This window comes from Myotis daubentonii, chromosome 19, assembly GCF_963259705.1.
Source record: "Myotis daubentonii chromosome 19, mMyoDau2.1, whole genome shotgun sequence".
Taxonomy (NCBI): Eukaryota; Metazoa; Chordata; class Mammalia; order Chiroptera; family Vespertilionidae; genus Myotis; species Myotis daubentonii.
Genome location: NC_081858.1, coordinates 10347415 through 10612675, shown reverse-complemented (window position 1 = coordinate 10612675; position 265261 = coordinate 10347415). Strand labels below are relative to the sequence as shown.

General features: G+C 42.3%; 4 protein-coding genes and 1 non-coding gene across 17 annotated transcripts in view; 3 read left to right on the top strand and 2 right to left on the bottom strand.

Annotated features, from left to right (window-relative positions):
* Positions 1 to 4382, top strand: part of ERP29 (endoplasmic reticulum protein 29) — a 7354-nt gene extending 2972 nt beyond the window's left edge. Inside the window, exons 2-3 of the mRNA XM_059676101.1 lie at positions 2380 to 2518; positions 3601 to 4382. Of these exons, the coding sequence (XP_059532084.1) occupies positions 2380 to 2518; positions 3601 to 4103 (642 nt within the window). The 3' untranslated portion in view covers positions 4104 to 4382. The remainder of the gene's footprint in view (positions 1 to 2379; positions 2519 to 3600) is intronic.
* Positions 4383 to 7905: 3523 nt separating this feature from the next.
* Positions 7906 to 68767, bottom strand: NAA25 (N-alpha-acetyltransferase 25, NatB auxiliary subunit). Of its 3 annotated transcripts, XM_059676090.1 has the most exons (24): positions 68258 to 68753; positions 56610 to 56695; positions 55203 to 55341; positions 53764 to 53882; positions 48758 to 48832; positions 47523 to 47630; positions 46874 to 46952; positions 44330 to 44441; positions 43714 to 43803; positions 42520 to 42689; positions 40928 to 41040; positions 37435 to 37642; positions 36510 to 36599; positions 32510 to 32690; positions 31724 to 31823; positions 27167 to 27318; positions 25808 to 25933; positions 23235 to 23478; positions 21018 to 21141; positions 19640 to 19705; positions 18412 to 18509; positions 17287 to 17397; positions 15056 to 15202; positions 7906 to 11076 (listed from the first exon to the last, which is right to left on the bottom strand). In XM_059676090.1, the coding sequence occupies exons 1-24, from the start codon at positions 68313 to 68315 to the stop codon at positions 10954 to 10956; spliced, it is 2919 nt and encodes a 972-aa protein (XP_059532073.1). In that variant the 5' UTR covers positions 68316 to 68753; the 3' UTR covers positions 7906 to 10953. The 3 variants fall into 3 exon arrangements, with proteins under 3 accessions (XP_059532073.1, XP_059532074.1, XP_059532075.1); XM_059676091.1 differs by lacking the exon at positions 36510 to 36599 and having other exon boundaries at positions 68258 to 68757; XM_059676092.1 differs by lacking the exons at positions 7906 to 11076; positions 15056 to 15202 and adding an exon at positions 15231 to 15582 and having other exon boundaries at positions 68258 to 68767.
* A 14504-nt stretch (positions 68768 to 83271) lies between these two features.
* TRAFD1 (TRAF-type zinc finger domain containing 1) lies at positions 83272 to 100387 on the top strand. 4 transcript variants are annotated; one of them, XM_059677166.1, is made up of 12 exons: positions 83272 to 83401; positions 86048 to 86113; positions 91145 to 91280; positions 91393 to 91446; positions 93006 to 93420; positions 93816 to 94013; positions 95228 to 95304; positions 96486 to 96719; positions 97922 to 98042; positions 98660 to 98990; positions 99207 to 99279; positions 99514 to 100387. In XM_059677166.1, exons 2-12 carry the CDS (start codon positions 86067 to 86069, stop codon positions 99568 to 99570), a joined length of 1743 nt encoding a protein of 580 aa, XP_059533149.1. In that variant the 5' UTR covers positions 83272 to 83401; positions 86048 to 86066; the 3' UTR covers positions 99571 to 100387. The 4 variants fall into 4 exon arrangements, with proteins under 4 accessions (XP_059533149.1, XP_059533150.1, XP_059533148.1 ...); XM_059677167.1 differs by lacking the exon at positions 83272 to 83401 and adding an exon at positions 84144 to 84224; XM_059677165.1 differs by lacking the exon at positions 83272 to 83401 and adding an exon at positions 84559 to 84734.
* A 740-nt stretch (positions 100388 to 101127) lies between these two features.
* Positions 101128 to 257415, bottom strand: HECTD4 (HECT domain E3 ubiquitin protein ligase 4). 8 transcript variants are annotated; one of them, XM_059677155.1, is made up of 76 exons: positions 256966 to 257415; positions 217061 to 217578; positions 213878 to 213967; positions 211685 to 211815; positions 209279 to 209387; positions 207771 to 207909; positions 204695 to 204865; positions 198361 to 198553; positions 196545 to 196703; positions 194648 to 194761; positions 192873 to 193013; positions 190557 to 190789; positions 190041 to 190186; positions 188671 to 188741; positions 187475 to 187580; positions 186833 to 186953; positions 185980 to 186108; positions 183930 to 184054; positions 181268 to 181421; positions 180670 to 180770; positions 178522 to 178720; positions 176286 to 176432; positions 175045 to 175149; positions 173539 to 173702; positions 172849 to 173082; positions 171699 to 171891; positions 171409 to 171513; positions 170598 to 170686; positions 170057 to 170232; positions 168183 to 168318; positions 167924 to 168065; positions 167658 to 167824; positions 165401 to 165547; positions 164537 to 164721; positions 162916 to 163069; positions 161301 to 161581; positions 160908 to 161097; positions 157298 to 157379; positions 153898 to 154100; positions 152936 to 153071; positions 151979 to 152161; positions 151298 to 151462; positions 150742 to 150911; positions 149784 to 149899; positions 146146 to 146249; positions 144185 to 144346; positions 143931 to 144079; positions 143373 to 143452; positions 141113 to 141276; positions 140193 to 140430; positions 139340 to 139476; positions 138786 to 138912; positions 132421 to 132558; positions 130679 to 130815; positions 129002 to 129162; positions 127092 to 127273; positions 125681 to 125886; positions 125248 to 125378; positions 124760 to 124965; positions 123085 to 123264; positions 119578 to 120878; positions 118502 to 118709; positions 116259 to 116482; positions 116012 to 116163; positions 113985 to 114091; positions 113267 to 113390; positions 112064 to 112254; positions 111270 to 111416; positions 110196 to 110315; positions 109498 to 109653; positions 107991 to 108094; positions 107644 to 107865; positions 105617 to 105783; positions 105125 to 105320; positions 104334 to 104556; positions 101128 to 103232 (listed from the first exon to the last, which is right to left on the bottom strand). In XM_059677155.1, exons 1-76 carry the CDS (start codon positions 257140 to 257142, stop codon positions 103096 to 103098), a joined length of 13278 nt encoding a protein of 4425 aa, XP_059533138.1. In that variant the 5' UTR covers positions 257143 to 257415; the 3' UTR covers positions 101128 to 103095. The 8 variants fall into 8 exon arrangements, with proteins under 8 accessions (XP_059533138.1, XP_059533140.1, XP_059533139.1 ...); XM_059677157.1 differs by having other exon boundaries at positions 185986 to 186108; XM_059677156.1 differs by having other exon boundaries at positions 113985 to 114088; positions 256966 to 257414.
* On the top strand, positions 201592 to 201698 carry LOC132222315 (U6 spliceosomal RNA). The gene has a single exon (XR_009450184.1). It is a non-coding gene; the product is annotated as a U6 spliceosomal RNA (small nuclear RNA).
* Positions 257416 to 265261: the final 7846 nt, after the last annotated feature.

Sequence of the window (265261 nt, the reverse complement as noted above, 5' to 3'; positions counted from 1 at the left end):
AGTAGATGGAGGCCTCTCAATTCTCTTTAAACATTAGAGCACTGTGTTAATTTATTCCATATTAATAATATTGTTATTGTTATTCCATAATACAAATGTAGGCCCCTTTCAGATAGAGATCATGTGTTTGCTTTTTAAATTGTTTTCCCACTGAACATGTAGCATCTGCTACCAAAGTCTGTCCTAGTTTTGTTCATTTAGCACATATTTTCAGATCATCTGCTACATACAGGTACTGTTGGCAATAGGGATACAGCAGAAAACAGGTCAGACAAGGTCCTTATTCTCATAAGTGTATATTCTAGTGGAGAGGACAGATAGACAAGCAAATAAGGATGTCAGAGTGATTAAATGCAGCAAAAAAAGTAGAGCAGGGTAAGAGAGTGTGGTATGAGTGGAGGAGGCCTCCATTAGGAGGGGATATATGAACTGAACTTTGAATGATAGATAACCATGGAAAGAACTAGGGAAAGGGCAATCCAGCCCCAGAGACAGAAAATGAAAAGGCCCTAAGTGGGAATGAGTTTGGTGTATTGAATTGAAATAAGGCTAGCTGGGCCAGAGGGATGTGATCTGATTTACATTTTAAGTCTTCCTTGCTTTTAGGCCTCCAGAGCTCAGATTTTGGGGGTCAGTGACCACTTAAAGATGACCTGTTCTGGTGGCTTCTCCCTCTTCCCTTGTACCCCTAGCAGTGTGAAATTTTTTTAAAACCCTAAAACAGACACCAACACACAATAAAGAACAAGGACTAACAAAAACTGGAATGATGTCAGCTTGACCTAACTAGGACAGTAATTGCCTGTGATGAAATACTGACTGGAAATGATCACTTTGATTAGAAAAAAAATTTGTTGGAGAAAGAAAAGGCACTATTACTGATGAAAGACAATTTGTTAGATCAAATCTATGCATTGGAAGAAACCATCAAAAAAAGTCCTTGGGCTCTGACCGGTTTGGCTCAGTGGATAGTGTCAGCCTGTGGACTGAAGGGTCCCAGGTTGGATTCCGGTCAAGGGCATGTACCTTGGTTGCGGGCACATCCCCACTAGGAGGTGTGCAGGAGGCAGCTGATCGATGTTTCTCTCATCGATGTTTCTAACTCTCTATCCCTCTCTCTTCCTCTCTGTAAGAAATCAATAAAAATAAATATATTTAAAAAAAAAAAAGTCCTTGGGATCCCTCCATACGTCAAATGTAGAATTAACACATGACCCCTCAGTTCCACTCCTAGGTATATACCCCAAAGAAATGAAGACAAGTATAAAAACAAAAATTTGTACATGAATGTTCCTAACAGATATCCACAAATACCCAAAAAGGTTGAAACATCCCAAATGTCCATCAACTGATGAATGGCTAAGCAAATTGGTCTATTTATACAATAGAATATTTATTTGGCCACAAAAATAAATGAAATATTAATGCATGCTACAGCATGGATGGACTTTGAAAACATGCTAAGTGAAAGAGGGAAGTCACAAAAGGCCACATATTGTATAATTCCATCAGAGTAGACAAATCCATAGAGACAAAGTAGATTAGTGGATGATAGGGATTGGGGGAAAGGAGGACTGGGGAATGGCTGCTTAATGGGTACACGGTTCCTTTTCAGGTTGAAAATGTTCTGGAACTAGATATTAGTGATGATCGCACATTGTTGTGGGATTGTTTTGTTTTTTTTGTTTGTTTTTGCGTAGTCGGCAGGATTGCACAACGGTGTTAATGTACTAAAAATCCCACTGAATTTTACCATATCCCAGTAAAGCGAATTTTACAATTAAAAATCTTAGCCCTGCCAGTTTAGTACCTAGAGATCCAATCAGAGGGAACTGTGGTCTAGGAAGGGATATTGTCCCCACCCTGGACTCTCAGCAACTTCTCTTGAGCCCTGAAATTGCAGAGTTCAAACTGTGGGTGCCCTAGCCTAAGTGCCCTCCATGGTGCCAACTCCTTTATAGATGGCTAGTTGGCTTTTTTTTTTTTTTTTGGTCAGATTTTTTGGTTGAATGTTTCCTGAGAAATCCACCCCCCTGGGATGACAGACATGACAGGGGCCAAAGTCTTGTGTGCTAAGGGTCTCCTTGGCCTTACCAAAGGGCCACTGGAGGAGAAGGTCTTAGTACCTCTGTAGCTTTGCTTTTTCTAGACAGGGTTGTATTTGTCTTTGATTTGTGTGAATAAGCATCTGATGGGGTACCCAGCATATAAATTGTTAAATGAATCAATAGGTGAATGAATGAATATTAGTAATTGAGATCTTGTCCCCTTTGTGGGCTTGGTTTCCACTCTGTTTCTTAACCAGGGGTCCGTTGGGAAAGGCAATTAGCCCCAACAATTCCTGGAACCCCCTACCCACTCAATTCTATATACCTTCAGGTCATTCCCAAAAGCAAGTTCGTCTTGGTGAAGTTCGACACCCAGTACCCCTACGGTGAGAAGCAGGATGAGTTCAAGCGTCTGGCTGAAAATTCAGCCTCCAGTGATGATCTCTTGGTGGCAGAGGTGGGAATTTCAGGTATGAACAAGTCCAGGCGACTGGGAAGGGCAAACGGGGAGGAAGCTAAGAATTATTTCCCTACTTGTAGAGGGAATACCCAGCACCTTTCTGTCTGAGTCACACACTAAGTAAAAATGGGGTCATGACCTCTCAAGAAATCATGGCAAGCTTCTCTTGAGCAGATTCTGTGACCACAAAACCTCTGCTCAGCCTCATGGGTGCCTGAGGGAAGGGAATCCACCATTCTTCACCCTCCAACCTCCACTGACATTAAATTTACTATGAGAACTTGGAGCCTTTGCAGGGGACTGTGGTCAGAGGGGGTACCATGCCTCCTAAGGGACAGCATAGTCCATTCTTCCATCCTCATTTCAGCTCTTTTGTACCAAAACTATTGAGTTTTGGCTTCAGCTCAAATCCACCAGAGTTGCCACTAAACCAAGGGCAGCTGTCAACCACAGTGACAGCTTTGATAATGATAGTGGCCAACAATTAGCAGTTTACAGTCTGTAAAGATATATAGGCATTGCATTTTAAAGCTTCTCTTGAATCCCAACTTGAAAAGCAAGACATATTTTCTACCTGTTATACTGAAGCTCCAGGCTGTGGGGGAGGAAGTGGCTCATCCAGAACTCAACCTAAGTATTTATTCCCAAGTGCAGTGGGTTCTTCCCTCTCTGTTTCCTCCCAGCTGGAATGCCTCAGCCCCCACTAAGCTCACACCTCCGTTTTATTTTCATCGTGGCACTAATCATTTTATGTACATTTGTTTAACATCTTTCTTCTCTCTTAGAAAAATATGAGCTCCTTGAGGTCAGAGAGCTTTATACTCTTAATCACAACTAGATATCCAGCATTTAGAACAGTACCTGGCACAGAGTGGGCATCTCAAATACTCAGAAGTACCATTTTCAGATGAGGAAAATGGAGTCCAGAGAAGTTAAATGTGGCTTGACTAATGCCACATAGCTAGGAAGTAGCAAGGAGGAATTCAAACACAACCAACATGCTTCTTCCTCTCAGCTCGGATAGGCCTCATAACAATCTTCTGCCACGCATTCCTCATGGTCTTGCTCCTGATACCTGGTTTCTGTTCACAGATTATGGTGACAAGCTGAATATGGAGCTAAGTGAGAAATACAAGCTGGACAAAGATAACTACCCAGTCTTCTACCTCTTCAGGGATGGGGACTTTGAGAACCCAATCCTATACAATGGGGCGGTTAAGGTTGGAGCCATCCAGCGCTGGCTAAAGGGGCAAGGGATCTACCTAGGTATGCCTGGTTGTCTACCTACGTACGATGCTCTTGCTGGAGAGTTCATCAGGGCCTCTGGCATGGAGGCCCGCCAGGCCCTCTTGAAACGAGGGCAGGACAACCTGGCAAATGTGAAGGAGACTGAGAAAAAGTGGGCCGAGCAGTACCTGAAGATCATGGGGAAGGTCTTAGACCAAGGTGAGGACTTCCCGGCATCAGAGATGACGCGGATCACCAAGCTGATTGAGAAGAACAAGATGAGCGACGGGAAGAAGGAGGAACTCCAGAAGAGCTTAAACATCTTGACTGCCTTCCAGAAGAAGGAGGCCGAGAAGGAAGAGCTGTAAAAAGGGACTCCAGGGTTTTCCAGAGTTTGGTGTGGGTGGGGAGAGTTTCCTGCTGGCTGTGAGACCTTTCTGAGATGTAAGAAATCTGAGCATGCCCAGACATTGATGCTGATATGACTATGCTTGGGACATCTCTATAGTTAGTCCAGGTACAGCTAGAACACTTACTCAAATGGCTTATGAATTTCCTCAGAAGGAACTGGTGCTATAAAGAATGTACTGCCCACATTCTTGAAAGGTGTAATTCTAATCCAATTAAAGTTTCCATGTTTTGGTTAAGTGGACCTTAAGCCATTCCGTTTCTTTCACAAATTATACTTTGGACTATGACCTGCTTTCCCCTTTGACTTTATTTTTTAATCCAAGTTGGTATGGATTCCACTACCAGGGTAACAGACTATCCTGGTAACACTGTAGAAGCTGGTCTGTCCCAGTTCAAAGCCTGTCTTGATTACTTTCCTCTAGTTTTCAGACTCAAGGGGACTGGTTCTGGGTGGTAAATTGTGTTGTCCACATTTTCTTGTCTTTAAAACTGAATGGCAACATTAATAAACCTCAGTGTAATTATTTCCCATACTTCATAAGATATGTGTAGGAAATTCTTAGTTTTGCTGATATAATCTGATAGAGGTTTTTTTCCTAGTTCGATTTTAGACAGCTAAACAATACGATTCAGTCCAATGTGGGAGTTTAAAAGGAAAAGGGGTTGTTTGCCACCTAAGTCACTTTTTCACTCTCAGTTACTCAGTATATACCAACTTTTTTTAAAAAGCAGAGGGAGCCCTGGCCAGTCATTCAGCTGGTTAGAGTGTCCCAATATGCCAAGGTTGTGGATTTGATCCCTGGTCAGGGCACATACAAGAATCTACCAAAGAATGCATAAATAAGTTGAACAACAAATCTATGTATCTCTCTTTCAAATCAAAAATTTTTTTTAAAACAGGGAGGAGCATTATTCTAACTTTGAAATTTGTTCTCTGGATGAGTAGTATCTGCAATGGTAAACTTCATAACATCCTCATTTTTGTATTTACTGTTTGAAAATTAGCAGAATTCAGCTCCTGAAATTGCACCCAAATAAATTTAAGCTGAACAAAGTAGGCAAATAAAATTGTTCCTTCATTTTAGCCACATTGGTATTTAAACTCACTGGAAACAAAAAATGCAGGAAAACCTGTGTGTTGAAGTTGATGGAACAAAAACAGTTGTGGTAGCTTAGGCTAACAACTCCATTAAGTAAAAAGATGCACAACCTATATGCCTGCCCATAGCCAGCATACTCTCAACATTGACAAAATAATTTTCAGTATTTCCCTTCCTTCAATTCTAAATGAAAACTTTGGGAGATGTTTTTGGATGCTTCTCACTGGTAAACTTACTTTAGCTTATTCTAATTTCTTTTTTAATCTACCTAAAACAGTCGTTCCCAAAGAACTAAGTACTCACTGTATTATGGAAATAAGAGTATGACAAATGACTGGTAGGGAAAGAACTCTAAAACTAAAGTTTTCCAACATCCCTGAATGTGGTTTCATCTCAGTGTGAGAGGAATAAAGGTGGCAACACATCCAGGGTACTTCATTGGATGGGTCCAATGGATATCATTATAAGCCATGAGTTGAAGCAACATGGATTGTTGGACAGGACTAGACTATCATACATCAGAGGCTCTTTGTATCAAATCTTTTTCACTAAAGATGGGCTGTTTCTAGCTTAGAATTTGAACTGACTTGCATATGCCACATAAAATCCAATCTTCCCTGGTACTTTCCTTCTACTTAGCATTTAATTAAATAATATGGATCCCTTCCTTTTACTTCTTAGCATCTCATTAAATAATATGTGGCTCAAATGCTGCTCATCTGTAATGAAGGCTATGGACTGGTTTCCCAGAATCAAGCAAGTATATATAACTTTTAGGGAATTCCCAGATTACCTGAAGCAAATGAGACCTTGAACCCAACACGAACAATCCCATCCTAGGGAACTTGCAAGTTATCTCAATTATTGCTAAGAATATTTTAAATTTACAAATAGTACTTGGCATTTGATGCCACAAAACACTGCATTAGAATCATATTAGGAAAGATTGGTTATTCAGTAGAGAACTAAGACAGAATGGGAATTTGCACATGGCCATCAAGACTAAGAATGTGAGATGGTGTGTGTGTGTGTGTTGAGAGAAAGAGAGAGTGTGTGTGTCTGGATTTTAGCTAATTTCACCCAAGCTTCAGATTTTGAATCTTATTCAACCCTTACCCCACTGGGTGGTCTTAAGTAGTAATCTCATATGTAGTAACAACTTCTCTCATTATACCTTACCTGGGACCCACTTTAACTAGGATATGTGGAAGCTGGAAGTTACAAAAAAGCTGTGTTCCTGAAGCATAAACTCCTAAAGTACGTTAGACATCCCACAAATAATTTTTATAAGTATTTGGCTCACAGTTGCTTACCTCCACTTGTATGACATACTGGTATATGTCTGCATTAAACAGTGATAGCATCTAAAAAACAGGGAACATGAAAAAAAATATAACCCTGAACCCACCTTTTGGGAAAAGTTAAAAATGGCATCGAAGTATATCCAAGTCCTCACCTTTTGCTAAAGGAAAATAACAGTGGGATGGAAGCAGGCAAAAACTGACTTCTCATGCCAAACCGGTTTGGCTCAGTGGATAGAGCGCTGGCCTGCGGACTTGGGTCCCAGGTTCGATTCCAGTCAGGGGCATGTACCTTGGTTGCGGGCACATCCCCACTGGGGGGCGTGCAGGAGGCAGCTGATCGATCTCTCTCATCGATGTTTCTGGCTCTCTATCCCTCTCCCTTCTTCTCTGTAAAAAAATCAATAAAATATATTTAAAAAAAAACACACACAAAAAAACCTGACTTCTCAGTGCTCAAATAAGAGCACTTAATAATCACAGAACAGACAAAAAGGAAACTTGAGGAAAAACAAACAGCTCATTTCCACTGTGTCAGTGCGGCAGAATAAACAAGGTCTTCACCTGTGGATTCACGTCCTCTTGGATGTCATGTCATCAACGTGTCTGCAAGCCTCCAGTTAACTTCCCACCAAATTTGGAATCACATTCCTTCCCCTGGCCTCAAAGTCCTTATTGCTCTGATCCCCACTCTACTCAAACCCTACCTCTCTCTTTCCATTAAGTCCCAGCTACCTGAGCCCTTTTTTTCCAGTCACTGGAACATGCTTAGCTGTTTGCTGCCTTGGGGCCTTTGCACTTGCATTCCTTTTTCCGTGGCTGACTCTTCCTCATTCAAATCAGATGGTGGCACTCAAAGCATCCTCTCAGACCCAGTTTATCACATACCCTGATTTATTTTATTAAACAGAACTTAATTATAAGCTAATATTTCTTGTTACTTTTCCCACTTAAGCCACTAACTAGGATATACGGCAGTGATGGCGAACCTTTTGAGCTCAGCGTGTCAGCATTTTAAAAACCCTAACTTAACTCTGGTGCCATGTCACATATAGACATTTTTTGATATTTGCAATCATAGTAAAACAAAGATTTATATTTTTGATATTTACTTAAATATTTAAATGCCATTTAACAAAGAAAAATCAACCAAAAAGATGAGTTCACGTGTCACCTTTGACACGCATGTCATAGGTTCGCCATCACTGATATGCGGTCTCACTATTATATCAGCAGAGCCTAAAATGGAATGTAGCATGTAGTAAAATAAGTGCTCAATACACATATATTGAATTATTGAATGCTAGCATGCAACACACTACTTTTAAAGAAAAAGACTAATGGCCTTGGAAAATAAATTTTAAATTCACAAATATTACAATTTTGCTGAGGAACGTAACACTAAGTACAAAATTGAGGTGAATTAATACCATTTAAAAGGTAGACAAAAATAATAAAAGGTAGCTTCTAGGAATCTGAACAAAAATGAACGAGGCAGAAATGCCAACTTAAAGTTGTTTATATAAATTAACCCATCCAGTTTAAAGTAGTTTTCCTATGCTTAATTCTGAAAAAGGAAGAATATACTTCCCATTTTAATAAATCACATCAAATAAGTAGGAAGTTTCAATAACAAGGCCATAGATACATTGAAACCCCTTTTTATATTAAAAGTTAAAATGAAAGACAAATCCAGATTGAACATTGTGATTGCAAAATATAATGCAATTTGAACAATTAAAATTATGAAAATATACAAAATTGATGGGCAACACAGCTAGGCATTTGTACATTTTTCATTGTTTCGAGAACACTAAAAATTTATCTACCTTTAATCCACATCAGATAAATGATTTAAACCAAATGTTTGCTTTGGAGAGTTTTAACTTAGGATTCTCAGTAGTATAAAAAGCAGTAATTTTTCAGTCTGTAAACAGTAGTCGTGTTTTTCTCCTTTCCTTTTTTAAATAGCAATTTACCACACAAAAACAAAACAAAAAACCCATACAAACCAAAAAACAGCAGCAGCAGCAGCAGCAGCAGCAGTGGGTTATTTAAGAATTCTCTTCAAATACCAATGACATACGATTGCTGGAGAGGTTGCTTTTTACTCATGTAAGAATATATATATATATATATATTTAACTGTACACAATTTATAGTGCATGACAGTTTCCAAAAGAACAGATTAATAAAAGATATTGGCCATTTCTGCATAATTTCATTCTTTTTACAATTTTCTCAAAACGCAAGAGGTTGGCTCTAATTGAAATGCTATGTTTAGTAGGAAAATCAAGTAACAAAGGAAATATAACCTCGACTTAACATTGCCCCTAAAACACACCGTTTGAGTTTTTAGTAGAGGTCCCAAGCAAGAGACTAGTTAGGTAGACACTGGAGTCACACACTGTCCCTGAGGACCAAGGCCAGCCCACTGAACACACACATGCTAGATTGATCAAGGTCAGTTGAAGACGTTTCAAAGAGCATTTCTACTTTTATGTACAGTATTTTTGGATATTCAAAGAAACATCAATTCAAAAACACATGCCATACACACATACCCCCCTATACACACACAAAATTCCATCTAAACAGGCTAATGTTTTATGAAATTATGATATGTTGTCATTAAATTACATTTGGAATCAATATTTTCAATTCATCTTGTTGATCAGTTCTTCCTTTGGGGATGAGGTGTGACAGCTGTGGCTACCAACTGACATCAAAAACAGTATTTTCAAATTACTTGATGGACTAAGATTTCCAACAAGTCTTATTTTAAACGAGTAATGTAGTAATGCAGTAATTTTCTTAAAAATTTCCTTTGGGTTTAAATAGTTATTAATCGCCCTATCAAACTGTAAGTCTAAGAAAGTCAAGATGAGGAGACAAAATACAATTGTGTTGCATACAGAGACTTTCCAAGCTCTCACTAAGTTGCTTTTGGAAGAAAAAAGTATCACATTTCACAGAAGTGAGTTGAAAAGGACATTTAAGGTCTTCAAGACCAATCCTCCACCAGGTGCTTGAATTTTCTCATCAAATTCATTTCTTTGCTCTTACAAAATTACTAACTTTAACAGTATTTAGGTAACAACAACCAAAAACAGAAGCACAGATTCAAATACAAAAAAAGTTACCAAAGGAATTATATAAACTGTATAACATTTTCAAGAGCAATGTTTATCTTTTCTGTCAGACCTAGTTCAGAAGCTGTCGTCTTCAGGAGCTCCAGGTGAACAACGCATACGCCATCCTGGTGTAATTCTCAAGTTTGTAGTAAACTGAACCTCCAAACCAATGAGAAACATTTCCTTTGCCAACCTAAAACTTAAAGCCTAAGTTAAGTCCATAATATACATTCCTTCCTTCCTTCTCAAACCCCCCACTTAAAAAAACAACACTAAAGTCTTATATCTTTATTTTCAAGCATATATGTGGTGTATATATGTATATACATATATATACACCACATATATGCTTGAAAATATACATATATATGTAAAAGCATATACATATACATATATATATATCTCACAAAACCAATGACATTGGTATTACACTTGCCTGCATAAATTATGTACACTTCTCTTCTTTAAAAGAGATTCCCATCTTTCCCAAAGAGATAAAAGACAAGCCAGTCCTCAGCAGGCTTATGAGTGGTCTGCATTGCTTTCCCCTCCAAACAGCTGCAAGGTAACAGAAGCCTTAGAAGCCTACCTGCAATCTAACTCTCACCCGAGCGAGGATGGGGATGCCTTGACTAACAGGACTATTCAGCCAGAAATGAGCACCTGTAGTTGTCTGAGTGGTGCCCTCCAGTGGCAGGTGCTTATGCCAAATTTCATCTGAGGCCCTTTGGGTACCTGCCTTGGGTTCTGTAGGGGCCAAGCAGCTGCAGAAGCCTCAAAACCAAACTGCTAATGTGGAAAGAGGGCCTGCTCCCAGTTATGGTCCCCCTATACTTCTCCTTTCTGCTTCCTAAGGGCTCAAAGACCAGATCAAAATGTCCACTGCTGTAATGGCAGGGTCATTCAGCTGCTCTGACATCAACGCTTTATGCTTAATTTCTATCACTGCTTTTATAGGACCCTCCTCCACCAGATGTTTCTGGTGAGAGAAGGGCAGAAGAAAAGTGGGGTTCTCTTGTGGCTGCCATATGCATATGAACATGTATAAAAAAGTGGTCAAACCCAGATGAGGGTCCCGCTTCCGGTATATGTACAATAATTTAATCAGTTGTATACATTTAATACCTAAAAAATTAATTCACGATCAAAGTCCTTCATGCATTTTATGAGGAAGTTCTGGATTCAAATGATGGTCAACCATAAAGATTTTTGCCTGGGAAGATGATATCATTTTCTGCCATAGCATCATCAGTGCCTATGGTTCACACTTCCTTAAATTTTTAGTTTCTTTGTGGTCTCAAGTCTTTTTTTCAGCAGCTCCCCAATTTCCAGAAGTGAGTGCAGATAACTGCTTTGCACCTTCCCTTGCACAGTCTTTGAAAACTTTCTCTCTTCCTAAAAAGGAGACAAGAATTAGTGGTCCTGCTCAGAAAGCATTCCCCCAGATAACAGCTCCTCAGCTATAAATTAAAATTACCATTACCTTTGTCTGACTGCAAACTCCATCAGAATAGTGTCATTTTCAATTTCATAAAATGCAAAGGCTAAAGCTCATTACAGATGTATATTTTTCCATCTGATTTTTCACTGAGACATTCTTTATTTCAAGTAGCCTTTGTTATTAGTTATATGAAGTAAAAAAAACGGACATTTCTAATGAGAAGCTTCCATCAACAAAAGTAGAAAATTGTTACTAGTTTGGACACAAAGTCACTATTTTGTTATGAGATATACAAGGTGTAAAAAGTGAGATTTCTGATTATTAATTTCATCAGAAAAATGTAGAAATTTTATTATTATTATCATTTTAATCCTAACCCAAGGACATGCTTAGAGAGAAGAAGAGAGGGAGAAGAAGAGAGGGAGAGGGAGAGAGGGAGAGTTATGCTTATGTAAATACAGGCATCAAGTTTAACAGTATCATCATTTTTAGTTATAATCAACAAGTCTCTCTCCATATTGAAAAGTCCCTGGGTTCTAGGGGCCAAATAACTAAAAAATGAGCAAAGCTTTTCTCAGCCTACTCAGATGTGTGGGTTAAATATTTGCGGCTCATTTGACTTGTGGTAGAGAATATAAAAAACAAAGGGGACGGAGTATTCAAACACAGAAAGGAGGTTGACTAAGAACTGGTTAGGTTTACATGAAGTTGGCAGTGTTCCAAAGCCTAGAAGAAACCAGGGAAGCACATCTTATGACCCAACCATCTACTATTTGAGATTTAATCTACCTCAGAAACACAAATGTGCATAAGAAAGTATGTACAAATACACTGAGTGGCCAGATTATTATGACCACCTGACGTTTGTAGGCAAATTAGCTATAATTTCGTGCTGAAGTTGCTAGAGGGCCAGACCATTATAAATAGGGAAGCAGGTTGTTTACCATGACAGTAGAAGTGATTTTTTTCTGAAGATATGGGTAAACAACGCAATTTAACAGCCTTTGAACGTGGGATATATTTGAATGTGAGTGGCTAGATTATTATGACCACCCCATCAGTACTTCGTTGGGCCACCTTTTGCCTTCAATACTGCGACGATTCTTCTTGGCACTGACTCCACGAGATGTTGAAAGGTGATGCGAGGAATCTGACACAATGCCTGATGAATAGCACTGTCCAGTTCTGTGGGATTTGATGGTTGTGCAACCAGCTGCCTGATGGCTCTTTTAACTTCATCCCACAAATGCTCAATAGGATTGAGATCTGGTGATTGTAGGGGCCACCTAAGCATGGAAAAGTCTCTCGTGTTCTTGAAACCACTCCTGCACAATACGAGCACCGTGGCATGGCGCATTGTCTTGTTGGAAGAAGCCATCTCCATTGGGATATGCCATCAACATGATAGGATGAACTTGATCAGCAACGATACTTAGGTATGTTGTGCTATTCAGACGTTGTTCCACACGAATCAAAGGGCCCAAATCATGCCCCAAACCATAACACTACCCCCACCAGCTTGAAGGGCTGTACTCATGCATGTGGGTTGCATGCTTTCATGCTGTTTCAGCCAAATTCTCCCCTGCCATCTGCATGATGCAACTGGAAATGTGATTCATCGGACCACATGACTTTTTTCCAATGTTCGATTGTCCAATCCTTGTGTTCCTGTGCGAATTGGAGACGTTTTATCTTGGTAACTGCAGACAGCAAAGGAGTTCGAACAGGCCTTCGGCTTCCATATCCCATACGATGCAGTGTACAGCTAATTTGCCTACAAACGTCAGGTGGTCATAATAATCTGGCCACTCAGTGTATATGTATATCCCATGTTCAAAGGCTGTTAAATCAGGTTGTTTACCCATATCTTCAGAAAAAAATCAGTTCTACTGTCATGGTAAACAACCTGCTTCCCTATTTATAATGGTCTGGCCCTCTAGCAACTTCAGCGCAAAATTATAGCTAATTTGCCTACAATCGTCAGGTGGTCATAATAATCTGGCCACTCAGTGTATTTCATTCAGTACTGTATGTAAAAGTCAATTATAGAAATAAACTGAAATAGCCAGTAGCTGTGGTGCATTCATATTTTGAATACTAAACAGCTGTTTAGAAGAACAAGATTGGCCTATATGCATTAGCCTAAACAGATCTCATGAATATAAGATTAAATGAAAAAAAGCTCAGCTTCAGAATAAAATAGAGTACCATTTATTTTGAAAACCTAACAGATAGTAGAGTACCTTATAAGTTTATATTAAAACCTGGTGGTTTTAAAATGATACATATAATACTGTGTGTTTTCTCTTTTAATATAAATGAAAGAAGAAGAAAAAATAATAATAATAAATAAATAATCTGATGAACAGTATGAACTGGCGATTGTAATAGAATCAGGGACATAGAAAGGGAATGGACTGACTATTCTTGGTGGGGGAAAGGGGTGTGGGGTGAGGGAAGAGAATGGACAATAATCATGCACCTATGGATGAGGACAGTGGGTGGGGAGTGAGGGCGGAGGGTGGGGTGGGAACTGGGTGGAGGGGAGTTATGGTGGGAAAAAGAGTAATGTAATAACCTGAAATGATAAAGATTTAATTAAAAAAAAACAGATGGTTTTAAAATGATACATATAATACTGTGTATTTTCTCTATGAATATAAATGAAAGAAGAAAAAAAGACGATCTTGGCACGTAACCAGTTTCAGTGGATACCCCTAGGAAGGAGGAAAGGGGACCAGGACTGGCAGTGGTAGTCCATAGGACTTCTAGATAATGTTTCTAGTTTGGGGGGGGAGGAAAGAAGTAACCTAAAGGAAACTGAAGATTTTTTTTTTTTTAAACTCAAAAGTCAAGTACCCAACACTATATGGATCCTATATTTGGCGGGTGGTGCTGCTCAGTAATGTAGAATAATTTTAACAAAAGTAAGTAATAAAAGGTCATTGTTGTTTTATTTAATCCTCACTATAATCCTAAAAAGTAGGTATTAATATGATTTCCATTTTATAAAGAAATTGAACCCTAGCCAGTTTGGCTCAGTGGATAGAGTGCCAGCCTGAGGAATGAAGGGTCCCGGGTTCGATTCCAGCCAAGGGCATGAGCCTGGGTTTGCGGGCTCGATCCCTAGTGTGGGATGTGCAGGAGGCAGGCAATCAATGATTTTCTCCCATCATAGATGTTTCTATCTCTCTCCCCCCTCTCTCCCTTTCTCTCTGAAATAAATAAAAATATATTTTAAATAAAATAAATAAAAATCTCAAAGATACCCAGCAAAGCCCAACAATATAAAGCAATGTGACATTCATTCAAGTGTGCAATCTTTTAAGACTTTTTTGTTTTTTAAAGAGGTATGATAATTTTGAGTTTTTGTTTTTCTACATTATTCAGAAAAGGGGATGTAAGTTTCAAATAAAGAATGACTTTGGATATGGTCTAAAAAGTAAAAAATTAAACAGTTCCAAATCTGTAACTACAAATTTCCAGATTTCCTTATATGTAAAAGTGTACCAAAAGGACAGCAAGTGTCTCTTTTCTCTCAAGTGGGAGATAGGAGGCAGGAATCCTATCTGGGGTGTACCTACTTCTTTAGATTCACTCGGTTCCCAAGTGCCTGGAAGTCTTAAAGTCTAAGGGCAGATATAAATGTGTCAGAGAAACACAGAAGAGGGAGAGGTGGGAATGGTTCTGGATAGTGGGACTGGGACTGATTGGAGGCTGGGGACTGGGGGACAAGGGGGTTGGAAATAAAGGAGGGGAAATGCACCACCCACACTCCCACCCCCAACGATACAACAAACTACTACTGCAGTCACCTTCTAATCAGAATTCCTGTAAGGAGAGAATGATGAATTGAAAATTAACATGTCCTTATGATAGAGAACATTTCAATATTTCTTTATAACTTATTGCTGATTGCCTACATTCTCTTACCAATGAGAGAGAAGTGTCTTCTAAAATAAGTTCTTCAAGTTTAAGTGCAATTAGATGTGTTTCGAGCCCTTTAATATGATCCACAACATTGGAAATTAAAGTCTGAAGCCCAGTAACATAGTCTTGAAAACTGGTAAAGACAGGTGGCTGAAAAAAATCATTTTTAAAAAGTTGAAAGATTATCAAACATATTCCTTATACTTACATCATTTAAGCTATACTAATTTCATACTATAGCATTACTTAATGCTATTAACAATAATAGGGATGGATACAGTTTTGATATTAACAGTCTTGAAACCCATAGCATATTTAATTGCCACCAAATAATGCTAACTCAGCAACAATGACATAAGCATTCTTTAAAAATGAGATTTTAATTCACCCTGGTGAACTAGAGATGAAATTCCAATAGAAAAATATCTTGGCCATTACTCAACTTTGAACTGAGAATCTCCTGGAACACTAAAGGAGATGAGAGGACCCCAAGACTTCATTTCTTCTCTTTTATGTCTTTGAGATTTCCTCTAATAGAAAAATGATGGGAGACTACAGTCAAGAAAATTCTTCCCTAGCTGGTTTGGCTCAGTGGATAGAGCATCGGCCTGCGGACTGAAGGGTCCTGGGTTCGACTCCGGTCAAGGGCACATGCCTGGGTTGTGCGCTCAATCCCTAATAAGGGGCGTGCAGGAGGCAGCCGATCAATGATTCTCTCTCATCATTGATGTTTCTCTCTCTCTCCCTCTCCCTTCCTCTCTGAAATGAATAAAAAAATATATTTTTTAAAAAAAGACCAATGACAAACTGGAAGAAACGGAATCATCTAAGATAAAGGATTAATAACACTATTATATTATTAAGAGTCCAACAGGTCAGACCATATCAAAAGGTAAAATATTACTACCACAATAGGAAACTTGGGCAACGACAGAACAAAAAATATAGCAAAGAAATCCCAGCAATATATCATACAATTTAAAACACAGATAAATGCAAGAAAGCTAGCCAATTAAGTAATAAACCAGCTTTTCACTCAAGAAGCAGTCTTTGAAGGTTCAACATCAACAGAAATTTTTAAATGCAAATTAGAAAAAAAGGAATAGTAATGTTTGCCTATCACAGTGATGGTGAACCTTTTGAGCTCGGCGTGTCAGCATTTTGAAAAACCCGCACTTAACTCTGGTGCCGTGTCACATATAGACATTTTTTGATATTTGCAACCATAGTAAAACAAAGATTAATATTTTTGATATTTATTTTATATATTTAAATGCCATTTAACAAAGAAAAATCAACCAAAAAAATGAGTTCGCGTGTCATCTCTGATACATGTGTCATAGGTTCGCCATCACTTGCCTATCGGATGGGAAAGGGTACAGATACACTCAACACTGTTGTGGAATGTAAAAATGTACATACATAGTAACTTTAGATCTATGAGATATCGTAAGAAAATATTATAAATTAATCTTTGTGTATATGTCCATATTTTAATAAAAGCATAATTTATAATATTTAAAAATTAGAACCAACCAAATATTCATCAATGGGAATAAGTTATGGTGGTGTATTAATATAACGGGATAGTATATAACCATTAAAGGTAATGAGATACATATATATTAACTGAAATGAGATGTCAGTAAATGTCATTAAATAAAAAACAAAAACAAACCAATAGTTGCAAAACCTACAGAGCATGATTCTGTTTTGTTCGCAGTGGCTGTCACTGCTTGGTAGGAATATGGATGATCTTCACTTTATTTACACCGTTAGGTTATTTAGCTGATCATAAAAATAGGAAAGTTATTTTTATTTTTGGAATTAGAAAAGCAACAACTACAAAACCCACAAAATCCAAATACCAAAAAGCTATTTAACAAGTTCTAGGACTGTAGGCCTCCATTAACACAGAGAGTAACAGAGCAACTCTGATCTATCCTTCCAGACTCTGTACTCATAACTGTTAAATTATCTTAAACACAGTGAATGAAGGGGCAAGGGAGATGAGAGAGCAAAACAAAACAAATGTGCAAACTGTTAAAGTGGTGAGACTAGGTAAGGCTATTTGGGTGTCATTGTACTAGTATTTCAATGTTCCTGTAGGTGTATAATTTTTTTTAAAGTTGGGGAAAGAAAATAAATGCATATAGGACCCTAAGGTCTCACAACATGCAGGAAAACAAAAAGCAGCATGCACCCGTATTATTACTTGTATTTTCTGTTATTACCATGATGATGCTGGTTTCTTTTTTCTTCTTTTTCTTTTTCTGTAAATTTAATTTGTATGGTCGCAGGACACTCTCACAGTAACTGGACACCCACAGAATAATAGAAATAGTCTGAAAGAGGAAAAATTACAAATTCATGAATAACGATTACACTCAAGATATCAATCAGGAACAGTTAAATGTAATGGATTAAACAAATAAATTGACAGTTGTTCTAAGCAAATCCCTTCAATTTCTCCTCCAACTCTCCATTCTCTAGTTTCAATGGTCACCACATTATCCAGCCTTCATCATCTCTGGCTTAAATACAGCTTTATCCTTTCTTCAGGCTCCACTTGATCCTATTTCCTTTCTCTTGCCTATTGGAAGTGAGAATCTATTAACATCCTTTTCACTCAAGTGAGAAGTCCAAATTCCTAAACATGGAATCCAAAGGTTCTTTACAATATGTCTCTTTCCACCCACCTCTTCAGCCAAGTAAGATACTACCTCACCTGCAAACCTTAACTTAAATATATATGGAGAATCTCCCCAGTTGGTCAGCACATATCCTGTTTGTTAGATGTTTGTATGTCTTCTTCTATACTATAGTGCACACATGTACATATACATGCAATTATTACTCATTCATTCAGTCAGTGTATTATAGGTACTTATAATGTGCCAGTCACCAGACAGAGAATACTACCCTCAGAAAGTTTACAGACTAGTAGGAGAAAATAAAATAAAAATGCCACAGAAATTACAGAAAAGATGTTATCAGTGTTTGTGATACATCATCCTCTCAGCTAAAAGAAGGAGAGTTTTGATATACCAGCTCCTGGATCATCCTTCATAATGCAGAATCTCAGTAATTAGAGAACAGCCCGACAAATAAAAGAAGCTGGAGGAATTAATTTAAACTACATAATAGCTGAGTCAACAAGGAAAATGAACAGAAAACAGCTAGATTTGGAGTGGATCAGAAATCTTTCAAGATGAGTCCATTGTTTTTCAATTAACAAAAGGCAGGGGTGAGGGATTAAATTACAGGTCTCGGGTGCCTATTATCTGTTCATTTTTGAAAAATTAATCCTTCAGACAATAGAGAACAATCTAGTTTTTTAGGAAAAAAACAAAACATACCTCAACAAAGAAGACTAGATTTTCTAAAAGAGTAGGGTGTGTTTTCAAGTTACCATCTTTAATTTCTAATAGATCACCTTTACATTTACTGAAGACATCTAAAAACAGAAAAATATTTCATGGTTTTATTCAGCCCTTGTTTCATGTTATTCTTAGGAAAACAATGTACAATCTACTAGAGAATAAACAAATATTAAAGCTTAATCAAGAAAGCCTCCCATCCACACACAATAAACCAAATATCAAAGAATATCTATGTTAAGCTCTTTTAAAAGCCACATGACTATTGCTCTATTGTCTTTAAAATATAAAAGGTGGCTTTATAAATTACATATTCTAGTGTCTGAGCCTTTTCACAAATAGGCCATTGGCTCAATAAAATTAAGATTCCCAGTGAATAATTTAGAAGAACTTGTGCCATTAAGGGCATGGTAGAGATGCACCTTCATAACAAATACCACATTTAATTCTTATAATCTTGATCATCTTTTAATTCTCATTCTTCATTTGGGCAATAAAATTAAAAACTATTTAGAATCCTGAGGAGAAAGTCCCTTATAGATTTAAAATGCTTATGTATATCCTTTTACCAAATAATCCCATTTCTAGGAATTTAATCACAAGAAAATACTCAGTAAGTATCCAAACACTTGTGTTTCAAGATGTTCATTTCAGCATTGTTATATATATGCTGTTTATAAATACTACTACAAATAACTCAAGTGTATATTATGTATTCGATGGAGGGAAGCATAAACAAATTTGGTACAATGATTTAAAAAAAAACACCGTGGAATATTATGCAGTCATTAAAATGAATGGAGTGTACATGTAACTGAAATGGTAAGATATCCAAAATATCAAATTATAGTCAGAAAAGCATACGTTATACTTTTCATATGTTAAAGACAATTACTACTATGTATTTCCATATACACATGTATGGGCAGTTTGGGTGGTTTCTAGGCGTACAGGCTTCAAAGTGTCAACAGTTCTTACTCTGAGGGAATGGGGCTGGCAACAGGAGAAAGACCATACATAGCTGTGTACTATTTATATAATAGGTATCTATGGCTTTTGTAATAAAACCTTTTAAAGTTAAAAGCACATCTTAAACATATCAAAAGTATGCATTACTTTCAAATCCTCTTGCAAGTTCTAACTTTAAAAAAATGAGCTATTATCAGACAATCAGGTACAAAAGGGGACACACAGTAAGAACGCTTACCTTTTAACTGTTCTAGTAAAGACTTAAGAATATTCTCTACTCGCTCCTGGATCTCTACTGTATCCTCTAAAATTGAAAAACAATGAAAAACATTCATTTTTTTTTTTTTCCCGCAAGCTCAATACCTGTAAGCCACATGTAGGCAAAGACATTCTTTTCTCTTAAGAGACAGAGAGACAGAGACAAATGAAAGGAAAAGAAAAGAAAAACTGAGAAAAGATAAAGGAAATGTATTTTGCTTATGTCTTCCACCCATAAATTTAAGCCTTTTCTACCTTAACTAAGAACTTACCACACACTGTGGACATAACTTTTGCAATTTGAGGTGCAACAGAAAAATACCACAAATTTCTTTTTTTTCTTCACAATTTTATGGATGGAATATTGGTTCTTACTGTAGATCTTAGCAACCTCAGCATAAGAATTTTTTTCTTTCCTTATTAAACACTAGAAATCTATGTGTTTCAAATACTCCAAATGACAGGACAGGAAGTACAAACCTTATGATTCAGAAGGAAAAAAAAACACCACAGCCTATAGAATATTTGTGATTCTCACTGGTTTTAGAGCTTAGAAAGAAACTTTTCTCCACAAAGTTGAAAATTTCTTTTTTTTTTTTTAAAGAATAGTTTATTGTGTAGCCGGCAACCTATGAACCAGGAGGTCACGGTTCCATTCCCACTCAAGGGCACATGCCCAGGTTGCAAGCTCGATCCCCAGTGTAGGTTATGCAGGGAGGCAGCCTTATCAATGATTCTCTCACCAATGATGTATCTATTTCTCTCCCTTCCTCTCTGAAATCATTTTATTTATGTGTGTGTGTGTATACATATATATATATATACACACACACACACACATACATATACAATAATTTATCCATTTTTAAAGAGAAAAGGGAGAGGGAGAAAGAGAGAGAAACACCATGTGAGAATGCAACATTGATCAGTTGTCTCTTGTACGCCCCCACCAGGGATTGAGCCCACACCCAGGGATATGCCCATGATTGGGAATCTAATAGGTAACCTCCTAGTGCACAGGATGATGCCCAACCAACTAAACCACACCAGCCAGGGCTAAGGGCTTCATTTTTAAATAAAGAATTCAATCTGAAATCTAAAAACAGTGTAACAAATCAAGAATTTATTCAGCTTTTGAACTTAATAAGATTTCAAATATGGAAAGGACTTAAACTTCTAAAATATTACTTTATAACCTTTGAATGTACTTCCCTGTAAGCCAGAAATTTCCAGAACAGCTTCCAGCTTCCATCTCCTTTAAATTTGTCCAAATAGTGAGTTATAGATATTCTGTCGTATTTACTAAGTGCAATGTTGCAATGACAAAGACCCATAAATAGACTCATGCATACACTTACCTAAACCATTGGTATCCAGCTCATAAATATCACAAACAAGATAAAAAGAACTGGTCTGACACTGAGAACAGCCAGAATTAAGGAATCCACCCATTCTGGTAGGCACAGGACCAAGGAAAGGATACTGAAAAAGAAAGGGATAAAGTGATGTTCTTTAAATTCATATAAAATAAGAAATGGCTGTAACTAATGGATAAAAATCTATCTTAGTGATTAAGTTACAAACCACTGATCAGTAAACTATGGTAACCCCCCCCTCCCCCCGGCCTCTTTATCCACAGGGAATACATTCCAAGGGCCCAGTGGATGCCTGATACTATCAAACCCTGCATATACTATTTTTTTCCTATACATACATACCTATGATAAAGTTTAATTATTAGTCAGACAAGAGATTAGTAACTAAAATAAAATAGAAAAATTATAACAATATAACATAATGAAAGTTAAGTGAATGTGGTCACTTGTTTTAAGGAACTCCTTGCTTAAGTCTTAGTATAAGATCAGTGCTTTTGGGAGCAACACATTGCCAGCAATCAAAACATGTATTTTGCATTAAAAAAAAACACACACACACACACAAAAACATGTATTTTGCTTATGTCTTCCACCCATAAATTTAAGCCTTTTCTACTTTAACTAAGCACTTACCACACACTGTGGACATAACTTTTGCAATCTGAGGTGCAACAGAAAAATACCATAAATTTCTTTTTTTTCTTCACAATTTTATGGATGGAATATTGGTTCTTACTGTAGATCTTAGCAACCTCAGCATAAGATTTTTTTTCTTTCCTTATTAAATTGTGAACTTTTATCTTTTCACTTAAAAGGAAGCACTTTATGGCTTCTTTTTGGCATTTCCAAATTGCCAGCATCACTACTCTGTGCTTTGGGACTATTAAGTAAAATAAGGGTGACTTAAAAACAAGCAGTGCAGCCAAAACCGGTTTGGCTCAGTGGATAGAGCGTTGGCCTGCGGACTGAAAGGTCCCAGGTTCCATTCCGGTCAAGGGCATGTACCTGGGTTGTGGGCACATCCCCAGCGGGAGATGTGCAGGAGGCAGTTGATCGCTGTTTCGCTCTCATCGATGTTTCTAACTCTCTATCTCTCTCCCTTCCTCTCTGTAAAAAATCAATAAAATACATTAAAACAAACAAAAACAAAAAACAGAAAAAACAAGCAGTGCAATACCCTGATAACCAAGGCAGCTACTAAGTGACTAAAGGGCAGGTAGTGTATACAGTGTGGAAATGCTGGACAAAGGGGATGATTCACATTCCAGGTAGGATGGAGCGGGATGGAGCAGGACAGTGTGAGTGTGCTTCTCAAAACAGCAAGCAATTTAAAATTTATAAGTTGTTTATTTCTAGAAATTTCCATTTAATATTTTCAGACTGTGTTTGACTGCAGGTAACCAACCATACCTGTGGAAAGCATAACCAGGAGTAAAAGGGGACTGTGATAACAACTATATCATTATAGAGAAAATAGATAGCTATTAAAAATGTGTCATCACACTGCCGGGCTGGCGTGGCTCAGTGGTTGAACATCAACCTATGAACCAGAAGGTCAGGGTTCGATTCCCAGTCAGGGCACATGCCCGGATTGCAAGCTCGATTCCCAGTAGGGGTCGTGCAGGAGGCAGCCAATCAATGATTCTCTCTCATCATTGATGTTTCTCTCTCCTTCTCCCTCTCCCTTCCTCTCTAAAATCAATAAAAATATTTTTTTAAAAAATTTGCCATCACAGCCCTGGCCAGTGTGGCCCAGTGTGGCTCAGTTGGTTGGAGCATTGTCCCATACACTGAAAGGGTTCGATTCCTGATCAGGGCACATATCTACTAGATGGCAGAGTCTATCCTTGGTCAGGGCCCATAGGGGAGGCAACCCATAGATATTTCTCTCTCACATTGATGTCTGTCTGTCTCTGTCTCTCTTGCCCTCCTTCTCCCTTCTCTCTAAATATAAATGAATGTGTCCTCGGGTGAGGATTAGAAAATAATTTACTATCACCAAAAAAAGCTATTTTGCTTTTCCTCACTTTCCAGTTTGGATATTGAGACAGCCTCTACAATCCCCCAAGTTTGTAATATTTGCCTTTTTCCTACAAATGTCATAAACTGGGACAAAATTCTGTTTCTTACGATTCACCCACCCAAATTCATATTATTAAAAAGATAGTCATAAATTACTGAAGCTTCGATAGTATATACCTGAATTTCCTTCTCAATAAATCGCTTTCCTGTCTCCAGGGCCAACTCCAGCTGTTGAAGGAGCAAACGAAGAATATCAACCCTGGAGGCTACACCGTTCTCAGTGGTCTTCTCCGAGTTCTTTGGTTCCACAGGGTGGTTAAGACTTGGGAGTCCACTGATCAGCCTCAATGTTAAGGAACGGATTCTTAACCACATGGTCTCCTCCTCCAAGGAAAGTTTCTTATGCTCTTCAGAAACATCCCTTTAAAAAAATCCCCAAACCATCCCTTTTACTAAATATGTTCGTTGCCTTTAAATCTTTCAAAGTTAACTTTCATCAGACAAGATGCCTTTGAGTGGTCCCAGCTTTCATTTACTAGCTGAATGATCTTAGACAAACCAAAATCATCCAAGTCCCCATTTAGGTATCCATAAATGGGAATGACAACCTACCTAACAGGTTATTTTCCCCTTAACTGAGACTTTTCTGATAATACAATTCAAATGACAGAAAAGTAAAAAGGAGAAGAAAAATGCCCTGATAACCAAGCATCCACCATATTAACAAACTTATAGATTTCAGATTTTTGCAATACAGGGGTACTCAAAGTATGCAACTAAAAGTATTTATACAATTTACTTTAAGCAAATAATACAGGTTCACAGTATTCATACTATTTTCCAAACTGCATCTTTTAATAATAGAATGTGTAGAAAAGATTAACATAGCAAGCCTGAGGCTGTTAATTTAGAAGAGCCTGCTTGTAAGGGTAGCTCTAGGCTGATGTCTGGAAACTTGGTACTCCAACCATTCTCTAAATGACAAGAGTGGCTCACTGTGCCTAGACTGTATAAGCCTATTGTTTATGGTGAACACCTGTTTTCCTTCTGGGAGTCTAGAATGTTGGTACATGCTACACAAAGCACTTGGGCACCAACTCTCTAATGGGCTTCTCTAAGCAGAAACATTGCACACTCAATACTGTATTTTCCGTGGCTAGAGAAAGGAGCGTGTGTGATAGGGCACCTCCCAGGAGGGAGAGGACATTGGAAGTCTGTTCATGGAATTCTCCAGATTCCACCTGTATGTTTTTCCCTTGCTGATCCTGTGATGTATCCTTTTATTATAATAAACTTTAGCCGTGAGAACAAGGATATGTTGAGTCCCATGAGTCCTTGCAAATCACTAAATGTGTTCTTGGCAATCCCCAAGTCACAGTATATTTAGAACTACCTCATAGACATATCTCTGCACAACCTATTTCCTTAGGTTCCACTTTCCTAGAAGCACATCTGCTGAACTAAATAGTATATGGATTTTTCAATCTTGATACATATACACATCACTAAAATTTCTGGTTAGGGAAAGTTATATAAAGTTTCACCCCCATGTAAACGTACAAAAACGATTTTCCCCACCACCTTGCTGAGCACAGTATTAATCCTTTTTATCTTTATCCGACAGGTTAAAATATTTTTACTGCTGGCCCTCGCCAGTTTGGCTCACTGGATGGAGCGTCAGCCTGGGGACTGAAGAGTCCCGGGTTTGATTCCAGTCAAGGGCATGTACCTTGGTTGCAGGCACACCCCGAGTAGGGGGGTGTGCAGGAGGCAGCTGATCGATGCTTCTCTCTAAGCGATGTTTCTAACTCTCTATCCCTCTCCCTTCCTCTCTGTAAAAAATCAATAAAATATATTTTTTAAAAATATTTTTACTGCTGTAAGATACATTTCTTTGAATTTCCTGTTAAGCCATTTACCCAATTAGTTTTTTAGTTATCTTCTTCTTAGTTCTCTCTATATATGAAGCCTATTAATATATATAAAGAGCCCTGATCTTCATGATCTAGTGATTAAAGCATTGGCCAACACACCAGAGGGTCATGGTTTGCAGGTTCTATCCCAGGCCTCAGGCAGGGTGCATGCAGAAAGCAGCCAATCGATGTGTATGTCTCACATAGGTGTTTCATACTCTCTCCCTCCTCTCTCTCTCTCTGCCCCTCCCCCATCCCTTCCACTCTCTCTAAAAAAACTCAATGGAAAAAAATATCCTCAGGTGAGGATTAACAAATATATATATATATGTATATATATATATATATACACACACACACACACATATATATATTTTATACTTTCTGATAAACTGATATATATATGAAGAAACTTACCAACTTACCACATATCCTTAGAACTTGTTAACAAATTTACTTCTGTATAGAGGGCTAATATTTACAAAGGTTAAATCTTTTGTTTCCAGATTTGATGTAATGCTAAGAAAGGCTTTCCCTAACCATTTTTATTTTATTTTATATTTTCTTCTAGAATTTCTAATTAGAAAATATAAATTAACATAATCTTTAATCTATCTGGAGTCTGTTTGCACAGATGCTGTGAAGGACCTAACTTTTAATCCCAATATAGGGGTGAGATTTATTTTCTTTCTTTGGTTTACCTATATTTTCTGATCCCTACAATAAACATATTATTATATTTGTGTAAAAAGGTTTAAAAAAAAAAAACCAATTCTTAGATTCATTCTAATTCTTTAAAAATAAATTGCCGGGGGGGGGGGGGTTACTTCCAGTTACCTATCTTTTGGATCCCAGCTGAAGAAAACATTTAAGTCTCTGTTGTCTCGCAAGGCTTCCCATGGAATGTCGTCTTCTTCTGGCCGAAGATTCATCGACTTTATACTTTCTGCTAAGCTGATTGATCTGTGGTATATAAAATATATTTATGTATTATTGAAGTTATAAACCAGCCATCAAAACATATTAGCTAGGACTTTGTTTTATTAGAAAGGAAGGGGGGAAGGATTTCTACTAAGAAGTAAAGGCTCGCCCTAGCTCGTTTGGCTCAGTGGATATAGCATCAGCCTGCGAACTGAAAGGTCCTGGGTTCGACTCCAATCAAGGGCACGTGCCAGGATTTCGGGCTCAATCCCCTATAGGGGGCATGCAGGAGGCAGTCGATCAATGATTCTCATTGATTTTTCTACCTCTCATTCTCCTTCCCTCTCTGAAGTAGATAAAAATATATTTTAAAAAAGTAGTAGTAGTAAAGGCTCATAGAAGGTGAAAGAGAACCAAGCACAGATCATGCCAGCCTGAGTCTGGAATCCCAACCAAAACAAAGTGGATCCCTGAAATCCCATGTGTGCAGGGATCCTTATAAACACAATATCGCCCAGAGCCTAGCTGGCTTCTGTATGGAAGCTGGCAGTACTCTCATTCTCATGACATATATCAAGTTCTCTTCCCCTTTCTTCCCTGCATCCCCTTCTATTTTCTCCTTTCCCCCCATTTTTCCTTAGCTTAAACCTGTTAATGTCACCCATGAGCCCATTAAAGGCTCTCAGCATTTGATCTTATCCCTTAGTTCCTTTGTAGCTCTTATGGAATTCTATATAATAAAAGCCTTATATGCAAACTGTTCGACTGGGAGCTTGACCACTCGCTATGACGTGCTCTGACCACCAGGGGGCGGTGTGGAACGTGGCAGGCGTCGGCGATGCAGAGCTGGCAGCAGTAGAGGTGCTGCCAGCCCCAATGGGCCCCAATGAGAGCAGGACTGCAGCAGGATGGTAGAGCAGGTGAGCAGGCGGTGCCAGGCCAATTGGGTGCAAGCAATGGCCCAATTGCCCCGCCGATCGCCCCACAGACTGCGGGGGGGGGGGCGGGGGGGGCGGGGGGGGGGCGGGCGGGGCGCTCCGCACAGTTCCCAGGCCCTGAAGGAGCCAGGCGGGGGACCTGGTCCCAATCAATCACCCCTCACCCCACAGGCGGGATGGTGGAGCAGGTGAGGGGGCAGCACCAGGCCACGGCGGGGTGCCAGGTGGGGCTGCAGGGCTGCGAGGCTGGGGGCACAAGCAGGGGCCCAATCCCCACAGGCCACCCCGAGGGACCCCACTCATATATGAGTTCAGGCACCGGGCCTCTAGTACTTACATATTTGCTTCAAGTAGAAGGTCTAACAACATCCGTTCAGTACGGACTTGTGCAAAATGAAGAGAATTATTCAGCCTGTTCCTAAAAGCGATAAACTCTGGGATCTTCTCAAATGCACCATATTTGTAAGCTTGAATAATATATTCTGAGGTCTGGGAAGGAAAGACATTACCTTGGTATAAATATTTCACAGGTCAGACAATGAAGGCAAACATTGCCAGCCAAAATTTTAAAAAAAACAACAAACCCTCAAACTAAAATTAAGATGTTGAATCTACTCTTTAAAGGCCTTGGTCACCAAGGAGACTATCGACTTTTTAAAACATTATTTTCCTTCTTTCCTATACCAGAGTCAAATGTCTTCTTTACTAATATTATCACTGGTAATACCCAGCTGCTGCTGCCACCATACAAACTTTTTCTTAGCAATTTTGTCTTTCAATTCAATAGGACTGGAGGTTTGTTACACCAAATCAGTCAAAAAGTTGGTCTGTGCCATTGTGGAAGGGATATTACTCCATGTTTTTCTGCATCTAAGACAAACTGTTTTATACAAAGGTTCCAAAACACTAGAATAATATAACCACCCTACCAACACCACCCCCAAAAAATCACTCTCCTTCAGGAAAAAAAAGGCTGCTCCTTGGTTTTATTTATTTCTAAATACAATATCACAAACATAGGACATGTATTATATCAGGATAGAAATAAGGCGCCAAACAAAAGACCTAAAAAACTCATGTCATAATCTGTTCTGAGAACAGAAAGACTTCAAGAACCAGACTACTTGTCCATCCAAACTACCTAAGACCTTTGCTGGAAAATTCCATAAACAAGTAAGTGAAGGAACACTCACCACATCTGATTTAATTTAGATTAATACATTTACAGATGAAACATTGTAAACAGAGGCAAGATAAAGAATTCTCAACAGAAATTCTGGCACAACAGAACAAAATCTCAAGGAAGAACATTTCATAGGTGGACCTATGCCATCAGGATTAGAAGTCAGGAGGGCACCCCTTTGGACCAAGGAAAGTGTGAAGTTCAAAGCTGATGTCTACCCTAAAAAATCCTTTCTAGATCCTTTCCAGTCTGTTTGGCATAACCTCAATCAGCTTCACCCCCATCTCCATAACGTTCCAATTATCTGCCCAATAGGAAAATAGGCCAATAGTTCACAACATACCCTCTGATACACAGCCTCGCAGGGTTCATTTCAGGCCGCGGGATTGCGCCACGGGCGCTAATTCAACTGCATTCGATGCGGCTTTTAAACCCCCATGGGACACCTCGGCGAGCTGTTTGCCTGCAGTATCTGGAGAAATTAAAGACGGACGGACACAAGAAAATTAAAAAGATTACTTGTGATCCTGCAGGTTTAAAGAAGGACTATCTGAAAAAGCTCAAGTGTACCTTCTAATCGAGCCTGATTAAAGGACAGTGATAGGCCCTATAAGAAGAGGCCAGGACACTCTAAATACATGCCTATCCGATGGCCACTTGGCTTGGAAAACAGCAAGGTTTACCAGCAGCCCTTGCAATAGGAACTTAGAAGTTGAAAAAAAAAAAAAATAGCTGGTTAGGAACATATGATCCAGAAATTAATCAGGATAAAATATGACTTTGGTGATTCCAATCAAATTTATCAATTACAGATCCAAAATATGATATGTTTAAAAGAAAGAACCCAGCCTTACTGAGTGTAGAAGCAGTTTTAATTTGAAGTGGTCCATGTACTACCACTTTAGAAAAAGGCAACAGCTTTAAAAAGAGAAAATAGGGGGCAACAAAGAGGGAATGTAGTCCTTTAATTCTAGTTCTCTAGTTGCTCTTTTGACGATAGTCCTCCTTTAATGCTGCGGTAAACTGTCACTGCAGAACTAGAAAAGGGCTCGAGCAGCTACCAATAGGACAAAAGCCGGGAAAGGACTACAATTTGAAGACACCCCCTGCCATTAGAACTGCAGGCAAAACTGGAAGCCACCGGCACTTTAAAGACTTCTGAATATCAGAGAATGTTGTCCGTACCTATTTCTATTCATGTATGAACCACTGAAGCTATTTAGATCCCATTCGGATTCCTGAAATGAACCCTGGTAACTAAAAATTTGCATAATACATGGACATCAAACCCCTGAATAATAACTTCTATGGATACCTAAAATAAAGACTTTTAAAGGGAAATTTTTAAAGTATAAATATATAAGTAACTTACAAAGATATGAAAATCTAGCACTAATTCTCACATTGTAAAAATCTATTCACAAGCAATAATGACGGCAGACAATCACCTTCTCAGACAGAAAATTCCTGTGCAGACCTTCCAAATATAACTTTTGATTCCACAGCACAAAGCCTTAAAAAGCAGAAAACCAGATTTTCCATTTAGGAGTAAAAGTGTTCTTTCAAAGAGCTAGTTGGGAATTGAAATACATCAGTCACTCAAGGAAACACCAAATGGGAACACTAAAAACTACCAAGAATAAAAGACATAGAGCGTAGAGTTTTTGTTTCCAGAGAGATATTTCTAATACTACCCCAGAAGATTTAACACATATAGTACCAACACTACAACCGTGATCTTTCTCAGCCTCAAATTCCTACAAGAAACAGTCCACACCAGTCTCCATTTTCATATTTGGGGACTGGGGCTAGGCACTAAGGTTTAAGGTGTGTTTTCCTTGCTATACTGTGTTTGCTTTTGCCTCCACAATCCCCAAAGATTATCTACCTAATATAATTAAGTAAGCTCTGTCTTCCCAGTTAGTAGTAATAAAAACAAATGTGTCAAGTAGAACATCCTAGTTCCAGATCAATAAAACACTATAATTTTATTAGGTTCAGCATTACAAGCATTGAGATGAATTGTCACTCCTGCCACATACAGCCATCAGCAAAACACCAAAGATACAAAAAGCCACGTTAGAGACAACATGTCCTCTCTAATCGCTCCTGGGGATCTCCTTGCCCTACTACAATACTTTTATTTGGTGTGTGTGTTCAAAACAACTCTTCAGACACAATTTTTGTGGGGGAATAATTAAAGCTTAACTATAGGGTGAATAATGTATCTCTGTTGGCCAAGTCATGAACAACATGGCTCTTTAAGAATGTTAAATGACTGGAAACAAGTAAAACCAGCCACCAGGCTTGAACTAACCCCTTATTTACCCCAACTCCCACTTCAAAACTATCTGAGAAACAAACTTTGAAAAGAATTCTTCAGTAAATCAAATGTTTAATTAGCCTCTTCCTTAAAATATAGAAATGAAAGCTAGAATGAGATTTAAGGAACAGTTTTTTCTTTTGTGTTAGTAGAACTACTTGAAAACAGAAGGCAAAGCACAGATAATTGAATGCACAGTGAAAACTCAAGAGATTTATAACTGCCCACTCATGCTAAGAAATTTTAGAAATCCAAGGTCCAAAAGATACTCCCTGACCTCTAAGCCAGGCCAGCACCTTCTGAGCAATATGTTCAAATGCTGATGCCTCCTTCACTCTCTCCCTGGTCAGGAGCTATGGCACAAAATGAGGTCTGAACAGAGATACCAACAACTGTGGGGGAAAGAGGTCAAAGGCGAGGAAAATAGGGCTTAAAAGCCAGTAAATGAAGCATACCAGTCCTTCAGGCCATGCCCTGAAACTTGTCAGGATATAATTATTACAAGCTGAGAACAACAAACCTATTGACTACACCCTTAAAGAATTAGATAGCAGATAGATTAGCCAAAGCTGTTATAGTTACAAAACATTTTTTAAAAATCCTCATGAATGTTTGTCATGAAGAAACCCAGAAACCAGCTTGCTGGCCCAGTTTCTTGGTTGCTATTAGACCAGAAAATGGAGAGCTACGGGCAGATATCTGGAATGGCCCAATTCCAGGCAATGAGTCTTGGAAGCACATGAGAACCAGTCGGCAGTGACCTAGAAGACATGCCTTAGCTTCACACATCTTCCTGGGTAGTTTTGCATAGTTGGTCAACTGAGTAGAAACCATATATATGGCTTTTCCATAAAAACTACTGCTTAACTGACAAGTGGAGACCAAGTCTGCTTGCAATGAAAAATATGGTGCAAATCCCATCCTTTCATTATGGCACATAAAAGCTCTATCTTATTCATTGCTGAAATGACCTTCAATTGGTCAATTTTATAATTCTAAGAAAACGTTAAGTGCGCTTGCTGTTGACAAAGAGCACAGTGGTTATAGACTTCAGAAATAAATCAAGGTAACAGAGAGCAGCTGCTATCGCAGAATCTTACACAGCTTCTCATGTCCTTGGAAAAAGTCTCTTAGAGATTAAAAGACCGACCTAAGAGGCATAAAACTTCCTATTCTGTTAATACCCAGTTTTAACACCTTTGTATGGATTCTATCAACCACAAATAATTTCAACTATACCCATCAGCCTTGGCCAGTAAGCTATGGCATACAGGCACTTGCAAGTACAGCAAGATACACCTTAAGTGTACCTGTGACACGGGAAGATGCTCTTTGAATCATGTGCATTCCACAGGCAAGACCATAAAAAAATTTTTTTTTTCACTTACATCTTTCTGGTTGGAGTGGAAAAACCTGAGTGCGAAGTTACAGGATTGGGATGCAGCAGCATACTGACCTAGGGATTCAGCGTATCGGGTCAAAAGATAACTAGATTGGAAAGAAAGAGAAAAAAACATGTTATACTTACCCACCTATAATATCATATACTATACTTCAAATTATTTTGGCAGAGAAATAGTTAAGCATATGGAAAATTTAAAACATCTTGCAACAGAAATCTAATTTACAGAATCAAATTTTTAAAAAGAACAAAGTTAATTCAGTTTTGGGGAAGCTCTAAAGTTCAATGCCATGCTTTCTTATACTCAGATAATTAATGGAGCACAGATTATGAAAGAACAGAATACTATCTTCCTGAAACAGCTCTACAGGGAATAGAAAATACTCCAATTCATCGCAAAGAATAATTCCAACGCAAATTCAAAGAATCTCTGAGGAAAACAAATGAAGTACAGGTGTCAACCTCAAGTCCAAGCCAAAAGTAAAGATTTCAAAACCATGTATGCTAAGAAAAAGGGTTCAAAGTATATAGCCATTTGTTGTCTCTAAGAAAAACTTTCTTACCATTTCTAAACTATGCAATTTTTAACATTACTACATAATGCTGGCAAATATAAATCTTACTGTTTTTCAATGAGTCATGATATGTGATTATTTCATCTAAAAAGCTTAATACCAGGAACAACTTTGCTGCTAAAATCAAAATGTTTCATATGTCAGAGCCCCACACTGGTGTTCCTGACTGCTCATTATTCAGAGTATATACTACCAACCCAATGGTATCATGCTGGATATGCTTAGCATCAAGGCTGGAGTACAGATCCAACACAGGTTCAAATGCTCCCAGCATACAGTAGATTCGAACGAGCAGCAATTTGAATTGAGCATTGGAAGGGCTATGGATTAATCCCTCTTCCAGCGAAGTCAAGGCCTGCCACACAGCAGTCTCGTCACCTAGAACCAAAATATAATAGCGTTACCCACAGATCTTGACAGCAAATATAGGGTTCTCAAAAACAAAAAATTGCTGACATCATCACCTCCCCTAATTATTCTAAGAATGAGTTTAGATGGCAGAGAAGAAATTTTAGATACATACCTATAAGCAAAACAGGGGGTTTCCCTGAATAGGTACCTCAATTCTTAAATATGCATCTATAAAACTGACACAAACTTTTAAGCTGCCAGGACTTGTAGAGGGAAGTTATGGAATCTCAGGGAATCCTAGATTCCGAGAAGAGACTAACTTTGAAGAACTGGTGTCACCAACCTTCCCAGTTCAGTTTTTTCTCTACAAGACCCAGATGCTTTCTCTAAACGTCATTGTTTCTTTTATTGTAACTCTACCAATAGGATATCAAATAAGATTTGAAAAAAATTGCTCATTCATAATCAAAATAAAGTGATACACATTTTGAGCCACCAAAACTCAGAAGTTCACATGTAACTATAGTATTAAAGATTAAGGGATCAGTCCCCAGTAGGGGCGTGCAGGAGGCAGCTGATCAATGATTCTCATCATTGATGCTTCTATCTATCTCTCCCTCTCCCTTCCTCTCTGAAATCAATATCCTATATAATAAAAGCCTAATATGCAAATTGACTGAACGGCGGAACGACCAGTCGATATGACGCAGACTGACCACCAGGGGGCAGACGCTCAACACAGAAGCCCTGAGCCGGGCTCAGGGTTGGCAAGCACAGCGGCGATGGCAGGAGCCTCTCCTGCCTCCATGGCAGTGCTAAAGATGTCCAACTGCTGGCTTAGGACCACTCCCCTAAGCCATCAGTCAGACATCCCCCAAGGGCTCCCGGACTGTGAGAGAGAGGGCGTAGGCCAGGCTGAGGGACCCCTGCCCCCCAAGTGCATGAATTTCATGCACCAGGCCTCTAGTATATATATTTAAAAACAAATTACTCCAATAAAAAAAAAGAGAGAGAGTTGAACAATTATAGAGAACAAAAAATTTTAAGAAATTCTAGCTGTTCAAGGATAACTAGTATGGGGGGGGGGGGAATCTTCTTAAAGATCTCTTTAAAATAGAAACAAAATTTCAAAGTAAATAGCAAAAAAAAAAAAGATTTCATTTCATACTTCTTTCTGAACTATTGAACCAAATATTATAAAAACATGTATCATTTTATTTTGCAAATTTTAGGATATAACTACAACTGTACACAAATTCTTACCAAGTCAAAAAAAGCATCAAAGACTGATGAGGTTTTTTTGAGGGACAAAATTTTTCTAACAAAATTTTATAATATAACAAAATGACATAATATCTGGGGACATAATGTACAGCATAGTAATTATAGTTAATACTATATCGTGCATTTGAAAGTTGCTAAGAGAGTAGACTTAGTAAGAAAAATGTTATAGCTGTGTGGGATAGATGTTAACTAAACTTATTGTGGCAATCATTTCACAATCTATACATATGTCAAATCATCATACTGTATACCTTAAAGTAATACAATGTATCAACTATATATCAATAAAACGGAGGGAGAAATGGCATTCTTCACTGCCCCTTTTATTTTTGCAGCCTAACTATAAAGAAATGCCATTTTGCAAAAACATTTGAGAGCATCACCCATTTCCTAAAACAATCTTCTTAAATCCTTTCATATTCAAATCATTCTTTTTCAACATCCTTACCAATTTTCTATAGATTTCCATTTTCTGCCAGATCCTCCATGAATAATGACTATGCCTATGATTGGAGCACTTCAACATCACTTTCACTGACTTTAAAAAAAAAACTTGGCCCTAGCTGGCTTTGCTCAGTGGTTAGAGCATCGGCCTGCGGACTGAAGGGTCCTGGGTCGATTCCAGTCAGGGGCACATGCCCAGGTTGCAGGCCCAATCCCCAGTAGGGGGCATGCAGGAGGCAGCCAATCAATGACTCTCTTTCATCATTGATGTTTCTATCTCTCATCTATTTCTCTCTCTCTTCCTCTATGAAATTAATAAAAATATATTTTTAAAAAACTTGTATCTTTATAATATCTGCAATTTCCCATGCACTTGCACTGTATGACTTTGGACAACTTACCTAACTTATTTCTCTCTGCCCTGTATTTCCCGCATCTGTAAAACTGTAACAACCTTAACTGCATTATTTTGAGGTTTATATTAGCTAATTCATGTGTAATATTTTAAGTGCCTGATGACCAACAAATGTTAGCTGTTACTATTAGATGGCTAGATATCTTTTCATAAAAAAAACAAGAAATTAACAAAGCCATAGTCAGTATGAGCAAGACTGCATGTTAGAGGTAAGTGGGGCAAGGTATTCGAGCAGGGACAAATTTGCTAAGTAAATAGTTCATCAATGATTTTTACATTAGGGTGACTTTTACAGCCCTATGCAACCTCATGAATCTGGGGTTTAGATAACAAATACTCTAATTAAGATGATTTAACCTTCAATCCCAGTATAATACAGTGTAACAAATACTATCATATGGGTACATATAATGTCCTATAAAAAGTTCTGAAGAGGCATGAAATCCACAGTGAGGCAGTGGGTGAAATAAAGACCATCTTGTCAGAAGTATTGTCTGAGTAGAAGTTAGAGGAAGGAGGTAAGAAAGTTTTTTCTAAGAGAGGCAATACGATGTTCAAAAAAACCCACAGTAGATTCAGGACTGTACGTACATAAGAATCTGGAGATGCAGGCAGAAGCTGGATTTTAAAAAGGCATTGTAAATTACTCTAAAAGGCTGGCCTTTATCCTCCCGAAAATAGGGCATCTCTGGAGAATTTTAAGCATGAGGATAACAGTATCAAAACTGAGTACTTTGTGAAATGATCCATGAGGGCAGGGGTTGTGCCTATCTTGCACACCACTTCCTCCCCAGCCCTTTGTTTCTTCTATAGTTTATTCTAGTAAATAATATGCAATAGTATCTGAAGTTATTTTTTCCTAAAAACTGCTAATAAGAGAAAATGTTAGGGGGAGGCAACCTCAAGAAAAGGCAATCTCAGACCAAGCTGGTTTGGCTCAGTAGATAGAGTGTTGGTCTGCGGACTGAAGGGTGCCCGGTTTGATTCCAGTTAAGGGCACATGCCCGGGTTACAGGCTTGATCGCCAGTAGGGGGCGTGCAGGAGGCAGCTGATCAATGAATCTCTCTCATCACTGATGTTTCTACCTTTCTCTTCCTCTCCCTGCCTCTCTGAAATCAATAAAAAAATATATTAAAAAGACAAAAGAAAAGGCAATCTCAATGCCATTCGCTGAATCATCCTTTACCGTATATTATATTTTTGTCTTAAATGGGCTAACCAGAACTGTATTCCAAAAAGAGTGCATTTTCCTGTATATAATTTTTTTACAAGAAAAAATGTCTTAATTTTTTATTAGAATTAGGCAGAATATAAAAGCAAACATGGAAAGGAACTGATCATTTTGCTATATATAATTTTTTTACGTGAGTAAAGGGGCTATTCCATTCCATGGGCCTGTACATCCATCTCTAAATCAGTTTCTCTGTATTTTAATTATTGTAGCTTTGTAATAAGTTCTCTACAGTCATTACTCACTATTCATAAATATTTTAAAAAAGAACAGATATCCACTGATTTAAGATTTTCCTGATTGCAGGGAGAGGGATACATGGAGATTTAGGTTCTTCTAGAAGCACCCTGGAGAAGGGCAAGAAAGAAAAATCTAAAAGCATAAATAAAATTCTTGGATTATGTAATTAGTCCATGGATTTATAGTCAATTAAAAAAAGAGTAGTATCAAAATGAAATGATTGCTCCTTACCTGTTTCTCTCCATATATCAATAAGCACATGGACAGCAAGGAGACAGTAATAGTCTGAAAACTGCAATTCGGTTTTCAAACAGGATTTCCCTACAGGGGGGGAAAAAATCATGTGTATTTAACATTCATTCATTTAACTATTACTGCTCCAAAGAAGTTTTTTAGAGCAGGAACAGTGATAAGAAGGAGAGGAGAGAGGTGGGAAAGGAAATAAGAAGAACAGGGTAAATATCAAAAGAAAATATAAGCCATGAACCAAAGGATTCAAATGATGAGACTAGATTCAGCTGGAACAAAAGGGTTCCAGAACAGAGATGGTATACAAAATGGTCCAACAGGGAAAGCAGCAAGATTTGAAAGGCTTTAGGTGAAGCACAGAAGCCATGGCCATATATAACGGAAGCCATGTTATGCTCATTACTTCACCTAAATTTTTAGAATGCTGTTAAAGAAATACTGATATCATCTAATCAGATATTTTATCACATATACCTAGCAATCTGAAGATCTTCTACTTCTAAATACCTCACAATTTACAACATTCCTTTTGTTCACTTATGTAGGCATATAAGCAGAAAACGTGACAATTATCATAAACTATGCAATTCATGATCCCAATGTGATAGCTCACCAGATCGGGAAGAATATGGACAATATAATTAGTTAAAACTCCAAGCTTATTTAATACTATGTGCCAACTACCCTTAAAGTTTTAAGACATGAAATGTGGAAGAAAATAATAATGATAAAACGCCAAGCTTTAGAAAGGCTTTGCACTTTATTATTTGGGTAGTCTTGCCACTTAACAAAATATTCTCCTTGCCAATCTCATTAAAACAGGATGCTGTGATTCAAAACAAAACAAAACTAACTTCTAAGTCTTAGCATATCAGAGAACAACTGCACATTTTGAAAGGTTGCTCACCAAATTCTAGTCCATGCTGGTATCTTAACATCAGTTCTCGGACCACACTCAATTTCTGATTTTTATCCATCGTGTGGTACAAGCCTAGTAACCTCGTCAGCTGCACCACACACAAATGTTGCTGCAGAGCTCTGATGTCAGCAGGCAGTGCCAGCTTATCCTCTGTTGGTGTCGACAAAGGAACAACTCCAAGTAACTGATTAATAAACTGCAGAGTGGGAAAAAAAAGGAGGACAGGTCTCAAAACAGATCTAGTTTTCAATAGGCCATAATTAAAAAATTCTGAAATGGTCTAGAAAAAGATGTCAATCAAGAAAAAAATAAAAATTAAAATCCTTTTACAATATCATTTTTTATTCACCAAACCATATTTTATTAAGATAGAGTAATGAAATAAAATATACATTGTTTTATTTGATATATTGATAATATTAATTATATTTTAAAGTTAAAGTCAATGTTTAATTTTATCAGGTATCTAAATAATTATATATTTAAATATAATGTACAAACACCCCACACCTATAAAGTTATATACAGACTAGAGGCCTGGTGCACGAATTCGTGCACAGGTCGGGTCCGGCCAGCCCGCCCTAATGGGGGCCCATCGGGCTGGGCAGGAGGGGAGAGAGAACGTGAGAGATTGGCCGGCCCTGCCCCTGATAGGGGGGTGCAATCGGGGGGGTGATCAGGGGCGAGGCCAGCCGGGGAGAGGGGCCACAAAAGGTTGGGGGGGGCCGATCAGGCTGGTTGGCCACTGCAGCACGCATCATAGCAACTGGTCATTCCAGTCATTCCCGTCATTCAGGTGTTCCGGTCGCTTGGCGTTTATCCTATATAATAAAGGTTAATATGCAAATAGACCGAACAGCGGAATGACCAGTAGCTATGACATGCACTGACCACCAGGGGGGTAGATGCTCAACACAGAAGCTAGCCCTGGTGGTCAGTGTGCTCCCACAGGGGGAGCGCCACTCAGCCAGAAGCCAGAAGCCGGGCTCACGGCTGGCGAGCGCAGCAGGCAGTAGTGGGAGCCTCTCCTACCTCTCTGGCAGTGCTAAGGATGTACGACCGCTGGCTTAGGCCCGCTCCCCACCAGCAGTTGGACATCCCCTGAAGGCTCCCGGACTGCGAGAGGGCACAGGCCAGGTTGAGGGGAACAACAACCCTCCCCCCCACCCCCGTGCAAGAATTTTGTGCACCAGGCCTCTAGTATATATAGATTATGTATGTATGTGAATATAATTATGAGCAATAAAATAATAAAATATATTAGACATTCTAACAACTTTGACTATATGCTATTTTTTTTTTCTTCAATTAGAGGTTAGTCCCATTTTAAAAGAATTTGGCTCCTAATTCATTGGGACAACAGTTCTCAGTTTGAACCTTACAGGGCAGTTTGCAATCCTCTTACAAACTGCTGAGCAGCAGAATCCCACATTTAAAAGGTTGTGGCAGCAAAATTACCCCTCTCAATGAAAAATTTACATAGAACTACACAACTCATTGCAGCAGCTTTAAATCCTTTGTTATCGCAGAACAATGACTACCTTAGCATTGCTAGTATTCCAGCATTTCTAGAGGGTTCCTCTTACTACATCACTATGATGAGATCCTGTGAGATGACCTAGGGCAGTGGTTGGCAAACTGCGGCTCGCAAGCCACATGCGGCTCTTTGGCGCCTTGAGTGTGGCTCTTTCAGAAAATACCGACTTCTGCGCATGGGCCACGAAGTTTCAATCGCACTGTACATGCGTGCCCGCACATGGTATTTTGTGGAAGAGCCACACTCAAGAGGCCAAAGAGCCGCATGTGGCTCGCGAGCCACAGTTTGCCGACCACTAACCTAGGATTTTCAAACATACCAGCAAGCAGAAGGGCTGGTACCAGATTCATACTGGCAAACCTTTATGAATCTCAGTTGATGACAATATAAGTGTTCCTCTAATACATCCCCATCATTTGATGCTTCAACTTACAAGATGGTAAGCACTATAAGACATGATCAATTGTTCCCTAGCTTAGCCCTTAGCACATTTTAAGTGCTACAAACACTGAATGAATCTCTCCCACATGGTTCCATAGTATGCTTATTAATAAATCCCTCCAGTAACATGAAATTCAAACACTATTTTTAGAGAATTCTGGCTACTAAAAAGTTATTTTTCTCACTAAGTTCTGAATTCCCTGTAACAACTTGCTGACTGAGTGGAAGAGAGAGGTTTAGTACTGGTTCTCATCCCTTTCCTACAAGAGAGCTTTCAAATATGAGAAAGTAAGTAATGTGGAATACTATTCTGCAATAAAAAGGAATGAACTATTGATACATGTAACAAATGCATGAATCTCTAGGGTATTATGCTGAGTGAAAAAAGCCAATCTCAAAAGGTTATACATAATATGATTCCATATATAAAATTCTTAAAATGACAAAATTGTAGAAATAGAAAACATTAGTTGTTGCCAGAGAGTAGGGGTGAGGAAAGGGGGAGGTGCAGGGAGGTGGCTGGGGGTAAAAAAGAGTAGCACATGGGATCCTGATAGTGAACTGCTCTGTATCTTGATGGTGGTGGTGGTCACATAATCCACATGTATTACATACTGCTCTAAGAACAAAAAAACACCCCTAGCTGGTTTGACTCAATGGATAGAGCGTTGGCCTGCGGACTGGTTTGCGGGCTCCATCCCTAGTAGGGGGCATGCAGGAGGCAACCGATCAATGATTCTCTTTCATCACTGATGTTTCTATCTCTCTCTCCCTCTATCCTTCCTCTCTGAAATCAATAAAAATAAACAAAAACAAACAAACAAATAAAAAACACCACACTCACAAATGAATGCATACAAAACTGGGGAAATTCAAATAAGGTCAGTGGATTGTATCAATATCAATTTCCTAATTATGCTATTATACTATAATTATGCACCGTGTTAGCATTAGAGCAAAATGGGTGATGGGTATACAGTGTTCTCTGAATTATTTCTCTTATAACTGCATATAAATCTACAATTATCTCAAAAACACACACATATGCCGAAACCGGTTTGGCTCAATGGATAGAGCGTCGGCCTGAGGACTGGGGGGTCCCAGGTTGGATTCCGGTCAAGGGCATGTACCTGGGTTGCGGGCACATCCCCAGTGGGAGGTGTGCAGGAGGCAGCTGATCGATGTTTCTCTCTCATCGATGTTTCTAACTCTCTCTCTCCCTTCCTCTCTGTAAAAAATCAATAAAATATTAAAACACACACACACACATACATAAAAACAAAAAAGGAGAATCTAATTATCTACAAAGGGTTATTCTCATTGTGGCTTAACTTAACAAGAAATCATGCCTTTAATCTGATAGCCCCTAGAAGTGCTTGGCTTGATAGAGCAGTTATCTTGATATCTCATGTTCACCACTCTCACATTTTAGAAAGGAAACCCAAACACTTAACCTAGTTACAACAAATACAGGCACCCAAAAGAATTCCGAATAGTACTTACTTTTGTACACTGTGCAGCAGGCAAGAGATCAACAAACACCTTGAGGTCTGTAAAACAGCAAGGTTTATCCCCAAACTTTTTAAAATACTGAAACATTAATTCTTCTGGGTCACCTAAGAGAGAAAAATAAAAACCACTACGTTATTCATGGACTGAAGCAATTTCTAATTTAAGTACAGGTCTGATTTGAAAAATCTTTAAATTAGCCGAAACCGGTTTGGCTCAGTGGATAGAGTGTCGGCCTGCGGACTGAGGGGTCCCGGGTTCGATTCCGGTCAAGGGCATGTACCTGGGTTGCGGGCACATCCCCAGTGGGAGATGTGCAGGAGGCAGCTGATCGATGTTTCTCTCTCATCGATGTTTCTGGCTCTCTATCTCTCTCCCTTCCTCTCTGTGAAAAATCAATAAAATATATTTTAAAAAAAAAGAAAAATCTTTAAATTAAAATTTTGTCTGAATGCTTGAGTGAGAGTGAATGAGAATAACAATGAGGGCTGGAAGGCGGCTTGCGTAGTTAAAAATAAAAAAATACTTTTAAAAGGAGTAGAATCTTACATTCAGTTTACCTATTAATACACTTAGGAAATGTGAAGCTCTTCATTCAATTAAAATTTAAACAGTTAAAAAGTTTTCATCAAAGTTTAAAGAGTTAAGTTTACATGCAAACATTAAATAAACATGCTTCTCTACAACAGTTCCTGAACTACTGCAGTATCAAATAACTGTTAATTAAATGAAAGGTAATGTTGGTTAATAGACACACCAACTGAAGAGAAAATAAATGGGAAGAATCTCAGGCCAATAACTCCAGCAAGATCACCCACTATTAAAAATTTAAACCTGGAAATGCAGAAAGCTACCAGTTCATTTTATTTTTTCCTCAAATTAAAAACAAAAAATAAAAATAAAATGTTCTCAAATTGAACTAGGTTTAAGAAGCAGAGATTCTAACCAAGGAGTTGTGTAAGATTTTAGGTCCCAGTTCCTATTCCCTTGTGTTTGGGAACAGAGGTCCCTCTAACCAATTTTCACAGGACTCTGTGATCCAAGAGACTGAAAATCACTCACTGGTCTGGTAAAAAAAAAAAAAAAAAAAAAAAAATTTTTTTTAATTGTGGAGACTAGACAAATTCACTAATCTGTAAGATGCTTCACTATCCAAATACTTATTTTCTCCCACGTCATTATCCTTACAAACTTTATCTTCGTTAATTGCCCTAACTCTGCTAGACAGTCTTTCATCAACGTAAGAGCTGGGAGCAGATTGTCAATAAAACTTTCATCCACTTCAAGAAATTCTGAAACTTTTATGAAACTGGCTATTTTACTTTGAAATTTATTTTGATATTATTGTTGGATCAGCAAAAAGAAAAAGAAAATGTCTAACAAAGACTCTGATGGATAAGAGAGAGATTGAGGGCTAATTTTATAAGTGATCCATTAATTAGTAAATATTTTCAGGTTATGGAGACATTTGCTTCCTACACAGGATTCTGTTATTGTAGGCTTCAGATAAATGAATATTGCACTTGGGTATTAAGGGCTTCCTTGTACTGTCTCCAGAATTCCCAAGTATCACTACAGTTTCTTACCCAGTTTGTACTCATCATTAAAACCTTGACGTCGTAAACGTCTAATTAGCTCCAGTTTAGCTAGATGTGGTCCTCGAAGATGACGAGAACTTTTAGATTCTTCTGTTATCCGATCTTCTATAAACTTCACAGCTTCTTCTGCAGAATAATGTACTTCTCCTTCTAAAGAGCTGGGTATAAACACACGAAAAAGGTATTTTGTGCCTCTACTGTCCATTCCAAAAGTTAAAGCTAAACTGATTTGAAGAAACAAATAAAAAAATAAGATAAAGCATTTTGATAATTATAAAACAACTAGAGGCCTGGTGCACGAATTTGTGCATGGGTGGGGTCTGGCCAGCCCGCCTCGATAGGGGCCAATGGGATGGGCTGGTTGGGGGGAGGGGACGTGGGAGGTTGGCTGGCCGGCCCCACCCCTGATGGGGGGCGGGGGGGGAGGGGGGACTGATCAGAGGGCCGATCAGGAGTAGGCCGGCCAGGGGGAGGGGTTCTGGGCAGTTGGCAGGGCAACCCCCATCCCCTGATTGTACTTGGGTCAAACTCCGGGTCGAGGGGACAATTTGCATATTATCCTTTTATTATATAGGATACAAATGGAATACAAGAGCTATAAGTATATTCTGGCAGATAACATGGCATATGATTACTCCCAATTGTGGCATTTGATTACTGCTGAGTGATTAACCAACTCTACCTCTTTTTAAAAAAAAAAACACAAAAAAAGAATGGATCATTTTTGCAATAAGTTTTACTTTAGCCCTAGCTGGTTTGGCTCAGTGGATAGAGCTGAGGCCTGTGGGCTGAAGAGTCCTGGGTTCGATTCCAGTAAAGAGCATATGCCCAGGTTGTGAGCTCAATCCCCAATAGGGAATGTGCAAGAGGCAGCTGATCAATGATTCTCTCTCATCATTAATGTTTCTATCTCTCCCTCTCCTTCCCTCTCTGAAATCAATTAAAAAATTTTTAAAAAAATTTTTTTTAATTTATAATTTTACAAAATGGAAAAAAAAATCCTACTTTTGCAAGTGATAAAATTATTAAGACAGGAAAAGAGAATTCAATTAGGCTTACAATGAAATTTTTTTGCTACAATATATTTAAAAATGCCATTGTAAAATAAAAGAAAAACATAGCAAAACAAAGCAACAACAACAAAAACAGTGCCACTGTAATTCAGGAAAGAAGACAACTTACTGTTCACCTTCAGCAGGAGGAGTCCAGGCCTCTTCAATCAGTCGAAAGACAGAATCGAAATAAGTCAGATAGAATTGCCAGTCATCTGAGCTAAAAATCAGATTGAATGGTACACACAGGATTAAACACAAGTTGTGACAAATCTGCGTTAGGAACCATGATATTCAACCTATTTCTAAGTTATACTTTAGTTCTTACTAGAAGCCCACCCTTCCCTCTGGGTTTCCCCTACAGCCCCAAAATCACAGCACTCTAGAGGAGTTTTAAAAGTAAAAAACTTTTAAGATACTACCTTTTCCTTCAATAAAATGATCAGATCTAGAAAATTAATATTCTTAACAGAAAACTCCCCACATTAGCACTTCCTAAATGGGGGAGAGGGGAAGGTTAGGCTAATATTGAATATTAAATTTGACAAATGATTTGCAGTATTCATTTTGAAGACCTAATAACTCTTTACTGAAAGATGGTTCATCAAAAACTTTTTTTAAAATTTTAAATTTTTCAGGACACACTTTATGCCCCAAAATCTCAAAAGACATAGACAAAACACATCAATAATGACACCTGAAAACCCCATTCTGGTCATATAGTCCAAAAAGAAGCATCTACTCACTTTTTCAATAAGAGGCGCCGGGAAAGGGCGTTGCACTCTGGCCACCTGCTCAGCTTCTTGTACATAGCCATGCATTTATTTTCCCGGCTCTGAATCTCACTAGTCAACTTCTCTACAATTAAAAGTTATAATAGTTGATAAGCTGGTTTCATTTTTGCTCAGAAACCAAAATAAAGTCCAAACACAAAAAGGAAAATAGCACATTTTCCCTCTCTCAGAAAACGGAGCCACCATTAGATACAAACTACTATCTTATTAAAAAACTAGAGGCCCAGTGCACAAAAATTTGTGCATTCGAGGAGTCCCTCAACCCGGCCTGTGTCCTCTCGCAGTCTGGGAACCCTCAGGGAATGTCCAACTGATGGCTTAGGCCTGCACCATGCGGAGAGCAGGCCTAAGCCCGCAGGCGGACATCCTTAGCGCTGCCGTGAAGGCAGGAGAGGCTCCCGCCAACACCGCTGTGCTCGCCAGCTGTGAGCCTGGCTTCTGGATGAGCGGAGCTCCCCCTGTGGGAGCACACTGACTAACAGGGGGCAGCTCCTGCATTGAGCGTCTGCCCACCCTGGTGGTCAGTGCACATCATAGAGACCGGTCATTCTGCCATTCAGTCAATTTGCATATTAGCTTTTTTTTATATAGGCTATTTTACTGAAGAGAAAAAAAGTACATTTCTGATAGTAAACTTTTACAATATTTTTTTTCTGTAAAAGACAAGGATCCAAAAAGATAGACAGATATAAAAGACAGGATCCAGAATGTATTGAGTTGAGTCTCTAGTATGTGGGATACACATATAAAGCCTCATTAGAATCTCAGGACTGGTATATTTAGTCCACACACAGATTTCCCACCCATACAGTTCCAAAGCATTGAATAAGCTTAGACTGGAATGGGATGAGCAAGGTGACAGAGATATTAGGAGAAAGATAAAAAATGAACAGAGATGGCCCTGACTGGTTTGGCTCAGTGGATAGAGCGTCGGCCTGCGGACTGAAGGGTCCCAGGTTCAATTCCAGTCAAGGGCATGTACCTTGGTTGCGGGCACATCCCCGGTAGGGGGTGTGCAAGAGGCAGCTGATAGGTGCTTCTCTCTCATCGATGTTTCTAACTCTCTTTCCCTCTCCCTTCTTCTCTGTAAGAAATCAATAAAATATATTTAAAAAAAAAAATGAACAGAGATGAATCAAACTCTTCCCCAACAGCTGAAAGGAGGAAAACTACGACTATATTTCTGACCAAATTAAATTTCTCTGTCCTTTTCTAACAGATTAGCAGATTAAGGATACTGACAATTACATTATGAATTTCCTATAGTCTAAATTTAAACTACAGGCAGAAATACAATCTAGATGAGTAGAAACAGAAAGGCTGACTTGTACCCATCTGCAAGGAGGCCAAAGGTAAGAGAGTAAGTAATGTTAAACACACACACACAACTCCTGCTACATCTATATATATAAAAGCCCAGTGACCTGAACGGCGGAACGACCAGAATGACTGGTGGCTATGATGCACACTGTGGTAGCCAACCAGCCTGATCTGGGCCCCAATCAGCCCCCCAGCAACCGCCCACAGCCCCTCACCCCCACTGGCCCAGTCCGATGGGCCCCCATCGGGGCAGGCTGGCCAGACCCCACCCATGCACGAATTTGTGCACCAGGACTCTAGTTTTATATCCCAAAGACTGTAAAAGCACAATTAAAAAATCAGGTTTAGCCCTGCCAGTGTGGGTCAGTGGTTGTGCGTCGACCTATGAACCTGGCCAGGGTTCGATTCCTAGTCAGGGCGTGTGCCCAGATTATAGGCTCGATCCCCAGTAGTGGGTGTCTCCCTCCCTCTCTGAAATCAATAAAAATATATTTTAAAACAAACAAACAAACAAACAAACAAACAAAACCAACCAGGTTTACTCAGGCAATAAGTGCATTTCCAAGAATTTCTCCTAAGGAAATCATCACACATGTTTAAATAGTTAGGAAGCAAAAATCTTTGTCACTCCCTGGCCAGGTGGCTCAGTAGGATGGAGCATTGTCCTGTAAATGAAAAGATTCAATTCCTGGCCAGGGCACATACCTGGGTTGCCGATTCATTCCCCAGTCAAAGTGTTTCTCTCTCACATCATTGTTTTAAAACAAATAAACAAAAACACTCACAGACACAGACAACAATATGGTGATTACCAGAGAGAAAGGGCAGTGGGGGAAGGCAGAAAAGGATGAAAGGGGGATAAATGGAGATGGAAGGAGACTTGACTTGGGTGGGGTGGTGAACACACAATACAAAATAGAGATGATGTATTATAGAACTGTTCACCTGAAATCTAAATATTTCATTAACCAATGTCACCCTAATAAATTCAATTAAAAATATACTTTAAAAATAAATAAATGTATGACACTGAAAAGTCTGGAAGAACATAAAATGATCATAAGTGACTTTTTTATGTCTTTATATCTGTCTGTTTCTCTATAAGAAAGAAATTTTCCACAATAAACATTTTTCATGTTTAAGCAGGAAAAAATACTTTAAAACTTTCAAAATTACCTCCTAATTTTCCTCTGATGACATCTAAGGCTTCCTGGTACTTTCCCAAACGCTCCAGGATCATATAATAAAGTTCAACCTTACAGAAAAACAAACAAGTGCAACCACTGAAACTTTTCAATAATAAAAAGACAGTCATGGAGATGTAAAGTACAGCACAGGGAATACAGTCAATAATACTGTAATAACTATGTATTGTGCCAGATGGTTATTAGACTTATCGGGGGGGGGGGGGAGGGAGAATAATGTCATAAATTACATAAACATCTAACCACTATGCTGTACACCTGCAACTAATATAAGATATTGAATCTCAACTGTAATTAAAAAAGAAAAAATAGTCATTTGTATGTTTTTAAAAAGTTACCTAATAGAAAAGAACACTATTCTCAAATGAGATGAAATTAACAGTATGAATCAGACAAAAGAGTCTTCCCTATCTATATACATCTCTGACTAGAGTACTTGCTGAAACAGCTCCATGTTCATTGTCTAAGCTGGGGTTTCCAAAGCTTCACATTTACACAAAGGGCAAGAGTGAAGACCCAGCTCTCTTAACTAGAATAAAACAACAGTTCTTAATATTATAATATTTATTGTAGCAATATCAAAATCATACAAATACAAAAGTAGGGCTTAAATTACTCACTTCAGCCTCTGCTTCTATCTTGTCCTCTTTCACCATTTTTTCTACCATTCTCTCAGCAAGGGGCAGAAACATTGTTTTTGAGAGGTTTTCATCCTGTGCTGATATAGACTAGAAGAGAAAATAATAAATGTTTCAAGCTAATTTCTCCCTGCCTGCACTATTTATATTACCATGCAGACCATTACTATGACTCCAGCACATAATTATCATTATACTATGTCAAATATCAGGCCTAATTTGAACCTGCCAAAAAGATACACTAGAGTGGTTTGCTTTACAAGAGATTTCTTTATTAGAAATTCATTATCCTATGCAATCTTGAAATGCTGAGTTTCCACATGACCTAACTTTTAAATAGATTATTCAAACATTTTTCTAGAAATATGTTAAGAGGGAGTATGCCTATACTGTTTATTATATGCAAAGAGTATCATCAAGTGTTTGAAAAGCCTTGCAGATGTTTTGAGATGTTCATACTTTGGAAGAGAAATGCCAATTGTTTATACAGCTTATTATTAGCTACAATTACCTGAGATTGGTAATTAAAATCAATGAATGATATTAATAATTTTAACACTGCCAGATTCTGCTCAGAGCTCATTTATCCCCTGTAAACAACCTTTCAGGGTAGCTATTATGCTTATTTTATAGATAAAATGATGAGATTCCCCACTGCATTCCAAGACATGAGGTGAAGCCAGTATTTGAACGCAGACTTGTCTAAACCCAGGGGCTCTCTGTTCTTAACTGCTACATTTTAACTCCTACCTCCCCATCCTCTCCTACAACATATCTCATTTCAGTCCTTACAGTAGCTCTGGGAAATAAGCATCTCCATTCTGTAAAAGAGCAAACCAAGGCTCAGAAAGCAAAAGTGATAAAACAAGGTCACCCAGTTCAATAACCTATGCACTAACCAACAATATTGTCTTAAAGACAAACCTCAGGTCAAAATAGCTAACATCTCAGGGTACATACTTGATCAAATAACCCAGTAATGGATCTAAGATTCAGGGGAAATACAGTCTGTGCTACACACAAATAAACCAATATACCAACTCATAAAGAATACCAAAACTCCCCAACTCAAAAAGTCAACGGACAATATGGAAAGTCCCTGTTTGAGACATGCTACAACACATAACTACCCAAGACGTTCACAGGATCCCTTAAGGACAGTAACTATATACAAAAATAAAAACAAATCTCAATCCCATTGTGAATGCCATACTCACTTGCATAATTAAGCTCATCACAGACCAAAAGTAGTAAGGGTTTTTGGGGACAATCTTATATAGAGTCATGCCAGCCTGAAAGACAGAGAACCATAAATACTTAATTTAGAAAAGGTCATACAGAGGGCAGTTAATGATCTAGATATATGGCAAGATATCTAGGAGAATAACAACACGTTTACATATCCCAGTTCCTGTAAGTGCCGTGACTTGATGGATATTATATTTTGGCTAGCAATATAGGTAATCACAAGTGTGAACTTTTACATCAGAATATTTCACCTTTGAAACATATTTTCTCAAATTAAAACCCAGTATTTCTAATGCTAGCTGGTTTAGCTCAGTGGATAGAGCGTTGGGACTGTGGGCTGGAAGGTCCCGGGTTTGATTCCAGTCAGGGGCACATGCTCGGGTTGCGGGCTCAATCCCCAGTAGGGGGCGTGCAGGAGGGAGCTGATCGATGACACTCTCTCATCATTGATGCTTCTATCTCTCTCTCCTCTCCCTTCCTCTCTGAAATCAATAAAAAAAAATTTATAAAATAAATAAAGTAAAATAAAACCCAGTATTTCTAGAAAATACTGCAATACACAAACATAGTCCAAATAGAATACCAAAGCAAACACAAAATTTGGGTTATGAATGTACATCAGTAAACAAACTTTACTGATGACAAGATACTAACCAGTTATAGTAAAACAAAGAAATCTAGACAGTATATTTAAAACTTAAAATTAGAAAAGATTACTGACATAATTGAAAAATTTCTTAGATCAGGAAAATAATCAGGTTCTTTGAAGACACCATTAATTAGAACTGAACCCTTTCATTGTGAAATAAACAGTATACAAATACTGTACTTAAAAGCAGGGGCATAAAAAGAAAGAACGCCTGGCCAGTGTGGCTCAGTGCTTAAGCATTGATCTATAAACCAGGAGGTCATAGTTCATTTGATTCCCAAATGGGGTACATGCCTGGGTTGCTGGCTCAATCCCCAGTAAGGGGAATGCAGGAGGCAGCCAATCAATGATTCTCTCTGATCATTGATGTTTCTCTCTCTCTCTCCCTCTCCCTTCCTCTCTGAAATCAAAATATATTTATAAAATAAATAAAGTATATTTATTTACTTTATTTATTTTAAAAAGAGCAAAATAGATCCATTAATATGTAACAGAAGATCTATCCATAATTAGCCAAGTAGTAATCAATGCTATGAACTCCATCAGCTAATAATCACAGTTACTTTCTTTTTTGTTTTGATCTTTTGCCTATCTTCAATCCACTTTAAAAATTTCATAGAGCTTCTATTAAGGAAATGCCTATTCCTGCCAAGGAAACAAAGATTGTGTCCCAGTCTCAAAGACACTTAAAAGCTAGGGAAATATAAGCCCTGGCCAGATAGCTCAGTTGGCTAGAGCATCATCTCAATATGCCAAGGTTGCTGGTTCAATCCCTGGTCAGGGCACATACAAGTAACAAGCAATGAACGCATAAACAAGCAGAACAATAAATCAAATGTTTCTCCCTAAGGAAAAAAAAAAATCAACCAATGAATCATAAATAAGTGGAACAACAAATCGGTGTTTCTCTCTCTCAAATTAATAAAAAAGTAAAATAAAAGCTAGGGAAAGATAAGACAACAAATACACATGACTAAAATATATTTGGCAATAAACATCCTATACAAAAACACTATGCTAGGTTGTTTCTAAGAAAAGCAAGGTTAAGTTTGCTTATTCCTTTCTTCTTTCTTTAAGGAAAAGTAGGGAAGGGAATTTTATCAATTAAGCCTTCTCCAAAGTAGCAGTCTTTCAGATGGACCCTGAAGTTTTAAACAGAATGTCTATAGGCAAAGATGGGAAGTAAGGAAATATATACAAATACAAATATTTGGGCCAATATTTGGATGAATGAATCAACTCTAGGTAGGAACAATATTAGTCTGAATAAAAACATTAATCAAAGAAAAATGTGCTGACAAGAACAAGTATGACATTTGGCTAAACCAAAGGATTAAGAAGAGTGAGTAGTAGGGAAAGGACTAAAAGGTAGACTGAGGTACCTTTGTTGTGAGGCATTCAAAAGGAGTCTGAAGGAGTAAGGAACTAATGTGTATATATCTATACTCTTCTCAGAAGAGTATTTTAGCAGTGAAAAAGGAAAATAGGACGACAGAAGACATGAGGTGATGAGGAACTAAACCAAGATGAAATAAATAAAATAGGAAAGAAACCTCAAAGACACTGTGGAGGTAGAATGAAGATGACCTGGAGACAAAACAGAGTAGAAGGAGAGTCCAAGATGGTTTGAGGTCCGTACTTCCAACACCAAACTCAGTAGGAATGGAATGTAAAGTGTTAATTGTACTTGATAATTTGGGGAAAGAAACCATTTTTTTTTAATATTTTTTATTGATTTTTTACAGAGAGGAAGGGAGAGAGATAGAGAGTTAGAAACATCGATGAGAGAGAAACATCGATCAGCTGCCTCCTGCACACCTCCTACTGGGGATGTGCCCACAACCGAGGTACAGGCCCTTGACCGGAATCGAACCTGGGACCCTTCAGTCCGCAGGCCGACGCTCTATCCACTGAGCCAAACTGGTTAGGGCAAGAAAACATTTTTATAATGACACGCAAAAATAAAAAGAAATAGGATATAAAATATGAATTTTTAATATAAAAGAAAAATTGTCATGTCCACATCCTATCTTACAGACACTAATATTCTGCTGATACACAAAACTTTTGAAGATAGACGAGTCTGAAAACCATGGCTGTAAACTGGTGACTCAGAGAACCAAAATGTCATTTACAGAAAAAGGAAAGTGTAATCACAATATGAATGACTAGAAACTCTTCATTCAAGGGGATTTTAAAAAGTACCTGCCAGAGATGTCACTAGGGAAGTAGAAGTTTTCTGATTCTCTGGCTTCCTCCCTTACCTCCACCAGTTTATGAAAATCATTCATTTATTTAACAAATATTTATTGTGCAGATGCTATTCGAGGAGCTAAGGATTCAGCAATAAACAAAACAGAAGCCCTCACCTGCATGAAGCATGACATTTAATTTGTAAAATACCTATTACCTTAGACTGACATACTGCTTTCAAAATAAACATACATATAAGCTAAAAAACTGTAACTACCATAAATAACAACACAGGTAGAATAAAAATTAAGCCTTCTATTCTAAAACATTTAACACTAGAGAACTCCATTCTTTCAATACATGAAACTAGAATAATGCAAAAGCACAATATAGGTAAAACATATTAAAGAACTGTAGTTGTTAACCTGGGCAGGTAGCTCAGATGGTTAGAGCATAGTCCTGATATGCCAAGGTTGTATGTTCGATCCCCAGTCAGGGCACATACAAGAATTAACCAATGAATACATAAATAAGTGGAAAAACAAATCGATCTTTCTCTCTTTCTCTCCAATCAACCTAAATAAATAATTTTCCTAGACTCTGAAAATTTTTTAAAAATTAAAAAAGGAACTGTAATTGTTAAGCCACATTGAAACAATATCTCCAAAAATCAAGATACAAAACTGCCTAACCAGGTGACTCAATTGGTTGAAGACTGTCCCATACACCAAACAGGTTGGGGTTTGATTTCCAGGCAAGGCACATGCTTAGGTTACAGTTTGGATTCCCCATCGGGCATGTATGGGAAGCAACCCATTCGATGTTTCATTCTCACATCGATGTGTCTCTCCTTCTTTCTTCCTCTCTCTCAAAAATCAATAAAAACATGTCCTCAGGTGAGGATTAAAAAATACATACATATATATATTTAAAAACTTAGGTAAGCACATAGAAAATAAATTTTAAGGATTTATATTAATATAGTATCTTCCACCCTCCCTGATTATTGTAACTTGATATTTAAAGAATAAAAGGTGGTTCTCAACCTTCCTAATGTCGCGACCCTTTAATACAGTTCCTCATGTTATGGTGACCCCCAACCATAAAATTATTTTCGTTGCTACTTCATAACTATAATTTTGCTACTGTTATGAATCGTAATGTAAATATCTGATATGCAGGATGTATTTTCATTGTTACAAATTGAACATAATTAAAGCATAGTGGTTAATCAGAAAAAACAATATGTAATTATATATGTGTTTTCCGATGGTCTTAGTGACCCCTGTGAAAGGGTTGTTCGACCCCCAAGGGGTTGCGACCCACAAGTTGAGAACCGCTGGAATAAAACAAACAAAAACAATTAAGAAAGTTCTGCCTTCAGAAAACATTACACCCACAAACAAGGCATTTTTTAAAAAAATACTAGCTTGGAATAAAGAGTAAGGCATGTCAATTCATTAAATAAGAAAAGTACTAGCTTGACATCATAACTCTCTATGCATGGGTTTATCAGTGCAGGTCTCATTTCTCGGAGATGTCCGCTTCACCCATCATTAGTCCAAACGTGCACCAATGAGGCTCCTTCACAGGAATACAAGGAACACCTAAAATGTGCTAACTGGCCAAAAAAAAAAAAAAAAAAAAAAGAACAAGTATCCCAAGCAATGGGGATTCCCCTCACGCCCCACCCCCGTGGACTTAAAAATCTCATCAGGCTATAAATAATTACAAATTAGATGTAAACTTTAAAGTTACTCTTTCTATGATCTGTTCATTTTTTGCTCTGAGATTTCTGCCCATTTTCTGAAACTGTAACAGCAATCTGTTGCAGGGGAAGTTGAAGCCAACTTACCAAAACCAGACAAAACATATACCATCAGGCCACAAAAGAGGAACAACCAAATTTCCCCCAAAGGAAACATTTTTAAAACTTGAACAACAGCTGATTTTTAAAAAACACAAAGAAAATAATTGGCTGATCTCTACACACAAATACATAATTCAGTTCTACAGATACATGTAAATGTGCACATGTGCATGTATACACACCACTGCAGTTAAATCACATTAAAGAGACTTTGATCCCTAATAGTAAATCCCGCAGCCCAGGAGGTCTGGAGATCAAGTTACCTGTTGCATTTTCTTGTATTCGCCCACTCTGGCATAGGCCATGAAGAGGTGAGAGTGATATTCCTCACTACTAGGAACTTTCTTCACAGCTGCCTCATAAAGTTTTGTAACTAACTCCGCTAAGACAAAGAGAAATAAGATTTTCTTTCACTGCTGAAGTATAACTTAAATCTTAACAGCATTTAATTTTTTAGATTAAGTTCAACATTGAGCAAAACTAATCATTCATTACTCAGAAAAACAAATGTGGTAAAAATTTAAGGAAAAGCAAGAGAGTAAAAAATATTTAGGACAGCAAGTATCTCTTGGAAGATAAACGGGGACATGAGATTGATGAGGAACACACAGGAAGTATTCTTAGTATTGATAATACTCTATTTCTATAAAGTTGAGCAGTAAGTTCATTATTCCACATCAAACTGTTTAGTGTTATATCAAATATATTCTTCTATAATATGTATTAGGAAAAACAACTATTATTTCACAATAAAATATTCAAGAAATCAATAATAAAAAGCTTTCTTACAGATGAAATGTCAGATCATCTAGAATATGCTTAGAAATAATTTAGCAAGGAGAGGAGTATAGATAAAATTGATCATGTATCAATTATTACTGAAGATGGGTAATTAATACAATGGGATTTATTATGCCACTCTCTGTTTTTGTCTATATTGAAATTTTTATATATTAGAAAGTGAAAAAAGTGGCCTAGGCAGTGTGGCTCAGTTGGTTGGGCATCATCCTGTGCGTGGGGGATGGGATTGCCAGTTAGATTCCTGGTCAGGGAGCATGCCCAGATTTCAGACTTGATCCCCAGCAGGGAGCATGAAGGGGGCAGCCAACGGATGTTACACTCTCAGATGAATGTTTCTCTCCCTTCCTTTCAAAAAAAAAAAGCAAAAAATAAAAAAGATATGTTTTTTTAAAAAAAAAGTGACCCCAGCCAATATGACTCAGTGGATGAGTGTCGACCTATGAACCAGGTGGTCATGGTTCGATTCCTGGTCAGGGTCAGGGCACATGCCCAGGATGCAGACTCAATCCCCAGAGTGGGGTGGGCAGGAGGCAGCTGATCAATGATTCTCTCTATCATTGATGTTTCTATCTCTCTCTCCCTCTTTCTTCCTCTCTGAAATCAATAAAAAGATATTAAAATTTTTTATTTTTAAAAAAAAGGAGATAAAAGGGTAACTCTCCCACTTAGCAAATCAAAATGCCACAAATAAAACTCAAGTGCTCATTTCAATTCAAGGATCCTAATATACTGGAAAAAATTTCTGTCTACAGTCTTCAGAAATCATGGTTAATGCATTATTTTACTTTTGCAATCCACTCAAATCATGAGTGAGAAGCAAATCAGACAAATAGAGAACTCAATCAGAAATAACCAAAAACTTAAACTCAGGTTTAACACCAAGGAAAAGAAAGAAACTTACGACGATGCATCTCCCGGTAAAGAATAGTCAGTGCCTGCAGCGAGTTATCGTCTGTGGGTTCAAGGGCTGCCACCTCCTGTGCCAAGGTAAAGGCTTCCTCTTGCTTCCCAGTTCTCTGTAATCCAATGGCCTTTAACACCTGACAGAGAGAAAAGACAAATCAGGTTGAAAAGGAATGAAAAGGAAGCATAGAAAGCCAATTTGAAAGCACAAGATGTAAGGAATATCTAGATTGTTAATCAACTAAACCATTTTACTAAAAAATGAACAGATCAAGATTCTTTCCTAGCCCTAGCCGGTTTGGCTCAGTGGATGGAGTGTCGGCCTGTGGACTGAAGGGTCCCAGGTTCGATTCCAGTCAGGGGCATGTACCTTGGTTGCGGGCACATCCCCAGTAGGAGGTGTCCAGGAGGCAGCTGATTGATGTTTCTAACTCTCTATCCCTCTCCCTTCCTCTCTGTAAAAAATCAATAAAATATTAAAAAAAAAAAAAAAGATTCTTTCCTATTTCAGCCATGTTAAGAATGCAAGCCCTACCCTGGCCAGGAGGCCCAGTTGGATAGATCGTCATTCCGATAGGCCAAGGTTTTGGGTTAATCCCTAGTAGGTGAACATACAAGAGGCAACTAATGAATGCATGAATAGGTGGAACAACGAATCAATGTTTCTCTTTCTCTCTCAAAAAGCAATAAGCATGTCCTCGGAAGAAGATTAAAGAAGAGAAAGATGCCGAACCGGTTTGGCTCAGTGGATAGAGCGTCGGCCTGCGAACTGAAGGGTCCCAGGTTCGATTCTGGTCAAGGGCATGTACCTTGGTTGAGGGCACATCCCCAGGAGGGGGCATGCAGGAGGCAGCTGATCGATCTCTCTCATCGATGTTTCTAATTCTCTGTCCCTCTCCCTCCTTCTCTATAAAAAAAATCAATAAAACATTTGAAAAAAAAAAAAAAAAAGAGAAAGAGAGCCCTAGTCAGTTTGGCTCAGTGGATAGAGCATCGGCCTGAGGACAGAAGGGTCCCGGATTCGATTCTGGTCAAGGGCACATACCTTGGCTGCAGGCTCCTCCTGGGTCCCCGCCCTGGTTGGGGCAGGTGTAGGAGGCAACCAATCAATGTATCTCTCTCACATTGATACTTCTCTCTATTTTCCCTCTCTCTAAAAACTCAATGGAAAAGAGAGAGAGAGAGAACGCAAAACATCGCTTAAAAGACTGTGAAAATAAAATAATTAGATAAGTTATGTTCAAAGAATTAAATAGCTAGCTTTTAACTCAATACTACTCACGGCATTTAAGTGATCAAGAAAATATTCTGAAAATTACTAAAGAGCTTAAATATCTTTCTCACTTAAAGTCAAAATTACAATATATAACACAACAAATGTAAGTTCAAGGGCAAATGAACTTACCTTAGCACAATGAAGATCCTTATGTTTCTTCAATAATTTATCTGCTTGTTGAATTGCCATTTTATTATTACCATTATCAAGATAATCTATAAAAACAGAAATTATGATAGTTTATTCCTTCAACAACAAATATGAAAAATGCATAGGCTGGTATCAAATGTTTCAGAAAGTATAATAATTCCGTATTAAAAATATTGTGGAAAAACATACACACATTCATGGAGCTCTGGCCAGATAGCTCAGTTGGTTAGAGCTGCATCCCCATATGCCAAGGTTGTGGGATCGATTCCCAGTCAAGGCACATACAAGAATCAACCAATGGCCCTGGCAGGTATGGTTCAGTTGGTTGAGCCTCATCCCCTGCACCGAGGCCACCATTCAATTCCCAGTCGGGACACATGCCAAGGTTTCAGGCTTACTCCCCAGTGGGGAGGCATGTAGGAGGCAGCCAACTGATAGTTCTCTCTCTCCCTTTCCCTTCCTCTCTCTCTAAAACCAATAAAAACAAACATCATAGGGCTCATTTTCACTCTAAATGACCAGGATGGTCCAAAATACCACTTTATATCCCTACAGCCTTCTCTCATCCAAAAGCACTATAATCAGTTATATTAGTCCTTAATGAAGATTCAAACATATTTATATGATAGATGACATTAATATTTTTACCTATGATAAACAGGTTTAGTCACCCAAAAATTAAATTTTTTTAAAAAAAATAACCCTTTCTAGTACCCAAGCTTTAAATTTTACCAAATAGACAATGTTCCTTGAATAAAATGTTTAATGAGTTATACTTACTTTACCACAAAGTATAATTTTCTGAATTAGAAAATAAGATAAAGTTTTACCTATGGGAAGTGGGGGGAAATGGAAGAGATAAAGTCCAATAATACCAAAAGTGGGCAAGGATGCAGGAAGACAGCACTTTCAAATACTGGTTGAAACTGAAACTAGCAATGACTTTGAAGAACAACTAACGTCCAGGTACCATAAGCTATGCATCCATTCCTAATCTTAAGGAATACGGGGACCCGTTATAAAATTGTGCTAAGGGGAAAAGAGCAATCTGTTGTTATTCAAAAGTCTAACAAAAGCAAGATTTATTTCCAGATGAGATGTACAAGAAAATGAGAGATATTTTAAATGGGAAATGGTAGCTGTCAATTCTAAGTATAGAATAACTAAACACAGGCCAACCACAACCTACTATACTAATTTCAGATCCCTCTTTGCATATCAAGGTCCCATATCAGCATAGAGGCAGAGGATGAGGCATAAATAACTCAAAATAACCTATTTTGCAACAATGAGAGAGCAAGAACAACTCTCATTCATTGCTGGTGGGAATGCAAACTGATACAGCCACTTTGAAAGACAGTTTGGTCGTTTATTTAAAGAGTGAACATACTCTTACCACATGATCCAACAACTGTGCTCCTTGGTATCTATCCAAATAAGCTGAAAACTTACTTCCACACAAAAACCTGAACACAATGTTTAGAGCAGCTTTATTCATAATTATTAAAACTTAGAAGCAACCAAGATGCCCTAAAATAGGCTAATGGATAAACAAACGGAGGAACGTCCATATGATGTAATATTACTTGGCAATAAAAAAAAATGAGCTATCAAGTCACATAAAAAACATGGAGGAAGCTTAAATGCATATTGCTAAGTGTTTTAAAAAAGCCAATGTGGCCCTGGCCAGGTAGCTCAGTTGGTTGGACTATTGTCCCAATACACCCTGTACCAGGGTTACAGGTACATCGCCAGTAGAAGGCACATAAAATAATCTACCAAAATATGCATAAATAAGTGGAACAACAAATTGGTGTTTCTCTCTTTCTCTCTCTCAAATCAATAAATAATTTTTTTAATGTATTTTTATTGATTTCAGGGAGGAAGGGAGAGGGGGAGAGAGATAGAAACATCAATGATGAGAGAGAATCATTGATCGGCTGCCTCCTGCATGTCCCCTACTGGGGATTGGGCCCACAACCCAAGCATGTGCCCTTGACCAGAATCGAACCCGGGAGCCTTCAGTTGACAGGCAGATGCTCTAACCACTGAGAACACCAGCTAGGGCAATAAATGAAAATTTCAAAGGCCAATCTGTAAAGCCACATACTATATAAGTCCAACTATGTGACATTCTGGAAAAGGCAAAAATTAGCACAATGAGTGGTTGCCAGGGACTGAAGGAGGAATGAATATGTGGAGCATAGGGGATATTTAAGACAGTGACACTATCCTGTATGATACTGTGATGATGGATACATGTCATCATACATTTGCCAAAACCCATAAAATGTACAACACAAAGAATGAACCACAGCCCAGCTGGCGTGGTTCAGTGGTTGAGCGTCAATCTATGAACCAGGAGGTCACGGTTCGATTCCTGGTCAGGCACATGCCCAGGTTGTGGGCTTGATCCCCAGTATGGGGGCATGCAGGAGGCAGCTAATCAATTATTCTCTCTTATCATTTATGTTTCTCTCTTTCTCCCTTCCTCTCTGAAATAAATATCCTATATAATAAAACCCTAATATGAAAAAAAACCCTACTATGCAAATCGACCAAAAGGCAGAACGGCCGGTGGAACGACTGGTCGCTATGACACGCACTGACCACCAGAGGGCAGACGCTCAACACAGGAGCTGCCCCCTGGTGGTCAGTGTGCTCCCACAGGGGGAGTGCCACTCAGCCAGAAGCCGGGTTCACGGCTGGCGAGCATAGCGGTGGTGGGAGCCACTCCTGCCTCTGCTGCAGGCGGATGGTAAGAAGCGAGGGGTCCCGGACTGCGAGAGGGTGCAGGCCAAGCTGAAGGGACCCCCACCCCACCCCCTATACACAATTTTTGTCCACCGGGCCTCTAATATACATATATATGTGAAAGAATGAACCATAATGTAAACTAGTAAACTATGTACTTTAATTATTAATAAGCTATTGGCTCAGCTACTTTAACAAATATACCACATTAATACAAGATGTTAATAACCCTGGTATATTGGTAGAGGGGAAGTTGTGGGGATATATAGGAACTCTCTACTTTCTGCTCATTTCCTGTAAACCTAAAACTGCTCTAAAAAATAGTTTACTGCCCTGGCCGGTTTGGCTTAGTGAATAGAGCATTGGCCTGTGGACTGAAGGGTCCCAGGTTCAATTCCAGTCAAGGGCACATGCCCGGGTTGCAGGCTTGATCCCAGTGTGCAGCATGCAGGAGGCAGCCCATCAATGATTCTCTGTCAACACTGATGTTTCTCTTTCTCTTTCTCTTTCTCTTTCTCTTTCTCTTTCTCTCTCTCTCTCTCTCTCTTTCTCTCTCTCTCTCCCTTTCGCTCTGAAATCACTAAAAATATTTTTTAAATAGTTTATTAATAAAAAATAAATTTAATAATAATAATAAATTTTAAAATAATAAAAAGCAAAGATTCATTTCCAGAGCATGAAAATGAGAAATGTTATAAGTAGGATAGAGGGTGGTAGTTATCAATTCTAAATATAGAAATATAACTGGACACAGACCAGTTTTTAATCTATTACCACTATTCACTGTTCATCAAAGCAGGTCCCAAATCAGCATAGGGATAGAGCAGGCATAGACAACTCAAAATAATCTATAGTCGTGGTGGCCTAGAGTGCTCTGAATAACAGAAATAGACTATCATTTTACCTAATGGTTTCAATTTTTCTCCAATAAATATATTACTAAAACCTTTGACAGCCACATAAATACATGAGTTTCATCTCTTTAGTCCTCAATGCACTTAATATTGGTGAGCACCAATAATGCTAGGTAAGAAAATTAAAAAGAAGCCTTACTCTGGAGGAAATCACAATGTAGGAAAAAGAGGTCAAAAAGAGTCTTATTGTGAATGGAATCACAACCTATAAAGGAAGATCAAAGACTAATAAGTAGAGAGATTGGAGAATCAAAGAACTCTAAAAGCATACAATCTTGGCCTGAATACCCAGCATGTAATACCAGTTTTCTTAAATCCTTAGCTCAGCTAATAAGCCTTCATTTGTCCTTTACAAAATATGACAGAGATACTTCAGCTCAATAAATGACAGTTCTAAGTTACTCCTGACTCAGTCCTAAAAGATCCAGGTTTACAGAACATATCCTGAAGCCTTCTCAAAGAGTAGACATCTTTGATGAGACGCCATATCTGAGATCTGCTCATAAATGGGTCAAGCCAGAGTCAGGACTATAAGGACACTGAACTTTTCCCTCTGAAATTGTTGTCCCTATCTGCCCATGCCCTCTCCTTTGGAAATGGTTTCAACTGCCCTCTGCTGAAGGGGTAGGGCTGGATGACCATGTCTAGACCATGTAATTGTAGCCCAATGGGGTGGACATTTGACCCAAGCTGGATAAATCAGGTTTCTTCCTGATAATCTGAAACTGCAGCACTGAAAGCTGGACTCAGAAAGCTCATTTGGAAAGCAACAAATATGAGTCTGAGATTACCAGTAGCAGCTCAGGAATTTCCATTTTTTTATATATATATATATTTTATTGATTTTTTACAGAGAGGAAGGGAGAGAGATAGAGAGCTAGAAACATCAATGAGAGAGAAACATCGATCAGCTGCCTCCTGCACATCTCCTACTGGGGATATGCCCGCAACCCAGGTACATGCCCTTGACCGGAATCGAACCTGGGACCTTTCAGTCCGCAGGCCGACGCTCTATCCCCTAAGCCAAACCGGTTTCGGCTGGAATTTCCATTTTTGAAGGAGCCTTAGTTAGGGATGCAAGTTAGTTGATGGGGAATGAAGAAAAGGAGTTATCTCTTGATTCTTCATTCACATAACATCTATAAAAGAATTTAAAAAAATTCGCCCTGGCTGGTTTGGCTCAGTGGATAGAGCGTTGGCCTATGGACTGAAGGGTCTTGGGTTCGATTCCGGTCAAGGGCATATGCCCGGGTTGCAGGCTCAATCCCCAGTAGGGGGCGTGCAGGAGGCAGCCTAACAGTGATTCTTATCATTGATGTTTCTATCTCTCTCTCCCTCTTCCTTTCTCTCTGAAATCAATAAAATACATTAAAAATATATTTTTTAAAAGAATTAAAAAATTTCAATTATCTTTATCAAAAAATTGGGGGAGGGGAAATGCAGCGCTGATTAAGCTCTAGCCACAGCTTGGTATGGCCACAAAGCCAAGATGTTGGGCCCTGAGTAAATTAATAAGCAGCGAAAAAGTAAAAAATTTTAAAAAACAGCCTGAAGAACCAAGCAGAGAAAAGAAGACACACAGATAGAAGCAGACATGAGCATCTGAAAAAGAAGCTTCAGATCCTAACAGCTTTCCAGTTTCCATGAGGCCCTGAATCACTGCATTCCTGCCCTGGGCTCCCACAAGGGTTTCTGGCAACCCCCCTTTACCTGAGCTATCTATCAGTGGGTTTCTGTTTCTTGCACCTGAAAGTTTTAATTGAGACGCTCCAGCACATGCAGCCTGCCATCAGGCTCCCCTTTCCTGGATGCCTCTCTTTTTTTTTTTTTTATTGCTTAAAGTATTACAAAGGGTATTACATATGTATCCATTTTATCCCCCCGCCCTAGACAGTCCCCTAGCCTCCCCTATCACCCAGTGTCTTATGTCCATTGGTTATGCTTATATGCATGCATACAAGTCCTTTAGTTGATCTCTTACCCCACTACCTCCTGCCCCCCAACCCTCCCCGGCCTTCCCGCTGCAGTTTGACAATCTGTTTGAGGCAGCTCTGCCTCTGTATCTATTATTGTTCAAAAGTTTATAATGGTCTCTATTGTCCATGAATGAGTGAGATCATGTGGTATTTTTCCTTTATTGACTGGCTTATTTCACTTAGCATAATGCTCTCCAGTTCCATCCATGACGTTGCAAATGGTAAGAGTTCCTTCCTTTTTACAGCAGCATAGTATTCCATCGTGTAGATGTACCACAGTTTTCTAATCCATTCATCTACTGATGGGCACTTAGGCTGTTTCCAGATCTTAGCTATGGTGAATTGTGCTGCTATGAACATAGGGGTGCATATACTGGATGCCTCTCTTAATGACTACTGATTAATTGGTTGCTGAGTCTTTTGGGAAAAGTTTATTTTCATTTTACATTACTGATTCTAGAATATAAATTATGTACCCCTTGGAGAAAACAGGCCAATAAATATGATATGTAAGTCTGTTTTTTAGTAAATCTTTTTAAAACTAACTTAAGGGTAATTGTGATTTGACCATAAAGATTGGTGGTGTTCCCTTAATAACAAGAATAAATCAAAATCAGCCATACACAAATCATGCAGAGGAAACAGTAAGATGATAGATCAGTTAAAGCAATGTTTTCCAAAGCATAGGTACCAACGCAACCGAAATGTTTTTAGGTGGTCCTTGCAGACAGCACTAGTAATACAGTGAGAAAGTTGATTTCTTTTCTATTATTTCCTTTATATTAAGGAGGTAGTCTCAGTTTGGTGTCAGCCTGCTACTTCTTTAATAGGTGCTAATGTCTTTTGTTCACAAGGAAGGAACAGATCTTAGATTCAGTTTCACAAGTATTAGACCAGTGATGGCGAACCTCTTGAGCTCGGCGTGTCAGCATTTTGAAAAACCCTAACTTAACTCTGGTGCCGTGTCACATATAGAAATTTTTTGATATTTGCAACCATAGTAAAACAAAGACTTATGTTTTTTATATTTATTTTATATATTTAAATGCCATTTAACAAAGAAAAATCAACCAAAAAAATGAGTTTGCGTGTCACCTCTGACACGCGTGTCATAGGTTAGCCATCACTGTATTAGACTCTAGTTAAGACTTTTAGTTCTGTTTTTATTGTACTTTTTTTTGTTAATCCTCAGCTGAGGATACTTTTCCATTGATTTTTAGGGAGAGTGGAAGAGAAATGAAAAGGCAGAGAGGAATATAGATGTAAGAGAAACACATCGATTGGTTGCTTCCTGCATGAGCCCTGACCAGGGGAGGAGCCTGCAACCAAGGTACGAGTCCTTGATTGGAATCAAACCCTGGACCCTTTGGTCCACAGGCCGACGTTCTATCCACTGAGCCAAACCACCTAGGGCTCATTGTACTTATTTTTGTGGCTTTGTTGTCTCAGGGCAAGTGGCAGGTTTCCCATTAATGGCAATGATTTAGATTTTTTTTAAATAAATTTAAGTTTAAAAATCTATTTAAAGAAAAATATTACATAAATAATAATATAGATAAAGCTAAAATAATCAGATTAGGTAAAAGAATGATAGAAATTTGGGAAACACTATGTCAAGTCATTGGCAACAGACTATCAATTTTGCTGAATGAGTGAGCAAGCCACTTTCCTGGGTATTCCAACAGAAGCTCCTCTTCCTGGAGATATAGACAGACAGCTGCAGGCCCTGACACATGCAGCCTACTGTCTACTTGCCCTGAAGAGGCCCTAGGAATAATGTGTCCAATCCTACTTAGGGATCCTGACAGTAGGAAAGGGATCAGCCTTGCAAATAAAGAAGGAAAGGCTTTAAGTTCTGTGTTCTTGCAGCTGCCGTGAAAGTCTCCAGAGCAGCTGAAATGACAACCTGCAGAGTTTCCACTTCCTACAAGAGCTTCAGAGACTAATAAAGACATTGCTCCAATTTAGAAAAAGGCTGAATATAAAATAGCTCCATAGTTAAAGTACAATGTCCTTTGCTTAAAAATCCTAAGTGTTTATGAATAGGAGCCTAGCTTTTACCAAGAATACAAATGGTAAGTGAAACATGCTTTCAGTCAACAAGCCTTTAATTAAATGTGCAAGAGGAGGAGGGGGATGTCAAATTTTAAAAATAAAAATGTCTCCTTATTGAACATCTCACATCCTACATTTGCCCCCCATTTATTTCTCTACACAATATTCAGAGCTATCTTTAAAATAAATTTCCAAATCCTTAGATCCTCACATGGAACCAGCTTCTTTTATACACTCACTCTCTCCATTCTTCTCTCTCTACCTGGAGTTTGGCCAGGCACCGAAGGGGAAAAATGTCCTAACTCACCAAAGAAGTGATTATAAATCAGGAAACACGGCTGGTAAATATGTTACACCTGATCCAGACTAGAGGAAGACTGCAAACCAGTAAAACAGTTTAGAACAAGGATCTTGTACCAGAAAAGTGAGAGAGAGAGAGAGAGAGAGAGAAAGAGAGGGAATGAATGAATCCTAAAAACTGGAAATATTTTCTCTTTCACATTTCTCTGTTTCTATTTTGCAATTGCTGACCCAGCAATTCCTGTATTTGGACCATCACTCCCACCACTCCCCTTCCCTAACCACTACTAGTAAAAACATTTAAAAACTACAAATAATGGTAGAAGAAAGCCCTGTCGTACCAGAGTACAAAATTGGTTGAGAACCACATAGCACATAAGAATCATTTTAGCAAAAGGAGAATGAATAATAAAGCAGGTGTTCTAGTAAGACCATGGGTGATTTTCAAAAACCAAAAATGCAACGCCCAAACTTGCCAATTTATGAGTAATAAGATGCATCCTCAAGATGTTTCAACTAATCGCATTTATGCAGAGAAAAACTATTATAAACGTAGATACTAGAATGTAAACTCCCCACATCTCATCCCATCACAGTTTCACAATTATTCACCCTTACAGCCTATCCACTTTTACCCCAAACAATATTCAGCAAGAGCTTGAAGACCGTCCAACAGTTGTAAAATCCTAAAACCTTGGCAATACAAATAGTGCTATACAAAGATAGTGATGCTGCTGAATCTGAAATCTAGAAAGGCCTGGACTCTCCTGTGAGAATGCCTGTGTTCAAATCCAGTTCTGAGCAGGCTAATCTCTGGCCTTCAGTTCACAGCCACAATACCTACCTAGTGGGACAGCACACACATAAGCACTCCATGCTGACAGCCCTTGAACTTGTGGATGGTGGGCAAGCACCACCATGAGTGAATGTCTGAGTGCAAGAAATGATAGTGGTTTGGGGCACTAATGTATTTATTTAAACACAAAAGCAGGGGCCGTACCAAAGTCTGAAGGTCAAAAGTCAACAACAGTCTGCACCCTTTCTTTTCCTAGTCCTATCAGTTTATATTAATCGCCTTGGAATTCCTAAAAAGCCTCTTCTAATTTTCTTCCCACATAACTATAATAAAAGCTACTAATTCTGTCTTCACTTTTAAGAAAATGATATGTCACTTCTGGTTAACATATCCTGATGTTTATCCATGTGAAATGGACAAGGTTTTTCTTCTTGGATAGTTCAAAACACTATTAATTCTAACTGACTTATGGGGCACCAAAGGCATTTTCTTTGGTCTTCAAGAACAATTGTGGTAATCCAATTATTCTTAAAAATATTGAATCTTGCTTCTGGGGGAAGACTTTCACTGCGTGTTCGCATCATTTGCCTTCACTCAACATTCCAACTAACTTGATTTGGGAGAGAAGAGGCTTTAGTTTGGCAATTAACAATGCTTCTGGTTCCTTTAATTGGCAAGGAGTTGATAAAGTGAGTGATAATACTATTTTTGGAAGATAAGTAACTGCCCTTTAGAGAACAGGGGGACAGGGAACAGGGGGCGAGAAATGCCAATTCTCAGACATAGCCCCAGATCTGTCTTAAGAACCGGTAGAGTAATAGAATGTTCCACTGGCAAGATGGCCCCACTGAAAGTTGTAAGGAATTGCAGAAGGCCGAGTATGGGCAGGTTTATTAAGACAGTATGGACTTGAACCTAGGAGACCAGAGACCCTTTCAGAATGCCAATGAGGCGGAAAACTGTCACAATGAAACGAAGATGTGACTTGGCCATTTTCATCGTTCTCAGAGTGTGTTTTCTAACTACATAACTGAACGAACAGAAAACAGAAGCCCATGAAAACCTGCATGTCTTTTACTAAAGACAGCCATTTCTAATATAACTTATGAATTATATAACAAGGATGACGATATACCCCCCAAAAGTGTTGAATCTTTTTAGTTAAAAAATAAAAAGTCTGCAGGCAGCCGCTGCACAGAACTGTAAGGAGCCACTTAACGGCCAACCCTGGATTCAGTTCTTGCCCTCAGTCGCCCTGGTAGAGTTCATCCTTGGCCTTTGAAAATGTATCCTGGAGGGCTTGAGGGTGCAGCCCTGGGGAAGTGAAAATCAGAGGCCTGTCTCCGCCGCTCACCGCCTGCGTGACCTGTGGCAAGTCAGTATCTTCAGCTCAAAGTGCGGTGGTTTCTAGCACAACGGTTAAGAGGGTGAGCCTGGGGCAGTCCACAGGGTTCAGGTCCTCGCTCCACCAAATGTTAGCTGTATGACTTCAGACATATGAGCACATCGGTAAAGCCCCATTTCCTCATTTATTAAAAAAATGCGGGGGGGGGGGGGCAAATTGGAAAAAAAACGACCCACCTCATGAGAGCGTGTGAAGATTAAATAAGATAACCCATATAAAAAGCCAAGGGCAGTGAGTGAGTGAGTGACATAATGAGTGGTCTACACACATTGGCTATTATTACTGATCTCACTGGATTGTTCTTGGAATCAAATGAGATGTGAGAAGTAAAGCATCACACAGATGACAAAAATAAAGCAAGACCAATTGTGCCAGAAACACTGTTACCCCTTCCCCCCACCCCCCCACCCCCCAAAAAGTTAAATGATCGCAGCCATTCGGAGAAGCCTCCATTTAGTAACATCCACGCTAAAAACGCGAGCTAATTTTGCAAAAACCGCTGACCTTGAAGCCTTCTTCACCATTAACTGAGGCAGACTACGACCACACAACCATCTGAGAGGAAAGCAACTGCCAAAGGGGCCACCACTGTCCAATTACTGAACATGCCCGCTACCGAGAAGGCGCTTCTCCCCGACCCAAACCTGTGCCTCTCCACAACCGGGGCGGCCGGGTGACATCCAGGTCTGACAAAGCCCGGGGCTGAGGTGGGCGGTGAGGATGGAGGGGACCCACCGCGCACAGGGGAAACCGGCCAGGCTGCGGGAGGGAAACGCATGCCCTCGCAGCAGCCCCGCAGCACCCTCCATCGTCAACTACCCGTCTCTTCACCGCTACTTGGGGCCCCAGACACCCCCCTCCCCAAACCCCCTCGCCGCCCACGTGTGCCCAGAGCAGCTGTTCCTCCACCAGAGACCTCGCCATTGGGAAGCTCGGATCGAGCCTGTTCTGATTCGAGCGGGGTGACCTTGTGTCAGACCCCTCCCCTCTCCGGACCGCTTTCTCCGTGGACACCCAGCGCAGCTGGTTACAAACCCGCCAGGCCCGGTTCCCGCAACTGAAAAGTCTGTACGTGAGGACTATCCGCTCAGCCTCCACCGGCGGGGAGATCTCGGGCTCCCTTGGCGCGGCCCGAACAGACGCAGCCTACGGGCAGCGCCGGTCTCCGCGAGAGGAAGTGTCTCCGCTCTGCCGACCCGCCGCTGCCCCGACCGCGCCGCCGCCACCTCGGGGCTCTCAGGAAGGCCCGCCGGCGCCTACGCGAGGCCCGCGGCTGCGGCCTAGAGGCCCGCGCGGCCCGCCCCCGGCGCCCGCGGGCCCCGTCCCCGGACCCTCAGCGCCCCTTCTGGGCCTTCGCCCCGGTCTCGGTAGCCCTCGGCAGCGCTCGGCGCTTCCGGGCGGCGGCCGGGCTGGCCACAGGCACTCACCGTAAATGGGCCGGAGGCGCCTGTCGTTAGGGTCCTGCACATGGCCCCGTGTCGCCATGATGACAAGCGCAGAACCACAGTGCGCACGCGCGGGGCAGGCCTCCAGGAAGGGGCTGTTAAAGGGCCAGTGCCGATCTCGCTCGCCTATCGCGATGGGTGGCGACCGAACGCACCTGCGCGGAAAGCGGTGCTACCTCGCACCCCTGTTCGGAGAATTGCCCGTTCGAGAGAAACTTCCTCTCCTTTTTGACGGTGGAGTCAGCCTCGCTAAAGGCGGCTGTTGCTGTTGAAATCCCTTCCGAGTCGCCTCCTGGGGCGAGAGGACGGGAAGGGAGAAACTCGGTGAAAGTCAGGGCTCAGCCGCTCCTGCTTATCCTATTTATCCTCGGTGCTGAAGGACCAGTTGGACTTGTCTTTGATTCATTGTTGGGGGACCAGGAAATCCTCCGGGAGAATGAGTTCCAGATCCCTTCACGCCTTTCTCGGGGCTCAGCCAACTAGGAAGCATCTTAGATGAATAGTAATCCAGTCCATTATACTTCAATAAAGCTGGAGAGGAAAAGTAACTCAGCCAGTATGCATGGCAAGCGCTTCAAATATATCATCTCTTTAACACTCCTAACAACCCTCGTACCTTCCTAGGAGGTGGATATTGTTATCTTCCTTTTTTATCCGTGGGCTTATTCATACATATAGTTATTGAGTGCCTGTTGTGTGGCATGCTCTGTTGTAGGCACGAAGGATGCATCAATAAACAAATAGACAATCTTTGGTGGAGTTTTACTTATAATGGGGAAGACAGACAATTAAATGAGTAAAATAGATAGATGTACAGGTGGGCAAAGTAGGTTTACAATTGAGAGTACAGGTGTTAAGGCTATTGTAATAATCATAAACTGCACGTCTCCTCCCTCCCTCTCCCTTTCTCTCTCTTTCAAATCAATTTTAAAAACACCTTTTTTTTTTTTTTAAAGAAAGAATAATGAAGGTCAGGAGCCTCAGGCAAGCTGACCCCAGGATCACCTGGAGATGGATGTGGCCAGGTATGACCAGGCTCAGGTTGAGCTTGCAAAAGGGAGAGGCGGGAGGAGACCCGGCTCAGGTTGGGCGAAGAGGAACAACACTTGTTCATCGTTGGGGCAAATGAGAGAGCCAGTGAGTCACCTGAGTTTCAAAAGTTTCCCAGAATGGAAAAATACAGCACCTGCAAAGGGGCCCAGGGGGGCTCCTGGCCAGGATTGTGGTTACTCAGCTAGGTTCTTAGGTTACCTTTGTTGGCCTGCCACCTGCACCACCACCCCCCGCCCCCCCCAGGAATGCTGACAGGCTCAGCACCCAGTTCCCTAATTTGGCAGGGCCAGAGCATTATGGGCCTACCTAACAGAGGCCTCTAGATATTTGAGTCACCGTTCTGGGTGGAATATATTTCCCTCCCCCCTGAAAGCCTGTTCGGCATCCAACTAGGATGAATTGGCCTTTTTCTTTTCCCATTCCTACCCCTTGTCCTCAGAGCCTAAGGCTGAAGCAGTGACCTGGCTCCGGGCCTGTCCTTACCTGCTCCCTGAGAGACAGCTTCCACACCCTTTGGCAGGCATGAATCATTTCGGGTAACAAATGAGATGACCCCACCCCACCCCAGGAAGCCAAAAAACCATTTTTCTTGCTGTACAATTCAGAACTCAGAACAATGAGAGCTGACATGGGAAAATGCTTGGCATACAGTAGGTGCTCATTAAATGATGCTTTCCATTTTCTTGGCTTAGAACGGGGGTACGCCCTTCATTCTTGTCCTGTTTGGTGGCAGATTTGCTCTGGTGAGAAACCCTCTCCATCAAGGGCAGTGGCACCCATAGGTGCATTGTGCCTGAATAGCTGGGGACACAGGGCGGGTGCTACATTACCTGAATATAGTGACTGTGGGTATCTCCACCCGATGACTTTTCTAGTTTTTGTTTTTCTTTCCCATCTTCTGCATATATTCCTATCTAATCCTAATAATCCTCCTAAGAATAAACAGAGCAGTGTTTCATAGTTTTTATAACTGATTTCCTGCACTTTTGACAGTAATATAAACGGCAACTCTGACTCTGAAATCAAACCAGATTTAGATCAAAATGTGGACCCTGACATGTATCAACTGTGTGATCCTAAGCAAGGGACTTAGTTTCTGCATCTGTAAAATTATGATACTAAAAGGACCGACCTCATAAGGTTGATATGAGGAATAAATTCTGTGGTTTGTGAAAAGAAACAAGCAGAAAGGAAAGCACTCAACAACAGTTACATACCATTACTATTTTTAATATTAGTAGTGATATTATTACTCCCTTCTCTTAAAACTGCAGAAATCACCTCCTGACAAATCAACATACAATAAGTGCTGGCAAGGATGTAGAGAAAAAGGAACCCTCGTTCACTGCTGGTGGGAATGCAGACTGGTGCAGCCACTGTGGAGAACAGTATGGCGTTTCCTCAAAAAACTAAAAATGGAACTTCCATTTGACCAAGTCATCCCACTTCTAGGATTATATCCCAAGAAAACAGAAACACCAATTAGAAAAGACATATGCACCCCTATGTTCATAGCAGCACAATTTACAATAGCTAAGATTTGGAAACAGCCTAAGAGCCCATCAGCAGATGAGTGGATTAGAAAACTGTGGTACATCTACACAGTGGAATACTACGCTGCGGTAAAAAAGAAGGAATTCTTACCATTTGCAACAGCATGGATGGACCTGGAGAGCATTATGCTAAGTGAAATAAGCCAGTCAGAGAAAGATAAATATCACATGATCTCACCCATTTGTGGAACATAATGAACAACATAAACTGATGAACAAAAATAGGACCAGAGTCATAGAAGCATCAAACAGACTGTCCAACCTATGAGGGAAGACTCGGGGGGTGGAAGGGGGGTGGTAAAGGGGTAAGAGATCAACCAAAGGACTTGTATGCATGCATATAAGCATAATCAATGGACACAGACGGGGGTGGGAGCGGCTGGGGAGAGGTCAATGGGGGGAAAAGGAGACATATGTAATACTTTAAACAATAAAGGCTTTAAATTTAAAAAAAAATCACCTCCTGATACTTCAGGACACCAAGGAAGGAGTTTCCCCAACTGATACGTACCCTGGGAGGAGTAATACCTTGGAATCTCCCTTAACACTTAGCATAAAGTAAGCCAGAAGAACAAAGTGCAGAACTAAAGGTAGGCAAGGCAGAGAAACATAGAACTGGGAGCTAAGAGTTCAGGAGAACCAAGGTTATGATCTTAGTTTGCCCAACAATTGGCATTGTGATCCTGGGTGTCATTTTCCCCATCAGGAAAAGAGAGGGTGGATTCCCAGTCCCCTCTACCTCTCAAGCGCCCCTATGTAGTCTTTGTACACCCTAGCACTTCCAGTTATTTCCACTAGGTGGCATATGAATGCCAAATTGCCCAGGCTACTTTCCAAATCAGAAATTATCTGAATTTAATAATTTTTTAATTTTATTATTTTTTTTTCTTTACTGATTACGGTATTACTTATGTGTCTTTATCCCCCCATTGCCCCCCACCCCCCACCCCACTCATGCCCTATGCCCCTGTTGTCTGTGTCCATTGGTTAGGCTTATATGCATGCATACATATCCCTTGGTTGATCTCTCCCCCTTTAATTAATTTTTTAAAAAACATACCAGCCCTAGCTGGTTTGGCTCAGTGGATAGAGCGTCGGCCTGTGGACTGAAGGGTCCCAGGTTTGATTCCAGTCAAGGGCACATGCCTGGGTTGCAGGCTCGATCACTGGTGGGGGGCATGCAGGAGGCAGCCAATCAATGATTCTCTCTCACCATTGATGTTTCTATCTCTCCCTCTCCCTTCAATAAGAACTCAATAAAAATATATTCTTTTAAAAAAACATACCAGCCCTAGCTGGTTTGGCTCAATGGATAGAGCGTCAGCCTGCGGACTAAAGGGTCCCAGGTTTGATTCCGGCCAAGGGCACATGCCTGGGTTGCGGGCTCAATCCCCAGTAGGGGATGTGCAGGAGGCAGCCGATCAATGATTCTCTCTCATCATTGATGCTTCTATCTCTCTATCCCTCTCCCTTCCTCTCTAAAATCAATAAAATATATATTAAAAAAACATACCAAATATGAAATATTTGTAAGCTAGCTCTATAATTTTTAGTTTATCTTTTTTAAAATATATTTCCTTATTGGTTTCAGAGAGGAAGGGAGAAGGAGAAAGAGATAGAAACATCAATGATGAGAATCATTGATTGGCTGCCTCCTGCACACCCCCTACTGGGATTGAGCCCGCAACCCGGGCATGCGCTCTTGGCGGGAATAGAACCTGGGACCCTTCAGTCCACACGCTGATGCTTTATCCACTGAGCCAAGCCGGCTAGGGCTAGTTTATCTTTATTATTGAAAGTATTACAAATGTCCCCTTTTTCTTTATAATTTTTATACTCAAGTTTATTGAGGTGTTTGTTTGTTTTTATTGATTTCAGAGAGGAAGGGAGAGGGAGAGAGAGATACAAACATCAATGATGAAAAAGAATCATTGATTGGCTGCTTCCTGCATTCCCCCAACTGGGGATCGAGCCCAAACCTGGGCATGTGCCCTCGACCAGAATGGACGCTGGGACCCTTCAGTCTGCAGGCCGACTTAGGTGGGTACAGGAACAATGAACATGATAACAATGAAGGAATCTGTGGTATCTGTCCTGGCCAAACTGGCTAGGGCTATTGAGGTATCATTTACATACCATAAAACCCATCCATTTTAAGTGCAAAATTCAATGATTTTTAGTACATTTTACAGAGTTTGGCAACCATTGCAATAATCCAATTTTAGAACATTTCATCAGCCAAATAATATCACTCTATAAGCTATAATTTAAAAAATTATGAAATGTTTCAAAATCTGTAAAAGTAAAGAGAATAATACCCATATTTACATATCACACAGATTTAACAAATGTTAACATTTTGCAAGCATAGCTTTTTTAATTTAATTTATTGGGGCGACATTGGTTAATAAGATTATATAGGTTTCGAGTGTACAATTCTATGATACATCATCTGTATATTGCATTGTTGCCCACCACCCAAAGTCAAATCTTCTTCCATTATCATATATTTGATATTTGGACAGAGAGTGGCCACAGAACCAGAGCCTCTCACAGGTAATGGTATTTATCCAGAGTTTCATAACAATAACTATTTCTCTTTTTACTTTATTTTTTAATGTTTTTGATGTATTTGAGAGAGAGGAAGGTGAGAAAGAGAAACATCGACTTGTTGCTCCACTTGTTTGTGCATTCACCGGTTGATTCTTGTATGTGCCCTGACCAGGGATCAAATCTACATTCACGGTGTATTGGGACGATGCTCTAACCAACTGGGCTACCCAGCCAGGGCCAAAAATGGGCCCTTAATTTTGAATGAAGGAGAGTCTGGGAGGTAGTGTTGCTGTGTGGTCAGTTCTCTGGTAAGAAAAAGCATGAGATGAGAGATTACAACCAGTCAGGAAATTCACAAGCTAATTCTAAATTTTATGTGCAAATACAAATGACCTAGAATAGCCAAGAAAATCTTGAAAAAAGAGGAGCAGAATAAGAGGACTTACATTGAAAGGCTGAGTAGAGTGATGAGGAGTCCACACAGGCACTGGAGGTGGGAGCAGGAGCGACCCAGCAGGGTATTCCTGCCCGGCTTCCTTATTGCTAAGGCACGTGCTGGTGGGACTTGCTCCCGGCAGCAAAAACACAAGGAGGCGCTTACCACAGGGTTTTCATGCTGAGGGTGCTCATCCCAGAAGAGGAAAGGTTCCACCCATTTCCCCGGCTCACAAACGCCTCCGACAGTGGCTCCACCTGTGGCCTCAGGACATCCCAGGGGCTTCTGCTCAGAGTCCAGTCTCCTCCCAGCTGATCTGTAGCACATCCCTGAGGGAGGTCACTGTACTTCAGGAAGCGTGATCATATTTTATTCCAGGTTAAGGCTCTTAGGAAGAAGAGGAGAGGCCACATGCGAACCTGACAAGCTCAGGAAGGCCTGCATGGCAGTCTTGCAAACTCAGAGACCAAAAGTAACCACAAAGGATGAAATTAAACTTTAACTAAAAGCAGTGATGGTGGGTAGTTACGTCCGAGGCCGGTCTCTTCACTGACAAGGTCAACCTTTATCTTAACTGTCTTTTTTTTTTTTTGCCTAGCTGTCTTTTTGCACCTATGATAACATATCCTTGAAATGTCTGGGTTACTTGTAACTTCCCTTTTTCCGGACCCCTTGGGGCACAACCTAATGTGTCTGGGCACCAGGACAGATACCACAGATTCCTTCATTGTTATCATGTTCATTGTTTCTGTACCCACCTAAGTATGTGTCCATCATTTTATTTTTTATCCAATCCCAGAGGTTCCCCCTCCCTGCTTTGCTTTCTCCCGCCTCTCTAGTCTATCACCAATGGATTTCATGTAACCCACCTACATCCCTCCTTTGATTGCAACTTTTAAAAATAGAGGAAAACCTGCCATTTCTCCGGAGCGTTATCTTAATCCATTGAGGTTCTGCTTTCCAGCAATTGTCGACACTTTGGCTCAAATAAACTCACAAAAATTTTTAAAAAAGAGAGAGAACTTACATGATCAGATCTCAAGACTTACCATAAAACTAGTCATCAAGACAGTGTGGTATTGGCAGAAGTAGACAATAGATTAGTAGATATGGTTTTTTTAATTGATTTGTAAAGAGAGAGAAAGTGAGAGAGAGAGACATCTATTGGTTGCCTCTGGTACATGCCCAATAGGGGATTGAACCCACAACCTAGGTACGTGCCCTGACCGAGAACTGAACCCACGACCTATTAGTGTGTGGGAAGACATGCCAACCAACTGAGCCACCCAGCCAGGGCCAAGGAAGTGCCCTTTATTATTTTTTCTTTTAAATCTCTGTTGAAATTATTACATATGTCCCCTTTTACCCCATTGCCCTCTGCCACCCCTCCCCCCCCCCTGCCTCAAAGAAGTACCTTTTAATGTTTATTATAAATCAGGACATAAAGAAAGCGTGGTGTAATTTTGCAAGTAGGAATTGAGTGCCTTCTATGTGTCTGAGTCTGTGCTGGGCACAGGGCCAGGAATATGTGACTCTAGGCAGCTGCTGGCAAGTCAACGTGGGAGGAAGGGAAGCGGTTGGTACTAGAGACTCAAGGAAAAGCTGCATTAAGTACATATCCTGTTAGAGATTTAAGGCTGAGGCTGGGGGAGAGGGGGAGACGGTGTGTGTGTGTGTGTGTGTGTGTGTGTGTGTGTGTGTGTGTGTGTATGTGAATTGGGGCTTCGAGGAAGTGTTGGGAAGGGGGAAGTCCATGGTGGCTTTTCAGGCTTGGTAATGACAGCTTTGGCTAGAGGAGACTATTCCCTTCCCCCATCCTGGATAGGCCCTGAATTTGGCAGAACAGGGAAGGGCAAGGCAGACCTAACCCAGGGCTTTTATCAACATCCCGAGGCAGTCGATGCTGAATTTGCCTGAACCAAGAAGGGAAGTTCTGCTCTAACCGGTTTTGCTCAGTGGATAGAGCATCGGCCTGCAGACTGAAGGGTCGTGGGTTCGATTCCCGTGAACGGCATGTACCTTGGTTGCGGGCACATCCCCAGTAGCAAGTGTGCAGGAGGCAGCTGATCGATGTTTCTAACTCTCTATCCCTCTCCTTTTCTCGCTGTAAAAAATCAATAAAATATATATATATTTTTTTTTTAAAAAGAAGGGAAGTTCTGGCCATGCTCCCCCAAATTAGATTCAGGAAATCTGGGCTGTGTTTGCAGGAATGATGAATGGAAGGTGTCCAGGACCCGAAATTAATTATTTTTTAGTTTTATTTTTTTATTATGTTTAATTTTTCAATTACAGTTGACATTCAATAGTATATCAGTGTCAGGTGTACAGCACAGTGGTTAGACTTTATATTACTTACAAAGTGACCCCCCCCCCATATTTCCCGTATACAACCGGCACCATAGTTATTACAACATTATTGACTGTGTTTCCTATGCTGTGCTTCAACACATCCCTGCAGAAATTTAAATGTTTAACAAGCTCTCAAATGATTCTGTGCCAGGGGGTGAAGGTGGCGTGTTTCTTAAACTTAGTTGGAGAGACACCGCCTAAGCACAGTGGTTCTCAACCTTCTGGCCCTTTAAATACAGCTCCTCATGTTGTGACCCAACCATAAAGTTATTTTCGTGGCTCCTTCATAACTGTCATGTTGCTACTGTGATGAATCGTCATGTAAATATCTGATATGCAGGATGGTCTTAGGCGACCCCTGTGAAAGGGTCGTTCGACGGCCAAAGGGGTCACGACCACAGGTTGAGAACCGCTGGCCTAAGGGGACCTGCAGCTAATCTTTTACAGGTGGTCTCCTAGTAACCTTCTCAAGTCCAGCCTAAACCCTTTCTGCTGTTACAATAATCAGCAGGCCCTCCTGGCCTGTTTGGTCAGAAACGATATGTTGGTAAACTTGTAAACTTGCTGCTGCTGGATACAGGCCAGGACAAATAAGGCACCCCAAGGAGGTGAGTGAAGCCTGAGCCGGTCATTATTTCTCCTTTATTCCTTGCTCCCCTGGCTGACGCTGTCTCCCACTGTAAACTCTGCATTCAGAACTTCTGAGTCAGCCATGCAAGGGAAGAAAGTGAGTTGTTCCCCGGAGACAGGGTCACTATTCTTCTGTTTATTTATTCAAAATGTATTTATACCAAGTTGTCGAGTGAGTGGAACAACTGGGACTCTCCTACACCGCTGGTGGGAATGTTAGATGGTACAGTTACTTTGGAAAACAGTTTGGTAGCTTCTTGTAAAATTATCATGTGATTCATCAGTTCCACTCCTCAGTGTTTATCCAAGAGAAATAAAAATATATGTCCTTCCAAAAGACTTGTACAGAATGTTCATAGCAGCCTTATCCATATTAGCCCAAAACTGGAATCAACTCTTACATCTATCAATGCAAATTGTGGTACATCCAGAGAATGGAAAGATACCATGCAGTAAAAGGGACTGAATTTTTTTTAAAATATACTTTTATTGATTTCAGAGAGGAAGGGAGTGGGAGAGAGAAAACATCAATGATGAGAGAGAATCATTGATTGGGTGTTTCCTGCACGCCCCCTACTGGGGATCGAACCCACAACCCAAGCTTATGCCCTTGACCAGAATTCAACCTGGGACCCTTCAGTCCGCAGGCCAACGCTCTATCCACTGAGCCAAACCAGCTAGGGCGGGACTGAATTATTGATATGGTCATATGATCAATGAATAGCAGGGATGGACCCCAACCACATGCCAAGTGAAAGAAACCTGACACAGAGGTGGACGTACTTTATGATTCCACCTACATGAAATGCCACTCTGTAGTTATAGCATATTAGGGGCTGCCAAGGGCTGGGTGAGGGGTGGGGATTGACTGATGAAAGATCAAAATAGTCTATATCTCGATTATAGTCATAGTTACATATGTCAAATACATTGTACTGTGCATTTGAAATTGGGGCTTTGTGCCCTAACCGGTTTGGCTCAGTGGATAGAGTGTCGGCCTGCGGACTCAAGGGTCCCGGGTTCAGTTCTGGTCAGGGGCATGTGCCTTGGTTGCGGGTACATCCCCGTGGGGGGTATGCAGGAGGCGGCTGATGGATGTTTCTCTCTCATCGATGTTTCTGGCTCTCTGTCCCTCTCCCTTCCTCTCTGTAAAAAATCAATAAAATATATATTAAAAAAAAAAGAAATTGGGGCTTCATTGTTTGTAAGTTATGCTTTAATAAAATTGAAAAAATAGGGTAAAAAAGAAAAAATACATTATGCCTTAGATTATTCAAACAAGAAGTCATGCAAAGCAGTAAACAAATCTAAAAATCTGGTTCATAATTCTCTCATCAATACATTGTGTGCAGTAAGGAGTACAGGGAGAAATATGGATTCTTTATTTTTTTCTTTCTTACTTGGAAGATTATTCAATGTAGGAAGTGAAAGTCCTTGTAAACCCAACTTTTCAGAGGCCACCACGGGGAATGGATTCTTCCTCCAGCCTATTTCTAAGCTATTCTAACATATATTATTAGATAAATAGTTTATGATTATTAATACTATTTTTAATATTATTTACAAATATAAAACTGAACATATTAATAAGATTTTATATTTATCCTATTAAATACCAAAGTGTACAAACATAAAATCCTATTAAATCCTATGAATATGTTTGGTCTTTCAACGTTTTCATAAGACAATTTATTTTGCATCTCTTTTCATACTTACTTCTTTTTTACCTTTTGTATAGTTTTATTGAAGTATAATTTATAATTTATTTAAGTGGTCTCCTTTTGAAGGACTATTTGTTGCTATTTTTCATCTCTAAAAAACAGTAATAGACATCTTGGTAATTACACAGCATTAGTATTTCAGATATAACTTGGCTTCCTAGAAGTTTCATGGACAAGTTGCGTAGCCAAAAGGCATAACAGTTTTTTTTTTTTTAAATATATGTTTTCTGTTGATTGTAGAGAGAAAGAGGAAGGGAGAAGGAGAGAAAGAAACATTGATGAGAGAAACATCAATCGGCTCCCTCCTGCATGCCCCCTACTGGAGATCAAGCCCACAATCCAGGCATGTGTCCTGACCGAGAATCTAACCAGCAACTTCTTGGTGCATGGGACTATGCTCAATCAACTGGGCCATACTGGCCAGCACAAAAAGCATAGCACTTTCAAGGGAGGAAAAATTATTCCCTTTCTGTTGCAGGGTATATGGGTAGGGGAAGGAGATTTTGTTTGAAGGATTCTATTTAGTTCACAAGATTGATCTAAAGTTTTGTTATAAATTGAATAACACTTATGGATCAGCTTGAGATTGGAATCACCGCTATAACACTTCTTCTATGGGAAAATCTGTTTCAAAGTTCAGAGACCTGTTTACAAATAATCTAAATTCACTGCAGGTAGAAACTACACCTAAATATTGTGACCCAAAGATTCATACTGTTAAAAAACAAAATCCACCTGAGCTAATTTGGAGTTTTAATATGTTTTTTTAATTGATTTTTTACAGAGAGGAAGGGAGAGGGATAGAGAGTTAGAAACATCGATCAGCTGCCTCCTGCACACCTCCTCCCACATGGGGTTGTGCCCGCAACCAAGGTACATGCCCTTGTCTGGAATCCAACCTGGGACCTTTCAGTCCGCAGGCTGACGCTCTATCCACTGAGCCAAACCGGTTAGGGCTAATTTGGAGTTTTAATAGGTGCTATCAAGCAATACATGGATTGGTGCATGGGACTATGCTCAGCCAACTGGGCAGCATCCCATCTAGCAACTAGAAGGGTGCTCCCAGGGGTTGTACAAAACGGACGGCTAGTGATTGTAGAGGCCGTGCACACCTGGAGCCCCCAGGGTGGCATCACCGAGCTCCTTCCCCAGGAACTGCACTCAGCATCAAGCTGCTCTAGCTTCGAACGGTGTCTGTGAGCATCTGTGCTCTAGCTCAGCTTATTTTGTTAAGTTGAGATGTGTTAGCAAGACGTGTCCTAAGGGAATAGCTTCTTTGATTTGCACCATTTCACCTTATGAAAGGTTTCACAGGAAAGCTCTACTTTCGGTAGCGGGTAAACCTGTATATTCTTTATTATATCACAGCATGTATCACACTTGTTATTACCATTGGGGCCTGTCTCCCGGGCAAACTATTGGGAAGGCAGGAGCTGAAGCTCCAGTTTCTTATCTGGGGCCTGTCGCATAGGAAGCACTCTACGTTTGCTGAGCAAATCAGTGAGGCTGGTGCTGAAGCTCTGGACTTATATTTTACTAGGGGCCCGGTGCACGAAATTCGTGCACTGGGTGTGTGTGTGGGGGAGTGTCCCTCAGCCCAGCCTGCCCCCTCTCACATACTGGGAGCCCTCAGGCGTTGACCTCCATCACCTTCCAATCGCAGGATCAGCCCCTTGCCCAGGCCTGAGGCCTCTGGCTGAGGCGTCTGGCCCTGGCAGCAGGGACCTGCAGTGGCAGCGGGGGTGGGCGCTGCGATCTTGCGGGCTCTGCCCCTGCCCCTGCAGGAAGCCTCTGGCTGAGGCGTCCGGCCCGGGCAGCGGGGACCCGCAGCTGCAGCGGCCCCGCGATCGTGGGCTTCGCTTAAGGCCCAGGCAAGGGACCCCTAGCTCCTGGGACTGCCAGCTTCAACTGTGCCCAGCTCCCATCGCTGGCTCTACCCCTACTTCCTGCTATCACTGGCCAGGGCGGAAAAGGCACCTGATTCTCCGATCATGGCTGGGGGGGCAGCTCTTAGCTCCCCCCTGGGTTTCCTATCACTGTCAGTGGCAGGGGGCTTCTTCCTGCTTTCCCTTTTGCCTCCCTGCATTGTGCCTACATATGCAAATTAACCGCCATCTTGTTGGCAGTTAACTGCCAATCTTACTTGGCAGTTAATTTGCATATAGCCCTGATTAGCCAATGAAAAGGGTAGCTCGTACGCCAATTACCATTTTTCTCTTTTATTAGTGTTGATTAAAATAACAAATTGGTTGAATAAGTTATATCCAGACAATAGATTTACTATTGAAATAGAAAAAGATAGCCTGGCCAGTGTGGCTCAGTGGTTGAGCATTGACCTATAAACCAGGAGGTTGCAGTTTGATTCCCAGTCAGGGCACATACCCAGATTTCGGGCTTAATCACCATCAGGGGCATGTGGGAGGCAGCCAATCAATGATTCTCTTTCATCATTGCTGTTTCTATCTATCTCTGCCTCCCTCTTCCTCTCTGAAATCAATAAAAATATATTTTAAAAAAAGAAATAGAAAAATATATACTCTAGATCAGTGGTTCTCAACCTTCCTAATGCCGCGACCCTTTAATACAGTTCCTCATGTTGTGGTGACCCCCAATTTCATTGTTACAAATTGAACATAATTAAAGCATAGTGATTAATCACAAAAACAATATGTAATTATATATGTGTTTTCCGATGGTCTTAGGTGACCCCTGTGAAAGGGTCGTTCGACCCCCAAAGGGGTCACGACCCACAAGTTGAGAACCGCTGCTCTAGATAGATATGCTAATATTGAATAGATCTCCAAGAGATTATGTAGTATAAAAAGATAGAACAGCCTGGCTGGGTGTGGCTCAGCAGTTGAGGGTCGACCCAGGAACCAAAAGGTCACCAGTTTGATTCCTGATTAGGGCATATGCAGGGCTTTGGGGGCTTGATCTTCCATGTGGGGCATGCAGGAGGCAGCTGATCAATGATTCTCTCTCATCATTGATGTTTCTTTCTCTCTCTCTCTCTTCTTCTCTGAAATTAATAAAAATATATTTTCAAAAAGAGAATATTGAATGGTACATTCTCTTTAACATACAAGGTAATGCCCTGGCTGGGTAGCTCAGCTGGTTAGAGCATCGTCCCCATACGCCAAGATTGCAGGTTCATTCCTGGTCAGGGCACATACCAGAGTCAACCAATGGGTGCATGGATGAGTGACACAGCAGGTCGATGTTTCTCTCTCTTCCTTTCTCTCTCTCTCTCTCTCTCTCTCTCTCTCTCTCTCTCTCTCAAATAAATAAAAAAAATAATTTGAAAAAACCATTTAAGCACACAATATAAAGTGTTTAAATCGTACTGGTAAGTGTATAGCCTAGTGACTACTTACTAGTACATCTGTGTTTACCACTCTGTAGATTGAGCTATAGAATGTTTTCAGGACTTGGAAACTCTCATATTCCTTTGTAGTCCACAGCCTCCAAATGGAACCATTATTCTGACTTCTCTTACCTTCAATTAATATCGCCTGTTTTTTTAACTTTATAACTCTTGGAATCACACAGACTATACTGCCTATTGACACTAACTATTCTGTCCCAGCCCAGTTGGCATGGCTCAGTGGTGCCTACCTATGAACCAGGAGGTCACAGTTTGAAGCCAGTCAGGGCACATGCCTTGGTTGTGGGGGTGTGCAGGAGGCAGTGATACCCAAGTGGGCTGTGCAGGAGGCAGTTGATCAATGATTCTCTCTCATTATTGATGTTTTTTTTAAAATATATTTTATTGATTTTTTACAGAGAGGAAGGGAGAGGGATAAAGAGTTAGAAACATCGATCAGCTGCCTCTTGCACACTCCCCACTGGGGATGTGCCTGCAACCAAGGTACATGCCCCTGCCCGGAATCAAACCTGGGACCCTTGAGTCTGCAGGCTGACACTCTATCCACTGAGCCAAGCCGGTCAGGGCATCATTGATGTTTTTATCTCTCTCTCTCTCTCTCTCTCTCCCTTCCTCTCTGAAATAAAAAAATATATTAAAAATAAAACAAATAAAATAAACAAAATATATTTTAAAAATAGTCTGTCCTGTTACAAATAAATAATTTGTAACATGCTTTTCCTTCTTAGCACTATCTCATAATATTTGCAAGTACCTACAATAAAATCATGATTTGAAATTGCTGTATTTGATATAGGACGTTCTTGGTTATATTTCAATGTTTATTTATTTATTTTTTATTCATGAGGGAAGAGGAGTTCAGACAATCCATACGGTAGCAAGGAGTAAAACTGGGACTCAATCCTCTGCCTCAGCCGCTCACTCTTCCACCGCAAAAAGCGAAGTGCTCAAATATGGACAGAACCTTGCAGATATATTGCTTGCCAGAGGGCACTGTAATAGCAAAAAGAGTGACTAATAAGTATTAATGGCTCATGACAAGAGGACAAAAGACAATTACCTTAATATATTAGGCGTCTTAGTAATGTTTGTACAGTATTATTCATGCAAATATTATTAGCCTGTGCCACAGGCAGTTGATAGGCCCAGAACTGGTTAGGTCTCTGTCTCTCATTCCAGATGTGCAAGGGCTGGGACTTCCACGGACCCGCCCCCGTAGAGCTCCGAGGAGCCAATCGGCGCACAGGAGGCGGGGCCCTGGGAGCGACAGCGGTGCTGTCCAATGGATGCACAGGCGGGGCCGCCTCTAGCCAATGGACGCGCTCCTCCGCGACGGTCGGAAATGGTGAGGCGGCTTTGGGGGCCGTTGTTCAGTGCGGGGTTTGACTGAAGAGGCTCCGGGGCCGGAGCTGCCGAATCAGCCCGACGTCCTCTTGGTCGTAGGTGAGTGCGGCGGCGGCCCGCTCCTGGGGAGCTTCCCGCGGCCTCCCGTTCGGGAGGAGGCCGGTAGCCGAGGGCGGGGAGTGGGGGCGAGAGAGCTGTAGGCCCGGGGGTCGCGGCCGCTGGGGGCAAGATGCCCGCGCCGCAGCGTCCCCTCAGGCAGTTGGTGGAGGCGGCGCTTTCTCCTCCGGGAACCGGAGCCTCGTCCGACCTCGGCGCCGCCGCCGCCGCCCCTTCCCGGCCTTGGCCCCCGCGGCTGGGGGGCACCCCAGTCGGAGCTGGGCCCGGGCCTCGAGCTGCCGGGGGTCGCGGTGGCCTAGCGCGGGCTCGGCCGCCGGCCGCCGGTTCGGGTCCCCACTCAGACCAGCTGTGTGGCGGGTAAGTGTCTGCCTGGACTTCCGCTCCCGCGGCCTCTGGAGAGGGGGTGACTTTCGCCGGGAAGGGTCGTGGTCCGGGGAGAACGCTTTCCCGTGGAAAACGGTCACAATCCATGTTGGCTGCTGCCGGGTCCAGGCTGCGGCCCTCCCCCCGGCCCCACCTCCGACGTCGCCGGGGGAGGGACCGTTGGGACGAGCTTCCCCGGAAGGGGGAGCTCCGCCCCCTCGGGCCGAGGGGCGGCCTCCGGAGTCGGTAAGGGGGGCCCCTCCTCACCTCGACGCCTGCACCCCAACCTCCGTGCCTTCGCCCGTTCGCTCCCCACCGCGGCCCCGGGGAACATTGTCAGTTGTCGGCGTGAGGAACTGCAGGCCCCGAGAGGGTCGGCCCCTCAGCTGCCGAGGGGCAGGGCCAAACCGACCCTCAGGAGGCCGCCCCCACCCCCTTGCAGGTGGAAGACCGGCTTCTTCGCGGCTCCGAGGCGCCGCCCGGGTCTCGTGGACCGGACGGGGTCGCCCCGAGTCGGCCCTGAGAGCGGCCCCGAGGCTCCCCTGTTGGACGGGATTGATTTTCCCGCCAGGCGCTTCCTCTCCCGTTTCCATTTCACACCGGGGTGGCTACCTTGAACCTGGTCACTCCCCGGGTTGAACGCCACCCGGCCTGGAGGATTCGGCATCCTTTCTGTCCCTCCCGAGGAGGCTTCTTGAATCATTCTCCGTGTTACTTACGTTCTTCCAGATCGACGTTTACTTGTTCCTTCGTTGCCTTTTAGGGCCACGGCCTAAATGGGTTTCCCCGAATTCTCACCCGCGATCTTCACTTCCCATTTCCTGGTCCGACTCTTGAGCTTCGGTTTAAATGTCATCTCAAAAAGTTCTTCACCATCCTTACCTAAAGTCGATTCCCTCCACTCGCATCTCCCTTTGTCCGTGTACTTTTCCGTCAAAACACTCATCTTAAGGTGTATCTATTTCTTTTGCTTATTTTTCTCTTTTACTAAATTGATTTGTTGGGCAAGACACTGTCTTTCTTTAATTTGTAAAGTATGGTTAATGCCGGGCAACAGCGTCTGTCACACAGGGTCTTAACATGTTGCACGAATGAATGTGTTTTGAAAAGTGAGTTCCTTTGGAAATGTCAAAACCATTAAGGAGCTGTTTTGGGAGGCAGCATTTAAGACCATTTAAGACCATTTTTGTGTCATGGAAAGGCATAATCTAAAGTAAATATTGGTAATAAAATTGCCAGCACTTTGCTTTCTGCATTGCTATCTTGTTTAAAAAGAAAGAAAAACTGGGGGTAGGTGTGGCGTAGAGCGGGGGATAGAAGGGTTAATTGGTGAGAAAAGGAGACGTAATACTTTAAACAATAAAAAAAAAAGAAAAAACTTTACAGTGGAGAAACTGGACAGACACTCCAAGTGATCAGAGTTAACGCCACCTGTAATAATAAGCCTGTTGACATAATACGCTCTCTGATGTAATGCACCAAGGTGAACACAGCATCACTTCGGTGGCATTCTTGCCAGATGTGTATTAATCATGAGAAAACGTCAAACCCAAACTGAAGGACATTCTACAGAATAGCCAATACACTTAACAAGGTTATGAGAGATGAAGAAACAAGAAACATCCCAGGTCAAAGAAGATTAAGGGGAAATAACAGTGCAGTATGTGACCTTGGATTTTTTTTTTTTTTTTTTTTTTTTTTTAAAGTATATTTTATTGATTTTTTACAGACAGGAAGGGAGAGAGACAGAGAGCTAGAAACATCGATGGGAGAGAAACATCGATCAGCTGCCTCCTGCACATCTCCCACTGGGGATGTGCCCGCAACCCAGGCACATGCCCCTGACCGGAATCGAACCCGGGACCTTTCAGTCCGCAGGCCAACGCTCTATCCACTGAGCCAAACCGGTTTTGGCTGTGACCTTGGATTTGATCCTGAACCAGAAAAAGGGTATTTGTGAAATTTGAAGATCTAGTGATTAGTTGCTAGTATTGTATTAGTGTTAGTTTCCTACATTTGATAATTTTATTATGGTTATTTGGGTGAAAAGTATATGGGAGTTCTTTGTGCTTTTTTTTTTTGTAAGTCAAATTATTTTAAAGTAAAAGTTAAACAAAAACAAGGTGAAACCCATGTGTTGGGTATTAAATAAAATGCACTAGTTTTTGTGACATTTTCTGTGCACTGTTTCTTTGTGTGTGTGTGTTTTGCTTGTCATCCTTAAAGCAGAAATGAAATTGAAAGTTCTCACTTCTACTTTTGTAGTTTTCTGGAAGAGCTAAAGATGGCTGAATTTCTAGATGACCAGGACACTCAACTGTGTGACAACTGGTAAGAAATTAATCTAAGAAATGTTATTGGAATGAGGATAAACTAACTTCTGTAAAGGATTGGTTTATTTATTGGCAGGTTAAAATTAGAATCATATAACTTGTCCTGCAAATATATAGTTCTGAAGCCTTTTTAACAATTTTAGATAATATTGCCTATTTTGGTAATTTGACAAGATAGTTGGTTTAGCTATCATAGTGTGGTGTTGTGAGTGATTAGAGTGATAGGATGAAGCTGGGCTTCAGGGCTCTGGTTCCTGCATTTAATTAATTAGTTAATGACTTTTGGCAAGTCACCAAATGCTTTGGGCCTCACTTTTCTGACCTATAAATAAGGGAATTTATATTTTTGCCTTTCTGGAAAACATCTTCATATGTTTTTTAAAAAGATACTAAATATATCATAAGCCCTAGCTGGTTTGGCTCAGTGGATAGAGTGTTGGCCTGCGGACTGAAGGGTCCTGGGTTTGATTCTGGTCAAGGGCATGTGCCCGGGCTCAATCCCCCAGTAGGGGGGTGTGCTGGAGGCAGCCGATCAATGATTCTCTCTTCATCATTGATGTTTCTATCTCTCTTTCCCTCTCCTTTCCTCTCTGAAATCAAAAAAAGTATATTAAAAAATATATACATAATAAAAATGTTGGACTAGGTTAATTTAAAAAAATGTATGTATTTTTAGTGCCCCTGACCGGAATTAAACCCGGGACCCTTCAGTCCACAGACCGACACTCTATCCACTGAGCCAAACCGGCTAGGGTGGTAAATGTGTTTGTTTTTTTAAGTATGTTGCAAGGATTTCCCTGAGTGGCTGGTTGTCTAGGGGTTGATTGGGAGCAAGGGTTAATGATCTTGGCTCTATATATAGTAGTGAGAGAGCATTTGGACCAATGTAGCTGAACTGTTTTTATAAAGGATTTTGCCGGAAGAATGTTCAATTGCTTTAAAAAAATAAAAAAGTCTAAAGACTTCTGGCAGTCCAGATTAATCATTATCATTTCATGATTCCAGAACTGTTAAGTGAAGACTGGGCGTAGTCTCGAATGTTGCGCTTTCTATTTTGGAGTTTTTAACCCACGTGAGTGACAAGAAAGAGCAACTCTGCTAAAGTGAAACTTAGGAGTGCAGCTCATCTGATTCTTGATTGGGGTTTCTCAAGAGCACTTGTATATTTTAGTGGTATATAAGTGCTCTTACTAAAGCTAAAGAAAGCAAAAGTGCCTGTTATGTTTAACTTACCAAATTGTGGTAGGAGGAAAGAGATATTTAATAAGGGAAATAGTTTGATGTAGATTGATGAAAGGTTCAAGTCAAATAACAATTTTTCTTTTTTTTTATCGCCTTTTTCTTCTCAGTCTTTTGGCAGAATTAGGATATAATCAGAGCAACTGTTGGTCACAATATTCTTTCCCTGAATGGAATTAAGATTTCATTTCTTTTTTTTTTTTTTAATATATTTTATTGATTTTTTACAGAGAGGAAAGGAGAGGGATAGAGAGTTAGAAATATCGATGAGAGAGAAACATCGATCAGCTGCCTCCTGCACACCCCCTACTGGGGATATGCCCGCAACCAAGGTACATGCCCTTGACCGGAATCGAACCTGGGACCCTGTTGCTCTATCCACTGAGCCAAACCGGTTAGGGCAAGATTTCATTTCTTAAATTTGTATTTTAGCTTTGTTTGAGTTTTATATATAGTTACTAATACAAAGTAATCAATGATATAAATAATTACAAGCAAACATCACTGTTGGTTTTATAAGAAAACAGATATATGACTTTAGCATCAGTTAAGATACTCTTTTTAAAAATATTTTAAAAATTGACTATAGAGAGAGAGGAAGGAAGAGGGATATGAGAGTGAAACATCAGTTGGCTGCCTCCTATACGCCCCCTATAGGGGATTGAGCATGAAACCCAGGCATGTGCCCTGACTGGGAATCCAACCAGCAATCTTTGGTGCACAGGACACCCCATCAACTGAACCACACTGGCCCGGGAGAGATAATCTCATTTATCAGTCCAAGGAATCTCAAACCTAGAACAATCTATAAATAACTGCCAAAGGAATTAAAAAAGGGGGGGAGGTAGTTAATGGAAAGCTAATGAAAACAAGGTTATTCACAGTGAAAGCAATTTATTTAAAGAAAAGAGCAGATTAGCATGGGAGGCTGACTAAGCCAGCACAGACCTCCCATCTAAGTAACCCTGTCTAAATTCCGGGTTTTAAAATTTTGTCTTTAGAGCCATATTCCTATTCTCGAAGAAAAATTAAGGTACTCTTCAAAATATGAGCTGTGATTAGACCAGTAAAAAGAGTAGTTTGGCCTTAGCTGGTTTGGCTCAGTGGATAGAGCGTTGGCCTTCGAACTGAAAGGTCTCGGGTTCTATTCCAGTCAAGGGCATGTGCCTGGGTTGTGGGCTCAATTCCTAGTGGGGGACTTGCAAGAGGCAGCCAATCAATGATTCTTTCTCATCCTGGATGTTTCTCGCTGTCCCTCTTCCGTCCTCTCTGAAATCAATAAAAAAAATATATTAAAAAAAAAGTAGTTGTGATTAGAAAAGATGTTTTTGCATGTTAACTCTTAAGGTGTCTTCTGATTGGGAAGAGAATGGTTCTAGGGAACAGAAGCTTCCTTCAGCTTTTTATTTTTGCATGTATTAAAGGATTTGTTTCTGGCTTGTTATGTTTATTGTTTGGGAGGCTACTGTGAATTTTTCTTCTTTTTTTAATATATTTTTTATTTCAGAGAGGAAGGGAGAGAGAAAGAGAAACATCAATAATGAGAGAGAATCATCGATCAGCTGCCTCCTGCATACCTACTGGGGATTGAGCCCGCAACCTGGGCATGTGCTCTTGACCGGAATCGAACCCGGGACCCTTCAGTTCCCTAGGCCAAGGCTCTATCCACAGAGCCAAACCAGCTAGGGCTGGGAATTTTTCATGAAGTCTTGGCTCGCCTTGCAATCATTTCTATCTAAAATGAAATTTTATCTTTAACTTGCTAGTTCTATCTTGGGGTTTTTAGCAGTTCCATCAATATATAGAATTGTGTTCTCATTTATCTCACTTTAAAACATCTTTATTTTATCTGTAGGTAGGAAGCAAGTATATTAGTATTTTGTCTGCAATCTTATTCTGGATGACATACTTATAGGCACCTTCTTTTAATGTAGTCTTTTCTTTAGCTAGCCTGTGAAATTGGAGTTTTCCAATTGTCAGATCCAAATGAATAAAAGGTTAGGCCTTTGAATACTATGTGCCTCTTGTTTGAATGTATATATATTCTTGTTAAATTTATTTTTAAATTATAGTTAACAAAATATATTAGTTTCAGGTATACTACATAGTGATTCAGCATTTATATACCTTACAAAGTGTTCATCACAATAAGTCTAATGCAGAAATAAAAATTTTGGAAGCAGAAAAACTATACCATCTAATAATTCGAGCAGTGAGATGATTCCTATACCATCATGCTAAAAAAAAAAAAAGAAATGACTGCAAAGCTGGAATGTAGGATTGTTAGAAGAAGACATTATCCAGGATACTTGCCACACAGCCAAATGAAACACATGTCATACTCATTAAGTTTAAAAAACAAAACATTTCACCCTAGCTGGTTTGGCTTAGTGGATAAAGCATAGGCCTGTGGACTGAAGAATCCTGGGTTCCATTCCAGTCAAGGGCACATGCCCGGGTTGTGGACTCGATCCCCAGTAGGGGGCGTGCAAGAGGCAGCCAATCAATGGTTCTCTCTCATCATTGATGTTTCTCTCCCTCTCCTTTCCTCTCTGAAATCAATAAAAATATATTTTAAAAAATCACACATTTCTAGACATTCAGTTGCACTGATCCCATCCATAAGCATGGCCTACTGGATTTTGCCAGGCAGTAACAATGTGGCTCCAAAGACAGGGCCAAGAAAACATTGGTCCTGCCAAATCAGTCTTATTCATGATGCTTCCATGTGCTACTTTGTTTTTAATCCTCACGCGAGGATATTTTTCCGTTAGTTTTTAGAGAGAGTGGAAGAGAGAGGGAAAGACAGAAAGAAATATCGATGTGAGAGAAACACATCGATTGGTTGCTTCCTGCATGTGCCCTGACCAGGGCCCTGGCTGAGGAGGAGCCTGCAACCGAGGTATGTGCCCTTGACCAGAATTGAACTCAGGCCCCTTCAGTCCCCAGGCCAACGCTCTCTTCACTGAGCCAAACTGGCTAGGGCCCATGTGCTACTTTGAATGGATTTAACACTGTTAGTGTTTTTTGCCAGATGTAGTCAGAATTGATACCTAATTCTTGTACTAAAGGTGGCCCATCCTCAGAGTTGTTTCCATAGAATGGCTGAGGTGTAGATGGACTCTATGCCTACGTTGGCTGGAAAATCTGCCCAGTGTATGGCTGTTATGGCTGCATCATGTCTGGAGGGACAAATTGCCCTTGCTCTGAGAAGTCATAGCCAGCAGACTATTGGGCCTTCCACAGTCATAGGGCTGCTGCTGTTGGGACCTCTCTGAGAGACATTGCAAAGGATCAAATGTAGAGGTTGATGCAGTAGCTCCAACAGCCTGGTTTGACCTTTGGTGGAATAAATCTAATCTCGGACTGAGAGTGAAAATAAATGGTAGGGGTTTTTTTGTGTGTGTGTTTTTTTAAATAATACTGAAGTGTACCATTGTGCTTTGGGGCATGGATGGTTTTGGAAAAGCCTAGCTCAGCTCTTTTTGGCATCTGACTATCTGACTTCATGTGATGGTTGTGATCAGCTCTGACATCTAGAAAGTGAGGTTGAGCTTTTAGAGTTAGTGTATAGCAGTTATAATTCAGAGTGTTGCACAGAAGACTCAAACCTTCAGGAGTTGATTCTTGAAAGGCAGGGGTAGTAACAATCATAAGAGCTAATAGACGAGATATTCGCTAAAGGGAAATAATGGAGAATAAAGATCGGACAAGACAGATTTTCACGTGGTAACAACTGTGACTAGATCAGTCAGTAATGCTTGCCTTTTTCTTTGATCTAATTCTGTAGCAAAAGGGAAATTCCTTTGTGTAACTTTACCATCCATGAGATCCATTGTCAAAGGAACATTGGTGTGTGCCCTATCTGCAAGGAACCATTTCCCAAATCTGGCATGGAGACTCACATGGCTACAGAACACTGTCAGGTGAACCACTAAGGACTCAAATGTTCATTAATATGTTATACTTGCTATTTCGCCATAGCAAGTGAGCAAGTTCTCACAAAGCCTATTTATTGTTTTTTACTATTTATCCTAGGTAACCTGCAAATGTAACAAGAAGTTGGAGAAGAGGCAGTTACAGAATCATGAGGTTAGTGTCCCTGTACAATGAAGGGAGTGAGTTACTATGGGGCCAAGCGTGAGATTACAGAGCCACATGCGGAACAGAAAGCTAGTCTGGTTGTCTGTTCTCTACAAGATCCGTGCACATCGCCTCTCAAAGCCTATTTGAGGCTCTGTTTGTTGCCAGATCTGCTGCGTGGCTGTTGTGCCCCATGCTCAGGCCTCAGAGTCTGTCATTCCCATTCTGGGGTTTGGCTCTTTGCAGCCTCTCTGAGTGCTAATCCAGATTGGGGGTTTCCAATGTGTATGACCTCCTTATCCACACCTGCCTTACAGCTTGTAATTTCATTTTGATTGGATCATCTGGATATCATGCTGTTTACACCTAAAGAAATTTCTCAGAGAGCATTTGGTGAGAGAGAACATAGTATCATTTGGTCCCTAGTTGAGATAAAACTGTCCATTGTTGAAAAATTTATCAAGGTATGCAACTTAAGATTTGTGCATTTCATCCTGTCTCAAATAAATTAACTTGTTAATTTATAATTTTAAAGAGTAATTTATATTCAAGGAAAAAAATTAGAAAAGATATAAAAGAAAACAATCACTTGTAACCCCGCAGCTTAGAGATAAATGTCTCACAAATACTTTGGCACTCTTACCTTTATTATTTTTTTCTAAGCATTTGACCTATGATTGAGGTCACATTAACAATAATAATAAGTATTTCTTTGGATCTAATGTCTACCTGCTACATAAACAACCTTCAACTGCCCCCTCTTCTGGCTTCTCTCGCAGCTATTTCTGGGGTTCACATTGGTGATATAGCCGTCATTTTAAAGATTTGAGTACAGATTATTTCCTAACATTCCTGCAAATAAAACTATGACAGTGTAGGCCAGAGTTAAAAAGTTTAAAAAATTTTTCCTTTAAATAAAATTTTTACTTTATATGCTGTTCTGGTGAGTTACTAGCACTTTTTAGAGCTGTTAAAGTGCTTACTATATTATCTAGTAAGTGCCAGCGATTATTTGCTCTTTTGCTGTTAAGTAACTTAAATCAGTGACATGTCCTTCATTTTCTGAATACAGTATATTCACTGGTGATTCTTGGCTTATTTGTTCAATATAAGTCAGTGCTGTAATACAAATATGCAGGTTAGACAAATCAGTGTCTTTCTCAAAGGCATTTTCTTTTCTACATTACCAAATCTTAAGACAAATTGGAATGGTAAAGGGAAATTGGGCTGGTGGAACTTTCATAAACGTGTCTGAATTGTTAGGTTTTTGCTCTTTGCTCCTGGGCTTATCTGGCTGCTTTTGGGTAACTTTGTAATGTGTGCACAAAATAAGTCAGGGTGGTTGAGTGAGTAGGTTCCTTCTAAAGTTTTCTTCCCTTTGTAGAACCTGGTGGCAGGGACAAAGCGAGAAGCCCTGACTCTTAAATTCATAGAAAAACATGGTAGGCAGGTGAGGCTAGGGTTGGAAGAGAATATTGAAGTAAATATTTTTTTGCTTTCCTTGCCCTGTACTAAAACATGCCTCTCTTAGATTTGCATATTAACTGCTTCATTACTCTGTGTTGCAGGAGACTGAGTGTCCTCTGCGGCTTGCCCTTTGCCAGCACTGTGATTTGGAACTTTCTGTTCTCAAACTGAAGGACCATGAAGATTACTGTGGTGCCCGGACAGAGCTATGTGGCAATTGTGGGCGTAATGTCCTGGTGAAAGATCTGAAGACTCACCCAGAAGTTTGTAAGAGAGATGGGGAGAAAAAGAGAGATGAGGCTGCCGTGCCTCCTAATGCATATGATGTGTCTTGGGGTCAAGATGGAATATGGATTGCATCACAACTCCTCAGACAAATTGAGTCTCTGGATCCACCCATAAGGCTACCTCGACGGCCCCTGAGAGCCTCAGAATCGGAACTTTCCCATAGTAGGACTACCAACCAAAGGAACATGACAACCCCGTTTCCAATTCAGAATAATCTATGTGAGTTGTGTTTGGGATTAGAAGGTTATCAAAATCTGTTTAATTCTCACAGGAGTCTCATGAGGGTAGGTAAGTAAGTGGTAGAGCGGGGATTTGAATTCAGGCAATCTGACCCCATGCAGTAAACCATACAATGCAGAAAATACACATAAAGTGTTTAGCACAGTGCCTGTCTCATAGCCAAAACTCAATAATATTGCTTATTAATAACACAATTAAAATAGTATCGGAACCTTTTATCATGGCATACTTCATATTTGGAGTCCTGTGAGACCTGGAGGGCTGGGCCTCCTTTATTCCTGCATAGGTGCTATAAACCTGGAATATTTGTAGGCATGGACTTGAGCTAAAGCATGGCATTTCTAATGTATCTTGAGAACTAGTTTACTTTTTTTTCCTTCCAGTGGAAGAACAAGAAAGGAGTAGAAGCCGACAGTCCCCTATAGAGGGTGGTGAAGACAGTTCAAACTTGGACTTCATGTTGGCCCTAAGTCTGCAAAATGAAGGCCAGGCCCCCAAGTTGGCAGAGCAGGACTTCTGGAGGGCTGTGTGTGAGGCAGAGCAGTCCCTTGGAGGTCCCAATGCTCTGAATGACATAAAGGGTAGGTTTGTTTTATCTTCACTAGCCTCTGTCTCCACAGTTATGTGTGTTTCTTACATTATACAATTTATTTTAAAAATGAAAGTTTTTCATGAGATCAGATTTGCCTTTTTTGTTTGTTCATTGCTTTTCCGACTTTTTATTTTTAAAAACTGTTAGAAAATAGTATAGCAAATATCTTATATACCCCTCATCTTTATTCACCATTTCTAGTATTTTTCTTTGATCTTTATAATTTTTCCCCTTGAGCTATTTGAGAATAAGCTGCAGATTTAACATTTTATCTCTACATACTTTAGGATGTATATTTCAAGAACAGCATTCTAAGTAAATACACATAACATTATATATTTGTCTTTTTTCTTCAGTGTGTCTCATCATTTTCAAAGTAATCTCTTATACATTAGTCATACTACAATTCCCTTTTTAACGTATCTTTAAATGTGTTATTTTTATATTGTGTCTGAAAACATATCAAACTCTTTTTGGTCTTTGTTGTTTCTATTGACTCACTCATGGTGGCTTGCTGCCTCCCTCTCTATATGCACTCACACAAGTTAGCATTGAGTTTTCTGATGTGTTCCTCAGAATATTTATATATGCTTCTAGCAGGCACTGGGGATACTATTGATGGGGACAGTTTTAAACTGGGTTTTTGGCTTGTGTTTTTAAAAGTCATAAATGTAGATTTTGGACTCAAACCCATGTAAAGGCCAAACTCTAGTTACTTAATTCAGAGAGAGGAAGGGAGAGGGAGAGAGAATCATCAGTCGGCTGCCTCTTGCAGGCCCCCTGTTGGGGATTAAACCTGAAACCTGGGCATGTTCCCTGACTGGGAATTGAGCTCCAACCACTGAGCATACTGGCCAGGCTTCATAAGCCCTGAGGATTGAAATAATGCACGTCCGGCTGATTAGTGCCTAGAGTTATTGCACATTTAAACTACTTTCTTAAAGAGAGTAGTGGGTAAGCGACTACTTTAATATTAGCTACTCAGGGAACGGTGGCCAGTAAATCTTTTTCCATAGTGGCATTTTTTTGCTTGGGGTTTGTCTCTTGGGCAGTTTCCCTGGGAGGATTTACAGCCCCACAAATTGCTCCATCTCTGAAATATCTAAGGGAGTCACACTTTTAATTAAAACCCCACCAGGGGAATAACAGGTTGAATCCAATTTGTTTTTGTTCACTGGCATCTGTGTGGCCTCTGATACCCAGGTGCAGCTGATGAGACCATGTTGCCTTGTGAATTTTGTGAGGAGCTCTACCCAGAGGAATTGCTGATCGACCATCAGGTGTGTTGTGAATTCCTGGAGAGTTTTAAGTAGGAACGTGTGCAGGCCACAGTTGGTGTTGCAGGCCACATGAGGTCTTGAGCCAACTATTTTAATAGGCCTGTTATAGGAGTAGCAACTGTGTTTTATTTACCATGATGTGGCTGACATATGGCTATGAGAACGTAGTCTTGTTCACTCTTGGAAAAAGTAATGCTCATTCCAGCAGGCCCAGTTTGCTGCCTCCATGTGGTGACTACTCTATGTCTCTACTGACCATATGTAATCTGGTCTCATCTCGTGCCACATTTTGTTTATTGGAGCTGTACTGAAGTCCTTGCAGTTCCCTGGGTCAGGGGTCCTTGCACTTTACTTTTTCTGCCTGGAAGCCAAGTGGCCTCCACCCCTGCCTCCTCAACAGACCCCTTACTCGTAGACTTGGTTAAGACACAACCTCCAAGAAACTATCCTGAGTGACGCTCTGAAGACTAGGTCAGAGGTTCCACCTGTGTGCACCCTAAAAGTTCTGTGCCCACTTCTCTTTTAGTCTGTCACCCTGTGATGTGGTGTCTTCTGATTCCCTGTCATCTGCACCACTAGGCTGAATTCCTTGAGGACAGATTCTGGGTTTTCCTAGTTTCTGAATCTTAATACCTGGTATATGAAAGGTGTCAGATATTTTTTAAAGGAAAGTTCTTGAGCCATTTAAGAACGATTAGAGAATATTAGACTTTGTTTTAGGATTGCCTAGTGGAGGGAACTATTTTTCCCCTCAACACTCTTGCTCTGATTTGGATTGGCTTAGTCTAGCATTTCCAAAACTTAAGCAACCCCATAAGTGGAATAATACATATTTAAATAAACCGAGTTTTTGGTTTGGGAGCAGCATAAGAAAATCCATTAACAGGATAAGAAAGAATATTTGGTTCTCTCTCGCTATGTGGTTGTGAGAAGAATCTTGAATCTTTCCAATTAATTTAAAAATAATCATATGAACACAGTAAAAAGGGAAAAAGCACAGAAATGTTTAAAAGTAAAGTGAGCATTCCATCTGCATTTCCCTGACCCTTTCTAGTTCCTCTCCTCAGTATTAAGCCTTACTAAAATTTTGTGACTCCTAGAAAATGTTTTAGTAATTTTTTAAACTTTTTTTAACCCCCTTCTCCCCCCCCCCACCCCCCGCCTTTTTTTTTTTGAGACAGACAAGCTGTAACCCTTCCCGTGCCTTACCTTCATTTAACATGGGTAGTACTTCCCTCAAAGAGGTGGAGGAGGACCCTGATGTCATCTTCCAGAGGTTTCTGCAGCAGGCTACAAGTAACCAGTTCAACTCTTTGATGGGCCTGAGCAATGCACCCTCTGTGGAGGGCGGTATCATCATCCCATGTGAATTCTGTGGGGTCCAGCTGGAAGAGGAGGTGCTGTTCCATCACCAGGTAAAAGTCCCTGAAGAACCCGTCTACTTCACTCCATGCTGATCCCATGAGTGAACCTGGGGCTTTCAGAGCTGAGAATGCTTTTTTAGTGTTTAAGTTGCATACATTCCTGACGTGGCTACTGGACATGCCCTGTTTTGTGAGCTTTCTTTACCATCTGGCAACTGAAATCATGTCACTAGCTAAGGACCAAGGAGTCAGGACTCCTATGCAGGTGTGGAGGACTTGTCAGCATGGTTGAGATGAGAGCTCTCCTGATGTCACTAATATATTCTACTTTTTTTTTTTAATATATTTTATTGATTTTTTACAGAGAGGAAGGGAGAGAGATAGATAGTTAGAAACATCGATGAGAGAGAAACATTGATCAGCTGCCTCCTGCACATCTCCTACTGGGGATGTGCCCGCAACCCAGGTACATGCCCTTGACCAGAATCGAACCTGGGACCTTTCAGTCCGCAGGCCGACGCTCTATCCACTGAGCCAAACCGGTTTCGGCAATATATTCTACTTTTGATCAGGCAGATTCTTTCTGTTGTGGTGGTATTTGAGGCTTGCATTTCAGGAGACCTTGGGGCTAGTTCTACTATTGACCTTGGGTAGATCCTGTTCCCTCACTGGGGATATCTGTAAATGAAGGAGTTAGACTAGACAACTTGAAGTCCTTTCTCAGCTTTTGCTAGGATTCAGATCTGTTAGTAGGGAATACAATTTTCTGCCAACTCCCTGTTTGTTATAGGGACCTAACACTCCAGGTGTGTTCAGGATCGTTTCTGTAGTTGATGCCATATAGCTGTTGCTAGAACACCACAAATTTCATTCGTGTAAATAAAGACTTCTGCTTTTGGATCAAGCAGTAGATAAATGACTGCTGGTTATCTCCTACGGGAGATTCTGAAATAAGCAACCATGCAAATACTCTGTGGTCAAAGTATAGGTATACTTTTTAGGGCTCTTGACACCAGCCCTTCCTGATCCCTGCACAAATCAGGCAGTGCTTCTTCAGTGCCTTGGGTGCTAATAGCAATGATTGCTCCTTTCTAGATGCATTTCCTTAGTCTTGGGCCCTTCCTCTCAGTGGTTGTTAAAGACCCCGAATAAGGTGTGTTCCCCTAACCTGCTGCTCCTTCCTTTCTTCCCACTGCGCCCTCTCCAAGAAATGACTCCGCCCGGAGGTACTAATTTTTGTTTTGTTTTGTTAGGACCAGTGTGACCAACGCCCAGCCACAGCAAACACCCATGTGATGGAGGAGATTCCTAGACAGGATTTCCAGTCTCGAGAGACCTCACCAGAGCTGCCCAAGAGGCGTGTCAGACACCAGGGTATTAGCCAGGGCTGAGCCAAAGCTGCAGGTCTGCTGCTGACACGGGCCTGTTTACCGTTTCTCATCCGCTGCTCTAACATGGGGGTCCCCTGAATCCTGAACCAAGCACAGAAGGATCTCACTACTAGCGGTTGTGGTCCTATGTTAGACTGAGCGGTCTTGAGTGTAGGCTTAGAGGGTACCGGCTTGGTAGTCAGTGATTACTCAGCAGTAGCTTTCATCAGTGGACTATTTGGAGATAACTTTTAGGCCCCTGCCTCTAGTTGAAATTTGCTTAGGGTATTCAATCATCATCATCATTATTATTAAAGAGTCTCAGGGACTAGGCAGGTAAACTGTTTCAAACTCGCTACAAAGCCAGTTAGACATTATTTTTCAAGGTTTGCTTACACATCATTGTTGGTTAGTTACATGAGGACTCAAATAATAAGTATAAAGTGTGGACAAAGGTGTTCCCAACCCTGTCTGGACACTTGGGTTTCAGCAGCCTTTAGATGAGAGGCAGTTCTACCCAGAATTCTGTTCTACCCAGAATCTTCATGTTCCTGCTCCAACTCCAGCACTAATAGCAAGAGCAGTCTTTCCCCTAAAACTGGTTCTCTCTTCTCTTTGCAGGAGACCTGTCTTCTGGTTACATGGATGATATTAAGCAGGAAACTGCTAAAGTGCCCACCTACCCTCTTCCCCCTAGCAGACCCATTAACAATATGATGGCTACCTGTAACCGTGTGTCAACATCCACATCAAGCCCTAAATCTAGTTCCCAGCCCAGCGTAATGAAGCTCAACAACTTAGACAGCCAGGACATTCGGGGGCGGAATCGAAACAGCCATAATGGGCCCATGGCTGCCGGGCACGTTCCAGTGATTCGCTCTGTTCGAAATCTCTACCCAGAAAACCTTGCGCCCTCTTTCTCCCGTGGGCCTTCAGGGAGACATGGGCCAAGGTAATAATAGCTCAGGAGACCATGAGAGTGTGGACTTGGCTTGTGCTATGGCCTGATTCCAAAATGTTCTCTTGCTGTTCGTTGGGCATTTGTTGTTGGTTTGTTTTGTCAGCTCACAGAGAGCTGCTATGTCTGGTTCCAGCTGTTTGTCTTCTGAGTGGTCTGACTTTTGCTCAGGGGCATCTTAGAAACTAGTTTCCAATCCTTCTCTTTCAGTGGTAGGAGTGAAGGTGGCAGGAGCTCAAGGGTCACCGCCACAACTGCCAGCTTCCGCAACAGGACTGCAAAGGTAATGGGGATCCAGCCCCGAAATGCTCAGTGAGGACTCGGGAGCGGGTGGGTGTGGTATGTATGGTTCTTGAAGTCAGAGAAGGAGCTGGGCAACAGGCCGCTTGTGGCTGAAGGGTTGTTCGTTTGCCTTTTGATGAAGAGGTTTCTATGGAAGCTTGACTTTTCAGAGCTCTGAAGGTATACTGCCTGAATTTTCACTTTCTATGTGGGCTTTTGTTTGTGTTTTCAATAGGCAAAACCCCCCAAGCAACAGGGAGCTGGTGATGCTGAGGAGGAAGAGGAGGAGTAATGGTGTCTGCGAGAACCTGCACAGGGTCCCATTTCTCTGCGCAGCCGCAGTGCAGGCCCTGCCTCTCGGGCTCTGTGGGCAGGGGAGATTTTAGATTTAACTTTTTTTAAGATACAACCATTTTGTGTCTTTTGAGATTGTGATGTGGGAGTTTGGGGGTTGGAGGGAGGGCTAGCAGGGAAGCTGTTAAGAGATTTCTTGTTTCAGCTTTAGCTGCTGCCTTTTGGCAGCACAAATACAACTTATGGCCTCTCAGCCCGCCAGGGCTCCTCTTTTGACATACTGTCACCGCTGTTTCTTGGTGCTGTGTGGTCCTGGTGGAGAGAGGAGAGGGTGTGGAAACCTGGTATTCACCAGTAAAGTGATTTTTTCCTGCAGGGACCTAAGTTTGGGAACTTTTGGGTAACCTCCTGTGTGCTGCCCCTCCCCACTCTAGAATTGGGACTCTGGTTTATGTGTGGAGCAGCTCTGAGAAAGGTGTTCAGGTCAGTTGCAATATATATTAGGAACAGGCTTTTGGAGATGAGTTGAACTAGAAAGGACTCGGGCTTTGTTTTAATCTGCTTCTTTGGCATTTGGCATCACTGCCTTCTGTTTCGGTGGGGAAACGGCTCCTTTGTCTGCCTTCTGATGGAGACAGTGAGGGACTCCCTGTCCCTGCTAGGGCCTCTCTGGGCTCTGCCTGACTGGGACTGAAGCCTAAGCTCTGTGACTTAACTATAAACCAAGTATCAGAGCCCCCTCCCTCTTTTTATTTTATTATTATTATAATTATTAACATTCTTGTAATAGAAATAAAGTTTGTACTTGAAGTTTACCTGAGTCTTGTGGTTCCTTCTCCTGTGCACTCTGGAGACCTCAGGGAGTGTGGGGGAAGCAGAGCAGGACTAGGCTTTCTCTGCTTCCTGGAACCCTAGCAGATCCAGGGGTAGCTCCTTCTCAGAGCCACCATGGAAAACAGTAAGGAGGGTCTTCAAAAAATTAAAAATAGAACTACCAGATGGTCCTGCAACCCCACTTTTGGGTATTGATCCGAAGAAATCTAAAACACTCATTTGAAAAGATAGGTGTGCCCTTATCTTACCCAAGCATTACTTACCCAAGACATGGAAGCAACCTAAGTGTCTGTCGGTAGACAAATGGATAAAGAAGATATGGTGTAAATGTACGATAGAATATTACTCAGCCATAAAAAATGAAATACTGCCATTTGCGACAACATGGATGGACCTACTGAAGAAACTCATTCAGAGAACAAATGAATGGTGGTCAGATGGGAGGGGGGTTGGGAGGATGAGTGAAAAAGGTAAAGGGGTTAGGATGTACAAATAGCCAGTTATAAAAACAGTCAAATGGGTTGTAAAAAATAGTATGGGGAATACAGTCAATAATGTAATTACGGTATCAGGTGGATACTACATCTGTGTAATCTTAAGATGTAAATGTCTGATCACGGTGGTGTACACCTGAAACTAATATTGAATGTCAACTGTAATTGAAAAATAAAATTTTTTAAAAAAGAGTAGATGATCACACAATTCTTAGGGAAAATCAAAATTAGATGAAGATTATTTATTGGTGAGACTTTTTTCCTGTAGTGAGCTTTCTTTACACAGCAGTGGTGTAAATAGCATCAAACTGAATGAAAAGTTTGTTAAATGCAACCATAAATAATTATAATAAATACACATCAAGTAACTTTACAGCACATGTGTTTTAGGGCCAAGGTTTAGATCTGTCTGGACCTCAATGTGCTCTCTGGGAGAAGCAGTCATGTTAGCAGCAGATAACTCACAGCTATCATCTAATCAAGTGATTGGCCAACAGAAGCTTCCCAACCCCCTCATGGGGAGGTAGCGAACAGAATTCTGAGTTCATTCAAGGGATGGGAAGGGTTAGAGGGAACTAAGAATTTAAAAATACAGGAGGAAAAACCACTTCTAATAAATCCAAAGGCTCTTTCATTATGCAGAAATGAAGTAAGAGGATCCTTGTCAGGACTACATCCTGCTGTGACCTCCAGTCTAGGGGGCTGTGGCCAACCACGTTCTCCAGATGGGGACACTGCAGGCACTCACCGCCAGACACTGGTCCCACATCACATATCAGTGATGCAACGGGACGGTTAACCCAGGTTTATCTTTTCCTTGGGGCAGGGGATCTTTTCTACAATGGTCCTTAACGCAGTTCCTAGGAATAACAGGGAGGAGATAGGATGCTAACGGCTCAAAAATCCACGTTTCCAACAGGCAGAGGAAGGAGGAGCACATCCTCCTCTCACCAGCATTCACACTCCAAAACCACCTCTCAGCACTCACTCAGAACTTCAATATTCACAATATTGTACAATAAATACAGTGATGAATTCTGTGAGAACTGGCAAGGCCCAAATGACAGTCCAACAAGATGGCATATGCTGCTCTTCAACAAAGTACCACTGGACAAAGACCCGGGGGGGCACAAATGCACTGGGGCAGTGGGTGAGCTGGGCAGCCCAGCCCTGGCACACACATGGGGCAGCGAGGGGGTGCTGGGTGGGCCCAGCCGGGGGCAGAAGGACCTCCCTTGCGTCTCCATCTGGACTGGAAGGTCTTAGTCACTGAAGCAGACCCGAATTGAGCAGAGCACCTCAGACAGCGCTAAAGTGGGCGCGGGACCCTGTTCTCAGCTCCTCATCCCTGCAGCGAGGAAGGGCCGCTTCTGAGCACAGGAGTGGGGAAGGCTTGCGTCACGTGTTTTCCTATCCAGTCCGTCCGGAGCACTGTCCCTCCGACTCCAGGTGTCCTCTCACCTCCTGGAGTGGGACGCAGCCGCCTGCCTCTGCGAACCAGCGTCAGAAGGGACCCTCTGGTCGCCTGCTCCCGAGCAGCACTCGGGAAACGCGGACCAGGCCCCAGAACTGACGGAGAGCAGAGTCTGAATGGGAAGGGACGGGGGGACCACTGTGGACTTTTCCTCAGAAAAGCCCAGACCATGAACCAGGCTCTAAAGATTCACACACAAACCTCCCCTGTTTAGGTAGCCGGTCCAACCACGTCAAGATGGAAGGCCTGCAGGAGCCGTGTCCAGGAGGAACTCCGGCTCCGGCAGGTGGGGCAGGCCTGGCCACAGGCTTGTTTGTGGATGTGTTCTCGGAAGGAACAGGACTCTGAGTGGTGGCTGGCATCTCATCGCCAGCTTCCAGCTGGGTGGTTCTGTGATGTGGAACCATCTGGGGCCCTAGGGCATCAGAATCTGGTGGCCACGAAGGACAGTGTCCAGGAAGATCAAATGAGACACAAACGGAACTAAACTACCCTACAAACACCATGAACGGTAGCAAAAGAACCAACCCATCACGAACGGACAAATACAAAAGGTTCAGTCTTCCAGGAGGCCCTGGAATGTGGACAAAAGTTCAGAAAAGCAAAATGTCGCCAACTCCTCACACAGGGCCCTCCCTGGAGGGACATGCCCGCAGCGGCAGGCTTTCCAAGCCGGCAGAGCAGTGCCTCGGTGACAGCCTAACTCTGGAGCTCCCTCCCTTCAGCCACTCAGGGGGTCTTCGCGGTAGTGAATGGCACAACGCAGTTTCTCCAGCATGATTTCCAGAGAGGAGTACTGGGGAAGCTTGATCATGAACATGCAGGTCTCCACGCGGATGTAGCGAGAGTCTGGGGAACCTACGGGAAAAACGGGGTCCGTGTTAGAGGGCTGGGCCTGTGGCCGGGCTCGGATCCCTGGGAGCCCTAAGCCTGGCTGGCCCCTCGCATGGGGCGGGAGGTGGTGCAGGAGAAGAGTCTGGAGGAGAAAAGGCAGACACACCACTGCTGTCCAGCACAGGCACCAGACTGCTGACCTGAGAGCCATCTTGTTGCAGACAGCAAAGGGTTTGTTTTTTAATGAAATTATTTTGCTGCATTTATTTATTTTTTCAATTTTTAAAAAAATCCTCACCCAAGGATATTTTTCCCATTGGTTTTTACTTATTTATTTTATCTTCTTTCCCATTGATTTTTAGAGTGAATGGAAAGGAGAGGGAGAGACAGAGAGAAACACCAATGTGAGAGAGACACATAGATTGGTTGCCTCCCGCATGCCCCCAACCAGGGCCAGGAGCCTGCAACTGAGGTACATGCTCTTGACTGGAATCGAACCCAGGACCCTTCAGTCTGCAGGCCAATGCTCTATCCACTGGGCCAAACCAGCTAGGGCTCTTTTGCTGCATTTAAAAGTTGAAAGATTAAAACATGTCTAGATTTTTAGCTTTTACAAATATTAGAAAATATATCAATACCAGTAGCCCTGCGCATGAATCCATGTGCCAGTAGCTCACCAGTTGCTTGCTGCCCTGCCCCCTCCTGTAGCTCTCCGTTGCCAGCTTGTAGCCAGTAGCTCGTGGCCGCCCTCCTGTAGCTCTCCGCCCACTGCCCTGCCCTCCTATAGTTCCCTCCACCCCCTCTGCCCCCTCCCATAGCTCTCTGCCACCCACTTGTAGCTCGCTGCCCCACCCTCCTGCTGATCTGTGATCCGGTCATTTCGTGGTCAGTCGCTAACGACCATTTGCATATTACATCTTTATTATATAGGATTGGACCTGTATTGCTACTTGGTGAAGGTCAGGTTTGGAAGGCATGTGACCCCTGGCCTTTCCGCCACTTATATCTGGGCTTTAGTGTTTGGGGTCCCTGATCTGTTGTTCTCCCTCCCTCATGCAGCGCCCCGTTCTAATCAGAGAAGGGCCTGTGTCTCCCAACTTGGCACATGACCAGGGAAGGCAGTACCTGCTGTGCCATCTGGGGGGGCGATCTTCATGGGGTATGGGGGCACATGGGCTGTGTCGGGGCCTCCGTCCTTGCAGGGGCAGGTGAACGGGATGCGTTCCTGGTTGCAGGCAAACTTGATGAACTTGCACAGCTCCTCCTGGGCAAACATCTCCAGGGCCCCCCAGAAGAACTCGATGTGCTGGTCCGTCTCCATCAGCCCCACCTGGTACATGGTGTGGGCCTGGGAAGAAAGGCCCCCAGATGTGAGCAGACCTGGCCTCTGCTGACCCAGGGGGTAGGCCAATCCCAGGACAGAGTGCAGCAGGGAAACGATGGCCGCAGGACCCAGGGCGAGGACTATGCTGACAGTGACCGCAGAGTTAGTTGTATCAGTGCTGGTTTGTGTGACTGTGACTGACCCCACTGGGCAGGTCCTGTCACCGTTCCCACTAGAGGTGAAGTCACTTGGGCAAGGTCTCTCAGGTAGGAAGCAGCAACCGTGGGACACAGGGCCCAGTTGAGAGAAGCTGGCATGAGCTGAAGCATGGAGGGGTCTTGGCAAGAATGGTCCATCAGCTCAGAATGGTGGCTTAAGGCCTGAGCTCTGGAAGCAGGTGATCTGGGTACAAAGTTTGACTCTGCCACTTGCTGGCTGTGTGAACTTGGGCAAGTGACTTATGTCTTAGCTTTAGGTTACTCAGCTGTGAGACAGGGATGAGCACAGCTTCTCCCACATGCGAGGAGGAGGGTGCTGGGGCACAGGAAGTGCTGGGACAGGCCTTGCCTGCCCGCCCAGCCCCAGCACTGACCTTCAGGAACTCGAGGTTGATGTATGGGAGGCCGCAAGTCCGCAGCTCCATCTCCAGAGGGCTGAGAGTGGTGAGCAGCTGCAGGGGCACAATGGAGCCCAGGCCCGCCCGCACGGCTGTGGCGCACTCATCGTTCTGCAGCTCCCGCAAGCGCAGGCTCCGGATGGCAGCTGCGTAGATGTCCTTGTTCTCCCATCTGTGGGTCAGGGGGACACAGGTGAGGGAAGAGGCCGAGGCAGCTGATGGGGTTGCTCCTAGGTGCCCAGTTACCCAGCTCAATGAACTCTGCCTATCCCACCTCTGGTGTCACCACCTCAGCTGGTCTTTTCTAATATAAACGTCCCTCTGCTGAAGATGGTCCACCATCTTTCTTGATGCCCAGCGTCCTGCCTCATTTCCCTCCTGCTGCCTGTCACCTGACTGGGACCCTTGTGCCGCTTTTAGAGCCCAGCCAGCCAGCTCGGCCAGTCCCCTCCGTGCACACACACTCACGCCACAGGGATGTGCCGGCCGCGGCTGCACAGCTCCACCTCCTCGCCCGTCATGGTCAGGTAGGTGAACCGGCAGCAGGGCTTGTTGGGGCTGTCGGGGCTCTCAGTGGCCAGGTGCTGGGAGGCGATCTCGGCGCACAGGGCCTCCAGCTCGATCTCGTCGTTGATCTGGAGGCAGAGGCAGACAGGGGCTAACTGCCTGCCCCACTCCCAGGAGACAACCTCGATCTCCAGATGGGCAAACAGCAGGCATTTTGGGTGGGGGCTCCCCTTGGCCATCATGAATGGCACATGGCATGGGTCTGGCCAATCAGAGCCTGCCATCGGTTCAGGATTGGGCCTGTGAGACCACAACTGCAGGGCTTGTCCTATTTCTGTGTGGAAGCAGCAGCCTCATTCACTGATGTGGGCATGATTGTGAGATGGATCACCTTGTCTTGCTGGGGTCACCTTCAGACCAGGTATTGATGCTGTCATTTTAGCCCCGTTTGAAGCCGGAATCTCTTTGTGTACATTTCGTTAAGCTGGTTTGAGCTGGGTTTTCTATCACCTGCCAGCAGAGAGCCCTGACTTAATCCCATCTGTGGATGATATATGGGCGCATCCACCATTTGGCACACCAAAATTATATTCCAAAAGACAGCGATGTGCACGATGGGCTACTGAGATGACAGGATCTGACCCAGAGGAGTATAAACCCGAAGCTCTGGGATGGTGAAGTGCAAGTGAGGGTCTGAGCATGTAGTGTCCTGTGCAGCAACCTGCCTGCCGCGTGAAGGCTGCCGGCACCCCAGCAGAAGCTGCGAGCCTTTCTTCCTGGGTCGTGTGCTGCCCCCACCCCATGTAGTCCTGGTGTTCCTGGTGGCCTTGCCCAGCCCCTTCAGACAGAAGCCTTGCTGGACTATCTGCCTGGACACCTCTTACACCCTGCCTGCCCCAGGCCCAGGCTGCCACCCACAGCCCAGGAGACTTCTCAGACCAGGGCCTGGTGGGCACTCACAAATGCCCAGACCATGGGGAATCCTGCTTTGACCGTTTGGACAATCCATCCTCCCTTTTCCTGCTGACAAGCCCACTGCCATCCAGGATCTCTGCGCCCTGGAGCCGTCTGCCCTCAAGTGGTGGCTAAGGGGACGGCTGCTACCGAGAGCCTGGCAGAGGCCCTCAGAGGCCCCTCAAGTTTTGTGCCAGAATCAGCTGACAACCTCCCTCAGCTGAGGTCCCCGTGGACAGGCACAAAGCCAGCTCCCCCGCAGCACAGGCAGCTGGCCTCAAGGAGAGGGGCTAGTCTGGAGGCCTCGGCCACACCACCCGCCGTCTCTCACCTGAGAAGAGGGGTGAGGAGAGAGGGCCCCAGTCAGTGGACAGACCGGGGCCCCACTGGTACCCTCGCTCCAGCCAGCTCCCCTGTCTGGGCCTTATTTCCCTCCTGGCCTATGGAAGGAAGTCTGAGGACAGCCCTCCCGCAGCCCGGGGGCTCCATGAGGACGGGCTGTGAGCCCAAGGCAGGCCTATCTCATGCCTGCTGAGTGCATGGACGGCCCAGAGCGGCTCCCACAGGCTCAACCAGAGCCTGGGCCCCTGGCTAGTCTGTGTGCAGAGAGGGGTGGTTAGACACAGCTGTGTCCCCGCCGTCTCTCATCCCTGCATCAGGGGAGGGACTAAGAGCTCCATTCCCTCTGCCTTCCCTCCCATCTCAGGAGGTCCCAGAACTGAGCTGTGCTCTCAGTGAGGTCCTGAAAGCTCTTTCCAGTGAAAATGGTCTGCTTGTAGCACTTCCAACCCCACCCCTCTGCTCACTCAGGGGCCGGGAACCTGTCACCCTGCGTCCCTGGGAGGTCTAGCAGGTCTGGTCAGGTCACCCGCAGCGGCTGCTGTCAGGGAGGGAAGCCTTGCGGCCAGAGATGGCAGGCGTTCCTAACGCTCCCACCGGACTTACTTGGGGCCATAGAGGTGGCAATAAGGGAGGGTCCAGGGCACTGCTCTGGGGCCCTGCTGTCCCCCAGAATAAACGGGCTTTTCACTTACACTTTCGAATTTCTTGACGTAGTTGTAAGTGAGTATGTCTGCTTCCTGCAGGTCTTGGTCGGGGTCCAGGGGCTCCCCCACCAGTGTCTTCCAGAAGGAGGGCAGGAGGTCCAGGGGCAGAGGGACATCCGCTCGAATTGCGATTCCCAGCAGCTGCCCCAGGAAGTGCAGCAGCTGCTCCTCCCCATAGGTGATGGGGCTGGGGGTCAGGATGTACTTGCCCTGCATGTGGAGGCAGAGATGGGGTGACGGAGTGGCCTGGGAAACGTGTCCCAGAGCTGGCCCAGCCAGAGAGGGAGGCCTGTGAACGGGCAGAGCTGGTGCGGACACACCCTCGGGTGCCTTACCTTGTTCTTGTTGACGGCTGAGCTGGGGCACAGCAGCAGGAGGGACAGCGAGGAGCTCTGCAGCTCTTTGCACACCTGCCACAGGAAGTGGCGGAAAGAACCGCCTGCGGGCGGGACAGATGGAGCCCTATCAGCACTGGGGCTCTGCCAGCCTCCCCTGCCCAGCACACCCTGTCCGACCTGGGAAGAGCACTCATTGGCCAGCCGGGCCGCAGCAGGTGGAGTGGAAAGGAAATCTGCCTGCGGGCCGGGTGGGAGACCTGGGGTCAGATCTGCCAGGTCACCGACCAGCTGGGTGGCCTCCATCTCTATCCGATGGGGACAGGAATTCTGCCAACCTCACAGGCTAGTGTCAGGCTGCGCGCTCACACTGATTTGTGGGCCTGTTGGCTCCATGTCCACCTTCGGTGCCAAGAGCAGGGCACCCGTTTCACTCAGCTCTGCTCCCACGAAGGCCCGGTGCTCAGTGTTCGTTCAGGGAACGCGAAAGTGAACGGATGATGCGCGAACACATGCGAAGGGCACCGGGCAGTGATCAGCTTCCCGTGGCGGCCACTCCGAAGGTGCCTTCGGGTTCTTGCAAAACTCCTCTCTGGGCCGGGCCTCCTCGCCCCCGTGTGCTCCGGCCGGTGCCCCCAGTCAGGAAGGTCTCAGGACAACTGTGCGTGCCCGGCCAGAGCCAGGTGGGAGACCTGCTTGGGGGCAGCTGTCAGGGCCTGGCCCTCACTCAGCTTCACGAAGGGGCAGATTTGCCAGCTGAAGCCACCAAGTCCAAGGGCGGGGCTTTGGAGTCGGACAGACCTGGGCTGAACCCCAGGAAGCTGCCTGGCCCAGGTCTGCGAAGGGGGGCAATGCTGGCCTTTGTGACATTCTGGTGCTTTGAGGAGTGGGGGGGTTGGGCAGGGGCCTGGCATGTTCTGAGCACCGGGGGGCGGGGAGGTGGCAGAGGACACCCAGTGCTGCTGGGATGTTGCGGCCCCAGCAGCGCTCCCCCCCCCCCCCCCCCCAGTGCCCAGGTGAAGAGCTGGGCTTCTCCCATCCAGAGTGGAGACATTTCCTGACTGTTTGGGGCTAAAAGTGACCGAAAGGACCATGAGGCAACATTTTCTGAGTTGCTTCTCCTCATCCTTACAGAGTGACATGACAGAAAGTCCCATTTCCGTCAGGGGCTCCAAATGCCCTCTCTCTCACGGGCACTTACAAGCTCTCAGCCCAACCAGCCCCGCGGCCAGGGGCTCCCCTGGGGCGGAGGCCAGTCCGCACTGAGGACATGCTGCCCGGCGCACTTAACAGCAAAAGCAGAAGTGCGTCCCTGAGCCCGGGAATGGCAGACAGTTGCTGCCAGGGGCAGTGCTGGCTTCTGCAGAGCAGAGGTTGAGGAATTGGCTTTGAGTGTTGCTAATGGGGGAACTCCTGGCAGTTTAGGCTAAAAGTCAGCACAGGAAACGTACTCTAAACACGGCTCCACCCCGACTGGGCGATGGGGTCTGATGGGGCTGCCACTTACTGGTGCCATGGACCTCCTCCCCAGTGAAGCGGATGTTGAAGGCGTAGGTGGGGTCACCGCCACTGGCCAGTTTGACACAAAGCTGAGACGATGGCACGGAGGCCAGCTGCCTGGCAGCTTGGCAGAAGTAGGAGTTTTCAGAAGCTCTGATCTCCCCTGGAAAGAGAGAGGAACTGAGAACACCCACCAACCCCGGGGCAGTGTGCGGCCCCTCCCCCTCTCTGCCTGCGGCTCAGCCCTCACCCTGGCCCGACAGGCCCCTTGCCTTCTCTCTGCTCTGGGACATCTTCCCATCTCTCCAGTGGTGCCCTCCTGAAGTCATTCCCGGTTCTCTAAGTGTCGGCTCCTCTGGTCCCTCCTTTTGTCTCCTGGGGAAGTCACCCCCACCCCGGCCCCTCTCTGTGATGCCAGAAACCCGATGTTAGCAGATCCTTGGCCAACCAGAATGAAGTCTACACGTCCCACCCTCCCCTGCAGTGGGTGTGGCCAGGGCGAGATGTAAGGAAAGGGTCCCCTCCCTCGTGCTGCCTGGAGCGCAGAGCTCTCATGCGAGGAACCTGCAGGTGGAAGCCACATGGATGGGGACTGTCCCCCAGCCCTGGACTCCCTTCTTCTGGAGGCTCTGTTATGTGTGCAAACTCACTTGTGTGAATGCAAGCGCTGCTGCTGCGCCTGCTGGTCTGCGTAGCTGGTCTTACCTCCCACGATTTCCAGGGGGTCCAGGGTGATCTCCGGCGCCGCGTGGTCCGCGGTCCTCTGCACGGTGGCGTTCAGGACCCGGTTCATGACAGTCACCTTCGTGTCATAGAAGATCAGCCCTGACGGGAGGAATTGGAGAGGTTGGGTGGGGCTGCTTCCTTTCCTTCCCTGTTACCAAGGCCTGGTGGAGGCCACACTGCGTCCTCCTGGACGCCCTTCAGGCCCTGGGTGGGGGCCTCAATGGTCTTTATGCAGGACAATTTGTTAGGATCTATCTCAGTGGTTTTCAACCTTCTGGCCCTTTAAATACAGTTCCTCATGTTGTGACCCAACCATAAAGTTATTTTCGTTGCTACTTCATAACTGTCATGTTGCTACTGTTATGAATCGTCATGTAAATATCTGATATGCAGGATGGTCTTAGGCGACCCCTGTGAAAGGGTCGTTCGACCGCCAACGGGGTCGCGACCCACAGGTTGAGAACCGCTGCTCTACCTGAACGCTAACTCACAAACCCATGGACTCTGTCACACCCAGGAGGCACCCAGTTGGTGGAAATACAAACCCAAACACATAGCGAACAAAGAGGTTTGCTGCAGCGTTTCCTGAAACAGCAAAAATAAAACCACCCCAGTGTCCATCAATAGAGAAAGGCTGTGACTCAACTGTGAGCCCTGACAGGTGGTCTGTGAGGTGAGGTTCTGTGGATGCCCACGGAGGCCTGAGGCAGGCTACCACACAGAAATGGAACTGCAGAACAGGACATATAAGACCATTCTGATTTTACAAATAAGACAAAAATGGGTCTATTTGTATGTGAAAAACCTGGAAGGACACTCGTCTGCGCATGGCCATCTCTGGGAAGCAGACAGTAGTTCGGAGCTTTAGCGTGTGTGTGCCGGGCACAGAAAACTGCTCTTGGGCAGACCAGCTGCTCCAGAGGAGACCTGCACGTCACGTGTACGGCTGGGTGTGGGGGTGTCATCCTGGGCAGTGGCCTGGATGTGGGCAATGGCCACGTGACGTGACATGACACTGCCTGTGGGCTGGCCCGGGAGGGCCCAGGCACTGACCTTTGGCCTCCTTCAGCAGGGCTGCGATGCTGTGGGTGTACATGGGCGTGGGGCGCAGCTCCACCAGGGGCAGGAAGAAGGTCTCCAGCGTGGTGTTCAGGGACTGGAGCAGGGCGAAGCGCAGGCGCAGGCTCTCGATGGGCACGTCTGCGGGGCGAGGGGGGCAGTCAGGCTGGGGTCTCAGCAGAGCGAGGCTGAGACTCCATTTGTGAACAAACTCAGGTGGTCCTTGCCCACTGTGGATTTTACCCTCCAATGTGCCTGTGACAAAGGGCAAGGCCCAGGCAGGCCAGCGAGAGGCCCTGGGTTGACTGTGTATTATATTTTTAAACTTATAATTTTGAAATAACTACCAACTTGTAGAGAGTTGCAACAACAGTGCAGAGTCCTGTGTACCTTTCCCCCAACGTGAGATCTAACCCAGGAAGTAGGGGTTCTGGCACGCTCTCCTTTGTCTGTCCTCACACCCGTCTCCTCTCCATCTGTGAGAGGCAGATGTTGGGACAATTCCTTGCCCACGATTCCCTTCACAGTATCCAGGAGAGAGCTGCGTGTGGCTGTGTGGGTGTGCAGGCGGAGCAGCAGCCTGGGGTACACATGGGGACAGGCACAGAAACAAGCCAGGGCCCATCTGCCAACATGCGACAGCGGTCATTTTCCAGGGCTTATGGAGAATGTCCTTTTCCTGTGCGCATTATTTCTGTGTGTGTTCCTGCTACCGTCATGGGGGCTCCCCGACAGGGCAGGGCAGTGGAGGGCGGTGTCTGGAAAGGCATTTCCCCAGGGCCACATACTCAAGAGACAGGCCACTCTGGGGTCGGTGGTGTCTGCGGGGTCCAGATACACCTCGTGGGGGTGGAGCCGCGCGGGCGTGATGGCCAGGTGGCGGCACAGCCGGTTAATGTACTGCACGAGCGCCACGTCCATCTCCAGGGTCCACTTCCGTGAGGCCTTGTGTGCGTGGCGGACATCGATGCAGGCGCACCTGGGGGCAGAAGGGCACGGTGGGGCAGGGGCTTCTGTCCTCCAGAGCCCATGACACACGGGAGCGAGCCCTTCTAGCTATTACAGACATGTTGCTTTAGAATTAGTTAGCTGTCCAATTTGTTCCCTTCCCTCTTAAAATATAGTTTCTCATTCAAAGTGGGTGATTCTCCTTTCAACCCAAGTCCCCAAACGCATCTGTTTACTGGTTTCCAAAACAAGTCAGAAAACGTGCTGCTGCCCCATGAAACCCAGGCCGGACTGCGATCGCCTCTGTGCCCCAAGGAAGGCACAAACAGTTTCTCCGTTCGGAGAACAGATCGTGAAGAGCCGCCCCTTCTCCAGGCCCAGCACCTGCTGCTGTGGGTGAGGGGCTGGAGGGAGAGGGCAAGGAGACTGTTTTGGTTTGCAAACTCCTTGTCTGCTTGGGGCTCACATAGAACCAGAAAGGGGAAAGCAGATGTGTCTGACCATGAAGACGCGAGAGTAGTGACCTTGCTGTGCCTGACAGGGATAGAGGGAATGAAAGACTCAGAGGGAAAAGGTTCTTTGGAATAAGAAACCGTCCCCATTAGGGACTGAAATGTGTTTCTTCCCTTCCCTCCCCCACTCACACGCTGAAACCCACTGTGACTGTATTTGGAGACAGGCCCTAATCTGGTGGGACAGGTGCCCTTACAAGAGGGACAGACCGCAGGGACGCCTCGCACAGGTGACCAGCGCGCAAGGTGACCATCTGCAAGCCAAGGAGAGGCCACAGGAGAAACCACGCTGCTCACACCCTGATCTTGGACGTCCAGCCTCCAGAACTGGGAGGAAATGAATTCCTGTTGTTCAGAACAGGGTTTGTTTTCAAATGGGTATGGAAACCCACTTTACCATCTAAAAAGTTAGAAAATAACTCACTAGGCATTAAAAATGGCAGAGAGAATGGCTTCACAGGGAGTATTTTCTTGGGCAGGCACCCAGTGGCTGAAAATCCTTTTTATAGGGGTTGAGGGACCACCTCTTACCTCTCAAAGTGGAGGTCATAACCACAGGATAAAATTGCCCTCCAGACACTACGGATGTCTTGCTTGGCTCGGTCAACAACAAACTTGTGAAATCCTTCCAAGGTCAGATACTTTTCCTCTGGGACTGATGGAAAGCGTTTGTGTTAGGAACTTGGTGAGAACTGCGCACAGTGGGGCCACACAACATGCTCTGGTTGCATCCTCTTTCAGGGCCAATCTATCTAGCCCCCTTCTATTTCCTGTCACTCCAGCCATCTCCACCCACTGCTACCTACACGCATCACCTGACCTTCTGGGGTCCCCGCAGCCTCACGTCACCTGTCTGGTCACCAAGTAATGCAGTGCTTTTCTGATAGTCCCTTCTCTCTCTCATCTCGAACACTCCTGACTAATTTTGTGACAATGAGAATAGCTTTCTCCAACTCTGCCTGGGCCTTTGGGAGGCTAAAATGCTAATGTTCCTGGAAGAGAATTCCCAAGCAGATGTCCAGATTTTACTTTCAGTTGCAGTCATCTAGTCTTTGCCCTGGATAGATGGTATTTCTGGAGATGCTATTTTGACCTCCTTAAGTTCACGGTCATCAAAGCAGCATTCTGGGCCAGTGTCGTTGGAGATGCTGTCCCTGCTTAAACTAAAGCCGAGGGCGCCCAGCTAGTCAGACCGCCCATCCCCAGGAGGAAGCCGCTCCCAAGCCTGCGGGCCCACGCGCTCACTCACCTTCTTGCTTTTTGGTGGGTGACTTTTCTGGGTCCTTTTCGTCTGGCTTGCTCTTTTCTGGGGACTTGGGCTTCACGGTTGGCTTCTTCTCACTCAGAGCAGATCTGCTGTAGACCAGAGCACTGCAGTCAGGATGCCTGCACCACCCTCCTCCTGAGAGGAACGTGGAGCCTCCCCTATGCATTAGCTCGCACCCCCAACTGCGGCTTAGGGTTCAGACGGGGATGGGATTGAGATCAGCTTTGTTCTGACCCAGAATAGTTTACGGAGCAAATTATCGGGACAAATGATACTGTCAAATATGAAAACCGTTGAATAAACACTTTTCAAATGTTCTTTATACTTCAGAGCTGCACTGTCCAGGAAGAAACCACGAGCCACATGTAACTCCTTACGTTTAAATTAGTAAAATAACATCACAAGTTCAGGTCCTTGGCTGCACCCACACATTGTGGGTGCTCGCGTGTGGCCACCTCTGGAATGGCCCAGCCGGGAAACAGCACAGCTCCAGCCCCACAAGAAGTTCTAGTGGATGGAACTGACTGAAAAGCACTATTTATTTATAATTAATAAAAAGACCCCTTATTTTCTGATTATTTAAACAATTCCTCTAGAGCAGGGGTTCTCAACCTGTGGGTCGCGACCCCGTTGGCGGTCGAACGACCCTTTCACAGGGGTCGCCTAAGACCATCCTGCATATCAGATATTTACATTACGATTCATGACAGTAGCAACATGACAGTTATGAAGTAGCAACGAAAATAATTTTATGGTTGGGTCACAACATGAGGAACTGTATTTAAAGGGCCAGAAGGTTGAGAACCACTGCTCTAGAGACTCCTGCTAGATAACACTTTGCTATCAGAGTTTCAACTATGAGTACTTGTGAGTCATAAGCCCATATCTAAAGAAAAATCTATTAGTATGTATGCACATCCACATGGAAGAGTATGTAGCTATTTACAAAAAGGAATGAGGCCCGCCTGGGGTAGCTCAGTGATTGAGCCAAGAGGTCTCCAGTTGGATTCCCGATCAGGGCACATGCCTGGGTTGCAGGCTCCATCCCCAGTAGGGGGCGTGAGGAGGCAGCCAATCGGTGTCTCTCTCGTCGAAGTTTCTATTTCTCTGTCTCCCTTCCTCTCGCTAAAATAAATAAAAACCATATTAAAAAGAAAAATGGAATGAGGAAGTTCTTTTTGTGCAAAATTAGTAAAGGGAAACAGCAAGAACTGGCAGTGAGCACAGCCCCCCCCCCCCCCCCCCCCGGGAAGCTACGGAAGTAACACTGGCCATCTCAGGGACCCGGAGGCTTGAGGATGGATGGGGAGAAGGGTGGCTTTTCACTGCATATACTTTGAAATTTTGTACTATTTTAGCCATTTAACATTTAAGAAGAGAATAGATATGCATAAACACAAAGTTACGCACTTAAGTGTTAATTAAAAGCAGTCGCTATGCTTGGGTAGTTCCATTTTTTTTAATATGCACGTATTCAGCCCTAGCTAGTTTGGCTCAGTGGATAGAGCATTGGCCTGCGGACTGAAGGGTCCTGGGTTTGATTCTGGTCAGGGGCACGTGCCCGAGTTGCAGTCTCGATCCCCAGTGGAGAGCCTGCAGGGAGCAGCCAATCAATGATTCTCTCTCATCATTGATGTTTCTATCTCTCCCTCTCCCTTCCTCTCTGAATCAATAAAAATATATTTAAAAAAAATGTGCACATACTCATTTTATAGTCTTTGTACAATAACGACACGTTATTTGTGTGGTTAACAGAGGTTAGAAGTTTTGAACAAGTCTGTACATCTTAGATGTTTTATTGTTTAGACTGGTGTGCTATCCAGCCTGCATGGTCCAAATTTTACTATTCTTGTGAATAAAATGAACCGCTCTCTCAGTTGACAAGCCGAGGACTAAAAGGGCCCCAGGAGCCGAGAAGGCCCAGGATGTCTGGCCTCCCAGGAACCTGCCAGGAGGTGGTCCCTGTGTCCCCCTGCCCGGCCCATCTCCTGAGCAACGGGGGCGCCCACCTGACGCTGTTGAGCACAGCCTTGTCCTTGGTGGGTGGCTTGGTGATGGGCCGCTTGGTGCTCACCACCTTCACCGGGTGCTGCTCCTTTCCCGCTTTGCTGTACTTGCTCTTGTCGAACTTGGGCTTCGGCACGCCGTATTTCCTCAGGATCTGTGGGGCACCAAAAAGGACAGGGTCCTCAGGCTCCCCCTGAGGCACACCCTAGGCTCGGCACAGGCAAATGCACGACGGGGAGGGGCAGCTACCTGTGTGAGCTGGTCCTCCAGCACCTTCTTTGGAGGCCGGACATTGGTGAAGAAGAGGTGGAGGAGGTTGCCTGGCGTCTGGGAGTTGATCTGCTCTTTGCTGAGATAAATGTCAGACACTTTGATGGGCTTTGCCGGGGTCAGGCTCAGCATCTGCTCTGAATGGGCACAGCTCTTAAATATCTCCGTCAGCACCTCGCGGGCCCCGGGCACCAGCTTCTCACCTGTCACAGGATGAGGGCGGGCAAAACAATTCTGCCGTGAGCGCACCAGGTCAGGATGCACCCCACAGCATTTTATTTATTTTTCATAAACAATTTACTTTTGAGAGTGGGAAACAGACATTCAGTGGTGATGATGAGCCCACTGAAGCCTCATGTCCCCTTTGTTGGGAACACACCTCAGCTCCACGCCCAGACTTCTTTGCTGTAAGGTGTGGCCCTGTGACCTAGGACAGTAGCCACTCCTCTGCACTCATCCCCTCGCTGGCTGCATGCAAATGTCAGGCCCCCTGAAGAGCTGACTGGTTTCTTCCTCTCTGGGGTGTGACACACAGAGCCACACCCAGGTCAGGCCCAGGGAGAACCAGGGCACGAAGGCCTTGCTGGCATCTGGGCTGAGGGTGGGGGGACAGGTGTGAGGAAGAGATAGTCGAGCCCTAAGAGCTGAGTTAGCGGGACCACAACTTAAAGAATATTGAGAAAACGCACGTGGCAGGAACAAGGCAAACGTGTCACCAAAGACTGAGCACCTTTTGTGGAAGGTTCGACTCTAACAGAATCGGGAACTAGAACTAAATTCAGATTCAAAATACGAAAAAACTGGGAAAGCACTAATTATGGCAGAAAAAGACCTCAGGCTTCCCACGATCTGGCACGTCCCATGTGGGCAGCTGAAGGGGCGCAATATCCACCAACAAGGGAACAGGCCCGAGCGGGCGAGGAGAGCAGGACAGCGCCCAGGCCTCTCAGGCACAAAATTCCCCCAAACTCAGTGATACATATTTTAATGCAGTATTTTAAAAATTAAAATTAATATAAAAATCCATGATGAGCAAAATATAACAGTACTGTAGTGAGCCATATTAAAGCCCGATGCAAAAGGAAAAATCAGAAATATTGATTTTGTCTTTATGTAAAATGTTAACATTTTGTTCATTATACATTAAATTTAACTTTTACGAACAGTTCATTAAAATGTTATTTATCTAGATTATTAACTTTTTGGGAGCCCCATTAAATTTTGTGCCCAAGGCCTCACCTAACCCTAGTCCCAATGCTGAGGGAACATTTCAAAACTTCATGTCTGGGGAATAAAATCTGAAACAGTAACAACAAAACCCATACTCAGGGTTACATTTTTGTACACAAAAACCAAAACAAACTCAATAACCCTATTATGAAATTTCTAACATTAAAGATTTAGAAAAAAGGCCGTGATTAAAAATTGAGAGACTGGTGCAAAATACAAACAAGAACACAAAGAACTGTAATGACAAAATGAAAGAAGACAAACTGCTGCCGCGTCGGGAGTGCAGCCCGGCCGAGCGGCTGGCTCCTGGCGGGCCTTCTGCTGACTCAGCTCTGGGGCCCCCAGCAGAGCCCGGGGCCTGGATGCACAAACGGAGTGGGCAGCCAGAGAGCGTCCACCCGCCTAAGAGCCGCCAGAATGACAAAGAGGAACTTGTGAAAAAGGAGCTGGAACTGTTTCTTCCCCAATAATTAGTTTTACAGGGTGAGGCATTCACTGTCCTCAAGTCCACGACCAAATCCTCACCAGCAATGTAAGCGGTACAGTCTAGCTCCAGAGGACAGAACACAATAAATACACTTCAAGTTGAACAAGGGGGTGCCTGGTGAGATAAAAAGGAACATGACTTGAATGCAAGCCCGCATTCAGGTCTAAGCCGGCTGTGGCAGTGCTATTCCTGGTGTCCTCTGGCTGCCCGACGGCCCTCTAGCCCTGACAGCCAGGAGAGGGTAGGAGTGCTCTCTCTACCTCATATGAAGATGCACGCACTGAATCCTCCATTAGTCAAGCGATGAACCTCTTGTCCATCTCCCCAACACCCCAAATCATTTCTTAAGTCTGCAAATCCTCGGAGTGCCCCCAGAGTTCCTCTATGAGATGTAAAAAATAGGGGACACTGGGAATGGGGAGGGGGGATAATTTTCATTCAATTTTTTCTGTAAATTTGAAACTGCTCAAAAAAAGAATATTCATTTAAAAAATCCATAACCCACCTTTAACTGACTTGTCATTGAAATAATCTTCTAACCCCGGGCTTCCCTGAGTGTCAAACAAACTCTGATTTACTACAGACACAGTGAGAATCTCTTCCGTCGACATTTCCATCAATTCATCTTCACCGTCCAAACTTGATAAACCGATCAAATCATTATTGTTAAATAAACTTGCTCGAATTTTCTCGATTTTGGCTCGGGATCTTATCTGTGTGAACAAAGAAAAGGGTCGGGACTGGAGTAGAGAGTGGCCTCCTTCAAAAGGAATGACCTTGGCCTCCTCCCTGCCCTCCCCGGACTCTCTCCTCATCTTCAGTGTTGGGCAAGTGGCCCTTCTCTCCCCTGCACCGACAGCACCGCCTTTAGGGAAACACTTCAGTCTGCGGCTTTACCCAAAGCCCAGGGGACTGGCGTCCTCGCCAGCCTCAGAGCAGGTCCTCAGGGAGAAGGCAGCTCAGTCACAGATGCGACTCTGGGGAGCAGACGGACCGACCGCTAGGCCTGTGAGGCCCCTTTCAGGAAGGTCGTGAGAACACTCTTCCCAGTGCTCCCTCTATACCCGATGAGGGAGGACAGCTTTGCTCTGAGCCTGACCCCCATTACACAGGGATGCAGGGTGTCACAGGATGCAGGGTTTCTAAACAAGGTGGCCCGAGACACAGGTGGCATCTTGAAGTGGAAATGAGACCTGGCTCCCTGTATCACCTGAAACTCAGCATCACCTGGGACAAGGCGAGAGCCTGTCCTCACTGCTTACTGAGCTCCCTCCTGTGATGGCCACAGCAGTGAGGCCTGAGCTGGAATGCACTTGACAGAGCCCACTGTCAGGCAAGGCCAGCCCTTGGGCCTCCACCTCCTCCCACTCACGATGAGCTGGTTTACTTTTGACATGAGACTGGACAGCACTCAGAGCTGTGACCTCAAACTCAGGTAACGAACCTAACAAATCACTGTCTCCAAAAGCTGCCCCAGGGAGCCCCTAAGTCCCTAGGACATAATTCTGGGTGCCTTAAAGAGGCTTGAGGGATTCACAGTGCTCATGATTTTAGTGGCTGCCTAGGCGGGAGAGCAGTTACCTCCACGACTGCAAAGCCTTTGATGGGGCGCGCCGCGAGCGGCTGGTTGTCCAGGGACGTGACTGTGTACATGGAGCCCATGTCTGACGCTGAGGCTGTCTCTGCGTTGTCCAGCGGCTCCCCCAGGCTGCCCAGGCTGCCCAGGCTGCCAGTGCTGCACAGGGAGATGTCCAGGCTCTCCTGGCTGGACACCACATGGGGCTCCAACAAGCCAGGAGGGATGGGCAGCTCCAGGGCTATGGGCAACAGATCCATAGACAGGTCGCTGACTGTCTGCGAGATGCCCTGGGAGCTGCAGATGGAGGCCTGACTGGTGGAGGCGGATGCACTGATGCTCATGGCAGGGGTCAGGCTGCTGGACGTGCTGACTTCCAAGCTGTCCGTGCTGGGGAAGCCGAGGGTCTTTTCTGGCTCGGCTTTCCCATCACTGCCCTCGGCCTTGTCTTTTGGCTTCTTGGGGTCTTCGTCCTGCAGGGGAATGTAGATCTCATCTTTAAAGACGCCGCCGTGGGCATTGCAGGCCTTGCGGATGGCACCTCTGACGATGCCCTCGTCCAGGTGGGTCGGGATTCCGGAGATCACCAGCAAGCGGCTGTGGGCAGTTGGGCCCACCAGGGCCTGGCAGGCATCGGCAATGGCGTCGCTCGTCACGCCCAGCCCCTGTGGGTCCTTCCTGGTGAGGTGCCGGAGAATGATGAGCAAGGTGAGGGCTCTATGGAACCACAGCATGTCCTCGGGCTTGCTGCCCCCGATGCTGAGCAGGCTGGAGTCGGAGTCCACGGAGCGGGACGACGGGCGCTTCCCAGAGGAGGCGGCCTTTTCGCGCTTCATCTTGACTTTCTTCCTCTTGGACAGGAGGCTGGGGCTCTGTGGTGTCTGTCCGGGGGAGGACGAGGAGGAGGAGGAGGAGTCACTGAGGTTTGGGGTGGTCGCTGAGGTCACTCCGCTGGCCGTGACACTCATGTTGGTAGGCAGGGTCACTTCGGCCACTGCCAGGCAGCCTTCCATGAGTGCATGGAAGTATGTGGAGAACCTGCCCTGGTCGGGGGCCGCCGCTGTCCCCGAGCCTCCGCTACCCGAGACCCAGCTCTGGGTCTCCTCGTCGTACAGCTTGTGCAGCTCGGACTGCAGGGCCATCAGCATGGCCAGACAGGGGTTCAGCTGCAGGGCAATGGAGGAGGACAGGCCAGCCGGGTGCTTCCTCTGCTCCAGCGCGTGCACCGCACGCAGCAGCTCTGCCAGGAGATGGAAAACGAGTTCCTTCACGCAGGCCGCCATGTCCGTGGTCCACAGGAAGTTTCCTGAAGCAAAAACAAAGCAACAGCAGTTACTCGTAGAGCACTCGATATGTGCTAGGCTCTGTTCTAAGCACTTCGACGGGTGCAACCCTCACAGCAACCCTGTGAGACAAGTACTTCTATGTCCACCCTCCATCCTCATCTCCCAGGTGAAGAAACAGAGGCTCTAGAGCTGAGGGACTTGCCCAAGGTCACAGCTACTAACGGGACAGCTGGGAAGGCTGGCTCCAGAGGCTGTAGCCTTAACCCCCTATGGCACATGATTGCATGGAGCTGGCTTCTGTGCGAGCACATGCCACAAGAATCATTGTTTTCTTTCTCGTAAGGTTATCAAAGCAAATTGGTGACAAGTCACTAGAACACTGTTTCCTGAACTGTGGGCTGCTTCATACTGGGGCACATGGTCCAATTTCAGCACAGAGCACAGAAACACATGAAAAAGCGTCCCTTTTCTAGCTGCTTCCAGTCCTCATTTTGTCAACAAGGAAGCCTTCTTGGGGTTGTCTGTTCTGGACAGAGAGTGGGCCACAGACCAAGAGCCTCCCACAGGGAATGATATTTAGCCAGAATTTCATAATAGTAACTATCTTTTTATTTTATTTTTTATTTTTTTTAAAATATATATTTTATTGATTTTTTACAGAGAGGAAGGGAGAAGGATAGAGAGTTAGAAACATCGATGAGAGAGAAACATCAACCAGCTGCCTCCTGCACACCTGCCACTGGAGATGTGCCCGCAACCAAGGTACATGCCCTTGACCGGAATCAAACCTGGGACCTTTCAGTCCGCAGGCCGATGCTCTATCCACTGAGCCAAACCGGTTAGGGCAGTAACTATCTTTTTAAAAAAAATATTGATTTGAGAGAGAGAGAAAGGGAGAGAGAGAAACAACTTCTGTAGCGTTGAGCTGCAGGGCTTGGGAGCTGCCCCACAGGGCACATGCCCTCAGTTCACTGAAGTCCTGAGGCCCACTTTCCTCTTTTTTTTTTTTTTAAAAAATATATTTTATTGATTTTTTACAGAGAGGAAGGGAGAGAGATAGTTAGAAACATCGATGGGAGAGAAACATCGATCAGCTGCCTCCTGCACATCTCCCCCCGGGGATGTGCCCACAACCCAGGCACATGCCCTTGACCGGAATCGAACCTGGGACCTTTCAGTCCGCAGGCCGACGCTCTATCCACTGAGCCAAACCGGTTTCGGCCCCACTTTCCTCTTTTATTTCTCTGCTTTCACCATCTTCCTGATCCCTGAAGACCTCTGACTCTGTAACTTTTTCCTTCCCTCCAACGTATTATAAAAAAAATTTAAAACAGAAAAATCAAGACTTCTGCAGGGAAAATGTGCACGCCCACCAGGGACACTTGCCGCACCGGCTTTATCCCGTATCATCCATCTGTCCCTGCAGAGGCTCAGCCGTGAACTCATTCATTCTTGATTATTTCAAAATAAGCTACAGACACTATGTTTTATCCCTAAACACTTAAACAGATACGTCATCAATTAAAGCTGAATATTTATTCAGAAATTTTTTAGGTAAATTCACATATGGTAAATGCACAACTCTAAAGTTTACCGTTCCATTACTTTCCCAAAAATGCAACACCTTTTTAACCTTTCAGGAGTTATGAAGTCATAATGTTTGATTTTGCAACAGCACTCAGTTCCATGCCATTAACTTTACAACAGCTTTCACCTCCAAAGTTATAATAATGGCATATATTTATGTTTATTAAAAAATGTTTTTATTGATTTGAGAGAGAAGAAGGGAGAGGGATGCAGAGATAGAAACATTGATGAGAGAGAATCATAGACTGGCTGCCTCCTGCACATCCCTCACTGGGAATCAGACCCACAACCTGGGCATGTGCCCTAACCAGGAATCAAACCAGTGACCTCTTGGCTCATGGGTCGACACTCAACCACTGAGTCACATCGGCAGGGCTATATTTATGTTTTAAAGTAAAGGATGATAAAATTAATCTTCCTTGCATGATTAGTTGCCACCCCTCAAAACAATGGAAATCCCCTGCAGATCACAGATTTGGAAGCCTAGGCTACCTCTTACACTCTGTTCACTTCAATGGCAGTGACCTGGCAGGAGACCATCCCTGCTGGGCTACCTGTGGTCATTCCCTCACACATCTTGCAAGCTCCTTCCTCAGGCCAAGACAGCCCCCCACCGACCCTGAGGGAGAGGAGCCTCACCCAGCAGCCCCACCACTTGCAGGAGGACGGATGTCGGCACAGAGTCAGGCTCGTCTTCCGATTTCCCCTCGCCGTCCTCTGACTTCCAGGACAGCAGCTGCTCTGCGAAGGCCATGGCCAGTGGGAATTCCAGGGGCAGGGAATGTAACACCAGCACAGCTCCGGGAGGTGGAGACACTCCTAAAACAAGGGCCCGGGAGGACAGCTCGTGATTGGCAGGACCTGACCAAAATAAGCCTGAGAAAAAGGCCTCCCAGGTGTCTGTGGAGAAACGGGCCAGAAAGCCTGGCCCCTCATCTGCTGGAGGCAGGAGCCAGGGGACCGCCCTCCAAGGAGTCCACTTATCTGTGTGACAACAGGACAAATGGCAGCAATGGGAAGAGGGAAGGACAGCATCCCCCAGTCAGGAAGATGGCCCGGCACGGAAACAGTAAGGCAGATTTTAAAAGGTGCTTCATTGGAACGGTCCCAGGTTGGTACAGAGAGAATCAGCCCTTTGTGTAGCTGCAACCCCATAGAGCATTAAGTTTGTACTAGGTTTAGAGAGAGAGTTACCAGGACCATGGGCTTTGATTCTCTTTTATCATCTCCTGTCCTTGCCACGGCCTGCATGGGACCAAAGCTGCCTACAGTGAGCGGAAAAGGCTGCCTCATGCCCTCATGTGCGCTGCACCCACCCCTACGCGCACACTGTCAGACGTAAGCGGGGAATCGGGTCCTGGCCGAGTCAGGAGGACCGTGTTGACGGGCCTGCACTTTGGGGTGATGTTTACATGGGAAGGTTTACTTGGGCATAATAGGCAAGACAGAGATCCTCTGTGTTTAATTAAAAACTTGTAAAAACAGCTAGTGTAGGCAAAATACTATGAAAAAACAGACTAATAAATGGACTATAAAGTTACTTAGCAATGACCAAATCACTTGAGAAAAGGCCTTTCATTTCATTCCCTGCGGATGGAATAGCGCCAGGACTGGGCTGCAGAGAAGCTAAGGCTCATTTTGGGGACTGAAGGTTCAAAAATATCTTATAACTGTCTCTAGCAAGCCAGACAGCATCAGTCTTTTCTTGTCAAACACACCAAGCAAGTGCCATGAAACTCTAAGCCTAGGTTATCCTTGCCTCAGACACAGTCAGCGGGCCGCGGTACAAAACGCACATGGTCAGCGACAGCTTCAAGATTTACAGAGATGGAGAGCTCCACGGGGGCTTAACAAAAGATGCCAGGGAGACGAGGCCAACCAGGCCTTCCAGCCTCGTCACCGGACTGTTACCACTTAGATGGGGATCGATGCTCACGGAGGCCCATGCCCCAGGGCCTCCTGGGATGGTGCCGGTTTTAATGAGAACTCGATGGAAGGCGGCTGGGATTATTACAGGCCGACACGAGACTGCTCTGCTGGGGTCATTCTAAATCGCAGGTGTCCCAGCACACGCTCAGAAAGGAAAGGGAATCCCCACTTAGTCTGGGCAGCATCTGCCAGGCCTTCCCCAGGCAGGAAAGGGAGCTTTTCATTTCCTGCCTCAACAATGCAGGGCCCCAAGCAGTTCTATTCTTTACTGAAAAGAAACTGGGACAGAGCAAGGTGCGAAGTACAAAACCGTTTCCGTGGTCAAAGAGAAGGAAAGCAGTGAAAACCTCCGGCTGACCTTATCACCATGAGCTACGGCACTTACCCAGCTTGATGTGGACCTTGTCTGTGGACAGGATCACGGAAGGGTACTGGTTGGTGGTGGGTGGAGGCGTGAGCCCGGTGTTGGCCGGAGATGCATCCCGTGGGTAACAGACGGCCTCGATGAGGTTTAGCTGCCCATTTCGCTTGACTTTGTGCCCGAGCCCGTACACCAGTACACGCGCCCAAGGCGCCTTGTACAGAGAGGAGCTGAGGAGGAGGGATGGGAGTGAGGGGAGCCCCCATGCACACCAGGGAGTCAGCAGGTGCTTTGTCATGAAGGAGGAAAGTGAGAACTGGGCACTCGTAAGTCATTCCCACCCCATTTCAGAGGTCATTCTTTATAAAGACTAATTTCTAAAACATGCAAGAACTGTAACTTATTTCCAAATATAGTTAAGCAATAAAGAAAATTTTTGAGTTTTTCCTCTGTCAATTTCCCCAGAATCCATTTTACTTTTCTCTCCTCATCACCCTCTGGAGAAAACTTACTCTTTGCGGAATCCAGACTGACTTTCTTTGCAAGATACCACAACAAAAGCGGCTCCAGGGAAATTAACATCCATGCTGACTTTGGACTCAGAGATTGGAAATTCTTCAGAGGGGAACTGTTCTGGTGCTGTCTGCAGAGGGACATTTAACAAGGCACAGGCTCAACAGGAGAGCTCTTCATCTTCCCCGCTCCCAGGCAAAGGGCAGGGCCCCCTGCTCGCTGTCTCAGGTTCAGGAGGACAGGAAAGCCCTTCGGAGGAAGGACACTACAGACAGGACAAGGCAGCAGAGTGTGAAAGTGAGGAGATCAATGGGGTTGGGCGATGGGTGGAGGTGGGTTTGGAGAAGAGAGAGTGTCATTTCTAGGAAATCCACAAGACATCCAATTAAAATTGGGGCCCAGTTCAGGGATCTTAGAGCTTTGGACTTTTACCTGCAGGAAAGAGCAGATTTGCTTTGTCAGCTCCAAAAGGCTATCTTCGCCCTGGTGCAGGGTCCGGGTGATGGCCACGTGGAGCCACTCTCTCACTGTCTGGGAGCTGCCCTGGTAGAAGAGGTCTGTGGCCGAGCAGTTCTGGGAGTGGACGCAGTGCTGCAGAGACTGGGCTAGGAGGATTGAGCTGGAGCTGATGGTGCCGTCTGCGGACAGGAAGGAACCACAGTTTGCCAGAACCACAACAGCCAATGGTGTTGAGACTTTAAGTAACAGTGACCAGACTGTCCAGCAGCCAGGCTGAGTTAGCTTGGACAGGCTGTCTGGGGTAACAGACATAATGATGATCACGGGCAGGGAGGTTGTGGGGGCGGGTGGGGTCCAGGAGATGAGTGCTCTTTAAATTTTGTTTTCTCTTAAGCAGCAAAACTATTTCCTAAAATAAAATCTGAAGTGGAGGCCCAAACACAAGTGGAGCAGCTTGGGTTTGGGGCTTCCCAGAGCCCCCCTGACCTGCTGCTGGGCTGCCCTGGCTCACCCTGAGCTACACCGAGGAACTGCCAGGTGGCTCAGAAAGGAGTCTGTAAAGCAAGCGTGCGTTCATCATGGCAAAAACACTTCCACAAACACTTTGGAGCTGCCCAGGCATGTTTTGAAGCCTCCAGGTTACCAGGGTGGGGCAGTGGACCCCAGGCACTAACGGAGCTGGAAGAGATGCAGCTCACAGACTGGCTGGGGCGCCACAACTGTGAGATGCCCTGTTGACGTACAGTGCCACCTGTCCCCTCACCTCTTGCTCTCACACTAGTGGCTCAGAGGTCAAGGGCAGCAGGCTGAAGGCCGAGGTACCCAAGGAAGACTAGGCTAAGCAGATTCATCACTTAGCATGTACCAGAGCAGCCAACACACAGCATTAGCTCTCACCCCAAGCGCCCAAGGTCAGCAGATACACACAAGCTGGCCCATTAAAACACAAGCTGCCTGAGGTTACAATGAATCAGTAGGTCTGCCTTGGAGGAGTTTGATCACAGGAACATAATTCCTTTCTTTACAATGCCAGACAGAAAATCTGTGGCAACAGTACAGTGACCAGATTTCATAAACACTATTTAATTGTCCTTGATCCACAATTAGTTTGGGAAGCTCTATGAATGCTTAACAGATCAATGACTAAAGTGAGTGGTATACTTACTTTGTATTTTTCAAAGAGCGAGAAAGCACTGCCAAGACCTTTTGGCTTAGTGCGGTTATCTCTACTAGTTGGAGGCACTGTGCTCACCCCCCCCCCCCCCCCCCCCCCCCCCGTGGACAATGAGTACACTAAGCACCAGCCGGCAGGGCCTGGCTCACTCTCAGGACTGTTCCTCCCCGTGCTGACTTCAGCAGTGACAGCAGCAAAGCCAAGCTTTACCTGGGAGGGGAGGAGCGAGGAGCTGATTGGACAGCAGCTGCAGGTGCTCCAGGGTAATGTCTCGGATGGCAGGGATGTGGAAGAGGCGGGTAAACAAGTGAGGCAGCTTGGGGGCGAAGATATTGAGCAGGGCCATGCGGCAGTACAGCCTGGCCAGCGCAGCCTCACACCGCAGCAGCTCTCTGCAGGGCAAAAGGCAGGGGATCACTAGGCGCCTCTGTTCCAGCCCCGCGCTGGACTGAGCCACAGGCCTCCCGAGGGAAAAGACCACAACTCAGGCTTCTCTTCTGGCCCACGTTCTGTCCTCCAAGATAAGTCACTCGTGTTTAGGCAAAAAAGGTACATTTAGTTATGTTTGCTTTTTCCCAACTCAAAAATCACTGTGGAAAAAATAATGAAAACTTATGTCCACACAAAAACTTATACATGTACGTTCACAGCAGTGTTTTTCATAGTAGACAAAAAGTGAATCAACCCAAATGTCCATCTACTGATAATGGTAAATCTGTACAATGGAATACTATTCAGTCATAGAAAGGAATGAAGTACTGATGATACATGTCACAACATGGATAAACCCTGAACACATGATGCTGAGTGAAGAAGCCAGACACAAGGGCTGCATATTGCCTGATGTCATTTTTACAGATTCCACAATTAAGCAAACCCATGGAAATAGATTGGTGGTTGAGCTAGGGGATGGGAGAGTGCAGACTGACTACTAATGGGTATAGGGTTTCTTCTTGGGGTGATACAAATGTTCTAGAATTAATTGGTGATGGTTGCAAAGTTTGTGAATATACTAAAAACCACTGACTTGTCTACTTTAAATGAGTGAACTGTATAGTATGTAAATTATATCTCAATAAAGCTATTAAAAATTTCGCGGTGGGAATTTTTAATATGATGGATTTATGAATAGATGAATAGGCATGCACCTTGAATAATGGCTCATTAGTGACTAAGCAGGTCCCATCTCTTGGTAGAAAATCTAATCTAGCTAATACCAAGCATAGGGAAGACTCACTGTGTTTTAGTAGCCAATCATCACAATGAAACATTCTCCGGTATCAAGCACGTTAAAAAGGCAAGTTATAAGCAGCTCTGATGTTTCTATCAAGTTTAGGTTTAAGCCCTAGCTGGTTTGGCTCAGTGGGTAGAGCATCGGCCTATGGCAGTGATGGCGAACCTATGACACGCGTGTCAGAGGTGACACGCGAACTCATTTTTTTGGTTGATTTTTCTTTGTTAAATGGCATTTAAATATATAAAATAAATATAAAAAATATAAGTCTTTGTTTTACTATGGTTGCAAAGATCAAAAAATTTCTATATGTGACATGGCACCAGAGTTAAGTTAGGGTTTTTCAAAATGCTGACATGCCAAGCTCAAAAGGTTCGCCGTCACTGGCCTATGGACTGAAGGGTCCTGGGTTCGATTCTGGTCAAGGGCACATGCCTGAGTTGTGGGCTCGATCCCCAGTAGGAGACATGCAGGAGGCACCGATCAATGATTCTCTCCCATCATTGATGTTTCTGTCTCTCTCCCCCTCTCCTTTCCTCTCTGAAATCAGTAAAAATAAAAATATTTAAAAAAAAGTTTAGGTTTAAAACCCACTCGGAGCCACCGGGGGTCATTTGATATTGTCTAGGACCCCTCTCAACTCCTCCACCTGACAGCAGAGCACCTGTGGCACAGGCCAGGTGATACTACATCCCCTTACCTGTCCCCTTCCCTCTTGCTCTCAACTTTTCTTCTCAACTCCTGCAACTGTGCTATTATCTTTACTATTTGCCTTCTCCCTAACTCCTCACTTTGAAGGAAAACCCTTGTTGTCAACGATGAATGGCACATGTGGTAAAACGCAGTAAGGGGATTTCTGTGACTAGAAAGGAGGGCTCCATTTTACCTATGAATTTGAAGGTTGGTGTTGTCCAGTGTGACCAGCCCATTGGTGGCAGTCCTTCGGTAGCCTGCTGGGGGCCTTTCCAACATGTCAATAGGATACCAGTATCGAACCAGCACACCTTCACTTCGCAAGTATGTTTCTACCTGCACCAATTCATTTACCTACAATAGTAAAAGGAAATGTCTATTTGTTTTTCTACACTAACTTTACCCCTTAGTTTTAAAATACATATAAAACCAAAGTCTTATAGCAGTAAATGCTAGCTGCATGTCACTGGGTCTAAAAGTTCAAAGACATTTGGTTAGTATTGCATTAATAGTGTGTTTCATTTTTTATACCAGTTAGCAAATTTTTATTGGTAAAATAAATTAAGGAAGATTTTCGATGTAATTATGAGTCAGAAATTTAAAAAGAATAGTGCTATATTTCAGTAACAGTTCAATGCACATTGTTGCCAGGTAAATTTTCTGTTTATTGCTTTGATGTCTGATAGCTCTATTTCATTACTAGGAAAATTAAAAGTAAACTCATGTATATGCATTCTGGATTCAAATACCAACATAATTCTTTTTGCTTAGGGTTTATTATTAAAACAGAGGGAATCAAACTGTTTGAGAAATAATAATTATTACTTTAACAAAAATTCTTATTTTTCTGATTTTTATTTTCATACATTTCCATTGCTGAAAATATTGTTAGTTATATGCTTTCTGATAACTGGAGTCAGAAGCTTGTACCCAAAAGCAGTAGGAGATTAACAGTACTACTGATAGAATGTTCTACTTGAAAGTTTACCTTAGTAAACCACCAACCAGTAAAAAGGAGTCTATTGAAGATGTGAAACTTTCCATTTCAAATCATTAATGGTACCTAACATTATCTATCTCTAGTATCTAGATAGATACTAAAGCTTACTTAAGGGCAGAACCTCACCCCTAAGAGCCCAGCCAAGCCCTGAAGAGCCTCATCTAGCCACTAAGTGATACCTACTCTCCCAGCAGGCCCCAGGGAGCCAGCCTCAGTGTGTCAGAGTGACTTCCACAGACACCTCTCCCTGGAGAGTCAGCAGCCCTTTCAACCTCGGGCTCCCAGGCCACGTGTGCTCACTGAAGGGTCCTTTCCTCTAGGGCCGTCTTGTAGGGACTGGGGCTTCCCCATGGCCCGGCTCAATCTGATTGTAATGGACTTAGCCCGGGATGGCCCAGTCAAGGCCTAGGGGCCCAATCTAGTCCCAAAGGGCTGACACTAGTTCTGAAGAGTGGAGACTGGCCCCTAAAACCTCAACCTAGACCCCAGTAGCCCAAGCCAGTCCCAAAGGGCAGACATCAAACTGTTTCTTTGTTCTGTGTCTGTAACAATCATGACAATGACAGATCAGCCATTCGTTAAGGACAATAGGGAATTTCTCTTTGGAACTTGGGTAGACAGCATGTAGGGACAGTCTGAACATGGCTGACGGAAAAGAATGGCCAAGGCAGTTCTGCAGGAGCCGAGTGCTGAGAGGGAAGAGTTTATAACCCGTCCTCCCTGTTCGTGCTCATCTCAGCAAGGCCATCTGGCATGACAGCACTTAGTTCGGTGTCTTCACCCCTAGCTTGAAGAGGAATCCATCCCTCTTTAAGGGACCTGGAGTCTGAGCATGAAAGTCTCAGTGTCTAGAAAAGGTTGTGTACTCACCGAATCCACATCTAAGACTACTCCATGAAGCCCAAAGGTTTTCAGCATCCCTCGGATGGCAAATTTTGGCAGAGCAGTTCCAACAGCACTGCTGGCTACATTATTGCTGTCCGGAGAGCGGGTTACTACCGTGAGACCTGAAGAGGGTAGAGAGAGAAGTTTTTTTCAGGAGCAAGTACCATCATCACCTTGGGAGCCTCTCTGTTAGGGTCAATGCTATCTCTATAGCATTGAGCAGTACCCTCAGTTTAGCTGTAGCCAAAAAAGGAACACAGCTTGGTCTGGAAGATAATACAACAAAGTGTTGTAAGAATTCTCATAATTCAACAAAACAAAGAAGCCAATTAAAAATGGGCAAAGGTTTTGAATAAAAATTTCTCCCAAAAGAAATGAAAAGATATTCAACATCATTAGTCACTAGGGAAATGCTAGTCAAAGCCACTTCACACCCACTGGGGTGGCTATAATATAAAAGCCAGACAATTGTAAGTGTTGGCAAGGATCTGGAGAAATCAGAACCTTCATACATTGTTTGTGGAAATGTAAAATGGTGCAAATCATTTTGGAAAATAATCTGGCATTTCCTCAAAAAGTTAAACATAGCCCTGGCTGAAAATCCTCTCTGAAGTCAATAAAGAAATATACTTTTTTTTTTAAAAGTTAAACATAAAGCTACCATATGACCCAGCAATTCCACTCCTACATACAGAAATGAAAATACATATTCACATACAAATTTGTATACAAATGTTTATAGCCAAAAGGTAGAAACAACCCAAATGCCCATCATCTGATGAATAAACAAAATGAGATATTATTCATATAACGAATATTATTTTGTCATAAAAAGGAATGAAGTACCAACATGTGCTACAACATGGTTGAAACTTGAAACATTATGTTGTATGAGAGGCCAGACTCAAAAGACCACATGTTGTATGATTCAATTTACAGTATATGAACTTTCCAGAACAGGAAAATCTACAGAGACAGAAAGTAGATTAATACTTGCCAGAGTCTAAGGGAGAGAGGAATGGGGAGGAGTTAGGGTACAAAATTCCTTTTTGGGAGATGAAGATGTTCTTGAATTAGTGGCAATGGTTTGATGATTGTTCAACTTTGTGAATAGACTAAGAACTGCTAAATTGTATGCTTTAAAAGGGTAAACTTTATGGTATGTGAATTAGGTCTCAAATCAAAAGAAAAAGAAAAGTAAATATACATGCCTGCCCCTGCCCATGATGTTCGAATAGTTTTATGAAGGTCTAATGAGTGGTTTTAAATTCTCTTTTTTGTGCTTTTTCATATTTTCATTTCCTTGTGTCATAGATTTTTAATCAAAAGTTTATACTCATTCTATGAAAATTCTAAAAAGCACAATACAACCACATATTCCTGGTTTATTAGCTCAGCAGCCAGGACTAAGCCTGAGAGGCCTATGTGGAACCCTCCACCTCCCCCCGCGCCCCCACTCCTCTCTCTGTACCACTGCCCTGTCTCACCCTGCTCATGCTAGTGAGCCCTGAGCATGTGCGAGAGGCCACCAGAGGCCAGACAGGTGTCTACTTGTGCCCCACCAGGAACTTTAGGGCCTTACATGGGAGAGCCAGGAAGAGGTTATGTCACTCAGAGCAAGGAGAGTCACTCTAGGAGAGCCAGCAGCTGCTTGGCTCATGCTTGGGAAAACTCAACTTCTCATTTCATAGGACGTTTCATAGGTGAAGTAAGAGAGAAAGCAAAACCTTTTCGAACTTTATCAATTGTGAACTTGTTTGCTTCATCTTTAATGTCTTCAATGGTGGGAAGGTAAAGGTCTCTTGGGATGCCACCATTCTCCTCGTAGAGGAACTCAACCGTCTGTCGGGCAATGTCCACCATACCTAAAACATAGAACAACACCGATAACTCCCCAGAGAGCATGTGATCTTCAGGCAATCATGACACTGACTTATTTCTAGAATGAAACAATAAGAGAATCTTTCAAACAATATTGGTGGTGCCCTAGCCGGTTTGGCTCAGTGGCTAGAGCGTCGGCTTGCAGATTTGATTCTGGTCAAGGGCAACTGCCGGGGTTGCAGGCTCCATCCCCAGGGGGGGCATGCAGGAGGCAGCTGATCAATGATTTTCTCATCATTCATGCTTCTATCTCTCTCTCCCTTCCTCTCTGAAATCAATAAAAATATATTAAAACAGCCCTATCCAGCTTGGCTCAGTGGATAGAGCGTCAGCCTGTGGACTGAAGGGTTCCAGGTTTGATTCCGGCCAAGGGCACATGCCTGGGCTGCAGGCTCGATCCCCAGTAGGGAGCGTGCAGGAGGCAGCTGATCAATGATTCTCTCTCATCATTGATGTTTCTATCTCTCTCTCCTTCTCCCTTCCTCTCTGAAACCAATAAAGAAATATTATATATATATATAATGTATATATATGTTTTATATATTATAAATATTACACATATATGTATATATATTATATATTATACATGTTATATATTATATATGTGTATATATGTGTATATATGTATATATGTGTGTGTGTGTGTGTATATATATATATATATATATATATATGTATATGTGTTTTCCCAAGCATGAGCATGAGCCAAGCAGACAAACAAAACAAAACACACAAACAAAACAAAACAAAACAAACAAAAATAAAACCACAGTTGGTGGGAATATGTTGCCTTTTGGGGAAGGCAATTATGAACAGTCTACCAAATTGAAAGTATTTAATGCCTTACTTCTAGGAATCTCTCTAATATGTCCCACAAAAACACACACACTAGTGTGCAAAGAACACTCTGTGCAGCATTGCTTATAAAGAAACAATGGAAATAACAAAAATATTCATGAACACAGCATGGTTAAAAGTGATACGTCATTATGCAGTCATTTCACTTTAGTTAAGTCAAAAGAACAAACTAGGACAAATGGAGAATAAGAAGAAAGTAAGGGTAACGTTTTTTTCCCCTCATACATTTTTGTATGAATTTGTTTTGTGTGTTTTTTTAAAATACATTTTTATTGATTTAAGAGAGGAAGGGAGAGGGAGAGAGAGATACATCAATGATGAGACAGAATCACTGACTGGCCTCCTGCATGCCCCACACCGAGGATTGAGCCTGCAACCCATGTATGTGCCCTGACTGGGAATCAAAAAATGACCTCCTGGTTCATAGGTCAATGCTCAACCACTGAGCCATGCTGGTTGGGCGTGAGTTTGATTTTTACTACAATAAACACGTGTTGCTTAGTGAAGAGAGGCAGAGAGCTACATAAATTCTATCCAGTACTGGAATCTGCTCTGTTCTCCCTTCCCTGGTGAGGACATATCATTATGTTCAATAGCACAGCCACTAGCCTCCAATATAATAAAAGGCTAATATGCAAATCAACTGAACAGCAAAATGACCAGTCACTTTGACAAGCACTGACCACTAGGGGGCAGACGCTCAACTCAGGAGCTTCCCCCTGGTGGTCAGTGCGCTCCCTCAGGGGGAGCGCCACTCAGCCAGAAGCCAGGCTCACGTCTGGTGAGCACAGCAGCGGTGGATGGAGCCTCTCCTGCTTCTGCGGCAGTGCTAAGCCGTTGGTTAGACATCCCCTGAGGGTTCCCAGACTGCGAAAGGGCGCAGGCCGGGCTGAGGGACCCCCCTCCAAGTGCAAAAATGTTGTGCACCGGGTTTCTAATCCTATTTAATAAAAGAGAAACTTGGTAATTAGCGTACGACCGCTACCCTTCCCATTGGCTAATCGGGGTGATATGCAAATTAACTGCCAGCCAGGATGGCAGCCGGCAGCCAGGCAGCTTAAAGCGAACATGAGGCTTGCTTGCTTCAGTGACGGAGGACTCCAATGTTCCCTGCCTGCCGCTGCTGGCCTCTGAGCTGCAACTCTAAGCAACTATGTAACAAATATAGAAGCTAAACAAAACCCCAGAAACCCCCTTTCAGTCAGCCGGGCTTCAGCCAGCAGGATCGCAACATTGTTTCAAATACAGAAGGTAAACAAAGGCCAGAAACCTGCTTTCAGCAGCGGAGGCCTCAGAGCTGGAGCCAGAGCTAAAGCTGGCCCAGAATAAAAAAAAAAAAAAAGAAAAAAGAAAAAAAGGAGCAGTTGGGAGCTTCAGTCACCCGCCAGCCTGAAAACAGCCCTCAGCCCCTCACCCAGACTGGCCAGGCACCCCAGTGGGGACCCCCACCCTGAAGGGTGTGTGACCAGCTGCAAACAGCCATCAGCCCCTCACCCAGGCTGGCCAGGCACCCCAGTGGGGACCCCCACCCTGATCCGGGATACCCTTCAGGGCAAACCAGCCAGCCCCAACCCGTGCACCAGGCCTCTATCCTATATAGTAAAAGGGTAATATACCTCCCAGCACCGGGATCAGCGGAGCCGTGAGGCCTCCCAGCACCGGGATCAGCATGACAGGGGGCAGCGCCCAAACCCCCTGATCACCCTGCGGCTGTGTGAGTGACAGGGAGTGGGGCCACAACCTCCCTATCCGCCCTGCTCTGTTCGTGACAGGGGAAGGCACCCCAACCCCCTGATCAGCACTGCTCTGTGCCTGATAGGGGGGAGCTCCCCAACCCCCTGATCGCCCTGCAGCTGTGTGTGTGACAGGGTGCGGTGCCCCAAACCCCTGATCGGCCTTGCTCTGTGTCTGACAGGGTCCAGCGCCCCAACCCCCTGATCGGCCCTGCTCTGTGTGTGACAGGGTGCGGCGCCCCAACCCCCGCCCCCCACGGGCCTTGCTCTGTGTGTGACGGGGTAGAGCCATAACCTGCCCATCGGCCCTGCCCTGAGTGTGACAGTGGCGGCGCCCCAACCCCCTGATCGGCCCTGCTCTGTGGGTGATAGAGGGCAACGCCCCAACTGCCCCCCACGGACCCTGCTCTGTGTGTGATGGGGTAGAGCCATAACCTCCCCATCAGCCCTGCTCTGTGTGTGACAGGGGGCAGTGCCCCAACTCCCCTATAGGCCCTACTCTGTGAGTGACAGGGGGGAGCTCCCCAACCCCCTGATGGGCCCTGCTCTGTGTGTGACAGGGGGGAGCTCCCTAACCCCCTGATCGACCCTGCTCTGTGCGTGACAGGGTATGGAGCCCCAACCCCCCTGATGGGCTCTGCTCTGTGTGTGACAGGGGGTGGCGCCGCAACCTGCCCATCGACCCTGCCTTGAGTGTGACAGGGGGCGGTGCCCCAACCCCCCAATCAGCCCTACCCTGAGCGTGACTGAGGGTGGCATCGCAACCTCCCGATACGCCCTGCTCTGTGCATGACAGGGGCGGCGCCCCCACTCCCCAATCAGCCCTGCTCTGAGCCGGACCAGGGGCTGCACCTAGGGATTGGGCCTGCCCTCTGCCACCCGGGAGCAGGCCTAAGCCAGCAGGTCGTTATCTCCCGAGGGGTCCCAGGCTGTGAGAGGGCACAGGCCAGGCTGAAGGACCCCCCCTACCCCCTGAGTGCACAAATTTTTGTGCACCGGGCCTCTAGTATATAATAAAAGCCTAATATGCTAAGTGTCCGGTCAGCTATTCAACCAATCAAAGCATAATATGCTAATGATATGCTAAGGCCGCTCAACTGCTCACTATTATGTGCACTGGCCACCAGGGGGCAGATGCTCCAACTGGTAGGTTAGCTTGCTGCTGGGGTCCAGCCAATCAGGACTGAGCGAGATGGGCCGGACATGCCCTGGAGCCCTCCCACAGTCCCTCCCCAGCTGGCCAACCTCCTGCATCCCTCCCTGGCCCCAATTGTACACCAGTGGGGTCCTTTGGCCTGGATTACGCCCTCTCGTAATCCAGGACCCCTCGGGGGATGTCAGAGAGCCAGTTTCGGCCAATCCCGCAGGCCAGGTGGAGGGACCCCACTGGTGCATGAATTCGTGCACTGGGCCTCTAGTTAATTAATAAACCAAGTAAATAAATGACCAGAGCCCTGAAGACAATCACACTGTAGGGAGGACAGGGGTGGGGACAGGGGTATCCCTTTGCTGTAGCCGCCTTAGCTCCCACACTGCTCGGGAGGTTGTGGGTGAAAGAGTGGGTGCTGAGAGCATCTGCTTTTAAATAAGCCTTATCGCCATCACATGTATCTACCATTCCTTTACTTGTTGGCCTTGCTATAATGAAAAGGCGTGGCATTTTCTGAGCACACCTTAGAAGGGGGCTGAAATTAGAGAAGGATACTTAGAGAAAGACGTATCAGACAGAATAAACAAGAAATGGGCCTAATATTAGAAGATTATGGAAAAATAACCTTTGTCACATTTTCCAAAGGAATAGAAGGTAGGAGAAAAAAGACTCTGCCGTCTACCAAACAGGAATCCGGGGACTGGGGAGAAGGCCAAATGAAACGACAACAACAAGGAGATGATTTCATTAACCTCCCATGGGTTCACCCTCTCAGAGGTGGTCTTTTGGGCACCATGAGCCATCTCCCTATCCTCCCCATCCTTCTCTGGTTTCTTGCCACTGCTATATTGAAGGCTGTTGTATTTGGAAGGTAAATGTTTTAAGTTTAAATTAATATAGTTCAGCTGGTTGGCCATGTCATACAGATGGATCCCAGGAGAATGCTTGAGCAAGATGTATAAGGGCCCAGAGGCACTTTGGGTGAGTCACAAGGCCAGGAGTCACTGGTCTGGCTCTGGTCCAGCAGCCGCCCTTGGATAATCACATTTTCTGCCGTGCTGTCTGTACTTTCCTTCTGCACTGGGAGCAGAGGAGAAGGCACACTTGGCTACAGACATTTGTCCAGGAACAAGTGGTAAAAAAAAAAATTTAAAAAGATCCTGTACATACTGTAAAGCCTCTCTCCCCTTTTCTCCTCTCTCCCCAAACGGTAAGAAGCACCAGGCTTCCTGAACACACTGTGCTTCATTTTGCTAAACTTAACCCTGCGGTTGCCCAATTAGCTCCAGGTCTCAGCTTAAATAAATCCGTGTTGGTAGAGAAGCAATGCTGGACTGGGCTGCCCTCCGCACCTATGCTGTGGCTTCCTGATCTGTCCTCACGACAATGTAGTTGTTTCATTACTATGTCACAAGATGCATGAATATTCTCACAGGTTATGTCTAAATAAGATCATTCCACTGTCATGGTCTAAGGTTTGGGGTAGAAACATGGAAACACACACACACACACACACACACACACACACACACACACACACACGCACAAGCACACACACACACTCTTTCTCTCTGATAAGTCCTGGCACCAATGGAAAAAGGAATTGCTCATCTATCACTGGGACTCAGGGACTGAGCATAGAAGTTCCAAGAAAAATACAAGTCTTTTGGTGGCTTTTCTTTTTATTTGGTCCTAATCTCAGGACAAAAGAGGAGAAAGATTGCTAACGTGGGGACAATAACTAAACTTTTTATACCATCTCGGCCACAATGACGACAGAAAACCAAACCAATGTTCCACAGGAGGACAGTGATGCCTGATGGGAAAAGGCATTTTTGCATCTCAAAAAGCATGTGTTTCACAAAATGAGGAAAAGTACTTCAGATTCAGTAATGATCCATTGTCTGGGGTCACACCCTGTATCATTCTTTGCTGGAGAAGTTGTAGCCAGGGGGAGAAAAAAATCTTACCATCATGAATCACTGTGAGATATAGAACTATATTAACGGAATACTTACTCTGTGCTAGGCACTGGTTTTAGGAACTTTATCTGGACTAACTTCTTTCTCATATACATGTGAGGTGGTTATTATTATTGACTCCATTTTAAAGGTAAGGAAAGTTCAGAAAGGTTAAGTAACCTTCCCAAGGTCACACATCTGGTAAATGGCACAGCTGTGCCTTCAGAGCCCAAGCTATTGCCCTCAGGGCAGGCAGCTTCCTGGTATACCCATGCCACTTCACCTCAGCAGTCCACAAACTGAAAAACACCGAGTTAAAATGACAAGCAGAGAAAACCTGGCAATGAAAGTCAGGGCCACAGAGCTCAGTAAAGGTACAGAGAGAAGACACTGTTAGGTCCAGCCCACATTTAGATGAACCCTCTTTCCTGATTTACATCCTGAGTGTCACCTAAACACATCTCTTCTAATCAAGAAGTGAACGCCATAGGAGAGCGTAAAGCACTGACCGAGTTGTAGAGCACCCTTGATCTGGTCCAGGCCCGACTTCCGCTCTGCTTCGTTGCGGAAGCGCCTTCGGATAGTAGGGAACACCTTGGTCTCCCACGCTTTCACCAGCAGGGCATAGTGGTCCTCCTGGAGGAAGGCAAACTCATGATCAGAGAGAATGCTTCATGCTGTCATCAGTCCTGCTCTCACTTACAGCGCTCACCCCCTCACAGGCCAGTAATGGAAACACACTGTGTGGACCACAACTCACTACACCTCAGATGCCAGGGGAGGCAACAGCTAGACTTCCTTCACTCTAAAGCCAACTTTACTGCTGGATTATTACCAAATACTTCATTTCTCTAACATCTCTAGATCAGTATTGGGCAAAAGAGCCCAATAGGTATTGCTATTGATGTGTAGTTTAGAAAAACAAACACTGTAAAGGCACTGATGAAACCCAATGACATCATTCAAAGTGTAACAGTTCCAGTCTTGTATGTTCAGATCAAAATCATTCCTCATGGCTTGTCCTGGGCACTAGCGAGCTAAGTGGATGCTGCAGGTCTCTTACCTGTGGGATGTCATCATCGTCATCGTCATCACTTTCATCATCTGCAATGGGAGGCGGGTGGGGGTCTGGGCCAGAGGTGATGAAATTCTCATAGCTGAGCTCTACTTTGTAATGGCAGGACGTGTCACTGTCATATTCTGTAACAAAGCACAATGGCAGTGAGTTGTAGGCCAGAGCGGGCTGGAAACCATGCACTTCTCACCGTGGACAACCCGGATTCTCTGAATGTATGTGATAGAAAGACTCATAGTATTCGTGGGGATTTTCAAGTGCAGCGCCAAGAAATAACTAATTATTTATAATTACCCTGAGTCCTGCGATAGGTTTAGTGGGTATAATTCAACTCAGGGAAGAATCTGAAAAGTTCATCATCATAAAAATTAAACAGATACTTAAGGCAGTTTGTAAACCAGTATCCTAAGGGCCTAATATGACTTGCAGACATCTTTAGTTCAGAAAGCTCAGTTTTATTCAGTTTGATTATGAAAATTTTCAAATAATAGAAAGCTTCCACAATCAGCTTTTTATTCTTTGATGACCTCAGATTTAAAACAATTCAAAGAAATGATAAACATTTTAAAATTAGATTTCATAAAAAATTCTGGGGTTTTTATCTCATAAAAATGGACAATCTTGCAGGCTTGCACTTTCACTGAGTGGTGGCAAGTTTCCTATATATGGGGGGGGGGGGCGAGTTCTACTTTCAAGTCTGCCTTGCTTCCTCCTTATCCCCATTTCCTTTCATTGGGCCAGTTACCCCATTCCCACGGGTAACAGAACGAGCCCAAGTTAAATTGACTAACAGCATTTGCATCCCCAGAATGCAGTGGGGCCCTGGGAGGAGCTGGCTTACGCTGCTGAGGGGTGGCCACAGCGGCAATCCTGCACGGGGGCCCATGAGTGCCTGGGTCTGAGGCAACACTGGTGCCAGCATCGTTGTCACTGTCAGATGCCATGGCAAAGGGCAGGGCCTCGAAGTTAGCACTGATCTCCTCTGCCAGGTCAGTGCACAGGTCAGCAGCATTGCGGTGGGCCTGCCCTTCGGCATAGGCGAATGGGCGGGAGCCAAAGTTAGCTCGAGTCTTGGTGTTCTGGAAAGGAAAGCAAATAAAGGACTTAAAAGGACTTAAGCTTATTTATTTTTAATACCGTGAGGTGTTAAATACAGGGTGAGGTTAAATACGTTAGTGAGGTGACCCTCACTAAATGTCAAAGCATAAGAATGGCCCCCGCTATGGGACAGCACGTAAAGCTAGGCCAAGGGGCTGGTATAACTGTGTACACTGGCACTAAAGCTCTGAGGAAGCCAGCCCTGCCTACCCTCACCTTGCACTCTCACGCTCTTTGCTACATACAGTGACCTTTCTTGTTTCTAACACGTTCCCTTCTACTTGATGTCATTGCATATGCTGTTCCCTTCACTTAGAACATACTTTCTTCCAATTTTGCCCAGTAAGACCAGTAAATATTCTAGACCTGGCTCAAACATCACTTCTCCAAGGTAATGGAGACACGATTGGGTTTGCTTGGCATTGCTTTCATAAAGTCTACAATTTGCAAGTGCACTGTGATGATCAGTCTATGTGGCAGCTTGCCTGGTGGCCATGGGTGCCCAGATTAGACATTCTTTCTGGACATGCCTGTGACGGAGTTTCCAGATGAGATTACATTTGAATCTGTGGACTGGGTAAAGTAGATTTTCCCCTCCAATGTGGTTGAGCATCATCCAAATTACTAGCAGAAGTTGTTTTCCTTCCCAATAAGATAACCTACCTTTTTCTGAATGTGAACCACAGGCCACATGCCACCAGAGACGTCCTCGAGATAAGGCGAGAGGCGCTGCCCACAGTATGTGAAGTACACCCGGCCCTTGGCTGGCTGCCCCGGAGGAGGTGGAGTCCCCTCTGTTCTCTCCCAGCCAATTCCTGCCACATCACCTGCGGCAGAGAACAGGAAGGAAGCAACATGTTTCCCCCTCTTACTATTAAAAAAAACTTCCGAATTGCAACCAGTGTGACAAGGCCACATATCAGTGACAATCTTTGTTTTACTTATTTATGCCATTGGTTACATGTGGAAAATACATGATGCTTCATGCAGTCATCAGTCCTGCTCTCACTTACAGCTCTCACCCCCTCACAGGCCAGTAATGGAAGCACACTGTGTGGACCACAACTCACTACACCTCAGATGCCAGGGGAGGCAACAGCTAGACTTCCTTCTCTCTAAAGCCAACTTTACTGCTGGATTATTATCAAATACTTCATTTCTCTAACATCTCTAGATCAGTATTGGGTAAAAGAGCAGAAACAAAGTTACTGCAGAAATAAACAATTTTAAAAAGAAAATGTTTAGAAGAAGAAAAACGCCTAGTGTCTGAGTTAAGTTAGCTACCACAATCACACATTAAATTTAGCCTTTTCCTGGCAGCCAAGACAAAAATGGAAAACAGCAGGTGGGTTTTTTAAATGGAGGAATATAAGTTTTTTTCTTTTTATATGTGGAAGATTACTTATGGCATAAAGGTAAAAAGGTAATTTCTTAATAAATTTATAGAAGATTTAAGAGATGATCTTAAAATAATTTAAAACTCAACCCACAATGTAACTAAAGGTATACCATTAAAGCGCCCCTTACTTATATGTATTTACGGCATTTTTGCCAGAAGCTAAGATAATAGAAGCCCTGTTGTTTTCTCATGGGATAGAACTTAGAGACCCAAGACTAGCGTGTCCACTATATCCGCACTCCCACTTCCAGAGAAACTGCCAGCACAGGAGCTTTCTAACTAATCTATTGTTGCAAACTCTCCAATAAGTGCTTGAAGTTCTGTGATTCTATTTTTCATCACAGGGCATATGTTTTAGACACACTAGGATTGGCTTTCCAGTGGTCAGGGAATAGTCAGTTTTATCAGAGATGATGCTAAGATGTCCTATCTGAAAATATGTAGCCAACATGTTTGGCTGCTTCTAATGTGAGGAGAACACCTATATTTTGTTCCTGCTGGAGCAGGTAGGACTGATCACAATTCATCTACTACACAGATTATTACTTACATGAAGGTAAAAAAAAAAGGGGGGAGGGGAAGATTGGTTTTTAATTGAATTGACTATGTGACTGAAACATTTGGGCAGAATATTTGTTAAAACTGGACCAGATGTTCAGGCTACCAAGAGCAAAGTCTACATTTCCTGTATAATACATTTCACAAATGCCTCACGGTTAGTGGTGGAGTTCTCCTTTAAAACACACACACGCGCGCATGCACACACACACATACACACACACACAATAGCCCAAGTGACCCTTACGACCAAAATGACCAGAATGACTAGTCGACCAGTTGCTATGATGCTATGATCCCCTGCAGGGATCAGGCCTAAACCGGCTGTCGGACATCCTCCGTGGGGTCCCAGATTGTGCGAGGGCACAGGTCAGGTTGAGGAGACGTCCCCCTCCCTGCACGAATCTCTGCACTGGGCCTCTAGTGTGTGTGTGTGTGTGTGTGTATTTTTTTTATTGATTTCAGTCAATAAAAGAGAGAGAAATAGAAACATCAATTATGACAGAGAATCACTGATTGGCTGCCTCCTGCACACCCCACACTGGGGTTTGAGCCTGCAACCCAGACATGTGCTCTGACTAGGAATCGAACCGTGACCTCCTGGTTCATAGGTCAACGCTCAACCACTAAGCCATGCCAACTGGGCAAGTTCTCTTTTTCTGAAGCTATTTATCTGCTCATTAATAACAAGCTATTGGTTACATGTGATGAAAGACAAAACTTCAGAGAGAAGTGAAATCTCAGAATTTTCTCATGATGGAGGAACAAAAGTAAATGTGACTCCTAAGTTACCAAATGGAGGCTCTAGATGATAACGGCCTATAAAATGACAGGGTTGGTGTACACTAGAGAACAACAATGACAAGTATTTGATTTTCACTAAAAGACAAATTGACTGTTTCCAGTTGCTAAGTTTATTTAACTTCAACCTACAGAGGGTGGGAAAAAAGCTTCTGCTGCACTCACCGGGAGAGAGAGTCACGTCTAAGCGAACGCTCTTCCACTGCAATAAACTGGAGCCATTGTAGTGCACAGCCCGGCCGTTGCTGTGGAAAAACAAGGGGAGTCAGAGACAAGGCTCGCCTGCCAACACGGGGGCGGGAAGTAGCAAGCAGGTGGAGGGGTTCAGTGGCATGAGAGTAATTAGTAGAGAAATCCTAGGAGGCATTCTCTTTCCCTACACATGAACATATTTCCAACCAGTATTTTATACATTATGGGGGTTAGAGATTAAAATGATATTACTTTAGTTTAAAGCACCCAACACACTACATTTTTTTAATTGATTTTTTACAGAGAAGAAAGGAGAGGGATAGAGAGTTAGCAACATTGATGAGAGAGAAACATCGATCAGCTGCCTCCTGCACGCCCCCTACTGGGGATGTGCCCGCAACAAAGGTACATGCTCTTGACTGGAATCAAACCCGGACCCCTCAGTCCGCAGGCCCACGCTCTATCCACTGAGCCAAACCAGTCAGGGCCCACTACTTTTTTTTTTAAGTAACAGCACTAGTAGCCACTTACTTGTGGAAAAGACAAGTGCCCACTGGATTAGTCCAAGCCCCATCTCGCTTCTCTGCTTCTGTAGCAAACCCAAAGGACACTATTGGTCCAGTGTCGTCATCAGTATCTCCATAGGAAACAATTTCTATTTCCCAGTAAAAAGATGGGGCCTGAAGAAACACCAGAAGTGGGCAGACAGTCAGAGAGCTGAACTTGCTTTTTCTCTCAAATTTGAAAGAAAGAGGCAAAAGCCAGTATGTCATATGTTTTCTCACCTGAACTGGCAGTGGTGAGGTGGCGTAGATAAAGGTACCCCGGGGCAGACCGCCTCCGGCGCTGGGGTCAGCCAGGAAGGTGACGGAGGTCAGGTGCGATGAGAACATGCAGGCTCGAACAGGTGGGAACACTCTTGAGGCGCTCCAAGTTATCTCTTTGGGCTGCATTGGGGAAAAACTCTCATTCAATAGAATTGCAAATACAAATCCTTTCACTCTCTCAAAGAAAAATAATAATAATTAAATAACGTATCTTTTTTTTTTTTACCAAAGGAAACTTTTCTTTATTAAGAAAAGGCAGTTTCCTTCCCAATGCCCAGTCCTGCTCTCTCAAAATAATCACTCTTAACTCTTTTATCTGTTAATTCTGATCTTACCTCTATATTTCTCCTTCTATGCTTATGACACTATTTTTAATATTTTGTTAAGACATCATTTATCCTCTATTATGACAAAGAGGTTTCAATTCCCACTGACCTACTTCTCCTGACATACATGTACATACACAGGTCCTCACCCCTCATCCTCCCAGTGCTGTCATAGGACACATTTTGGTTCAATCGGTAATCAGAATTTATTATCACTAGGACTTAATATTCAGCTCAAATAAAAAAAAAATAGTTCTATGGTTATACTCCCTTTCTTCTTGGTTAGGTTAATTGCCTCATTTTTTTACTTTCATAGTTTTTAATATATCTAAGCATAGAATTCCAAGCTTCTCTCTCAGATGAAAGCATATTTTTTAAAATCCCTCCATTTCACTTTTATTCTAAAGAAAGAACTAAAAGATGCATGTGAAGATGAGCTCCAAGGACATTCAGATCACTGTTAGAGCGAAAACTGGAAACAATGTGGACTTGCAACAGTAAGAGCTTGAGTGAGTAAACTGAGGCACAAGTATATGCGGGATATTCAGTTTTTATTGGTTGATGTGGAAAGGTACTCATCTATGGAAAGGGAAAAGCTAGACACAAAACTGCAGAAGCCCATTTTTGTTAAATAGGAATTATAGGCAACTGGAGATGATGAGGTTTCAGGTGACATTACTTTATATGTATTTTTTAAACTTTGTATTTTGAAATAATTTCACACCCACAATACTACTATAATTTTTATATACTCTTACTAAGATGCATTGAGTTTTTTGAAATATAATTCACATAACATATAATTTACCCATTTAAAGTATATAATTCAATGTTTTTTAGGATATTCACAGAGTTGTGCAACCACGGCTACGACTTGATTTTAGAAAATTTTTGTCCCTCTTAAAAGAAATCTTTGCCCATTTGTAGTCACTCCCCATCCCCCACTCCCTCCAGCCCCTGACAACCATCAATCTGCTTTCTGTGTCTATGAATTTGCCTATTCTTGGCGTTTCATATAAATGTGGTCTTTTGTGACTGGCTTCTTTTGCCTAGCATAATGTCAAGGTTTACCCATATTATAGCATGTATTACTGCAGCATTACTTTTTAAGGCTGAATAATATTCCACTGTATGGAAACATCACATTTTATGCATTCACTCATTAGTTGATGGACACTTAGGTTGTTTCCATCTTTGGGATATTATGAATAGTGCTGCTAGAAAGTCACAGATATAGCAATTGTTAAGATTTTGCAGGTTCTGCTTTTTAATCTCTCTCATTCTCTCTCTACATAGTCTTATTTTTATGAGATTGACTACAGATCTAACATTTTTGAAGAAGTGTTCTCTTTCTGTTGTTGATAACATGAAAATGTATAAGTTAATGAGCTCTGCTCCTCTACTATAATTTCTCCATATTCAGAATGTCAAAATAATATGCTTTGCCATTCAAAGATGATAGTATGTCCCTGCAGAATATATGCCTCCAAATGGCTTTCAAACGCTCATTCTAAATTCTATTGAAGTCCTAGTTGGCATTTCAATGTCCAGTGCTGCAGTCAGGCAGGAGGCGTGATGCTGCAGAGGGCTCACCTGTCGCCGGTCGGCCTGCAGTGGCGGCGGTGGGGGCCTGGCACAGTCCCGGTAGAGCATCCTCAGCCGTTCACACTGCACCTCCACAACTGCCAGTCGCTCGCCTGAGGGAATACATGGAATAAGTGAAAACGAGTCTTACAACCCCCCCAAGAGCGCTCCACCTCTTTCAGAGAAGGGTCAAAGCAAAATAATGCTTGCAGAGATGATTCAAATCCTAACAAAAGAGCAAATAGCCTGAGACATCTTTGTCTAGTACACATAGCTTAGCAGCAGAGCAATGTGGGATAATGAGGAATGACTGCCTAATGGGTACAAGGTCTTTTTGGAGGGAGGATGAAAATGTTCTGTAATTAGACAGTGGTAATGGTGGTACACCTCTGTGAATATATTAAAACCCACTGAACTGTATACTTTTAAATGATAAAATGTATGGTATATGAATTATACCTCAATTTTTAAAAAAGGTATCTTAGGAGGAATAAAATGTAGTCCAATAAAAGTAAAACACAGAATTGTTTAGAATAGCAAGAAAGATTGATGGGCTGTACCACAGCTACAGACACCAACACAATCCAATGATACGGGTTAGAAAGCGGAAGGAAAGTTGAGGCCAAGACACAAGGGTCAAAGTGGAGGCAGGAGTGAGGCCAGGCCACGAGGTGTGTGCCCACTGTCCTTTATCTATACCGGAAGGCACAAGACCAGATCTGTTTCCCACTGGACAAGTCAAAGAGGGAAACTATTTAGTTATAGGATTCATGGAGTCCATTACATAAATGTAAACTAGTCATAGAGTCCAGCTATTTTTGATAAGCTGCCAGGCCTGAGTCTCAGGGTGGGACTGTCCACACAGAAGCCTGACAGCACAGGAGAGGCAGGTCAAGAATGTGGGTCAGGGGAATTCAGAGCACTGTTCCTTCAAGCGAGGCCTGAGGTCCATCCACAACTTACAATTGCGACTTTTGGTTAGAGTTTGGACAGCATTTTAATATGCTTCCCAGGGTTCCTATGAACTTTCAAAGTTTGAGAAAAACCTCTGGCTCAGGGAATGTGTGTATTTAGGAAGAAGAGGAAACAGCTGAACCTGAGAGGTTCTGGCTTCTGTAAGAGTACAAATTAAAATTGAGGACTTATTTTGGTTTCTATAAGCCTTTTTTTTTTTTTTTCAGTTTTAAAATTTGTTCCCTATGCTATTTCAACCAAGGGATCAAGTTAACTTCTCAGGAATATTGCTTCATGGGAAAAGGTTCTGTAGTGCTATCTTTCTAGATCAGATGGAATTAGATACTCTTCCTTGGATCAAAGAAGCTATACAATTTAGATTTGACTTAGTTAATATTATAATGGCAAATCTGCTGCTTACTTCATCCCAGATGAAATAAAATAATAGAAGGAATTCATTTAAAAATTTTTTCATTTTAGAGACTCAATGTATTACTGCCTATAAATGTTTTAACATTTTTATATATGAAATAAAAAAAATATCAACACATCCTTTATAATAAAGAGCTCATATGCTAATTATACCGGAAGGCGGAACAAACTTCCAGAATGACCTTCCGGAACAACCAGTGGGTGGGGGCTATGGGGCTGTGAGGCAGCCAGGGCAGTGAGGCAGCTGGGGCTGCAAGGGCTGAGCATCGGGCCTCTAGTTAAAAATAAAAAATCAAAGAATTTTCTCTTCTACCCATCACCTTGAATCCTCTTTACTAAACAGCATTTCTTCTAAGCACAGTCTATGACTCCTTGTAGGATGTGAGAATCCCCTACTGTGTTGCAAAGTAACCCAGATGCTGGGGGTGGGAAGAGTTGTATTTTACAGGTAAATGACTAAGGAGTCAGCAACTTAATATTTTACGACATAGGGTGCTATTTTAGAATATAAATCGATAAGCTAATAGTTTTCTCTTTTGTAGCAATTAATAAGTACTTCTCATACGTTTCTTTCCAACCCTCTGTTACCACAGAGTTATTTTCCACTAGGAAAAAAAGGTTAGGTGGGTTATTAGTAAAACCATTTGAGATCACTGCTCTAAATTATTATACTTTCTAGCCTGTACATTAAGTTCCAAAGTTAATTTCACAGAATAAGACCTCTTTATTTCATAAAATACATGAAAGAGGATACTCAAAAAGAGCCCTATAGAAAAGCAAGCAATTAATTCAGCAAGTTATATGCTTGCTAAAATCATTTTAAAATGTCCTATATGCAACCTAAACCAAGAATGTTAAAAAGGAGAGGCAGGGAAATAAGTACCTAAAATTTAGTATAACACAAAATTATGGGCAAAAATTAGTCACAAGTAATTTCACCCAAGAAGTCTAGCAAACTCCTTTCTTCTATTCTACTTCTCTATTCTCAGGGGCTCTCTGAGTTTTAACAACAGTCCTTGGCTCCACAGCACTATGCTTATTAGAGGAAGGAGATTTGAGAAGTAAAACAGATACAGAACGAAGACTAATTAAAAAGCAGGAACAAACCAATAAAAGTCAAATGTGAAAAAGGACAAAAATTCAAGGACAGAAACAAGATTAGAGAGTTACTGAAAAAGCAAATTAAATGAGGAATAGTAAATAATATGAATAAAAATGGCTAAAAAAGCATAAACTAAAGCTATAAAAAGAACTATTAAGGAAGTTAAAGATTAATTTCTTCCTTATAGTTCTTGAGAATGCTAGCACTAGAAAACTGAGGAATGAATGCCAATCTAATTGTGAACAATTTCATACAGGGTCCAGTTATATCCTTGGGGATAAGCATAAACTTTCACTTAAAAACATCCAGGCCAGCTACCAATTTACAGGAAATTTGAGGACAAAAGGACATATTAAATGACACCACAAGGATACAATCGGCAAAACCCAGACTGTGGGAAACCTTTCAACAAATAAAATGCAAGGGGAAAAAAGATACTAAGGGGAATCAATATTTTAAAAGAAATTTAAAAGACATAGCTAGATATTTAATAATATTAAAAGAATTACTGTTAATTTTTTAGATGTGATCATGGAATAGTGGTGATTTTTTTTTAAGAGTCCTTATTTTTTTAGAGAAACATACTAAAATATTTATGGATACAATAATACCTAAGAATTTGCTTTAAAACAATCAGGAGGGTACAGCATAGATGAAACAGGGTTGGCTATAGGTGATAACTATTGAAATGAGGTGATGGGAACATGAGGGTTCATTATATTAACCTCCCTATTTTTGTATCTGTTTAAACTTTTTCAGAAACACACACAAAAAGACGGATGTTAGTGCAAACTCCTGATTTTGAATTCACATGTAGCCAATCACAATAGTCAGAAAGTATGTGCAGCCCAAAGGACCATTCATAAATAGTTCTAGTAGGGAAATTAAGGCAATGAATTCATACGAATGGAGAAAAAACCCCACTTTGACATGGTCCTAAAGTTAAACTGAAAAAATGCTGATTTCCTATTTGGTATACACTGAAAGCTTTTTATTTCCATTTCTAGATCTGGGATGAAAGTGAATTGTGATAAGTATTGTCTGTAGAATTCAACTGTTTGACAGGTGTGTGCATGAAAACTGTTTAATTTCCATTATCAAGTTGTAATGTGCTGACAAGACTCAATAAGATAAGATACTTTCCATAACAGGTACTCACCAGCACTGCATTCCTGGGCTACTAGGTTAAGAACTTCAACAGCTGCTGGGCACTGTTGTATGAATTCTTCACAAAATAAGCTGTCTTCTAAAAGCTGGGCCATGACCAGGCATGCTCTTAATGTTAAAAGATTTACAATATTTCAAAGTCATCAATGTTCATTCTCTAAAAAGTCAACTGTGAAAAACATTTCAATCAATTTTGTTCCCTAATTTACAACAAGGCTCAAACTCCCCCTTCCTCTTGCTTTTTTTCTGAGCTGGATTGGTTTGGAAATACAGAAGTAATTTATCTTTTCCCACATGGTAACTGCTGACTCTGCACGAACAATCAGAAAAGGGAAAAATGGTTGTCACTTCCATTAAATGGAGACAAAGAGCCAGGTGAGACATTAGAGTTGTCTTCAAAAAGCATTCCCTAAGCTGCGCTGCATGGGCAACCTTTGTGTTCTGAGAACAAGAGGAATCCAAACGCTTGGATATCTGTATTTTTCTGACTCTCACCTGAATCAAAGTACATATGAAAGCTTTCTGAGAAGTCTCATTATCAAAAGCGAAACTTGTTTCTGTTGCTTAATGGTAAACAGATATATTTGCAGGAAAAGACTGCTTTTCTTTCCAACATCAACACTTGTGCGCATTCCCTAGCTTTCTCATTATCAGTCTGGATATGATGAACTAGATATGAACTAAGGTAGACTGTACCATTTAAAAAAGGCAAAGTGACAGAGGAATTCCTGTGAGAGAACAAAGTTCTTTTACCAAAGCAAATCAGCGGAGCCTTCATTCCACATATCACATTTTGATTATTTTTTATTTTTTCAAGGGAACAGCTAAACTTTATTTCAAGGGCAGAAACTGGGGACCGGCCAAGCCTAGAGTGCAGGAGCTCACCAAGGACCTTGCCCCTGCAGCCTACACCACCTTGGCATATTAGGGGATCTCTGGAGGGTGCTCACCTTGTTCTTATTTCAGCCAGGAGCCGAACGACTGCCATCACAGGAGCTGACCCATCTCCTGTTGCAGGAAGTGAGGTATGAATAGAGAGACTTCCCTCCTGAGGAAGCAACATGGACTGGACTGCCTGTACTACCTTCTCAGTAATGGACAGTTTATGAAGAGGCAATGCCTGATGGTGGTGGTGGGGGGGGCATGGCAAAAAGTTAAATTCAAGTAGTTAGTTTATAAGAAATGAGGGTGTTATTATCTGGAGTTAATTCTCAAAATATCAGTTAAAAAAGTAAAATCACCATACAGAAAATTACAAACTAGACCAAAACAATAAAAAATATAACACAATAAAATATTTCTAATTAAATAATTGAATTTTGGCATCAAGTTAACAAATTTCACACAAATGTAACTATTAAATAATTATCCCCAATATATAAATACACATCACAAGTAAAACTCAAGACAATCAAGTATTTGTGCTTCTGTACTGTGCACATTATTCATTACAGTGCGGTTACCATTTGCAGTGACATTTTGTAATGCATTTAAAAATCACCTTACCTCTGATCTTGGAACACAAAGTCTAGACAATGGAATAGTCAGTGTGTCTGATGCTTGCGAAGTCTTTCTACAGTCTATGGGTGGGAATCTGACTGTAGCTATACCTTCCTGTTCATTGATAGAAGCCACTACTCCGATGCTTCCTGATATTCCTCTGCCTAAAACCTAGAGACACAGATGGATCAGCACCACCTACCAGTTCCGACAGTGGAAGTAACTCTACATGTGACAAGTGGGAAGAGTAAATTCACAGCTGTCATTAGGCATTACAGTAACAGTTGATTATAATGCTGATATCATATAATATCAGCAGTTTATTATAACACTAAGTCCTGAACATGAGTTAAAATAATAGGCCCTACAATTTGATGTCAAGGTGGTCACAGCATGATTTAATCTCAATTAAATATCAAAATTTCAATTCTAAAATACTGCCGATACTGAATATACGACAGGAATAAGTATTATAGTATGACAGTTAACAACATACAGTAATGTTCTAATATTCAGTCTGCAACACAGTGTGAATTAGAATGCATTTCTCAGATTCCTTATTTAGCTTGAAGGACCAAGGATTTTATCCAACAGGTGGACAACACTTGTCGGTACAGATAGTCAATTAATCAATGGATGCTTATATGCAGAGGAAAACAATGATATGGGGAAATGGTGGCTGCTTACCTGAACCTCGGACCCTATCTTGATTGTCTCTTTAAAGCCTCCAAGTGCACACAGTGCAGCGACGGCCTGGCGGGCAATTCTTTGAAGTTTGGCGAGTTTTCTACCACTACTGCTTCCGTTTTCCAGAATGCTTTCTGCATATTTCCCCAATTGTGGAATGTACATCAGTGCACGAGACAGAACCTAAATATAAGAAGCAGTCCATGTAGGAGGAGCTGGAGCTTTGGTCATTTTGATACAAAGGGTGATGAAGTGTCTACAACAGTGACTGGGTGTCATGTACTGAAGTAACTGTGGGTGTGGGAGGGATGAAATAACTATTAGGTAAGACCCCTGACATTCCTGTCATATTTGCCTTAGGTAGTTGGACAGAACTGGAAACACACAACCTCAAAACAGGGGAGAAACAAACACTGTATTAATAAAACCCCTAAAATAAAGCAAACATTTATCTGAAGGAAAACCGTCAGAGCATACTCCCCACATCTCACAGCCAACTACCTTTAGGACATGGTACACAGAGTCACTTGAAGGATGACCATGGGAAAGGGGAACTGATCACAGATCTCTAGCTGCATTGGTCATGATGCATTAGTAACAGAGCACTCAGGGAGTGTAAATCACACAGAGGCCACCGTAAGACTTAGCAAGTACCTTCATAAACGCAATAAACAAGGCTGCACAATGTCCTAATGTCGGCACCACTCAAACACAAGCAAGAAGGAGAATCAAGGGGTGCCATTCTTTCCCTGAGAACTCTGTCCTGTTTTCTGCAAGATTAGAACTGGTGAACAGAGCTGAAACTACTAAATCAAAGCAAATCTGAGGGGGGAAACAGAGAACAAGTTTAACTGGCCAATATGGGAAATCTCGCTTTCCTAAAAATGTCCCTTGCTAGACATGACTCAAAAAGAACCCTAGTTTCCTTCCTCAGTTCAGCAGCAACACCGCACTGACCTTTTCTGCTGTTGTGGTCCATATCTGAGCGGCATTTGATTCAGGTGCCATTAGCAAGCTATGCAGCAGGGCGATCACTTCCGCAGCCATGCTGTTTGCCACATGCCCACTGATGAAGGGTCGGACGGGGTCGGTCCTGCAAGTGCCAATAGGGAACACTGTCAGTGCCCAGTGCCAAGAAGTGGCTTTTAGTGTTGGTGTCAGAATTCACTGACTGAGAAGAAGCTAAGTTATCATTAGGAAGAAATCTTTTCAGTAACTAAGACTCCTCTGAAACGATGAACCTCCGATTTTGATGGTGCAAGCCGTAGGATCTTAGGATCGAGGAGACCAACTGTACCTGCACAGCTCACAAGCATGGAACACCTGGCAAATGCATTCACCCACTCCTCTCCCAGAAAGAAGCTCATGTGCACAGCGGGGATGGTGGGAAGGATTGTTTGGAAGAAGTAAAGGCAGCAAGGCCAGAGTTCACTAACACTCAAAAAACTGTAGCTGGTGTTTGTGGTTGTGGCCTTTCTCAGAACAACAAGCCTCTGAAAAAAATAAATGTGCCCTGGCTGCTAAGGCTCAGTTGGTCAAGCATCATCCTGTGCACTGAAAGGTTGCCGGTTCAATGCCCGGTCAGGGCACATACCCAGGTTTCAGATTCAACCCCAGGTCAGGGTGAGTATGGGAGGCAGCCAATTGTTTCTCTTTCTCTCCCCCTCCTCCCTTCCTCTCTCTCTAAAATAAGTAAAAACATATTAAAACAACAACAACAAGCCTCTGGTTATAGGTGTCCTCTCAGCCAGGAGTGCCTCCCTGTTTGTCCATCACAACCTCAGGTGGGTATTTTAAGGCCCTAATCTCCATTTCCAGCAGGTCAATGGGTGATATAAAATTAAAACCCTAAAAACAAACCCATCACAAAGTAAATGTGAAAAGAGAGTGGACAGGCTCGACCCTAGGGAAGGACTTACCTCGCAAGCTCAGAGTTCCTCTCTCGGCAAATGGAGGTCTGGGCAGTTTTCTTTTTGTCACCCGTGGACAGTCCACTCACAGTCTCTGGGTTGACCGATTCCACAGGTGGCCCAACACTGACGATGAGGCCTGACTGTGCCCACTTGGTTGCTTTCCGGAGAGCAGCTGCGGCCTCCTCTGTGACCACCTCGCAGCAGCCACCCTGCAGGGCATTGGAAGATGCTCTCGAGATCCATGTCACTCCTCTCATCACTAAACTCTGTGAAATCTGTGTCCCCAACTACCAAACCAACCCAGACTCGTTTTCAAAACTTCACATATTAACATTGTGCGGAGGAAGGGAAATCCCCCAAAACATCCTGTGTCCTCACCTAGACAGAGAAAACTGTTAGTCTTCTAGATATTTTCCATGCACATTCTCACTTACATTATCATGGATCACTCTACATGCAGTTTTTCCATTTATTTCTATCAGTTATCAAAACATGAATATGTTCCTGTATTGGTATAAAGAGTTATCTGACTCTTTTTGAGAGTTGTACTATATTTTATCATACAAATATAACAATTTTTAAAATTTTTATAATTTAAAGCAGTGGTTGTCAACCAGTGGTCTGCGGACCACTGGTGGTCCATGAAGTCTGAGAGGTTGGCGACCGCTGATGTAAAGAATTGAGGTACAGCCCTAACCGTTTGGCTCAGTGGATAGAGCGTCAGCCTGCGGACTGAAGGGGCCCAGGTTCAATTCCGGTCAAGGGCATGTACCTGGGTTGTGGGCACATCCCCAGTAGGGGTTGTGCAGGAGGCAGCTGATCAATGTTTCTCTCTCATCGATGTTTCTAACTCTCTATCCCTCTCCATTCCTCTATGTAAAAAAAATCAATAAAATATATATTTAAAAAATTTAAAGAATTGAGGTATAATAGACATATAACAATTTCTTCAACCAATCCTGTATGTATGTGTACACAGATCCTATTTGTTATTTACAAACAGAACTGTGAAGAGCACGGTTTTCTCTGGATACTGGAAAATGCCTTTGTATCCTCACCTTGACAATACTGGGCATTATCCAACTTTCTTAACTTTCCCATCTGCCAGGCGAAAATGACACATTACTGTTTTTATTCCTTTCCTTTATTAATATGCTAGACTAGAGGCCCGGTGCACGACATTTGTGCACTGGGGGATGCAGGGGTCCCTCAGCCGACCTGTACCCTCTCCAATCCGGGAGTTTCTGTTTTTGCAATCATATGAGCAAACTGTCTGAGACCCCAACTCAGTTTGGTTTGTTGCTCACAGAATAGAGGCATTTTTTCTTTCTTTGCTTCATTGGTGGAGATTTCCTAGAAGTTTTAGGATATCTTCCCTTTAATTTTTCCTAGACACTCTGATTTTACTTATGTCTCTCACCTTTGCTTTCCGTCCATCCCCGACTGCAACAGTAACTTGCTCTAGGCTCACTTTGCTCTAGTGCAGTGGTTCTCAACCTTCCTAATGCCGCAACCCTTTAATACAGTTCCTCATGTTGTGGTGACCCCCAACCATAAAATTATTTTCGTTGCTACTTCATAACTGTAATTTTGCTACTGTTATGAATCGTAATGTAAATATCTGATATGCAGGATGTGTTTTCATTGTTACACATTGAACATAATTAAAGCATAGTGATTAATCACAAAAAAATATGTAATTATATATGTGTTTTCCGATGGTCTTAGGTGACCCCTGTGAAAGGGTTGTTCAACTCCCCAAAGGGGTCGCGACCCACAGGTTGAGAACCACTGCTCTAGTGTCTAGGAGACCTGTTTGTCACTACGACTCCCAGCATTCCTGGTGCTCTCTGCACTCTGGGCTTCTGCTTCCAGTCCTGGGGCTGCCACAGAACTACTATCCCCAGAATTCCTGGTGCTCCCCGCACTGTTAGTTTTCCCTTCCTGCTCTGTTTCCATCCCATGGCCTCCCACTCTGCCAAGTCCTCCAAGCGCAAGTTCTCCCTCTCTGCTCTTCGCTTGGCAGCTTGGGGGGAGCGACTGAGGGACCACGTCCCCCCAAGCCACCGGCTCTCCAGCTCTGTTCTCCGCCTGACGCCTGTGTATGCAAATTAACCTGCTATCTTTGTTGGGTTAATTTGCATACTCACTCCTGACTGGCTGGTGAGCATAGCAGAGGGACAGTCAATTTACACATTTCTCTTTTATTCTATAGGATTACTAGAGGTCCAATGCATGACATTCATGCACTGGGGGGAAGGGTGCACCCGCCCTCAGCCCAGCCTGTGCCCTCTCGCAGTCTGGAAGCCCTTGGGGGATCCCCGACTGCTCAGTCAGCCAGACATCCTTAGTACTGCTGGGGAGGCAGGAGAGGCTCCTGCCACCACTGCTGCACTTGCCAGTTGTGAGCCTGGCTCAGGACTTCTGGCTGAGCAGTGCTCCCCCTGTGGGAGCACATTGACCACCAGGGGACAGCTACTGCGTTGAGCGTCTGCCCCCTGGTGGTCAGTGCGCATCATAGCAACCAGTCGTTCCGTGATTCGGTTGATTTGCATACTAGCCTTTTATTATATAGGAGGATGTGATTTGTGAGCCTGGGCATATTTTTATATTTTGATGGGCTATTCATCTATTATCACTTTTAAAGTATTTTTAGGCTGTAAAACTTTTTTTAACAGAGCTAAGAAAAAATTTGTAGGTCAAAACCAAGCGGTCTCTTTTACATTTTAACATTAACTACAAATTGGTTATTTTTTTTAAATAAGTATTTTTTTAAAAATATATTTTATTGATTTTTTACAGAGAGGAAGGGAGAGAAATAGAGAGTTAGAAACATCGATGGGAGAGAAACATCGATCAGCTGCCTCCTGCACATCTCCCACTGGGGATGTGCCTGCAACCCAGGTACATGCCCTTGACCGGAATCGAACCTGGGACCCCTCAGTCCGCAGGCCGACGCTCTATCCACTGAGCCAAACCGGTTTCGGCTCAAATTGGTTATTTTTTAAAAAATATATATTTTATTGATTTTTTACAGAAAAGAAGGGGAAGGGATAGAGAGTTAGAAACATCGATGAGAGAGAAACATTGATCAGCTGCCTCCTGCACACCCCCTACTGGGGATGTGCCCGCAACCAAGGTACATGCCCTTGATTGGAATCGAACTCGGGACCCTTCAGTCCCCAGGCTGACGCTCTATTCACTGAGCCAACCCGGTCAGGGTGACAAATTGGTTTTGATTACTTCTCTTTAAAATGGCCTCAGTTAAGCCATTGACTTCAATTTCTCACCCTGCCTCTTTGTGGGAACTTAAATTTAAAAAAAAAGTCTTGTGAAAACCTGAAGCACAGCAAATGTGCTTTAATTGTGGGTCTTGTCAGAGCAGGCGTCTGCATATTAGGGTTACCTTGGTCATGTCTCGATCCATTTTCACAACCTTCTCCATGTTAGCACCAGTACCAAGTCGGAAGGGCCGTCCTTCTGAGCTACTGAAAAGGGGAGGAGAGAGAGGCACCAATACTACCGGCTCAGTCAAAGGTGGGCCTGCATACTGTGGGGCCATCCAGCAATGGTCAGGCCACCATTACCGGTTTTTAAAATGCACTGTTAAGACTCAATTTTTCCAAAAGGACATGATCTTATGTTGCTTAATTATAGACTTTAAGGAATTAAAACAACAGTTGTTTTTAGAGTTTAAGGATAATTAAAAACCTATGAGAAAATGATGTACAGACTAAAGGGTTGAATGAAATTCAGAGTCTGAATCTACAATAAAGAAGGCCGAGCACAGGAGACACTCAGTAAGTGACCTGAATCCCCAATTGAGGGGAATTTTAATAACAGCATCAATTCAATGCCTTGATGTGAATGACTGGATCTCCCTTTTTTTTGTTTGTTTTGTTTTGGTTTTTTGTTTTTGTTTTAAATCTTTATTGTTCAGATTATTACAGTTGTTCCTCTTTTTTCCCCCCATAGCTCCCCTCCATCTGGTTCCCACCCCACCCTCTGCCCTTACCCACCCTCCACTGTCCTCATCCATAGGTGTACAATTTTTGTCCAGTCTCTTCCCCCACCCCCACACCACTTTCCCCCCGAGAATTGTCAGTCCACTCCCTTTCTATGCCCCTGATTCTATTATATTCACCAGTTTGTTCTGTTCATCAGATTTTTTATTCACTTGATTTTTATATTCATTTGTTGATAGATATGTATTTCTTGTTCATAATTTTTATCTTTACCTTATTTTTCTTCTTCCTCTTAAAGAATACCTTTCAGCATTTCATATAATACTGGTTTGGTGGTGATGAACTCCTTTAGCTTTTTCTTATCTGTGAAGCTCTTTATCTGACCTTCAATTCTGAATGATAGCTTTGCTGGGTAAAGTAATCTTGGTTGTACGTTCTTGCTATTCATCACTTTGAATATTTCTTGCCACTCCCTTCTGGCCTGCAAAGTTTCTGTTGAGAAATCAACTGACAATCATATGGGTACTCCCTTGTAGGTAACTGACTGTGTTTCTCTTGCTGCTTTTAAGATTCTCTCTTTATCTTTTGCTCTTGGCATTTTAATTATGATGTGTCTTGGTGTGGTCCTCTTTGGATTCCTTTTGTTTGGGGTTCTCTGCGCTTCCTGGACTTGTCAGTCTATTTCTTTTACCAGGTAGGAGAAGTTTTCTGTCATTATTTCTTCAAATAGGTTTTCAATATCTTGCTCTCTCTCTTCTTCTGGCACCCCCATAATTCAGATGTTGGTTTGTTTGAAGTTGTCCCAGAGGCTCCTTACACTATCTTCATATTTTTGGATTCTTTTTTCTTTTTTCTTTTCCAGTTGGGTGTTTTTTCCTTTTCGTACTTCAGATCTTTGACTTGATTCTTGCGATCCTCTAGTCTGCTGTTGGAACTTTGTATAATATCCTTTATTTCAGTCAGTGTATGCTTAATTTCTAGTTGGTCCTTTTTCATATCCTTGAGGGTCTCACTAGACTTATTGAGGGTCTCACTGAATTTATAGGCGGTTTCTAGAAAATTCTTGAAAAACCTTATAACCATGGTTTTGAACTCTATATCCAGTAGTTTGCTTTCCTCCATTTCTGTCATTTGTGACCTGTTTCTTTGTCTCCACATTTTGGTTGCTTCCCTGTGTTGACAGAGTGGCTTTCTGTGCTAGGTGTCCTATAGGGCCCAATTACCTGAGGTAGACACTCTTGGTTCACCCCTTTGTGGGCTGTGTGCATAATCTTGTAGTTAAGCCTTGATGTTTGTTGGTATCACTAGGAGGAATTGACCTCCAGGCCAATTGGCTGTGAAAATCAGCTGTGTCTATGGTGGGAGAACTTCTGTGCTGGAGACACCCTTATGGGGCAAGACTTGGTTCAGTGGGGCTTTGATGCTCACTGAGTCTGCCCCCTGAGTGTGTCCCTTATGGATCTGAGTAGTTGTAATCTGGATGGTCCATTCTGACTACTGGGTACACTGGCTCTTGGATCTCTAAGGAGGTGCTAATTTAGCCTCTGCCTAAGGCTACCCAGCAGGAGCTATGGAGAGATCTGCAGATTCCTCTTCTTTGTTTGGGGTTTGGAGGTACCCAGATGAGGCCCAGCTGTGAAGCAATGCAAGCTGCTGTGGATGTTCTGGGACTCTCTGACCCAGCTGCAATTTGTTAGGTAACTGTAGATTGCAAAGGGCCAGGTCATTCATATGCAAAAGCCTCTGTGCACAGCTTGGGTGGGGCGGGGTCTCAGGGAATCAACAGGACAGAGCAAACGGCTATGGCTGATCCTCAGTCCTGCCCTAAGAGGTCCCGGGTCTCAGTGTCCCATGGTAATCGCTGCAAGCACCTCTGAGAGAAAGCCACCCTCGAGTTCCGCCCACTGCTAGACAGTCCAGTTTCTCCCCGTATGAGTCTGGGTCCCCAGAGACTCGCCCACAACTGGCATTCAGAGCAGTGGGGAGCTTGTGACTCCCTCCTGATTGAAAAATACAGCCGCATCCTCAGTTGCCAGTCCTTTCCGCATGCACCTCCATACCTCTGCACTTTACTTCCGCACCTCCTCTGAGTCTCAGTGTGCTTTTCTCTTTCCTTCTAGTTGTAGACTTTCCACTCAGCTAGCCTTCCTGTGGTTCTGGATGATGTCCATGTCTTTTAGTTGTATTTTTGAAGTGGTTGTGCGAGGTAGCAATTTCAGGTGTTTACCTATGTCGCCATCTTGGTTTCTCCCCTGGATCTTCCTTTTTAATAATTCAGCTTCCTCTGCCACCAAGCTTATACTGTGACATTTTGCAATGCCCAAGATGTTTCTTAGATATTTCTTCATAAGCACTGACCTGCCCTGAACCTGCTTAGTTTATGCCAACAGCCCATTAGTGTTTTCAGTTGCCACGATGACAAACAAGGGGCCCAATTATGAAGATGAAACCATCACCAAATCATGTAGAGCAGGTGTTTATGACTCTTCCACCTGAGACATAAACACCTGCTCTACAGTCCCTTGTGCTCTATGGCAGGCCTCCCGATGTCCTGGATCCCACTAACAGGGCCCCAAAGGCTGTGGTCATTGGACAATAATGACATATTTCTACTTCTTTGAGCAATCATACCATTCATACTTCCATGAATAAAACCTAAAAAAAGTTTATCTTACATCTCCACCACACAGTCAATGGCATCTTCAAATTTACTGATGGCTGAAGGATGCCAATAACACTGTTTGCATTATTCCTTCTCAAAGCCCAAGTCACACAGTAAATTCTCCATTGAACACAAACAATACATTGTCAACAGGACTTTTGCTCTGTTGGGTTTGGAGAGATAGAACTGAGCTGTGGTCAAGTTGTGAATAGAGACCCTGTGTCTGACTTTCAGCCCAGCCTGTTTTTCCAAGGGTAATGACAGTATTGACAGTAGCAGTGATTACGTCTTAGAATTGCTAAGAGTTAACATATGTAAGGGGCTTACTCAGCACAGGGTCTGCGACATGGTTAGTGCTTGGTGACGTGTAGCTATTAAATCTCTGTTACCTTAGTAATGGCTGAAGAACTTCATGGGATGACTGGTCCTCCCGCTTGTGGATAAAGATAGAGAGCTTGCCATCCACTGCTTCACTCTCTTCTCCAGGATCTTTATCTCCTTTTAAGGAATTCTTGGGACTGGTTTTTGTCAATGTGGTGTCAGGTTCAGAAGCGGTTGGAGAAAGAACTGTCTGACATCCTTTAATCAAACAGAAAAATTGCAAAGTTGTTTGTGCAGTGGGAACACTGGTTTTGGAATCTTTCTTCCTCCCTTTCTCCCCGTGTCCCTTCTCCATTCTTCATCTCTTTTATCACAAAGCACAGTTGCCACAGTGGACAAGTGAAAGCTCGTGTGAGTGTCCACAAAGGCAGTGCCAATTTTCCCGTCCCAAAGTTGCTCACCTGGGACCACGTAATCTGCCAGCTTTGCTAAGAGCAACGAGGCGATCTTGGATGCGGGGTCGCTGGGATCCTCCTGCTCACTGTTTAGGGAGGGAACAGAGTAGCTCCATGGTGGGAGCTCCACGTTCCCACAGTCTTCTACGCTCATTAGTGGGAGAGCCGCCCGGCACAGCTGAAGGATGATAAGGACCAGCTTCGGAGACGGGCGTTGGTCAAGCAGCAGGGAGAGGAGTTTGGACACACAAGCTGGCTGGCTTAGGATGGCTTTACCTATGTGACTCCTGAAAAAGAAGGAAGAAAAGGTACATGATGCTGGGAATGTTAATTTATAGAAATTCAGAAGCAAGAGGTCCCTACCTGAGGTTAAACCAATGGATCACTTCAGACTTCATGAGGAAGACCTGGATTTGGAACTGTGCTTTGATGGTCAAGAATTGAGTTTTTTTTTAATTATCTGATGAAACCTCATAATTCACCAATAATACTTAAAAAGAAAGATTTTTTAATATTTTCCTGACCCCTGATGCTCACTTAGATGAGATCCTATAGTTTGGCATGACTCATAGAGCACCCAGACTTAGAAACCTAACCTAGGAGCCTCGCAGTTCATCTTTCAGTCCTTTTTAAGGAGTACTTTGAGACACGAGCCACCATGCGGTGCTGGGCAGGCCTCACCAGTCTGGGATCGGCCACAGCTGTCACTAAGGAGAAAGCATTGAATCCAGCAGGAGCCACACAACAAGCAGCCTGTGCGGATAAGCTCTCGTGGGCCTCATGGCTCAACAAGATGATCCTAAACTTCCACAGAAATCTTCTTTTTTTTTTCTTTTTTTTTAAAATATATTTTATTGATTTTTTACAGAGAGGAAGGGAGAGAGATAGAGAGCCAGAAACATCGATGAGAGAGAAACATCGATCAGCTGCCTCCTGCACATCCCCCACTGGGGAAGTGCCCGCAACCCAGGTACATGCCCTTGACCGGAATCGAACCTGGGACCCCTCAGTCCGCGGGCCAATGCTCTATCCACTGAGCCAAACCGGTTTCGGCAGAAATCTTCTTTTAAAGACACAGCATGAGGCCCTGGCTGGGTAGCTAAGTTGGTTAGAGCATTGTCCCGATGTGCCAAGGTTCTGGGTTCAACTCCCAGTCAGGGCACACACAAGAATAAACCTTTGAATTCATAAATAAGTGGAAAAATAAATCAATGTTTCTCTCTCTCTCAAGGTCAATAAATAAAACTTAAAAAGACACAGCATGAGAAAGTGAGTTAATGATAGGTCCTGACTGATTATTCCTTAATCTTGTTATAATGAGGGTAAGGATTTTTGGTTATTGAATGTAAATGCATAGACTTGAAAGGCAAGCAGATGTTACCAGCAAAGTATTGAAGCAAACTATACTACTTTATGATGTGGATATTCATCTAAATAATCCTCACATTTTGGAATGAAATACTATTTTTCAATGATGTTATTCTCTATTATTTTTCTTGAGGCAGGAGTATGTCAGAACAGCCTAGTAATTTACATGGTTCAAAAGATAAGGCACCCAAAGGAACCCCAATCATTCAAGAGGCAAGCAGCCTGCTCCCAGGGCTCGGTGGGCCTGCCCTACCTCGAGAGATCGTTGAGGAGACTGAGGACGTCCTGGAGAGCATCGTTCCCTGCAGCCTGGTTGCCACAGCACTCAGTCGCTCGGGCAAGGTGGTTAGTGAGAAGGCTGGACACCTGACGGGCCAGACCTGAGTGCACGGCCTCTGTGGAGCCGCCTTCAGAGTTAAAGAGAGAAAAAGGCCGGTGAAACCCCAAGAAGCCATGGTGAGCCTGCAAGTTGGCAAGTCCTCCTCCTTGGCCTCCCTGTTAAAGTCCTCCCCTCTTGCCCATTTTTTTTTTTAACTTGCTCAGTATTTCATTAGCTATCCAATTAGCATCTCCTCATTAGATAATATCTGCACACAAAAAGGTAATAGCAACTTGAAAAATGATTCAATGTTGAGAAAAGACACTATTCTTAATTAAAACTGAATATAATCCTATATTTTATTATAATAAAAGGGTAATATGCAAGTCGACCGAACGGTGGAATGACCAGTCGCTATGATGTGCACTGACCACCAAGGGGCAGACATTCCACGCAGGAGCTGCCCCCTGGTGATCAGTGCACTTCCACAGAGGGAGCACCACTTAGCCACAAGCCTGGCTGACGGCTGGCAAGCACAGTGGCCTGCCTCCACAGCAGCGCTAAGGATGTCAGTCAGACATCCCCTGAGGGCTCCCGGACTGCAAAAGGGTGAAAGCCGGGCTGAGGGACCCCCCCCCCCGCCCCCAGTGCACGAATGTCATGCACTGGGCCTCTAGTTAATCCATAAAAAACCATAATAAAACAGACTGTGATTGGCAGGGAAGAATCACCATTTTACTGCAATGAAAACATTAATTTTAACCCACACCCTACCTCTTCTCAAAATAAAAAAGCTTTTTGGAGCTTCATTTTCACTGTAGTTTCAGAGCCTCTCCCACCCCTGTTCCCAAGCATCCTATATAATAAAAGGCTAATATGCAAATTGACCGAATAGTTGCTATGATGCACACTGACCAGCAGGGGGCAGATGCTCAATGCAGGAGCTTCCCCCTGGTGGTCAGTGCGCTCCCACAGGGGGAGCTCCACTCAGCAGAAGCCGGGCTCATGGCTGGCGAGCGCAGCGGCAGTGGTGGGAGCCTCTCCCACCTCTATGGCAGCACTAAGGTTGTCCGACTCATGGCTTAGGCCCGCTCCTCGTGGATGATATCAGACGGACATCCCCCAAGGGCTCCCAGACTATCAGAGGAGAGGGAGCAGGTGGGGCTGAGGGGACCCCCCCCCAATGCACAAATTTTGTGCACCAGGCCTCTAGTTTCTTATAAAAGCCACAACAATTCTTTGTCTTTTCCTGAACTTCCTATGATTTCCTGGATTCCAGTGTCTAAGTGCACTGTTTATTCTGCTTGTAAGTCTTCATTATCCCTTCAAGAGTAACTGACATGTCACCTTCTTTGGTAAGCTCTGCCTGATCTGTAGCACAGCTGGTCTATAGGAACCTCTATGGTCCCACATCACTTTGTATTCACCTCAATTATGGCATTGACTACCCTGTAATTATATGTTCACTAGTCAACTTCCCCCACTAGACTATCTTTTTCTTTTTTAATTGATTTTAGAGATAGAGGAAGGGAGAGAGAGGAATCCTGCTTCTTACCTTCTTCTTTTTCCCATTCAACACAGCGGTTGGCAAGCACCTGGAAGGCTGCCCAGGCCATGGTGGCCACCTTCTGTTTCTTGGTTTGTTTCTCACTGGAGCTGGACTCGGTCTGACTGCTCAGGCTACACAGCCGATCCATGAGCTGAACGAGGCCACTGCGCACCAGGCACTTCTCTTCACTCCTGGGCCAGGTGGAAAGGGTTATACAGAACAAACATAACTGACCAGCCCTCAAGAATCTCTCACTTAAGACTCAGGTTATCAAAGGGGCAAAAAACATGTCGGTATAGGTCTTTGTTTACAAGTTAGAATACTCCCGTGTATAACTGAACACAGAAATGTCTTTATAGAAGGAGGATCTCCTTCATTAATAAGGAACTTCAAGTTCTGGTTTGTTCATACAGAACAGCAAAGTAAAAACTGATGGCATCAACTCGAGGTTGCTCTAACAGAAAAAAATTATATGTTTTTATCATAAGGGGATTCAAAGAATGACTTCATGAGTGCCTGACATCTTCAAACTATTAACTGAGTGACTAAGAAAGGAAATAGATGCGCACATGAAAAAAATTTTTGACAAAATTGTAAGTAATTTCCTAAGGACCTTTTTCTTTTCTTCAAGCCTCTTCATTCTCACAATGTAATATAACCTCTAATGGCCACATTTGACCATGTAGGAACTCATCAATAAGGAATTTACATAGTAACATCGGGCATCAGGAGGCAAGCTCATTTAATCAGCATGATATCATTGGATAATCAAAGCAAAAAAATCCAATTTTTTAAGTTAAAAATATTTTTATTTAATTAACTACAATGTGGTATAACTTACATACAATAAAAAAGCATTTCCTTGCTTACCTGGTGTAAGGTATGGTACACAAGAGTCCAATGCTATTTGCACACGCAATAGGGTAACGAGCACACAAAGACACGACAGAGGTCATGGTCTCGCCAAAGGCTTCCTGGACCTGCTCAACCATCCCACCACAGGTTAGTTCTTCAATTCTAGGAAACAAAACCAAAACTCAGGCTTCCTGAGCCATGTCAAGAACAGTGACAGTGAACATGAGGGCAAGAGATTTCTTCTGAGAAACCTGAGTGTCTAATGAATTTAGAACTAAAGGGATCTTGGCGATCACTGGTGTTTCCCTAACTGCAGGACCACAGGAGACCGTTGGGCAGGATTTCTAGGTGTGCCTCCAAGACAATGCCACACACTCAAGAGAAGTACAAGGAATCCTAGGTTAGGTAAAGTTAAGCAGGCTCCCTACTGCAGGACTTCTCAGAGCCTTATAAAGTAAAAGTCCATAGTATATCTAAGAGCAAGAAATGGTACCCAACATTTCCCAAATGTATTTAATAACGAAAACTACTTATTTGAGACACACCTATAGTGTCCCATGCAGCAATGAATGCTGTAAATGTGATTGTACCTAATGAGAAAGCCAAGGCCCAGATCAGCTAAGTGTCCTTTTCAAGTTCACACTCGATTAGCAGAGAAGGAGAATCTAGCTGACTGAAGTAAGACTTGCCCAGTGTAAAAACACAACTTGGGCTAGATTCTGTAGCAATTGCTATTAGTTTAGAACTGGAACTATCTAGATATACCGACAAATTTATGCAATGTAATATTGTTTATAATAGTAAAAATAAATCCTAAGGTTTAAAAATAGGGAGTTGGCTTAATAAAGGTTCAGCAACATGATATAGTTCTATAGAACCACTAATAACATTAAAGGAAATGAGATCTATGGTTAGAATAAAGACAGAATACACTAAAATGTTAAGTTTTATTTTAAGATACTAGATTTACAGGTGATTTTACACTTCGGGATTTTTTGCATTTTTTTAAATGTTTGACATGTGACATTAGTAATTGAGGGAAATGTTATGGAGAAATTATTCTGGAAGTAAGTTGTGGTATTGTTAGTTACCCACTAAGCCTTCTGGGCACCCCTGTGGTAGGGTGGGCATGTGACTAGTCTGGCCAATGACCAGAGCTCTGACAAGGGGACCGACAGCTTTTGAGATGGTGGTCTTCTCTCTGTCTTGGGCTCCTTGTGATTACCATGAGCCAAGATGGACCTGTGATGGGCAGGAGCAAGAACTAAAATTTTGCTTAAACCGCCAAGATTTTGGAGTTGTTTGCTTGCTTCTGAAGAATAACCAGCCTTCCCTGATTGACAGAAATTTCTCAAGATATTCACATGAGCTCCTGGTTAACACATTTTCCTCCAGCCACTGCCCTCCCTTGTTGGCCAGAATTCCCTAGAAAGTTGCCAGGAGGCACATGCAGCCTCCAGCAGTCCCAGCCCAGGACTAGGAGAGAAAAGCCTTGTCTATTTCTCTCTGAAGATCTCTAAAGCACAGTGGGAAACTAGTAATGCAAAATTCCTCACAAATCAGTTACAAAACCTGCTTCTAAGTTAGTATCTACAATTATGTTTTTAGAAATTAATACAGTAAATAAGCATAAAAGTATACAAAAATACAAGTATAAGGATGTTGATTAAAGCCCTATTGTTAATGCAAAAACAAACAAAACAGAAAAAAGGAAGAATGAACAGAAGGAAGGAAGGAAGTGGAAGAGAGAGAAGAAAGAATGAACCGATGTGTCCATCAACAGGGGATGAGTTAAATAATATAAAATTTAGACATCCACACAGTGGAGGTCCATGAAGTTCTTAGAAACTGTAAAGCAGATTCATATGTAGTGACATGAAAAGATAGATCCAAGATATACAAAGCAAAACAACTTTAAAGCAAGATTACAGTAAGGCATGTAGTGTATAATAGGAATTAAGGTTTAAAAAATCACACTCATACACACGTATGTGTACAAAGAGAATTAAACAGCTATTTATGTATGTGTACTTGATACAACAAGCTGTTACTGAACAGTGGAATTTAAGAGGAAAAGGTGAGTAAAGAGACTTATTTTCTGTATATGCTGAATGTTTATAAAATCATAAACTACTTTTATAAAAATAAAAATATAATATTTTAGGAGGAAACATAAGCAAACCCACAATCTATGACTTGGTCCCAAGAATAATCTTTGGAAGGGCTTTGCCCATTCCGGACAGGACAGTATAAACCCACAGGAACAACTGACCTGGGTCCTCCCTGAAGAACCATTGTCACTGGACCCACAAGATGCGTCACTCCCCCAACTCGCACAGCTGCAGTCAACAGTTCGCGCATGTGCACCAGGGCCTGCTTGCGAGTGTTTCCCCGCCTCCACCTTGTCTGTGCAGCCAAAAGGAAGCTGCTGCTGGACACCTGAAATGCATGAGAAGGAAGCACGCCTGATTCTGGCTAACTGTCACAGGCCTGTGCTTTTCAGTATTATTTTTCTGTGGTCGGCAATACGTGACATACAGCTTGGTCAGGGTTGGTGCCGATGAAAGCAAACAGCTGCCCCAGCAGGACACTGTAGGTGGGCTTGTCCCTGCTGTCCTCGATGGCCAATGACTGCAGAAGCGTGAAGGAGCTGCTCCGGTGGCTGGTCCCATGGCGTCGCCTACGGAAAAGAAAACTGTTGGCTCAGAAAAACAAGAGACCCTCAGGGAGTGTGTTTTGTTAATTGAAAAGCATTCAACTGCATGTGGGAATCCAACCTTGGCCATTAGCCATTTACCTCTGATTTGCTCTAGTAAATTCCAAATCTTCATTACCAATCATTTCCAGGTCAGAAGGAGCTGACATGCTACGAAGAAAAACAGGCTGCCGCACAGCATGGGATATCACCTTTGTTTCAGAAGCTGATTTACAAGCTGGAACAGAGAGGAATAAAAGAGTTCACATATCTGCTATCCCATTTGTAAGGATAGCAGCCACCTGGAACTACCGAATAGCTTTGCTTTCTGTGAGACTTCAACCACCAAACCAGCAAGCAAAGCACAACTAATATTTGTAGGCAAATTTTTAAAACCTAGATATTAGGTTAAAAATAATCTTAGCTTGGAAAACTAAAATCTTTTCACCAAATTGGGTTTCCAAAGGCTCAAAAATTCATTTAATTTCATAGACTATCAATGTCCACTTCAGTAGAGCATTTTAAAAAGCAAGAGAGAATAAAGTGATTTCTGGCAGCAAAAATTTATTAATTCAAGTAAATCCAGACCCTTTTTTTCACCCAGAGATGGCTTTTGTTCCCCTTTAATCCTGGATTTGTTTAACGAACTTACTACCATTTTGCGACACCTGTTTTGATCATAGTAAGAGTAAATATCACACTTGAGCTAGAATCTGACCAGCCCCTTCCTATAAGATATACTCCTTAACCCTATCCAGGAAAATAGTTGCTTTATAAGGAACACTTTAAAGTAAGAGCCGCTTGGAAAGCATCCCCAGCCTTAGTGAGTCGTTGTCTTTCTGCAGGAACTTTAAGTAACCAGGGCTAACGGGGCCAGGGACATTATGTAGCGGACCATCTTGGCATGCGATCTCGCCGCACACTTGGCACACTTCCCCTGATGTTCTCAGGGAGCGGTAGCCTATGGGCAGGGTCAGAAACCTGGGAGTCAGCCTAGACTTCTCTCCTAAGTGAGAGGAGCCCTAGGCAATCAGCTGATTGAAAACGAGTTTGCTTGCTGAAAAGTGTCCACCAGGTAATGGGCTGGATTACATGCAGTCTTTCATTTAAGAATATGTTTACTCAACTGTTTTTTCAGGAGAAGAATTAACACTTGCTATTTTGGACTATGCCCAAAGTTGTGATCCCACTTAAGTAAGAAGACTCATTAATGTCCCTGAGAAACACTTTTTCAGGCTAACAATTAGAATGGGATCAGGGGGAAAAATCTAATAGTGGAAATTCATGCTAGAAGATTCCACCTAATTATTAAAAGATGAAATGGGGGGGGGGGACAAAATGCAAACTCAGTTTCAAGAGGAAAATATGATGCATTAAAAGATTCACAATACTGCCCAGCTAGCATGGCTCAGTGGTTGAGCATCCACCTTTGAACCAGGAGGTCACAATTCAATTCAATTCCTGGTCAGGGCACATGCCCGGGTTGCTGGCTCAATCCCCACTGTGGGGCATGCAGGAGGCAGCCGATCAATGGTTCTCTCTCATCATTGATGTTTCTCTCTCTCTTTCCCTCTCCCTTCCTCTCTGAAATCAATAACATATTTTTTAAAAAAGATTCACAATATTGACTATCTAGTTATATATGTTACTATGAAAATGGCAAACCATCAACTAAAAATAAGGGGCATAAAATTATAAAAATACATGTCAATGGGCTCCTTAGGATGCTCTCAAGAAAAATGGAAGAGGCAGGTAAGGAAGCATCCCGGTGCTCAGCTGCCTCACAAAACACCACGTGAATTCTATGAAAAGCATTTCGTGGCTGGAAAAAGTAAAAAGCACAATAAAAAATGTTAAAATTTCCTTTTTCTTCCTTTCTGAGAGTACACAAGAGTGATTTTTTAAAAAGTAGCTGATGCACATTTTGTGAGCCGGCTAGTGCAAAGAGCCTGTGCAGGGCTGGCTTGGAGCAGTACCCGGAGTCTCTGCAGGGGTCCCCGAGATGCTTCTGGTGAGGCCAGAATGGGCCGCAATGGTGACATGCAGCAAGAGTTCGGCTCGGTTCATTAAGCTCTTCACTAATGTCTTCGTTTTAGCCAGTGGGTGCGAGGGTTTCTGAATAAGAGAATTCACTTCTTGTAGGAACTTCTCCCTATAAAGAAAGGCTCAGGTGCATTTAGTCATTCTCTAGTTTACCAAATCCAAAGTTTTTTTCATTACAAAATATATGAGAAGATAGGCGGGAAACTAAGCAAAAGTCAACTGATCAATATTGCTCACCTCCCCTTTTCCCCATCAGAGGGGAGCAGGGCTATAAAACTGTGGTCAGTTTTAGTTCTTTCTGCCCAGTTTCAAATGCCATGGTGCTAACTTTTGAAGGTTAAAATAAAAATTCACACATCTAAAGTATTTCGTGAGTACACACTCTTTTATAAAATATCTGTTGAGACTAGATCTTCACATTTTTTGAGCACCAAGGGAATAAATTAGCTTTGCATAGTTATTAACATCACTAACCTCAGTGATAGGACCATGTTTTCAAGATCATTTCCATCAAAGGAGACTTCCTTCATTGAACACAAAAGTTCTAGTTCTTTCACTTTGTTCTAAAGAAGGAAAAATCAAGAAAAGATGGTATGTGGGATCTGCAAAGACTGAGTCTTTCTGCACATGTTAAAAGGAATAGAAAATTTCAGGGGGAAAAGCACCCTCTTTGGTCCACATTTCTATGCCAGAAGCACATTTGCAAATTATCACTTGATACTTCAGTGATTAAAAATGGTATTGGCCACTTTCTGAGGATTTTTTTTTCAGTGCTTATAACTCTGCCATTGATTTCATTTTTTTAAGGCTTGAAAGCAAAATTTGATAATGATGCTAGCTTCTTTATAACACTATTAATCAGTTAAAAAACAACTTAACAATCCCTAGTCGGTTTGCTCAGTGGCCAGAGCATTAGCCTGCGGACTGAAGGTTCCCGGGTTCGAGTCCGGTCAAGGGCACATGCTTGCTTTGCAGGCTTGATCCCCAGTAAGGGGTCCCGTGCAGGAGGCAGTCAATCAATGATTCTCTTCTATCACTGATGTTTCTATCTCTCTCTCCCTCTCCCTTCCTCTCTGAAGTCAATAAAAACATATTTTTAAAACAAGGGAGTCAACATGTGCATTCCCATAAAAATAACTTAAGAAGTAATTTATTATTTGTATTATTGACATGTTGTTCTAATACATTTTATTTAACCCTTTTAAAGAATGGGTGCATTTTGGGGTGTGCAACATTTTAGGAAGTGACCTGATTCTATCTCTGTGCACGCGGCATGTACTCGCACCTCGTTGAAGTGATAGTCGTAGAAGAACGGCGTGTTGCTCTCCAGCTTCCCCTGCGCGGCTTCGTCCGCCTCACTCTGCCATTTCTGTTCCAATTCCGCAACACTCTGCCATTGAAATAAAACAGGGTGAACGTCAGTGCAAAAGGGAAACGCTTGCGGCCTACAGATGCCGAGTGCTGGTCGTGATCGTCATAACCATTCAGGTCACTTTGTAAACTTCCTTACATGTCTAGGAATGAAGTGATTTCCAACAGCTATAGGAGACATGCTGGTGTTTAGCCTTCCCTTACCTGCAGCTGTCTCTCCATGGCATTGAGTTTCTTAAAGGTCTCTCCCATAATTTTACACAGTAAGTCATACTCCTCAGCGTGCTCTTCTTGATACTGGAAGTTTATGAGAGACTGCAGTGCATCAACCAAGTTCAGGTGCTTAATCACACATGACACCACCATCTCCTCCATCACATCTGGCTGAATTACCTCTCTGTGATTACAAGGGAAAGTGGTCAAGGATATGCCATGTGCTCACCTTACCAGTACGTTCTTACAGGTTAAAGAACGTAGGCTTTGATTTAAATATATTAAATATTCACACCTATTCCAATAAAGAGGCATGAACATTACATGATGGCTTTCCTATCAAGTTGGCAATAATTAAATATATTTAACTGATAAAACTAACATTGGCTGATAAAGCTGAAAATCAAAATGAATGATATTTCACTTTCTATGATTCATACATTTTGAACTCTAGTCACATTAGAGCTGGAAGAGGTGTCAGAATCAAAAAAGACCTTTGGCACCATTTATCTGCCAATTAATTTCATGCAGTTTGTGTTTCGTGTGTATGGATGTTGGGCTGAAAGCAATGGTGCTTCTGTATTTTTTTCATTTTAAATGTCATCTATTCTTTATATTTTTCTCTGAAATAGGCAATCTTGCCTCATTAGGCAGAGCAGAGGCTTGCAAAATAGGGTTCACTTTAAACAAGAATACCATGAAGACATCTGTAACTGCAAGAATTCTAGAATAAAGACCCCTCCCTCACCATCTCTTTAGGCATCAAAAACAAAGAAACACCGCTTGACTCTATGGAAATGAAAGTAGAAGATAAAGCCACCTGAGAAAAACCTAGAACTTGTCAAACTGTAGCATGCATCAGAATCATATGGAAATATTGTGAAAACAGATTATTGGGCCCCATCCTCAGAGGTCCTGGTTCAGCAGGTGTGAAATGGGGCCCAAGAACTAACAAGTTCCCGGGTGATGCTAACTGCTCACTACAAGCCCACACCAGAGTGCCATCTGGGATACTTGGTTAACAATCATTAAACAAACATTAAATTAAAGGTTCATTTGCTAGACTATAAGAAAGTTACCCCCCTTCAACTATTTAAACATGTTTTTCATTGGAAAAATGAAATGCTATACAGAAACATACTTTATGCTTGGTCTAAATTGAGGTCTAGCACGCCCAGAAATTTCCCTGAGCTTTATCATGATTCCTGGAGGCAGCCTGATCCGGGGCAGATCAAAGTAGCTTCCAACTGGAGGCACGAGGACGTCAGAGGGGTAGGTGAATTCTCTGTCTTCCTCAATGGTCAGAGGCAATGGAGACGGGCTTGGAGTAAGGGCAGGGGAGATCACGCCATTGGCTTCCACCTGCCACTGGCACCTGAACAGACAGAAAAGAGGTTCTGCACTTCCTCTTCCATCTGGAAAGCTATTTAAAGTTTGCAGACAAATAAAACATGAAGGATCACATTATGTATTTATTCACTACTTAAATATGCTCTAAAGAAAATGAGCATGTTATACAAAACCACATCTTTGGAAATCTACCTCCTTCCCAACATTTCATCATGAAAACTTTAAAACATTTTAAAAGCTGAAAGAATTACATGGTTATCAGCCATATGCCCATTGCCTAGATTCTCAAATAAATATTTTGCCCTATTTGCTTTATCATCCGTCTACCCATCCTTTTGGGGATCCTTTAATTTAATTACACAATGACACCCACGGGATTGTCAGGCAGTGTTTGATCATCCGGCAAACACTAAAAGTCGTTTTCCACATCAGGTCATTCCTCCTTTGTGAGCAAACCAGCCCCAGGTGAGCCGTTTGTTACCTTTGTAAAAGTTTGGACCGCAATAGCTCCTGACAGGCTTCTTCTTCTTTGGTAATTTCTGGTCCATTGTACAGGATTCTCAACATGGAGCAAGCTAACACGGACAGACCTAAAGCCAGGTCTACCAGAAAGGGCAAGCCTCCTGACACATCCTCCGAAGACTCCTACAATGCAGACGGGGCAAACCACACTGGTCAGTGCACATGCTAGAGCCCCTCCACCTGCACTCACCACACTGCACTGCCCCCAACCAGAGGGCTCACAGAGCAGCATCAAGTACCACTGCTATGGGACCCAGGGACAGCACCCAACCATGAGCAGAGAGATGGTGGCACTGGAATGACCACAGAGTGAAGTCTCAACACAGTTCTGGAGAGAGAAGAGCCAATAAGACTCCATATTAGAAACAGCACAGATCCCATGCACTAGTGTTTGGGTAACTCCTCTGCTGGGCCTACCTGGGTATAAGTCACTATTTCGTTTTGTCACCTCCATCCTGTGCTCAAACCAAGATGTTGTCAGTGATGACAGAGAATTCATTCAATAGCCCTGACTGGTTTGGTTCAGTGGATAGAGTGTCGGCCTGTGGACTGAAGGGTCCCAGGTTCAATTCCAGTCAAGGGCATGTACCTTGGTTGCAGGCACATCCTCAGTAGGGGGTGTGCAGGAGGCAGCTGATCAATGCTTCTCTCTCAATGATGTTTCTAACTCTCTTTCCCTCTCCCTTCCTCTCTGTAAAAAAATCAATAAAATATATTTAAAAAAAAATTCATTCAATAAATATTTATTGAATACCTCCTTTGTACCAGCCATTGCTCTAGGAGCTTGAGATACAGCAGAGAATAAAATAAAGATGCCTGCTCACTCAGCGCTTACATTCTAGCAGAGAAGTCCACTCCAGAGAGTCTTAGCTTGCTTAACCTTAAGTGATCCCCAATCTAAAATACACTGTACAAATCAGGCACCTTGAGGGGCTAGTAAACTCCTACTCCTTTTTTCTTTTAGGTGGGAAAATAATTTATTTACATAGATTCCAGGGTCAGAGGGAGGTGGGAAATAACTATTATGCACTGCTAAAAAGGGTAGATAAAATGTGTACACAGAGTATAACACAAATATAATCAGAGATAGACCTAGTCTAGCAAGAAGAGCCTTTGGGACTAGAATGAAAATAATCTGACCCTACTACTCTTAAAACCCAGAGTCCAAACGCTTAGTGTCTAAGTTTTCTTCGTCCTATGGAAAGACTCTAGATGCAGATCACCACTCCCGGCTTCGAAGACAGAGCCCTGGCCACGGTTCTCTGTGCTGCTAAATGGATCTGAGGTCACAGCTAGTTTTATTCCATAAAACCACCACTTAGTACCAGTAGTCTACGCCTTTCAAATGGAAGAGATGGATGAAACAGTGACTCATATTCTGCCCTGCTTCCAAGGCAAATATGATGTATGCAATCGAGGCACAAAGGAGAAAGGACTATGTCCACAGCAGAGGTTAGTCAAGTACCTGAGCTCGAACTGTGCAAGCAAAGCCCCACATGGCTTTGTCAGGAGTGTTGTGTTCACGGCCACTTCTCATTTCAAAGGAGAAGGTGACTGTATCTCCTTCCACCTTAAAATTTAAGGGGGGGAAAATGCACTTTAAAAACAAGACACAAGGTTTTCAAGAGAGCAATGAATTTCAGAGATTTACTTTCAAAAGGACCACAGCAATACTTCACTCCTTTCCTCACTTGCTTTTTAAATTCAAATTCCATCCCCTCTCATTTGGACATCAACCTTTCAGGTGTCTCTCCTGCCCAGGTGGCTTTTGGGACGAGGCATCTGTGAAGTGGATCACAACTGCCCAATAGCAGGATCAGAGTAAAGATGAAGCAAATCTTAAGCATAATTTTAATAAATACCTCAAATGTCTATTCTTTCTGCCCTCCTCCCCCCTCTTCACATCACCACCTTGCTTGTGCCAATAAGGCAAGCAAATGGCCCGTGTCGTGCAGAACACAGAGGCAGTGCTGGAAGAGCCTGCTCTGTGTGGTAGAACCAACACAGTGTTTGAGAATCAAAAGGCAGGAAAAGAGAACAGCTTAAAGTGCTGTGCTGATCTGGCATTGGATGCTTGGGACTAGCCCTCTGGAAGAAACTCATTGTCTGTGGCTGAATTAGAGCGGGTACATAATGTATATGAAGATAAAGGCTCTGGGAACACACTTGGGAGAAGTTTGGGGGTCTTAATGGGTTTTTCAGTTCATATTCATGTTCTAGATAGGTATGTGGTATTTCAAGGGCCCAGATCACAGAGCATGGCTCAAATCTTATCAGTCTCAGAATGGATCATCATTTTTGCTCCTAAGGCCCAAATTCATCTGCAAACATTGGTTCCACATTTGTAAACTTCAATGGCCCTGTGGGTCCAGGGCAGCCACAATAAGGGTGTCCTTTCTCAGAGAAGAAGTGAGCTGGAAGAACTAGCAGTCCTTTTAGTGGCCAGGGAAGGAAATGCTGTGACCACCTCAGTCCATGCAGTAACCTGTGGGACAGGCTCTGCAGTGGACAGGGGTCTGATGCCCTGCAAGGGAAAGGAGGGTCATTTTGAATGAAGTAGTGACTTCACAGGCCTGGCAAGGCAGCCCCACCTCAAAAAATCCCCTGTGGCAACGTTTTCTGGAATTCTAGTTAATATACTTGGGCCCGTGAGGAATATAAGTTCATTTTTCTTTTCTATGAAGTGAATGTGACTGGATACCATACCTTCACCAAGTCTTTCGGCCAACCAGTTCCTAAGACACTACGGCTGCCGTATCCCAGTGTATTGCCTCCATACTCAGCAACCTTCCTACTGTTTGTGTTAGGCCCCGCGTATATCACCAACTTCAAAACAGAAAATATACTGTTAGACTGTAAAAGAAAAACAAAAACAACATCTACAAATAAAAAGGCTGCAGAAAATGTTTGTTTAAAAATACATTTATAACCAGGCACTGAAGTCATAATATAACTAATATTCCCTGATTTTTTTTTAAAGGTACAACTGATATTAGTTTGAATGCAATTAACCATTGGTATTTACAGGGCAGCTACAGAATAACAAATATTATCACAATTTAATTGACTTGGGCACTTCACATTGAAATAGTTATACTCAGTTAACATATATATTTTTAAATAGCTCTTTGAATCCTAAATAACTACATATAATTCATTAATAAAAGGTACAGTTTGCCCCCTTAAGTCCTCCCCAAAATTAATAAAGTGAGCAAATACAGGTAAAAAGATGGTTATATCTCATACAACAACAAAATAAAAGCAAAAAACAAAACAACCCAAAAACGTCAATGAATGAGGATTTTAAAAATGCAACAAATTGAAAATAAGCCATATATTCTTAGAATGTTGCTTCATGGTATAAAAAGAAAATGACACAGATTTGGGCAGAAAGGGGGCTGCTTCTTGGATCAGTTTTCATGTATCAACGCTTTTCTTCAATAAAGGCTCTTCGCTGATATCCAATTAACCACCTTTCGAATATAGAGGTCGTGTGGCATTCAAATACTCTCACAGGAAGAATAAGGCTCTGGCTTCTGTGAATACCAAATCCTGTCTTCAAACATGTACTGACAGCCTCTGGCTGCATCAGAGAGATCAGTTTGGATCTAAAAGCTGCACTTTTAGTCCTGGACACTTATCATTTTGTGACTTTGTACCCTCCTGACACCAGCGGGACCACTGGAAAAGTATATGTTTCTTCTATCCATGTAGTGAGCATCCCTGTACCTCCACATTTAACACTAGTATCTAGTGCAGGTGCAGGTCAGCATCCATCAGAAGATGCAAATTACTGGCTTTTAATGGAGAAACTTAATGACACCAACTAAAATGGCAACTCTTCCATTTCTATTTTAAATAGTCATTATCGTTTGAATCTAAAACATGGGGGTAGCTGATGCCAGGGGCTATGAAGTGGTGTAGACTGATGCCACTTTTTTTTAAAATCTTTTTTTTGAGAGGCCCACCAAAGACTATTTTCTAAATTCTTTTGTTTGCAGATATGGTGATTTGGGGGGCAAGTCTTAAGTCCCTCCTGACATCTGGGAATCTTCACTAGCCTAAAGATAATAGGGAAGAGGATTCTATAATTTGCTAGTAGTGTGTTCTACTGTTTCATTGTATATTCAGTTAAGAAGTCCTTTATTCTTAACCTAAGTATCCCCCGGGATATAAGACCAATTGCCCTTACAAAGTTCAGGAAGGAGAGATATAACAGACAGCTAACAATCTACATAAAAATAGTCCTGTGTAAGTACAAAGCTATTAGATAATCCTTCAGTTGTTCTTTTATATGTTACATATCACGATTTCATTAGCCTTTCCTCATAAGTTCAGCATAATGGTTTATAATGTAACAATTATAAACAAAAGAAAACATCTCAAGCCCTAAACACTTCCTTTTACTTATAATTTGGTTTGGCCACCAGGTTGGAAACTACACCTCCTTCAAGTATGTGGAAGTGGAGTCTCCTGAGACAATGGAAGAATAACCTAAACAAAGACAAGCCCTAACACACCTGAAACCCTTCTAAAAGGACACCTTCTCCCCAAAAGATACATGAGAAGCCCCAAGAATTGGGCAGTAAGACCTTCCTAGATGAATGGACACACATCTACAGGAATTCCAAGCACAGAGGGAGGCAGGAAGTAAGCAGAACAAAAAGAAAAATTTCCTTTGACTCGGATCTAAACTTTGAAAACTTACAAAAGCCCACTTTCAACATGTTATTAAAACACTGTTCTTAGACCCCAGAGGTGCTGGCTTTTTGACTCCCCCAATCACTACCTTCAAGGCATTATCTTAGGGAAGCTCTCCTAAGAGATATCTGCAGACAGAAATACGTCAAGAATGATGACAAGCAGCAAAGGAAAATAAGAAGCATATAAAGATAATCAGCTTATTAGCGGTGGAACCAATTCTAAAGCGGTTCTTGCTTACTTTGTCATAGTCATATTGTGAAGAGCATCTGCTATCGAATCTAAGATACAGGCAGCGAGCTCCTGGGATGTGGACAGTCTCTTTAAATTTATAGTTGTCTCTGACAGGATGGACTGTTTCCACAGTCTTGCCAGCAGCCCATGGAGCAGGAATCTTTAAACCAGTGAGAAAGCCTGGCTCTTCCTTCTCTTCCAGCATCCTACAATCAGACAAAGAGAACATGACTAGTTTAGCAGCAAGGACAGGAAGAAGAAAATTAACACAGTGAAATAGAATAGGTTAAGAACTGTCACTTTAATTTTCCACAGCATGCAGTATGACAACATTGTGGCTTCGGAATGCTTGATATCAGTGGCGATCAGAAACATTTTAAAAAATCCTACATATTAGGTTCTTTTTGTTGTTGTTGTTATATAATATATTTGCATTTCCCTCTCTTTTTTCAAGGCGGAAGTCATACCCAAGAGACCTCGCCAACTCTCATTTAAAGTTACTCAGGGGAAAAAAAAAAGAAGATACTGTAAGCATTTAAATTGGCCGGTTTCCAAATCCCACAGGATCAGCATCCTATAAAGGTTCCTTTTGTTGATATCGGAACATCAATTGCTGAAAACTCCATAAGTCTATGCAACTACTTTATACTGTAATTTTTACTTCAGAAAAGTATCTTCAAAGTTCCTCTTATCTATTATAATTGAACTCTCAAGGATGTCACAGCCCCAGGTTGTGGGATACAAACTCCCAATCCTGCATTTAGCTGCTGTGGAATTCTCTTTCAGCTCTGTGCTATCCAATATGGTAGTTACTTAGTCAAAATATGGCTACTTAAATTGAATCTAAATTAAATACAATTTAAAATTTAATTTCTTGGTCACATTAGTTACACTTCAAATACTGGATAACAGCATGTGGCTGTCGCCAACAGTACTAGACAACAAAAATACACATTTTCATTACTGCACAAAGCTCACTTGGATAGCATACTGCTCTAGAGAAACCCAGAAGTCCTTCCTTTCTGATCAATGCTTTTAAAGACAACTTTAGTGAGATGTAATTAACATATAACAAATTGCACTTTTTTAAAGTGTACAACTTGGTAAGTTTGGACATATGCATACACCTGTGAAATTTCCTCCTTCTTCTTGATAATCCAGACCACTTTGCTTTCTGTCACTAGAAATTAGCTTGCATTTTTCAGAGTTTTATATAAATAGAATTATATAGTATACCAGAGGCCCGGTGCATGAAATTCGTGCACTCAGCAGCGGAGAGGGGTGGGGGGGTTGTTCCTCAGCCTGACCTGTGCCCTCTCGCAGTCCGGGAGCCCTTGGGGGATGTCCGACTGCCGCGGAGGTGGGAGAGGCTCCTGCCACCACCACTACGCTCACCAGCCATAAGCTCAGCTTCTGGCTGAGTGGCACTCCGCCTGTGGGAGCGCACTGACCACTAGGGGGCAGCTCCTGCATTGAGCTCCTGCACTAACCCCTGGTGGTCAGTGCGCATCATAGCGACTGATCCTTCTGCTGTTCAGTCGATTTGCATATTAGCCTTTTATTATATAGGATACCTTTTGTGGGGGTTTGGCTTCTTTCACTCAGCTTAAGTAGTCTAAGATTCATCTGTGTTGTTGAATATGTCTATAGTTCATTCCTTTTAATTGCTGAGTAGGATTTCATTGTATGCTTATACCACTGTGTGTATATATCCCCTCACTTGTTGATGGACATTTGGGGTGTTTCTTGCTTTTGGGCTATTCTAACTAAAGCTGTTATAACCTTCAATACAAGTCTTTGTCAGAATCTATGCTCTCTTTTCTCTAGAAGTGAAATAGCTGGGTCAGATAAGTTTAACTTTTTGAGAAACTGTCAAACTGTTTGCCAAAGTCATCATGTTTTACATCCTCATCATTAATATTTGACAATTTGTCAATTCTGAACTAATCTCTTGATCGGTGGAGAAATTTATTCTAACCTGCTCCTATAAGACTACAAAGCAATTCTATACTTATCTGTAAAATTTTGTCCCTGAATTCTCTTTCTTTTTTCAGTTAGATGATTCTCGCTAAAAATCACTGTTGTAAAAGAAGCGCTAGGCTTTCACCAGAAGAAAACAAGGCAGGGGTTCCTGCGAGGAAGCAGCATCGCTCACCTCTCATCAGGGAACAGCCTGCCCTTCTGGTCTGATGCACCACATGGGGAACAGCCCACCTCGGCAAAAACTGGACACTGGGTTTTAAGCAGCAAAGCCGTCTGAAACACAAAACCATCATCATGTCTTAAAGTGCTTACGTCAGTTATCTGGATGGTACCAGAGCCAAACTTAGAATTATCACTTAAATCATCTTTTTGCAATCCTAGTCTGCCCTCTTTCACTAAAAAATGCTTTGCTACTTAGACCATTTAACGTCATTTTAATCAATGCTGGAATGGAACATATTTATATTGGTTACCGATAGCCACCAAGAACTCAGAAGACAAAATATCATGGCAGGATCTCAGTAGCACTGTAGATTAGCACTTTTATAGCTGACTAGCAATTAGTATTTGCTAAAGGATTGCAGTAAATAATTTAGTCAAACAAATAAAATGTTTTCCTTTAATGTTTCAGTTTACTTTTAAGACACGATGTTTTTCTTCATTTCATTGTTAGTTCCCTTGGCTTCTGAGAGACATGGTTATTTTTATTCTGCCTTCAGCAAATGCACACGGCTGCAGAGCAGTGCACGCTGGCACACCAAGGATCGTACCTGACTGGTATAGAGTACCAGCTGCACTAGCTGAGGCATCAGGGCGTCGGCCATGATCAGAGTCTGCAAATTTGGATGCATCAGGGAAGTCAGTAGCACTGGAAGAAGGTGACCAAGCATGGTAGCTTTGGTAACTTGTTCCAAGCCTTTTAACCTACAAAAAATGTCAAGAAAACGCACTTATGTAATCTCCCAGCATGTGAAAAAGCAACTGACATCATCTTTATCTGACTAATTCTCTTGAATTAGTGAAGCACTTATAGTTGACAGCAATTTAACCCACAAATTTCCCATCTTCTACTACTGAGGAAACAGAAATCTCAATAGATTTCCTCTTCAACCTATGATTTTGCACACACAAAAAATGTTTACATGGTGAATTTCATAGCACCTCTGAAGCGCTTTATAAATGGGTCTTCTAGCCCTGACCAGTTTGGCTCAATGGATGGAGCGTGGGCCTACAGGCTCAAGGGTCCCGGGTTCCATTCCCGTCAAGGGCATATACCTTGGTTGTGGGCACATCCCCAGTAGGGGGTGTGCAGGAGGCAGCTGATCACTGTTTCTAACTCTCTGTCCCTCTCCCTTCCTCTCTGTAAAAAATCAATAAAATATATTTTAAAAAAAGAAATAAATGGGTCTTCTAGGTAGGCAAATGGCTATTCTAGGTAGCTACCATCTGCAGAGCTCCCTTGGCTCTGGGGCTGCCCTGAGTCTCTGACAGCAAGAAAATGAGTGGCTACACCACCAGTTCACCTACCCACAGAAGTAACCCCCACTTTTGCCTAGAGAAACTGGCTTGTGTGGGGTACAGAGGCAGGCAGATTTTTCATTTGATTTTAAAATCACCCCCCCCCATTTTATTGAGATCTAGTTGACATATAAAATTGTATAAATTTAAAGTGAACAATGTAATGACTTGATATATCTATATATTGTTAAATAATTACCTAGGCACAGTCTTTTTTTATTTTTAAAGAATTTGCAATGGCCGAAACCGGTTTGGCTCAGTGGATAGAGTGACGGCCTGAGGACTGAAAGGTCCCGGGTTCGATTCCGGTCAAGGGCATGTACCTGGGTTGTGGGAACATCCCCAGTAGGAGATGTGCAAGAGGCAGCTGATGGATGTTTCTCTCTCATTGATGTTTCTAACTCTCTATCTCTCTCCCTTCCTCTCTGTAAAAAATCAATAAAATATATTTAAAAAAAGAAAAAGAATTTGCAATGCCTCTTTTTTTAAAAAAAAAAATATTTTTATTGAGTTCAGAGAGGAAGGGAGAGGGAGAGAGAAATAGAAATATCAATGATGAGAGAGAATCATTGATTCTCCTGCACACCCCCAACTGGGATCGAGCTTGCAACCTGGGCAATGTGCCCTTGACCGGAATCGAACCTGGGACCCTTCAGTTTGCAGGCCAATGCTCTATCCACTGAACCAAACCAGCTAGGGCACCTAGTCATATTCTTAACATCCTAATCTTCTGCTAGAAGAATTAAGATATGTGACTTACCCAAAGAAAGATGTGGGTTAGGTAAGTTCTCTAAGACTACTTAGGATATTGGGATTGAAACCAGAAACAGAGCTCAGATCTCCCAGGCTCTCAGACTGTATCTCCTCCCAGGGCAGATCTGTACCACTTGCCAACAGTGGACCTTACATGCCTTAACAAGCCCAAATGCAACATTGTTCTCAGTTCCACCCTGCCCACCTACTCCCTGGGAGAGCCTCAGAAACAGGGACGTAGGGACAGATGGGTGCCTGAAGGAAAAGTTATACTGCAGGATTGTTCTAGAGCAGCATCTCTAACGTTAAAACCATCAACACGCATGGTATGTAAGTCATCTTTAACAGCAAACCACAGCAGAAATTTTAATGGGGAGAACTGAGAAAAGGCTTTATTCCTGGGGATGAGACGTTCATCCTATATATAGGTCACTCCTATGTCTGGAGCAGTAAAATTACAGTAAAATCTTAGATATCATGTCACTGTTATCCTTTGCATAGCAGTTAATTGTCAGCATCACTAAGTCACTGCTACCTCCCTAAGGTGCTTATCATGAGAAACTAAGTGCACATGGTGCTGAGCTAGGGACTAATGAAGGTACAAGACCCGAAGGTCAGAGCCGATGCTGCCCCCACAGCCTTGCTGCCCTTAGTTCACGACTGTTAGCCCAATCACACCTATAAACACCATTACTGAGATCTAATTGACATATAAAATTGTATAAATTTAAAGTGAACAATGTAATGACTTGACATATCTGTATATTGTGAAATGATTACCTAGACACATTCTTTTTTTTTTTTAAAGAATTTGCAATGCTTCTTTTTAAAAAAAAAATTTTTTTATTGAGTTCAGAGAGGAAGGGAGAGGGAGGGAGAAATAGAAACATCAATGATGAGAGAGAATCACTGACTAGCTGCCTCCTGCACACACCCAACTGGGGATCGAGCCCACAACCTGGACAATGTGCCCTTGACCGGAATCGAACTCTTTACCATTCAAGAGTTCTTTTGCACTTGGCTTTGAAACACCTGCCCTTTCAACTTATTCTCACAAAAACCCTGTATATTAACTGAATATCTGATAAAAGATTTCACTTTCATAATCAAGTTGTTCTTCCTGAAGGGCAGCAGGTCACAGTTCACAATCCTTTTCCTCACCTCTGCTCACGGTCAGGTATGTCACTATTTATGAGGGCGGTTGTGACCTGCTGTAGCATTTCCAACACTTCATCACATCCAGTCAGGATCTGGGTGGCAAGAGCCAGAATACTGACCTTGAGCTCCTAGGTAGAAAATACCATAGTGTTATTTTTAAGCTTTGTGATGAACATGCACTCACAATGACAACATGAAATGACATATTTTATGATGCATTTCCAAATTAAATAATGAGGTGGCCAGAATAAGCCCAAAGCAGTAAGTTCCGCTAGGATGGGAAGTGGTAATGTGATTAGGGAGGCTAAGGTCGGGAGTGCTGACAGAAATAGGCAGTATTTCCTTGGGGGGGGGGGGGGGAGGAAGGGCACGCGAGTCCCCAGGAGAAAGGCATTTCTCCCATCCCCTCCAGCACAAGGGAGCTCCCGGTGGCCAGCCCAGAAAGTGTCCCGTGGAAGAGTGCCTTGGGTAGTGTGAGGAAAGCTAAAGAGAAAAACAGAACAGTAAAAGGCGCATGTAGAGGCGGTGAGTAAAATGAGACAAAAACACAACATTCTGAAACAGTACAAGTGACCTTTTCACTTAATGTTTTAAACCATTACATTTGAGCTAAAAATTAAAGTATCAGGCTATTAAACATTAAAAATAATTATTAGAGAGTTCATGGGGGTACAAACACTAAATAATGTAAGAAACACTAGTTAAGGTCATAGGAATGTTTAGTTTACAATTATTTTCTATTAAAAAATATAACCAAACTAACCCATTAGATGAAATCTGTGTTTTTTATTTTTCCCAGAAATACTAAACAACCCAGTCTATTCTGCCTTTACCAAGATTATTTCTTTCCATGGGTTAAGAATTTATAAAATTTAGCCTTTCAAATAGAAAACACTGGTTTTCATTGTTGGAATTTTGTGGGGTCTTTTTCTTTCTTTTTTGGTGTTATTAAGAGAAAGAGAATTCTGAACTGACCAGACGAGATAAAGCGTCGTTTAAGTGGTACTGACCATCTGAGCCGTCATCTGCTGACTGCACACCTGGCGGTAGCACAGTGCCAGGTATTTTACATGTCTCGTCTCTAATGCTCACAGCAACCTTACAACAGAGATGTTATTGTCCTTTTCTACTGATTAGGAAACTAAGGCAAGAGAAGGTAATGAATAGTATCAGCAAGTTAAATGATTTATTCATGCATTTCTGCCTATTTAAAAACTGATTATATAATGAGATAAACTCATAAATATGAACTAGCATGTGTATGATTTACATAGTACATATACATCAAGGAGTAAGAAAAGGGCAAAGTGTAATGAATTTTATCTTTAACTATGGCTTCCTTGGTTAATTTTTCAGTGTGTTTGGTCAACACTTTAGGGAAGAAGCAATTTTTACTGATTTCTATAATTGTCCCACAAAGATGAAATTCTGAAGAACAATGCAAATACAGCCTTGAGCATCTGTCAAAATTTTAACAATGCTATTAAAGATTGTTGGACTGCTATAAATTGCCATGTGCAAACAAATTATTGAATTTACACAGAAGCTAACTTAAAAATAATTACTGAAAATGAAACGAACTATATAAGGTTCGAAATTATTCAATATGAAGATAGTGAGAAAATTATCATTTATTTAAAGTTATTTGAATAAAGAGAATATAATAAACCGGCCAAAATGTCAAAGTTGTTTAAAATGTTATGCCCCTGGATTTACTTATATTTCTATATATATATAAATAAAACTTTCAGGTGCATATGAGATCACTTGTAAGAGCCATATTTCATAGTTCTTTAAAAAAAGATAAAAATGAACAAAGGCATGAAAAGACTGACAGGAGTACATGGAATGACACATTATGAGAGTGTCACAAATATGGTAACCACTGTGCAATGACATAAAAATCTGTGAAATGAGTGGCCCAATAAAACCTCTCACAAAAATATAAGCCACGTGGTGAAATCCGACATCATAATACACAGAGATATAGCCAATTAAGCTGTGCTTTACGCGCTGGGTAGAAAGCATCGTTAGAATAAAGCTTGGTGTTTACCTGTACCTTCAATGTCTCTCCCTGCAAGGAGTTGTCACTGTCATCATTCTCATCAGGTTTAATCAAAATAGTGTTACTGAGAAGGTGGTTCTGAACTGCCATCAGATAACGCAGGCAGGAGGATGCAGCCTTCAATACAAATAAGGGCATTTAAATGATCTAGATCTACTGAAAGAAGGGATCATGTGATCCACATGTTTTTAAAACATTTCCACAAGGGAAGCAAAAGAGAGAGTACAGAAAACAAACTAAGTTAGTTTCTCAGGTGATTTTTTCCACTTGGCTTTTGACATAGAATTTAATACATTTACCATGACTTTCTACCTTCGGATAATTCTCACTAATCACTCACATACTTGAATTTTTGCCTCTTAATAATTTTCTTTCCCACCCTCCTTCCCCTCCATTGAGAAGACTACCAAAACCTTTAAAAGAATTTTGGTTCTTATCAGTCTCGGTAAAACACTGGCAGTTTAGAAAACAATGCTAAATTTCAAATTAACTGGGAAGAAATCCTCACTATTTAAAACAGAACAAAAACACGACACTTAGAGCAGGAGGCATCCTCTTTAGAGAAAGTATTTCAAGAGCGTTTGTCTAGTTCTGCATTTCCAGGACAAGCACAGCCATCCATGGACCTTCATCAGTTATGTCCACCCCGTACGCACACACCTCAACACAGGAAAATGAAAACAGAAACACTGGGTTCAATTTTACTTTAATTAAAAACATTTTTACTGAGATCTGGTCAAGATGGTGGAGCAGGGGGATACTGCACTCACCTCCTCCCATGACATCAAAATTACAACTAAATTCTAGAACAATCAAACTGGATAAATACATTTTTACTTACAGGCACAGTTGAAAGGAGCTTTTGAAAATCATCTTTAGAGACAGTTTGGCACTTGGTGATTAAGATACAGGATTCTCGTACCACAATCTTCAGAATGTAGTGTAAAAGTTCATCATTTAGTCTTTAAATGCAGGAAAAATGTAACAATAAGATACTGATGGTTTAGTAATAAAATGATACATTTTACACAACTGGCATAAGATGATAAATAGAAGATTCAAAGCTAATTGGGTCTGGAAGCAAATCATCTTACTAAGGATACTAACAGCTGGGTATATTATCTAAATTAAACTAATAGCAACAAAATGGTATCCAAGCATCTAATCCAAGTATCTTATAAACAGCAAAAAACCCCAACACCTTTCTCCCCTCACCAGCTCTAACCACTCCCTCACCCTCTCACAAACCAGCAATTTGGAAAACAATGCTAAATTTCCCTAGGCCCAAGTTACATCACTGATAAAACTGAAACGTGCTAAATGGCAACTGTTATTGTCTTACGACTGATCTATGGTTTAAACTTTAACGTGCTAGCTATACTAGATAGTATAGGAGACTAAAGTTGATCACATTTAAGTGTAAATTAATTACTGAGAAAAACACAAAGAAAGAGCTAGCAGTGACTAAGATAACTGGTGTCACCTGTAATGATCATCGTCCTCGCTGCCAAATCGGTTGTTTTGAAGCTGCTCAGCTAAATTGGTGAGGATCACATCCCGCAGCTGGGAGAGGCCACTGTTCCTCTCTCCTAACACAGAACAAAGCTCCATAAACAACCCTGGTACTTACACTTAGAAAAGGATGTTATTTTTTTTTTAAGTTTTTTAACGAGCAGACTATTGATAACCTAGCACCCAACACCTATACTTACCTTACACAAGCAAGGAACAAGAACACATCACAGCCAATGTGGTGCATCCTGATTTAAGTGGAGTTACCCCATTGATATATCACAAAGTGTGACTTCTAACTCCTTAGATTAATGTTGCTTATAAATGTAGTGTCTTTGGCATGATGAATGTTGTTGTTCAGTCTAACTTTGAAGTTACATTTTTTTAAAATATATTTTTATTGATTTCAGAGAGGAAGGGAGAGGGAGACAGAGATAGAAACATCAATGATGAGAGAGAATCATTGACTGATGGCCTTCTGCACACCCACTACTGGGGATTGAGCCTGCAACCCAGGCATGTGCCCTTGACCAGAATCGAACTTGGGACCCTTCAGTCCGCAGGCCGACGCTCTATCCACTGAGCCAAACCAGCTAGGGCTGAAGTATTTTATTTTATTTTATTTTATTTTTTAAATATATTTTATTGATTTTTTACAGAGAGGAAGGGAGAGGGATAGAGAGTTAGAAACATCGATGAGAGAGAAACATCGATCAGCTGCCTTCTGCACACCTCCTACTGGGGATGTGTCTGCAACCAAGGTACATGCCCTTGACCAGAATCGAACCTAGGACCTTTCAGTCGCAGGCCAACGCTCTATCCACTGAGCCAAACCAGTCCGGGCTGAAGTTGTATTTTAATATGTGGGGAAAAACTGGCTTAGAAATCCCCAAAAAGTCATTATCTTTAATGTTCCTTAAAAATCTACAAGCAGGAACAGTTTCTAAGCTGAGGAGAGAGAAAGGTTTATAGAGTTTGAAGGTACATAAAACATGGTTCCTGTTTCCGATCCAGTTGAAGGGTTGGCATATGTGTAGATACATTTTAAAAATTAATGCTGACTTACAGATATGAAGGAAAAAAAATCTATTATCTTATTATCCAGTTGTTTCCTTAGAGACAAAAAAAAGGATGGTAGTTCAAGGATAATTAAAGAATAATTCTCACCTTCTGTTAAGACCAGCTTAAGTAAGTTATTGATTTCAGTTTCACCTGGGTACAAGATATTTAAACCAGAGCTGAAATGACAGAAAAGTCAAATGCTTTTAGACAAATATTCTAGAAAACCCAAACTCTACTTAAACTTTTATTTTTATAAACATGCCAGTTTGGTTACATAACACTCTGAGGGACAGTTCATCACTAAAAAGCAGCTGAATCTAAATTCATGTTGTGATATAGTCCACTGATGGTTTCCCTATCTTTCTCTTGTCTGTGAGTTACCAAAATGATAACTTCAATGAGGCCAGATGCAGAACTAGTTAAAGAGAATTGCGCTATAAAAAAATCAATGGAGCCAAACCTGCTATATATGCAGGTTGTGCCCTCCAAAATAGCATTTGAGAAGGGGACTTTCTAATTCTCAGCTTTTCCCAAGAATGGTATTGCAAATAGCACCAGAATTTTTTCTTTTTCTTTTTTTTTTTTTAATGAGATTTAACATATAATAAGTATACATGTTAAATGTTAACCTATGTATATACCCATGAAAGCATCACTACCATCAAGATAGTGAAAGGTAATAACCATCAGCCCCAGGAGCTGTCTTGTGGCACAAGATTTTAATTGTTGCCTTAATGGTCTCAACAAAAAGAGACCCAAAGCATGACCTACTGTGGAAGGAAAAATTGCCCTCACCCTTTGCTCACCCCTGTCACATGGTACTTCCAGACCAAGCACTTAGTTCTCTCTTGGTCACTAAATTATATTTGGTCATAATAAGGCTATAATCCTGGATAAAAGCTCATTGTACTAATGTGTATATTAAATGATAATAGACAATGGTACATAAACTCTGCCCTCTTGACTAACAAGGTTTTAAGTAGATTTTTAAAAGGTTAACATGTTGAGCACGTAACTTTGTGTCAGGCCTTATCTTATTAAAATCTCACAAACCTACTTTTATGCTCATTTTATAATGGAGGAAACAGAAGACTTAGGTTATAGCCAGTAAATGGCAGAGCAAAGACTAGAACCCAGGTCTGCCTGCAGCCAAAGCCAGCTTCTTAACCACCCTGCCACACTTTCTCCCAAGTGAGATAAGCATCCACTTATAAACCATCAAAACATCCACTTAATGGGTTTTTTTGTGTCTTTTTTTTTTTAAGATCCAATGATGACGTTAGGTACACAGATGGCGTGGGTCCTCTGGGAGTGGGGCCATAGCCTCTGTCCAGTTGAATTATCCTTTGTTCACGAGGTTCTGACGGATGGGATGGGGGAAGAGATGTATATGCTACCAGCTGGCCAGGAAGATCATGACGCAATGCAAGGGAAGCATTTTGAAGAGAGCGCTATGGAAATTACTTGCTGATTACCTGATGGCAAGGCAGACTTCCTTCTGAATTTCAAGGCAAATTTGATCTTTTGGTGCCATCAACAGCTGCCAAAGAAGCAATCCTGACCGTCGAATAATGTCTCGATTCCTTTCAGTTTGTGGGCTGAAGAAAAATTTAAATACCACCTACAGAAACATAAAGGGCATATCTAAAAGTGTTCATTCTACTGGGGATAAAATTATCCCTCTGGAGAAAGTACACATAGATATTCTTATGAATAGATTTTTAACCACAATCTCTTCTATTGTGTAATGGTATAATTACAGTAAATATTGTATATACATAGATCAGTGACAATGAACTACATATAGCAATACTCCATTAACTGCTGTGCAATGAATATGATGATAATCCTAGTTATAGGATTAGAATGTGGTAAGATGCAAAACAGGAATGTTACTAAATTTTCTTCTGGTAGAAATTAGCTGGCTGAAGCCAAGGTGTGTGTTTCTTTTTTTCTCTAATATCTTATTTATCTCAAAACAGTGTGTTTACCTGAAAGACAACAAGAATGCAGCGTATGATACAGGTGTCTCCATTAACCATGGCCTTCTCCATAATGTCACAAATACTGCTGAGATGGTGAGCTTCGATCGGATGCTGTTTGCCCAGGACACTTGTGATTGGAAGATTTGGGTTGGTAGCAAGAAGATTGAGTTGGTGTATGCACATCGCACCAACGTGGTGCAATAATTGGTTTATAACCTCATTCGTGGTTATAGCCTCTTCTAGAAAATAAAAAGGAAACTCAGTGAGGAAAGACATCTTAGTGGCAGTCCCCACGGAGCAGTCTTTTGACTTATAAAAGGTGCACACGCGCACGCGCTCACACACACACACACACACACACACACACACACACACACACACAAAGAGAGTATCTTGGTTCCTGTCGCTTCAGCTACTGTTAGAGAATCTTTCTCCCTGCCAAAGTCCTGGGGTGAAAACACTTGGGAATTTTCTTTTTTTAAGAGCATAAGTAGCTACCACCCTTTCTATATCTTAACAACTGGCTAAATGCTTTGCATGCATTACCTTACAACATCATTATAAACTTAGACTATTTTAGCCTCATTTTGTAAAGGAGTAAATCAAGAGTCAGGGGGGTTAAGTAACTCACCCTAGGTCACAAAGCTAATGAGTGGTAAAGCTGGGACTTGAATTCTGGCCATCTCAACTCAGAGCCCATGCTGGTAATCATCCTAATAAAATCTCTCCATCTTCTATGGCTCCTCTATGGTAGAACTCACCATCTCTCCCTGATTCAGAAATATCTCCTCCCACAACACCTCAACATTTTTACCTCATTTAGTCACCACAGCCTAAATAACCTTTGATCCAACCTTGTGAGGGTTGACAAGTATCTTATATAATAACAAATTCAAGGAAGGGAGGTGAAAATTCAAATAGGCAAAGTACCAAAAAAAAAAAAAAAAAGATTGCTTTCTTTCTGCTAAAACAGCTGAAATGAACTGCCTAAAAAGAACAGGAAAGCACGTAATCTTGGAGAGGCAGGCCTGGGTGGGGGAACCTTACAGCTGCAAAAGGGTTGTGGGCACTGGGAACTATGAGAAAAAGACTCAAGGAAACTGAAGAGAAGGTAAACTTTGCTAAAACTAAACTTTTTGATTTTGTGTTAATCCTAACACCAGACTGGGGCCCACTGATTCTGTGTCTTTTGAGTCCCTGATCTTATAACAATAGAATTCAAGTTCATACTATTAGTCTTTACTGAGAATGCTGCGGGCATGTGTTTTCCCCAAGCTCTGCTCCGAATCAAGTCAGCCCCCTCTGGCCGAAAAGATGCTGGTTTACACAATCTGCCCCAACCTGGTGGCATCACTGAGCTGATCAAGCTTGAGGTGGAAGATGGGAGCATCCCAGCTAAGAACACCACAGACTTCCACTGTTCTAACCCCGAGTTCAGGTTTGTTTTTGTTCTTGTTTTTTTAATGGATACCCACTTCTCAATTTGGTGTATGCCTTTGTCAATTTCCAGAGCCTAGAAATAGTTGTTTTTGATTCTTTGTCAGTTTTATCATTGCTTTATAGGGGGAGAATTTGCTGAGCTACTCATCCCTCCATACCACTAGAGCTGACTTCAATGCCAGGAGATTTTAAGCAGTGACACCTCCCCAGGACAACATGCCTCTCGCTAGGGACCACCTCCAGAAGAGGAGCAGAGGAGACAGGGGCCTGGTGCAGAGCCCAATTCCTCCTTCATGGACGGGAAATGCCCAGAACGCATGAAGTCACCACCTTCTTCAGCTGAGCACAAACGGTGGTTTTGTGTGTTGGCTGCTCCACTGTCCTGTCAGCCAACAGGAGGAAAAGCAGCACTAAAAGCACCCAAATCCAGAGGAGTGGGAAACCACACCAATAAACTCATTTGGGGGGGAAATTAACTTAATATTAAAAATCTTAATATTAAGAAATATAAAGATCCTTTATTGATAATTCTATCTAATTATAAGCTTATGTATAAGTAAGTTATCAATATAAAATATTATAATAGCATATAATCCCATGCCAAGTACAAATAAAGAAGCAATTTTTGTGCCAAAGTTCTGACAAATGCAGAAGAAATGTAATTTTCCTATAAAAACGTCTATGGACTACCTCAAAAGCTCTATTATTTATAAACTTATTTCCTTAATCATAAACCAATCAGATAGCAAGGATAGGTTTCTAAGTTCCAAGAGGGAAGGCTGTTGACCCATTTTGTTGTCTGGGCCATGTTCTCACTTCCTCATGCTGCTGTACTCTATGTCTTAAGGAAAATCTCTTCCTGTAAGACTGAGCGCACCTCACCTCTGGGCTCGGTGATGATGTGGCTGACTCCGAGTCTCTGGCACACGTAATGGAAGGCCTGGTTCCCAGGATTACACCACTGATCAATATAGTCATTCGAGCAGGTCCATAGCATGTTGTTTACTGTATCGTAACAGGCACCTATAAAAACAGCATTCTTTATTCAACTGTCATGTCATCCCCTGCTGTATACAAAGTTCTCATAAGCACTGCCAAAGAATGGAAAGGCAAGGGTTCTCCCCAATGCTAACAATCCACACCTACTCCCATATATTTACTTGGCAAAGCATTAGACTGGGGCTCAACAAAAAAGCAGGATTCAATTTCTACTTTGCTTAATTCCTATGTGAAAATCGAATAAGTCTCATGGAAAAGACAGTTCTCAGTAACTGACTTATATATGACCTTAATTCCCAAAAAGATCTAAATGGCTTACATTAAAACCCAGATATAATAGGACTAGTTAACATAATACCCAATAAAGCCTTAGTAACTAAGCCCAAAACTTAAGATATGAGCTTCCTAGGAGCCAAGGTAAAGAGAAAAATCAACATTAATCAACACTAATAAAAGAGAAAAATGGTAATTGGCGTACGAGCTACCCTTTTCATTGGCTAATCAGGGCTATATGCAAATTAACTGCCAACTAAGATTGGCAGTTAACTGCCAACAAGATGGCGGTTAATTTGCATATGTAGGCACAATGCAGGGAGGCGAAAGGGAAAGCAGGAAGAAGCCCCCTGCCACTGACAGTGATCGGAAACCCAGGGGAGAGCTAAGAGCTGGGGGGCAGGGCAAAGGCGGCCCCAGGGCCGCCTTTGCCCTGCCCCCCAGCCATGATCGGAGAATCAGGTGCCTTTTCCGCCCTGGCCAGTGATAGCAGGAAGTAGGGGTGGAGCCAGCGATGGGAGCTGGGCACGGTCGAAGCTGGCAGTCCCAGGAGCTAGGGGTCCCTTGCCTGGGCCTAAAGCGGAGCCCACGATCGTGGGGCCACTGCAGCTGCAGGTCCCCGCTGCCCGGGCCGGACGCCTCAGCCAGAGGCGTCAGGCCTGGGCAAGGGGCCGATCCTGCGATTGGAGGGTGATGGGGGTCAATGCCTGAGGGCTCCCAGTATGTGAGAGGGGGCAGGCTGGGCTGAGGGACACTCCCTCACACACACACCCAGTGCACGAATTTCGTGCACCAGGCCCCTAGTATTACATAATGCTCATTTTCAAACAATAAGAAGCATACCAATTCCTCACAGGAAATAAACCTTTTAATTGCATGAATTTTATTTTATTTTATTTATTTATTTTTTAAAATATATTTTATTGATTTTTTACAGAGAGGAAGGGAGAGAGATAGAGAGTTAGAAACATCGATGAGAGAGAAACATCGATGAGAGAGAAACATCGATCAGCTGCCTCCTGCACACTCCTACTGGGGATGTGCCCGCAACCCAGGTACATGCCCTTGACCGGAATTGAACCTGGGACCTTTCAGTCCGCAAGCCCACGCTCTATCCACTGAGCCAAACCGGTTTCGGCAAATTGCATGAATTTTAAAGAGTTTATTCTAGGCATCATTACACAACCTAATGGACAGTATCTACAACAGCAATTTATGCAGAGGAATTTCACATGGCAATTTCTTATATTAACCCCCATTAAACAGTAGTATAAAAAAACCTTTCCTTCAAGGAAACTGGAATGCCACAGGAAATTGGCAAGATTTTTGAGAGACACTGCTAACACTCTGAATTTGCCAAGGAGAAGTGGGCATTTAGTTCTTACCCAATCCTGGTACAAGAGCACCACGGCCCAGTGAGCTTCCAGCAGCATCTATGAGATCGGCTCGACTTGTGAACTGACCATCCGAAATATTATACACCAAGCTTGAAGCTAGGACTTCAGAAACAAACATTAAGTTGTTTAATAAGCCTTAAAATGGTGGTCTGTCTACTTTCAAAGTTTAAATTTGAGACTCTTAACCAGACTTTCATAAAAATCACCCCTTTTTGTTGTCTATTGATGGTAACAATGATACAGAATACACACATTAAGACCACAAAAAGAAAACTGTGACAAAATATCCTCCTAAATAGTGAACCATATCTTTGAAAGTGGTTTTTAAATGGCCACTTTTGCATAGAGGCTTTTTTCAATATAGATTAGCAAAAGGAGTTATGATCATTAAGTCACAAGGTAACATCTGTCCTTCCAGGCAGGGACACTACAACTTGGAGACGCTTTGGCCTTTTCCCTTAACGCTGGAAAACGTAGTGACGACAGCATGGGCTCTAGGTGTCTGGGTTTGAATTACAGCTCTACCACTTCTGTGTGATCCTGGGAAATTTACTAAACCCCTCAGTTTCCTCATGTGCAAGTGAAGATAATAAAAGTACCAATCTTATATAGTTCTTGTGAAGAATAAATGAGTTAAAATATGTCCAGCACCTATACCAGCTCATATGCACTAGGTGCTATTGATACTATTTTCTCCCCCACTTTCAAACATAAAATTCGAGCCCTGTGTCACTTGAGCTTGTTTTTCTTGTGCCCATCACCCTACGAATCCAGATCCTCATCATGCCTGACATGAGCTATAATCTAAACTGTGCCCTTTGTTTCTGTTCTATTTTCTACTGTTCCGTCCTGCACAGTAACAAAATGGTCTTCTCCAAATCTTTTTCATTGTACCATGCGTATGTTCAACATGCATATGCCTTTCCCCTCACTTGGCCAGTTATATGAACAATATCCATTTTTCACAACTGAAACTCAAGAACTCATTTAGTCACTCCCTTCTACCCCACCCCTCAATGACCCTTTCTTTCTGATTCCACAGCACTATTATCGGCTCCCCACAGTCCAGGCACTGATACACTATCACATAGCATTTTCCAGTTGCTTCTCACAACTACATCATTTCTCCCAACCTGACTTTGAGCTCCTCAAGGCTAGCACCACTTCTTCTTGCTGAGTAGCCCCCACAGTGACCAATGTGGAACAGGACACAGAAGGAATTTCAGTATTTATTGATCTGTTGGTCTAAAATAGACTCCCTGTGTAAGCTATATCCTAGCGAAAAAAATAGCACAGTGAAGACCTCCTTTAATCAAATGGGGCCAATTTCAATTGAGAGAAAAAGCCACGTCAAGGAGACTAAAAAGAGTTTCATAAAACGAATAATAGTCAAGACAACCCAATTTTAAAATGTCCAAAGGACTTGAATAGGTATTTCTCCAAAGAGGATATACAAATGGCCAATAAGCACAAGAAAAGATGTTTAACATCATTAGTCATTAGGGAAATACAAATCAAAACCATAATGAGATACACTTCATACCCACTAGGATGGCTATAATAACATTTTTTAAAAAAAGGAAAATAACAAATGTCGGTAAGGATGTAGGGAAATTGGAGCCATTGCACATTGCTGATGAAATGGAAAACAGTGAAGTCCCCTTGGGAAACAGTTTGGCAGTCCTTCCAAAGGGTAACCATACAGTTACCATTTAACCCAGAATTCAACTCCAAAGTATAAACCCAAGAGAAATAAAAACATGTCCACACAAAAACCTGTACATGAATGTTAGCATTGTTCAAATAGCCAGAAAGCATAAACAACCCAAATGTCAACGAAGTTGGCAACAAAATAGAAGAAATGTCAAAAATAAAATTCACTTACTTTTTAAAGACGATAAACCACTTGTTCCACCAAAAAGAGACCGGGTGGCAGAGCTGCCTGATCCCCCCGGAGGTGGGACCAGCATCACCAAGTATGTGCCACAGGTATATATGGGCGTCTTCCGAAGCATTTTTAGAGGTAGCCCACAGCTAGTATTTGCTGATGAAAAGAATGAAAGTGGTGAGTAGAAATATTTTACACACATTAATTTTGTTAGCAAAACAGATCAGAGGATAAGAAGGGGTCCCCAGATTCATACAAGAAAATACCCAGATTCATAAAATAGAACAGGAAGTAACAAGCTAAGGAAAAAATAATGATCTTCTGGCTCCCTGGCTTGGCCTCAAGCCTCCTGAGACTTGTGGAAATAAAACAGTACCCATCTTAAATTCTCACATAAACTCGTAAGTTTTTGACAGTCTTATAATGAATTAATCACAAATGTTTTCTCTTCCTAACATTTCAATATATAAAAGAATTAAAGCATACAATTGCATAAAATTCATTAAACATATTAATCCAGATCCATTTTTCTACCCTTATTTTTTTTACTACAGTTGATGATTTGGTATAAATTCACATAGCTGGTATGTAATTTGTAAACTCTTCAAGAATAATGGTTCTTAATCTTTTCTGGCCTATAGATAACCTCAAAAATGTGATGAAAATTATGATGGACACATATGGTATTTAAAACTGTGGGGGAGATTGTTTATCCCACCCAGTTAAGAACTCCTGCTTTAGAAGTTCAGAACAGTGTGCTTAGTAGGTGACCTTTTATTAAGAATAGGAGGAAAATAAGAACACAAATTTGTCTTTACTTTTATTTTCCTAAAGAACTCTGTAAAGATTAAAATTAATATAGTTACTTATAGGGGGCAGGTTCGGGGCAAAATATAGAATACATCAAGATTTCTCTACATATAACTTTTTATGTTGTTTTTACTTTTCAAGCTCTATAAATGTATCATTCATTCTAAAATATTAAAGTACAAACACTAAATGAAATTCTAGAAAAAGCCATCTGCTGTGGGAGGTTTGCCTCTTACTTGCTTGGTCAAGATTGTATTTGGTGAAGACAATGTTAAATATGAGCTTTTTACATTTACGAAGCATATGCTAAACATAAAATCAATTAATTAATGAGAAGGTGTTTACAGTTAAAGATAAAGCTGTTTTAAATTATTAAAGATTCATGCTAATTCATATCCATCGCCAACAACATGTATTAGCTTGGAATTTAAAAAAAAAAAAGGCAATGATTGGAAAGAGACAAAAAGGTGAATTACGTAAAGAGAAGTGCTTTTATATGGTGCACTGTATGTGCTCAATAAAAAGTATTGCCTGGGGAGCATTTGAGGTCTTGCTCCCTGGCATAAGTCGTCAGTCTGGCTCAAGCAGACTTACAAAATTAAAAATATATATATATCTATTGCCTGAATCCCACAAGCAGCTCTCACTAATTATACAGCAAGCCAAGAAAAGACATGGAGGAAATTTCATGCATATTACTAAGTGAAAGAAGCCAATCTGAAAACTCTACATACTGTATGATTCCAACTATATGACATTCTGGAAAAGGAAAAACTATGAAGATAATTAAAGAAATCAGGGGTGGCCAGTATACCATCTGCTGCAGGATATTGATGAGGGAGGCTATGTATGTGCTGGGGCAGGCGGTATATGGGAAATATCAGTCCCTTCCTCTCAAGCTTGCTGTGAACCTAAAACTGCTCTAAAAAATAATCTTAAATTATAGATATCTAGCTGAATGGAGCTATCCAAGCTAACAGGTGGTAAGCGAAGGGCAGCATACCTGCTTGGTCCTCTTTCAGTGTGTTGGAAATGGTGGAGCCAGTGAGGGCGGCCAGCGTAGCGGATGGGGAAGCTCTGTAGCGGGAAAGTCTGCTCAGAAGCATCTCATTAATGCTTTTCGCAGATTCACCCTCTTTTCTCATTAGAATTGTGCGTTCCTGAAGTGGACTGGCCACATACACACCATTTTCAACCTAATATTTAAAGAAAAACAGGTCCTTAAATGACATCTGTTTCCATGTAGTTAGCAAATTTCTATTTGAAAATTGCATTATCTAGTTGCGCAAAAACCATTTCCAAAAATTGTACCTGAGTAGGGGTAAACCTCAAAACCTAACTGCTCCACAGAAACTACTGAGAACAAAGGAAAAGCCATGCAAAGTTTGAGAGCTTTCATTCTTCATAATAGCCCAGTTTCTAAAAGTAATGAGCCGAGTTTAATAAATTCTACCAAAGGTCATAGATTACAATTCCTTATATTGAATTCCTCAGGCAGCTCTTACTAATTACAAGCATCTGACAGGTACAAGCACACTGAGAAGAAAACAAATCAGTTTTTGATTTACTATTAATATGAAGTACAACTAGGAGGGTAATGTCTTCTTGAAATCGAATTAGTGGCTAAAGCCCAAACTCCGCATTAACAGCAGTTAACATTAGCCCCAGCTGCTTGGGCACTGGACGAGCAGTCCCAGAGAAAGGCAGACTTTGTTAGCTAAAAATAAATGCCAACATCAACTGGATCCTTGCTGGTGCTTGGCAGCTCCTCATTCATCACTTGATTATTCCCCGGCAAAATCCCTGGAGTGGTGATTTCAAAATTCCTTTACCAATTTTGAGCTTGACTTTAAGCAGACCACTTGGCAGTCTTTATTGCTAAAAAGATCCAGACCACTTACTGTAAGCTGCTCACACTCATCTCTCTTCTAACTCAAGAATCTTTGTTTTCAGCCTCATTATTGTTCCTTTCCTCTTAATTCAGAGGAAGAAGCACTTCACCTCATGTTATTTAAGGTTAAGTCTTCCACCTCTGCCTCCTCTCTAACTGTTCCCTTTAATTCTGTCTGCTTCTTCACTGCTAGTGTCTCCCTATTAACTTACTGGTTTCAAATATTCACAGGTTTCTAGATCTTAAACACAAGCTTGGTGGCTCATGGGAATACCATCCCTTTTCTCCACTTCCATTTGCTGTCCAATTTCTCACATATATCTCATGCAGCTTCTGCATCCCACACCCCCTTCCAGACCTAGGCTCCTGAATCTGGCTGGAGTCTCAGAAACTGGTGCCACCAATAAAGGTGGCACGGCTGGCCTGCAGCTGTGGGCGTAGAGATAAAAGCGAATAGGAGTACAAAGTGGCAAGGCTTATCAGGAGCAAATAAAAAGCAAAGCAATCCAAAGTGAAAATTTGGTAACAGAAGAGGCAAGAGAAAGCAAGCAAACCCAGGAGCGTAGCCAGGAAGGAGCTGTGCAGAGTAGCACCGACTGTGTGCTAGGCAGTGTTCTAGGACCTAGGGACACAGCAGTACACAAAAGAGACCAAGGTCCCTGCCCTCCTGGAGCTGACATTCTAGGCGAGGGAGACAGTGAAGAAATAAGCAAATAACGGGTAATAATAACAGCCATGAAGAAAAATAAAACAGGGAAAAAGCGATACAAAGAGACATGATTTTATTTTACATGAAATATTTTATACAGGTTAAAAAAACACATCATTGATGTTTCTGATAAGGTGATATTTGAGCAGAGACCTAAAAAGTGAGAGAACATGCCATGTGGTTATCTGTAGGGTTCCAGCACAGAGGCCCCTGGATGGGAGCACACTGGCTATTTTGGCTTGTCGGCAAGGAGGCCAGTTGTGGCTAGAGTGGCATGAGCGCAGGGAGTGTGGTTGGTGGGGCGAGTGGGAGGTGAAGAGCTGGCCCAGATCATGCAGCACCTTTACAGAGGTAGTCAGATTTGAGATACACTTTGAAGGTAGAGCAGGAACATCTGCTGACTGGACAAAGAATTTGGGAAGGAAAAAAAGCGGAATCAAGAGTGACACCAAAGGTCTCTGGCCAGCACTGGAAGGTCACCGATGCCATTAACTGAAATGGGAAAACCCATGGGAGGGGCAGGAAAAGTCCTATGGGGTGTCCCACAAGGCAAATGAAAACAATTTCAAGAATGTGGGAGTGATAAACCACATTAAATACTCCTAAAAGGTCAAGTCAGATGAAGAGTTGACCTTGAATTTATTAATGACGAAGTCCCTGGTGAATTTGAGAAGAGCTGTTTTGGTGGTGTGATAAGGATACAAGACTTAATAAAGTGGGTTCAAGATGGAATACAGAGGAACGAACATAAAAACAGTAAGAATAACTCTTCGAAGAGCATTGCTGTAAAGGGACACCAGAAATAGAGGAGTGGCCCTGACCCGTTTGGCTCAGTGGATAGAGCATTGGCCTGGGGACTGAAGGGTCCCAGGTTCGATTCCGGTCAAGGGCATGTACCTTAGTTGCAGGCACATCCCCGGTGGGGGGTGTGCAGGAGGCAGCTGATCGATGCTTCTCTCTCATCGATGTTTCTAACTCTCTATCCCTCTCCCTTCCTCTCTTTAAAAAATCAATAAAATATATTAAAAAAAAAAAAAAGAAATAGAAGAGTGGAGGCGGATAGGGTCAAGAGAGTTGTTTTTTAAAGACAAGATATCCTCTAATGCAGCAGTTGCCAAACTTCTGGACCTCGTGGACCAGACCACCAGTTGGCGACTGCTGCTCTAACAAATTTGTATGATGTACTCAATGGTCCATTGAGAGAGGAAAGCTGTTAATATAGGAGGACAATAGCAGAAAGAATCAGCCTCCCTACCCCAACTTTCAATACACAGCATGTAGCAAATACAGCCTTTTTTTGTACTAAACAATGTCACTTGGAAATCAATCTACTTCAGTCTATGCGGATCTGCCTCATACTTGTTAATGGCTACATAGTGTTCCATGATGTGAAAGTATCATAGGCAGTGTAGCTATGTTTAGCTTCTTAAGTCAGCATTTTAGAAGCTTCTAAACTAGTGGTAGTTAAAAATTTTTATTTAATGAGAAAAAAATTCAAACATATGAAAAAATAGAGTGTAGTATAATGAACCTCCATATACCCATCATCCAGATTCAACTATAATCTAGATATTGCCACACCTGTTTAATTTATCTGCCTCGTCTGTCGCTCATGCATCTTAAAACATATCCCAGTGCTTGCTTCGGTAGCACATATACTAAAATTGGAATGATACAGAGAAGATTAGCATAGCCCCTGCGCAAGGATGACACGCAAATTCGTGAAGCATTCCATTTTTTTTTTAAAGAAAAAAAACATATCCCAGACACCATGTAATTCCACTTCTGAATATTTTACTACACAACTCTCAAAATAGATATTTGCTCATAGAAACACAATACCATTATTATACTTTAAAAATAAATTAAGAGTCCTGGCTAGTGTAGTTCAGTTAGTTGTTTGAGCATCATCCTGTACACTAAAAGGTCACTAGTTTGATTCCTGGTCAGAGCACATGCCCAGGTTGTGGGTCAGTCCCCGGATGGGGTGTATATGGGAGGCAACCCAATCAATGTTTCTCTCTTTCCCTCTCCCTTCCTCTTTCTCTAAAATCAATAAAAACATATTTTTTAAAAAATTAAGAATAACCCCATGGTTTCATTGAATACTCAATTTATATTCAAATTCCAAATTGTCTCCAAAGGTATGTGGTGTTTTGTTTTTTTTAATTTACAGTTTGTTTGTTTGATTCAGACTCCAAAGATGATTCAAAGGTTGTTCTTTTCATCTACAGCAGGCTCCTTCTTCCCCAACTTTTTATTTCATGCCTCTGGAAGAGGCTATTTTAGCTGCTCTGTTTCCTCCAGGGCAGTTATGGCCTTTTGATTGTATAGCTATACATCTGAAAATATCTTTATGTTGTCTTTACACTTGACTAATACTTTGGTTGTTGACTAATGACTTCTAGGTTGGAAATCAATTTCCCTCAAAATTTTGAAAGCCCTGCTCCATTTTTATATCCAGTAATACTATTGAATAGCATGGTGCTTTTCTAACTCTATATCATTTGTATAAGATTTTATTTTATTTCTGGAAGCTTTGGAATCTCCTCTTTATACTTGATAATCTGAAGTTTCAAGTAAGCACACAAGAGATACTGCCTAGAGCTGAGGAACAAGAAATAAAGTATTAATTATAAGCTACAAACACAACTGAAAGAGGAATTAAAATGAATGAAATAAAGCCTGGCGGCGTGGCTCAGTGGTTGGGCATCAACCTATGAACCAGGAGGTCATGGTTGGATTCCTGGTCAGGGCACATGCTGGGGTTGCCGGTTCAATCACCAGTGTCGGGGGTGCAGGAAGCAGCCAATCAACGATTCTCTCTCATCATTGATGCTTCTCTCTCTCTCTCCCTCTCCCTTCCTCTCTGAAATCAATAAAAATACATATTTTTTAAAATGAATGAAGTAAATACATTAGAAAGAATAAGAAAAGAGTAAAAACTAAGCCAAAGCCTCATCTATCACAGCAAAAAGAAGTCAACATACAATATATGGAGTTCATAGTCAAGAAACAGCAGTGTAAGCCATTTACTGGGAGATACAAAGAACAAAATACTGAAACCAGCGCTGGCAGGGGATGGGGTAAAGGACTCTCACTTCTCAGTATGAATCTGGATATGCTACCCAAAGTTTTAATCCATGCACACGTACTTCTTTGAATACAATTTTTTCTTTTAATTTAACAAAAGCATATCAGGGAAAGGGAGAATTCTTCAATGTGTTCCCATTACACTTAGGATAAAAACCTAAGTCCTTTAACCAGCTAGTAAGTCTGTTTAAAATAAGCAAAACAAAACAAAACAGATTTTCTGACAATTTAATTCTGAACACAGGTTCAAGCAGTACAATCTCTAGCAGATCAATGCAAACTTTCACTCCGGCAGAGACATTTGACAAGAAAAGATAAGAATTAGAGAAATACTGAGAAACCAGTTGGGAAAGAATGTCTGGTAAAAGGCTACTAGATTCCTGACTGACTAACTGTTAGCTGGCAGGATGGATGACTGGTTTCCCAAGTTTTAACCCTATTAAAATTCATTAGAAAATGGCTTCAATGTTTGTTTTATTTTTAGGAATGCTAATTTCTTCCCAGAAGGAGGCTGTAAAACACATCATGAAAAAAGGTTTGGTCACAGACCTGCTTGAGCAATTTTCCCTTTATAAGTCTTTGCAAATACAATCTAGATAAGTACTGTCCAATAGAACTGTCTTCGATGATGGAAATGTTCTATGTCTTTGCTGTTCGATATGGTGACCACTAGCCATTCTGTCAGTTCACAATGGCTACTGAGTACTATAAATGTGGTTAATGCAACTGAGCAACTAAAGTTTTAAATTTATTTAATTCTGATTAATATAGATTTAAACAGCCAGGTGTGGCTACAGGCTACCACACTGGATAGTGCAGATCTGCCGTGGTCCCCGGCCTCTTCTTGCGCCAAGCTCTCCTCTCTGCAGCCCAGCCACTCTCTCTGCATTCCAGCCACTGTAGCTCACTGTCATTTCCTGAAACATCCATGCTCGCTCCTGCCACAGAGCCTTTGCACTTGTGGTCTCCTCTTCCTTGAATGTTCCCTACCTTACTACTGAACTTCTTCATCTGGTTAACTACAACTTTTTCTTCACTGCCTAAAATTATCTTACCTACTTATTTGCTCACTTGTTTATAGTTTTTGTCTTTTTCTTTTCTTTTTTTCTTTCCACCATCACTATCCCAACCCACCCAACCAGCCAGAATACAAGCTCCATTTGAGCAAGGATCCTATCCACCTTGCCCATCACTGAATTCCCACCATCCATATAAAACACTGCCTGGCTCAGTAGGCAGCCTGTTAATATCTAATGAATAAATAATTGTCTTCTCACAATTTTAATTGTCATCTTTTTTAGGGACTTTCAAAACCTATCAATAGACCCAATCTTATTATTGCAATTTAGTTCCACATTTCCAACAAGCCCCCTGAGCATTTCGACTTAAAAACTCCACAATTTACACATTAACTACTGTTATCTCCATTCTCTTGCCAAATTGGCCTTCAGAAAGCTAGGCTTTATTTGGCCATACAACTCCAAACAAAGAAACCTTCAAAGATATCCCAGAGAAAAATCAATTTTGAGGCAAGAGAGAACACCTTGTACATACTCCAAGTTTCTTAGGTCCTTTGTCAACCAATATAAAAAGAAAGCAAATAGAAATGTCTCTAAACACACAGGGTAAGAAAGTAAAACTTACCACAAGTTCAAAAATGTCCATGAAGACAGAATGTCCCTTAGGTGTTTTCTCATTCAGGCTGGCAGGAGACCAGATCCAATAGAAGTAAGTGCCATCTGAAGAAAGGTGCACGGTGCTCATGGTGCTGCCAACAGGGAGATGATTAGCTGGCATTGGTACCACCTGGCATACCTGGACACAAATAGAAGGAAAACTTCATCAGTGTGACATAAATTCTGATTAATTCTATCAGTTCATCATTAATATTATTAATTCCAAGATGAGAAGTCAATAAGCTTTCTGAGCAAAATAAACCTGATATTTATCTCTAAGAATAATATATGAAAATTACATGACAAAAAGATAAAAGTTCATACAACTGTCCATGCAACAGATAAAAAGATTCTTGAGATTAATTCAAATTACATTTTTAAAAATTTATTTACTAAACACTTTGACTCTGCTATGCGTGTTTTATCAAACATTTATTAAAAACAAAGTTTTAGAAAAACAGTACTTCCTGAAATGTTCTTAGTAAATGAATTTAAGACTATTAATTATATTCAAAAGATATGAACTATATCTTATTAATCTTTATATCCTCAGCACCTAATTCAAAGTCTAGCTCAAAGTTATTTAATAAATATGGAAGGAAGAAAAAAAGAAAAGGCAAAAGGAAGGCAAAAGGGAAAGCAGAGAATAGGGAGAAGGGGGAAAGAGAAAAAAGTTTTAAAAAAATGAAGGCACATGCAAGATCCTAACTTAGCACATGAGGGCTATTGAAATTCACCAAGTCCATCAGGAGGAAACAGACAAACACCAATACTCTCTATTAGACATGAAGGCATGTATTTCTAATACTACCTAGTAAACATCCTTTGGTTTCAGCATAATGAATAGTTTTGCATCATTTCACATTAAATGTGAAGTTACATACTAATTTTTACTGCCAGAGAAAAGCATTTAATATGAGAGAAAACTAAGAAAACTGCTGACTTGGTTTTTAAAAAATCCAAGAGTAGGAGCCGAACTGAAAATCCCAAAATAAACATAATTAGAGAAGATCAGATGCCTTCAGGGTACAGTAAGAACAATTTTCAGTTGCTCCACCTCTGGGTGAGTCACTAGTTTTCCTAAGATTACTTTTGAACCCTGAACTAATTTCATATGAATTTTTTCCAGGTCTGTTTTGTCTACATCAAAAGTTAAAGTCATTTAATTGCTGTAACCAGACTTTGAAACTTATTGTGCTAGAAAATTTAGAAAGTTGACAGCTACTGATTGGCCCAAATTGCTCTGATGCACGTATCCGGTTAGTGACAACACTGCTTTCTTGGACAACATCAGAGTTTTTGCAACAACACAGGGGACACTGATATCACTTCAAATGTGAACCATGTTCCAAGATTTCAAACAAATATAGGAGATATTCTCATCTGTATGCATTAGTGATAAGAAACGAAGGCAATTGGGCATCTATTTGTTAATGTGTTCACTTTATTCATCTAACAATTATCGAGCACCTACTATGTGCTTTGGAGACACAAAGGTGAACAAGATTCAGTCTCTGTTCTCCAGAAAAGTCATAACTGAGTGACAGACAGAGAGACACACCATCCCACTTAAGTTCTAGATGTAATTACTGACAGGGCAACCACTCCACAGATGAGAACTCTAACCATCCAGTTCAATTTTGGTTGAAAGGCAGAAAGTTATGGCATAAAGAACTCAAATTTTAGAGCTGAGAACCATGCATTCAAGTTCTTATGTTGCCATAACTGTATGGCCTTTGGCAAATTACTTAACCTCTGTGAGCTACAGTCCTCTGTCTATATCATAAAAGGCCTGTGGTCGTGACACCGTAACAGCAGAATGACCAAACAACTGGTCACCAGGAGGTGCATGGAGCACCTCTCGTGGGCCAGGACTCGTGGCTTGCGTGGTGAGGTGGGGCTTGCACGGGGCTGGTAGGGCTCGCGCAGCTGGCGCGGTGGAGGCGGGGCCTACGGCTCATGAAGGGCGGGTTTGGGGTCTGGGTCTTGCACGATGTCACGTGCTAAACACCTAGTTCAACAATAAGCACTTACTGACTGCTTGCAATGTGCTTAGCATCATTTGCCTTATGTTTATGATGACACTACCATAATTACACCTCACAAGTGTATGTAAATTGCCTAGATCAGGGCCTGGTACACAGACATTGTACTTTATCATCATCAATCACATGCTAGGCACACATACTACATTATAGGGACACAAAGATGAGTAAGACAGGCTCTGGCCCTAAAGGTGTGGACGGTCTTGGGGAGGATTAGACACAAGAGCAGGTAATTTCGGTATGATGCAGCAAGTGCTTTGCTAGAGTGCTATTAGAGCAATAAAGATGAGCTCTAAATCCATCTCACACAACGACTCTATCTAAACTCATTTTAAAGCTCCCATTCCCTCAGAAAGGTTGTTTAGAATTGAATAGGGAAATGATGTCCCAGAACAGATCTGGCAATAAGAAGAAGAAAAAGGAGAGGAGAAAAAGAAGAAGAACAAGGAGGAAGAAGACCAGGCAGAGGAGGAGAAGCAGCAGCTGGTATTTATACCATCTCTGATTCTCTAGAAATTTTTTTTAAAAATATATTTCTTTATTGATTTCAGAGAGGAAGGAAGAGGGAGAGAGAGATAGAAACATCAACGATAAAAGAGAATCACTGATTGGCTGCCTCCTGCATGCCCCTGACTGGGGATCAAGCCCGCAATCTGGGCATGTGCCCTTGGCCAGAATTGAACCTGGGACCCTTCAGTCCGCAGGCTGACGTTCTATCCACTGAGCCAAACCGGCTAGGGCTAGAAATTTTTTTTAATGATAAAGAAAAGTTTGTTACTGGCCTTAGAAACTCTTAGGGAGCACATTCACTCAAACCATGTGAGAAAAGTCTAGACACTAGACAAAAAACACACACAAAAACCAAAAACAGAATGCCCGTACAATGACAATTGAAAGGATGCACTCTGGCAGGAAATTACATCAACTGTGTTATTACTTCTGAAGAACTTCCCTTACTGTCTCCAAAATGTAAAGACAATGCCTTGGTTTTCTGTTTACCTGAAGGGTATTCTGGTCAATGACCTGGAAAAGGGAGTGAGGTTTATTATCAAAAGATACAGGCCGGTGGAGAAGACTGCCGCTGCCGAAAGCAACCCATCCCGGTTCCAGCTCCTCGTTCCGGCAGTACACAAAACCTCTGTAGGAAAAGAAAGGTACTTAGGTTGGGTCGCCCAGCTGGGTCTGAAGCCACAACAGACAGAAACATTTTCCTGAATGTTTAATGTTTTAAAAACCTAATGTTTTTAAATGGCTAAGTATGCAAACAATTTGAAGGTGAGTGAATATATTACATTAGCTTTTGGACAGCAAAACTAGGGTAAATATTAACTTTTCACAACAAACTTGCGAAGAGAAAATATGTTGGAGAAAAGGTCTAATCTATATACATAAAATCCTAATATGCAAATAGACTGAAGGGCAGAACCACCGAACAGGTTGCTATGACGTGCGCTGACCACCAGGGGGGGGGGTGTGCGGAACATGACGGGCGTCCGCAGCAGGCGGCAGAGGGTGGAACATGGTGGGTGTTGGCCGTGGCGGGATGGTGGAGCAAGTGAGTGGGGGCGCCAGACCAAGGTGGGGCGCTGGTCACTGTCATGGGGAAAGCCTCTGGTAGTTACTGAAAATTCTTTGCTCCCACACACCGTGGTCCTGCCCAGCACTTGCACCTGCTGCTGGCACCCAGTGCCAGTCCCAATTGCTCGGCACCATCAGCGGGTGTGAGTGGCGGCTGCCGGCCCCAATCATCCCTGAGGGCTTCTCCACCTCTCCCTGATCCTTAGGGGCGATCAGGGCAGCAGCTGCCCCTTGCACCTGCTGATAGCACCGGTGCCGCTTGCACTTGCTGCTGGCAACAGCCCCAATCGCTCTGTGCTGTCAGTGGGTGTAAGTGGGGCCAACGCCATCAGCGCATGGGAGTGGCTGCGGAGGAAGCAGGGCTGTCGGCAGAGAGAGGACTGGGGGTCACAGCAGGAGGGGCCGGGTGGGGGCGTGGAGGATGGGTCAAGACGCCTGTGCCCACCGCAGCCTCACAGCCCACAGTTCCTTTCAAGGTGCATGAATTCGTGCACTGGGCCCCTAGTTAAATATATAAAAGGATCTCAACAGTGATTTCTTTTGTCAGCAATTCATAGATATTACATCCCAACTGAAAATCACTACTAATCCAAGATCAAATCCAAGGACAAAGAAACTAAACTATTGTCCACCTATCAACATGGAGAAGAAACTAATATTATAGTAATTCTAATCATAGAGGAACATCTGGTTAAAACAATGACCCTAGGGCTACCAGACTCTTTAGAGTCAAAGCAAAGCTGAAATGCACAAGCAGAATGAGAGGGGTCGGTGACAATAACAGAAAACCAGAATCACATGAATGTGTTCAGACTTATTATTAGTCAGTCTATGGAGAGGCAGCATGCGCCCCCATGTTTTCTTCACAGAGGATTACATAAGGAGGAAATGTTCCAGCCAAATAATTCAGCACATTCCATGCAACTCACCTGAGAGTACCATGTAATCCAGAGCCCAGTTTGCTCACTCCTCTTCCAACTGAGTTAGTAGTATACAGGTAAAGACCGTCTGCAGTGAGACAGCGTCCCAAGTCAGCATCTGAAACATTTTTTATAGGTAAATTATATAAATGCTTTTCTTTTTCTTTTGTTTTGTCTTTGTTAATCCTCACCCAAGAATATTTTTCCGGTGACCTTTTACAGAGAGTGAAAGAAAGAGGGAAAGACAGAGAGAAACATCGATGTGAAGAAACACATCGACAGGTTGCCTCCTGCAAGCACCCTGACCAGGGCTCAGGCCAGGAGGAGCCTGAAACCAAGGTATGTGCCCTTGACCGGAATTGAACCTGGGACCCTTTGGTCCGCAGGCCAACGCTCCCTCCACTGAGTCCAACCAGCTAGGGCTAAATGCTTTTCTAATGAGATTATAAACGTGCTTTTTCTTTAGAGGAGGCTGAGTGAAAGATAATCTCCCACTTCTAAAATAAGTGCTTCGATGTGACTTCCAGGGAAGATGGCTAGAACCCCCACAGCAAACATCCAAAATGCATGTAGGGTCAGGGACCAAGATCAGGGAAGGAGGTCAGATAGTTACTAGCAGGAAAACCTGGTCCTGCCTGCCAAATGTTTTTTTCTTTTTTGGGATAGCAAAAATACTGAGTCCAATTTACACATTCCTAATTCTAATCTGAAATAACTAAGGATACGATATGATTTTGTAGTAAAAGAAGGCGTGAGCTTTTAAGAGCTCTGAGCACTTACTAATTGACCTTGGGCCTCTTTGAACTTCAGTTTCTTTGTCCATAATATGAGGATAATGTGTACCTCAAGAATTACTATGAAGGTTAAATGAGATAACACAGGTAAACACCCATATTGCAACCTAGTTCAAAGCCAGTGTTCCATAATGGTATATGATATTATTCTCACATACTAATAATATACATTCAACTAAAATCCGCTTCTTTGGCTTTTCCACCCAGAGATCCTAATTTTAATTTCTGGAGCAACACAGCACAAAAGTGCTCTTCTATTTAAAAACAGCAACTGCCGTAAACGGTTTGGCTCAGTGGATAGAGTGTCAACGTGCGGACTGAAAGGTCCCAGGTTCGATTCCCGTCAAGGGCATGTACCTTGGTTGCGGGCACATCCCCAGTAGGAGGTGTGCAGGAGGCGGCTGATCGATGTTTCTAACTCTCTATCTCTCTCCCTTCCTCTCTGTAAAAAATCAATACAATATAAATAAATAAATAAATAAATAAATAAATAAATAAATAAATAAATAAATAATAAAAACAGCAACTATGTTTCCTGTTAGCTATATCTTCCCCTAAGATAAACACTGTATCTCTATATGATAGTAAATGGTTTACTTATAAAGAGAGTCTTTAAAAAGCATATAAATAAGTCCTTCAGTGTTTATTTTCATAATCATTCCACTCACTATATATAAGTGGAGTTTGTCTACTACTTGTCATTTTAGGGGAATCCAATGTCACTGTACTCAAATTAGTACTGAGTATGCTGTTATCTTAAAAATTCGGTATACTAAACCTGAGACAAGTGTAATTTGTACCTAGTGGTTCCTTAAAAAACAAAGAGTTAAAGTGGGTAATTATTTGTAAAACTCCTATTTATTGGTACGGTAATGTTTAACGATATAATCACAATAACAAGTACCTATTACAATAACAAACAGGTCTGGGAATAATGTGGACTCCTGGCAGGCCAGGAACTCCACAGGAGAGCAGCATGGGTGTGCCAGGGTACTGGACAGCATGTCTACCCAGTAAACAGAGAGGCCAAATTCAACGACAAGTCAGTTAGATGCAGTCAATTAAGAGAGCTTCTGCCATTTTCACTGAGGTCACAGAATAAACTGATATGTAATACTTGTGAAACTGTAAAAACATTTTAATCCAGCCTACTTTGTTTAAAAAAGATACTTAACAATTCATGCTCCCTTGAACAAGCTCATTGTTTTACTTTTAGGATGAGAGGGTTCATTAACACACACACAATAAATTACTAAAAGAAACAGTATCAGGCAGAAAGACCTGATACTCTATTCACGGACATAAAAATTCAACTTAAGGCTCCCATGCCCAAACTCAAATGCCCAGGAACCAATTTAAGTAATGTATGCCTCTTTGGCAGAAGTGTATGGATGATACCTTTTCCTGGCGCTAGTAAAGCCTATCCATTTTCTTACCTCACTGAGTATCAGCTTTTATTATACTGTGACCGATAAAGCAGACAATGAACACACTGTATAGGAATCCTGAGCTCTTTAATTAAAAGGAACACAGACTTATATCTAAACTGTTTGCCACAATTATCTTAAACCATTCTTTTCACATCTTAATTTCAATCAGAGGATCAAAACCCATACATTACCTTTATTTTCAGAACTGGAGCCAGTGTTGCTATCTGGTGCAGGCAACATGTCTTCATAGCCCCATGACACTATGTGTTTGCCACCAAGCAAACAGGAGGGGGATCCAGGCCCCCCTTCCAAAAGCAACAGCCTAAAAAGGGAAATGGAGAATCACAAACACACCAAAACTATCCATTTTGGCAAGAAAATAAAAAAGATATTTAATCTCAAAAAGCAGAAAACTATAACAGATTTACAAAGACACTATACATCTGAAATGAAATTCACATTATATTTTTATATTTAAAATTTACAAAGCAGTGCTTTTAGAAATGTTATGATAGAATTACAGCTGTGTGTAAAATGTATATATGATATATATATATATATATATATATATATATATATATATATATCCTATCTAATAAAAGAGAAACATGGTAATTGGCGTACGACCGATACCCTTTTCATTGGCTAATCAGCGAGATATGCAAATTAACTGTCAGCCAAGATGGCGGCGGGCAGCCAGGCAGCTTGAAACTAACATGAGGCTTGGTTGCCTCAGTGACGGAGGAAACCAGCGTTCCCCGCCTGCTGCTGCCTCTGAGCAGGCAGTTTAAGAAACTCTGTAACAAATACGCCCAACTTCAGCCAGCAGATTCGCAACATTGTAAGCAAAGGCCAGAAACCTACTTTCAGCCGGAGGCCTAAGAGCTGGAGCCAAGCCTCAAGCTAAAGCTGGCCCAGAATTAAAAAAAAAAAAAAAAAAAAAGGAAAAAAGGAGCGTTTGGGAGTTCAGTCACCCCCAGCCTGAAAACAGCCCTCAGCCCCTCACCCAGACTGGCCAGGCACCCCAGTGGGGACCCCCACCCTGATCCAGGACACCCTTCAGGGCAAACCAGCCAGCCCCACCCATGCACCAGGCCTCTACCCTATATAGTAAAAGGGTAATATGCCTCCCAGAACCGGGATCAGCGGAGCCGTGAGGCCTCCCGGCACTGGAATCAGCGTGACAGGGGGCAGCACCCAAACCCCCTGATCGCCCTGCGGCTCTGTGTGTGACAGGGGGCAGGGCCACAACCTCCCTATCCACCCTGCTCTGTGCCTGATACGGGGGAGCTCCCCCCCCCCCCACGGGCCCTGCTCTGTGTGTGACGGGGTAGAGCCATAACCTCCCCCTCGGCCCTGCCCTGAGTGTGAGAGTGGCGGCGCCCCAACCCCCTGATCCGCCCTGCTCTGTGGGTGATAGAGGGCAGCACCCCAACCCCCTGATGGGCCCTGCTCTGTGCGTGACAGGGTACAGAGCCCCAACCCCCCTGATGGGCCCTGCTCTGTGTGTGACAGGGGGTTGCTCCACAACCTCCCCATCGACCCTGCCTTGAGTGTGACAGGGGGCGGCGCCCCAACTCCCCAATCAGCCCTGCTCTGAGCCCGACCAGGGGCTGCACCTAGGGATTGGGCCTGCCCTCTGCCACCCGGGAGCAGGCCTAAGCCAGCAGGTCGTTATCTCCCGAGGGGTCCCAGACTGCTAGAGGGCACAGGCCAGGCTGAGGGACCCCCCTTCCCCCCCGAGTGCACAAATTTTTGTGCACCGGGCCTCTAGTATATATATAAGAGAGAGAGAGAGAGAGAGAGAGAGAAAGAGAGAGAGAGAGAGGCAGATGTGAATTGGGAAACACATATACCAAAACATTAGGAGTGGTTATCTTGGGTAATAAGATTATGAATGAGCCCTAGCTGGTTTGGCTCAGTGGATAGAGTGTCGGCCTGCAGACTGAAGGGTCCCGGGTTCAATTCCAGTCAAGGGGACATGTCTGGGTTTCGGGCTTGATCCCCAGTAGGGGGCATGCAGGAGGCAGCTGAACTGATGTTTCTGTCTCTCTCTCCCTCTCCCTCCATCTCTGAAATCAATAAAAAGCAGCAAACTTTGTGAATCCTTTAAGTCAGACTAAGTTATAATTCAGGATTGTCTTGAACAGCTATCCATTTACTATATATGTGTGTGATTCTGCCAGCTCATTAGGATTAAAGTAGAGAATAGGTGATCAACACAAAATTGTAAATTATGTCATTATAAGGCGTAAGACAATTAAAAACAAAGCCACAAAAATATATGAATAGTTAAAGAGTCTAGCAATCTACTTATTAAAAGATACCTTATAAACAATATCCCTTGTGTAGAAGAAGGGTAAGGATCCAAAGTGACAACTCACCTATACAGCACATCGGCTACAGGCAGGGACCCTAGATCAGTCTGTTTCTGTAATAGATGGACTGTATGGACAAAAGTTTTCAATGATCCCCTAAAAATAAAAGGAGGGAATAGAAAATCATCAAAATTGAAAAGTTAAATAAAAAGGTTGTTAATGTTAATTTTATTAACCAAATGGGAACAGTTCCAAATGTGTCTATCTGCTTATGTCAATCATATGTGTTGTACAAAGTACATATACTTACTTAGTATGTGAGTGGCATGATCTGAACAGTCAATTATAATGTTCCTGCATTTGTAAAGGTAGATAATTTCCCCTAACACAAAAGTTCAAAACATAAGGCTCAGTACAAAGACCATGTGACTATTATTCTTGGATACTATTTTCATCAAGAAATTTTCTAGTCTAGAGGAGAGATTTCATAGGAGGAGGTTATATTTAAAGTTTAACACTATTTCCAGAATTAAGTTTTTAATGTCTTTCTTAGGTTCATCCACTTTACATACATCTCATTGAAGCCCATCATATCAAAAAAGGAATATATTTAAATAATTACTACTTTGTACTGACAGCTTCCCTTGCTGTGACTATAATACTTCAGAGGTCACCACTACCTGATTTCCTGTTGGTTCCCAAGGTTGGAGGCTCTGGGAAGTCCCTAATATGATCAGCAGGATCTAAAAGAAGGTGCTATTAAGGTGCACAAGACTTACGTGGCTAGATCCCAAGTATAAATCACCACAAGAACATTTCCTGATCTAAATGATTGCCTGTAACAGATGGGTAACTTCGGATTGCTGCCTTATTCTCTTAGCCAAGGCTTTAATTGCTAGGTATCACATGCCTAAACCCCAAAGAAATGGAATACCTAATGCTGGACTGAGTAGGCATAGAGTCCTCCTCTTAATTGCCCCTTTCACTATCAAAAGAATCAAAACCAAAAACCAGTATATGACAGAGAGGCAGCAGATAGAGTATAAAACCAAAGAATCAAAATACAAGACTAGCCCTAGCCAGTTTGACTCAGTGGATAGAATGTCGACCTGTGGACTAAAAGGTCCCAGGTTCGATTCTAGTCAAGGACACCTGCCCAGGTTGTGGGCTCAATCCCCAGTGGGGAGTGTGCGGGAGGCAGCCGATCAATGGTTCTTTCATCATTGATGTTTCTGTCTCTCTCTCCCTCTCCTTTCCTCTCTGGAATCAATAAAAATATTTTTTAAAAAATTTAAAACAAAAATAAAGACTAGTATAAGACAGGGAGGCCACAGATCTATAATAATAAAAGCATAATATGCTAATTAGGCTGGATGTCCTTCCGGACCACCTTCCGGACAAAGCCAGGGCTGCGAGGGAAGCCCGGGTCATGGGTGCCAGAGGGAAGCCGTTGCCGACAGCCGGGGGAAGGAAGGCCTACTCTTGCATGAACTTCGTGCATCGGGCCTCTAATAGAGTATAAAAACACAAGTTGGGAGTCAGGACACATGGCTCTGAAACCTGGCTTTGACTCACTAACTATACCAGGGGTCCTCAAACTTTTTAAATAGAGGGCCAGTTCACTGTTCCTCAGACAGTTGGAGGGCCGGACTACAGTTTAAAAAAAAACTATGAACAAATTCCTATGCACACTGCACATATCTTATTTTGAAGTAAAAAAACAAAACGGGAACAAATACAATATTTCTATTTGCATGTGGCCCACGGGCCGTAGTTTGAGGACCCCTGAACTATACCATCTCAGTCCTGTCACCTAACTCCTATGGATTTTTACTGCTTCATCTGTCCAATAGGGCCGGATTCCTCCCTGGGGTGCAGTGAGGTTAAAAAAATAAAAGGGCAAAAGCACACTGGAACATTTAAAACCAGCCATAAGGTATTATTTACTTGCTAGACTCTCAGATTTTAAGAAAAAATTCCTCCCATGGCTCCTAAGCCACTACATGATCTGCAAACCTCATCTCCTGCTCCTCTCCTTCTACCATTGCCTTCCTACTACCCTGCTCACTTTGCTGTCCCTTCACTCCCTGAAACACAGAGAGCATCAGAGTCATGCCACTGCTGCTCCTCTTGCCTGGAACTCTGTCACTGGATTTGTTGCGTGGCTGACTCTTCCTCACCATGCAGGCCTCAGTTCAAATGTCACCTTTCCAGCAGTCCTTCCTGGTATCATTAGCTAATGCTGTCCCCACCTCCACTTAGCCATTCTCTATCAAAATAGCCTGATTTGTTCACTTACAGTGACTATCCTTCTCTGAAATTATCTTACACATGTATTTGTTGCTAGCTGTCTGCCCCTCTCACTCTCATGTAAACCTTGCTAAGAACTTCATAATTCTCCAAGAAGAATTTTCTCACATACTCTTGGCTTTAAAAAAATAAAAGAAGAACTCAATCAAAAAAATTCTGAAGAAGAGGGACAAATGTGACTAATCTGTCAGACCCCATGGTCTCTAGCCAACTAGCTTAGAGGAAAGCAAGGGTAGTGAACCTTTTTTCTCACAATTGTGTGCCAGTGATCATACAGGCTACTGGGCAGGAGAATGTAGAAATCTTCTCCCAGAAAAGTAACCCCAAGCACTTTTCCTATTGACAGTGGGTCAATAACATCAACTTACACACAAAGAACAGCACACTAGTAAATCTTGATATATACAGAGAGCTCTTTCATTAAATGATGGAGGCAAACATCAGGGTCCAAAAATATAATTTGTGACCAAGACAGTGTGACTGAGTCCAGGTGAGTAAAAACCCACTCGCCTGCTAATGCATTCCTTATAAATACACATAAAAAGCATTTTTTAAAGCTCCACAAACTTTTAACTGTCCTTCCAGAAGAAACACAGATAGAACACCTGCCACGAACTACCTGATGGAAAACACTAATCATCTCAGGGGTGAGTAGATAATGGCAAGGGTTGATTCTCCATTTCTAGCTGTTTAAGCTGTTATCATGGTATAGCAGGAAGCAAAAACTTGAACTTGGGTTCCAGCTCAGGTTGCTGGTGCCAAGTTTTGGTGAGAAAGCATCTTATGTCCTGTCAAGGCCATGAAATTCAATACTGAAGACAGAGGAGGACTTCTGAATGCTAAGACTCCCATCAAATATGCTTGCCCTCTGATTCACTCACCCAACCCAGGCAGCGGCAGTGTCACAAGGTCACCAAGTGGTACATCTGATTTCCTTACCTGGCACATGCCAAAGCCACCAGGGCAGCAGCAGCATTTTCTTTTTGCTTATGAGGGATGTGTCGGCCTGTGTCAGAAGTTTCCTCTAGCCAAGAGCACAGCAAAGTTTCAATTCCATTGAGACAGTCAGCAGGCTCCTTGGTCAAGCTCAAAGGCTGGCAGTCGCGAAGGCAGTTCAATAGCACCTCAGCAGTAATGTTACAGAGAGAGGGGTCTGTTCTGCTCTGAGACTGAATAAGGGGGAAGACCAGCAGGAGCCCCATCCGGGATGTGAAGGGAGCTTGCTCGGGTTGCTGCAACAAGCCCTGGCGTTTGAGCAGGGCCAATGTTTCTTCATCACCCGAACTTTCCCTTTCATGCTGTTCTTCCAAGGCCAGCTGGCGCTGGGCATTCCACAGTCCTCGCAAGGCATTCAGGCGGTATTCCAGCAGGCGGGCATAGGCATTGCTCTGATTCCCACAGACAGAGCGCAAACGTTCTGCTAATTCCATCGGGTTCTTGGTCTCAAATGTTAAAATCTAAAAAAAAGAAACAATAGAGAAACAGTTATGTACTGCTTTCACCATTGCTTTCATCTATGGATTGGTTGCCTCCCATATGTGCCCTGACCAGGGATCAAACCTGCAATCTGAGTATATGCCCTGACCAGGAATGGAACCTGCAACCTTACTGTACAGATGATACCCAACCACCCAATGTTCTTCACCATCAAGTCATACAAAATTATTTCCCTACCTTTTATCAAGATTCATCAAACACAAATTACCCTTCTGGTTATTTTTCACCTGGCAATTGATAAAATAACACAAGTTCCTTAAAAAATTATCACTTTTCAAGGGCAATCATATACCTTGAAGCTATAATCATATCCAAGTAAATTAGACTGCCCTTTTTTCCTTTTATTTTAAAAAAATATTTTTATTGATTTCAGGGAGGAAGTGAGAGGGAGAGAGAGATAGAAACATCAATGATGATCGGCTGCCTCCTGCATGCCCCACACTGGGGATCAAGCCCACAACCCAGGTATGTGCCCTGACCTGGAATCGATCCAAGGTTAACACTCAACCCACTGAGTCACACCGAATGGGCCCTTTTTTCTTTTTTCAAAAAATCAGCAATCAGCTTCCACCATGATGATCAACAACCAAAGATTGAGATATATTTGAATGATTAAAAAAAAAAAATCACAACTTTAAATTTTATTACCTTCCCAGTTATGAACATCTAAGCAAATAAGAAATGTTGTTGCACCCTAGCCAGCTTGGCTCAGTGGATAAAGTGTCACCCTGCAGACTGAAGGGTCCCAGGTTCGATTCCGGCCAAGGGCACATGCCTGGGTTGCGGGCTGGATCCCCAGTGGGGGCATTCAGGAGGCAACCAATCAATGGTTCTCTCTCATCATTGATGTTTCTATCTCTCTCTCCTCCCCCTTCCTCTCTGAAATCAATAAAGAAGTATATTTTTTAAAAAAGAAATGTTGCATTTTTTAAAAAGCTTTCCAACATTGATTATGTGATTTTCATCCAATACAACTCTTTGATATAAAATTTATGTGCTCCATATACATTTTTACTTAAGGTACACTGACATTCTACTTATGTTATATGAAGCAACTACTAAAAAATTCAATACAGGCTTTTATTAGACTCAAGAATTAAAGCACATTAAAAAATACACAGTAACTACAAAAAATAATAATCTTGGCAAATTTCTTAAATCTGAGAGGATATTCTTATATTTTAGTAAGTAACATTACTCCTAGGAATTTCTCACAATGATACATTTAAAGAAAAATATAAATGCAAGAATATTTACTGTAGCATTACTTCTAACAAATTATAATAGGAAAACATTTAAAGTGTAACACAGGTGGAATACTAATAGCCACAGCAACATTATTTCAAAGGATAATTAACTATATGATATTATGTGACAACGGATAAAACATATGATCCAATTTTCTAAGAAAAAAGATTAAAAGGAGACACATGAAAACATTTTTAAAAAGTAAAAATAAATAAAAAATAAAAAGAATCAAAGAACAACTTGGTAACATTAAACCCGGCTATTCATTTTTTTTTAATCAATCTCAAACATAAATGCTTCTGAAATGTGATATTTCCTTGTTCATAAAATAATGTGTATGACAGAAACCATAGCTAACTTCAAATATTAAGAGTAGCTAAAAAAACTATATAATATACTTCTGCATTTTTCTGATGGTTCTATTTTTATAAGTACTTCAGCTTATTTTTAGCATTCCACCTGAAAGACATTCTGAAACAATATGAGATATAATATAATTAACCAAATATTATATAATACACACACTTAAGTGACTGTTATGTGTATTGATTTAGCAGTACCTAACACACACTCAATGCTTTCAGAAATCCATTAGACTTCTCAGCAATTCAATGGCCCTTTTAGAACACTAAGAACTGTCCACTATGCTGCCATTTTTTAAGAATTTCTAAAGTTTGAAGGTCATGGCCTAAAATCATTTTATAAAGAAATCATACCTTAGGGTTTTAGTAAGTCAGCTCTGGAGGATCTATTCTGGTCCTTATGAATATTAAATGATTTGTTCTCATATAAAACCACTGCCCTCAGTAACTGCTCTTGACCAAGAAGATAAAATACCAAAATGTCATCAGAAAATTAATATTCTTTTCTTTAAAAGGGAGAAGAGTTATTTAAGAAAAAGGGAAGATCCCTGTCACCCTTCATCAGAAGGAAGGGTCACTTTGGAGATAATGCTCAAGTCACCCCAATTAAGGAAATAACTTTCAAAGTAACTCATACCCTCACTGTAATTTTATCATACATGACATGTTTTTAAGCTAAAACAACAACAATCACATGGAGAGCTAATAAAAGGTAGGCAAAATATTCTTTTCCAACCAAATCTGAGATATAAGAAGAGCAGAGATAAAATTCCCCAATAAGGTTAAGTAAAAAGCTAAAAGATATATTAAGCCTACTTCTGAGAGAAATAGAAAGTAATCCCATTTCTAAAAATTTACCCTAAAAAAGGAGACATATATACTACTATTTGTAATACTTTAAATGAGAAAATAAAAATAAATAAATAAAATAAAAATTTACCCTAAAGAAATGTTAGAGAAATAAAAAATGTACAAAGATGTTCATTGCAGTCTTATTATAGTGGAAAAAGTAGAAGCAATCTCAATGTCTAAAGGAGAAGTTTTTGATTAAATTATATGCATCACAATGGAATATTATACAATAATGAAAAATTTAGCCATACAGCAGCAATAAAAAGCAGTATAAAACTGTATGTGCCCTATAATAGGACTTTATAAAACACGCTTGTTTAAGTTTGAAATGTCACTGGTAATTATGGTAATAGAATCATGGCGGTGGGGTTCTGTATTTAAAAAAAAAAAAAAGAAACAATAGTGATAAGTTAAATAGCTTATATTTTTAAAAATCAGTAATGGCCCAGGCCTGGCTGGGTAGCTCTGTTGTTTAGAGCATTGTCCATTATACCCAGGTTGTAGGTTTAATCCCCAGTCAGGGCACATACAAGAATCTATCAATAAATGCATAAAAAAGTGGAACAACAAATCGATGTTTCTCTTTCTTCTTTCTCAAATCAATTTTCTAAAAAAGCAGTCATAACTAGAGCTGATGTTTTTCACAAGCAAACACTATCTTTAAATAACTGGTAATCAGATGGTGCTACAATAGATATATTTACAGTTTGGGGGACATATCTGACAAAGTATAATCACAAGTACTAAAGAAAATGGTACTTGAATCACTATTTTAAAATATTTTTTTATTGATTTCATAGAGGAAGAAAGAGAGAGTCAGAAACATCAACGATGAGAGAATCATTGATCAGCTGCCTCCTGTATGTCCCCTACTGGGGATCTAGCCCGAAACCCAGGCATGTGCCCTTGACCGGAATCAAACCCGGGACCCTTCAGTCAACAGGCTAACACTCTATCCACAGTCACAAACCAGATAGGGCATTTAAATCACTTCTTAGTTCCATCTGTTGTACTTTGGAAGCAGTTTATCTCAACATAGGATTGATTATATTCCTGATTAGAAGAAAAGGCTGGGTAGTGGGTGGGATGGAGAAGACCACCATAAATGGTGGGAACTATCAATGAAAAATAAAACCTCTTACTCTCCAAGAATAAATGACATTTAAAACTCAGGCCCTAGACAGTTTGGCTTGGTGGATAGAGCGTTGACCTGTGTACTGAAGGGTCCCGGGTTCGATTCTGGCCAAGGGCACACTTCCTCAGGTTGCAGGCTCGATTCCCAGTAGGGGGCGTGTAGGAGGCAGCCAATCAATGATTCTCTCTCATTGATGTTTCTATCTCTCTCTCCCTCTCCCTTCCTCTCTAAAATCAATAAAAATATATTTAAATAAATAAATCTCAGGATCATTCAGGCTCCAAATAGATGAATTATATTACTATACTACCTAGTATGGTACATCAACCCATTCAATTAATTATATGAACCTATCAGCATAAAAGGCATTTACACCTGGATTATTTCAAAGCAGACCAACTGGTCAGACTTGCAACCTCAACACAAAACTTTCCAATAAAGGATATAGAATAACAAAACCCTCTCAAACATTGGAGTGAATTTTTAAACCCTTCTACAGCTTTTCCTAACATTTTTCACATTATATAGATGGCTATCATGGACAAATTGAATTGTATATGGTAGTTCAAAGAAAATCAGAAAGATCTCATGTGAACCAAGTAAAATCAATTGTGAGTGGAAGGATAGAATTCTATCTCTAATATGAAAGCCTGTATCAAGAGTGGATCACTTATTAATTAAATTAGACCCTGAAGTTATATGACCTTATCCAAGCTTGGAAATATATGTTCATTCACATTCTCTTTCAACAACTTTTTAAAAAGGGTCTTTAACTTAACTGATAACCAGAATTAAGTTTCACACTTTAATTCATAAGTTTAAGCCCATAGTTTGGTGCCAAAACTAGAAATAGACCCTGATTTGTCACAGATTATTTGGCTCAGCTGTCAAACTTTCTCCAAGAAATGGTGATTTTTCCCAGACCTTCCTATAACTGCTATCGATAGCAGGATTGTTAGAACTGTAAGGATTCAACATATAAGAAATCGCTATTCAAACTTTTGCATGAAAGTTCCATCTTGTCCTGGCCCTTGCCTAACTTTCATCTTCTGTCAGTCTAAATCCTACTAATCTTTCAAAACGCAGCTCTGCCACCTACTTTGAGAAACTCTGATTTCTTCTTTCTCCCTCTTCCTCTTTCCAGAATTAGCTTCTCCATGTTTCCATAGTATCCAGCACATACCTCTATCAGCAGGTCAGCCACAAACTATGGGGAAAAAATGTCTGCTGTTTTTAATAAAGGATGTGCATTAAGGAAATGTAGAAAGTAATGTTCAAAATGGCTCTTGAAAGTTGATCCAAGGCATCAAAATCTCTTCTCGTTATCAAGTAATTTTTTCACCAACGTAATTCACGGCAGAACCAATACAGATCATCTTCCTATGTTTATAATTAACAGATAAAATTTGGAGAAAGATGTATAATGAACTCCCCAAAATGGTTTTAATACTATTGTAAATGTTATTAGGAGAATTTAAAGAAAAAAAATATTTCCAAAAAACTAACTTTATCTGCTAATTACTTGAATTACATAATTTAACATAAATACTACCATGGTGTGAAATATTCAAATACTTAGCATAAACATGTTTTAGTAAGAAAATAACTGTTGACCGTTTTTAAATAAAAATGTAAAAAATTAAAGAAATTATACAAGTCCGATATGTATAAACCACACTCTACTATAATGGTGTTTATTTACAGTGTGCCCCCCTCTTTTAACTGTGAGTCCTAAAAAGGGAAAAACATATCTTACTCATATTTGTATCAGCAGAGCTTAGCATAGAGTCTGGCCACATAAATGTTTGATAAATTAATGAGAAGATACATTCCAAGAATAATTATCTTAGGACGTACAGCTGGTTCCCACTGTATATCTGAATAACACTCCCTCACTTGGATTGATTATACTTCTGCATTCTGGAGCAATGGAGAAATACTATTCTCTTCCACATACAAGCCTTTTAATTCCATGAAGAAAACACATGCGATAGAAGAAGGGGACACCAGAAAATGAGTTAGGGCAGTTGTTCTCAGCCTGGCTGAATATTAGAATTGCTTTGAGAGCTTTTTCATAATACTAATGGGGGCTAGGCGGATGAGTGAAAAGGAGGAGGGTTTAAGAAGTACAAATCACCTGTTATAAAAACAGTCATGGGGGTGTAACATACAGCACAGGGAATATAGTTCAATGACATAGTAATAACTATGTAAGATGTCAAATGGGCACTGGGCTTAGGGTGAGCCTTCATAGGTCTATCAATGTTTAATCACTATGTTGTACACCCTAAACTAATGTAATACTGTGTGTCAATTGTAATAAAAAACAACAAACAGTGCTAACTGAGTGGGCCCCCTCCTAGTTTGATTATCTGGGGAAGGGAGACTTTTTTCTTTCTTTCTTTCTTTCTTTTTTTTTAACTCCAGAGGTGAAAGCAGTGTGCAGCCAAGATTGCAAACCACTGAGTTAGGGGGACTAGGTAAAGCCCAGCCTCTGCAAATAACTGTTTCCTGTAGACATTTTACTTAAATCCTCTGTCTGTATTTCTACATCTGTAAAATGAGGGTAACACCTGTTTCTATTTTACATCATTGTTAAGATCAAAGGAAATAGTGTACAAGGAGTGCTCTGAAAAAGTGGAAACCGCTAAATGATTGTTAGAACATTACAGATACTTCCTTATGTTAGAGCGATTACCACCAAGAAAGGAATTTTTCTGGATAACCCTACAAGAAGGAAGACTTGACTAGATAAAAGCTGAAGGGTTGGGGGTGCGGTAAAGGAGATTTGAATTTAACACATGCTTCTTTTGAGCCAACACTGTTTAAAAGATGCTAATGCAATCTTAAAATGCATTAGTAGAATTCCAGTGTCTGTAGCAAAGGAGGTAATAATCCCATTTATATTCTGCAATGGTCAAACTATAATAGTTTGAACTGGAATATCCCGTTCAGTCCAGAGTACCTCATTAAGAGACTAGAGTGTCCAGGAGAGGATGATTTGACTAGCCTGTAACCGTGTCACATTAGAAACGGTTAAGAAACTGAGGATGTGTGGCCCAGAAAAGAGATGAGTGGGAAGAGGGACTGCCTTCATAAGACTGAAGGGCTGCTACGGGGAAAAGGATGACATTATTGCTCCAGAAGAAGCAGAAATAGGACATTACTGGGATGCACAGCACAATAGGGAACTTTGATGAAAATTCAGTATTTATCAGAATTCCTGGATGTATTTACTTAAAAAAAAGTAAAAAAGATTCTCGATGCCTGGCTGGCTTGGCTCAGTGGTTGAGCATCAACCTATGAACCAAGAGGTCATAGTTTGATTCCTGGTCAGGGCACATGCCTGGGTTGTGGGCTCGAACTCCAGTGTGGGGCATGCAGGAGGCAGCCAATCAATGATTCTCTGTCATCATTGATGTTTCTATTTCTCTCTCCCTCTCTCTTCCTGTCTAAAAACAATAAAAATATTTATTTTAAAAAACAACAAAGAAAAGAAAAACAAAATTTAGGATAGTCGTTTCTTACATGGAGAGGAGGGTTAAATTATAGAACACACAGAGGGCTTTAAAGGTACTGGTTAAGCCCTGGCCGGTTTGGCTCAGTGGATAGAGCGTCGGCCTGCAGACTGAAGGGTCCCAGGTTCAATTCCGGTCAAGGGCGTGTACCTTAGTTGCGGGCACATACCCAGTAGGGAGTGTGCAGGAGGCAGCTGATCAATGTTTATCTCCCATCGATGTTTCTAACTCTCTATTCCTCTCCCTTCCTCTCTGTAAGAAAATCAATAAAATATATTTTTAAAAAAAGGTACTGGTTGCCGAAACCGGTTTGGCTCAGTGGATAGAGCGTCGGCCTGCGGACTGAGGGGTCCCAGGTTCGATTCCGGTCAGGGGCATGTACCTGGGTTGCGGGCATATCCCCAGTAGGAGATGTGCAGGAGGCAGCTGATCGATGTTTCTCTCTCATCGATGTTTCTAACTCTCTATCTCTCTCCCTTCCTCTCTGTAAAAAATCAATAAAATATACTTTTTTTTAAAAAAAGGTACTGGTTAAGAATCCATTTATTTCTTAACTGGGTGATGGGATCACAGAATATGTATACAGGGTGTCCCAAAAAAACATATACACACTTTAACAGCGGATAGCTCAATTTTGAAAATGAAATGTATTTTAATAATTACTTTATAATTATTCAAAAGATATACCTTATATATACCATATATATATACTTTACATATATATATGTTTGAATATATTATATATTATTAGTAAAAAATGTTGCAATTCCTATTATTATTCCAGCCCTATAAAGCAGACCAAGATCATTATCTCCAGTGTTGACTAGCACTTAGTGGTTTCTCTAGAGATGGCATCACTGTAAAATGAAAGTATTACCAGTATAAGGTATGAATAGCTCAAGGGCTTCTTATTTTTAGGAACAGCGTGAGCTGATGCACAAGCTTAGCTCTCAATGATGCTATAGCTGCATCTGCCTCTGGAAGGAGCTGTTGGTTGTCTAGGGAGACTAAGGTCTAAGTAGAGACTCTTAAAGGTGGCAGGGGTAGGAGGGTGGACAGAGATTGCCTCCCAGAGGATATAACATTTGGTTGTCACAAGTATAGAGGTGCTACTGGTAAAAGTCAGGGATGCCACTAAACATCCTCAATGCAGAGGAAGCCCTCACAACCTCAATCATCTGGCTGATACTGAGAAACCCTGCTCTGTGTAACCACTTGGAGAGCATTCAGGAAGCCCATCTGACTTTAATTGTGACGACCCAATCTCCCATAAGGATAGAGGGAGCCCTCGTTTGCAAAGTTTGTTGATCCTCAGAATTGTGCTCAGAAGGGAGTCTAATTATATGCTCAATTAAAATATAAGGTTTTTCTTCTTTTTTTTAAATCCTCACCCAGAAATATTTTTCCATTGAGTGGAAGAAAGAGGAAAAGACAGAGAGAAATATAAATATAAGAGAAACACATCAATTGGTTGCCTCCTGCATGAGCCCCGACCAGGGCCCAGGTCATGGAGGAGCCTGCAACTAAGGTACGTGCCCTTGACCTGAATCGAACCCGGGGCCCTTTGGTCCACAGGCCGACGCTCTATCCACTGAGCCAAACCGGCTAGGGCTAGAATACAAGCTTTAGCCCTGACTGGTTTGGCTCAGTGGATAGGGATTCGGCCTGCGCACTGAAAGGTCCCAGGTTCGATCCCAGTCAAGGGCATGTACATTGGTTGCGGGCACATCCCTGGTGGGGGGTGTGCAGGAGGCAGTTGATCGATGTTTCTCTCTCATCGATGTTTCTAACTCTCTATCCCTCTCCCTTCCTCTCTGTAAAAAATCAATAATATATATATTTTTTAAAAATAGAATAGTTGTATGGATAAGTATTATGTGAAAGAAGGCTTCTGACAGATTGTAACCTCCTTAAAAGTGCAGACTGATTCTTCTTTATATCTTCTGCACTGAAAATCTCAGTATGCTTTGAATCATTGCTCCTGAAAAAAGACACAGAGCACAGCACCTGGCATATAGTGAGCACTCATAACTTCAGTTACTATTACTTGGAAAAATCTTTTTCAAATTCAAATTCTAGCAATATAGCTTACAACTTTGTCTATTTTCCCCCTAAGGCAGTGGTTCTCAACCTTGGCTGCACATTAGAATCACCTGGGAATCTTTTTAAAATCCTGATTTCTGGGCCTCATCCTCCGGAAATTCTGTTTCTTTGTTATGGGGTGGGGCCACAACATTAGTAACAAAGAAACAGAATTTCTGGAGGATGAGACCCAGTAATCAGGATTTTAAAAAGATTCCCACGTGATTCTAATGTGCAGCCAAGGTTGAGAACCACTGCCCTAAGGTATCACAAGCATCAGAAAACCTGACACAAAATAGATGCTCAATAAATATTTATGAACTAGGGGCCCGGTGCACGAAATTTGTGCACTGGGTGTGGGCGGGGGGGGGGGCGGGAGTGTCCGTCAGCCCAGCCTGCCCCCTCTCACATACTGGGAACCCTCAGGCGTTGACCCCCATCACCCTCCAATCGCAGGATCGGCCCCTTGCCCAGGCCTGCCGCCTCTGACAGAGGTGTCAGGCCTGGGCAAGGGACCCTCATTTCCCCCCATCACTGGTTCTGCCCCCAGCCCAGGCCTGATGCCTCTGGCCTAGGCGTCTGGCCCGGGCAGCGGGGACCTGCAGTGGCAGCGGGGGGCACTGCGATCACGCGGGCTCCTCCCCTGCCCCTGTAGGATGCCTCTGGCTGAGGCGTTCGGCCCAGGCAGCGGGGACCCACAGCTGCAGCGGCCCTGTGATCGTGGGCTCCGCTTTAGGCCCAGGCAAGGGGCCCCTAGCTCCCGGGACTGCCAGCTTCCACCGTGCCCAGCTCCCATCGCTGGCTCCACCCCTACTTCCTGCTATCACTGGCCAGGGCGGAAAAGGCTCCTGATTCTCCAATCATGGCTGGGGGGCAGGGCAAAGGCGGCCCCAGCGCCGCCTTTGCCCTGCCCCCCAGCTCTTAGCTCCCCCCTGGGTTTCCAATCACTGTCAGTGGCAGGGGGCTTCTTCCTGCTTTCCCTTTCGCCTCCCTGCATTGTGCCTACATATGCAAATTAACCGCCATCTTGTTGGCAGTTAACTGCCAATCTTAGTTGGCAGTTAATTTGCATATAGCCCTGATTAGCCAATGAAAAGGGTATCGTCGTACGCCAATTACCATTTTTCTCTTTTATTATATAGGATGAGTGAGTGACTAAAAATGCTACCCCACAGTGCACTTACATGCCTCCCCCCAAAAAACAAAACAACAGAAAGCAATAGGCACAATGAGGCACCACGTCCAAACGCACCCCCAGATCAGCACAACTTCTGCCTGAGTCTCCCAACCTCACCTTCTAGACAACATAAACAAGAAAGCTGAAATCAGTATCATTCACACACTGATGATAAGATCGGTGCATTAGTTCTAAACCCACGGCTGGTAACTGTTTGGCTGGACATGAATATGCACCCAGTGACTATTCAATAAAAATTACTGATCACCGTGGCTGACCCCTAACCACGTCTAAGAAACATGAGAAATGCTGCATCTTTCACGCCACTGAATCTTGCCCTTCTCATGAATTCCTACTCACAGCTGTGCCTGACTAATTAAAACTGCCTGGAAACCACGTCTATCACTTTACTGGTTATTTCTTCTACTTAATCAAGATTCCACTTTAGAATTCAAATCCATCTGTCTCCCTCAGTCTGCAAAGAACAAATGTTCGGAAAAACTAACCAACTAGCTAAAATTAAATGTACCTTTTCTAGCTAAGACTTAATATGTTGTTGGAGACTGGGAACAAGGAGTGTAACGATGAATCACTAAAAAGAAGATAACATAAAGCTTAACCATGTTAAATATTTAGATATTCAACTCCCACCTTAGAAATCAGGGACAAATCCAGAAATTATTGGCTAAAATGGGTTTATATCGAAAGGCAAAACTTTCTGATTAAATTAACACATGTCAAATATTGCTCACCCAAAGTAATTACACATGACTATCAACCCTAAAGTTTTACTCATCCATTTGTTTCCCTCTCATTTAAACATGAGAAACCTAAATTGGCTCATAACCTATAGCTTCATCTTCAATATCTGAAAAATATAGCATTCATTGCTGAGCTATAGGTCCTGTCTCATGAAAAAACAAACAAACAAAAAAAACCCCACCTCTGTCCAAAAAACAAATTCCAAAACTAGCTTAACTCAAGAGTTTCAAAAGAGCTCAACATACTACAGGCACACAGGTGCTAACAGAAAGCACAGGAGACTGGAAACAAATCTGGCAGTAGATCTCTGAACTGTCTCGAGTTTTTCCTACTGCATACAAAAGTTTTATATTAAGGAAAAAATCAAGAGCAACACACAAAAAAATAAGCAAGCCTCTAAACCTTATCTATAAGCACAAATAAAAACTAATCAAGCAATAAAAGCAACCTTAATAATATAATAAACACAAAGATAAATAGCAAAATAAGCAATTTGAGGACAATAAAGTATTTTACAAAGGAAAATTACTGACTATATATTAATAACATTATAACATTTGTCTACAAAAAGTGGAAGTAATTTCATGAAAAAAGTACAATTTATATTTTTCTTTTCTTTTTAAAATTTTCTCCAGAGAACATGTACGATTTTTGTAAGAAGTTATTTTAGAAAGCAAATAGTCTTTCCTACAGGCTCTAAGGAAGCCTGGTAGTGAGGGAGCTACATTTACCAAATGTTGATGTGCCAGAAACTATGCTGAAGCTTCCATTTCCATTTTCCTTAATCTTGAAAATCAGAGCATAAGGTAGGTAAGTAGCAGTATTGTGCTCATCCTTCCTATATAATAAAAGCCTAATATGCAAATCGACCAAACGGTGGAACAACCAGCAGAACCACTGGTCACTATGCAGTGCACTGACCACCAGGGGGCAGACGCTCAATGCAGGACATGCCCCCAGCCCACAGGCCCCAGGCCAGCCAAGGCAGGTGCCAGCGGGGGGCCCCCCCAATCGCCCTCGCCAGTTGCCCTGCAGAGGGAGGCAACCAGCGGCGGTGGCAGGAGCAGGACCAGCAAGCGGGCAGTGCCAGGGCAGCCAAGGCGGGTGCCAGCGGGGGCCCCCCGATCGCCCTGCCGGTCGGCCTGCAGATTAGCCCTGATCGCCAGCCAGGTCTAGGGACCCTACCTGTGCACGAATTTTGTGCACCAGGCCTCTAGTTCTACAATAAGAAAACAGCTGGTTTAGAAAATTAAGCCAATGGCCAAGGTCACATCATTAGTAAATGGTGAACTAGGATTAAAAGGCAATCTCTAGAGCCCAATTCTGAACCACACCAGCAGCGTTTCCCACACATGCTAAGAATCACCTTAGGGCCCAGCCGGCATGGCTCAGTGGTTGAGTGACAACCTACGAACCGGGAGGTCACAGTACATGCCTGGGTTGTGGGCTCGAACCCCAGTGAGTGTGGGGTGTGCAGGAGGCAGCCAATCAATGATTCTCTCTCATCATTGATGTTTCTATCTCTCTCCCTCTCCCTTCCTCTCTGAAATAAAAAACACCTATTTTTTAAATCACCTTACGCACTAGTTAGAGAAACATACTGTATCCACAAACCCTATCCCTTCCATCAGAGGGCGAAGGAATCTGTATAAGTAATAGGCAACCCAGTGATTCTTGTCAAGTATGACTTGGAAACCCTGTCCACCCTACTCTCCATTGCCACGCAAACTTTTGTTTGGGATGAAGCTTATTACTGAATATAAGTTGCCCTTTGTTTAAATGACAGGTTCTACATTCTCCAAAAACAAAAAACACACAAAATAAAATCAAAACAATCTATTGGTTGAAGAGACTCTTGGGTTTCCAGAGAGAGAGAAATGACCACTCCATGAAGCAGGAGCTAAAGCTTTTGTGTTGAGGCTGCCATGTCTCCTGAATTTCTACAGTCTCCATAATTGCTCTGAGAGTTACTGGCAGCTTATTTTCCCCAACCATGAATTCAGAGTCTGGGGAAAGGAGAAGGGAGCAGAGGAATGTGCTCAATGACAGCCACACTCAGTTGCTCTCATTTTTAAAAACAGGAGAAAGGAGACATGAAATTTCATATTCCTAAATAAGAGCTTTCCTAGGAGAAACAGGTTATCAATTATTTGGATTAGTATTTCATATACACATAAATACAGAAAACAGTGAGGGCTCTAGCCAGTTTGGCTTAGTGGATAGTGTGAGCCTGCGGACTGACAGGTGCGGTTGATTCCAGTCAAGAGCACATGCCAGGCTGAAGCTCGATACCCAGTAGGGGGCGTGCAAGAGGCAGCCGATCAATGATTCTTTCTCATCATTGATGTTTCTCTCTCTCTCTCTCCCTCTCCCTTTCTCTTTAAAATCAATGAAAACATACAAAAGGAAAAAAAAGTGAGGTCCACAGTAAACTGGAAAATGCATGTACCTTCTAGAGGCACTCAAATTCAAGTACTTTTAAAATTTTACATACCAAACAAAACCTCTCTGTGAGTTGAATTTGACCTCTGACAATAGTTTGCAATCCTGTGGGCCCAAATTTTTTACATATCATTTTTCCATAAACCTATGTATTTATTATGTAAAATATATATTTATATATTTCATGGGGTGACAAATGCTGAATTTTAAAATCTCTTGCTAATTATCCTATATAATTAAAGCCTAATATACTAAGTGTATGGTCAGCCATTCAACCAATCAAAGTGTAATATGCTAATGATATGCTAAGGCTGCTCAACCGCTCGCTATGATGTGCACTGACCACCAGGGGGCAGTCGACCAGTTGGTTAGCTTGCTGCTGGAGTCCGGCTGATAGGGCTGAGTAAGACAGGCCAGACACACCCTGGAGCCCTCCTGCAGTCCTTCCCCGGCTGGCCAACCTCCTGCATCCCTCCCCGCCCTGATCATGCACCAGTGGGGTCGCCTGGCCTGTGCCCTCTCACAATCTGGAACCCCTCAGGGGATGTCAGAGAGCCTGTTTCCGCCTGATCCCTCAGGCCAGGCCGAGGGACCCCACAGGTGCACAAATTCGTGCACCGAGCCTCTAGTACTTCAATAAAGCTAAAAAAAAAAAAAATCTCTGACGAAAAATGAGTTAGCGTTGGAAGTAATCTCTGACGAAAAATGAGTTAGCGTTGGAAGTAGTTCCTTTTGAAAAATGAAACTCCAGTATTGGGAACAGCCTAGTGATTCAAATACAAATCATGTAAAATGAATTTACCTGCACGTCAGTTACCTACCATTAATCATCGGCTATTAGGAATAATATTGGCCCCCTCATGGACAGAACTTGGGGCTATGATTCACAAACGTCCTTCTGTTCCACTATAGCTGAGAAACAGCACCTCTCCCCAGTCACTGTGCTCTCCCAATGCAACAATGTGCAGGGTAGAAGGAGAGGGGGCCCGAGGCAGGTGTTAGGAACTGCTAATTTAGAACATAAGGACAGTATGTTGGCCCAAGCTGTGTTTGCTCTCATGCCAATTGTTTGCCATATGAACTATAAACACATTCCATTTAAATGGATGACGTGTAACAGGACAATACACAGAACTCCCTGCTTGAGCTTTTACAGGCTGTTGACCTCATTGGTTCTGCCAACTCCCTGTCCCAGTTGATTATAATCCTCTGGGCAGAAATAGTTCACTTCTTTTTTTAAAAATATATTTTTATTGATTTCAAAGAGGAAGGGAGAGGAAGAGAAAGATAGAAACATCAATGATGAGAGTGAATCATTGATCATCTGCCTCCTGCACATCACCTACTGGGGATTGAGCCCAAAATCCTGGCATGTGCCCTTGACTGGAATCCTTCATCCCAGTATCTTCAATCCGCAGGCCAACACTCTATCCATTAAGGCAAAACGGCTAGGGAAAAATAGTTCACTTCTTAGCTGAGGCAGACCATGGCGATAAAAAAGTAAAGCCCAGTGAACATAAAGGTTGAATGTTTTTAAAGGCCAAGCATTCAAACTGCAGGTGGAAAAACTTTATTTATTCAAGTCACTACAACACAGAGAAAAGTTCTGATTGCTTTGATATTAAGAAATAAACTAGATTAACACAAGAAGTGTTCTATCAAGGGATGCATTAAGAGGACTATATATTTTATCTGGATGAGTATAATTAATCTTTCTATTTATGAGAGTAACCTGTAAAGCAAGAGTTAGAGAACGGATCAATATTATAGTTCAGAAAAATAAGCTTCATTATGTAGACTCTAGGATGTCCTGGAAATAGGCTTTTATGATTATTCTGAAAGTTGTATCACACAAAACTGTGGATCAAAAACTTACAGTCACTAAAATGTTAGGTAGAGCATAATCCTATCTTTGAAATTGTGCATATGTGTTCGTTTATACATAAATGCAGGTGTGTATATATACTGTGCATTTATAGAAAGAGGGGTTGGGAAAGAAGACAAACAGGTTCAAAATCTTAACCGTAAAGAAATTACAGTTGATTATAATCATCTTGTTTTCTTATCTTTATTTTCTAAGTTGTGTACAATAAGCACAAATTGTCTTGGAATTGGAAATGGGGTGTGAGTGGGAGAACGGATATATCATGGGAAAAATGCTTTAACTATTTTTAGTACTTAAAAATTATATAGAAAGAAACCTAGAAGAAAATACCTCCAAATCAACATTTTAAAAAATCTGTTGAAGTGGCATATAGACAAATGGAACAGAAGAGAGACCACAGAAATCTACCAAAGCCATTATGCTCAATTAATATTTGACAAAGGAGGCAAGAGCATACAATAGAGTCAAGACAGTCTCTTCAATAAATGGTGTTGGGGAAATTGGACAGATACATGCAAAAAAATGAAACTAGACCACCAACTTACACCAGACACAAGAATAAACTCAAAATAGATAAAAGACTTAAATGTAAAAGACTTAAATAAAAATCCTAGAAGAAACCATAGGCAGCAAAATCTCAGACATCACTCATAGCAATATGTTTGCGGATACATCTCCTAGGGCAGTGGTCGGCAAACTGCGGCTCACGAACCACATGCAGCTCTTTGGCCCCTTGAGTGTGGCTCTTCCACAAAATACCGATTTCTGCGCATGGGCCACGAAGTTTCAATCGCACTGTACATGCGCGCCTGCCATATGAACTATAAACACATTCCATTTAGAGGACTATAAGCTTCTGCACAGCAAAAGAAACCATCAACAAAACAACAAGAAAGCCCTGTATGGGAGAACATGTTTGGCAACGATACATCTGATAATGGGTTAATATCCAAAAAATATAAGGAACTCACACAACTTAACAAAAGGAAGACAAACAATCCAATCAAAAAATGGGCAAAGGACCTAAATAAACACTTCTCCAAAGTGGACACACAGATGGCCAAGAGTCGAAAAAATGCTCAAAGTCACTGATCATCAGAAAGATGCAAATAACGACAATGAAGTGTCACCTCACACCTGTCAGAATGGCTACCATCAACAAATCAACAAATGACAAGTGCTGGCGAGGATATGGAGAAAAGGGAGCCCTAGTACACTGCTGGTAGGAATGCAGACTGGTGCAGCCATTATAGAAAACAGTATGTTGTATCCTCAAAATTTTAAATATGGAACTGCCATTTGATCCAGCGATCCCACTTCTAGGAATATATCCTCAGAAACCTGAAACACTAATCAGAAAGAATGTATGCACCCCTATGTTCATGGCAGCACAATTTACAAGAGCTAAGATCTGGAAACAGCCCAAGTGCCCATCAGGAGATGAATGGATGAAAAAAGCTGTGGAACATTTACACCACGGAATACTATGCAGCAGTAAAAAAGAAGAATATCTTACCCTTTGAGACAGCATGGAGGGACCTAGAGAGTATCATGCTAAGTAAAATAAGTCAGTCAGAGAAAGACAAGTATCACTTGAGCTCACTTATATGTGGAAACTAAGTAACAAAATAAACTGATGAACAGAGTGGATCCAGAGACATGGAAGTATGGAAAAGACTGTGGAATCTTGGAGGGAAGGCAGCGGAGGGTGGGTGGCTGGGAGGTAATCAACCAAAGACCTTATATGCATATATCCATAACCCATGGACAGACAATAGGGTGGTGAAGCCCTGGGCTGGAGGGGATCAATGGTGGAAAAAGGAGGACATGTATAATACTTTCAACAATAAAGAATATTTTTTTAAATAGATCCCAAAACAAATAAATCTGTTGAAGTGATATTTCCATGTTAAGTTATTATCCAGTGAAGAGTCAAATTGGCAAAGATAAGCCATGCTTCTTGGGAAAGATGAAATCAAAGGAAACATCTAATTTCACTTCTCTCTGGTTATACGAATCTCAATTTATCCATGCTGAGAACAGATGGCAAAAGAAACTGTTCCAGAATTCAGCTGTGGTAGTATAAACATGGTGGTCAACAGGAAATAAGTATTGTTCATCTTAATCTTTTCCTAGAAACAGTACCTGGAGTGTTATGGAGTGAAAAGGAGGGAGCAAGTGTAGAAGGATTTTTCTTTGGTAAGGGCTGAGGGCAAAGGAGAAAAATGAATTTAACGAAAAAAGCCTATTTATTCTAGAAAAGCAATAGAGTATGTTGGGAATACCTTGAATAATTTTAATATTTTTTATATTTTTTTATTGATTTCAAAGAGAGGAAGGGAGAGGGAGAGAGAGCTAGAAACACCAATGATGAGAGCGAATCATCGACCGGCACCTCCTGCACGCCCCCTACTGGGGATCGAGCCCTCAACCCAGGTTCAATTCTGATCGGCTGCCTCCTGCACGCCCCACACCCAGGATGGAGCCGCAACCCTAGTATGTGCCCTTAACCAGAATCAAACCCAGACCCTTCAGTCCACAGGTGGACACTCTAACCAGTGAGCCAAACTAGCTAAGGCTCTCAGTATATTTTTATCTAATAAACTTTATGCTTTAGTGCTCTTGGAAGAATTCATTTTTCTAGGCTTCAAAAGAAGCAAACATCTTTAGTGTACCCTCAAGTGATTAAGACTTTATTTCATTAGAAGAAAAAAATAATCCAATATAAAAAGCTAAGGCTGTCAGCAAGACACACCCTCACTTTCATTCTCCACATACTGTCTGCTCTGATTTATGATGCCAATACTTTTGGCTATATGTCACACCATCCTTTGTCCTCCCAAGTATGAGATCTTTCCGTGTGAGGCCCGGATCAACCCTTGGCTAACATGGCAGCTTAGTCAAACTAGAACCAAATACCAAGTTGTGGTTCCATCTACATTAAGGGCTTTTTAGTTTCCCTAAGAAAGAGCTCAATTCTGTGTCCGAAATCCAACTGGGTATGAATGGCAGATAAGTCATGACCTTCACTGATCAACCACTTCATTTCCTAGTCTAGCCATCAGTTCAGTTCGGGTAAGGGCTTTTTTCTCTATCTTGCAGATCTAAAAGATCTTGAACCCAGCTTTCTGTGTAAACGCATCAAGTAGGCAGCCCTTGCTCACCACCCCTGATTTGCTTTATTTGTGTTTACAAAGAATTCCAATCTCTCGCTTCTAAATTAATATAAGCTTACTGTAAGAGCAGAAGTTGAAGGGGCAGGGCTCAACATCAGCTCTGACACACTATCACCTCTCGCCAAATATGCCAGGTGGGGTGTGTTCAGAGTCTGCCAAGACGAAGATAAGGGGGCACAGCTGGCCCTCAGAATTGAGCTCAACATCACGAAGGCCTTCTCTAGATAACCAATTTAATCATCTTTTAATAGTAAAAACCTAGGTGAGTGTTTTAGGAAAGAGGACTACAGACACAACTCTTGAGATTTCTAGATCTGTCTATAAACCATTCATAGTGGCTGGAGAGATTCAAATGAATCTCATCCTTCAATAAACAGAAATTTCATTTCCAGGCAAGAGGGTAAAAGTGAAAGGTTTTAATTTAGTGTATTTAGTTGTTTCACCCCTCCCCCACCCGGTTAATAAGTCACAGATAAGTCACAGAAAATCATCACAGTATTTTTACATATTTTTACTTTACGTTGCCTGACTTAAATTGTGCCAATGCAAGAAATGTTTCATTACCAAGGACATCATATGTACCTACTTAGTAACATAGCTTAACAGATAAACTACTGCTCAGTGTGTTTAAGAAAATTCAAAGCTATGCTATGTCAATCACTTATCTTTTTATTCCTCTGATTTCCTAGTCTTTAAAACAAAAACAGAATGACCCATACCTAGATACCTCTCAGAAATGTGAATAAAGAAGGTACATGCCTAGCGTGCCCATTCTCTCTCATATGCTGGTGTTTTCGTTCAATTTACAAATATTCAGTAAACAGCCCTAGCTGGTTTGGTTCAGTGGATAGCGTTGGCCTGTGGACCGCACCATCCTGGTTCAATTCTGGTCAAGGGCACATGCCTGGGTTGCGGGCTTGGTCCCAATAGGGGGGGCATGCAGGAGGCAGACAATCCATGATTCTCTCTCATCATTGATGTTTCTATCTCTTCTCCCTCTCCCTTTTTCTCTGAAATAAATAAAAATATATATTTTAAAAACCCCACAAATATTCAGTAAACATACCACACTGTGGGTAGTAAGAAGGAGGAGGAGCTCTCATCCTCAAATGCACGTGCAGTTATGGGGAAATTGAGAATTTTTCCCATTTAGAAGCTTTTTGTTTTGTTTTTTTTAATTTACAGAATGCCTCACTTTTAAAATATATCAGAGTAAATGCCATAGTTTCAAAATGACTTGGAAACAAGAAAATCATCAATAAACATTAGACATCTATTTAGTTTGAGTCACATTAAGCCCCTTAAAAGTAAAAACATGGAAAAACAAAAAATAACCCAAAACAAGATCACTAGGTACAACCCTTGCTAGCCTAGGAGTTTAACTATTTAAACATATTATTCACTATCATCTTCTTAAGTAATGAAAAGCCTAAGACTAGCAGGGCTGGAGCAGAAGCATCTAAAGAGATGCTTGAATTATATGCGTGAATTATTGTCACTGAATATTACATTACATTACATTACAAGTAAAAGCTTGTAATTATGCTTTTTGGGGGTAGATTTTACTTCATGAAGTTGCTGAGGAGTTTTTTTAGATAGTATAGCACTATACAGTTTCTGTACAAACAGAAGCTACACTTAATGGAAAGGCTATATTTGAGCTGGACTTTACTTCATGATTTGTTTCTACTATTTACTTGCATTCATTCAAATGTTAGAGAGAATAACAATGAGAAGCTGATGAAAGGATGAGAGGAAATGGTAAGGACCATCATAAACCTTTGAGCTGCCAAATTATGACTTAGAGCAAGAACACCCATCTCTCCTCCATTACCTGGAAGCTGGTTTATAAAATTCTCAAAACAGGCCTGGCCAGTGTGGCCCAGTGGTTGAGCGTCAACCTATGAACCAGGAGGCCATGACTGGATTTTTCCTTCTCAGAGACTGAAACTTCGTTTGCCTTTTGGAGGAAAAGAAACTGGGCTAGAATATGAAAAAGCACACGAAGCACCTTCTGACTAGAACCACATTAGTACGCTATCATAAAGAAGAGAAATAGAGCTTTTTTTCATTTAAAAAAAAACACTCTGCTTTTGAAGGATTCTCTAAAACATTGAAAAAAGCTTTTAGACCATAATAAGGAAAAGCAAAGCTCTTATATAAAAAAAAAAACTCATTTCATGAAGAAACAAACATATAGAAAAAGATTGTCTGAAGCAAATGGAAGACCAGAGGCCTCAGAGCTGGGCAGGAAATGGCATAGCCATGTAACAAAAAATGTCTCAGTTCTATTTAGGCACTTGAAAATACAAGAAGCAAAGGGAAAAAAATTCAACTATCAACCCGAGTTTTAAACACACAGAGCATAACTTTAATTGATCCTCAAAAACCCAACAGCAGAAACTGGTGTGTTGCTCGATTAGCGAGACCTTGTCTGCAATGAAGGAAACCTCAGAACTTCTACAAGACAGTCAGTTGTTAAAAGGCTGGAAGCATCATGGTTTTCCTTTAGCAAACATCCGTGACAAGGATGAAGTCTTTGTGTTGGCCCGGACCAAAACAGAATGACAACTCCATGGAAACAAACAGGAGGATTTCATAAGAGCTAAGAACCTGACTAGATAGCCCCTGACCAGTATCCACCAGTCCCAGGTTAAAACTATGCTGATCTCTCTACCAAAGTTATTTGACAACTCTAAAGTTCCAAGCACAAGCACACAGCTTCGGGACAGTCAAGGGGCAATTTAAGAACAGGTGAGGAATTCTTACCCGGTACCTTTCTAGGCAAATGGATATTTTGTCAAACTTGTACTATTTCCCTAAACTCTAACCATGCTACTTGAGAGAAAAGGCTCTGAAATTAACCTGCCTACAGACTGTTTTTATCATCTCTTTCATAGAAAAACATTATTATACTATTAAAAAAGTGCCCGTTTCTTGTCTTTCATATTTCCCCAAAGGTGGCTTTTCCTGGAGGTTCAACGACAACTGCTGAACAGAGATAAACTGCGTTATTTTAAGAAACTACAACCAGATCCTTTCATGTGTCAAAGCCAAGTCCCAATATAAATTCTAAACTTTAGACTATATCTCCATGTCCTGCCCCCCCACCCACCCCCGGATCCACCTGCTTGCTAATAATATTACAGAAATATAACTTTTTAAATGTGAAGGGTAATTTTAATCCCATCAGCCAACATTTGCCAAAATGAAATATGTGCAAGACAGAATTAATAATGGTTGTTCTTGCAATGGCTGGTTTGGCTCAGTGGATAGAGCATCGGCCTGCAGACTGAAAGGTTCCAGGTTCAATTCCAGTCAAGGGTATGTACCATGGCTGCAGGCACATCCCCAGTAGGGAGTGTGCAGGAGGCAGCTGATCGATGGTTCTCTCTCATCGATGTTTCTAACTCTCTATCCCTCTCCCTTCCTCTCTGTAAAATATCAATAAAATATATATTTTTAAAAAATAATAGTTGTTCTTTTTTCTGTTCTTTAGCCTGGCTCCAAAAAGAGATGGGGGGGGGGGGGCGGGGAAACAGAGTGTTACTCAAATGCTCCTATTAAAACCAGGGAACAACACCTGAATCTCAAATTATTTTGCGTCATCACTACAAAACTACTCTCCACCACGGTATTTGCTGGTTATTTCAAGCCCTACCTCAGTTTCAAACACTGCAGATATTAAGAATTTGAGCCTATACAAATAAAAATGAGGTTCCAAACAAAAAGAAACGCTGCCCTACAGAACAAATATTTATTCTATATTTAAGTAAGCATAAGATTAAGGATGTTCCAAATGGAATTTTAAAAAATATATAATGTGTCACTCCATTTCATCACATGGGTAAAGATTTCTTCTCTTACATTATGTGTATGGTTATCACAGAGATGGATGGTATCGCCAACAAAAAGCTATGCAGTCAGATTTCTCAACATTCAAATAATTTTTTAAATGTGCCAAAATGAGACCTAATAAGTCTAAGAGATCGCATTTCTAAAGATTCTTGAATTATAAACAGAATGTTGAAAGGTGTGACATTTGTGTCACTTGGCTCAGTCACTGACATTTCTTTATCTTTAAATAGGGAGTGGACATTTCATGGTCCTGACTAGTATGCAAAATATGTCCCTCAAACCTGTAAACACCATGGTAAACTAACAGCTTTTGGTTGTCTATATGTATTGTATCATACATAAACTCAACTACATTTTGATTCAATTTAAAAAATCAAGACAAGCCCTGACCGGTTTGGCTCAGTGGATAGAGCATCGGCCTGCGGACTGAAAGGTCCCAGGTTTGATTCCAGTCAAGGGCATGTACCTTCGTTGCGGGCACATCACCATTAGGAGGTGTGCAGGAGGCAGCTGATCGATGTTTCTCTCTCATCGATGTTTCAAACTCTCTATCCCTCTCCCTTCCTCTCTGTAAAAAATCAATAAAATATATTTTTTAAAAAATAAATAAATAAAATAAAAAATCAGGACAAGATGACTCTAATTCCAAAGACTAGCCCAAGATCACTAAAATTATAAGGGTCACTGAATGTGCACTAAATTGCATCAAAATGGGAAGGATAAGTAATATCATTCCTATACTTTTCAAAAGCTGAATGTCATGATGAAACTGACAAAAGCCCCACTGCTTCTCACTAGATCTTTTCCTTCTCTTAGCCAATAAAATAATATATAAATACTGCCATGATATATTCAAATATTTATGCATATGGCTAACTACCAAGAAGTTTTAAGTTCCTTCAGCTTTGCTGAACTGAGAGTCTAGCAGTGTGTTAAATGGTATAAAGTATCTACATAAATCAGTACAAATGTGCATCCTATGTCTAAATCATAGGCTAGGAAAAAACTGAGCTACTTGCGTTTAAAACCCAGCATGCCAATTTTAATCATGTTATTTCTAGAAAAGGATGTTTCATTCATCTGCTACTCCACCCAAAATAAATGTAGACTTTAAGACACAGGAGCTATTGGTTTTTGAGAGCCTACTGTGTGCCAAACACTGTATTAGATATTTTGCATCCGTGCTTCTCAAATTATCTATGGTGAAGAACCAGTTGAGTTTCTTTCTGATCCACTGCAGAACAAAACTTTTGTAAAATAGAATGAAATCAATTATTACAAAAATAAAGTGACGCGCTAGCTGGTTTGGCTCAGTGGATAGAGCGTCGGCCTGTGGACTCAAGGGTCCTGGGTTCGATTCTGGTCAAGGGCACATGCCCAGGTTGCGGGCTCAATCCCCAGTAGGGGTGTGCAGGAGGCAGCCAATCAATGATTCTCTCTCATCGTTTATGTTTCTATCTCTCTCTGCCTCTCCCTTCCTCTCTGATAGCAATAAAAATACATTTAAAAAAGTAAAGTGAAAAAAGGACACAAACTATAAGTCCAAAGTTTTCAAATAATTAAGTTCAGCAGGTATAAAATTAGTCTAGCAACTGTGATGAAATTTCTAAATGCTTACTACTCTCCATTTCTGTGCTTATCTTGTTTTACAAGCAACAGACAGTTCATGGTATATGGAGCCATGTTCTATTTAGTTTACCAAAGTAATTTTAAAAGTCTCCAAATTCTTAGTAGTGACAACAGGCTAAGCCGTGGTCGGCAAACTGCAGCTCGCGAGCCACATGCGGCTCTTTAGCCCCTTGAGTGTGGCTTTTCCTAAGCTTTAGGAGTACCCTAATTAAGTTAAAAACAATGTACCTACCTATATAGTTTAAGTTTAAAAAATTTGGCTCTCAAAAGAAATTTCAATCGTTGTACTGTTGATATTTGGCTCTGTTGACTAATGAGTTTGCCGACCACTGGAAAGGAACTCAATGTCTTTTTAAAAAATATATTTTTATTGATTTCAGAGAGGAAGGGAGAGGGAGAAAGAGAGAAACATCAATGATGAGAGAGAATCACTGATGGGCTACCTCCTGCTCACCCACTACTGGAGACCAAGCCCACAACCTGGGCAAGTGCCCTGACCAGGAATCGAACTGTGACTTCCTGGTTCATAGGTTGAAGCTCAACCACTGAGCCACACAAGTTGGACGGAACTCAGTGCTTTTTGGAAGAAAAAAAAAAAAAAAGCTGGATTAATTACAGATTTAACTTTTCCCATCCAAGTTCACACACCCTCTGAATTCTATCCAGGGAGCCTATGGATCCTTAGTCCGATTCAGAACCTCTGAGGGAAAGGAAATGCTGCATTAAGCTCATCCAAAAAGTGCTTTCTTCAAAGTTCCCCAAATGTATTTTTACCTCTCTACCCATTTTCTTTAATGTTTTTATCATGGACATTGGCAGTAGGGCAGTGAAGACCTGGGTGAACAGCTAGGGGCTGGGAGGAGAGAGGTAAAGGGTGAAAATAGGAGATATCTATAATATTATCAACAATAAAAGATATATTTCTATTTTTTTAATATATTTTATTAATTTGTTACAGAGAGGAAGGGAGAGGGATAGAGAGTTAGAAACATTGATGAGAGAGAAACATCGATCAGTTGCCTCCTGCACACCCCCTACTGGGGATGTGCTTGCAACCAAGGTACATGCCCTTGACTGAAATCGAGCCTGGGACTCTTCAGTCCGCAGGCCAACGCTCTAACCACTGAGACAAGCCAGTTAGGGCAAAAGATATATTTTTAAAATGTTTTTATTTATTTTAGAAAGAGAGAAAGCAACAGAAAGGGAGAGCGAGAGAAACAGAGAAACATCGATGTGAGAGAAACATCAATGGGTTGCCTCTTGACCCGGGGATTGAACCCACGACCTGGGCATGTGCCCTGACTGGGAATCGAACCGTCGACCTTTGGTGCATGGGATGATGCTCAATCAACCGAGCCACACTAGGCAGGGCCATTTTGCTCCTTTCTAAATTAAATAAACCAGTTGATGTCTTTCAGCTACACCACACCTAGATGATCAGGAAAGAATCAGTATCATGAAATAAAGAAGGTAATTCTATTATGTACCACTGTTTTGATGAAAATGCATTGACACAAAGTATCCTTTAACATTCTTAATTATTTTATTTCAACAGTAAGGAAAAGCAAACATATCAATAGAGATAGGAGGTCCAGGTTTGCTACAGAGCACAAAGCAAACAGGATCAGATGTGTTACAAATACTAGTACAAGCTAAACGTTAATATTTTGTTGGTCTAAAACCACTATTTGAATGCTACATCTGTAGTTATTAGCATTACTAAACCTATAATTTGCACAAAACAATTTGCAAATGACAAATCTCTTTACTGTTAATCTAACATTACTATACACTGTGCTATGACCTAGTAATTCAGTCAACTGCGGGTTTCAGCAAAAACACTAGGGATTCAAGTGTGTACTCCAGGTATCCCATTGTGGAACATTAATTATTCCACAATTGTGCTTAATAGCACTTTAGAAACTCAAAGCTCCACACAAATATTCTACATCATCTGGAGAGGAATCTTTTAGCACTGTAAATATCCCTTTAAATTATAAACTGTCAATAGTACCAGGTTGCAGAAATACACTTTAATAATTACTACAAATTTAAATTTATCAAATTTCATCAAACAAATAACACTCTAAATGCTAAAAATCTTTTAGCCTCCTATAAGCTTAAATTATCTTTAAAACAGACGTTTAAAAAAAGCAGTAATGTGCAGCAAAACAATTATATTATACCCATAAATTACTATACAGCCTTAAAAATTGTTTTTAAGTTATTTGACAAAATGGTTCCAATAAGTGATTAAAGAATACAAAACTGCATAGAGCATATAATCCCAATTATTTATGAAGAAAATAGAACCTGAAACTAACATAAAATAACTAGAGGCCCAGTGAACGAATCTGTGCACGGGTGGGGTCCGCCCACCCCAATGGGGGCGGATAGGGCCGAGGCAGAGGGGGAGGGGCCGCGGGCTGGCTCTGCCTCCTGGTCAAACTCCCAGTTGAACTCTCGGTCAAGTGGACTATTTGAATAATAGCCTTCTATTATATAGGACTAGTGGCCTGGTGCATGGATTCGTGCACATTGAAAGGAAATTAATTAGAAGAAATCCTATATAATAAAAGCCTAATATGCAAATTGTCCCCTTGTTTAAACTTATTCTAATATCTCCCTGTATACCACATTAAGAGCAAAAACACTTTCAGAGTGCTTGACTAATTTCCCTTGTAATGAAGTATTTACAACTTTAACTTTAATGCCACACACTCTTCGAACTCAAGAGAAAGCAACATGTCCATGTCTGAAACAGGTTCCTACTCTGTCTAGAGTTTGTCCTTGTGATTTTTTAATAGTCATTCCAAATGCTGGCATCATGGGAAACTATCTTTGAATTAATTTAAATGGGAGGCTAGTGTCAGACAGGGACAAATCAATTCTTGGAATCAGAACAACCTCTCCTTCTGCAGTTCCTGTTAATACTTCGGTTTTGATTATGTTAGGTCGTAATCTTTTGATAATAAACCTAGTACCATTACAAAAACCCCACTTTTTATTATTAAGATTTCTCAGTAGCATCATGCTTGCACCTACTTTCAATTTTAATTTATGACACGGCATTCCCGAAGGACTAAATTGCCAGTGCCAGTCATATGTACTGGCCGGTCGGTTGGGTTGGTCACTTAACCTTTTATATATATAGATACTGAATGTCAACTGTCACAATAAAAACGTTTTTTAATTTAAAGAGAAAAAATAGTAAGAACTAATTAATATAGTAAAAAAATAATTAAGTTTTGCATGGTACGAATTCAAAATGGTTACCCATGACCCAACAATTCTCCTTCTCAAGAACTACTCTAGAGCAGCAGCCACCAACCTTTTGGACCTCACGGACCACCAGTGGTCCACGAACCACCAGTTGGCAACTGCTACTCTAGAGAACCACTCCCGTGAGTGCACAAATAGGCATGCAAGGATATGCACTAAAGAACCATTTCTAACAGTGAAAAACTGAAACCAACCAAGATGTCCTAATCCCTGGAATCTATGGATGTGACTGCAGTGCAATCAAAGAATATTTCTTTTCCCTCTTACACTTTTAGGTATTTTCTCTATTTTCTGCAACATTTATACATTACTTCTTTAAAATCAAAAAAGTTTTGGATAGCCCTGGCCAGTGTGGTTCAATTGATTGGGTATCATCCTATGTACTGAAGGGTTGCTGGTTCGATTCCCAGTGGGGGCACATGCCCAGGATCCAGGGTCGATGCCCAGGTTCCGGGCTCGATCCCAGGTCAGGGGTGTGCAGAAGGCAGTTGATTGAATTGATGTTGTGCTCACACATTGATGTTTTTCTCTCTCTCCTCCCTTCCTCTCTCACTAAAAATCAATAAAAATATTTTATTTTTAAAATGTCCTTTTTTTCTAAATATATATATATTTTTTTATTTCAGAGAGGAAGAGAAACATCAATAATGAGAAAGAGCCCTAACAGGTTTGGCTCAGTGGATAGAGTGTCGGCCTGCGGACTGAAGGGTCCCAGGTTCGATTCCGGTCAAGGGCATGTACCTTGGTTGCGGGCATACCCCCAGTAGGGAGTGTGCAGGAGCAGCTGATCAATGTTTCTCTCTCATTGATGTTTCTAATTCTCTATCCCTCTCCCTTCCTCTCTGTAAAAAATCAATAAAATATATTTTAAAAAAATAATAATGAGAAAGAATCATTGATTGGCTGCCTCCTACATGCTCATATTGGAGATTGAGCCCACAACCTGGTCATGTGCCCCAACCGGGAATCAACTGTGACCTCCTAATTCACAGGCTGATGCTCAACCACTGAGCCACGGCAGCTGGGCTAAATTACTATTTTTTTAAGTTTTGCATAGCATTAAAATACAATCAATTTAATATCAATTATTCTCCATATAGGTCAAAAACACAAAATGACTCCTTATATTGGCATGTAAAAGAGAAGATTTAAGGAACTGAGTTGAAATAGTCTGTGTAACAACTGCTGTACTAGTACACTCTGAACACACTCTAGGGGCCAGTGCATCTCTTCCCCGAGTGGGCAGCTCCCTCCCTCTGCGGGCCTCTGGCAGCATCCCCAGACCATCAGAGTAAGAAGCTGTTGCTCCCTCCTGTCTATATATGGACATGGTCTGTATTAACTGGATTAGTGACCAAAATGAGAATATGCCAGGAGTCCAGGGAGATCACACCACAAGAGAAGTGTTCTGCAGGGATGTGATAACAGCTAAGCAGCAGGAACAAAAAACTCTGGCTCCTTTCGGCTGACCATGGTTCAGCCTGCATTTCCAGGTGCCCAATTACATCCATTGGACTCATTTTTGAATTGCAAGCTACTGGCTTAAACAAATGAGAAATTTAAGCAAATCCATGAATTCTAAAGTTATCTCTATGGGGATTTGAAGAAAAGAGGTTCTATCAAGCAATGTTACTTGGGAGTCTGAACTGGTATGGTCATCTGGAGAACAATTGGGCAGTATCTATTAAAATTTAAAATGGTCACCCATGACCCAATATTTCTACTTCTCAGGAACTACTCTAGAGAAATACTCCCATGTGTGCACAAACAAGCATTCAAGAATATGCACTAAAGGACCATTTTTAATAGTGAAAAACTGAAACCAACCAAAACACTTGCTATGGTAGTCTGAAGAATCCCTGAAAGGTGTTTTAATCCCTGGAGCTCATGGATGTGACTGGCAAAGGAGACTTTGCAGATGTGATTAAATTAAAGATCTCGAGAAGGAGAAAGCCTGGATGATTGGGCTCTAAATATAATCACAAGGGTCCTTGGGAAAAGGATGTGGGAGGAGTCAGTGAGAGAAGGAATGACGACAGATCATAAAATAGGGTGATGGATTTTGAAGATGGAGGAAAGAGCCACAAGCCAAGGAATACAGGAGGGCACTAGAGCTGTGAAAAGGCAAGGGAGCAGTTCTCCCCGAGCGTCTCCAGGAGGAACCAGATCTGCCAACACTTCACAGGAACATAATGTGAATCATTGCTGACTTCTGATCTCCAAAAATGTAAAAGAATAAGTTGGTGTTATTTTAAGTCATTAAGTTGTTGATAATTTGCCAGCACAGCAACAGGAAACCAAGACGCCCATCAATAGGACAATGGCTAAATAAACTATGGTATTTCTGGAGTCTTGTACAACACTTAAAAAATGTGGTAGATCTATCCAGAAAGACATAGAAAAAGCAAAACAGAGCATTGAGTCTTTTGAAGAAGCAAGTTACAGAAAGACAGGTCTAGCATCTCAAAGTGTTATGTATATATACACACACATACACGTACATATTCAAATAGTCTTGAAGAATATACAAATAATTTTCTCCCTGATTTAACTGGGGTGGGGAATAGATGGAGACCAGGAGTTGGGGTGGTAGTCAAAAAGGAACTTCAGGTTCATCTGTTACTTCCATTTTTTTTAAATGTATTTCTTTATTTATTTCAGAGAGGAAGGGGGAAGGAGAGAGAGATAGAAACATGAGTGATAAGAGAGAATCATTGATAGGCTGCCTCCTGCACGTCCCCTACTGGGGATCGAGCCCGCAACACAGGCATGCGCGCTTGGCCGGAATCGAACCCGGGACCCTTCAGTCCACAGACCGACGCTCTATCCACTGAGCCAAGCCAGCCAGGGGTGTTACTTCAATTTTTTAAGAATGTATTCCTGTATTAGTTTCTAAAAATGCAATAGATACATAAGGTATGTTTAAAATGTATGATCAAAGTAAAAGTTTTACAATTTCTTCTGTCTTCTCCTTCTAAAATAACTATGCATTTGTCCCATCGTGATCACCTGCTGTTATTTACATGTCTACAACTATTAACTAAACGGCGTGCAAAGCAGATCACACTCCTTGTGTTCACCCAACAACCGCCATTGTAAAACAAGACGGGAAGAGGGAGGAGCGGGGAGGAGAAAGCACGGGGCATTTTCAAGAATTGACAGTTCTGCCGAACCGGTTTGGCTCAGTGGATAGAGCGTCAGCCTGCGGACTGAAGGGTCCCAGGTTCGATTCCGGTCAAGGGCATGTACCTTGGTTGCGGGCACATCCCCAGTAGGGGGCGTGCAGGAGGCAGCTGATCGATCTCTCTCATTGATGTTCCTAGCTCTCTATCCCTCTCCCTTCTTCTCTGTAAAAAAATCAATAAAATATATTTTTAAAAAAAAAGAATTGACAGTTCTTCCATAATTATCACCATAAATACCTTATGACTTGGGAAAGAACAGGTGGATGACAATCTACCCAGTAGTCCTGGCCAACAGGTAGTATTTTGTGACAGTCAATATGGAAGCCAAGAAGACAGATAATAATCAAAACTGATTTATTTAGCAAGACCTTAGACATACAATTGGAGGAAAAGTGAAGTGAAGACTATCTATTATCTATCTAGCCATATTGCAAATAAATTGAGAAGAAAATCCCAGAAGGATCTCTCTCTCGTTCTCTCTCTTTCATACGCGCGCGCACACACACACACACACACACACACACACACATACACACACACACACACCACTACCTCCATCACCCACTACTAGAGAAAAAAAAAGCTATTGATGGGATCGTTTGCTTTCATATACAATAAGCACTGACTGGAAAAGCATAAACTAACTTTCAGCAACAGAGCACCATATAGAGAGTCCACACACTGAGCATACACAATCACATTCCTCCACAGCTAATCCTGACATTAACCCTATTACTATCCACCTCTTAGAGGTGAAGAGGCAGCCTAGCAAATGGTTTTAGATAGAGCCTGCATCCTGGACCGGACTCAGATCTCTTTCAGTCTATTTTGCTACTAAGAGTATGACCTTTGTCAAATCACTCCACTTCTGTGCCACAGTTTCCTCATTTGTAAAACAAGGATAATAGTACCATCCTCATACTCACAAAGTTTTTGTGAGGACCGAATGAGTTAATGCATGGGAAGTGCTTAGCACTGAGTCTGGCACACAATGTGCTGACACTGTTGTCATGGCCATGGTAGAGATGGTGACAATAATGACAAAGAAGCTGCAGTGGAAGAGGAATCCAAGGATTACTAAAGGTATGGAATTTGCCCAAAGTTACACAGCTAGTGAGGGGCAGAGCTACAATTTCAACCCCAATCTGGCTCTTTAAACCTGACTTTGACCTCCTGACAATACTGCCTCCCACAGTCCTTAGATACTTCATTCTAACTTGACAGCTGGCCAGCCAAGCCTCAGAGCTTTCATTTTTTAAAATATATTTTATTGATTTTTTTACAGAGAGGAAGGGAGAGGGATAGAGAGTTAGAAACATCGATGAGAGAGAAACATCAATCAGCTGCCTCCTGCACACTCCCTACTAGGGATGTGCCCGCAACCAAGGTACATGCCCTTGACCAGAATCGAACCTGGGACCCTTGAGTCCTCAGGCTGATGCTCTATCCACTGAGCCAAACCGGTTAGGGAAAGCCTCAGAGCTTTCAAACCATTTGCCCAAGCTCACAGAACACTGCACCAAGATTCAGTGACTCTTATTCCAGTGCTCATTAATCACATGGTAGTCAATTTACTGGTGAATAAAGGTAGTTTATTCATTTATTCACTAACACTTCTAAATCTAGAATTTAGAATTCAATAAAAGTACAGAAACACTTTCCAAAGAATTCTGACCAAAGATAAACAGGCTAGCAGTATCCTCCTAGAGAACAGATCAACATTTATAGATCTAAATACTGTCTCAAACATTTCAGTTAAGTATATCCTAAGTATTCAAAGCCTTGACTATTTCAGTTGATGAGGTCCAAAACCAAATCTCCTTTCTCTTTTTTTTTTAAAGGGGAGAATGATGGTTTTTATTTTTTAAAATATATTTTGTTGATTTTTTTTTTTTTTTTACAGGGAAGAAGGGAGAGGGATAGAGAGTTAGAAACATCAATGAGAGAGAAACATCGATCAGCTGCCTCCTGCACACTCCCTATTGGGGATGTGCCCACAACCAAGGTACATGGCCTTGACAGGAATCGAACCTGGGACCCTTGAGTCCGCAGGCTGATGCTCTATCCACTAAGCCAAACCAGTTAGGGCACCAAATCTCCTTTCTTTACATGGCAAAAAACAACAACAAAAAACAAGCAAACAAACAAACAAGAAAAAAACAGAAAGCCCTGCTGAGCCTTTTTTCCTTTCCTAAATATCAGTAAAGCATTCTGGGCCTGTGTGGGTTTTGTTTATTTGTTTTATTGAGGTATAACTGGCATAAAATAAATCGTACACATATAAAGTGTACAATTTGATAAATTTTGACACATGAAACATACAACCATAGAACCATGAAACCATCACCACAATCAAAATAGGGAACCTACCCATCACCCTGAAAGTCTCCTCATGCTCTTTTGCAATCCCTTCAAAGATCCCTTCCTACCTGCTTCCATCTTCGGTTAACACTGATCAGCTTTCTGTCACTATAGATTAGTTTTCATTTCCTATAATTTCCATATACATGAAATCTTACAGTGTTTGACTGGGTTCTTGCACTCACCATAAATCTATGTTGTGAATATCAACAGTTCGTTTCTTTTTATTGCTGAGTGGTACCATATGGATATACCACACTTGTTTATCCACTCACCTTTTGGTGAACAGTTTTGGGCAAACAGAAATAAAGCTGCCATGAACATTCATGTTCAAGTCCTTTAATGGTGTGTGTGTGGCGGAGGCAGGGGAAGGTGTGCTTATAAACACACACGATGAAAAATGAGAAACACTAACCAAAATGCCTGGGTTCAAAATTAGTGTAATTCTTACTATGAGGTAAAGAATACCTTGGCCACATTGAGCAAGTCAATTAGTATATCTGTCAACATCCATATGTCTGATGCCTGGCCCACCTGGAATTTGTAAAGAAAAATGCGATAGAAAGCAGAAACTTTCACAAATGAGCTATTGTGTTGCTTTTCCCTTATAAAGTCTTCATTTAAAAAAAGACTAATGTTCTATAAAATATAATGCAAATTTCAATATTTGAGTGGGCATTTTTGAGCTAGTTATTTTTTTTATTTCTTTTAAATTTATATTTATTTCAACACTTAAAAATAATTTCCTACATGCTTTTGCTTCTGCCAGCAATGTAAAATTAAATACAGGTAACTATTTTTAAGGCCAAGAAAAAAACCTCACTCTTAATTCACACCAAGTAAGCCCAAGTCCTTTATCTACAAGGCCCTACCTGACCTGCAGCACCGATACCCCATCTTCTATCACTATCCTCTTCCCTCTGCTTACTGGGCTCGGAGCTCCAAGCTAAGGATGCTAAGGATGCTTCCCTCTCAGGGACTTGGCTTGCTGTCCTGTCTGGAATGAGCTTTCCCCAGTAGCCATATGGCACTCTCTCACTTCCTTCAGGTCCCTGCTCAAATGCCATCCTGGGCTTTCCTTTCCTACCCACACTCACTGTAAAACAGCTATACTTTTCTCCACCACACTTATCATTTGACATTTATGTAGAGTATATGTATATTGTATATTTGATTACTTGTTATTGTTTATATCCTCCCACTAAAATAAAAGCATTAGTGTGTGTATGTCTGTTTTTGTTAATCCTTGCCTGAGGATATTTTTCCATTGATTTTTAGGAGTGGACGAGAGAGGGAAAGACAGACAGAAATATCGATATCAGAAAAACACATTGATTGGTTGCCTCCTGCACACGCCACAACCAGGGCCGGGAGGAGCCTGCAACCTAGATCCATGCCCTTGACTGGACTCGAACCCAGGACCCTTTGGTCCGCAGGCCAATATTCTATCCACTGAGCCAAACCAGCTAGGACTAAGAATTTTTTTTATCTCTTTTTTTTTTTTTATTGATTTTTTACAGAGAGGAAGGGAGAGAGATAGAGAGTTAGAAACATCGATGAGAGAGAAACATCGATCAGCTGCCTTCCGCACATCCCCCACTGGGGACACTCTCGCAACCCAGGTACATGCCCTTGACCGGAACAGAACCTGGGACCCTTCAGTCCGCAGGCCGACGCTCTATCCACTGAGCCAAACCGGTTTCGGCAATTTTTTTATCTCTTGCTATGCCCCCAACACTGCGGAGAGAGGACCCATCCCACTCCTGAATTCCACAAATACTCATTGAATAAATGTGTTGATTAAACACTATTTGATTTAAAAAACAAAACACCTTCCTTTAGCTCTGGCCGGTTTGGCTCAGTGGATAGAGTGTGAGCCTGTGGTTTGATTCAAGTCAGGGGCACATGCCTGGGTTGCGGGCTCGATCCCCACAGCCAATCAGTGATTCTCTCTCATCATTGATACTTCTGTCTCTCTCTCCCCCTCTCCCTTTCTCTAAAATCAATAAATATATATATATAAATAAAACAAAACACCTTCCTTTATAATTTACTGGGGGGAAACTCTTAATTCAAATGCTCATCTTTTGCTTAAATTAAAATGCTAAGTTAATGCTGATCTACTTCTCAGGACGGGTTCTTTTTTCATATTGACATTTAACTTTGAGCCGCACTTACAGAGTGAAAAGAACAGTGGAATTCAAAGGCAGGAAAGCAAGGGTCTAATCCTTTGCTCTTCCTTAACTAGCTACACTACAGGGACCAAGTCATAATCTCTCCTAATCTCAGATAACTTCTTTCTAAAATGAATGAAATTATTGCTAAGCATCTTATTGCTCTAAAATTCTGCAACTGTATTTCAGCTAGTGCAGTCTTTTCTTTTCTTTTTTTAAATTTTTGTAAGAATTCACTTGAACCCTAACCACTTTGGCTCAGTGGCTAGAGCATTGGGCCTGTGGACTGAAGGGTCCCGAGTTCGATTCCAGGCAAGGGCATGTATGTAGGCTGCAGGCTTAATCCCCGGTCAGGGTGCATGTAGAAGACAATCAATCAATGTATCTCTCTCACATCGATGTTTCTCTCTTTGTGTCTCTCCCTCTCACTTCCACTCTCTAAAAATCAATGGAAAAACATCCTCGGGTGAAGATTAACAACAACAAAAAGAATTTATTTGAGACAGGCTGATGACAACTGCTGGGAAGCAAGATCGCAAATGCTTGCTAATGCAGTCTTATACATTAAGATTCACAACCATAAATTAGTTGGCTTAATTTGAGTCTCATCTCCCAAAATGCAAAATTGTTAACTGAAGGATTCTACAGAACTCTAAAACCCTGGTGAAAATTTGGCCATTGCCCCTGGCTGAGTAGCTCAGTTGGTTAGGGCATCAGTTGTGAGTTTATTCCCCTGTCAAGGCACATACAAGAATCAACCAATGAATGCATCAATAAGTGGGAAAACAAGTCTCTCTCTCTCTCTCTCTCTCTCTCTCTTCTCTCTCTCTCTCTCTCTCTCTCTTTCTTTCTTTCTCTCCCCTCCCCCTCCTCTCTCTCTAAAATAAATTTTTTTAAAGTGGCTGTTTTTTTTTTAAAAAAAATGGCCATTGTTCACCCAAATGTCCACTGGAAGGAAAGGCATGAAAGAGAGTAATTCATAGGGGTGGTAGTATTTCAAAAGTAAGTTTTTAAAAAGTTGATGGACCTCTAATCTTTCTCAAATGTGAAAAAATAATGTTATCAGAGCCCATTAATGGAGGAGTGCATAAAAAAGTTGAGGTACATACTGTATGTACAATGGACTATTACTTGACCATAAAAAAGAATGAAATCTTACCATTTGCAAAAGCATGGATGGCCGAAACCGGTTTGGCTCAGTGGATAGAGCGTCGGCCTGCGGACTGAAGGGTCCCAGGTTTGATTCCGGTCAAGGGCATGTACCTGGGTTGCGGGCACATCCCCAGTTGGAGATGTGCAGGAGGCAGCTGATCGATGTTTCTCTCTCATCGATGTTTCTAACTCTCTATCCCTCTCCCTTCCTCTCTGTAAAAAATCAATAAAATATATTTAAAAACAAAAAACAACAAAAAAAAACATGGATGGACCAAGAGGTATTATGCTCAGTGAAATAAATCAGACAGAGAAAAATAAATACCATATGATTTCACTTATATGGGGAATCTACAAAACAAAATAGATACTGACTGAGATGCAGAGAACAGACTAAGGGCTGCCAGATGGAAGGGAGGTTTGGGGACTGGGTGAAAAAGGTGAAAAGATTGAGAAATACAAATTGGTAGTTACAAAATAGGCATGGGGCTTGGCCTGTGTGGCTCAGTGGTTGAGGGTCGACCTATGAACCAGGTCCTGATTTGATACCCGGTCAGGGCACATGCCCATATTTGAGGCTCAATCTCCAGTAGGGGGCGTGCAGGAGGCAGCCGATCAATGGTTCTCTCTCATCATTGATGTTTCTATCTCTCTCCCTCTCCCTCCCTTTCTAAAGTCAATCCTCCTATATAATAAAAGGCTAATATGCAAATCGACCGAACAGTGGAACAACCAGTCGCTATGATGCGCACTGACCACCAGGGGACGGACATTCAACACAGGAGCTGCCCCATGGTGGTCAGTGCGCTCCCACAGGGGGAGCACCACTCAGCCAGAAGCTGGGCTCACAGCTGGCGAGCCTCTCCTGCCTCTGAGGTAGTGCTAAGGACCCCTCAAAGGATGTCCCCTGAGGGGTCCCAGACTGTGAGAGGGCACAGGCTGGGCCGAAGAACCCCCCCCACACACACACCAGTGCACAAATGTCGTGCACCAGGCCTCTAGTAAAAATATATTTGTTTTAAAAAATAGTCACAGGGATGTAAATTACAGCATATTACTTGCCTTTTCTGTACAATGGTTCAATATTTACAATTGTTATAATAAGTAACAACTTGTAGCTACTAGGATCCTTTTGAGAATTTAGTAAGATGAGGCCAGACACAAAGGATACACTTAATCCATATTATCATAATTAAGTAATTAAATATGAACACACCCACAAAATACAAACCTATTAGCTACAAAAACATTCTTAGCTACCCACTTCTCCTGATACTATGTAGCCTATGTAAAGAAATAAAAAAAAGTTCTTTACAACTGCCATAAATGTTTATCACCCTTACACATATTGGTTTCTGAGAGGTCAAACCATAAATTTTTTAAGATGTTTTTTCTTCTTTAATCTCTCAGGCCAGAGATGTTCTTTCTTTTTAAAATCATTCTTCTGTGGAAACAGCTGACAAATTCATTCAACACATTTATGCAGTAAACATCTTAGGAAAACCAACTTAACAATTGAAGCATTTCTAACTACTACTCTTTTTAATCCTAAAACAATAAATAAATTGCATATATACATTTTTTGGACCTGTGAAGTTAGATTGGTCTCTAAGGAACAAAGAGCATCCACTGCCCATATCTCGTACAATAGAGCCAATTAAATTAAAGATTCCACCATCACAGCATAGTACCTCTGAGTTTTCAAGCAGATAAGACACTTAGGCACACACCTTACTTTTTATAGAGCAAGCCCAAATGAGACACAATAAAACTATGATTCAATGTTAGGAATTCCCTAGCAACTCGTATCTTCCTCTGTTTTGGTGGCCAGGCTGTAAAATAAATCGATTAAGAGCTCACAATGGGAATGCTGCAGCCTCAGCCTCAAATCCAGACTCAAAAATACAGTGGACCGTTTTCGCATCTCAGGCACGTCCCAAGGAAGGTCTCAGCCAAGGCGATCCCATCACGGCCGCTTCCACAAAGGGGCAGTAATGGGTCTTCATCCATTTCCAGAGATGTTCCTCGTGCCCAAAGCCAAAGGGCATGCAAACCCGAAAAACACAAAAGATTCCTCGCATCCCGTGTACAGCCTGCAGGCAGGCCCTCCGCTCTGCGCCCTACCCCAGGGAGCCTCCTTCGGGTAAGAATTTCAAGACACCCCGCGCTACACCGACCCGTCCGCCTGTCATCCCACCAAGTGAAGGCGAGGGTGGGGGTGGGCAGCGTCAGCATCGCCGGCCTCGAGGAAGCGATCGGCCGCCTTCCCACCGCTGGGAGGTCGATGGCAGTTCCCATCACCCGAGCCTACGAGGTTTCCTTCTGCCCCCGAAGCAGGAGCCCCGTGGCTGAGACCTGCTTTTGCACCTGCCACGGCGCCTACGCCGGGGGCGTCGCGGCGACCCCCGCGCTCACAGAAGGGCCTCGCGGCCTAAAGCGCCCGTGACCCTGGGCGGAGAGCGCTCGGAGGGCCGCACCGCACCCCCCGCGGGCCACACCGCCCGCTTCCCTGACAAAGGCCCCGTGTCCATCCGAGGCGTGACACACAGCTGCCGGATTGCCCACGGCGGACCGGCAGCAGCCGCTAACCCCCACCGGGGTAAAAAAATAAAATAAAATAAAATAAAATAAAAATCAACACCGAACTGGGGAAGGAAAGAGGGGTGATGCGTCGCGCTAAGATGGAAATGTCCCCAAAGCTAGGCAGCCTGGGTGTGCCCGCGAAGTGAGTCCGGGGGTCCGTGGGGGAGGGGAGGGAGGCTGGGGAGGCGGCAGTGGCTCCCCCGGGGCGCGAAGGCCGCGCCGGGTGTCGGTCTCATAAAATGCTAGTGCCGAGACGAACACGCAAATGCCAGCCCCGGCCGGGCCGGGATCCGAGGGCGAGGGAGGGCGGCGAGCGGTCTGCAGCCCGGCGGCCGCGCGCCCCCACCTGCCCGCCGCGCGCCCCCACGCACCGGCCCGGGCAGCCCCCGCGGGCTCGGGGCTGAGGTGCGATCCGATCCCGGGGGTGCGGGGCGGGGGGGCTCCTCTGACGGCGGAGAGGCGGGGGGCGGCCGCGCTCGCTCACCTCCAAGTCGGTGTCGGCGGCCTCCGGGGCCCCGAGGATCTCGCTGGGCAGCTCGGCCAGGTCGGTGACGCGGATGAGCCCGTCGTGCAGAAAGATGGTCTCTTCCTTCACCGAGAGCCACTGCGCCGAGTCCGCGGCCGCCGCCGCAGCAGCTGCCGCGGCAGCCGACGAGCCCATGGCCCCGGCTGAGATGCTGACAGAGAGGAGCAGCCGCCCGGCCCGGGGAGACGCGAGCAGGAGTCGCCGCGCTCACCAGTCCATGGCAGCAGCAGGCGCGCCCGCCTGCAACGCCCCGCTCGCCGCCTCGCCCGTGCAGCTCCGCCCTAGGCGGTCCGAGCCGCCATCCTCGCAGCCCCCGGCCCCGGAGACCCCGGCCCCGCCGCCGCCGCCGCCGCCGCCGCCCTGAGGAGCAGGATCCGCCTCTGGCGCTGGGCAGCCAACTGTCAGTGAGACGCCATGTTGGGGGCGGGGCTCCCGGCATGCCCCGCGGAGCGGACAATACGGCCCGGCCCACCGCTGGCCCCGCCCACCGCCCTGCAGCCCGGGGAGCCGGGGTCGGGGCATTTCCACGTCGCCTTTCAATACATCTGGCTCTCAGACTGACCTCCCGCTCCCCTTCTTGCCCTTGGGGGCGCCCCGGGTCTGCAGTCCACCTGGGGAAGAGGCTTCCGCCTTCTCTCAACTCAGGTGTGCACCCCTCGCTCAGGCTAGAGCCCCCACAGAGCATTTAGGTTCACTCCCTGCTCTCACGTTTAAATGTGATATATGCAAAAAATAGGGCGCAGGGTAGGCGCTGCACACTTGTTCATAAGCCCTGGGTAGGACCGCACAGTAGGTGCTTCATATTTACTAAAAAGTCTAGCACTCAAAACTCAATGAAAGCCCTAGCTGGTTTGGCTCAGTGGATACAGCGTTGGCCTGTGGACTGAAGGGTCCTGGGTTCCATTCCATCAGGGGCACCTGCCCAGGTTGCAGGCTCGATCCCTAGTGGGGGGTGTGCAGGAGGCAGCTGATGGGTGATTCTCTCTCATCATTGATGTTTCTAACTCTCTCTTCCTCTCTGAAATCAACAAAACTATATTAAAAAAAAAAACCTCAATGAAAATAAAACAGCAGTCACAATGCTTGGTGCCCACTATCTGGCAATAATAAATCCTCCCTGAATGAAAGTTCAAACTATTTGTTATATTTCAACATTCAACACTGATTGATATAAGCCTTAAATATATGCACACCATCCAATCTTTATACAAATATAAAAAAAAACAACACTAAAAATGTATGGGAGAATACATACCAAATTGTTAATGTGAGTTGCCAAGCAGAGTAGGACTGGTCTAGAACTTTGAGATGAGAATGTTATCTTTGTATTGTTTTCATGCTTGCAAAAAAATAAAGCGCTCCTTTGTATCAAAGGACTTGAAAATGTGTGTCCACCAAAAGCCTGCACATGGATGTTTATAGCAGTTTTATTCATAATTGCCAAAACTTGGAAGTAACCAAGATGTCTTTCAGTAGGTGAATGCATAAATAAACTCTAGTGCATCCAGACACTGGAATGTTACTTGGTGCTAAAGAAACGGCTACCCAGCCCTGAAAGATGTTGAGGGACCTGAAATCCATATTACTAAATGAAAGAAGCCCATCTGAAAAGGCTACATATTATATGATTCCAACTACATGACATTCTGGAAAAGGCGACACTATGGAGACACTAAAAGGATCTCTGGTTGCCAGAGGGCAGGGGGAGGGAGTCATAAATAAATAAGATACAGAGGATTTTGGGGACAGTGAAAATATACTGTAGATACCATGATGGCATGTCATTTTACATTTGTCCAAACTCATAGAATATACAACAGCAAGAGTGAAACCTGCCTTAGCCGGTTTGGCTCAGTGGATAGAGCATCGGCCTGCGGACTCAAGGGTCCCAGGTTCGATTCCGGTCAAGGGCATGTACCTTGGTTGCGGACACATCCCCAGTGGGGAGTGTGCAGGAGGCAGCTGATGTTTCTCTCTCATCGATGTTGATGTTTCTGACTCTCTATCCCTCTTCCTTCCTCTCTGTAAAAAGTCATTAAAATATATTAAAAAGAAAAAAAGAAAAAAAAAGAGTGAAACCTAATGGAAACAATGGACTTTGGGTGATAATGTGTCTATGTAGGTTCATTGATTGTAACAAATGTACCATCTGGTGCCATATATTAATAATGGGGAAGACTATGCATATGTGGGGGTAGCAGATACACAGGAAATATCAGTACTTTCCTCTCAATGGGAACCTAAAACAGCTCTAAAAAATACTTTTAATAAAGAATCTACATATATAAAAGGCTAAAATAATAAGTGTCCATCCGACCATCCGGTAGCTATGACCCAACTAAAAAGAAGTAAGAAATGGTGGACCTTGAAAATGACTTCAGGTTTTCTCACTGCGCAGAATATAGTCAAACACTGCTGCAGTTAAATATTTTACCCTTCGTTCTTCCTGTGTGATCTACAATAATAATCTGTTGTGTTGATATTTATTGCTGTGTTGCTGACAAATACCTGAAAGAGAAGTTGGGGTGCTTCACTGGGCTGGAAAAAGTTTAGCTAAATCAGAAAGCAGGTCTAATTAGGCAAGTTTATTCTACATATATAGAAGGCTAAGTTGACTCCCACATGCACCAAACATATACAACTCTTGCTGGTGCCAATCGCACGCATATGTTTTGATCTGTCATTGTCGATCGTGAATTTGATCGACACTTCTATTATAAAGGCGAATAGTGATATAAAAATATTTCTTCTAATTAATTTCCTTTCAATGTGCACGAATCTGTGCACCAGGTCACTAGTAAATAAATAAACTTGAAGAACATTAAGATGCATCCCCTTTGATTCAGCAATTCAACTTTGAGGAAGTTGTCCAAAAGAAATAATTCAATCCATAGTTAAGGATAGGTATACAGGGATGTACAGCTTAGTATTGTTTATCAGAGGGGAATTATAATCAGTCTAAATGTCCAACAATATGGGATTGGTTAACTATAATAATGGTATATCCATAAGATAGAATATTATGAAGCCATCAGAATAATGTTTATGAAGAATATTGACACAAGTAAATGTTATGATAGATTGCTAAATGGAAAAAAGTCAGGCCAAAGTAGTAAGGAAATTTTGAGATTTAATCGTGTTTATAGTGTGATTGCATTTTTCAAATTACATGCATGTGTGACCATAGGTGTAGAATAAATGTCTGGGAAGGTATCATTCCTGATAACATTCGGGTGAATCTCGGGAGTGCATTTCCAGGTGACTGGGGAATTTGTGGTTTTTACCTTTGGAATGTTTCTCAAGTTTCCTTCCTAGAGCATGCATTACTTCTGAAAAAAGCAAAAAATTAAAAAATAAAAGCTTTGGAGCTCCTGAATGAGGGTACATCAATTTATTTATTCATCATAACACCCTTCAGAGTATTCATTAATAGCCCCATTTTACAAGGAACTGAGGCTCAGAATTAAGTGACTTGCACCTGCTGAGGAATTGGCAGGATGGAGACTTGAACCCCTAGCTAGCTCCATCCGGCACTGCCTCCTCCCAAACAAATAAATCATATACATTGTACTGTTGCAACAGTCTCATGTCCTTTACAATTATTGTTAATTTCATTATGTTTATTCCTCAAACATTTGTTAAGCCACTAGGAGGTGTCAAATCCTGGGAGGTCTATAGAATGGAGATACAATATATCTGAATGTCTGAAATAATATATGAAAAATTGACTCCCTGCTCTCAAAAACCTGGACAGCTAATCTAACATGTGCAGAAAATCATGCATAGGGAGATGGCTATTCTTCTCTTAGTCACTCAACAAGTATTTCTTGATTACTGATGTGTGACAGATGTTGTTGTTGGTGTGGGGTTACCGTGCTGAGCAAGGCAGAAAAGTCTTCTCTGAAAGAAGCTGCCCTGGCTGGGTGGCTCTGGGGATTGGAGCGTCCTCCTGTACACCAAAAAGTGGCGGGTATGATTTCTGGTCAGGTCACATACCCAGGTTTCGGGTTCGATCCTCAGCCATCCAGGTACATGCGGGAGGCAACCAATTGGTGTGTTTCCCTGTCATATCAATGTTTCTCTCTCTCCCTCTCTCTTAAAAAAAAAAAAAGACGAAAAAGAAGAAGCAATACTGGGGAAGAGGAAGGCGTGGGAGAGGTCAATGGGAGAAAAAGGGGACATCTGTAATACTTTGAACAATAAAGATACATTTTTAAAAATCAATAAAATAAAACAATTTCTAAAAAAAGAACTGACAATCTAGTGTGAGGGGATAGATAAGAAGCAAAGTGACAATAAGTCCAGCAGTTCTGAGCAAATATTGCCATAAAAATAATAACAAAACAGGCAAATGTGAAAGAATGGCCATTTCAGCAAATCCTGGTAACAGCCCTCTGAGAGAGGTAATATCATTCTCCCCACTTTCAGCTGGGACACCAAGGCCCAGTTAGATACTTTGTTCAGTCTCAAAGCCAGTAAACACTCAACCTCAGAGATGAACCTAGGTCTCTCTCATTCTACAATCCCAGCTTCCTTATTTGGGCTGTAAAGACACCCTTCATTCCTTTTGCTCACAAGTTCCAAACCAAATGGCAACCCTCACAATTTTAAAAAAATATATGTTATTGATTTTTTACAGAGAGGGAGGGAGAGGAATAGAGAGTTAGAAACATCAATGAGAGAGAAACATTGATCAGCTGCCTCCTGTACACTCCCTATTGGGGATGTGCCCGCAACCAAGGTACATGCCCTTGACTGGAATCGAACCTGGGACCCTTCAATCCTCAGGCCAACGCTCTATCCACTGAGCCAAACCGGTTAGGGCAACCATCACAATTTTTTAATGCTCAGGCTTTGGGATCTAAATAACCATGGTGTGCAGCTCAGAGAAACATTCCCCTGCTTTTGTTTAGATTTCAAGACCAGGAGTCAAGGTGCCCAGGAACTATTGTCTTTCACCACAATGAGTGAAAATAGCACATATCCGGGACTGAAAGTCTGTAGATTGCATAATGAGTAGTTATTTAATATTTCAGCAACAGTTGTTAGTCATCGGGCCACATGGCTGCCACTGTACCATGATGAGGCTGCTGATGAGTTAATATTTATAGAACCCCCTCTGGAAAAAAGACCATTTACTGGGAATTTCTACACCGGATCAGCAGGACAAAGAAAGTCCCTGGTCAAAAGAACTGGATGCTGGGAGCTTGTAGGAAAAGAATCTAAATTTAGTCAAGACAAACACACACACGCACACACACACAATCACACACTGCGCACACAGAAAACATCCATTCACAGATTCATAGAAAGGAAAGCTTATGATTTCTTTGGAATTGCCCTTTACATATTTTCATTTGAGAATGGTGGGGGGGGGGCCTGAGAGGGGGGTTGGAATGGGAAAAGGAGCCAAGAGAAGGTGTTGGCTGGGCAACCTTAAGTTGGAAGCAAAGAGGAAGCATGAGAAAACTCTTGGGAGTTGGGACTCAGTTTCCCCTGGGAGGCACCTCCCCAAGAGAGAGCCAGCTTGTTGATCCAGACCATCTCCTCGCTACCCCAGCAGGGCCCCTCTGGGATTTTGCAATCTCTCTCTCCCTTCTGCTGGCTTTTCTGCACCAGCTGACTGTCTAAAATGAGTCTGTAATCCTTAGCGGGCTCAAAAAAATACGAGTGTGGCATGAAGATAAGTAGTCCTTGATAAGCCTAATAGAGCTTGAAATAGCTTTAAACGAAGCAGCCATGTTAATTTTTAAGGTCTTTGAAAACACAAGGAACACACACACACCTTTGCTAAATAGACACACACACGAACGGAATCTGTGGGGGAGATGGATTATTTCCACCTCACTAATCACTGTCACAAAGAGGAAACACACACACACCTACTCAGTCTTTTTTTCAAGTGATCTGTGGGTCATTTTTTTTTTTTTTTTTTTGGTTGTTGTTGTTTGTTTTCAAGGAATATTCTTTCAGCTCTTGGGCAGGTTTATGAGGCGACGGGGAAAAGAAATCTGAGGAAAGATATTTGAAAACGAAGAGGGAGAATGTCTCCTTAGAGCTTTTTGAATTATCGTAACTAAGGGACCAGCATCCACATTGATGAAAAGCCTAACGACAAAGAAGCTTGAAGAACAGCTCTCGCCCAGCTGGCGTGGCTCCCAGGTTCGAAACCCAGTCAGGGCACATACCCAGGTTTTGGGTTCTACCCACAGTGCGGGGTCTGCAGGAGGCAGCCGATCTCTCTCTCCTCCCTTTCTAAAATCCATAAAAATAAAGAGCAGCTCTACAGAAAAATCAGCACCACAGAGCTCAGAAAGACGCGTTCTCTGGCACCCCCTTGCGAGCATAAAGGGCCTTGTTGCACCAGAATTTCTGATGGGGATTTGCTAATTTGCAAACATTTCCCCGCTGCAAAACAGATTAAGAGGCAGAAGCCCCACAAAAGAAGAGTGGGCAAAAGAGAGGACCATAGTTTGCACCAGAGGAAAAGCGAACACTGTTTTCATTCAGTCGACATTTACTGTGCCTACTTTGTGCAAGCTAAGGGTTAGGTCTGACCCAGCTTCCCTGCCTCACGAAGCTTAGGATGGGAAGTCACGTGAAGCAAGTGATTCGAAAGGGGATGAGACGTCCAGGGACCTGGTCTGGAAAGTGGGAAGGTTCCCTGAGGAGGTGGCACTGAGTGCTGGTAACTGATGTGTATGAGTTAGCTATATAAACATGAGGGTGGGAGAGGGGGATTTAGTAAACCAAAGGTAAGCATTTACATGAAATGCAATGTACAGGGTGCTCGAATCATGGACTGCCTGGGTTGGGGTCTGAGTTCCTTTGTGTCTGAACCCAGGGATGGTGAAGCTCTGGGGTGAACACATCTGTTCTGGGGGCACTTTAAATGAGCATGGCCCTTTTGGTAAATCACTTTGGCTATACATATGCAAAGGTCATAGAAGGACCATGCCTTCTGAGCCATCATTTAACTTTTGGAAATTTACCTAAGGCCTGTGTGGTTCTGTTGGTTGAATGTCATTCCAAATACCAGGAGGTCGCTGGTTCAATTCCTGGTCAGGGCACATATCTAGGTTGTGGGTTTGAACCCCTGTAGAGGCATATACAGGAGACAACCAATGGATGTTTCTCTCCCTCTCAAATCAATTAAAAAACACACACACATCCTCAGGTGAGGATTTAAAAAAAAAATGCATCAGAGACTATCACTGTACACCAGTGGAATGGTTAGAATATAAAAAAGACAAACATGGGGAAGTAATGTGCAGCGTGGTGACTGTCATTAGTATCACCCAAGAGAAATGAAAACATGTCCACACAAAAACCTGTATGCAATTCTTTAGTGGCTTTATTCATAATCTCCAGTAATTGTAGACAAACCCAATGCTTTTCAATGGGTGAAATTTAGAATAGTAATACTTTGATACAATGGAATACTGATGGGCAATAAGACCTACTGAAGCATGAACAAAAAATGTTATGCCAAGATTTAGCATACTATCTGAAGCTCTGGAAAAGGCAAAACTCAGAAACAGAAATTCTACCATTGGTTACCTATAGTGGGAGCTGACTTTAAGAGCATGCAAATACTGTAAGATTTCACTTATATGTGGAATATAAAAAAACAAACCAAACAGAAAAGGACCAACAGAGAACAAGCTGATGGCATCGAAGGGTTGGGTGAAAGGTTTTATTTAAAAAAGAGCATGCAGGATCTTTAGTGATAGTGGTGCTTACAAACTATAGATGTCACAAAGCTGCACACTAAAAATCAGGAATCTCACCAAGTGTAAATATGTATCAAGAAAATCAACTTTATAACCAAAACCCGCCCTAGCCGGCTTGGCTCAGTGGATAGAGCGTTGGCCTGTGGACTGAAGGGTCCCAGGTTCGATTCCGGTCAAGGGCATGTACCTTGGTTGCGGGCACATCCCCAGTGGGGGGTGTGCAGGAGGCAGCTGATCCATGTTTCTCTCTCATCGATGTTTCTAACTCTCTATCCCTCTCCCTTCCTCTCTGTAAGAAATCAGTAAAATATATTAAAAAAAACCACACACACAAAAAAAAACCAAAACCCGCCCTAACCAGTTTGGCTCAGCGGATAGTGTCGGCCTGTGGACTCAAGGGTCCCAGGTTCGATTCTGGTCAAGGGCATGTACCTTGGTTGCGGGCACAGCCCCAGTGGAGAGTGTGCAGGAGGCAGCTGATTGATGTTTCTAATTCTCTCTCCCTCTCCCTTCCTCTCTGT

Excerpts from the sequence above, each read along its gene's own strand:
- HECTD4 (XM_059677155.1), bottom strand. The coding sequence starts at position 257,142 with ATGGGCTCGTCGGCTGCCGCGGCAGCTGCTGCGGCGGCGGCCGCGGAC. Across the intron at positions 151,463-151,978 it reads AGATAGGGTCCGAGGTTCAG|GTTTTAGGCAGAGGAATATC; the intron begins GTAAGCAGCCAC and ends CTGTGTCTCTAG. Across the intron at positions 103,233-104,333 it reads CCCCCCAGATGGCACAGCAG|GTTCCCCAGACTCTCGCTAC; the intron begins GTACTGCCTTCC and ends TTTTTCCCGTAG.
- TRAFD1 (XM_059677165.1), top strand. The coding sequence starts at position 84,559 with ATGGGTTTCCCCGAATTCTCACCCGCGATCTTCACTTCCCATTTCCTG. Across the intron at positions 94,014-95,227 it reads TGCTCTGAATGACATAAAGG|GTGCAGCTGATGAGACCATG; the intron begins GTAGGTTTGTTT and ends TCTGATACCCAG. Across the intron at positions 99,280-99,513 it reads TCCGCAACAGGACTGCAAAG|GCAAAACCCCCCAAGCAACA; the intron begins GTAATGGGGATC and ends TGTTTTCAATAG.
- NAA25 (XM_059676090.1), bottom strand. The coding sequence starts at position 68,315 with ATGGCGACACGGGGCCATGTGCAGGACCCTAACGACAGGCGCCTCCGG. Across the intron at positions 53,883-55,202 it reads TTACCGGGAGATGCATCGTC|CGGAGTTAGTTACAAAACTT; the intron begins GTAAGTTTCTTT and ends TCTTTGTCTTAG. Across the intron at positions 48,833-53,763 it reads AATACAAGAAAATGCAACAG|GCTGGCATGACTCTATATAA; the intron begins GTAACTTGATCT and ends TCTGTCTTTCAG.